This window comes from Alligator mississippiensis, chromosome 1 (assembly GCF_030867095.1).
Source record: "Alligator mississippiensis isolate rAllMis1 chromosome 1, rAllMis1, whole genome shotgun sequence".
Taxonomy (NCBI): Eukaryota; Metazoa; Chordata; order Crocodylia; family Alligatoridae; genus Alligator; species Alligator mississippiensis.
Window position 1 is genome coordinate 189,734,626 of NC_081824.1, and position 236,733 is coordinate 189,971,358.

General features: G+C 44.7%; 3 protein-coding genes and 1 long non-coding RNA gene across 10 annotated transcripts; 2 read left to right on the forward strand and 2 right to left on the reverse strand.

Moving 5' to 3' along the window:
- Positions 1–45,367: 45,367 nt before the first annotated feature.
- NENF (neudesin neurotrophic factor) lies at positions 45,368–55,222 on the reverse strand. Its single transcript, XM_006268127.4, has 4 exons — positions 55,034–55,222; positions 48,933–48,993; positions 46,117–46,220; positions 45,368–45,804 (listed from the first exon to the last, which is right to left on the reverse strand). Exons 1-4 carry the CDS (start codon positions 55,190–55,192, stop codon positions 45,628–45,630), a joined length of 501 nt encoding a protein of 166 aa, XP_006268189.3. The 5' UTR covers positions 55,193–55,222; the 3' UTR covers positions 45,368–45,627.
- A 4,174-nt stretch (positions 55,223–59,396) lies between these two features.
- PACC1 (proton activated chloride channel 1) lies at positions 59,397–83,717 on the forward strand. 3 transcript variants are annotated; one of them, XM_019483199.2, is made up of 9 exons: positions 59,397–59,493; positions 63,152–63,245; positions 65,121–65,330; positions 68,269–68,423; positions 68,837–68,979; positions 74,596–74,740; positions 76,950–77,054; positions 78,070–78,121; positions 82,124–83,717. In XM_019483199.2, the coding sequence occupies exons 1-9, from the start codon at positions 59,458–59,460 to the stop codon at positions 82,216–82,218; spliced, it is 1,035 nt and encodes a 344-aa protein (XP_019338744.1). In that variant the 5' UTR covers positions 59,397–59,457; the 3' UTR covers positions 82,219–83,717. The 3 variants fall into 3 exon arrangements, with proteins under 3 accessions (XP_019338744.1, XP_014453503.1, XP_019338745.1); XM_014598017.3 differs by lacking the exon at positions 78,070–78,121; XM_019483200.2 differs by lacking the exons at positions 59,397–59,493; positions 78,070–78,121 and adding an exon at positions 59,575–59,918.
- Positions 83,718–86,573: 2,856 nt separating this feature from the next.
- On the reverse strand, positions 86,574–177,609 carry PPP2R5A (protein phosphatase 2 regulatory subunit B'alpha). 2 transcript variants are annotated; one of them, XM_059718011.1, is made up of 13 exons: positions 177,066–177,607; positions 136,424–136,620; positions 116,709–116,810; positions 113,768–113,860; positions 108,037–108,167; positions 106,212–106,271; positions 103,874–103,982; positions 101,638–101,691; positions 93,823–93,873; positions 92,279–92,398; positions 92,060–92,187; positions 88,564–88,665; positions 86,574–87,873 (listed from the first exon to the last, which is right to left on the reverse strand). In XM_059718011.1, the coding sequence occupies exons 1-13, from the start codon at positions 177,220–177,222 to the stop codon at positions 87,738–87,740; spliced, it is 1,440 nt and encodes a 479-aa protein (XP_059573994.1). In that variant the 5' UTR covers positions 177,223–177,607; the 3' UTR covers positions 86,574–87,737. The 2 variants fall into 2 exon arrangements, with proteins under 2 accessions (XP_059573994.1, XP_019338743.1); XM_019483198.2 differs by lacking the exon at positions 93,823–93,873 and having other exon boundaries at positions 177,066–177,609.
- A 329-nt stretch (positions 177,610–177,938) lies between these two features.
- On the forward strand, positions 177,939–200,895 carry LOC109282115 (uncharacterized). 4 transcript variants are annotated; one of them, XR_009457252.1, is made up of 6 exons: positions 177,939–178,527; positions 188,283–188,615; positions 188,828–188,989; positions 195,053–195,366; positions 195,592–197,531; positions 200,612–200,895. It is a non-coding gene; the product is annotated as an uncharacterized LOC109282115 (long non-coding RNA). The 4 variants fall into 4 exon arrangements; XR_009457253.1 differs by having other exon boundaries at positions 195,053–195,101; positions 195,304–197,531; XR_009457251.1 differs by having other exon boundaries at positions 188,283–188,410; positions 188,502–188,615; positions 195,053–197,531.
- The last annotated feature ends 35,838 nt before the right edge of the window (positions 200,896–236,733 follow it).

Below are 236,733 nucleotides of genomic sequence, written 5' to 3' on the forward strand. Positions count from 1 at the left end.
GGCCCAGGGAGGAATAGGACCCCTGCTAAATGGACAGAAGCAATTGGTGACAGACAGGGGGGACAAGGCTGAACTCCTCAACGAGTTCTTTGCATCAGTGTTCCTAAGAGAGGGGCATGACAAGTCTCTCACTGGGGTTGTAGAGAGGCAGCAGCAAGGTGCCAGACTACCATGCGTAGACCCTGAGATGGTGCAGAGTCACTTGGAAGAACTGGATGCCTTTAAGTCGGCAGGCCTGGATGAGCTCCATCCGAGGGTACTGAAGGTACTGGCCGACGTCATTGTGCAGTCACTGGCGGGAATATTTGAACACTCGTGGTGCACAGGCCAAGTCCCGGAGGACTGGAAAAGGGCCAATGTGGTCCCCATTTTCAAGAAGGGGAGGAAGGAGGAACCGGGCAACTATAGGCCAGTCAGTCTCACCTCCATCCTTGGCAAAGTCTTTGAAAAAATTATCAAGGCTCACATTTGCGAGAGCCCAGCAGGACAAATTATGCTGAGGGGAAACCAGCACGGGTTCATAGCAGGCAGATCATCCCTGACCAATCTAGTCTCTTTTTATGACCAGGTTACGAAATGCCTGGACACAGGAGGAGGGGTGGATGTCGTATACTTAGACTTCAGGAAGGCCTTCGATACGGTATCCCACCCCATACTGGTGAACAAGTTAAGAGGCTGTGACTTGGATGACTACACAGTCCGGTGGGTGGCGAATTGGCTAGAGGGTCGCACCCAGAGAGTCATGGTGGATGGGTTGGTTTCGCCCTGGAAGGGTGTGGGCAGTGGGGTCCCGCAGGGCTCGGTCCTTGGACCGATACTCTTTAATGTCTTCATCAGCGACTTGGACAAGGGAGTGAAGTGTACTCTGTCCAAGTTTGTGGATGACACAAAGCTATGGGGAGAAGTGGACATGCCGGAGGGCAGGGAACAGCTGCAAGCAGACCTGGACAGGTTGGACAAGTGGGCAGAAAACAACAGAATGCAATTCAACAAGGAGAAATGGAAAGTGCTGCACCTAGGGAGGAAAAATGTCCAGCATACCTACTGCCTAGGAAATTACCTGCTTGGTGGCACGGAAGCGGAAAGGGGTCTTGGAGTCCTAGTGGACTCCAAGATGAACATGAGTCGTCAGTGTGATGAAGTCATCAGAAAAGCTAATGGCACTTTATCGTGCATCAGCAGATGCAGGACAAACAGAACCAAGGAGGTGATACTTCCCCTCTATCGGGCGCTGGTCAGACCACAGTTGGAGTACTGCGTGCAATTCTGGGCGCCACACTTCAAGAGGGATGTGGATAACCTGGAGAGGGTCCAGAGAAGGGCCACTCGTATGGTTAAGGGCTTGCAGGCTAAGCCCTATGAGGAGAGACTAGGGCACCTGGACCTCTTCAGCCTCCGCAAGAGAAGGTTGAGAGGTGACCTTGTGGCTGCCTATAAGTTCATCATGGGGGCACAGAAGGGAATTGGTGAGGCTTTACTCACCAAGGTGCCCCTGGGGGTTACAAGAAATAATGGCCACAAGCTAGCAGAGAGCAGATTTAGACTGGACATTAGGAAGAACTTCTTCACAGTTCAAGTGGCCAAGGTCTGGAACGGGCTCCCAAGGGAGGTGGTGCTCTCCCCTACCCTGGGGGTCTTCAAGAGGAGGTTAGATAGACATCTAGCTGGGGTCATCTAGACCCAGCACTCTTTCCTGCCTATGCAGGGGGTCGGACTCGATGATCTATTGAGGTCCCTTCCGACCCTAACATCTATGAATCTATGTATCTATGCTTTAAAAGGCAGGTAACATGATTCCTGTGCGGTAAGGTATGTGGCAGAAAGATCTCCTGTAACAGTGTTATTCAGCAGGATGGGGCCCCATCTTTCCTCATTATTGACAAATCCAGCAAAGGCCTAACTTGATGCTACTCATGTTTCTAAGGAAAAAAGCTAGGCTGGAGAAAAATTGCCACAACCACCAAAAACCATCCTTTAATTTAGAGCAGGGGCTGGCAGAGTCTGGCCTACGGCCTGGATTGGGCCCGCAGTAGACTCCATTTCCCAGCAGCCCCTACCCATGTAGCTGCCGTCTGTTTCTATGGAGATCTCAGCAGCGGTGGGGCCGTGACAGTGTAGGGCCAGGGTTTCCCAGGAGATCAGCCCCAGCAGTTCTGGCAAGGTGTGAGGCTAGGCAGGGAGCTGCGGTGGTGACAACGTGGTCTGGAGCCCAGGCAGAACTACAGTCCACTGCCCACATGCCCTGGGTAGGGGCATGCAGGAAGCAGATCGCGGCTCTGCCCTGGCTCGGCCACACTGTCGCCATCATAAAATCCCAGCTCCGACGCTGGAGCAGCTCCCTGCCCAGCTGTATGCCCTGTCAGTGCTGCTGGGGCCAGTCTCCATGGAAACCCTGGCCCCGCACTGTCACAGCCCTGCCACTACTGGAGTCTCCATGGAAACCAGCTATAGCAGCACAGGCAGAGGCTGTTTGGAAATGGAGTCTGGCCACTGGCTGGAGCTGCCATTTTGCCCACCCCTGATTTAGAGGGAAAAACTTTCACCAAGTTTTTCTATACATCATAAGGATTGCATTAGTCAATCAGAACACACTTTTTCCTTTATAAGGGTATAGGTTGTAGCCATGTTGGTCTAAGGACATAGGCAGAAAAGGTTTTTTGGGTGAATCTGATATCTTTTATTAGACCAACTTAAATAGATGGGAAAAAAATTTGAAGCAAGCTTTCAGGTTTAAAAACCCTTTGTCAGGCCAAGGAAGGGTTTTTAAACCCAAAAGTTTGCTTAACATTTTTTTTCCAACGATTTAAGTTGATCTAATAAAAGATATCAGATTCACCCAAAGAACCTTGTCTGCCTTTTCCTTTATAAGTCATTTCAGCTCTCACAAACCCGTTAAGAAATAATTGTCCCCAAGGAACCTATGGATAAACTGATAGTGTTAATGACTAGTCCACAGTGACACAATACAGTAAGTTAGCATCAGAGCCAGGAACTCAGGCCCAAGGCCCTCATTTTATCCAGTGGATACACTGTCATGTCTATGTGTGTATTGTTTCAAAGGAAATGCAATGAGAAATACAAAGTTTGTAGGTATGCACCAGTATGGGGTGGTGTTAAGCTAGTTGCTTGACAGCATTGTTTCTCAAACTGGAGTACACATCACATACCTTATGGGGGATGCAGTTAAAGAGAGTACCAGAGAGGAAAGAATGGGAAAAAAGGAGGAGAGAGAAGAAATGTAAGTAGAGAGAAAGAAAAAGAAAAGAAACAAAGAATAATTCTACACTATGTCATAAATTGTTGGAGAAGTTACAGAGGTGGTAGTGATATAACATATTACCTTATTATTATCCATACCATGGAATAAGGGCTATACAGCAGCATTTTTTTTTATATGCTGTCCTTCCCAACAAAAGTGCAGGGAAGCTTACAATAAGAAAACAGAATAACTAAAAACAGGAGAATATTATGAGGACCAAAACAACTTAAAAGGGAACTAGAAAGCTTAAAAAGGGGTAGGTGAGTCAAAAAAATGTTTGGAAACCACCGTTCTATGAGGAATAATGATGTCTTTTTTTGGACAAGTCCCATGCTGTGTTGGTTAAAATTGTTTTAATACTACTGTATTTGCATTTCTCTTGTCATTTGTCTAAGAGCAAAGGTCAGTAGGTTTGGCCAGAGTAGTTTTAGTGCAACTGTACTATAAATATATTACAAGGAAACCACTGTATGTGAACAAATTCTTCAGAGGCTTTATATGGTCTTGTTGAGGTCTATAAATATATAAAAACAGGGAAGCAGTAGCTTATGACATGGTTATTTACAGAAAGGCAGAAGGGATGAATGTCATTGTTACACCACAGTGCTGCTGCTGAAGAAATCATCAATGGCCTTAAGTAATTACTAATTCAAAAAAATAAAACATCCTCAGCACCGGAGTGAATGCATTGCCCAACATCAACATAAGCAGGTTCTTTACTCTAGCTCTTTACCCTTTCTTTACCATCCTTTCCTTCACTTAAGAGTAGTTAGGCTGCTGGCAGATATTAATATGATTGTGCAGTTGGGATCTGAGAAATTTTATGCCTGATCCCAAAAACTCCATGTCCTACCATGCCAGAAGTGCATGGAAGGATATGCCATTTTTTTAGGATTGGAGATAAAATTCTTCAGATCCTTATGACAGAACTGCAAGGCCATGCCTCTGGGGATCAGGAGCTCCCTGCTCTCCAGCTGCTCACACTACAGCATCAGCTGCAGTGCAGGGCTTTAAATATCTCTGAGTTCAAGGAGCTGATAGACTCCCCCTGTGTGAAGATATGTAAAGCTCTGAGATGCAACCCTTCATTGGCAGCAACCCTGCATCGGTAGGCTCTCCTCATGCTGAATGCAAAGTGCTGCATTGATAGCAGTGTGTTAGTGTAAATGTCCCCAAGCAGAGGGAACCAATGGGGTCCTCCTATATGGGGGCATGTAAAACTTCAGGCTGAAGAGCAGGAGGAAGCTCTGAGTCCCAAGTCTGAGACCTGGGGATGCCTCCAAAAGACCTGGCAGAGGGCAGCCCCTGGTGCACGACAGGACACATGCCACACAGTTTATAGCCAGGGACATCTTTGTGGCTGGTTCGCCATTTTACCCTGTCATAAATTCCTTGAACATGTGGCATGTTACAACTTATTGGGTAATTAACACATCATGTTTGCATGATGAGTGTAAGGACACAATGGGCATTGCCAGACCTGCAGGCCCCTGCTCGAACTCATGGAACTTTGCATAAAGCGCCTTGAATTAGAGCACTTTCCCTCGCCCAGCAGAAGTTTGCTTGTGGGCTAGAGAGGGGGATCAAGCCTGGTTGCAGCAGCCTGGCGTGCCTGCCTGCAGTGGAGTAGTAGCCCCTCTCCTCCAGCCCCACCCTCCCCCTCCCAGCTCCAGTGCTGTCTGCAGGAAGGGAGAGGGGAGGGGGAACAAGCTGCAGTCTGGGGTTTGCCTGGCCTGAGCTAAAGGAGGGGGAATCGGGGGGGCTGGAGTCTGGAACAGCTCCAATCCAGCCATCCCCTCTCCCGCTGAAGCCAGGCAAACCCCAACCTACAGCTCACTCCCTTCTTCCTTCTCCTGCTCCCTTTCTGTAGACAGCCCCAGGGGCAGGACTGGGCTGGGCTGCATCAGCCCAGCCCCAATCGCATGACAGATTAAGGCTGGGTAACAGAAGTTCGCTAAGGTGCTCCAAAGTAAAGCACCTTCATCTGATCCAATTTGATGAGGTTCAATTCTTTGTGCAATTGGTCACTTAAATCACTCTTCAGCTGTGCTCATGTGTCATGGTACAGCCATAGAGTACTTTCAGGGGGCCAGTCATGTGACAAATGTAACTTCTGTCTGCACCCAATAAAGAATATTACCAACATAAGTAGATTACGGCAGCAGCTCTCAACCAGGGTGCTGTGCCACCCTTGGGTGCCAGATGCCTCCCTTGGGGATGCAGTGGGGGCAGTGGCCAGGTAAAACTGCCCCAAGCACTCCCCCTGCATTATGGCTCCCTAATGAACATAAAGCAGGCTGCAAACTTGCCTTGTGCCATGCAGCTCTTTCTGGTCTGTTCCCCCAGTGCTCCTCCTGGAAAGAGGTGTGGGTAGAACTGTCTCTTCCACTTCTGTTTTCAGGAGGAGCATTGTGGGGTGCCTGACCAGAAAGAGCTGCATAGCATGAGACAGCTTCTGCCTCCTTTAGGCTGATAAGAGTCCTAATGCAGCAGGAGTGTTGGCATGTGGCACAGCCCCTCCTGGGCTGGCTTTGTAGCACAGAGCAATTTCATTGCAGTTGCTCAGTAGGGCTGTGTGAAGCTTTGGGTGCTGATTTGGTTCAGAGGAGATTTGGCCCAATTCGGTGGCTGAATCTCTGAATCCAAATCAAATCAGGGGACCAATAAAAAGGTCCGAATTGACTTGAAGCTCTCTGAATCGATTTGGAAAAGATTCAGAGAGCTTTGACGATTCGGGCACGGAGCTGGAGCTGGACTCAGAGCTGGTTAGTAGGGGGTGGGGGAGGGGGGACTGGAGGAGGGGGAAGGGACCATGGGGGAAGTCCTGCCAAGCCCCATCCCCTGCCTGCTCCCCCAGCCCCCACCATGGCTGCCCTGCCCAGCCCCAGCTTCCAGCCCTTTAAAAAAAAGCCCTTACTCACCGGGTGCTCCTAGGTGGGGTGGGGAGGGGGGTGATCCCTGCTGCCCCCCACTGCCCTATGCTGCATGGGCCAGAGTTTAAAGGGTCAGCGCTGGGGTGGGAGGGGCAGTTAGTCATTTCTAACTGCCTGTACATCACAGACCTTTGCATTTTATCCAGTTGTCTCAGTATTGAGCCCTGTTACTTGTACTTAGCTAAAGCACATCTTCTAGAAAGGTCTGGATTTGAAGACATCAAGGATTGATATCTTGTAGTTTGTTCCAATGGTTAATCACCCTCATTGTTTAAAAAAAAAGCCTTTTTTCCACTCTGCATTCATCTGGTGTCAGTTTCCAGCCATTGGCCCTTGTCTTGCCTGTCCTGCCAGATTAAAGAGCCCTGTCAAAAGATCAAAGATCTGCTTGAGCCCTAGCAGCCTATCAGACATGTGGTGAAGGCAGACCAGTTTATGCAGTCATGACACAAAGGAGTGATGTGGCTAGCATCACGCTTTGATTCCCAAGCCTGAATAACCAGGTACTCATTTATCGCTGTGTTGACAAGGGGAAGGAAGGCAGCTTTGGGCACAAGTCCAGAGCTTCTACTCATGCCTCTGAAACTGTAGAAGACACCTTAGCTTCTCTGCCACAGCAGGCTCAAGAGCCCTGTGGTATCTAATCTTTCCTCCCTGTAGTGTAGGTATTTGTATTCATTGTTACCACGTCAACTCGCAATCTTCTTTCTGATATGCTGAACAGATTGAACCCGGTAAGTCTCTTACTGTATGGCATTTTCTCCAGCCTGTAGGCAGCTTTTGTGCCTCTTTTCTAAACCCTCTCCAGTTTTCAATATCCTTTCTAAACTACACAACTTAATATTATGTTCCATTGGTAAGTTGGACATACCAGTGCAGTATACAGAGGTAAAAATCACACCCCTTGTTCCTATTCCCTATTCTTTTTTTCAGCCTCTGTGTCACACTGGCCAGGCTAGAGACAGAGATGACACATAAACTTGTTTAAGTGATCAGAAACTGGTTTAAGCCTGTAACAGAACAGATGTTCATTGCACATAAACCAGTTTGAAAATGGCTGAAACTGGTTTGAGATAAACCTGGCTGAATGTAGTGTGAGACTTACCTGATTTGGGTCAAACTGGTTTATGCAATGTCTGTCCCAGACCCCTTCCTGGTTTAACTTAAACCAAAGTCCCCTAGCATCCCAGATACTTTGCAGCCCTGGGTGGGGCTTTCTTCTCCAGAGAGCTGGGCTGACTCTGCCTCTCTGCTCCCTGGCTGGAGCTCCCACAGAGACAGCAGGCACAACCGGGTCTGCCTGGCTTCCCTGTGCCCCCCACCCTTCCTGCTCAAGCAAGGATTCCCACCTCCCTCCTCTCTCCCATGCACGGATGATAGCCAGCATATAGCACACTAGCTAATGCTGAGAGGTGTCTGTAAGGCAGACAGGACAAAGACAGACAGGACAGTGTCCAGTTAGGGTTTTTTGAAGCTAATCAGCAGGTCAGCTGGTAACATCCTGCCACTCCTTCCTTGGAAAAAGTTGTGTAAGAAGGGCTTGAACTAATGAGAGAGGCTTTTGTTTTCTTGATGGGGTGTTATCAACTCCCTGCTGGGGAGCTGCTAAATGCTCTGTTATCAACTTCCTGCTGGGCTGGTCAGGAGCAAGCAGTGAGGGGTGGAGGGAAGGAACCCCTCCCTAATCAGACCATCCTGCCAGGGCCTGGCCACACCTCCCCTCAGCTTAGCACTGTAGAAGGGAACAGAGGGCTGCTCTAATGCCCCCCGGCTTCTAGCCTGAGCCACTGCAGGCATGTGCCTGCATTTTCTCAGTCCAGAGGGGATGTCTGCATGATTACAAACTGGTTCAGCCTAACCAGGCTAGACTAACCTGCAAAGATTGAATCAATTCAGGCTTAGGCTTTTTGAATGTCTGTCCCTAGCCTGGGAACTCATGTTCACTTGTTCGTCTACTCTTGACTCCTAAATCTTTTTCAGAATCTAGGCTTTCCGTCTCCCATTCTTATACATGACTTGTCTTCCATGTTCCTGACATGCAATTCTGCATTTCCTGTAATGTTTAAATGGGCCCTGCTTCCTAAGCAATCCAGATTGCCCTGTGTAACTATCCTGTTCTCATAATTATTTAACATTCTGCTGATAGTTCCATCATCTGCAGATTTTACTAGCAATGATTTTACAAGTATTTCCAAATCATTGATCAACATGTTGAATAACATTGAGCTTAGCCAAGATCCCTGCAGAACCATACCGGAAACATCCCTACCCAGTAACAGTTCCCTGATGAACTGTTCCATTATTTTTTTAGATGGGTCAGTTAACCAGTTCTTAATCCATTTTATATGTGCTTTGTTGATATTGAAACAAACTAACCCTTTAATTAGAACCTCATATGATTATATATATATTTATATTTTATTTATTATAGCTTACATATAATTTACATATTATATTTAATGATGTTTTACAGTTGTATGCATCTCAGATTGAAATCCCATAACACATTATAGACAAAAGTTTAAGGAGTAACTCATTCCTGACTCTGGTCTGATTCAGTGGTTTGTAACAGATTTCCAACAGTACTGTCTTCTGGACTGGTATTTCATTTGTCTCCTTAGCACCATTCCCTTTCATTGCTAGTTTTAATGTCTTCTCTGATTGCTGCAGCTAACTTCTAGCCAAAAAGAATCAGCCCCAATACCTGTAATATGCAGGTTGTCTTGTGTGTACACTTTTGTCTGCAGCTGGAGTTTCACAAAATCAAATCCTCCAGTGTCATACTGGCCATACAGCCCAATACATCACCTCCAGGATTTTCTGTCTTCTGACTGGACAGGGGTACAGCATCTCAGGAAAGAAGACAATAACTACCCCACTGCTGGGAACACAAGATGTAACCCACAGGTAATGATGCATCATAGGATATGCATTTTCCCAGGATATGCAATGACTGCACTCTCCTGCCTCTGGCCACACCTCTTCCCTGGCCACTGCTCTTTATTCTGAGGAGGAGGCTGTCCAATTAGCCTCAGTTAAAGAGAGATTTCAGGCATCTTGTGACACTGTAAATGGCGTCCAGGCAGACTTTTCATTAGCATGCTTTGTACCTCATTCATTACACAGCAGAAACCAGAAGCAAATCTAATCTGTTGTCTGTGCCTACCCTGTGCTTCATTGGTAGTAGGGTTTAATACAGCATTTCTTCCTTTGATTTTTCCATCACTCATTTGCAGTGGTTCAGGTTGCAGCATGCCAGGAGGTTCTGCCCTCTCCTTCTCTCAAGATTATGTTCTTTTTTTTTCCTTCCTTAAGAATGGGGAGTAAGAACATGCAGCAAGATATGAGGGACGCTGAAGGAACTCTATGTACCCACTGTTAAGGTAACTGCTACCTTGAGATGCAATCTACTACATGTGTTGGCAGGCAACATGCAGTATGTAGATGCAGTAATAATCTGGGGATAGTAATCTAAGAAAGTGTATCTCAAAAATACACCTCTAAGTTTAGTGCTTTAACTTGTGAGCCTTCAGTGGTTGTGGCTAGTAGAGCAATTCTTCCCTTTGATTCCCCCAACCTGCCCACTTCTTCAGAAAGAAATCTTTACCTGGTCTCTTACCCTAAACTCTCATCCATGCAAAAAGTTCCTATGACTAAAAGATCATGTTCCCTCAACCACACATTAAGTGTTGACTTAATGTGTCAACACATTAAGAGGGGGGGGGGGGCACAGATCCACTCCCCCACTCCTGCCCTTGCCCGCACTGCTGGCTCTGGTCGGGCCGGGCTGCAGCCCAGTGCTCCACCATCAGCACAAAATTAGTGCTGCTGCCGCCCCCACTGCTGCTGGGCATGGCTCCAGCCAGGCTGCAACCCCACATCCCACTACTGGCACAGAAATCTTGTGGGTGGGGGCATATGCCCCCTGTGTTCTCCCTACGTGTCACCTATGCCCTCGAAACAGGTATTTTGTAAGCACAACTCTAGAATTTGGTTTATTTGTAATACTTAAGGCCTGCCTGCCAATTAGGAATTGTGGTAGACAGACTAGAGGACACTGGAAATGAAGAGATTCACTCTCTTTGCAGAGGACCCTCTGATATACAGAGCACAGAAACTCTGATAGCTGATAGGAACAAGAAAAGGCTACTGACATAAACACAGCTGCATCTACTACTGTGTAACAGTATAGGCCTTTCTGCAACTGAGGAAAAAGAGGAACATTTAACAAAAGAAACTAGAACATACAAAAAAAATTAAACCCTTTCCTTTAATTAACACTTAATTACTCCCTGCCCCCTAAAATGTGCAGCTTACTTGGCAGCCTTTTGCTATTATTTTCAGTGGCATGTGCAAAATCCCAGTGGTGACTGCCTGACATTTTGAGCTGTGGTCTCAGAAGCATTTGTTTTGATCATTTTTCTAGTGACGAGAGAGGAGTAATTTTTTGAATATACGGTCTATATAAGTTCTTATTTCTAAACTGTGATGAATTTCCACAGCACAGTTCTACCCTGTGAACATGGGAAGTGTTAGAGGGGCACCCAGAAAAGACCAGTTTCTGAGCCACGGTTCTTTTGAATCCAGGCTCTGTTGTTTCTGTCTTTGGGGACAGAAAATGTAATAGTCACATGACTGCTGATTACATAGTGACTGGATTGTTTTTAACTGTGTGTGTTGGGGGGGGGAGCAGAAAGAGAGACAGACTGAGAGAGAGAGAGAGAGAGAGACTACTGCTGGGAAATCCCCAGCGCATGATTCAGTGCAGATGTATTGGATCATGTGATCAAGGTTTATCAAGGACCAAGTATTTCACAGTGTTACATCTGCATGTATGGATTTCACATGTATTGCAGCATTCAACCAAGTGCCAATCATTCCTCTCCTTTCAGAATTTGCATCAGAGTTGGTGCATCATTGACACTGTTAACCTGTTTTTCTTTTGATAACAACAGTAAAAACTAATATAGTGTCAGTGGTGAGATAGAAACTCCAAAACTTGAATGCAGAAACACATTTGGCTTTCAGAACATTAGAATACTGCATCTTTAAGTAATCTTTGTTTGTGCTGCGATGCCAAAGACAATGAAGATCCTAATTAAATGGTTATACAAATGAGAAGCCATGACTTCAATATTCAGTTAAACTTTTATTGTTACCTCATTCCTCCCTACCTCTTCCCCTGCTCTTCCCTTCTTTCACCCCCCCCCCCACTGCTCCTTGCATCCTGTCTGATATTCTGAGTGTGAGCTCCTTGGGATGGAAGTTGTCTTTGTTACTTGTCTGTACTTGGCTGGCAAAATGAGGCCTGATCCGTGACTGGGATTTCTAGCTGCTACTGTAATTTGAATAAAAATCATAAATCAATCATCAGTTGAAAATGATCACTCTCTTAGTACTCCTGTCCATGGACTTCATTCTTCCAGGTGCATACCGTAAATCCCCACACAGGAAGCAATAACCTGTGTGTCACCATCTGTCCTGTGTTGTAAGGGACACCACTTATTTGATCTGTAGCATCCTGTGACCTACAACTAACAAAAGCATCTTAACTGATAGAAAGGCTGCATTCAGGCAACAGTCTGCAAAGGATCACATGAGAGATCAAGTTTCCATCTATTGACTCCTGTGTGAAATCTCATGAAATATGAACTTTCATTTCTACCCAGGAGAACTTTTACAATCTTTTCTCCAACGCATGACGAAGGGTGTTTGTGCTCAAAAGCTTGCAATTCAATAATTTTTTTTTTGCAAAAATCTTGTTGGTCTAATAAAAGATATCATCTCTACTACAAGTCATGAGAGATGAATGCATTTGTCTTTTTCAATTTTCTGCTTCTTAGGCTTTGCAAACCCAAGCACTTGTTTGAGATGATTTAGATCTTGCCTTGTCTTGCCTTTAGATCTTGTCTTGCCTTGAGAGAGGTTGGGCTAGAGTTATTTTTCTGATTCTATTATTTTGAAGTGCAAGTTAAATACTATCAGCACTGTGTTCTTGGCAAATAAATGTATCTTTAACTTTTCCTATTTGTCCTTTTATTTTCTTGAAATGTATGTGATCACTTTAGAACCAGTAATACCCATTGCTCCATCTGCTAACTGTTGGGGCTTAAACAATCAGAATCCTATTCAGTTTTCTGTTTCCTCGACCTTGCAAAATGTTTAGCATAGTATCTCCTCCATGCTTTTGGGTAATTCAGTTCCCACTCACTGCCCTTTAAAGTACTCTCTGTGACCACATTGTCACTTCTTCCTGATGGTTTGATATTTGATTAATGATTTTAAAGCTGTTATGAGGTGAAAAATGTGAATGTTGGGCCAGATACCTGAAGCATGTCAATCTGGCACGTATTTCAATGCCAAAGATTTTGTACTGTCAAAATGAGGCATAAACAACTGTAGGCAAACACTGCAAAATTTAGACCTCTATTGACCTGGCTGTGCCAATCAAGCTGTTAGACAAGTGTTGTTTGTGCTTGCGCTCAAAGTTTTCCAGCTGCAAATGACAGAGTGCAAAAGTATTGGCACATATGTAGATGCTGTTTTTAATGAGTTTATCCCCAGAATTATTAGTATTTCCCCTGTAAACCCTATTGCTTTTGTATGACACGCTTAACAAAGAGAAAATCCTTGCTTTGAGGCTTTTAAGAATCTGAAGCTGTGGCAATGTAAGCACTCTCTACTCAGTGATTTTGTTAGTTGTGGGCAACATCTGCTTTCATTGACTTTATTAGCCAAAGCACAGCACAGCAAAAGATGAAAAAAAAGGGGCTGAAGTGTCACGGGTTCTAAGGCCAACAAATCTGCCCACGCTGTTAAATACCTTGTCACAAGGACATGAAAAAGGAAAGGGAGGTTAACAAAAAGATAGCTGTTTGTTATGGTAAGAATGAGAGCAACAGCCACAGATTAGGAAATGTGCTTTTGTAATATGCCTAATTTGTTTGTTTCCAATTTTAACAAAATGAGAGGTGGGACCTTGGTTATTTTATACATATGTTTTAAGGAAGCAGTCAGGCTAAAGGTCATGTTTGCTTTATGAAATAAGGAGAACCATATACTTACTTATATGACCCCTTTAGACACTGTGAGCCAGTGGAAATTGGGAAATTGGTGTGGTAAACTGGTGTGGAAATTTGGTGTGCAGTTCATCAGATTCTTTTGTATCTATTCTGTAATGAAACCTTTAGCTACTGTTTGGGATGAAAATCAATTGCTTAATGGAAAGGGAGTTCTAATACACTGTAGTCTTATAGCTCTGCTGTGGGATTTTACATCAGAAGCATTAAACAAATATTTTCTATTAAATTCCAAAAAGGAATTACTATAGAGCTTTATTAATCTAGATCCAAAAACACAAAAAGACTTAGCTAGGATCTATATGTCTAAATAAATAATTAACATGTTTCAGGTGCTGCCTAACCACAGAGGCCGTGTCCACACAAGACTGACTGCGTGGTCATTACTACGTGGTCATTTAGTTTGTAAAAACAAGTACTAAATGACCGTGCAGTAATCAGAGTTACTGCGCAGTAGCGTCACCGAATAGCTTTTAGGTGATGGTGACTGCACGTAGCTCATTACTACTACGCAGTAGAGTTGTGTCAGATTTCCTGCCATGTAACGCTACTGTGCAGTAGTAATGAGCTACTACACAGTCAGCATTTCATGTAGACACAGCCAGAAGTGACTCAAATCCATAGACATTTCTGTTTTCAACATTAAGCACCTGAAGTTCTGCTTCTGAGCATGCCTAGATACATCTTAGACTCAGGACCTAGCTGACTCCTTGCCTCTGTTCAGGATCCACAATAAGTGTTTCTCCACTCATTTAATCTGAGGGGCTGGATCAGATAGGTGTTTTCAGGGCATGCCTAGCAGATTGGCATCTGCAAAATGCAGTGGCCTGCTCTAAGGAATGTTTATATATTTTACATGAAAGTCATGCATAAACAGTCCTGAGAGCAGAGACAGGAACACAGGCTGCTCCCGCCCAAGTGCTTTCCCTAACCACTAGGATAGAGTCATGCTTCATCTTTCTCTCTTGCTTATCAAACAAATCTTTCATTCTTTTACATAAAGTGAAACCTGCTTCTGTTACTCCAATGAGAATGTTGCCATTGCTGTCACGGGGAGCAGGGTTGGTCCTTGATGCTGGTGAATGGAAGAGATGAGTAACTGAATGACTGCAGGAGTTCTTTGTACTTTGCTGTCTACTTACGTTCATTGTCCATGACATGTTCTGGGGAGCAGTCAGTTAGTAGGGATGTTTCATGTGCTCTGCACTTTTCATAATCTCAACACATTTTAAAATACCTTTCCCTGTACCATCACTTGATTAATATGGGAGATCTGCATTGTCTTCTTCCAGTACCCACTAGATTATATAACACAATGCAACAGAGAACCTCACATGATTCAGCAGTGTGATGGGTCAGTTGACATTTTAGGGAACAAAATGTGGTAATTAAGGAATCTTTCCTTTACTTATCTTTTCTACAATATTTTAATGCATGCTGGGTACAAGGTACAAGATTATCAGCCTTGGAAACCAATTCCTTCTCTTTTTCTGTGGAATAAGCACAGTTTGTATTACAGCAGCTCAGGTTTCCCTCATGTTTCCTTGATAATATGTCTAAGTTCTGACAAAAGGAATGACCCTCAGAAGTGAGAAGGCATCTCAAGGCATCTCAAGGCATCTAGCGCCTATCCTCAGGCCCTGAGATTATTCAGTGCCAGACTTCTTTGTTGAGACAAACCATTAAAGCCAACGCAAAATTTCCATCAGTTTCAGCCAGAACAGGTTCTGGACCAAGATGTCTGTAATGAGGCTCATTATGAAATGAATGCCTGCCTAGTACAGAAATGACTTCTTTAGGTGAGACAACCAACTCACTTCACCTAGATCAGTAAGGCCAAAGCTTTCAAAGTTGGTGAATAGGTTTTTGAAATGAGTTTCATGCTGAGGACCCCTTCTAAAAAAGGACTGGTAACCTCAAGTAGAACTGCTCAGATGCTCAAAGTTAAGCATTTGCTTCAGTGCTTTGCTGGTTGAGGCTTTTGGGTATTTAAAATAAAAATGTGATTTTCAGAGGCCTCAAACATTTGCAACTCCTCTTGCCTTCTGTGGCTTTCGGCTCAGGCATCTACTTACTAGGGCTGTGCGAAGCTTTGGGTGCTGCTTCGATTCAGAGGAGATTCGGCCTGATTCAGCAGCTGACTCTTCAAATCTGAATAGAATCGGGAGACCAATAAAAAGATCCGAATTGATTTGAAGCCTTCAAATCAATTTGGAAAAGATTTGGAGAAAGATTCAGAGATTCGGTGATTCAAGCAGTCCTTGCTCACCACCACAGGAAGCTGGGCCTGGGCTCTGTGCCAGTAAGTAGGAAGGGGGTGGGGGCCGAAGGAGAGGGGAAGGAACCATGGGGGGACCCCCACCAGGCCCATCCCCTGACTGCTCCCCCAGCCCCTCTGAGTGCCCCCTGACATCCGCCCACTCTCCCCCAGCCCTGTTAATGGCTGCCCCGCCCAGCCCCAGCATCCCATTTCTTAAAAAAAAAAAAAAAAATCCCTGCACCCACTGGCTGCTACAGCAGCCATTGGGGCTTCTGGGGGCTCATGGCAGAGCCCCCCACACAGGGGGGATTGCCCTTCCCCCCCACCTGGCAGGAGCTGGCGAGTGCAGGCCTTTTTTTTTTTTTTTTTAAAAGACCTGTGACACTGAGGCCGGGCAGAGCAGCCGTTTTCGGGACTGGGAGAGCAAGCAGGTGATGGGGCCTGTTCCATTCAGAGATTTGGCTGATTTGGTGGTGGCCAAATCTCTGAATCAAATTCAGCCAGATCAATTTGGAACAGTGATTCAAATCACCTAATCAAATTGCTGTCCCCTGAATCAGCTGAATCTGACTCTGAAGCGACTACTAGCTGCTTCACACAAGCCTACTACTTGCAGCATTTTAATTTTGTTTTTCTCTTGCTGCACCAGGTTATGAAATTCTAACCTGATATATTCAGTAGTAAAAATAAATACTGCCGAGAACAAATAGAAACATTATTAAACGTAAGAGTTCAGTGTAACTTTAACACTGTTTAACTGCGTGTTTGTAATTTAATCAACAGCTCTTTTGGCAGCAACATAGCAAATATGTATGTTGTATTTTTTTCAACTTTTCCCCTTGAAGTCATCCATGATTTATACTTATGGTATTGAACAATCTTCAGCTGTTTTGCTGTGCATATGTTTGGAATCACCCTATTGCACACCTGTGAGCAAACTGAGTTTCCTGTGGTTACCTAAAGACTTTTAAAGTTGACTTGCAATATGAACTCAGAAAAACAGGAAGGAAGAAACAAATGCCATTGTAAGGGTCCATCCAAGATATGCATCAGTTATGCAGTGTAGCATCCTGCAAACTACTGAGCATTTCCTGAGTCGCTGAGTATCCTCGGCTCCTACTGAGACCAGCATCTATTTAATTTAGGGAAAGATATAAGGCAAATTAATTTCCCTAAACATTCTTATCTACAGTTATCTGCCTCTACTTCCTTCCCACTTAGCCACTTTTGTGAATATAATAAATCCAAGTGTAGATTGTGGTGAGGTTTAGGGAATCTACTTCAATGCACAGTTTTAGTTCACTTTATATTGTACGCTAATGCTCATAGAATTTTAGAGTGGGAGAATGTGTAAAGCAAGAGGAAACATCACAAAACAAGAAGAGAAGGAAGCTTCAACACAGCCTGAACAAGCATGGAGAAAGACAGAATGAAGGAAAACCTTTGGGCTGGATGCTGGCAAAAAAGCCTGGGGTGTTGTGAGCAACTGTCCCATGTTGTTTGATTGTTTCTGTGTTCAGAAAAGTAGGATTTCGTGTATTCTTTGTGAACAAGACTTGATGATGTCATCACTGAAGGTGAATCAACAGTGAGTAAAGGCCAGATTCTGGCCCTAAGACTGGTACCCTACTAAGTATGATGTTCTGGTGATATAAAACACCATTGAAGCATTAAAGTAGCATTCTTAGGAACCTCCCCAGATTAGGGGAATTGCAAGATGGTGTAAGGCTTAGGAAACTAGCTCTTTGCCAATCCATTTGCAGCCAGAGGTGGTAGCATGTCAGGTGTGTCTGCAAGCTGATTAGGGAACCACAGCTTCTGACCAATCTTTAGTGCAAGAGCAGCCCACCCGGGTATAGTCAGGAGAGTATAAAATAGAGTAGCTAGGAGGCTCTACCTTGTGTTAGGTATTGAAGTTCAACTGAGATACTTCTAAGGTACATGTGACAGGGGGCAATCTCCCAGGCCCGGTCACAGTACTGGCGACCACCTGTCTAGGGCAGTCAGTCTGCCTGCTCTTGCCTGCCACATGTTTGATGTGAAGGAAACTGATGTTACAACAATCTGGAAGCTGCCCATTTTATGACCCCAGTGTCTAGGGATGTACACACAACTCCAGTCTTCCCTTATCGTGTCCCATGCCTCGCAGATGTCTCACAGATGTCATTCTTGAGTTTCTGTTTGCTCCAGCTTGAGGCCAGGCCGAACTCAGCCCTTTGCTAGGTCTCGCACATTCCTCCTTTCTTTCGCCCAATGGGCCTCACTCATACCACCTGCTCTCACTGGGTCTCTCACACTCTGCCCACTCTCACTGGGCCTCTCACGTGCTGCCCCACACAGGGCCACACTCAGCCTGCCCTGCTCCCTTGAGCAGCTCTCCTAGGCTATCAGGTTTGCGTACACACACTCCGTCTCTGGCCCTGGTGCAGCCTCTCAGGCCTCTCCCACAACCCTCATCTGAACGGGGACCAGCCAGTTCACCTGGCCCTGGATGGAGCTCTGGCCCAGGCTCCTCTTCAGGTAACTTATAACTCTTGGTCTTTGATTAGGGACAATTGCTTGCCCACTCAGGCTCAGGCCCACTTGCAGCCTCAGGCATCCAAGGACTTACCCCCTTCCTGGGACCTCTGCACACACCCCCTCTCTGGGGCCTCAATTTGTTCATCCTATGGGCACTCTGCCAACCTCTGGCTTCTAACCCCACACACTCCACCCCTTCACTGGGGTATCTACTCTGCCCCCCTCGCTGGGGCCCATATTCCACCCTTATAATGGGGCTTCAGGGTCTTACACCCTCATGGGCTCAGGTGCCTCTGCCTAGGCATACTTGGCCCCACTACCCTCCAGTCTTCATGACTCACTGGATGATGGGGGCTGGGGTTATTAGGTGCCCCTACCTGCCTTTCACTGGGGAGGTAACTGGCCTGGCATTTCTGGGGGACTGTCCTGCCACAGACAGCCCCACCAGACCACCCTTTCCCAGCAGGGTGCAGTTTTAGGTCTTGCCCAGGACCAAGCAGACCTACCTACCCTGGTCTAGCTCCTTTGCTGGGGCTCCTGGATGCTGTCCTTGGGCCCTCTCTCTCATTGGGTCCAGCTCTCACTCTGGCCCCATTCAAATCTTATAACAGCCTGCATCCTGACTGACGTATACCCAATTTGGCTGTGATGTCCCCCCCATCAGTAAATGAGCAACATAAAAAAATGTTAATATTCCTTTTTGCCACTTCTCTCCCCTACCACTGAATCATGCAGTTAGGTGGAATGATCTTAATGGTATTAAGTTCTCAAACAGTGGTCAACACTGTGGGTGTACTAGTGGGGCCTTTTCTATTGTTTGAATTTTCCTGCCCCCTAGTGGTACCTGCCCCATCTGTAAAGCCTTACAAGTAATGTATATTCCTATAAAAATAAGTTCTTTCTGATGCTCTCTTACTAATTAACATATGTCAAATACTAATGCAGATGAGTCTTCCTCCAGAAATAATTCTCTAACAATAACAATGAGTAAGGAACTCTCAGGAGAGAATTCTGTCTGTAACAAAGTTTGAATAGCAGCTTGTACTACTTATTTAGTTAAAATTATCTGTAGCATTGTACAGCTGTGTAAAACAATTTTCTGCCCTTTCACTTTGCCCACTGAGCCTATGAGAGGAAAAAGTGAGCTAGTAGAAAAGCACAAGCCTGGGTATCATGATCAAATATCATTCTATCATGGATACCATATGAAACCTTGACTAAGTCTTTTACCCTTTCTCTCTTTAAAGTTGTCTATCTGAAATAGGGGAATATTAATCATATTTTGCCTCATAAGGGTTTTGCAAGGGGCAATTCTTTAATAGTTGGGAAATACTTTGAGCAGTTAGGAAGCAGACATGATAGAAGAGAAAGCATTGTGTTATTCTGGTCTATATTGTCCTAGTGACCAAAATGGGCTTGTCACTTTCCAAGCAAAATGAATTCCCTGTCCCAAAGGATACACAGTTTAAATAGTCAGATAATCAACACATGGCCTAGAGCCCAATACGGAGGGTGCAATCCAGTTGAGAGAATAACATCACAAGTTTGGTTCATTTATGATGACAGGGACATTCTTCTCTCTAGGTGAATCACTCAGCTACCAGTCAGAATGAGCTCTTGGCAGATTTAGCTGCTCCACTGTGAGATTCAGTTCTTTTTTTTTTTAAACAAACATTGATGACTTGAGCCCAAGTCATGCACTGGAGTCTGTCCTTGGTGTACTGCTGTGCCAGTGGGGATCTCAGTTCAGGAGTGGGGTTAGAGAATTGTTTCAAAATGTCCTTCAGATAGATACCAGGGAGCAGAGATGTCCAACTGGCAGCTCATAGATTGCATACACCCTCAAGGAGGTAACCGGTGGCCCCTTGGCTCCCAGTCTGGCACCGTTCCCCACATCACTCCAGCTGCTGCCACCAGAGTCTCTTCTATCCTCTGGCTTTGGCTTTCTGTCTGCACTCCTGGGCTAAATACAGGCAGTCAAAAAGCCTGAGGCTGAATTGATTCAAGCTTCTCATGTTAGTCTAAACTGCACAGATTGAACTGAGAAGCAACTGAACAGACGTTCACTTCTGATTCCAGAAATGCAGCCTTATGTCTGCAGTGGCTTAGGCCAAAAGCAGGGTGGGGCGGGGCAGTGGGAGGGCATGCTAAAGCATCCCTCCCTGTTTGGCTGGAGCAGACAGCTTGGGCTTGAAAGGGTGGAGGTGCAAAGCATCCTATGATGCTGGGGGACTGTGAGTTAGCTTGAATCTGGAGGGGACCTGGGACAGAAGGTCAATAAACTGATTTAACCTAAATCAGTTAAGGTTGATAATACATCCATTCAGGTTTATCTTAAACTGGTTTTGGCCATTTTGAAAGTGGTTTACGTGCACTGAACTTCTGTTGTGTTATAGATTTGAACTGGGTTTCCAATCAGTTATACTAGTTTATGTGTAATGTCTGTCACTAGCTCTGGGGGTGGACCAGCACAGCCTGCACAGCTGAGGGAGCATGTGGCTGGGCAGCTGGGGGGACCCAGGGACCCCACACAACACAGGAGTGCCAACACAGTACAGCTGCATAGCACAGAAGCAGCAGGGGGGCTGGTATGATGGGGGGGGGCACATATGGCATATTAGCTGGGGAATGTGGTCGCCAACCATTCAGAAGATGGACAGCCCTGAAGTAGATAATGTTTGGTTCCTGCATTCCAGGTGGGGTTAAGTCATCACAACCTGTGTACAGCATGAATAATTACTCATTCTATTATAGTAAACTGAAAGATGCATTCATTCAAAAGGTGCTTTGTTTTGTGACCTGCTAACAATAATCATGTGCAGGAAATGATTCACTAACCCACTGTTATTGTCTGGTTGCCTATAAATATCAGACAAAGAAGAAAATACATATTTTTCTCTCCTGTTCTATAACCAGTATATAACCAAAGTATACAGGTTAACCCAAAATCCTAATCTTTGTAGAAAACATTCACATGGTTCATATACTAGATTTTTTTATATGACCTTTATCATCACACACATACACACACAAAAGATTAAAGGGGGTAACTCTGCCAAGTAATTTCAATATGTACTAGTGGGAAGTCCAGCTAAAATGTATTTGAAAATACCTCCACACCAATCTGAGGTGCCACTTCTTTGAAACAGGTTTCTTGTTATAAAATAGGTCTGAAGCATATCTAATACTTTATCTAATAACTTTCAGTATTCGTACACAGGAGTTAAAGCAATGTTTGTCAAACTCAAATAAACAAATAAAGGTCTCGGCACTTTATCCGCAGCACCTTCTTTTAGCAGACAGCTCTCCAAAGTTCTGAGTCCCCTTGCTCTGGATATACATTCATGTAACTCCATTAAGTTCACTGGAGTTACTTCAGAATGATACTTGCATAAGTGAGATAAAGATGTGCTCCCCAAATCATTGCAGAAAATTATTGGCTCCAGTTCTATTATCGCAAAGATATATCAATGGGATTACTGTTGATGGACAACTAGTTTGCTGCTTGCAATTCTTCTTTTATTTTTATTTTTTTGAGGACAGTTTTCTTATTGTTTTCAGCATTTATATACCAACAAGGAAGATTTTTTTTAATAGGTATCATTCCTTTATAAAGTACTCAGTGGGCACATCTACATGTGTACATTTACTGCACAGTAACCAACATTACTGCACAGTACAGGTGTGCATCTACATGTGCATGCCCATACTGCACAGTAAATATGGTGACTTATGCTGACTTGAGTGTAAATTTGATACCTGCATTATGCAGGTATCAGATTTACACCTGATTACTTACTGCATAGTAATGCATGTGTAGACACCTTACTGCGCGGTAACACTGTGTGTGTGGACTGACTTGGGACTTAGTCCCAAATCAGTCCACACACAGCGGTAATGTGCTTTAATGCCTGCATGTGTAGACGCTGGCCTATTCCTGCCTACTGATCAGTAATTTACTGCACACTAATTTAAGCTGGTGTGAATACGTGTGTAGACATGCCTAGTGAGGTCCTTATTATCATGTGCTATATGTTATTATAATACTAAATAAATAACATACATGCAAGTTCCTCTCACATGCACCAGTAATAAGTCTAATGGTGCCCAGCCCAACAGGCATTTATTAATAAATATCCATTTTGTACCCAAGCACAGAATAAATTGCAGTATGCAAACTACCCCTAAAAATAAAAATTACCCAAGTCTTAAAGTGGGAGAAACTTCTAGTAACAAGGCAGACTGCTTTTTTCCCCTCTGTTTCTAACAATACTTTTATTAAAGGAATAGATGCAAGAAATGGTCTTGTGTGGAAGGGGATGAAATGTCCGGTAGCAGAAGGCACAGCACAGGGTATGATTCTCCTCTTTCATTGTTGTGTATCACAATTAATTCCCCTGTCATCTGGCCCCAAGCCTTTATTTGGCTTGCATCTAGTGACGTTTTTTTCCTTGTTTGTATATTGTCAGAAAAGGGCCAAGTTTCATATTGTAGTTTCAAGTATGTCATTTTTTCCATGACTAATGTGCACCAGGTCATCCAGACTTTCACATCAGGTTGCTTTTTTCCTCCATTAGGCTACTGTAGCATAGAGCGCAGTCACCAGAAGCTGGAAAATCCGTTTACCTCCTTTGACACCCCACACCTGTTTTGCCTACTGATGTATGCTTATGGATGCTTAGGAAGGAATCAACTCCTCCACAGTTCTAGCAATATCTTTCTATGACTATCCTGTCAATAATAATAAAAATAATACCCTGTCTAATAATTTTTGCCTATGTTATAGATAAGGAAATTGGAAAGGTTAAGAGGCCCACTGTCAACACTAGATACCTAAAGTTTGACACCTACATTCATATTTAGGCATCTAAATAAATGGTCTGATTTTCAAAAAGTCAGGCTGTTATAGCTGGGTTTTTTGACAACATTGGTAAATAAACCATAAAGCCTTGTTTCTTGTTGCTGTTTTTCTTTCTTTTATTTTCCCAGAATCCTTTCTCAAGCAAACCATTTCTGAGCGCACCAGAGCATATTATTGACACTTGTTTTTAAAATTGTGTTTGATTCTTGTATGCTCAGGGACTAAACAAACTATTTTATTCATTGTTATTACTTCCAATATGTATTTGGAAGCAAATATATGTCACTTCAGTCACTCAAATTTAAAGATACTGGCATCAGTGACCAGCCTAGCATCCCATCGAAAATCAGTGGTAGAATGAGAGCTACCATTCGGGGACTCCTAACCTGCGCAGCCCAAGCCCACACATAAAATTAATGTAAGGTCTATCTCCTAGTGTGGCAATGCTGGTGGGACACATTAAAGAGTGCAACACTTAAGGGCCAGATTCTCAGCCGGTAAAAACAAGCATAATTCTGCCTAATTCTGCCAACTCGGAGTTGTGGCAGCACCTACTAACTGCAAAGCTGGCCAAACAGACTGGAGCTGTTATTCCTTACTTACTCCAGCACCTATTTTGAATAGTGGGATCTTTCATGATACTGTGAAATTGTTGCTGTCCCTTCTACTGTGATACTTTTTTTAAATGTATGTTATAATTAGAAATATATGTAGTAGTATTTATTATTTCACTAAGCAAAGATGTTCCAGGAATTTCTCAGGAGACTCAGAAAAAACCCAGTCCCTGTCCCATTGGGCTTAAAATAATTAATCTAGATGCGGTCATAGGGGTGAAGATCAAGATCTTTAAAAAATTGTATTTAGTATTGATTTATACCCAGGGTGCCAAACTCACCTGGCCTTCTGAGCCAGATCTAGACTGTGGTGCTCCTTGTAGGATGGATCCAGATGTGGTGGCAGGGTAAGCAGTGGGGCAAAAGGTGGCAGTGGCAGGCAGTAATGAAGTTGTCAATTGCCTCCGCTGCCAACTTGCATGCCCAACAGGGCTGCATGCCTGAATTTGGGCAGCAGGTCCCACCCCTGCTTGCTCTGTCCACAATTTTTTGACCCTTCTGCCAACCTTACAGGCCACAAAACATGGTTCTGCAGGTTGTAAGTATGACACCCCTGATTCAAATAAGTAAATTTAAATAAAAAAATTCACTTTGACCTAAAAAATAGTCTGGTGGGCCATGTTTCAGGATTTACTCCACTTGTTCTCTGGCATTTTATTGAACTAAAAGCTGTGCTGTAAATACAAATCTCAGACAGAAAAGCATTGTTAGGAGGTAACTTAGGAAATAGTTGAACAGAACATCATTCCATAAATAAAAAAAACAGATGACTGAACACAAAATTTAGGATGAGCTCCTCCAATGATCTTAATTGTTTTAGTTCCATGAAATTAATAAAGTGCACCAGGTGAGAATCTGAGTCACACATTTAAAATTGAAATGAAAAAGTAAACAGGAACAGACACTGGAACAGAGCTAAGGAGAGGTGAAGTCACTTGCTGTAGATTGCAGGAAAAAACTATCAGAGATGGCAATAATGATCACAAACCCTAACACCCAGTCTTGTGTTTGAGAACTGGGAAACTCTTCCCCTGGTGTTATATCTCATGAAACATGATGTAGATACATGCTTACATAAGACTACAGAACATATAGAAATCCTGGAATTTATCTGAAGAACGGTACATAAAAAACATACAGCGAAACCAATCAGCCACTGGGTGTCCCCATTGTTCCAAGGATGCAAAATTAAAATCCTGTTTTGTTTCAGCCTGATGAATGCGAAGCTTAGAAAGATAAATGGGTCACTCTGAAAAGACCAGCTGTCCAACAGTGCCCAGCTCACTGACCTGCTGTGTTATCATTCTGAGAACGACCTTCTCCTGAAAGCACCCCTAGCATGCCACACTGTAAATACAAGTTAGCGAGGACCACAACTGAGACCACACATTTAACTTCTACAGCTCAGCAGACAGCACTTCTCACCAGCTCTGTTCTCCTCTACAGCCCAGCAGTCACAAACCTGCCAACTAAAGAGTTTATAATTTGCTGCCAACAACTGCATAGTGGTTAGGAACTTAAATTAAAATCACTGGAGCTTGTCCCCATTTTGCCCAGCTGGACAGTGTTTATTGTAGTGCATCAGCTACATTTTTATTTTTATGGAATGACATAAAACCGTAAGAGTCAGGCTATTTTCAAATGACCTTCAAGTAATTGGTTCCAGTCAGTTCACATGGGTGATAACTAGAGCAGAGCAGGTACCAGATTTTCTGTTTTACAGGAAATTCCAAAATTTTGATTTTTCCCCCCTCTATTTTGAATCAAAAACAAAAAAAAAATCACATTTCCCACAAAATCAGATTCTGGGGGAAAAGATGAATTATGCTTGATAAAATATTTGATTGTGGTAACACTGAAACATTTTGGAGTTTTACCTCTATTTGAAAAATGTGTATATAAAGCCATGTTTCAGGGGTGTACTTGGTAGCCGTGTTGGTCTGAGAGAAAAAGACACACAAAAAAATAGAATTCTTGGTTCCAAAATGATACCTTTTATTAATAAAAGGTATTATTTTGGAACCAAGAGTTCTAGTGTTTTGTAAATATAAAGCCATGAAGTTTCCTTTAAAAATTAATTTTAAGATGAGAACGCAAAAACATTCCATTCAGAAAGGTGTGGTGGAGCAAAGTTGCCTCCCTCGCTGACAAGGTAGTCTCTGGCCCAGGCTGTCTCTTCCTGCTGTACTTGAAATTAATATCAGACTTGGAAGGAGAATAAAGGGAAACAATCTAGCTCAGTCGCGGTAGAAAAGGTAGAACCTAGCTTCTCTGCAGATAGGTGGTACTTTGGAGGAATTTGCTAGCTAGGTGGTGAGGCCAAGGAAGAGAGGGAGTTTTCCCAGAAATAGCCACACCCAAGGAATGGGTCAACTGAGGAACCTTAGTTGGGAAGAGGGTGGAGATGAACCAACTGCATGCCGCTCCAAGTCTCCTGTTACAGGAGGGGGGAATGAAGCCAAATTATTTTGAGGGTGTTTCCCCCCCTAAGTAAATTTAAAGTGTTCATGTTTGAAAAAAGAGGCTTTTATTTTGAAAATTGCTGGGAATGAAAAATGTTGCCTGGCCATACGTGTGGGACAAAAAGTGGACTGATAGGTTGTTCCATAGAAAAATCATATTTTAAGACTGGTTGAGTATGTTTGATTCTACTTGTTAGATTGTAGATTTCATATTTGTTGTGTTTGGATAAGACCTAAGTTCTTGTACTTCCTGATATGCTATGACAGTGAGTTCTATGCAGTGTATAGAAGGGAACATGGGATTAAATTACAGAAAAAAAATTGTAAACTTGAACGAGCCTTAACTATCCAACTAAGTAGCCTGAGAGTTCCCCAAACCTCAAACTCCTCTGAGATTCACTCCTAGCATGCAATATACTGAACTTGCCAATTGGTTTTGATTTTTGCCTTTAACATGTTGGTCTTGAATTAACTCCAAATATGAAGTGAAACTTCAAAAGGCTGGAAACCACACAAACTAAAAACCACTGAAAGTTTATCATAACCTAAATAAATTGCAGTCAATCAAAGACTCAGGTCTGTAATCCCTTTCCTCATGTAATGGAGGACTTCTCATGTAAGTAAAGCTTTTTGAGACCAGACACCAATAGCTTCCATCTCCCTGGCCTCAGTACAGCTACTTGCTGCTCAATCCCAACACAGGCAAAGCCCTGTGGTTCCATAAGCCAAATGCAGTGGCTCCACCAACCATGTTACCAGCTCTTGTATTATAATAGTCAGTAAGTGTGTCTACACGTTCATTAATGTGCTGTAGTTATGACACATTAAGTTTAGTACTTGGATAACCAAGTACTAAATCAATGTATAGTAACTCATGCTATTACACAGTAGTGCTGGGACATGGGTTTTATCAGACGCTAACTGTGCAGGAGCGTATTAGCACAGGTTTTGCCTGGCATGCTACTGTACAGTGTTATTAGGTTACTGTATAGTTAGTGTCTCATGTAGATACACCCAGTTTAACTTTTGGTTCTAGTTTCTTTTCTGTTAATTTCCCATCTAGGAATTTAGATAACACTTGGTGTTCCAATTTGGCTTTCTTCATCTTTCTTGTGGTCAAAAAAATGGGGTTTTAACTCCTTGTCCCAAGCTAAGTTTTTAAAGAGTGTTGCATGCTAACCAGTAGGTCTTAAGTCTTTAACTGTAGGAAGGTGGCAAGCCTAGTAGTAAAAGTACTAGCCTGGAATCTGGGAGAATCAGGTTCAATGCCCTGCCCTGCAGCTGACAGCCTTTGTGGCCTGGAGCAAGTGTTATAGTCTCCCTGGAGAAAGTTTACTTATCATGGGTTCCATCACTTACATAAAATCTTTAATTCCTCTAATGACATTGATACCAACATTACCTGGGTAGGAGGGACACAAAAGGTGCTGACAGACATGCAACTCCCCGCTCTAACTCATGGCGTTTCACGTAAAGCACCATGAGTTGGAGTGACACCCCCCCCACACACACACCCCACAGACATTCACCTGTGTGGTTGGGGGTGGGATGACAAGCTCCACTTTGGAGCTGATCTAGCAGAGGATCCTACATGCAGCTTCTGTCCCCTAGCCCTGGCCCCCCTCCCAGCTCTGGTAGTGTCTGCAAGATGGGAGGGTGAGGGAACTGCAGACTGTGATTTGTCTGACCTGAGCTGGAGGGGGAAAGGGCTGCAAAGTGGAAGTGTTCTAATCCACCTGCCCACCCCCACAGCTCAAGCCAGGTGAACCCCAGCCAGCAGCAACCTACCCTCCCTTCTCTCCCCTTCCTTTCATAGATTTCATAGAATTTTAGGGTCAGAAGAGACCTCAGTAGATCATCGAGTATAACCCCCTGCCCCGGGCAGGACAGAGTGCTGGGATCAGATGACCCCAGCCAGGTGTTTGTTGTATCTCCTCCTAAAGCCCTCCAGGGTAGTGGAGAGCACCACCTCCCTTGGAAGCCCGTTCCAGATTCTGGTAACACTTACCGTAAAGAAGTTCTTCCCAATGTCTAGTCTAAATCTGCTCTCTCTGCAGACAGCACACTGACAGACTGACCTGAGGCACAGAAGTTCCTTAAGGTGCGGCGCTTTGGAGTGCCTTCATCTAATCCCTCATCAGATGTGGGTTAATTTGTTGTGCAATCAGCCACTTTTAAAGTGCTCTGCAGCCATGCATGTATGGCATGGTATGGCTATAAAATGCTTTCAGGGGGCCGATCACGTGACAAATGTCACTTCTGTCAGTGCTCAAGAGGAATGGATGGCTGCCTTTAATGTGTTAAAATTAGTCAGTTTAAAGCCCAGGCTTCCGCCAGACTAGTGGTTTTCAACCTGTTTTCATTTGTGGACCCCTAAAAAATTTAGCAAATAACCTTCTAAAAAACAAAACAAAAAAAGTTGTGTAATTGATGAGGGAAGATAGGCACTGTGGGAACAGGAATGTTTCTAAATTAAATTTCTATTAAAGTTTCCCAAGAAGTTCTGAGAGTTCTTGGAAAGAGCACAATGAAACGTGGAGCAGGCTTTTAGTGTGGTTTAGCTGTGTAGTGTTGGTATATTTGCTGTAAGAAACAAAGTTTATTTTCCTATGGCTTTTCAAGAAGTCTTTTTTAAAGAGAATGGCCTTTACTTCATAAACACCTTGAGAGCCATTTGTTGTGGTTGTTGCTATGGTTACAGTTTAATATTTTCATTAATACCAATGTTAATAGACTAATAAAACCAAGTGAAATGGCCCTTAAGTGATTTATTGCTGCCCTAGGCCACAAATTACTCTCTGAGTTTTAAACTTTGCTTTATTTTACTGCCATTTGTTACCTAACAGCACATGCTTTATGCAGTGGTATATCTAGGCCAGGGAGACTAGGGCCATGTCCTGCACATAGGCTCATGTGGGGAAGGGAGCACAGAAAAAAGGGCTGCCATCGCAGCTGCACAATCACACAGGTGGCAGGGCAGCAACAGAAAGTCACTGCTGCTCCTATGTACAGCAGCTGCCCTGGGCGTCCAGCCATAGCACTGCACCTCTGGTTTCACTGGTTTTACTTCAGTTCTCATGAATTAATTCTGTATAATGGCAATACTCATATGAAAAGTACCAAGGTACCTGGAGGTAAAAATTAGTTTGACAAATGATGGGAAACTGTAAACAACTTGGGGGAAGTAGCTCCTGTCCACAATAAGATCAGATCCTGGGTGGCAGACGGCAGGGGTGGGGGTTTGAGAACATTGGTAAACAAACCATAAAGCCTTGCTTCTTGTTACTGTTTTTCTTTCTTTTATTTTCCCAGAATCCTTTCTGAAGCAAACTATTTCTGAGCGCACCAGAGCGTATTATTGATATTTGTTTTTAAAATTGTGTTTGATCCTTGTATGCTCAGGGACTAAACAAACATTATGATCCAACAATGTATTTGTTATATGAATAATGATCATCAGAGGTTGCAGAATGGCTTATGAGGGAGAAATTATTCCACACAGTTTGTCAGTTAAAATTAGCAAACACCTTTGTGTGCAGGAGAGCTGATAAGAAGCCACGCTGACAAAAACTGAGATCAAAACCAGGGCTGGCAACACTTTTCATCTCTGCAATACATTTCTTAGCTAGGCGGAGGCTTTCAAATTCACTTCAGTAGATCTTAAATACCATTAAGGTTGTGGCTTACACTGATATACAGTACACACAACCCCTCCCGCCCCCAAACAAAACCCGGAATAGACACACATACATATATGTATATGTACACAGTCAGCTCTGTGAGCTAAGAAGGCATATATGTCTCAACTTTAAATGTTACATCCAATGCGGCTTTGGATTTGGAGCATCAGGAGCTAGTGGGGCAGCGGTGGCACAAGGCCTCACCCACTTCCACCACCAGAGTCCCCAGAGTGAAAAGTAGGCTGGGACCTTTGGGCTGCTGCTCCCATCTCCTTCCAAACCAGTTGAGGGGAGTGGAGCAGCAGCCACTGCTCCCATTTTCTTCTCCAAACCAGGCAGTCCCTGGATTCAGGAAGAGGCGGGTGGCTTTGCCAGCTCCCGTAGGCTTCCCCTTGCCACATGCACTGCCCAGCTGGGTGGTGAGGCAGTGATAGAAAAGCCTTTGGGGCCAGGAAGCAGGTTCAGGAAGAGCCTTCCCAACCCTGGTTCCTGGCTTCTGTTTGTTGTCTGTGCTACACAGCTGTCTGGTGGGGGCAGCAAGGGCAAGTTGGCGAGGTGAGGGACTGGGCTTGGGGAGGCTCTCCCCGGGGTACTAGGGCAAAGAACCTGCCCACTCCTCACACGGGAGTCCCAGGTGCCTGGAGTGGGTTGGGACTTTACCACAGGGCTCAGTCTGCTTGGCTCCTGGGTATTGGGAGCTAAGATCAGGGAACAGTGCCACCCTCTGCCTCTTCCTCCTCAATCTAGAGTTCCCTGTGTGAGAAGCAGGCAGGGACTATGCTGCTCCCTTCCCTGAGCATCCAGCTCTGGGACCTGAGCGCTGGGAACAGTCCTGCTGCTCTCTGCCTGCTTCTCATATGGGAGGACTGGCGTAGCTCACATTTTCTCCAGATTAGGCTGATTCTGGTCTCAGGAAGGCATAAGGAGTAAGAGAGAGGGCAGTTGCAGACTGAATGCCTGCACTGTTCCCTCTCCCTTAATCATTTCTAAATTTTCCACATTTGTAGGCCCTTGTTTTCCTAGTTAAAGAATTTGCAAGTCCTGGCCTGGTGGGAAAAATATACCTGTAAACATGTGTAGACTTTAAATTCCTAAAACCTTGGACTGGATTAAATTTGAAATAGTGACTCAAGTGAGATATTTTATTTAAATAAGGTAACTGTAGAAGATGTACTGCCCCTGGCCTTCACTGCTGCTAAAGACCACTGGAAGAATGGCTTCTTGTGCAATTTGCGCAGGAACTCTCCCTAACCTTCATGTAGAAGGCAATAATGGGTGCAGATTTTAAGGTGGCTGTTCAGAAAGGATAGCAAGCTCCTACTCACCTCAGCTGGCCTTTCCTCAGCAAACCTCAGCCTGAAGTGTTCACCAAAGGCAATAATAAAGAGGTTTATTTTTCTAACTTGCTAACAGGAAGGCTCAGCATTTTAACCACTTCCTCTTTTCCTCCCTCAAGCTCAGGTTAAATAGAAAACTCTAGTCAACATGTAAAGGAAAAATTGGATGTGACATATTTTTTCGGATCACTTGTTCCAATACAAAATATGACTAAATTGCTAGTAATTGTTTAATATATGCATACTCTATCCCGCTAATTCTTTAATCTGAAATAATGAGGCAGAAAGAAAGCTTGCAATTAGTCTGGCTTTGGCATTCTGTGTTTGATGTAACTTCTCACCAAGATTTCCAGCCACCTCTCTAAGTTTCGGGGCTTCCTGTTTATCCTCAGCCTCCTTCTTCTTTCTCTTGCTCTTGGTATCTTTGGTCACTTCCTCCTTCTCTTTGTCACTCTTAGCTTTCGTGGACCTCTTTCAGCCTCTCAACTTTTGTTCTGGTTTTCAAGCTTGGTCCCAATAAAAGATGCTACAACCCACCATCCTTCAGGTTTTCACAGGCTGCTGTGAAAACCTGGATTCTTCCAGCCTGCTCATCACCAACTATTCTGACATTCTTGATAAAGAAATCTGCACATTAAAACCATAATGCAATTACAAATTGGCCTTTGGCATGAATATACTTCTTTATGACACTGAGTGCATTTGGAGCACCCAATATTTATATATTATTTTGACACATTCAGTGGGCTCTAATATTTTAAGGTTAAGGGTTACCAACTCTTCTTGAAGCCAAAGATTCTATTCCCCACTCCCCTCTTGATCACAAAGTGTGCATAATGAACACACATTAACTGTCAGCTTTGTCTTTACAATTCTGTTGCATTGGCTGGAATAAATAATTAACCATCCAGCTCATTTCACTGATTAATGTTGGGCACCCTTTGCTTTGTTTTTTTGTTACCGTCTGGTCTTCTCTTGCCTTTTGTTTCATCCTTACTAGTGTGTATATGAGGCTCGGACAGCCTGGGGATACTTAAGATCACAGACAGTGGAAGGCCAGGGCTTGTGGGGGCTTAGCCTCCCCAAAACTATTTTTGTGGTGGCCAGCGACAGCAGCAGCAGCGCCACCATACTGCTTGGCATGCAGCAAGACCAGCAGCCCAAGCGCACTCAGCTGTGCACAGCTGAGGAAGAAGAGGCTAACCGCGCATGCATTACACCACACAGAGCACAATGGGAGTTGTAGTTCTCATGCTGAAGCATGCACTCAGCCCCCCCAAATAATATTTTCTCCCTCTGTCTATGCTTAAGATGAGAGCACAGTGGCCATTGCTTCAAACCCTATGAAAAATGGAGTCTTGTTTGCTGTAGGACAAGGATAGGCATAGGACTTTGCCTATGAAACAGGATGCTAATACTGTTCAGCTGGCAGGATAATTATATGTTTTCATGAATATTAAATGTTAGAACCAAAACAAAATTCCCAGAGAGATATTTGTGCTCATATTTTAAGTACCTGGGGTCACCAGCTCAGACAGCTGGCTCTTCATAGACTTTGCCAGCAAGAAAATAAAATAATGATCTGTGTTAAGATGATTTTATAAACCAGAAGACCAATTTGTTTTGCATCACTTGAAAGCCAGAGCTATTCATGATTTAAGGCTGTAAGCAGTAAGCTGTGTGGTTTCTGAAAGAGATAAAAGTCAAGTACATGGTCCTTATAGTACTCTTACTGGGCACATCTACATGTGAATTAGTGTACCTGAATAAACTCCAGCACACTTTGTGCCTGGAGCCTGCTAACCTGGGACTGCTCTGCCCTGGCTCAACATGCTGCGGAGGGGCTGGCTAGGGCATGAGGTGCTCCAGTATGGGGCTAGCTGGAAGGCAGCCTCTGTACTGTAACACCCTCATGCCCCAGCCAGCCCTGGTCACCACCTACATGAGTGTTGCAGCGGAGTAAATAACTCCACCATAGGATAGTACTTGTATTGGGCACTACTATCCTACAGAAGTGTTAATTAATTTACTGTGACCTGTAGACGGTGATGCTTTACTGAGGACCTAATTGGTCAACTCCACAGTAAAGTACAAATGTAAATGTACCCCCTGGGCACGTCTGCATGAGATATTAACTATGCAGTAGCCTAATAATACTGCACAGTAGTGTGTCACACCACAAACAGTGCTGATATGCTACTGTGTGCAGTATTATTAGGCTACTGCACAGTAGTGTCACTAAAAAGGTGTGTGCCAGCGCTACTGTGCAGTAATGCAGTTATGCAGTTATTACTGTGTAGGAATGCTGGTTACTACACATTAATTTAGTACTTGATTATACAAGTACTAGATTTAAAGTGTAATAACTACAGTGCATCAATGAACATGAATGATGCTCTCACTGTGTCTGGAAATTACTTTTGAGCAACATGCCTAGAAAGGAGCAGGTTTTACCTGTAGTGTCCATCCCATCTCCCTCCTCATGGATGCAGGTGTTTTTCCTCCCTTTCTCTGATGCCCTTCCTCTGTTTCTTCAGCTTTTCTTATCTTTAAGATGTCTCTGTTGCAGGGTATAGCATAATATCCTGGGGGGGAATGCAGACTGGCACATTAGGGACACCTATTTGGGATTTTGGTGGCACTTAAATATCTAAGTCACAAAAGGCCTTGCTACTGCAGCCACAAAGCCTCTTTAAGGCACCTCACTTCAGCCAGTGTATATTTCTTGGACCACAAGTACCCTAAATGCCTATTTTTAGGTTCCACATGTGTAGAAGCTGCCTCACCTGAGCAGCTAAGTGCTGGGCTCCCACCTATGGCCCATTGCAATCCAGTGCATTAGGCAAATTCTGAGAACACACAGCAGCATTGAAGTCAGGATAGAGAACACCAGCCATCAGTTTGAAATGCAACATAGAAGGCTGTTATTTACACCACAATTGGGCTAGTGCTGTCCAAAAGTCACTACCTTCTCGAAACAATTTACAATCTCAATAGGCAAGATAAAAGGTCAGAGAAATGAAACATTAGACTTGCTCAACAGATAAGGAACTAAGCAATTAAGAGATTATAATTTGTGCCAGTTTATGTAAGAGTTTGGAAGCAGAACTGGCACTTGCACCTAAATCTCCAGAGGCCCAGGCCACCGCCTTAGCAACAAGACCAAACCTCCTTTCCCAAACTAGAACTTTTAGTGATGGAATGTGAAAAATGCCTAGTAAGTTAATGGCAAGGCAGCAGTGGCCTGACTTTTTCCCTCCCTTCCCTTTACCCAATGGGGCTGGGCATCCACAGCTTGTATCAAAGACAAACAGATTCAGTATTTTTGGACAATTAGGCTAAGGATGTTGAGAGAGGAGCAAACTGAGAGCCATAAGCTTTTTTATTCATGCTGATTTTCGCAGAACTGTATCTGAAGAGGCTATCATATTTTCTGTTTCCAAGTTCAGCCTTTTCCCTGAGCACATCAGCATGTTTCACCACTTCTGAAAAAACATATTCTCCTCTGGGTTATTTATAACCAGCTACTGCTTTTCCATAAGTAGAATTCCACTTATTTTATCCCTCTCTGCCTCAAACGCTTGTACTCTACAGGCATGCTACTGCTTTGCCCCCTTAATCCTTTCATCATCCATACCACAGCCTACGAATCTCAAAGTGTTCTATTTATGTGATAGGAGCACTTGATCTAGGCAGTGGTGCTTCAGTAATATAACATTTAAGGTGCAGAGTTCCAGAATGTCAGTACATGTTTCTAAAAATACCTCCACACATCTGGACCTCATTGTATATGTTGTTTCTACTTTGTTATGCTTACTAAATTGATCTTTCACATTGTTCCACAATGTTGAGAGCATTTCAGAAATGTCTATAAATAATAATCATCATTTCCTTTTCTTCCATCATTATTGTGATGCTCTCAGAGTACAGTTGTAAAACGTATATCTGACCTGTACAGATTAAGAATTGTACGGCGTATGATTTTTTGTTTTTTAGAGAGATTGGTCCTTCAATTTAAATTGCTAAACTTGTGCATAGCCCATTATATATATGTCTGACTGCAATATGTGTAGATCTGTAGAAGTACATTAAGTGCATTAAAAGCCCTACCAGGATTAACAACTGTCCATAAATTTATTGAAAGCCCATTCAAAAAACAGGCTAAAAACACTGTCCATAAAGTATGTAAAAATTGAGCTGTCCATAAAATCACTAAGCAACCAGGAGTTTGACTGGAGCTCCATCGTTGGAAAGAAGCTGGTGGCAAACAGTGATGGATAGACAGAGCAGAGCAGCAGCACCTGGTATCTGAATTGGAGTGCAGCACCCTGTAAGAAACATTTTCTCAGGGCTTTATAACTGACAGGAGGCTCCATAGCCCCTGCCCCCCAGCCATGTGCTGCTACTGCATCCCATTGCCTGCCTGTAATACTTCTAGTTTTCAGGTAGGTACACAGTAGTCTTTCTTTGGATATCCATGCTGGGACAGGGGCATGGGGCCAGCAGGGCTGGGGAGTGCTCTGCAGGGAGGGCAGTATGATACGGGGTTTGGTCAGGGGATCAGCATGTAGGGTTGAGTAGGGGATCCCTGAGATGGGGGCAGCATGGTATAAAAGCATGGTTGCCAACCCCAAAAATATTTTTTTATTAATAATCTGAAAACTTTTTACTGACAATCAAACCTTTTCATTGTGGTTGGTGTTAAACCCCTAAATTTGAACCTGGCCCTTGTCTGGGGCCTAACAGAAGGGTTACATTTATATTGTGTAAAACATTTGTCAGTAAAAAAAGTTTGGCTCTCAGTAAAAAGTCTGTAGATTGACAGTAAAAAAAATTATTGCGTTGGCAACCCTGAGCCCTACTGTTCCATCTGTTAAAAAAAAATAAAAATCTGTAGCCATTCTATATTACTGGCACTAAACAATAGAAAAATAATGAGTGGTGTTGAGCTAAGACCGTATCACATAAATGATGCATCTTAGTAGCCTGAGGATATTGTCCAATTTGTAAGCATACACTTCACTGGAATCAACACTTTTGCCATGGTGAAACCAGTTTCCCTGTTAAGGAAATGTTGGCAGTGAAAGATGATACTTGTGGCTCCAAGGAGATACTCTACCCCTTGCAGATATGTTTATTTCTTTAATGACACTTCATTTGCTGGATGCCAAGCTGACATTAATTAAAAACAAATACAAATGTAATTGGTACTGGTATTTGAACACTTGTTTTTACCTCTGATCCTGACAAGCAGAACAAGCAGATGTAGAATGAATGACACATTCACGGCTTCCACGTACAAAGGCCATTACCCTGAAATACTCTGGAACTCTCCTAGGCATTAGTTTAATCCACTAGTCCTGCACTCAGCAGCTTGGTATCTGATCAGTGCATATTGATCACAGATGTGTTCAAATAGCCTTCAAAAGGGCATGAGGTGACTGTGCAAGGGAAGAACTGGCCCTATGTGTCACCTAATCCTATCTGACACTAGCATCTGTGGGGAATGTTTCACAAGGCTGAGATACTTTACATACTGGCTAGAACAACCACCACCTATGAACTTCCTCCTTGGATATAACAGAGGAGTTCTTTGCCAACCAGATATGGGCTTCAGCCATGAAGTTCACAGATTGAATCCAAATAGGCCAGAACTTGATCTCTGTTTCCAGTTTATTACTGGTATCTATCTAGTGTCTTGGTCACTAGATCATCTAGAGCCTAGTCAGATATGCCAAGAATATCTACAAAATTGGGGCTGGGTTCAAGGTTTTGCTTCTGTCCGTTCTGCAGCAAAATCTGAGAGCTAGAGACAGAATCCTGGGACATGGATTTTTGATGCTGTCCAGTGGACTTTCTCTCATCAAAGAGAAATGAAAGGCATATCACCTTGATTGTGGGTATGGACAGCCATTCAGTTGCAGTGCTAAAAATTTCTGGGAAAGCACTGGCACCGTGTGGAAAGAAGTGGTGTTCTAGCCTCTTGCCTGGAGAGTCATGCAGGCACTTCAAAGGCAAGCTTTTCAGCCAGAGGGTGCTAGAGGGCTGCTCCATGGCTCCCCTGCTCCCAGAAGAGCCCAATTAATGGCAGTGTGCCTTCTCACCTGCCAGGGAAGAAAGCAGGATGTCAGTGAGCCTTTAGCGGCTGCTGAAAAGCAGCAGGTGGCAAGGGTATTCCACAACCCTGCAGGGGTGGCAGGGTGAAGGGATTCTCCTGCAGGGTTGGGGGCTGCCCTTTTCAGCTGCTGCCAACTACTCACTGACAGCTTGCCCTCTCAGTGCTCTTGCTGTGGTGGGAGGGAATTTCCTAACCTGAACTGTAACCTCCCCACCTCACTCCTTCCCTGCCCACTCCCTTGCTCTGCTGATCAGGAGAGCAGGCAATGGGGGCAGGGGGAAGTTGGGTTTAGGGGAAGGAAAGCTGCACCATACTTTGAAAAGTACTGGAGCCCCCTGGCAGTGTTTGAAGGGTCAGGGAAGCAGGGCTGTTCCTAGGATTCCTGTGGATGTGCGGCAGCTCTGGTTGCTGGTCCCCAGCCTTGCTGTAACTGAGCTGTTCCTGGAGCCCATGGCCAGAATGCTGATTCTTGCCCAGTCTAGTCACAGGGACTTCTTGTCATGATGACTCTCAGAGCCCATGCTTTAGCAGCCTGGGTCCCAGACACAGCCACCCCCCTGCCCAGTGTATATTTCTTGACACAAATGACACCTGACACAAATGACACATGCCCATGTCCTGAAAGATATCTTGGCTGAAAAGCCAGCTTGTACTATGCCTTTCACTTCTCTGAGAGAGACACCACATGTCAAGAAGTCCTGCAGCACATAGTAACTTGGTAGTATGGCTGTGACATCAAGTGATTTTCACATCGCACTTAAGAGGTTCGCAGGGAATGATCTGTAGCAGCTGAAGGCCTCTCCAAAGCCACCACATTCCTGGCTTTCAGCCTACAAGAGGAGTTTATTTACAGCTCATAGTTAATTTTTCCCCAATCCTAATGCACCCTAGGTCAATAGTGGAGCATCATTTATTCCCAGGATTCTTACTAAGATGTAGCTGTTCCCACATAATGTTGTTCCCAAACATTGAAGCCTACTCCTAGCCTGAGGTGTAATCTAAAACTGCTCTCTTTAGCATTTCAGGTCTATAGTTGATATCTGTGGACTGCAAAAGCTATTGGGTTGTATCTATACCAGGGGTACACAACCCCTGGTACAGGTGCCAGAGTGTGGCACTCAAAGACATTTTGCTTAGCACATGCACCTTGGGGAAGATGGCAGGGAAGGGGCCAGGGCTGTGCTGCCACAACAAAGATCGGGCCCCTCGTGGTTCCCTTGCCATCTGGCCCTGGCATACTAGCATCTTACAAGTCGAGGTTGCAGGTGTTTTTGGCACTCTGCCCAAAAACGTTGCCAGTCTCTGATCTATACAATAAGCTTACTGTCCATGGGAGTGGTGCCCTGCACGTGTTGCTCTGCTTCATGTGGACTCCCTCACAACCTGGAAGTTGTGTGTTTGTGCCTGCATGGTGCTTGGCACAGGCCAGCTAGCAAGGCTGAGTGACAGAATTAGTCAGTCTCTTTTTCTGGCTGAATGTGCAATAGGATATATGATTTGCTGTTTGGGAGGCAGCCTGCCCAGTGCAGTGTGAGGATGCTCATGCAATGCATGGTTACCTGTAAAGATGCATGGATGAGCAGGGCACGAGCCCTGGGTACTGCCCAAGGGGGTGGGAGTTGGCGTGAGCAGAACTGAGCTGGGAGAACCTCACCCTCCTGTTCTCTGCCCCCCCCCTGCAACTTCTGGCTTCAGCTCTGGCAGCAGAGCCCAGGTGGTGGCACACGAATGTGTGTTAGTGAGTGAAAGTCTTTCAGAGAAAGGTAATTTCCGCTGGGCGGGGGGGTGGAGGAATGGCAAGGAGGGAGTAGGGACAGTCCAGGGCACAGTCCTGGCCAGTTACACCCCCGACAGTAAGTTTGCTGTGTAAAGTTTACCTCTGGTTAGTCAAAGAATCTCAGCGCCTTCAAAGCATTTTTTCATGTAGACAGTTTATGGAAATGATATAGCAGCTGATGTAGTTAAATCAGGTCAATACTTCTGTTGGTCATCAGAATGTTGAATTATTCCAATTATATGTCAACCCTACATTTTCAGATTCAGTTGTAGGAAATCCAGCTTCTTCCATCAATGTAAGTGGATAACTATACAGGAAACCCTTGAGTTGCTATTGCCTTTACAAAATCCCACTGGAGAACCAAATAACCAATGAAAGAACTCAGAGTTAAATAAACTAAACAATTCTGACTTGGTATTTTATTGTAAGCACAAAAATACTGAAAGCACACAAGTCATAAGCAAGCAGGATATGCATAAATATATATTTTTAGTCTTTTAAAAAGTGGGAAAGCTGCTGCTCAGGCATATGTATCAGCTGCTGTGATTTAACTGTTCCATCTGCATGATCTTGTAGTGATCAAAGTGAAATAAATCATCCCAACTTTAACCCTGAATGAAACAGGGTTAACTTTGGAGCAGTTTTGCAGCTACACTTATGTTGTACAGAAGCATGCAGAAGTAAGGGTTGCTTCTCTCAATTTTTTTTGATATTGATATAATTCTCACATATCTCTACTCAGTAAGTGTCTTTCCACATGGCCCATGAGGTCAAGTGTCCACACAAGGATGTTAAAATGACTTACGAAACAGTTTTCTCATACAGCAAAGGCTTTGAATTTCAGTGGGGAATGGGTGCCGGATTCCATTAGGTTTCTTTAAGATTCCTGAGCTAGTAATTGGCACTAGGATTCAGGCTCTTTGGTTCTGGTCACAACTCATGTACTAACAATGTACCTTGTCTCCAGACAAGCCATTAATGCGACATCACTTACCCCATTTTCCAGATGCAGAAGTTGTCATCAATACTTTTAACTATCTCACAGTGGTACCATGAAGCTTGTCTGGCATTCAGAAACCATTCTATTTGAGCAGGTAGTTCTGTTAGCATCAGTAGTTCTACTTAGGCAAGTGCTGTTCAAAGTAAAGTTGCAGAATCTGGCCCTTAATTAACAGATGGAAAGTGCTTTGTACCTGAATCGGCATTCCTAACATTCCCAATGTTATGTAGGCAACCATCGATACTCTGGATCATGGCATACATGTAAAAGGTCTAGTCTGACGCTTGATGAATCTGTTTGTGGCTGACAAGCCCAGGTCGAGAGTGACACAGTTTGTTACAAGTTTCACAAATCTGCATCTTGTCTGAGTTGGAGTCCAAGTTTACAACATGCTGCTTTCTTCTTTCTTACTTTGCTGTCATTCCATGGATCAAAACCCCTTCATGTTGAGCTGCACCCGGTGCCAGATGTTCCCTTCAGATCAGACGGGGTTCTGCACACTCCTCCCATCTTTCTACATTGAAGTTGAACGACTTTGTATAATTTTTGCACACATCATGGTACTGCCATAAAAGGCGACCCTGCTTTCTAGAGCCATCTCAAATTTCACTATACAAAATATTCTTGGGGATACGGTCTCCCATTTTCCTAACATGGCTGATCCATTGCAACCTCCTCTTCTTGATAGTGGTTTCTAAGTGTGCTGGTCCTGTGTGCTCTAGTACTTGTTTAGTGTTATGTCTTCCCACTTTATTTTCAAGACCTTACAGAGAAATCTCATGTGGAAATTGTTCAGTCTCCTAATGTGCCTAGCATATGTAATCCACTCTACTAGTGCAGTCCCCTTCTATAAATCCTGTCACCAGAAGCGACCTGAGTGAGTAGGGTGTGGGGCCCGAGGCAAATCAGCCTGTGCAGGGCCCCGTCCCCAAACATGAGGAAGCCAACGGCAGATTCAGTGAGGAGGAAGGGGGTGCTGAGGGGCCAGAGGCGCCAGATTCGGCGACCGGGCTGGGGTGCTGAGCAGCTGGACGTGAAGCTGGCAGCAGTATGGACTTGCCATGGCTGCTCCACCAGGCTCCGCAGGTCCCCCCAAAGTGCAGGAGCCAGGGCAGTTGCCCCAATTCACCCCCCACTAGGGACACCCCTGCCTGTCACATCTCCAGAGTGAAATAGGCTCTTTGAGACCCTGGCTAATAATTCTCTGTGTTCTGAAGTTTAAAGCATTATTAAAGAATAAAGTAGGTTTGTTCTTGTCAGCAACTAATTAAAACCTTCCCAAGTCACACAGAGGCCCATGTTAACAAAAGGCAGATTACAAGCAGCAGACCAAGAACAAGGAGTCATTTTTAGTGTTATCTGGAAACTGCAAGTGGATTGATTACAAAGAGCTCATCATTCGCTAGGCAGACAAGGTTCTTTGGGTAGATGTGGTATCTTTTATTAGACCAACTAAATAGTTGGAAAAAATGTTCTTTGCAAGCTTTCAGGCACAAACACCCTTCTTCAGGCATAGGGAGTCACTCTTAAGGGAGTTGCTGGATATGTAGGAGGGCTGTAATGGGCCTCTCACAGTTTGCTTGTTTAAGTGCAAATTTTAGATTACTGATCTCATTGAAATGATATGATACCCAGGGAAATGTAACCCATTCTGAAGAAAACGGTGGTAACAACTAAGATATTTTTAGGTAACATAAATTACTTCAACATGTTTTTAACATTATCTGACACATTTGTCTCCAGGGCTCTTGTCTTACAGCAGCATGAAATTCAACTCCCTATCACCTTCCTTACCACAGCAGCAAAGAATGACTTGACTGTTTTGAAGAGCTACATCCAGAGGTGAATTCATTTGAGTGGGACTTAGGAGATAAGGGCTCTGTTCCTAGCTCTAAGATAGCCTCTCTGTAACCTGGAGCGGAGCACTTTACCACTCTGTGCTTCAGTTTCTCATTTGGAATAATGGCAAAATGAAAGGGGAATGACATCCAGTACTCCAGGAAACACTGGGAGAATAATAAAATGTTTCTGAGGCGATCACACACCCTTCTGAGTAGGTAAGCTGAGTTTTCAGTAAAGAAAAAAAGAAATCTTTAAAAAGCACGTGGTAAATAAAAATATCTCTGTGGCCTTTCTTTATTAAAAAGGGCAGTGAGCATTAAGTTTCCTAAGGAAATACTGATTCCCTGGTCCTGTTTTCAGCCTAAGTATTGCAACGTTGTGCTAGTGCCTAGGAATAGGAATGGGAACTTGATGAGAAAATTATTAAACAGGAAGTGCGAGTGACCAGTCCAGTGCTCCTACAAAGTAGATGTTACAACCTCACGTAGGGTTATGACCCTTTTGAATGGGATTGTGAGCTGACCGGAGGCCAAATTTTGAGCCCTGAGTGAGGCTGCAGCCTAAAATGTTTTGGAATGGTTGGCCAACTTCATTGTTCAATTTTGCAAATACAAACAGGAAGGGAAATATATTATGAAAACAGTTGCTTTTATTAAATTCACTACCTTTGGGGAATATAAAGTGTCATTAACTTTATATAATGTCACAAAACTAAGGGAAGCCTTCTTTTGAAAGGGGCTAGAGCGGGGGTTGGCAGTCTACAGCCCACAGACCCTTTGAATTTGGCCTGCAGACGCAGAGCTTCAGTGGCATTCAGAAGCAGGGAGCATTTTCTGCAGGTGCTCTCCCCGTGCCCCCACAGGAACAAATAGTAGCTGTGGGCACTCTTCCCATGCTGCCACAGGGATAAACACTGGCTATGGGTGCTCTGCCCATGCAGCTGAGGAGACAAGAGGCAGCAGCAGCAGGGTCTTAGCACCCACCCATCCACCTTTGACCTGGGGTAGGTCATTCTGACCTGCAGCCAGAAAAGGTTGCCTACCTCTGGGCTAGAACATCTCACTCCACACACCAGAGTAGAAGACCACCCTTGTGTGCAATATCCCACAAAGGAAATGGAGAGACTGCTACCTCTAGGCACCACCCTCATCTCTCAGGTAAGCCCCTGCTCTGAGAATCCAGGGGCTGGAGCTCTGCAGTGCTGGGGAGAAACAGCTACTTGACAGCACCACTCCCTGCAACCCAGCGTTCCACATTAAAATCCATCTGAAAGTTAATACAGATTAGAGATGAACTCTGGCTCACTTCTGAAATTTCTCCCTATACAGCTGCAAGCACACCCAGATAACAGCTTTGCTTCTGCAAAGGACACAGCTTGTTTGGAGGTGAGAGGCAGTAGAGTCACAAAGGAAAGCCATCATGTCGACTGCCTCTGTTTGTAGTGTTAGGCCAACTCATTGGAAGTAGTATGGAAAGCTAAGGACTTCTGAACAGGCAGGCGGCAGCAAGGAGAAAAGAACTTTGTTCAGCCATTGTGAAATTTTCCACATGCAAAGTTCGACATGGTAAAACTAATGATCTATGATGAAGTCATAGTAAAACAACTGCAAACAGTCATAGCAGCACACACCTGGAAGCAGAGTGCTGTGCTGCAGCAAGCTTGGAAAAGAAGGAAATAATAGAGAAGCTGTGCTGTTGTATTTTCCTCCATTGTTATTTTTCTTTTTCTTGTATTCTATTCTATAATTTTTTCACCACCTCTTACACTTAGACACTCATTTCTTTAATGCAATAATTCCTTAAAATGCAGTTCTGTCAGTAAATCTTTCAATGATTATGTGCATTTTGGCACTGAATATTCAACCTGATTATCATACCCACCTGCATCAGACTGTAAGCTATATATTTTATATTTATACAGCAACCATCATGCTGATGAAGCTTTCTTCTACAGCCAATTGACATTTTTTTCCATCAGTTTCTTTTTGTAGAAATTGATTTTTTGTCCATAAAAGCATCTAGAAAACTTCAATTTTACCCAAAGTTTTCTGTGTTTCAAGGGAAACTAAAAATAGAGTTTTCAAAGTCCAGAATTAACCAAGTAAGTTTTACGCTTTTAAAAAGCAAACAAAAACCCAGGAATTTTTCATCTTAAAAATATTGGGGAGAAATCCAGAAAAAACTGACGTTTTTCACCAACTTTATTCAGTGCCTAGCTTTATAAATACTGCATTTACAGCTGCTTACATTTACAAAACACTTTTGATGTAGTTAAATGTCACAGGTAACCCAAAGTGCAGAGAGGCATATACAAACTCTGTGGCAAAGTTAGGAATAAAATCCCAGGGTCCTTGGCTTTAATTGCCAAATTTCACTTCTCAGTGGCTATGAGGCATAATTTATTGTAAATATGAAAGAAATAAGGGGCAACCAGGGCAGTTTATTTTGTCAACAGATAATTATACCCCTCTCCCATGAGAAGGAGAATAAGCAATCTAATAATTTACTCTTTGAAGGAAAGCACCCAGGAGGTTAATGTAATGTAATCTTTGAGAAATTGGAAGAAACTGCTCAGTTTTTCAGCGCTGTTTTAACCTGTTACAGTGGCAGGTAAATTCTCATAAATGACAATTCAGATCCTACTTCAGTTAATGGAAGTCAATGATTACCAGCAATTTGTATAGCACAAGCTCTTGGTGCCTCTGGTGTGATGTAAATTAAGGGCAGTCTGATAGACTTCCAAAAGAAATCTGACAGAGGGGAGGACTTGTTTTCAGCCAGAAGGATCTGGCATTGTAGATTAGGTTAAACAGAAATTGAACACAGTCACCTCAAGGGAATTGCAGTGGTAATGAAGAAGTCAAGAAATGCAGTAATCACAGAGAAAACCTGAGGGGGAATTAAAGATGAGAAAGTGCCAGTTATGGCAAATAGTTTATTTGACAATACAAAGACGCCGGAAATATAAAGGTTATACTGAAATAAACTTGCACTTACCAGTATGTGAATAAAGACTATAGGTTAAAAATATATTCTAAATAATAACTCCCGTTTTGCAGGACTAACAAAGTAGAGGTTATGAAGAGAATCATCATGACTTAACCTAAAAAATTAATGTATTATTAAAAAAAAAAAAGGTCTTCATTATCTTGAAATTGCAATAACAGTTTTAAATATGTCAGTATTCCCTGGGAAAAATGTAGGCTTTCTTTGCTCTATATCTTTCAGCTTTTGCACAAATACAGCAAATAAAATTTATTTAATAAATATATTTTTGGGAAGTCAGCAGTTTTGTATCCAAAGGTCTTCAAAGTCAACAAATTTAACTTTATTAGTGAATGTTAAAAAGGGAATTTATAAAGTTGAAGGGAGAACAGATTTAACAGATTTAATAGTTGCAACCTTACTAAGGGAGGGGAATCCTATTTTACAGAGACAGACTTAGAGAAGTGAAGTGAGAGACTTGGTTAACACGGTAACTTTATAGCAGAATAAGAAATAGAGCTCAGGAATTGCAGACACCCCAGTCTTTTGTTTAGCTGTTACATTTTCTCCCCGTTAGGGGTTGGGATGTACTTTTAATTTTCTTGTTTATTTTTATTAAAAGAGAGAGAAATAAAGACAATGGCAGTGGAAAAATTTATTGAAATAATCCTGCAGTCCACAGTAAATAGTACAACTATGTGCCACTGATATAATTTTATTTGGTTCACTGCTTGGAGGAATTCACTACAGTAGTAAAGCTGTCAACATCCAGAGGATTGCAATTTAAAAAAATGATAAAAAATATATACATATGCAATTCCTATGAAGTGTTCTTCCTTTTGAGGAAGGCTGGTGTTTTACAGTGACTATTAAGGGCTTTTGAGGATGCTAAATCATATATCAAAACTCATCTTTAATGCTGAAATGTGGTTGATCCTCAGGCCTGAAGTTCAGATTGGGACTGCCATCCTCATTCAGAATTCTTCGAGCAGTGTAGCCAACAACAGGATACTTGGCTTTGTAAACATTATTGAAGATCTCATCCAGGGACTTTAGCTCCTCTTCTGTGAGTCCTGTCTACGTGAAATATGGACAATGACAAAAATGCAAAAAAATATACATGCATATTTATGCCATATTTAAAAAGTAAGTAAAATCAAAGGACTTGATAAGCTACAATGTGGAAATCTGCATAAGAGAAGGGGTCTTGAATAATCTCAGCAGAAAGTAATTAAATATTACACTGTTTCCAAGAAAATAAACATCTGTTTTATGCAAGGCATTAAGTCCAGCATAACTATGGAGCACCAAAATATATTTCAGTGAAATCAAGTAAAAAAAAGAGTGAAACTGCAAAGAAGGAGGAAGACGGACAAGCCTGTTTCTTACTGTGTCATGAGTTAGATCTGCCAGATCAAGTGACATCTTTGCAACTCCTCGTGTTGAGTCCTTTCCAACCAAGGCATTGTATGGGGCACCTTTTCCATAAAATTCTGTTCAAGGAAAAGAAGAAATCTAGTACTGCTCAGACTATGAATAATGATGACACTGGGCCACATTCTGTGCTGGCTTACAGCAGCATGCCTTTAGCCCATTATACTTCTGCATGAGCCAAAACCAACAATTCGCATCCAGGGCAGATATGGAGGCAGGGTTGCATTCATATGCCCCTTTGACTTTACATGCACAGTGAGCTCTCTGAGTTCACTAGCTAGTTAGCATGGGTTCTTCCAGAGCCACGGCTTTCACATACCTCTGGAGCCCAGCAGGTAAGCGTTACTGCCATTCACCCCACCTTTTCCGTTGCCTGAATTTGGCATGAGGAAGGAGATGCAGGGTACAAATGGAAGTGGTGTTCGCCCCCTGGGCTCCAGAGCCATGTGAAAACAGTGACTTTAGCAAGAGCCCATGCTGGCCAGCTGGCAAACAGGCACAGGCAGTGCTTTGGTAGGAGCCCATGCTAGGGTCTTGCTGCACTACCCCTCATTCCTCTCCTAGATCCACCCATGCTCATATCTGAGCCTTTTCCTTCCCAAATTTTGTTGAAATCTCCAAACAAACATTTAGGCTGCCCTCTAACTGCACCATACTGGACACAGAAACTGCATTGTTAAAACTCTTCATGTGAGCTAATTCATACCTAGTATTGTCCTCTGACCATTTAATATTTAGAGCTGTGCTCCATATTCTTAAAAAAGAGAGGTTCCATAATCAAGAATGTATAGTCTAATGTCTTGTGTATATTAGGGTTAATCAGCTTGTATTTGTTAGCTAATGTGTTAACAAGCCTTGAGTAGACAAGATAGGGTGCTTTTATCACTGGTTGAGTAAAAACATTCCTACACTAGGCTCTTCACATGAAACTGTGACTACCTTTTAGACTGCAATCTAGACAAGTCCTGAGATGGCATTTCTGTGTCTCCTTTACTGTGCCAGTCTGTGCTGGGTTGAAAATATACTGCTCCATCTGCACTACCTCCCTAGTCAGAAGCACGGTGCAGAATGACATGGTAAGTGAGCAGTGCCATCATGACCAGAGCTTATCTAGGCTAGGGTTCAGTCTAGGATAAAGAACAAATGGCTGTATGTTTGTATTCTGGCATAAATGTTCAGGAGGTTTCCAAAGTGACCTTAATAAATGTGTTAATTACCTCAAGTTAACCAGCAAATCAGCTAACTAGGTAAAGAAAACATAACACAGACACAATCTAAATCAGGCTTTATCTTAATTCCAAAGTCTTTTACCCAATGTAACTAATGCATGTTAACTATCTCCTGTAAAACCCTAGGTTAGATCAGAGGTTCCCAACCCCCGGGTGGGTTGGCTGCTGGACCGGAAGTCCAGAAGTGACCGGCATACTCAGGGTTACCAGAAGTCTGGGTTTTCCCAGACATGTCCTCTTTTTTTGGCCCCCTGTGCTGCATTCAGGCAGGTTTTTAAAGTAAGAGTAAATGTCTGGGTTTTCTGCTCTCCCGGGCTGGCTGCCTGGGGGTGGCAGCAGTGGGCAATGTGATTGGCTGTTGGGGGTCACGTGCTCCTTGTGCAGGCTCTGGCAAGCTCCCAGGTAAGAGACAGAGAAAGAGAGAGTGCATGTGTGTAAGCCTGCATGCGCGCAATGCGGGAGCTGCTTTGGCCGCAAGGCTGGGAGGGCAGGGGTCTGTGGGTCAGGAGTGAGGGGTACCAGTAGGGCTGGGGGGGCAGAGGCTGCAGATTCAGAGTGCAGGACACTGGCAGGGCTGGAGGGCATGGGCTGTGTGTCAGGAGTGAGGGGCACCAGCAGGGCTGGGGGGAGCAGAGACTGTGGGCTCAGTGAGAGGGGCACCACCAGGGCTGGGAGGGAGGCAGAGAGCTGCAGATCAGGAGTGAGGGGCATGGGGAACATAATGGGTGACACTGGGTTGGGTGCGCGGTGCACTGGCAGCGCCAGGGGCCTGCAGGTTGGGAGTAAGGGGCACCAGCAGGGCTGGGTGGCAGAGGGCTGCAGGGAGTGGGGGAGCAGGGTACTGCTGTTTGGGAGTGAGGGGCACTGGCAGGGCTGGGGTCAGTGTGTCTGGAGTGAGGGGCAGCAGCAGGGATGGGGGGGTGGCTTGTCAGTGAGGGGCAACAGAATGGGCAGGGGCAGGGCACCAGCATGTCACTGGCCCCTCCCATCATACTCCCTCTGCCCCCACCCCCTAGAGTCTACATTCACTAATTCAGACAGACTTAATGTATATTATAATCTTCACTAGGATTGGAATTTGGCCTAGCGAAGGCACAGCTAGGACGTAGGATAACATCAGGTTCCAAAGTGACTGCTGAGACTTAAAAAAAGCCTCAAGAAAAAGTGAATTTTATAAATGAAAAGGAAACAGTTTGGGCTGTAAATCAAAGCTCATTGAAGCAAGAGGTAATTCTTCCATCGACTTCAGTGGACTCTGGACTGAGCTCAGAAATTAGGTACAGTGTGACTTTACTCTGTCAGTACCCAAGCTAGTTAAAGTTAACTTGGATGTGTCTGCATGTGCTGCCATTAGACAGCTGACTGCAGCTTACACATCGCCTCAGTGTGGGGAAGGTGTCGGAGAAGGAATGAGGAAGAAAACAGTCATGCTGTTAAACCGAATCTGAATTTCTCTAATAGTCTGCTACATTTAAGAACAATGACAGGATAACTGAGGAGAAAAAAAGGGGGAAGAAACCCTAAGGAGAAATCAACTCTCACCTTTTGCAGAACTAACATCAAAAACCACTCCTTTCACTGCCATGTAAATAGGCTGACCCTCCTGGAAAGAAACAGAGAGGCCAGTATGAGCTCTAGAGGTTATTTTGTGGAGAAAAAGACACATATTAAGATAGGGCAGAATACTCAGGAGAGAACAAATCCCTCACTGTATATTCTGTATCCACTTTAGTCATGACCACTGTGCACTAAATTCACATCCAGGAGTTTTTATTCAGCATAAAAATCTATTACATACTTGGTAGGGGGGTGGGGGAAAGGCAAACAAAGAAAAAGATTTCTCCTTTGACAGCGAGAAGCTGGCATTTATACAATATGGCATTATGAAGGATGTCAGCTGCTATCCAGTTGTGCATCCCTATGTCAGCTACTGGCACTGTACAGTAAACTGAAGAGAGATTTCTGGACCATAAAGGGGGTGGGGGAGGGAGGGGGGAGGGAATGCCACAAAGCTGTAAATCATAAAAATGTAATGCACTCAAAAATGTAACCAGTACTCATTATCTGATGTTTACATTAAAAATCTTGTCACTAGTATCAAGACATTGGCTGTGATAGTATTATTAATGCTGCTGTTATACACAGAAAGACTGTATCCTCCCAGTTCCCATTCTGAAGCTTGTTTTCACTATTTGGATACTAGTTACTAGTCAACAGATGTCTGCTAATGGCATTTATATATCTATACTCTACAGAGCTCTCTCTTGCTTCCACAGGCAATGACTTGAAATTCCAGGATTAAATGCCAGTATTTTAAATCATCCATGACAAGCTTTAAACACTTAATCTCAGGAAATGATAGTTCAAGGTTTCTTTCTTTGACTGCCACTTACCCGGGAATCTAGTGGTCATACAAAACACTTCCCTTTTCTGGAACCAGGTCATCATCCTTGTTGTGTTCCAAGATCATTAAGTAATTTATTCTATTCTTAGATGAAAGTGACTGATTGTTGCCTGAGTGGCAAGGGTGTAGGGCAGTCTGCTTGGACCAGTAAATGGCAGATAAAGCAAACGCGCACACACAAATCTGATCTGCTTTACTTAGGAAACAATTGCTTCCATTGTGTGCTTTCCCCAAAGAGATTTTCTGTCAATAAGATGCTGGTTGGTGTCTTCTTGACTTCTGGAGAAAGTCCTGAGGAGCTCAGCCAGCAAGCTGCTCAGAGAAGACATCAATATACAATACCAAAGGATTTTATCATTCTGAATTTAAGACAGCTGACATTTCTTTACCACAGAAAGCTAAACAACTCTGAAACTGCAATGTTTGTGTCATTGTTGTGATCTTGTTAACACCACCTACATATCTGATTAAATGACCTAATAAAACAGGAGTAAGCAACCCCCAGCACGTGCCAGCACATGGCATGTGAGGCCATTTTGCTCGGCATGCCACAGCTAGCCCAGGCTCTGGGCAGCTGCCGCAGGCCACAGAGCCCAGGCTACTTACAGCAAACAACTGTACAGGGCTCTGGCACCGGCTCCATGATGGCAGCTGCATGCACGCCTCGGGACACACAGAGGGGAATGGGCCTGGGGCAGCGCAATCCTGGCCCCTCCTCCACTGTCCACCCGGAGGCATACGTGCACCCACCGCCAGCAACAAGCTGGGCCACGGCTCCACAGACCTCAGTGCAATGGTTTGCAGTCTCCCCACCACTTGCTGCGAGCAGCCTGGGCTCTGCAGCAGGCAGCAGCTGCCCAGAACCCGGGCCGGTTGTGTCAAGCAGCTGGGAGGCTGCAATCTGCTGTACCCAGGTCTGTGGAGCCCCCGCTCAGGGCCCTGGACCCTGGTGCAGCTATTTGCAGCCCACCACCTACTGCGAGTAGCCCAGACTGTGGCTGCTACCGGCTGCACACACACCTCAGGGTGCATGCCAGGGAAAGGGCTGGGGCAGCATGGATCAAGCCCCTCGCAGCTCCCCTGCCATCTGCCCCAGTACGCCATGTTGAGGCATGGGTCGAGGTTGGGGTGTTTGTTGTGTTTCCAGCCAAAAACATTGCCAACCCCTGGAATAGAACATGAAGATTATTTGGGGGTACAGTACATTTGGTCTGAAATCAGTAGGCCTAAGTGTCCTGCCTCCTAGGCCAGTATCAGAATGAGATACTTCTTTTAATCCTAACAGCTTTCAAAATTGCAGAACTCATCATGAGCAAATAACTTTGTAAATGGGAGGAATTTTTGTTGAGGTTTATCTGACTAGAGACTGCAGCAGTTTGGAAAGATAAACAGGTAGCCATGATTCTGAGAAATGTGGAGGCATTTGAGGCCAGATGTGAAGGAGAAAATATGAAAGGCTTTGCATTTCTGTATCTTGCATGATTTGATACTTCTGCTGCACAACATTCTACGGCCGTCTAAAAACCGAGGAACTGTCTGTAAACACTTGTAAGGAAGATCATCTCTGGTGTCTGTTCTGTTTTTGTCTGGAAGGAAACAGGAAGAATATCCCATTATGTTGCTGTATTGGTTGCTGTGGGGGAGGAGGAAGTTCTCCCAAACTGGAGACACTGGGGTCACTGCTTGATGATTCTGGTAATTATCCTGATGATCCCAGAAGAAGCTATCACTGCTGCAAAGACAATTAAGATCTCTGCCTCTGAAATACCTGAGAGAGATCCTTGAAAGTAATGGTCCTGTTTTACTTGCACACTATGATTTGGGAAGGCACTTCTATTGTTACATGTGCCAAGGTGAGGAACGGACTGTTGAGCTCTTCTCGTCCTGTATTAATCAAAATTCCCAACTCTTTGACTATTTTATGACCCATATTTCAAGGATTTTTCAGCATTTACATATGTGGCCATGGATAAGGAAAAATGAGAGTAGGAAAACAAGAACAGTGAAACCTGTATTCTCTTCCAAATTTTGCTGCTAATTTACTGTTTGGCCTTCAGGAAGTTATTTTTATTTAGTTCCCTGAAACACTTGGATAAAGATGCTAGATACATACAATTATTCGTTTTAGGCAACATACTTCCCTTAAAAAGGGTAATATGCTTACCTTCCTTTCTTTACAATACTATAAATAGTGCTAGGAAGAATTTATAACAGTACTTCAGAAATGTCAGTATTTTTTATACAGGAGAAAATTCACAACCATACAGAATTATTACTTTGCAGAAAAGTTATGCTGGAACTATTTCGTTAAGATTTCAACAAGAACATCAACTATACTTCTTAGCCTCAGCATCATCCCCACTCTAAGCTTAAATTACGAGTCACAGATGCCAATACATCAGGAAAGAATTCTGGCCTGCAAAATGGGATTTTACTATTGCGCCAAATGAGGCCATTCTTTCCAAAGTGCACACCTGCAGCAAGCAGATCTCATTGATATCAACAGGAACTTCTAGGACCTGAGTTGTTTGGAAATGGAAAATCTAGCCAACAGACACCAAACGGCCCCCTGCCTTCACAATACAAAAAGAGACCTCATTTCCAATGCATCCAATCACTTGTGGATTGCCACCATCAGTTGGTATACTGTTTGTTGATTCCTTCAGCTGATCACTACTAACCACTCATTTCTTGACTGCTTGTTTACTGACCAGCAGGGGGGTGGGGTTGGTGGTATTTTTTACTTGACCAACTGCATAGTTGGGAAGAGAAGTTAAAGCTGTAATTTTCTGTGGCCCCCTGGTGTACTTTATGATCCTTTTAAGGGTGCTGTGGGGTGCCATGCAATGTTAGCACTGTTAGGTGTGCAAACACGATTCACATAACAAAGCCAGGGATTGACAGTGTTAAAACCAGTCAGACCTGTTGTGCGCTTTCTGAGTTCTTTACAATAGAAGAATTGCTCTAGTGTTTTTCTATAGTCAAAACAGAAGTGAAAACTAAGAGCTGGCATTTTCTGAGGGGTGTCTTAAGTCTAACAAGGGATGACTTGAATCTAACAAGGTTGAGGCCCACCGTCTTACACAGTCCTCCCCCCTATCCTACACACTGACCGTATTAACTGACCCCACCAACTCTTTGGCCATGCTCTCTTTTGTACTCTCCTTCAACTGTCTGCCTCCTCACTATACCCCAACCCCCTTTACATTTCTCATCAAATAACCTAGTTTTCCCCCTTACTTTCCCCTCTACTCACTATTAGCTCCCTCTCCCATTCTCTTCATTACAAGGAGAACTTTAGTTTAGCAAACAATTTGCACTATCAGACTGTGCAAAAAAGACCAAGATCACTTTTATCATCTGTTTCTAGTCCTGGCTCTCACTTGCCCCAACCTCCTCCAGCATCATTGTTTCTGCCATTTCTAAATCTGAATTGTAAACTACGTGACCTGTAATTCTACATGCGTGCATATAGATAACTGCTTACCTGAGGCAGTGTATTAATCTAGCTAAAATTATTACAACATGACAAACCTAGAATCAGGCAGAATGTGTATAAATGTCACCGGGGCCTCCCACTTGATAATTATTTGCCATTATTGTTAGGGCAAAGGCAGATCTTTGTTAGTTGCTAGCTGCGTAGGCCTGGCGACACAGTCGTCCTGTTTGTACCTGGCAGAGGGGTGGTGTGTGATACATGAGCCTGCTCAGACATCACGCATCCCCCACAAGACAGCAGGTTCTCTTGCGGGCCAGGTTGATCACCCCAGAGCAGTCCCATCTCTTAACACAAAGATAACTGAAGAGCTGCTCCTTACATACAGCCTGTCCTGCTCTCCTTCCCCTGCCTGTCATAGAGAAGTTGGGCTGGAAGGGACCTTCAGAGGTCGTCTAGCCCAGTGGTTCTCAACCTTTTTTGTACCAGGACCCATTTGTAAACATTGATGGCCAGTCCTGACCCAGTGCCCCTCACTCCTGACCCGCTGCCCGCCGCAGAGTGTGTAGGGGCAGGGGGAGCCCCAAGCAGCCCCTGACAGGCTGGACCTCTGCCAGCCTGCAAGGGAAGATGCAATGGCTTCCCACAATTTTCTCCTTTAAAGGCGAATCTATTTTTAAAGTGTGTTGATCCGTTTTTAAAAGTTGTTCGCCACGCTTTCATATATTCTTGCACCCCGCTTTTGGGTCATGACCCATGGGTTGTGAAATGTCTGACCCCCTGCCTGAGGTAGGACCATCCCCATGCAAACCAGAACCTAAAATGCTGCACAGGACTGCAGTCAGCCCTGACACAACACAGACCTAGTACCCTCACCTGCCTGGCTGAAGCAGGGGAAGCATGGCAGCCGACTTCCTGCTTCTATTTGAGTTGGCCTAATACAAGATATCGGTTTTACCCAAAGACACCTTATCAAAGGTGTCAGCGATGCCAGGTAAAGAGCCAGGCACAGAGGAAAGCAAACCCCTGCCCCAGTCCGTACCAGTCTGGGGCAGGGCCGGCCTGTCCTGTACCACAACCCTGTGGCTGCAGTGGGTCCCGCAGCTAAGTGCATCCAGCTGCTCGCCGCCACCCCTGCTGCTCCCACTGGCTTCTTCGGCTGCTTGCCACCCCCCTCCCAACAGCTGCCGGCTTCTTCCGGGCAGGGGGCCCCAAAAAATTGTGGGCCTGCCCTGGTCTGGGGTAACATCCAGCACCATACCTAGACTCCTGGCAGCCCCAGGTGCACTTTTAGTTTCAGGCCCCCCTTCGCCAGAGAGAATGATAATCATAAAACATTACAGTACTGCCAACTCTGTTTTTTGGCTTCGTTCTTAAAGCCCATGCTTCAGGACCGTGAAAACCTTAACTCTTTCTTTTATAAATACATATAATAACTATATATTTGGGGCTGGACTCGACGATCTTCCGAGGCCCCTTCTGGCCTTACAACTGACGGACCTATGAAAGAAAGAGCTACGTTTTTCACCTTCCCGAAGCGCAGACTAACAACAACGCCAGGAAGGCGGCGTGCCCCCGGAGGCGGGGTGGGGGGGCTCCCGCAGGCGGCCGCAGCGCGGGGGGCGGCCGGGGGCGGCGAGCGCTGACCAGCAAGCGGCGACCACCCGCGGACGGCGCTGGGGAGCGGCGAGCGGTGCCCCCGTCTCCTCACCGCCCCGCGCCCGCGCTGGTCCCGGCAGCCTCCCCCAGAGCGGGGGGGCGCCGCGTGTGCGCGGCCGCGGGAGCAGCCGGGCCGGGCCGTACCTGCTGCCCGCTGTACCGGGCCAGCTCGGGCTCGGTGAAGAGCCGCACGGGCGTCTCCGCGGGGCCCGCCTTGAAGCGCAGGTCCCGCTCGGCCGCCGCCACGGCCCGCACCACCACCAGCAGCAGCAGCAGCAGCAGAGGCCCGGGCGCGCCCGCCATGGCGCTGCGGGGCGGGGCGCGGGGGTCCGGGGCCTCCCCCAGCCTCCCCCCGGCCTGGGAGGGCATCCCCTCCTCGGCAGGAGGACGCCGCAGGACCGACCTGGGCCCCTTCTCTCTGCCCCCCTCCCCCAGCGCAGGTTTGCGCGGAGCAGCCGTGGCAGGGGGCTGGAGAGTGCCCGGCGCAGCCTCCGGTGCGAGTCAGCCTGGCCAGGTCTTCAGTGTGAAGTGGTCCAGCTGGAAGCACACAATTATCAGAATCGGTGGAAAACTAACGTACGCCGAAAAAAAAGATGCAAATAAGTACGCAAATAAGTCTTCTTCTTGACGTTGCAGGGCTCCTCAGAGCTGGCCTGTGTGTGTCAGTGAGAACTGGGTCCTCAAAGGCGATACACTTCTTTATTTTGAGGCAGGGGGTCATAAAAAAGTACTGGCAGCAGGTGCACCCCCTGAGCATGGCAGTGCATCCCCTGCAAAAAGGTCAGCAGCACCTGCGGTCAGTCACTGCTCACCACACCTGGTCCCTGATCGCCCCTGACCAATGCTGCCGGTGGTGCCTGCGGGTGGCCACCAACCTGTGGTCGGCGCTTACCACCCCCCTGCCAACAACAGTGCTGGCAGCATCTGCGGGAGCTCCCCACACTCTGCCACTGGGCTCCCACTGCACTCCCACCACCACCAGCACAGCTGTGTCCCCCCAGGTCCCGGAGGCACGCACCGTTCTTGGCAGGCAGCCAACCCCAAATTGCTTCTCAGCCTCTTGAAGGCTCAGATCAAATGTAGGCTATGTTTACCTAGCAAGGGAAACACCATGACCATGGAGACAGTCTTCCTAGTTGCACTTGGGGAAGACTGCTCTCCTGGCAAGGGGATAGTACCTGCCAAGGTAATGTACCTCCCACTTAGCTGCTGGGGTGGGAAGGTCTTGGCTTTATGCCCACTTTATGGAAAGGGGAGGCTCCTCCCTAGCTTACTCCTGAGACCTTATGGCTGAGAGCAAACAAAACCCGGGGGGCATCCAAACCTCAAGTCTCCAGGCTTGGGCCTGCAAGTAGGATACCCACCAAAGGTTCTGGAAACATCTGAAATCCCAGATGGGGTGGAGGATGTTTGCCAGTAGTAGGACCACTTACGGTTCTGGACTGACTCGCGGATTTGGAATTTGTTTTGGCAAATTTGGCTTGGAACACAACAAAATGTCCTTAAAAAAAGAATAACAGCAAAAAAAACCCAACCCCCCCAACTCGGTTAAGACTCCCTGAGAGCGACTTGGGTTTTACATATGCGCTATCAATTAGCTGTCTTAAAAATGACTGTACATTCTGAATGCATTTGCTATTATTGGAGGTACATTGTAAAAGGTTGAAGTTATTGTACAAATACAATAATCATTGTACACCAGGCAACACTGGTGGAAAGTGGGGCCTGAGCTCCACCAGGCCAAACAGGAGACAAGGCCCTGGGCTCCCAGTCCTTGTGTCAGCACTGGAGCCTTCAGGCATCCATTAGTGCTTTAAAAACAAGTGCAACCCCCCTCCTCCCCCCATTTGCTGAGAAGCCTGATCATGTCAAGTGGTCTCAGAGCCTCCCATAGGGTCAACTCTATCTGAATCTATTCTGAGAGGTTTCTGGAGTGCCAACAAGCCAGCAAAACACAAGGCCAACATACCTGCGCACCTGTGTATATCAGTTATGGATTATGGTGGATAGACTTTATGTCAGGAAGGCAAATGCATGTTACTATTAGATTTTAAGAACCCACTGGACTACTGTATAACTTGGATTCAACATTTAATATTCATTTTAATAACTGCCCTACAATTTATCTCCTGGGTGACTCTCAGCAGTCTGCAGATTTATATCAAATTCCTAGAGACTCCAGGGCAATCCTGGAGGGTTGGCAACCCTCCCCACTTGATCACGTCCCTCAGGGATCTGAGGTGAAGAAATGTTTCGTTTCTGGATGCCGACTGAATTGAGGCAGGAGACAAGTGCTAAACAGCTCAGATCAGGGCAGTCCAGGGTATGCACATAAGCAGAAATCTAGCTGTCTCAAGCTCAAACCAGAAGTGCCTGCGGGTAGGAGCATCTGAGCAGATATTTTTAGCTCAACCATCTATCTAGCACCAGGGCACACAGATGAAGGTGTCCATACCAACACAGATATGGGTTGCTACTGGAACCTGGCTGTCCCAAACACAGACTGGCAGTTTGGTGTTTGGCAAACTGACTATTGATGCTGTGGTGCTGGATATGTGGTTAATTCATATGTGATAAAGATTGCAAACGTCCCCCAAATAATGGCTGGCTATGAGAAAACGGGGTTCTTGATCTGCATTAGGATCACCAGTGATGCACATGTGCTCAGTGTGTCTCCTCACAGTGTTCATATCAATCAGAAAGGATGCTTCTCAATCCATATGCACTGGTCTTGTACACCATACCAGAAGGTTCATGAACACCAAGATGGGATGCACTAGCCAGACTGCATGGCTGTGAAACACGCAAACAACTCCTTGATTAGTTAGCTGTTCTCATTCACATTACAGATCCAGCTTTTATTCTGAGTAATTTTTTAAATAGTGCTCACCTAAGGGGGGGAGGGGAGTGTTGGATACTCTACCTGAAATTAATGCCAACCATCATTTCACCCCAAGGAGCGTGCAAACAACCCAGAAGAACCCTAACATTTTGATGCCTTCTTTTAATGGAGGCTGTGTCTCAAAAACCTCTTCTTCAAATAACCTCAGATTTGGATAGCTAGCTCTGTGCTGGATGTGTCATGAGATGTAGCAATTTTTCAGGCAGTCTGATTAAGCATGTGGATTTTAAAGCACTTGAAAAGACCAGCTGTTAAGCAGGAAAGGATATTGTGATGGTGCTGTGGTTGCATGCTATTAAAGGTCTTGTTGGCATGCTTTTTCCTGAATGTGAAATGTAATAGCAAATTGCTACGGAGAGCAGGAGAATGCTGGGCCAAATCTACTGATATTATCTGCCTGCAGATAGCTGGCTAGTCAGTGTTCACACAGCAAAGCTCATCTTCCCAGAGTGTTTCCTGTATTAGCTCTGATCCTGCAACCCAGTAGGTGAATCTTTGAAGAACTGCACAGAAGTATGCTGGCCCTCTTGGGGCCCGTTATCTTTATTCTGTATTCTGATAATACCCTATCAGAAGTACACAGCTAGGAGTGGTGTGTGTATTGGAGAGATGGCAAGGTTGCATTTCCAAGCCCATTTCTTAGAAGAAATGTATTTTGTATTTTAAACGAGAACAAAAGCCAAAACCCACTTCCTAGCTAAAACGCTATGACTTTTCACCAGCCCTTGCAGTAAACTAATTAAAAATGATCTAAAAAAATTATCCTGACAACCTTTCACACCTAAGATCAACATTAGATATGGCCTCTTATGGCCTGTAGTTGTTGCATCACACCAGTAACGGCTTTAGGGGAGGGCAAACCGAGCAACTGCCCAGGGCCCCACACTTTAGGGGCCCCCAAAATTTTACAACAAATGTCCGACTTGCTTATCGGTCACCAAAATTAAGCCTCTAAGGGGCCCCAACTAACTCTTGCCCAGGGCCCCAACAACCCTAAGGCCACCACTGATCACACCGTGATCCCTGTGTCTTTTCAGCTACAGCCCAAAGCAGAATCAACTGGGGAACATCTGCCTGTTGCCAATGCTTGCAATAGTGGGCAGTATTTGGAGGCTGCTGGAGTGATTAAGCTGAGCTTTCCTCAATGAAAGGGGGGCTTCTGGCCCTCACAGCCGTGAAAAGGCGACCTCACGGAAGCAGAGGAAACGGGTGCAGGATGCTGGGAAGCCAGCAGTGACTTTTCCTCCTAAATGGGCCCCTTTCTGCAACCCTGCACTCCCCACTAGGGACACAGGCACCTCCAGCCTGTTGAGAGGGGGCAGAGCATGGCAGGGGGTGAGGTGCATCGTCACCCCCCAAACAGTAGGTGTTTCCTTTCCCCAGGCAAAAAGCAAGGAGCAGGTTCCCTAGGAGGCCAAGGGGCCTGGGGCCGCCTGGTCCTTGTGCCCTTCAGGATGGAGGCGAGAGCAAAGGGAACTCCATGGGAAGAGGCTTAACGCCCCCGGCAGGGGGAGCTGGGCAGCAGGCAGCCCCTGGCCGCGAGGAAGGGGGCTGGCACCAGGCGGCTGCTCACCCCAGAGCCGGCGGGGTTAAAGCGAGCGGGGCCGGACTACATTTCCCAGGCTGCCCCGGGCAGGGCGGGGCGGCGAGGTGAACTGGCGCTGCCATGCTGCACCGGGAGGGTTCCGCATCCTACCAGGAGGTACCGGGCGCGGGGCACGGGGCAAGGGACAGCCGGGAGGCGGGTTGCTGAGCCTGCCTGCAGCTCCGAGAGGAGCGGGGCTGCCCTGCATCGTGCCCGGCCCCGGCCCCGGCCCCGGCGAGTGCCGGCCAGTCCTGGGCGTGCTGCTCTGCTCTGCTCTGCTCTGCCGGCCCGGCCGCGCTGCAGCGTCCCCGCGGGGCTGCTCTCCGCTCCCTGCGCGTCTGCCGGCCGGGCCCCCGGGCCGTGGGCACTGCCCCGCGCCCCCCGGGGCACTCGCTATAAGCTTCTGCCCCTCGCTCCTGCCCCTGTTTTCCCTCTTACGGGTGCCACGAGTAGGGTTGCCACCCCGCCAGAATTGCCCTGGAGTCTCCAGGAATTGGAGATAAATCTCCAGGAGGCTGCTGGGGGTCGCCTGGGAGATGAAGGTTAGGGCATTCATTAAAATAAATATTAAGTGCTGAATTTGATTTATACAGTTGGCCAGCAGGGTTTTTAAAATGTAATAGTAACATGTATTTGCCATCCTTATGTCAAGTCATTAATGTCATTGCACCAGGTGACGAAACCTCCCAGAATAGATTCAAAGAGAGTTGGCAGCCCTACCCACCAGCTGAGCTGCCATGTACCCAGGAGCCTCTGCTGTTGCTCTGGGGATGCAAGGCCTGTGTTCCTGACATGTGTTGAGCAGGCCTGTGTCATGGGCAGAGCATGGGGTAGGGTGGCCATCACAGAGGACATTCCAGTTTTCTGCTACTCGGTCCTCTATTGATATGAAACCCAGTGCCTTTATGTCCTCTAGTTTTCTCTTGGAGAGAGGAAAATAGAGGGCATAAAGGCATCAGGTTTCGTATCAATAGAGGACAGTCAGACTGTCCTCTGATGGCCACCCTAGCACGAGTGCTGAAAGTAGGAGTGAACTGGGTCTGCCAAGGGCCTTTTTTTTTTTTTTCCTCACTGTTCCTCTCTCACTGGCAGCATTTTAAGGTCTAGGATGTTCTGATTCAGAGGCGGTATTGCTAGCTCCCATGCTCAGTAACTACTGATGCCCTTTTCCTCCAAGAATTTGACCAATCTCTTTTTGATTCCATCATCCCAGTGCTCACAAGATCTAGGGAACGGGTGTGAGAGCCCGTGAATGCCTCTGGGGGTATTGCATTGCATCCTGTAGGAAACAAACCCCCTGGAATTTATTTGGTTTGTTTATTTTTATGCAAGCAGCTGCAGTGTTAACTTCTTCATTTTAAGAGAGGCAATGAGACTGGTCACTAATAAGAATCAAGGGCGTATACCGCTGGTAGGGGAATCTTATAACCTACCTTCTCTAGTAACAAGGAACTGGCATGTCAGACACTAAAGAGTGACTTTTGGTTTGTTTGTTTGTTTTTAGCATTAGTGTTTTCAGATGGGAAAGGTGCAGGAGAGAAAGGGGTGTCCATGTTATCTGCCTGCTTGCATCTCTTGTGAAATGTAGACATAACATCTGTGTTTAGCTCTTTAGTGCTTCAATGACAGAAACCTGCTGCAACTGCACACCATTGCCATTAACAGTGCAGATGCAGGGACGCAGCTGTTTCTAGGAAGCTGCAGGCTGGTTGTGGCCTTTGGCTTATTCCTCGGAAAGTTCTGTTCCAGCATATCACTGTTGATTAGTTCTGCTTCCATGCTTTGTCTCGGAGCAAGAGGCACTGGAAAAGTCTTCTGGACAAACGTGGAATTTCTGTCTGTCTTCCAGTGGGGTTTTCTCTGGCAGCTGTGGGTGGAATTTGCTACATCTGTGTAAAACTTGTACACGTGGGAGTGTTGGGAAAGTCAAAAACCCCATAAAGCAGGGCCAGGGTGTTTGTCAAGGCCACAGGTTCATCTGAATCCTGTGTCGCGTCCTCCCAGTATCTGCTTGTATTTTCCTGGGCAGTGTGAAGACTCCCTAGAATGGCTGCTACCAGCTTTTCTCCCCTTGGCCTGGCCCTTCCCACTGGGATAAGTTTTGCTCACTCTGGGTTTCATTTGCTTCTGTACATTTTCTGCTTCATTCTTTTTTTTTTTTTTTGTGCAGGGGCACAGATAATTGACACGGGAGCCTTACTTTGCCACTCAACCCCAGCAAGATCACTTGCTCAAACAGTAGTTTTTCTTGCCCCTAAGTTAGTGAGCTAGGCTGTATTATTCTCTACAAACATACTATAGAGCCGTTGTCCTTCTCTTATCCTAGGCTGCCATTCATGCTATGTCATCTCATTTCCTTTCTCTCTCATGTATTGGTAGCTGGTAGGATTGCTGCATTCATTCTGGAGTAGTGGATTTCAACCATTTTTAAGTCGCATCCCTTTTCAAGTATGTTATGCTATAGTATATCCCTAAGGTTCTGTGTTATGGACAATAAAAAAAAAAAATATTTTTATGTCCCTGCACTTGCCCTGTAATCTCTCCAACAACCTAGAGGAGGTCTTCATTTGTGGGTTGGTTTCTGTTTTGTTTTGTTTTTCCCTTTTCTTCCACTGATATTTCACCCTTTTTTTCCTCCGGCTGCTTTCCTGTTCCTTCCTCTTGGGTACCCTCTAGAAGCTTGTCACATATACTCAGTGCTGCCAACTGTCCTATTTTCTGGTGTTTGTTTTAAAGTCTAGTCTTTGGGAATGTGAAAAACATAGCTCTTCCTTATGTTTTTCACATTCCCAAAGCCCCCAAAATCTCTATCGGTACACCCCTACTTGTGTTACAGATTTGAACCAGTTTCCAGTCACACATACTGGCTTATTTGTAACTTCTGTCCCTAGAGATTCAGTACAACTGGAGACTGAGAGAGAGGAACAGTGGGGAAAAACCTTGGTCATACTCAATTTGCTCTCCCTTTCAGCATCCGCTGTCTGCCACTGTGTGATGCAGGGTATTTGGCAAGATGGACCTATGGTCTGACCCAGTAAATGGCAATTCTTATGTTATGTGCTTTCCCAGTTCTTTGTGTAGATGCCTGATGTGATATAGTGATGCTTGTCTGATGTGACAAGCTTATGACTTTGGGCCTTATGAACAGCGAAGTAAGAAAGCATCTGGTCTCTCTTGCTTCTTTGCAAAACACCAGGTCATTTGTTGCTATATTGAACTAAAAAATAAGGAATAGTGATCTATGGACTTTTTGCTGTTCACTTGCAGCGATCCATACACAGAGGTGACTGCTGCATTCAGGACTTGCTTGGGCTAATATCCAACAAAACTAATGTATTCCCTGTCTGCCTTTCTCATCGCTGCTTTGCTGTTTGGTATTGCTTGTGGCTTGTCCCTATACATAACTGGCTATTAATATCATATGAAGCCTTATTGCAATCTAGGATTAAAGAGAACTGAAGATGGTACTGAAACGACTAAGGATTGGTTGTATGTAGTTCAGTTTTTGTTTTGTTTCTTTTTATGGTGATATGGTTGATGTGCTGGAATGGGATATTTTAACACCTGTGTTCCAGCCATCCTTGAAGTAGGCAATGCTTCCTCTGCCTTGTCCTTTTAAGTTGCTCTGCACTTCAGGCAGGGATTATCTCTCCCTGTATGTTTGTTCAGTACCTAGTACAGCAGGACACTGCTCTTGTTTGAAGTCTTTCTGCATTGCTGTAATACAAATAAACTATGACAATTTAAATAGGCATTTGCTTCTTTCACCTCACAGCTGAATGAAGATGTGGAACAAGGGACAGAAAATTCAGCATCATTGGAGACTAGGAAGGAAGAGGAGGAAAATATTGGCTCCATTATTTTACCAGGTGAGAGGTGCCAATCCAAAAATCACTAGTTTTCAAGGGACTAATAAAAGCTGCTTGTTTTTAGAGAGCAGATGAAACAAATTGTGCATGAGTACTTTCAGATTTAGAGGAAACTAAGTCTAAATGAATTCTTTATTAAATTGTATTAAACTCCGTGTTTGTTTTATTCTCAATAAGAGGGGCTTTAATTTTGTTTGGCTCACTTCACTTCCAGAATGTAAAGTCTGTTTTGGAAGCTATAGTGTAAATAGTAACAATGTAGAAGTGAAGTAAGCCAACCTGAATTAAAGCTCCTTTCGTTCTGAATGCAGTTCAGCCCAGTTGTTTAGGAACTTCAGAATAACTTTCCTTAACATCCCCATGTAGATAGGCCTCTCTTGCACATGAGAAAATGCTGAAGGGAACCTAAGGAGTTTCTCAACTGTGAGAACCATATTGTAGTTTCTTTGTCAGGTAGACATCCTTGGTGTACAAACAAGGCCGAAGAAAATTAGTCAAACCAAGTTTAAGAAAATCCTCCTTTGTCAGAAGAATAAAGGACTAAAATGAGATTCCAGGGCATAAGTGGATTGTCAATCTGAGAATCCAGCCTTTGCTTATGTGAGCAAGTTGCATTGGCTTCATAGGTGTGGGATTTAGCCAGTGTAAAATGCTGTGCGGTATGATCATTTTGTTTTAACAGCGGGATTATTGCAATTTACATTGTTTTACATCCATTCCTAACTGACAATGGAAATAAGCATTTATGCCACCTTGAGCACCAGTTTAAAAATAAAATGAAACAGTGTATCAATGTACTGAGGCAGATAAAACTTTAATTCACTAGGTCACTCTCTTCTGGCCAGAATTTTCTGTACTGTGACAGTAGTCTGAAGACTGGGTCCACATCCAGCTGAGCTGCTGCAGGGTCAGTCCCTTGCCATGCTTTTCCATCAGAAGGACGGGATGTTTTGTAGCATGATAATGGCTGACTCTCTTTAAATGGCACTTGCTGTAACAAGCCAAACTTTCAAAATATGCATATGTGGTGTCTAAGACCTCTATGTATGTGCACTTATCTCATGTATGCAGCCAAACCCAAGTGTATGTATGAATCAAGTGCATGTTGGTCTTACCCTGTAAGTTCCAGTATTTCATGCCCAAAATTGCGAAGGCGAATGAAGTATATGTGATGTTTGTGCATGTACAGAGGAAACTGGATCAAACGACTTCTGGGGAAAATGACTTTAAGGATAGTGGGCTAGTAAGAGAGTTGACAGGATGATGTCTGCGTGTGTTACTTCCTTTTCCCCCATTTGCCTCCCTTTTCCCCAGTGTAATTAGAATCCTTCTCTTTTGTAACTTATGCAGGAAAACTCTGGTGTTAAAAATGTGAGGCTAGCAAGTCTAAAAAGACCTTAAACTGATTAGTAGGTTTTTAGCCGGGTGCAGATCAGTGGTCTCTTATGTGACTAACTGCAGTCTTTGTGCTGATGCATAGGCCAAACAACGTGGTCAGAATTGGATTTATCGGTTCCCAAGTCTGAACATCTATGCCCTTTGAGGAAAGACAGGCAAGATTGTTTCCTATGAATTCTGCATTCAGTTGCTCAACTATCTCTTTCATTTTGCTTGTTGTGTCCCTAGGCCCACTGCATAGTAAAGGAATGAAAACAAGGGACAGCCTCCTTTACTGGTTGTGCCTTAGCATGTTCCTGGGAAGTCATAGCTGACAGTTGGGTCCTCAATAACACAATTTATTGATGTGCCTTAAATTTTGCTAAGCCTGTGATTTTTCTTTCCTTTCCAGGTGGTTCATCTGCTTAACTTAGCATGGAAGACTGCAGGTAATACACTTTAAAAAAAGTTTTGATCCTGTGTTTTGTTTCATCCTAGATGGTGAATCGGGTACCAGTAGCCCTTCTGTGCCCTTCATCAAGAGCTGCCTAAAGAATGTATTCGCAGTAATTCTGCTCTTTATCTATCTTCTGCTTATGGCTGTGGCTGTGTTCCTTGTCTACCAAACCAGTGTTGACTTCAGAGAAAAACTCAAGCACCCAGTGATGTCTGTCTCGTACAAAGAGGTGTCTTTGTATGATGCGCCTGGTAAGCCCAGAAACGAGCCATTATAGTAAAGTCCAACTAATAGGTTTGGTTGTCATTCAGACCTCTGTGTGCATTATCTGTTGCATTTTGTGTGCAGCAGAGATGGGTACTGTTAATTCTCTGGGGTGCAATTTACATAAAATGCTTTGAGAAAAGGTGGTGGATTTTTTTGGTGGCTTCAGTGCATGGAACCTCTTATTATCAGATTTGCTTTGTTAATAGATCAGTAACACTAGCTTTAGAAGCTCATGTGACTCTTCAGTGGCTCTCATGCTTTTTTGCATACTCTCTAAGTTGCATAGTCCAGACAAGGCAGCTCTTATGACCTCTGCCAGGATCCCACTTTCTCCAAGCAACAAAGAAACCAACTTCTTTTACCATCGCTGAAGATCCTATATTTAAAGGGATTATACAGATCCTCACACAAGTATTGTTGTGTAATACTTTGCTATTACATTTTGAACATTAAAATGCAATGTTTTAGATGAGTAGGTGATGATAATCCAATATGATGAACAGAATCAGAGTGTTGAATTGCAAGACTTTACTGTGTTTATTCTTTAAATTATAGTAGGGAGAGAGAGGTTATCCTGTAAAGATTCATACTCTGGTAAAGCATGCAGTTCAAATCAGTATCAGCACCTACTTACTTCAAAGATATAGTTAACGTGAAAATCGCACTTCTGCCTGAAGATGTTATTACCTGCTATTGGAAATAACCTCCAATAACTTGCTGAAAGGTTAGAATGAATGTTTCTCTGATGCTTTCAACATTCATTGTCTATTTTTAACAACATCCTTCACGGCCCATTTCTGTAATCCAACCCTTATGTGGATTGGCATTCATAAACTTAAGGTTCTGGCCAGAGTGGATTTGACTGAGTGTCTTTGTCTCCCATCTAGTGCAAAAGGCTCTCGTGAACAGCAGTAGAATCATAGAAATTCCTGATTTGTAAAACAATAATTGGCAACAAACCTAGAAACAGCTGAAGGATATGGAATTACTTCTAACACCTTCAAAGACTAGATCTCACCCTGATAATATCTGCAAGTATGGGACACTGGAGATTCACATAAGCTACTTGAGAGACTCTGGCTTGGCTCCTATTCTGCCTCTAAGACATCTAAGTGGTACTTATTTGGCCTTTAGGCCATATAGGATCATGTTTAGTGACCTATTTCACATCTGGCAGTACTGTAAACCTGCCAAAACACCTAGGGCTCCCATACACATGAGGGGAGCCTGCTCCAATGCACTCAATTACTTGAGTCTGCCGGAGCACAGAAATTGACGCACTCTGGCAGCCTCGCACATCACGTGCATCAGCCTCGCTGCGTGTCTCCGCGCTGACAAAATGGTAACGGGGCGCTTTGAAATAAAACACTCCTGATGAGCTTTAGTTCAAAGTGCCCCACCACTGTTTTCAGTGTAGGGATGCACAGTGACACTGATGCACGTGAGATGTGTGCACTTTTAATTAGCACGGTTTGTGTCCAGAAATGCATGTAAAAATGCCCCTAGATTCCTCGCGAGTCTCCATCTTGACTGAGAGAGATACCTGGATAATTGGAGATGACCCACTGTGCATGCTCTGAAGTGATCCAGAGTACAGCCCCCCTGGACATTTAGTCCCACCTGAGCTCAGGTGCCACTTCATTCAGGCTGTAAAGCACAAACTGCATATCCATGTATTTTATATTAAATAGTCATTGGTTAATATGTATAAACAGCTTGGGGTGCAATGCCCTTTTAGACTCCCTCTAGGATACTCATCTGGTCCCAGTGACTCTTGTATTGTTTCTCCCAGTGCCCCAGCCTCAGCAGGAGAAGTGGAAGATGCTCCTAGCCTTCCCAGACCATAGCCTGCTGGTCAAAGCACTCTGCTAGAAAGTTGGAAGGTGTGGGTTTAAACCTTCTGAAGATGAGGAGAGCTCAGAACACAAGTTTCCCATTTCCTGGCAAGTGCTCTAACCACTAGACTAGTGGTTGTGAGATAAGGTGGATAGTACTCTTTCTCTCTCTCTTCCTCCTGTTGTCAGTGCTGCTGCCTGTCAGAAACATAGTGGTCCGGGTAGACTTCTCTGAGCAAGCTGGTTTCCAACAGGATGCCTTGCTGCTTAAGGAGTCGGACACAACAAGTATGTAAGGCTGCCTCTTTGAATGCCATATGTTTCCTAGGTGGAATAGGACTTGCATAAAGAGTTGTCTGAATGGGAGTCTTGTGTCTCCACAGAATGAGTGGATTGGCCTCTAGGAACACACTAGGCTAGGAGATGGAGTGGGCAGAAGAGAAACACACTAGTCTTGGGCTAGCAGTAGCCAAACTTACATGTCATATAGGCAGAATAAAATCTGGGGTTGTTTATACAATATTGCTTGTTGCATCTTCATGTACTTGGGTAACAGTGTCAGTAATTTCTATAGGTTAATAGTCTTGTGATCACTTATTTTAATCTTTGTGTAGCAGTTGATCTAGATCATCTTCAAGCAGGTCTGTTTTCCAGATTAAATCTGGCATAGAAATCTTACCAGGTGTCATGGTGGGGAGGGAAAAGCAATATGAAGTTCTTATATGTGCTTCAGAGTCCCCTTGACTTCAGTAGGCCTGCCTGCATGTTGAAGTGCTTTCCTGGATCGGCCAGAGGGCTGGGTTCACTGTGTGCTGAAGTTCAGGGAAAGTTTCCTGGTGACTTTACAGGTTTTTTAATTGGACTTGAAAAAGAGTCAGGGCTAGTTTAACTGATTGTTAGGGGGTGACCCTGCAAGGGCTGGCACACGGTAGCCCTAAGCTACCGGAGTACTGAAGTGTGATGTTAACTCAGAGTGCTTTGTTAGAACCCATTGAGACCAGCACAGCATCTTGAGGCATTAAAGCCTAGAATGACAATCTGTATTTAGGAAAGAAATCAACTCTCTTTTTTTTCCCCCCTGAAACAGGTATTGCATTTTACCCAGGCAAGGCTCAGCTGCTTAGCTGCAAGCATCATTACTATGATCAGATTCCGCCTCTGGTAAACCTAGGTCAGCCTGGAGAAATTGAGTGCACCACTCAGAAAATCAGCTATGCAGATCCTTTTACTAATCAGACTATGGTAATAATTAAAAAGATTGAGCTACAGAATTTATTGGATGGGGGTTTTCTGTTCACCTCAGAGTTCAAAAGTAGCTGTATGTATTAACTGGGAACTGCCTTGAAATTTGTGCTTACTTTTTTATTTCTTTAATATTTTTAAATAGAAGAACTAACTGTTTGGAAGAAAAAACATTGTAGACTTTAGCTGGTCCATTTTATTTTAGATGTCCAGATAATGGACTGGGAGAGACAAAAACCTGCCCAAAATGGAACAAGATGGGTATTGTTTCTGACAATGCAACTCTTGCTTTGTTTCTAGCAAGGACATTAACTAGAAAGTGGCATTAATTGCTTAGGCAGTCTGCTAAGTAAGGATTCTTTTATTTTTTTTCCTACAGATCTGTCAACAGTTCTCTCTTTCTGTTCCTATAGAAATATGCTTTGATTGTCCAAGGCCCTCGTGATGTGAGGAAAAGGGAACTGGTGTTCTTACAATTCCATTTAAATGAAACGGACCAGGATTTCAGTGCAATCGACTACCTTCTCTTCTCTTCTTTCCAGGAGTTCCTCAGCAGGTATGTAGGCAGACAAGGTTCCTTGGGTGAATTTGATATCTTTTATTAGACCAACCCAAATGGTTGGAGAATAGTTATTAAGCAAGCTTTCGGGTTCAAAAACCCTTCATCAGGCTAAGGACGCTGCAGCAGTTGCTGCGTGCTCTTCCTGGACGGAATGAAAAGTAAAGAAGCCAGGGGCTGGGCTGGGGAGTCAGTTGCCAGGCAGATTGTAATGTATCAAAAATCCAATGTCTATGTTTAGTCCCTGATCTCTAGTATCCAGCAGGTTGATGAAATGGAGCTCATAGGCTCGTCTCTGGGATGTGTTGTGTAAATTTCCCTTGAGGATCAGGACTGAGAGATTGGAGAGAGAGTGGCCCTCCTGTGAGAAATGTGCCCCCACCGGTAATTGGGTGTTTCTGTCTTTGATGGATTTCCGGTGTGCGTTCATTCTAGTGTGCACTTGTTGTCTGGTCTCTCCTACATATCTTCCATCAGGGCACTTGGTGCATTGGATGAGGTATATTACATTTCTGGAGGTGCAGCTGTAAGATCCTGGGATGCTGATGGCTCTGTTGTGGGGTGTAGTAATTGTGGGGGTGGTGGAGATGTGGGGGCAGGTTTTGCACTTCTTGTCATGGCACAGTCTGGATCCTTTTGGTGTGTTCTGGGCTTGAGGAAGTTTGCTTCTGGTGATGAGGTTGGCGAGGTTTGGTGCTTGTCTGAAGGCTAGGATGGGTGGCTCTGGGAAGATCTTTTTAAGAATAGGGTCTCTGTCTAGTATGGGTTGCAATCTTCTGAGGATTTTCCGTACAGGTTCAAGGGATGGGTGATACGTCATAACCAGCGGTGTGCGATTTGTGGGTGTTTTTCTTCTGTACTGCAGCAGTTCTTCACGTGGTATCCAGGTGGCTCTTTCAAATGTGCGATCTACCTCTCTGCAGGAGTGTCCTTGCTGGGTGAAAGCCTTTTTAAGATTGGTGAGGTGGCAATCCCGGGTGTTCTCTTCAGTACAGATGCGGTGGTATCTGAAGGGCTTGGCTGTATATCACAGTTTTGGTGTTTCGGGTGATTGCTGGTTCTGTGCAGATATGTGTGTTGGTCTGTGGGTTTCTTGTATACTGTGGTCTGTATTTTACCCTTCTGGATACTGATCCTTGTGTCTAAAAAGGGGATGTTGGTGCTGGAGTATTCTAAAGAAAGTCGGATGGAGGGATGGTGACTGTTGAATTTCTGGTGGAACTCAATTAGAGATTCCCGGTTCTCACTCCAAATGATGAAGATGTCATGGATATATCGTAAGTACAGCAAGGGTTTGATGGTGCAGTTCTTGAGGAAGTCTTCCAGGTGGCTCATAAAAAGGTTGGCATACTGTGGGGCCATTTTAGTGCCCATAGCTGTTCCCATCATCTGGAGGAAGTGTTGATTATTAAAAGTGAAATTGTTGTGTGTGAGGGTGAAGTGTATAAGCTCAGTGATATCTTTGGGTCTGTATTCTGGGTTGTAATCTTGTTCCTGTAGATATGTAAGGCAGGCATGGATGCCATCCTGGTGTGGGATGTTGGTGTATAGGCTGGTAACGTCCATGGTGGCTAGGAGTGTGTTACTGGGAAGGTGGTCTATGTTTTTAAGTTTCCGTAGCAAGTCTGTGGTGTCTTGGACAAAACTTGCTCTGTGGGTGACAAGCGGTTTTAGGATGGATTCAGCAAAACCTGATATTTCTTCAGTTAGGGTCCCATGGTTGGATATGATAGGTCTGCCAGGGTTCCCTTGTTTGTGGATTTTAGGGAGCATGTAAAAAGTCCCTGGGTTAGGTAGTGGGGGGGGATCAAGGTCTGTAGTTTTTCTTGTAATCTTGGTGGAAATGATTTGATGGTATTGTTGAGTTTTTTGGTGAAAAGGGGAGTAGGATCTTCTTGTAGTTCTTTGAAGTAGGTGGTGTCAGAGAGCTGTCTGTTGGCTTCCTTTATGTAATCCTCACGGTTTAGGATGACTATGGCTCCTCCTTTATCTGCTGGTTTTATTACTATCTGGTGGTTAGATCTTAGAGATTCTATGGCCTTTTTCTCTGGTAGAGAGAGGTTGTTGTGGTGGCACGTGTTGCTGATTATTTCATTGTTCATTCTTTCCCTGAAGTAGTCAATGTAGCGGTCAAGGTTTGGACACCTCGCAGTGGACGAAACCCTATCTGATGGTTTTTTGGCATTGATCTTTTCTTGAATGTTGTCAGAGGATGAGCTGTTGTTGGGAGCGGGTTCAGTTTGGTCGTGGAAATATTCTTTGAGGCGCAGGCGTCGGAAGAATTCTTCTAGTTCTCCACATTGAAGTATTTTATTAGGGTATTTTTCTGGACAGAAATTTAGGCCTTTAGAAAGGACAGATTTTTCAGTTTTGGTAAGCATGTGTGTGGAGAGATTGATAATATTTGTGGGTTGGTTGCTGCTTCCAGTTTCATCAAGTCTGAGGTTGGAAGGTCGTAAGGTGTTGGTGTTGTTCCTCTGATAGTCAGCAGGTATGTATGCATCTAAACAGTACTGTAAGAGAAGCTGTTAGTGGCAGAATGACTACAGGGTTCCCAGCTTTCCATTTCTTTTCTTACTGACTCTATTGTGGTTGGGCTACTTTGGTACATTTTCATGTCTTGGAAGGATTATTTTGCAGTCTCTAATTTTAATGGTGACTTTTGAACTGTGGGAGACTTTTGTTGTGGTAGCAAAAATGTCTAAGTGATGTTGCTTGACTTCTGTTCAGTATCTTTGGTGCATGTGTTTACTAACTGATCTGTGCTGCTGAGCCCTTTTGAGAAATCCATCTTTAATTTGCAGGGGTGGAATTTGACTTTGGTTTTCACTTAGTTTTTGCATTTAGGTCTATTACACCCAGTAAAATTCAAAGCTTACTGACATCAAAGACTGGGGAGTCTCTCCACAGTCTGGGTCTGAATGCCTGGGGAGTTTGCAAAAGCACTGCTGCTGCTGCTCAGCTGCAGGCATGCTTCTTAAAGCTTCCTGTGTGCTGGGACCTAGTGTGGGGCTTCCCAGCTATTTATAGCTCACACCATGAGGCAACACTTGCTGCTTTTACATGTGCCTTGAGAAGAGCTGTGTTCTAGACCTGGGGCTACCCCAGGCTGGATTCTTACACTCGGCTGACCGTTGGGATCTGTCATGGGTCATCCCGGTGTGCCACGTTCAATTTACAGTATGATATGAATGAGCTGCAAAGATGCTGTTGTATGTTATGTATGGAGTATCCTTGTGGCTCATTTGCTATACTATCTTACTATAAATTGTCTTTAGTGTGTGGCAGGTTCTTCTTTCTGGCACAGTTAATACCGTAAGCACAGCCTAAATGTAATGTGTGCCAGGGCTGTGTGTTCAGCTGGGTGACATGAGCCATTGGTAAAATTTTCTGGATGATGGTATTTTTAATCCCTGCACCTGTGTATTAAAAGCAAGCTGCTAAATTGACTTTAAGAAAGTGATATGCTCTTAAAAATCAGCTTGGACTGGTCTCTCCTAATCTCCCTATTTTCTAATTCAGTGGTGTGGTCTAGATTACAAGTGTATGCCTTATTGTTGCTCCTTCCTCACCATCCCCCTGCCCCCCAAACATGTAGATTAGTTTCATTACTCAGTGTTTGCTCTCCTTTTTTCCTGAGCCTTTGTAGTTGTACTGGAGCTTGTCCTGGCCTGCATGGTTGACAAAATCGTAATTGTGTGCATGCACTGTGTGGTACGGTTGGGTCCTCTAGTCTTGTGCAGAATTTGTTTTGCTCCCATGCTCGGGGAATCGGACTGCTTCTGTTTTGCTCATTTCCTCCTTGTGTAGCTTTTTTGAGCCAGATGCTCTCTTCTTAGGTCTCAGTGATGTAATGAACAGCTAGTTGCACACTGACCTAAATTTTCCAAGAACTGCCAAATACTGGGTGATTTGATCTGTCAAGATGGGGGTAGAGGTAATCTTAGACGTTTCTTTCCAGCAGTTTTTTGTCAGTAGTGTTGTTACTTTTAATTTAATTTATAATAATTTATAGGAAGGCTTGAATATAGCTTTCACTTAGAACAGATCTCCCTGCTTTGGCTTCCTGCCTTCAGGACTTTAACTTTTTGGGGTGAGCCAAACCCTTCCATGCATATCAGTTAATCCAGAAAGGGGCCAGTTAGACACCACAGCCTATAGTTGCCATCAGTAGCTCCAATTCTTAGTCTCCGCTCCTACCAATCTGCAGTCAGAAGTGTTTAAAAGCAGGGGAATGGGAAGCCGGATGATGAGTGTAGGGGGAAAGAATCTCTTGACTCAGTGCAGGTTACTGAACAATGATGCCTGGTGGAAGAAGATGAATTTCAGCAGCTACTCTGCTCTTGGATGCAGTCCTTGCTCTTAGATCTGCTCTCACTGTGGAGATCGGTTAACGCAGACCTCCTACTCTTACATCTTTGTCCTGGTTGATCAGACTATCCTGATCCCCTAGCAGACACAGTTCTTAGTTGCATGTACTCCTTCATTTCACCTAGGGAAGTATGCTAAAGCTGGCACAAGTGTGGCTGAGCTGTGTTTTTCCCCCCCCCCCCCCCCCCCCCCAATCCCAATTAAAGGGTAGTAGTTCACACAATAGTGTTCTCTAAACTTTGACTGTTCCTAGTTAGCAAAAATGACCACCCTGTGCTTTAACAAGTCACAGTCTATCACTGAGGCACGGCTACTCATTTCAAACAAAACTATATTCAGAAGCAGCTGCAGGGGCTGGCCTGTTTGACCAGCCCTGAGGTAGCATTTAGCATGATGCTGTCTAGCCACTGCATAGAAAGAAGTGTTAATTAAAGATAAAGGAGTTAACTTTTGGAGCCCTTCTGACTTCTCCATGAAACCTTTGGTCAAGAACAGAGCGAGCTGTCCAGAGCTATCCCTTCTTTGCCATTCACTGGTGCATAGATACTAGCAGTTTTAACATCGTCAGCCTGGTGTCTTGGAACTCTTTTGCTACCACAACTGACAGCAGTTCATATTAACAACGTCCTTTTGGCCACTATGGACTTGTGAAACCTGCATTATTTCAGAACAGTCTGGTAAGTCTCATCTCCAGAGTATTCTAGGAATCAAACAGACCTGAGGTAAGGTTACTTGTATGTGTAGAGAAAGCAAAGCCTGGTTGTGTACTGTAACACAAGCAATGGAGCAGGTTAACATACATGTCTTAGCGCTTGGTACATACTCTCTTCCCCATGTGCTGTACAGGGAATTTCAGGGTTCAGGTCCCTGCAGGACAGTGGACTCTAATGGGAGCTGGGTGCCTAAAAGTTTCTTGTGGTGCTTATGTCCTTGTGTGGGTAAGGGCCTTAATCTCTCTTGAGATAATAGCGCTTTAGAGATTTCTTTGTGAAGAGAAAGATACCAAAAACTAGAAGGTTTGCCAATACTAGAGTGACTGGCAACCGTTTTAGATAAGCTGCAACTCTAGCCCAAGTTGTTTGTTTTCAGAAATGCTGTGCATGGTCTTCAAGCAAGCAACGTGTTTAAGAACGTGGATGTATTTTTAACAAGCCTCCTGGCTGGCCTGTTGTTTGCACATCCTAAGTTATGAAATGTTTTGACCTGAATTTGTTCACTACGGTAACACAGTATATTCTGTAGTCCAGAAAAAGCAAACTTCATGAAGGATTGTGAAAGCTCCTACTCCAGTTGGAAGTTCTCTGGTGGTTTTCGAACATGGGTTAAAATGTCTTTGGTGAAAACAAAAGAAGAAGATGGCAGTGAGACTGTTGAATTCAAACAGGAGGTAAGAAATGCTCTGGAAGGCTTTTTTGGCAAGTGGAGGATATTGAGGGACCTGAATCTCTTCAGCTTCTGCAAAAGATGGCTGAGAAGGGATCTTGTGACAGTCTACAAATTCATGGGTTGGGGGGCAGCAAGGAATAGGGGATACTCTGTCTTACCAGGGCGCCCCTTGGGGTTACTAGGAACAGTGGCCATAAACTGACAGAGAGCAGATTTAGATTAGACATTAGGAAAAATTTCTTTACAGATTTTGGGAACCCTCACTGTAATGGGCTTCCAAGGGAGGTGGTGCTCTCCCCTACCCTGGGGGTCTTCAAGAGGAGGCTGGACAAGCACCTAGCTGGGGTCATCTAACTCCAGCACTCTTTCCTGCCCAGAGCAGGGGGTTGGACTTGATGATCTGTTGAGGTCCCTTCTGACCCTAAAAATCTATGAAATCAGTTGTAACTTGGGTAGATACTGGGCATGTCTACATGTGTGCCCAACTGAGCAACAAGCTACTGCACAGTAGCATCAGTGTCACAGTTCATGCCCACCAGTGCTGCCATAGTGTCTCATGTAGACACATCCACTGAGACCACCATTCGGCTGCAGCATTAAATGTTATCCAAGAGGGCTGCTCCTTGGAGCAAAGGACAGCATCATTTTGAGGAAGCTTTTTTGGATGCATAGTGTGAGATGCAACTGGCTGCTCTCAAGGCAGCATTTTCAAACAGACTAGATAGCATTGTTACTGTTTGCTTTCTTAACTTCTCATATTTCATGAAAGAATAACCCACCGAAGAGTTTATACTGCTCTTCTGGTTTGTCATGGGTGGGAGGGGGAGTGGGATTAGGGTTAGCCTGGCTTATGACAGTGATGAAAACATACTTGGATTACCTAAAAGTTCCTAAACTAGTTTGTGTGCAATTTGACCTATTAGCTACATCAGTCTATCTTCCTCACCCACCCTCCCCACACCTGGCAGCCTTGACTTAGCTGTCTATTTGTGCAACCCCTTCTTATCCTGCAACTCTCTGAATGAGAGTAGTTTACCTAAATGGGAGACTGCAGTAGGTGCTTTCTAGCCTGTAGCAAAAGTGTATGATGAACTGTACTGGGCTGAACACTGAGATTAGCTCCCATGCAGTTCAAATGAAACTGTGGACATTCTATGTACAGCTTCCTCTCATTAACAGTCCTGTGTTTTTTAAGTGGTAACAGACTATGCTTATCTTTGTGTCATCCTTAACATATGAAGAGACCAAGTCATTATAGAAAACTAAAATATATAGGCCAGTAATAGGCAACTTTCTACTAGTGCTTCATATTTGTGTGCTTAGGGAGGGAGCTCCCATCACCTGAAATCATGTATTGTAAATCAGAAAAAGCCTATGAATGATATGACACTTTATTAACCCATGCTGTTAGTTGACTTGTGAAGTGTTGGTAGTTTATCACTTCAAAGATTAGGTGGTTATGTTTTCTTTTAGTTAGATGGAAGATGAGGGAGAATAAATTGATGTGAAAAATGTGGAAAACTGACCTTTTATCCCTTACAGAAGCAAATGTGTAAAACAGCAGATCAGTAAAACTTAGAATCCTGTAAAAGTAGGCTGACCATCTATATAAATTAAATCTCTTATTCCAGAGGCCAGATCTGTCAGCTTACATGCAATTCATAGTGATATAATAATGAAGGGCTGTTCAGTAAACGCTTCACTCAAGAGTCAACGTTGCAATGATGCATAAACCATAAAGTGGAGATGATGATGATGACAAAAAGTTATAAAAATAAAATCAATCAAATTGATCTTCTGCAGCAAAGCATAGGTTCACTAGTACATCCTGGTTTGGCCAGGACAGTCCCAGATTCTGTAGGCTGCTCGGACGTCCTGAGCTGGAGTCCAGCAGGGAGCCGGAGCAGCATAGTGCACCAGGCGGGCAAGCACCACTGCTGCTGTGCAGGAGCAAGGAATGTAGGGACTTTGGATATCTGCCTGCCTTGTTCCCACTCAGCAGCAGCAGCGCCTGGTACACCATGCCTCCCTACTGGGTGCTGGCCTGGGACTTCTGACCAACCAGCCATGCTTGTCCTGGCCAAACCAGAATGTATAGTCACCCTGTGAAAAAGTGACCTGGTCTTACCTTTCACCCTCCTACCCTTAGTGCTGATCCTGCTAAACTTTGAGAGCAGAGTAAAATAATCTTTTCTTTCTTTAATTTCCAGACTAGTGTGGTTAACTACATTGATAAAAGACCTAAGCCAGGAAGTGACCAGCTCTTTTTTGTGGTATTTGAATGGAAAGATCCTCTTATCCAGACTGTTCAAGATGTGAGTAAATTCAATTGCTTCTTAAAGTCTCTTTTTAAGGGGGGGGGAAAAAAGAGATGTTAAGCAGACAGCCCACAGAGAAACCTGCAGGAAATCTGATGTCATTGTGGTTGAGCTGAAATGCTGTTTTTAAACTGTAACTTAAATGCTGCTGAACTCTTGCACTTATGCTTCTGCCTCTCTTGCACATAGTAATTGCCACTAATTAGGTTATTTAGTACTATGGCTGTGTGCGCACAGCTAGGATGAACCATGCTTTCACTACGCTTTAAAGAATTTTAGGTTTAGGTAAGGTCTGAAGAGCTGTTTAAACAAGCAGGCCAGAGACATGGGAACATCGGGAAGGATCCTTCTTGGGCCGAGTCCATAATACAAAGTGACTGAAATCAGGAAGTGGAAAATCCAAAACCAGGCTGATTCTCGTTGGTTGGTAACCATTAACGCACAACTATTTATAATTGAATCTAGCCAAAAGTACCAAGTACACACATGTAAAGGATTATCTGGCTTTAATGCCTTTTTTAGATTTGTTTGAAAACAATGCTGAATTTCTTACGTGATATTAATATTAGAATCTTTGCAAATGTATCTACCTAGCAAAGCTGTAGATTTGGAGGAAATGAGAGCATGTACAAAAAAAACCCCAACACTTTAAAATGGTGGTAGTTAATTTTGAGAGATCCAGGATATTGTACAAGTCCCATGGGGCCAGGTGCAGTGCATCTGAGGGTGCAGAGGGGGTTGATGTGATTGCAGAACTGCTAGTCATTACCTTTGAAAACTTGTGGCAATCGGGGAACATCCTGGACAATTGGAAAAGGCAAATATAGTGCCCATCTTTAAGAAAGGGAAGAAGGAGGATCTGGGGGACTATAGACTAGTCAGCCTCACCTCAGTCCCTGGAAAAATCATGGAGCAGGTCCTCAAAGGACCTGGAAGAGAAGAAAGTAGGGGTGCACAGAGAGATTTTGGGGGCCAATACCGATAGCCGATTTTATTATTTATTTTTTTTAAGGAGGCGTATCAGCCAATACCAATCCGACTTCCAATACAGCTGCATCCAGCTGGTAAGTCTGTGGTGGATGGGGAGGGGGAAGGGAAGGGGTGTGGGGGGGCAGATCAGCACCCCCCACAGTGAGGGAGGGAGTGGGCAGGGGCAGGTGCTGCCCAGCTAGGGTAGGGCGCAGGGCAGAGCCATAGTTTGTCTGGAGGCTGTGGGAAGAGGGGGGCGGCTCCTGCCTCTGTGCACACCCCAGAAGGGCAGGGGGCATGTGCCCCCTGGCTCTGCATGAGGCAGGGCAGGGTGGGTTGCAGCTGCGGGCTGGGCTGGACTCGGGGGCAAGCAGTGCCACTGGGAGAAGGCTATGGGGGGGCTACGGCCCTCCCCGTAGCCCTTTTCCAGCACTGCCGCCCATCCCAAGCACAGCCTGGCCCAGCCCGCCAGGAAGAGCCTGGTGCAGCTCCACCCCGTGCAGATCCAGGGGGCACCCCTCCCCCCCATGCCCTCTCGGGGTGCATGTAGCAGTGGGATCTGTTTCCCTACCAGTGCCCCCAAGATGAGCCATGGCTCTGTCCTACGCCCCGTCCCATCATGGCTGGGCAGCTCCTGTCCGAGCCCCTGCCCTGCTCCCTCCCTCACTGTGGGGGTTGTTGATCTGGCCCCCACGCCCCTTCCTTCCCCCTCACCTTCCACTACAACAGACTTGCCAGCTGCACCCAGCTCTCCAGGCTGCCAGGCTGTGCTCCTTGCTACCTGCGTGCTGTGCTGCAGCTATGTGCATGCACGGGTATTTATCGGCCAAATTATTGGCCATGTCAGGTTGATTTCCAATAGCCATTTTTCTTTATTGGACCCATGCATTGGTGCACCTGTAGAAGAAAATGATTAGGAACAGTCGGCATGAGTTCATCAAAGGCAAGTTATACCTGACCAACCTGATTGCCTTTTGTGGTGAGATAACTGGCTCTGTGGATGCAGGGGAAAAGCAGTAGTGTGATTGACTTTAGCAAGGCTTTTGATACCATCTCCCATAGCATTCTTGCCAGCACGCCGAGGAAGCATGGGTTGGATGAATGAACTGTAAGGTGGATAGAAAGCTGGCTGGATTGTCAGGCTCAAACAGTAGTAAATCAACGGTTCATTGTCTAGCTGGTATCAAGTGGAATGCCCCAGGGGTCAGTCCTGGGGCTGGTTCTGTTCAGTATCTTCATTAATGATCTGGAAGATGAGATGGAGTGCACCCTCAGCAAGTTTTGTGGATGACCGCAAACTGGGGATTTAGATACACTGGAGGGTAGGGCTAGGGTTCAGGGTGACCTAGACAAATTAGAGGATTGGGCCAAAAGAAATCTCATGAGGTTCAATAAGGAAAAGTGCAAAGTCCTGCACTTCAGACGGAACAGTTCCAAGCATGGATACAGACTGGCTAAGCAGCAGCTCTGCATTAAAGGACTGGGGGTTACAGTGGACAAGAAGCTGGATATGAGCTAGTAGTGTGCTCTTGTTGCCAAGAAGGCTAAGGGCATACTGGGCTGCATTAGGAGTGTCACCAGCAGGTCAAGGGAAGTGATTATTCTGCACTGGTGAGGCCACAGCTGGAGTCCTGTGTCCAGTTTTGGGTCCCCCACTACAGAAAGGATGTGGATAAGTTAGAGGGAGTCCAGTGGTGGGCAACAAAAATGGTTCAAGGGCTGGGGCATGTGACTTGAGGAGAGGCTGAGGGAACAGGGTTTATTTAGAGAAGATGAGACTGAGAGGGGATTTGATAGCAGTCTTTAACTACCTGAAGGGTGGCTCTAAAGAGGATGGAGCTGGACTGTTCTGTGGTGACAGATGACAGAACAAGAAGCAATGGTCTCAAGGTGCAGCAAGGGAAGCTTAGGTTGGTTATTAGGTAAAACTCTTACTAGGAGGGTGGTGAAGCACTGGAACAGGTTACCCAGAGAGGTGGTGGAATCTCCATTCTTGGAGGCTTTTTGAATTTAAAATGGACTACTAGGGTATTTGTATACATGCATGCACCGCAGCAGCAGGCACTTAAGACCCCAGCGCAGCACATGCACTTGTACAAGGAGTGTTGAGAAATTGTGTGCAGTAGGTACTGACCCAGCCTGCGACTGCTCATCAAAACTCCCTGTGTGGCCCTCTGGCCTTCGCCTATTGCCCAGTGGTCAGGCTATGTTATTGAGAAATGGCTTTGAATATCTGAGGTTCAGAAAGTGAGATTCACCTTCTCATATTGTGGGTGAAAGCACTAGCTTTCTAACGGTTGGATAAAGGATGGGGTACCATATCATCATTGCTTCTAAAAGAAAGTATGTAGATACCTTACTCCTCTTGCCGCTCCAGAGCTGTGAAAGCTGAGTGTGCCAGCCTTGTCATAACTCCCTTGCCTTTTTTTATTGGGTAACTTCAATTAATCCCAGTCTAAAAGCACCCGAGTTAGGTGTGCAATGTCAAGCAAGTGTTTCAGTACCTAAAGGCTCTCTATCTCAATGTTCTTAATCATTTTCATTCTTGGACACAGTATTTACTCAGAGTGGAAGGCTGACAGGCTTTGCTGCTTTCTCCAGTCCAACTGATACCACAGGTTGTAAAGAACCATCTCAGTTCAGTGTCTTCTAGCCCCATTAAGTATCTTTATTGTTCTCCTCTGGACTCTTCTTGTCCACATCTCTTGAGGTACTGTTCCCAAAACCAGGCTCTGGTCCAGACAAGGCCTCATTGGTCCTGAGTTGAGTTGCATGCAGGATTCCTGTTGAGACATTCCAGCATGCTTATGTGACTTGTTTTATATTCTAGATCCAGATCCAGGACAGAGCCATGGTAAACTCCACTTGATACCTTCTCCCACTTAAATAATGAGCCAATAATTACTACTCCAACTAGTTATTAACCTTCTAGTAGGTTCGTATAGAGCAAATAGCTTGCTTTTGAAAATTTTTTTTGAGAAACTTTCAGAATAGAGGTGTAGCACATCCATTAGCTGCCTGCTTTCCCCCTGCCCCCCCTACAAAGCCCAACACTTTGACAAACAAGGAAATCAGACTTAGTCATGATTTTATTCTTGACAAATCCATGGTGGCTGTTATTTATGTTCTAGGTGTCTACAAATTAACTGTGCTTCAATATTATTCCAGTAATTCTCTGCATACTACACAGTTGCCTTTTTCCGGGTTTTTGAGATCTCCTCTTACCTCCATGCAGTTCTCAAAGATGATAGCTAATGGCTCTGCAATCACTTCAGCCAATTTTTGTGTACTAGGAAGAATCTCCTCTGGCCCTGCAGATTTGAAAACAACTCGTTTACCCTATCTTTAACTTGTTCATTCCCTGCTCTAAGCTGAATACCTCCACCCTGCAAGTTGATGCATCGCCACATCATTGACCTCTTTAAGCCATGGGGCTCCTCTTTTACCACATTTATAGAATGGTTGTTACCTTTTGTGTCCTCTGCTAGCTGTACCACAGCTTGTGCCTTGGTACTTCTGATTCTTGTCCCTACATGGTCTGTGTTCTCATACACTTGTCCTCCTCAGTAATACCACCAAGCTGTCACTTTCTGTGAAGAGCTCATGACTTACCCAAGCCTCTTGCCATGATTGCTGTCTTTCTTCCACATTATACTAACAGTCTTTGTTTCTGTAAGGAACAAACTCTCCTGCATTACTTTTCCTTTAAACTTGCTTTCCTTATGTCCTGCCTACCAGTTCTGAATTTATGTTTAGTGTCTGTTTATTGCTCTTCTCCCTTCCTCCTTCCCTTAAGATCATGAACTCTTATCACTTCATGATCATTATCAGCAGGATGACACCCACCTTCAGATGCCTTTCCTGTAACTAAGAAGCAAACCCAGCTGGTTTCTCCACTAACTACATCTAAAATTACATTGTTGCTGTGTCTGCATGCAGTTGTGCTACTTGCCCAGTTTACCTTTAACTGAAGTTCCCCATAACCACCAGCTCCTGTGAACTGGAGCCTTTGTTTTTTGGGGGTCTTTTTATTATTATTTTTTTTTTTAAAGAAAGCCTTGTGACCTTTCATACTTTCTCTGATTTAACTCTTTCAGATTGTCACTGCCAATCCCTGGAACATGATTGCTTTACTATGTGGAATTTTCTTGGCTCTGTTCAAAGCAGCAGATTTTGCCAAACTGAGCATTAAGTGGATGATCAAAATCCGAAAGAGACACCTGAAGAGGCAAAGTCAAGCAATGAATCGCATAACCTGAGGACTAAGAACACCTTTTAAATTGTTTCTAATACACTGGATAGCAAATAACTGGAGTAAAATTCAGGAAGAAATGAAAATACAAACTAATGGCAATTATGTGCAGTATGGAAAATATTTGCCTTTGCTGGTGTAATTGCATAACAAACTGACACTTGAATTCTAGGAAGAAGCTAACTGTAGAACAAGCCTATTAAAAACATGTTTTTTTTAAAATAAGTTATGAACTTTTTTACCAGATTTTGTATCAGATTATTGAGAAGTAGAAGGTAATTTAAAAATATTTAGAATTTGTCTATTGGAGACTGACTTTATATCTGTGGTTCTTGGACACAAGTAGTAATTTTAATTTTTTTTCTGCTTGCGCTGGAAGGGCTGCACTTGCTACCACAATGATCCCCAATTCAAAATTATTTCAATGTAGCTTAGATCAGGGGCAGGCAATATTTTGGGCAAGCAGGCCCCATAGGCAGTTCTGGGGAGCTGCTGCAGGCCAGTCAGCAATCTTTCCCCCCCCCCACCTACAACTGGAGCCCAGGGGCTGCAGGGCGCATCCCTGCCACTGCCAACAGAGCAGTGCACAACCCCAGGCCCAACCCTGGCCCGCCCCATGCCTGTTCCAAACCACCTACTTGCACTGAGCAGTGACAGGCAGAAGCTGCTGCTCTGCATGGGGGAAAAGCAGCCACAACCCCTCACCGCAGCCAGGCCCTTCTTGCTGCAGCCACCTAGAGCCTGCAACCAGGCTGCCCTGCAGCTTGTCACTGCATTGCCACCGCTGCTCCCCTGGTGGTGGTGGCGGAAGAGGAGCTGCAGCAAGAAGGGCCCAGCAGTGGCAAGAGGGAGGAGCTGCTTTTCCTTCATGCCAAGCAGCAGCAACACTCCGTCAGTGCCACTGCTCATCATGGGCAGGCACATCTAGAGCAGGTGCACAGGGCCAGGCTGGGGCTGTGCTTGCCTGCCTAACTGGGCTGAGTCTGGGGTGGGCTATGCACATGGGTCCCTGTCAGTACTACAGAGCTGGGGCCAGCAGCAACAGCAGCCAGGAGCCGCCACCACTGCCTGGGCTGCCTAGAAAGGCAGCTCAGTTGCAGAGCTGCCCCAGCTCCGCTGCAGGTCCAGGGGGTGGTGGGACATACCACAGGCTGGATGGCACCTGGGCCAGGCGGGACTGTGGGACCCTCTGTGGGCTGGATAAAGGCCTTCAGTGGGCTATATTTTGCTTAGCCCTGGCTTAAATTGTATCTGGAAAAATCAGAATCCAATTACCACAAACACAGGAGGCTGTGTCATGATCTTTCTACAAAGAATTGGGTCTCATTGCTTGAGTCTCCAAGTTACAGGATAAAATAAGATGCACTGGAAATTTTGTAAATGAGTTAAGTTTGTGGTTATGATGCATTAACTCTGTATTAAAGACTTGAAAAATTAAATATGTGGAATATTTCTTGGAACACAACCAGTTAAAGACCTCTTAAAGCCTCAGCCCTTAATATTATTTGTCTCATGAATCTATTCTATAATCTGGATACAAGTGTAACTTCAGTTAATATATAAGCAAATCATAAATTCTAGCTGGAAAGTCACTTGTAGACACCCCAAAAAGGTTTAGACTGTGAGCTGGAAGGAGTCTTAGTTTTAGTATAACAGATTCAGTAATCTGCCACTCTCCTTTTTAAACTTAACTGCTGGGAATAATGTTGGAGGGAAGGAAGCCTGCTGCTTATATCCAAGCTGTTTTGCCTGCTGCTTAAAAATGAAAATACTCTACAGCTTTCGTCACCTACATCTAATTGAATTGATGCCAACAATGCAAAAGGAAATATTGCTGAATTAGTAATGTGTAGAGAGAAAAATGGGAGGAGGACCTATTATTCATGAAGCCAGTTCCTTTCATAGGACTGAAGCAGCAGCATCTCTATTCCAGCTGGAAAAAAAAAAGTTTGATACTGAAGTAAAAGTCTCCAAAGGTAGAAACAGACATTGCCTAACATCTCAGTTGTGCCACCATAAAAACTGGACTCCAAATACTAAATAAATAAGTAAAAGCCATGGGCAGCTGTGAAGCCCAGCAAGAATGGGAGTCCAGTAACACTGAACTCAGGACCATCCTACTCCAAAACCAAGCCTCTGTGCTACTGAGGACCAAAGCTACTCGCTCTTCTCTTTCAGATTCCTGATATGATATGGCCCAAATTGAAATGCTTCCATGCAGGCATGAGGGCTGCTGGCTGAGATGGCCAGAAATCTTGACAAGTCACCAAGGTAGCCCCTGGGCTTTGGCTGTATGCTGCATGGACTTCACTTTCACTCCACCCCTTGTTAGGCTGATGGACTTGCAAAGAACTGGGACAAGCCTCAGGCACTGCTGGTACCCAACTAGATTCTGGTTATATGAAGCCATCCATACATACAGGCAAGCCAAACCCTCAGAGTGAGGCAGGGCCTAGGATTTGGGCTTTGGCTCCCAATCCTGAACCTTGCCCTTTGCACCCCCAGTCAGGAGCTTATCTGAGCTGTGCTTGACTCAAGGAAAAGCAACCTGGCTCAGCAGCCCCAGCAGGACAGCCCTACAGGAAAGGGGCATGAGAAAGCTTGAGCTCATGCTATTTCACCTGCCCACAGTAAATCATCCCTTATGCCACCAAGCACCTAAGCCACACACCTTTCTCTCTCAGACTCCATATATGGTATGGACATAGCCACCCCAAAATTAAAAAAAGAAAAGAAAAGGTGCTAACAGCTTCAGAAGGCCTCCTGCTCAGCAAGAAGGGGATGCAGGCAAGCTTGGACTTGCTCCCTTTTCCCTCCCAGAGCCAAAGCGCAGCCTGATAGCTGCTGAGCACCAAGGCAGCACACATTCCTCTCAGGCACCTTGACTTAAGGGCGTGACTCAAGAGCAACGGACTTGTACCAGAACCAGACTATTAAAAAAAACAAGCAAACAAACTCACCCTGTCTGATGTCACATCCTATCAAAGTACAGTCCTTCTAAAGGAAATTAGAGGCCTGCAAGGCATCATGCTTATTTATTCAAGGCATCATCAGGCTGTAACAAGCCCAAGATCAGAAGTAGGCCCTGTTACTTTTCAGGAATACAGAAGCAGACGACATCAAAAATGGAAAAGCAACCACCTAACAATGTCTTACTCTACAGAAGAACAGCATATCCCATTTGAATGCTGGATGGCAGGGGGGTCAAATATACGGCCTGCAGAGCCCTTGCCATCCAGCCCCCAGTGCTGTCTGATCAGACCCACAAGGGCATGGCACACATCTGTGGCACAGGATTCATACACTTCACTCTCCTTCCCATTACCCCCAGCATAGATGATCCAGTGGCTGCTCCAGCTGTTCTGCGACTTGTGCCACATACACATGGGTCCCAGAGTGGCTGAACAGGCACCCCATTCTCTGCAGTCTGGTTGCTGCACCCAGTGCCCACCCAGACAGCTCTGGGACTGCACTGCATATGGTACTTGTTCCAGCCATTCTGGGATCCAAGCCACTTGTGGTACCTGGGCAGAGGTCCTGGACCATCTGGAATGGGTGCTGTGCAGTGTGCACCTCCCAAGCAGGTGCCATGCATGGTGCGTTCTTGCACACGGTGACCACCTGAGCCATGCAGCTGCTATTCTGATTGGACTGTGCCATGTGAAATACCTATTCTGGCCACTCCAGGATCCATGCCACACACAACATGGGTTCCAAACTGACTGGTGCAGCCACTGAATCAGGTGTGCTGGGAAGGGTGGGGAGGGATCCTATGAGCCTAATCTGGCCTGCAACCTGGGCCTGTGCCATTCATTGAGCCCCCCGGGCCAAAGGAGTTTGAAACTGCTGCAATAGGAAATAGTAATGGAGCACAGCACTCTTACTATAACACTGAAGATTACAAAGAGGTAATCTTCTCTATACTAGTACTAAATTAAAAAAATAGTAGTACTAAATTAAAAAAAAAAAAAAGTTAAAAAGGTCATTTATCCAGAGATCAGAGGTCTTGTACACCAACCAATAAGCAGCTGAGGCAAGGACTTTGTTGGTAATGCATCACCTATTGTGAAAGTTTAGGAAGAGAACGTAACTGACCAAACAGAAGACCTGGATGCGAGTGATGCACAGCCACCTACCTTTGTTGGCCAGGTTTGATTCTTAACCGTAACTGCATTTTAAATAGCTTGGGGCTTTTCATTAATGTTAAATTTTGTCTGCAGAGTTCCACAAAACTCGCTGTATATACTTTCCGGTCATTAGGGTAGAACAGAAAGATGGTGAAGTACAACACTAAATACAAACAAAGACTTTATTGAATGCTGCTCAATCCCCCAGTGAAGAGCTCTCATTACAAAACAGTTTTCCACAGAACTGCAATTTAAGAGATTGGAATGGTAACTCTGATCAAAAAGATGTGAGAAATACCTGATCAAGTGAAACAGACAAGACTTCTACAGTCCGCTTTTTCCATTTTACACTGAAGAAGCATACTGCATTTTCTTTAAATAAAACAAGAAATAGAATCCAAGGTCTCTGCCCTCCTAGTTTGGAATCCTAGATTTAGTTTCTCGCTGTGCCAGCAGAGGCTGGAAGTTCTGTGGATGCAGCTCTGGAGGATGGAAGGGAGAAAAATAGGCAACAACTGCATTGCTCCAGAGACCACTTGGGCTGATTGGGAGCATCACTAATGGGCTCGAAAGGAAGCTCCATCTTCAGCTGCAAGGTGAGAAACAAACCCAACTAGGCCCAGGAGCAAGAAGCATGTGGAGGGGGTAAGCAGACACCAAAACATTCATCAAGTATAAGGTCAGACACAGAGTATGCACTAGGTCCGCTTTAACAGTTTAGATGTTCATACTTCAACTTGTTGCCAACTTGTGCTTTTTTAAATTAAAAATTTAAACCCACAGCATGATTCTTTGCTCACTGGTATTCAATACAGCAATATCTTTGAGATCTGTAATGGTATGAAGGGCACATAAGGTATCTCCTCAAGTTATAGGTAAAAATTAATGTAGCTTAGTTTTAGTTTTGAGAAAATACAGAACTAGAAGCCTTTTCTAGAATCTCGACCAAGGTATGCAGCAATGTGAAAAGCACGTATAAAACAAGGAAAAATGTACATAGCAGACTACACCACCTATGTGCAACACAATCAAAAAAGAAAATTCAAGTCATAATTCTCACCACTCCCATAATTATTCTCACTCATTATGGATTCATTTCTATGAAACTTCAAAAGTGACAATATATCAATGATTAGACAAATTTACAATATGCTGTGGTAATGACGTATCATTCAACTACTGTATTTAATTTCATAGCTTTTTCATTTACATTTTGCCAGAGAAAAAGGCTGGCCAGTTCTATTATACTGATGAGGTTTCTGTTTTGCAATTTTTACCTAGTTCAGAAGTGTACAAAAGTATGTCTCTCTCAAGCAGAGGGCATCATTTCTTTTATTTGGCACTTGTATTATTTTGTGCATTTAGCACATTGTGAGTGCTGTTCTGCTTTTCAGCCAAGACCTTCTTTAGCTTTAGTTCTTCTAACTTCCTCCACAACTCTTCCCGTTCCAATTCCTTCTTTTTCTCTCTGCAGAAAAATTAAAAAGATCACTACTGAATACATCTAGGCTGCAGATGTGATGTATGTAACTGCACTTCTACAAGTTTACTACAAATTCCTCTTGCAATTTTTAAAGCTGGCGGGGGGGGGGGGGGGGGACGGGGGGGGAAGGTGAGACTGGGGCAGTATTTTTCCAATGCTGAATACAGATGGTCCAGCCTCTTGGTACTGAATGACAAGTGTGGCATCAGCTGCTTAGAAAGGCTGGCTTATTTGAGGAAATGTGTTTCTAGAAAAAAACTGTCATTCTAAATTGTCTTTGTTTTTAGCAAAAAGAAAGTCAAAGTGAGAAATCTAGAACCTTGGGGGGGAATAGGGGGAAATCAAATTCACGAATGCAGAAGGGTTATGAGACTGAGTATCTGACAATGGAGTGTGCAAAGCGTTGCTTTACCAGTTCTCTGACAATCTTCTCTCTCCACATAACCTTTCAAATAAATATGGTCACACCCATTCCCCAGTTCTCAAGCTAGTTTAAAAATATTCCAAATCTTTAATAAATCAGTTTGACTGAGAGTCTTCTATAAAAGTGTTTCATCGTAAAGCTTCCAATGCACCAGCACATACACTGCTCACTATTTTATGTATGTGTTTATTTATTTTTACAGATGGCATTCCAAACGTTCTGAATACATACACTTAAACTAAGTTGAATACCTTTGCCTTTCTGCTTTGTATGTGCTTGTAAGTTCATCAAATAGCTTGCCATTCATTTCCATCAACGTTTTCAGCACATTATACACCAGCGCTACAATGGTCCTATAACAAAAGGAAAATGCTGCAAATTACTGGAGACGATATTTGTTTCCTAGCGTGTGTTAAGTGTCTGACCTTGATACTGGGTTCCAGTCTTACTGTATTTGAGACTGTTATAACTCTAATGAGATTTAAGAGCAAATGGTGTTTAGTCTGGTTTCTCCTACGCATAAAGGATTCTTTAAATAGAAATGGAAAACATGGAGTCCTGGCCTTCATTTATAAAGTAGTTAATAAAAAAGGAAGACTCCATATGCCCCGATCACAGCAAGTGATTTTTTTTAATGTTTATATGCCATGAGGTTGCAAAACATTCAGATCTGATTAAAGCAGGGGCAGGAAATTATTTCAGCTGGGAGGCCATTCAGCAGTTTTGATGAGCTGTTGTGAGCTGGATCAGTACCCGCTACTCACCTGCAACAGCTCACCAAAACTCCCTTAGTGGTAGGTGACTAGACAGGTCCAGGGGTGTCAGACGGAGTAAGCACGTGGACAGGGCACAGAGTACTGTGGGTGGGCAGTGTGCCCTTGTTGTCAAGAAGGCTAACAGCACACTGGGCTGCTTAGTAGGAGTGTTGCCAGCACATCGAAGGATGTAATTATTCTGCTCTATTCTGCACAGATGAGGCCACATCTGGAGTAGTGTCCAGTTTTGGGTCCCCCACTATAGAAAGGATGTGGACAAGTTGGAGAGAGTCCAGTGGAGGGCAACAAAAATGTTTCAGGGGGCTGGGGCACATGACTTCTGAGGACAGGCTGAGGGAACTGGGCTTATTTAGTCTGCAGAAGAGAAGACTGAGGGGTGATTTGATAGCAGCCTTCAACTACTTGAAGGGGGGATGCAAAGAGGATGGAGCCGGGCTGTTCTTGGTGGTGGAAGATGACAGAACAAGGAGCAATGGTTTCAGGTTGCAGCAAGGGAGGTTTAAGTTGGGTATTAAGAAAAACTCTCTCTAGGAGGGTGGTGAAGCACTGGAACAGGTTACCCAGAGAGGCGGTGGAATCCCCATCCTTGGGAGGTTTTAAAGGCCCAGATTGACAAAGCTTTGTCTGGAATGGCATAGGTGGCGATGGCCCTGGTTTGAGCAAGGGATTGGACTAGATGACATCCTGAGGTCCCTTCCAACCCTCATTTTCTATTATTCTATGAACTGGGTCAACATAGTCCACATCAACACAAGCCTGAAAAAGCTGTAGAGCATTTTCTTGTGTGTCTATTGTACTCCAAGTTTGAATTACAGGTTTCCCTCACCAACCACAGTTTTGAGTATCCATGCTTAATATTCTATATACCATTTTGGCTACCACAATATATATTTTTGAATAACCATGGTTTTCTGTGGCCGTGCATCAGCCCGCCACCTGCCATTTTCTCCATACGCCTTTTGTCTTGCCAACCGCAGTTTTGCCAACTACGGGAACTTTCAGGAACCTAACCCCAGCATTTGGTGAGGGAAACCTGTATATTCCTCTAGGTTAAAAGTGCTCTTAATCAAACATGGGATTCCAATATATTAACACTTTATCTTTAATTTCCTTCTAAAAAAAATAACTCTAGGCATTACACCTGAAAGTGAAGTTACCACTCCTCCACTACTAGTTATTTTCTGAGTAGAATTAGATAAAGCTATAGAAATGTTGGAGACTTAGGGCCTCCAGGGTGCACGTATTAGATCTAACCATCTAACTCAGCAATCCCTTCAAGCCTTGCTGGCCCAGGAGTAACCACACTCAGCAGCTCAACATTATACCTTATTCTTCCTATGAACCTGAAGGAACATGCAACTGTAAAAAGCAGTTTTCTGTGGCTACAAATGCCATATGGTCTCATGGGCAACATGTTGATTGTGAACCATGAGTCGTAGACTGCTGATCTAGGGGCACCTATACAAGGGCGTGGTAATCACCGTGCTCCTGCAGACCCCAGCATTACATGCATCAGCGTCCCCATGCTGAAAAATGGTGGTGGAGGCACTTTAACTAAAGCTCATTTGACATGCCCTATGTCATTTGGATGCCCTATACACGTGATGCTTCAGACATTTTAATTAGAACAGCTCTTGGAGCTGCACTAAATTAAAGCGCCCCCCTCCCCCGCCATGAAGCATGTGTATAAACACCCTAGATGATCCTGTTGTAACACTTATCGTAGTGTTCCCCTCCATAGTCAAGAAGGCATGTTCCAATTTAGACTGTACATTCTAGGGAAGAATCTTGTGTTTGACTGTAGCGTGCCATTCACTTGGCACTTAAAATAATTTTAAAGTAAAAAAAAATAAAAATTTGGAAAGGAAAGACATTAAAGATATAACAACTTTGTCCCTGCGTCTATCCATTATCCACCTTTGGGAAGTGATAAACAGGGCATGCCTGCTCAACTCCCCTGCCACCAGCACCCTTGCTGTGGTGGTAGGGGGAACAAATTTAAGATGACCCTCCAATAATTAGATTCTTTACATGGAAGGTTATAACAAATCTATGCATTTTCCATGTAAAGAATCTAAATACTGCGAGGGAGGGAGGGGTCATCTTAAATTTGAAGTTGTCTTGGATTTGGGTATATACAGTATATAAAAGTGACAAGCAGATCAGCTTCCTACTTGTGCAATGATCAAAGTGCGTTTTTAGTAGTCTTCATAATAAAGCATTTAAAAACATGGAAACACTGAATAAATATTAGTTCTAGATCAGGGAATATATAATCTTTTCATTCTAAAACTTTAGTCACTGAAAAACACACACCTCTTTATCTTGGGGATTTTTCACACAATAGGAATTGTGATTTACCATTTGAGTTCATGCACATTCAACAGTCATTTTAATCTTTTGTACTATGGTGGACACTATGTGATGTGCATTTTTTTCTTGCTTAACCTTTTTCTTTCCTAACTTGTTGGACAATAATAAACTTACTGATATAGATGTTGCTACGGTACTGTGGCTCATGGTATTTTATTTGGATTCTGATGCAGTAAGGTATTGCAACCTTCCTACAAGTCTATTGCTAGCTAATTTTTTTAACAGATGTGGAAGAGCAGATGAATTTAGAAACCACAACACCATCCTTAGATACTTTACCCAGCCAATTTCAGTTCCTAATAAATAAGAGTCCAAGACAGCTGCAGCATAATGTAGCTACGAAGCAAATCCATTTCCTTCATTCAAATAACTGCAAAGCATGTTCCTGCTACAACTGACTACTTATTTGTGTGCAAGATAAGGAAGTGTATGAGAGGTAGAGGTAGAAGAGGATCTGGATCAGTTATATTTTTTACCTAAATTAATTTAAGCCTGTGTGCAAAGGGCTGCATGATCCAAGCCCAAGAAACAAAAGTAAACTAATGGGAATTCATTACTAATAATACTAATAAATAAATAATTAAATAGGTGTACATACGGATTCCAGTGTTCTTTGGAGATCTTGTATAAACTACCAAACATAATTGGTAGAATTTTGTCAATGTTCTCCTCAATCAGACTAAGAATGTACTCATTATTCCAGAAGTACAAAGCCCTTTCTGCAACCTGAAATACACATTTCAGAATCAGAACCACAAAATCAGCTAGCTAACTTAAACATCACATTTGCAATACTACTAAAAATGCCATTTCATACCTGAAAATGTGAACTTGACACGCACTTGGATATCTGCTTAAATAGAGGCTCTTCTATTTTTTTGAACTGGGTTGGTTCTATTACATCTAAGATTTCTTCAATTTCACCTAAAAACATTACCTGTTTATAAAGAAAGACTTTTATATTTTTATTTATATATATATATATAATTTAGAAGTACCATATAATTTTTTTGCATCTACAGCAGCAGTTCCCAACCCCAGGTCGCGACCTAAATGAGGGTTGTGCAGGCAATGCTGGCGGCACCACACACAAAAGATGAGCTGTGCTGTGCCGCGTGCCGGGAGCTCCCCCACCCCTGCCCCTGGGCCACTGCTGCTGCACTCTGCTCCTAGCAGCAGGTCATGGGAAAAAAAGGCTGGGAACCACTGATCTATAGTATGGCTAGACTGAGGATGCCAAATGAAAAAAGTACTAAAGCAGTGTACCCAAAGTCAAGCATGTTGCAAAGACTGTGGTACATTATTACATTTCCACAAGGTATTTTATTTCAATTTGTAATTTTTCTTAGCTTACATTTTTGGAAAGGGGTGTTACTTAATGTTTTAGTTGCCAGGAATACAGCAACCATCTTGGATTTCCTCTTCTGAATAGCTGCTTTAAAAGCTTTAAAATCATATTTTATAAATGTGTTTTGAAGGTTAAAAAAATAAATCCAGCATATTTTAAATTTCTTCAGAAGGGGCCTCAAAGGATCATTCTGAATTCTCTTCGTCTGAGATACCCTCTACAGTAACTTCTCAAACTACAAATGCTTCATTTCAGTTTTAAATTGCCTTGACTATAACAACATACAGATGGTACAAGAAAATCCAAGGTGGCTGACATACAGAAGTCTTAAAGAATAACACTTTTATAGAGGGGTTTGCTGGCAAATAAAGCTACCAAACTCCCAATTAGCTTACATTTAATAACATGGGATATAGTCAATCACAGAAATGGATTTTACAAGACCATTTTCTAAGTAATTTCAGCATATGAAATAAATATGTTTAAGAATTATATATAATATTGTACCTATACAAAAAATACTATGTAGAATTTGTTTGTTAATAGTGACATATATTTTATTTAAAGTTTCAGCCGCTGACTAAAACCTTATCAAATTTCATAGTGTTCAAAGTCAGCACAATGCAGACGGACTGGATTTATCCTAACCAATAAAGTATTTTTATTAAGCTTTCACATTTCCTTAGGGAAAAGAGTAATGATGCCTTCCATGTAAACAAGACTTAAACAAAATACTGCTCCAAATGATAGTATGTATCCTAGAATTCTGTACTGATAAACATATGCAATAACTTTTCACCAATTAACAACACTGTCAAATTTAACACAAAGTAGTAACTACATATGCACAATTTGCACACGGTATACCAGTGCCCTGAGAAATCCTCCAGAACCAGAAAGAATCCTCCAAGATCCCAGAAAAAGCACCTGGAGTAAAGCACTTGAACCTGCAGCACTACGTTTTATATCAGTACAGGAGAATGATTTGTTAACACACAAGTAACAAAACCAACCTCTTTCTGACTGCAAGTTTTTGGCCAAAATTTGAGCAATCCTCTGATAACCTATATTACAAACATAAAATTAAAAACAAGTTAAACCAGAGCAAGTTTCTATTATGTACTGAACTAGATTTTTTAATATTAAAATAACATAATTTTCTTATTCAAACCTGTAGTTCAAGGGTGGGGTGAAAGTGTGGCTGTTTTAATAAGCAAATACTGTTGTGTGTCATTTGACATGTATCACATTGTCTCACATACAGTAAGAAGTTTCTGCTGTTTGCTGGGCAAAAATACAAGTAAAATCTGCATATGATCCATAGGGAGCAGAACAGTGAGCAGGCTCAGCCCCCTAGCTGCTGCTACTCACTCCCTCACTACAAGAATAGATCTTTTCCCCCTTGATTCGCTTTTCAAAAATAAGGTGCATATCTTAGTCCAGGGTTTGTTATATGAGAGAAAATACAGTATTTTCCCTTGTGTTTAGAATACCTCAATAGCTTTGCTCACAAATTTTTACTGCTTCAAGTTTTTAGAACATCCATACAGTTAAGGTTTCCTAAAGCCCCACTAGTGGATGTATTAACTGGTACGGTGTTAAAACTTCCCATGATTATTCACCTGTACCTAATTTCTCAGAACATATTCTCTCTGGAGAATAATACTTCTAATATTTGCCTCTGCATCTCAAGCCCCAGAGATCCTCTAAAAAGCACTGTCTTTTGGTCTATGCACAGCTGTTTCCACAGGTCCAAACTGATACAAGGCTAAGTAAAGGAACCACTGTCCCAACTACCTTCTATTCCTTTCTGTTATTTAGTTTTCAGTGTTTTGGCACCTTAAGAAAAGATTCAGAAAACTCCATTGGAAACGACCTTCTACGAAACTGGTAAGGACCCCTGGGCACAGCTAGAAATTACTACTCCCTGAAGGAAGATGGAAATATTTAAGAATGAAGAACTGCTCTAGAAACAAACATCTGGTTGGCATATTTAACTCAAAAACTGAGAGCTGACTAAAGGGTAATCTGAGGTTTCATGTAACAGCTTTACATATTTTAGACATAGAGACATTTTTCAGGCACACTGTAGATTCTGACTTCAAGAAAAGGTCCTCCCATTTTCTGGTCCAGTTGCACACTGTTTATCACAGCAGGAGTGAATAAAAAGAATGACTAATCTATTTTGAACAAAGATTGATTCTCTATGTTGTTTTGTCAAGACTGACATGCAATTTGGAGATTTTGTGAAAAGGCTTTGTTTTAAATTGCTTGACTCTCTTGTTATCTAGTCTGCTGCAGACAGCATAAGTCTACAAGTGCATTATAAATTTTAGGAAAAAGCAAAAACTGAGTGACAGTGTGAAATAAAAATCATAGAACCTCATAGGGAGACTTATTTCTAAGGCTGATCACAAAACCTTTTTTTTTCCTTATTTTTGTACTGCCCTTTTCAAGTGTCTACTCTAATGCCAAGTACCTAATTTTAGGTTTCTGATTCTATTCAGAGGGCCAGGCATCTAAGTCCTTTTTTGGATGTTGCCATGAGCATCTGTACATCATTAATTTAGAAGATCGACCAGGAAAGTCCCAAGCTCAGATACATGAAAAGGAAGCAAGTTATATGCAGAGAAGAACAAATCTCTTGTGGATATCAAACTTTAATAAGTGAGTCATCTCAACAAGGGAACACTGGGGCAACTTAACACAATCATTGCCGCTAAGCCCTTGGTAAAGAAATGAAGTCTCAGCCAAATCAAATAGAGCTGTAACCCTTGCAGCCTGATGCAGCCTGTAGCTATCTGTAATGTGCGAACGGCACTCCCTTTCTGAGGATTTTGATGTTCCAAGTGTAGGGATCAAGACAGACAGTATAGAAAAAAGAAGGAACATGAACCCCTAAATGTCATTGAGATTAATTGCATATTTTCCTTTAATAATTTTTTTTTTATTTCCACCCTCACAAACAGAGGTAGTAGATTCAGCCTTATTTAAAATAACTGTGCTAGTTTCCCTGGATTTACAATTTTAAATCTGTTTATGTAAATAAACAATTTAAAGTCATCAATTATTTTCTGTTACTTAGCTTAAAATTCACTGACTTGGTTATGGACTGTTGGAACTTGTGATATTTAGATTTTTTAAATTTCTAAACCAAAAATCCCAAACAAATGTATGACGACTCATTCTTCTGATTTCCTGTTCTGTCCACCAAACAACCTGAGCAAAAAATTGTCAGACAATTCATGTTTGACAAAGAATGATATAAAGAAATACCAAGAAGCAGCTATATACCTCTACCTGGAACACGAACTGATTAACATCAGGTTCTCAAGTGCATGAAACTGAGGATGAATTAAAAGTTTAGAAGCTTCCATCATTTATTTTAGTGAAAGCACTGCATATACTTTAATGTGAATTGTCATTATTATCTTTGACATTTCTGTCTCAACTTGAATAGGTAATTAGGTATTTACCAAGGACTAATATTCCAAGTATGGCCTACGGGAATATTACCTTCCATAAAAAAAACATGATGCCATAACAAGGAGCAGGTTTTTAGCAAGTCCTACATATCTAAAAAGTGTTGTTTTCATCAAGAGACACTAAACCCTAACATACAAGCTACTGACTATCTGCTCACACTAGACAAAATCTTCATACAAACTGGTACTCTAATTTTACGACCTCTTTTGGTCATATAAGGCTTCATGCAGAGTGGAATTCACTTACAGCATTATATACTTGTTGGTTGATTCCTATTACTTACAGGAATTGCATGTCTAGCCTGATTCTCACAGAAACAAGCCTTCTATAAATTTCAAGGCTAGTGCTTAGTAGGGCTAGGTAACAAACTCTACTTGTCAGCTCTGCAAATGTCAGGATTGACCTGAGGCACACTAACAACTCAGATTGAATGTCCTCTAAACTGACCCTAAGTGTCAGTCCATGCTTTAAAAAAAAAGCAAGATGTAAAGAAAGCCATTCTACTGCATCAGTTGATCTAATAAGGTTGACAAAATATAAATTGGGTTCTGTTTCCCTGTCAGACCTTAACACTTGCATTTTCTGTGTTTGGAGGTATTACATTTCTTAATGTTTTATTTTTCTATGATCTGTATAATTACTGTTCTTTCCATGCTGAGTAATTATACTAATTGTACTGTAGGGATAGAAGTTACACAAACTGGTTTAACTGATAAGAAACTGGTTTAAACTTGTAACAAAACAGAAGTTCAGCACATTTAAACCACTTTCAAAATAGCCAAAACTGGTTTAAGATAAACCTGGTTGGATGCAGTATCAGACTTCACTGATTTAGGTCAAACCAGTTCATAGAACCTCTGTCCCAGATCCCCTCCTGGTTCAAGTTAACTCACACTCCCCCAGCATCCCAAGATGCTTTGCAGCTCTAGACTATGCTGTCTGTTCCAGGGGAGCAGGGCCCACACCACCCATCTACTTCCTAGCTGGAACACTATCACTCCTCCAGCCAGCTCAGGAGAGGGCATGGGGGAAACTTCCACCCCCTTCCTGGCACTAGACCCACAGCAGGGCTTTCTTCCCTCCCTCCACCCACCCAGAGCTGGCCAATTCCCCCAGCCACATCCCCTCCTCAGCCTTAGGGCTGGCTGAGGAGGGGGTGTGGGGGGAACCCCCCCCACCCCCAGCCAGAATTTGCCTAGCATGGGGGGGAGGTAGCCTGCAGTGGGGCTTTCCTCTCTTCACCCCTACCCAGCGGGAGAGGGAGGGAGGGATTGCAAGGGGCATGTGCTGGGCAGCTAATCAAAGATAAGCTCTGCTCAGCTGCATTCAGGTGCCTTTGGCAATGTTTGGCAGGGTGGGAGACATGCTCTTTTGTCCCCCGGCTACTGGTATGAGCAACTGCAGGGGTCTGGCTGCCTTTCTGATTTCAAAAGTGAGTGTCCATTCACTTGCTTATTGGTTCAATCTATGCAGTTTAGAGAAACCTGCAATGATTGAATTGATTCAGCCTGGGGCTTTTTGACTGTCTGTACTTAGCCTAAGTGATGACCATAGTTACTTTTCATGCTGATCCTGCTAGGATGTACCTACATATAAAAAACTTAACCAACATGAAACCTGCATGGAAGTCAACAGAACCAATCATTCATACAGACCCGAATGCAGAACTAGGGATTAAGTAAAGGATTTGTTCATTTTTGCTTCTTCCTCTTTGGCAAGAACATATGGCTAGAAAGGATCTCTGGGGAGCACTGAGACCAATTGTCATCTGCTGTTTCTGGCAATCATGTCACATGATCCCCTTTGATAAGCTGATGGCGTTCCAAGCGCAGATCACTTTGTTGTTTTGCTCCCACTACTGCTGCCGGTAGTCTCTTCTAGGACCTCATTCCTCTGATGTTAGACAACTTCCAATTTGCAATCTAAATTTACTTGTGGCCAATATTTTTGTACAAGAACCTTTCTGGTTCTTGTTCAAAAATTATCCTCTAGTTGTTTTTCTTCCTTAGTATTTACTCATCCTGAAGTATGGATAGAAAGCAATCAGGTCCCCACCAAGCTTTCACTTTGCTATGCTAAATAAGCCAAGCTCTTTCAGTTTCTTCTTGTAAGACAGAATCATAAGAGGAATACGAGCCTAATGGCCCTTCTCTGCCCCTAGTTTAAATTCATCCTTCCTGAACAGAGGACCAAAGCTGTACATAGTATCCCAGATGGTGTTTCAGCAGTACTTTGTATAATAGTATTAAAAAGTTCTTCCTTTCCCCAAAACAGCTTGCATTATGTAATTATATATTCTTATAAGTAACTTCTAAGACTATTAAAATAGTGATAGTACTTTGGGAAAGGACATATGAACTATTTCAGTTTAAAGTGCAGTTTCATCATGAAAAACAAGTAAGCAAAATGAAACCTTGCTTAATATGTCCCACATACAGTTACAATTTCAACTGCTTATTTAAGCAGCAAAACATTTTTACTACAGTTTATTCTTGCTGGATGGGTTGTATGCTGTTTGAACCCATTCATCTTCCTTAGAACTTTAACTAGGCCTCAAACACAGAGCTAAATTCTACCCTACGTTGGGCAGAAGCACAACATCTGATAGTGGGTAACATTCATTGAAAGTAGTAGTACAATATATAAGTCAGAGTTCTTGTGCTTCATCATTTGCTATGTACAAATGTAACCTTTAGCACATATTTGCATTTCTGACATGTATCCCTGAATTAGCCCATCCCCCCACCCCGCCTTTTAGCTGTGGCACAGTTCTGTCAGCTATATGCAGGACCCTGTGCTCACACAGCTGGAGAATCTACCTGCTGCACAACTGTGCTTCAGCATTTCAGCTCTAAACCAACCCCCCCCCCCAAAAATCACTATGCCCTATGGGCCAGAAATGTACAATCCAATGTTCTTTCCTTGACCTTCCAAAGCATCTCTCTCCAAGGTAAAAACAAAACAAACAAAAAAATGCCTCCTTGATTCATCTCAGAGCCTTGTGGATTTGTCTGGCCATACACATAATATTTTTTTAAGAGGCCATGGAATTCCACCTTTTTGCCACTGAATTTGACATTTTCTTGAAGCCAAGTACCTTCGTTTTCAATCTCCTTGCCTTAATGGGATGTGCTTTCATAATTTCATAGTTCTTGGAGGCTGGAAGGGACTTTACAGATCATCGGGTCCATCCCCACCCCACAAACACTCTTTACTTTAAAGCTTCCTCCTTTAAAAGAGGAATCAGTTAATTTGCTGTACATGTTCTCTGAGCATGTTCCCTGGAGCATGACCATAGCAATTTGGGGACCCAGGGAACCCAGGACCGAGGTCCAGCCTGCATCCAGGCACTGAGGAAAACTAGTAGTAAAGGCTAGGTAGATGGAACCTGAGAAAATAGTCAAAACCTGAGAAACCAGAGATGAAGCCATTTGCAAACTCTCCCTTCCCTGTACAAATGGGATGGATTCTAAGCTGCCTCAGTTGAAGCCTAGCCACAGACAGAGGCTACCTACAAAATAAAAATCTACCAAGAATGTCTAAATATTTTGAATGAGGCCCCTTAATTATGTTTTTTTTTTAATACTGAAAAGGATGGGAATTTCATGGGGTATTTCATGGACACTGAAGAAATTAAAATAAAAGCAGGATTTAGGGAATCTGGTGAGAAAATTTAGCTCCCCTGTGTGGTAGATCCCCCATTATATCCAACAGAATGCTCTGTGTAAACCTGGACCTAGGTCCGGGACAAAGTCACACATTCCATAATGTGTGTTATGGAATGTTATGCAGCAATCTTGAAATTTTACTGCAGCTTGATTTAAAAAGTTTTACTTTCATATGTAATTTCAGAAAATAAAATAAGCACTGCAAATTTATATTCATATTATGCTGTCCCCACAGTCAAATTCTGATACAAAGTTCTTTGTTTTGACTATGTACAACTGTAACATAAAAGTTGTCAAAGACTAAGCTGGAAGATCTCATGGGAAGCCGGAGCTTTTTCTTTTTACTCAGGGAGACAGTTTGTGATTGTAGGACACTGTTGCATACACCTGCTAAAATAGTCAGTTAAATAAAGTTGATTTTTAAATAACTTTTAAACTCTAGATTTAATCCAATTAAGAAATGTACACAGCCTGAGGCAGTAACTAAGAAATATGAACCCTGCTCAGGAAGAAAACAGCACTGATCTGCATCTTGTTCAGGTTTTCTTCAGCTACAGAGATTAGACTATTATTATTATTTTAAATTTGAATTTTGAGTCACGAACTCTCTGAGCATCATTTCCAACTTACCAAGAAGCTCGGACTTCGTTATTTGCTCCATCTTTTACTTTTTAAGGCAACACTGTGCAATTGCTGCACACATTTCAGCATTATTGTCTAAATAAATACCAGTTTCGTTTTCCTTCTGATTTGAAAACCAACATTTTAGTTGAGTCATTTAAAACAAACCTATACTGTAAAGACAGTTGGTCAGAAAATTGTCAAAACCATAGTTTCTGCACCACTGAAGTTTTCTGGAGGCAAGTGCTACTACTACAAAGTGGGCTGAATTACCCTGAACTAAATTACATTGTGGTTGATTCAACAATAATATACGTTGTTACAATATTTGGCAATACCTTATGTCAGTATTCTCTTCCGCAGGCCTGGTCAGACTGTATCTCCTCTGATACACTGCAGTTTCCTCTCTAGCTGAAGTACTACTATGCTTCACTACAGAGATGTAGACTGCCCAGGCTCAAGGAAGAGAATGGGAGAGTGCAGTGGGGAAGGGATCTATGGGACATGAATGATTGTTCTCAGGAAGCTTTGCAGCAGCTATGAAAACACAAATAAATATAAAAAAGCAGGGAAATAAAACATTTTGAATTTGGAGTGCCAACACATTTTGCTTTGTCAAAATAGAGCATCTATACTTCAGTAAAATTGTTTCTGAACTTTTCATTCTACTTCTCCTGCCAATTGGAGCACAACATAAATGTCATACTACTGAAATTTCTGTCTGTATAGAAATTCCAATAAGAGAGCAAAAGAGTGGGCGCGAGTGAGAAAGCGCGCGAGCAAGAAAGAGCACATGTGAGCAAGGGAACAAGACAGCGAGAAAGAGCAAGTGAGAAACTGAGCGAGCAAGTGAACGAGAGAGCAAGCAAGCAAGCGAGAGCGAGCAAGTGAGCGAAAGAAAGACAGCAAGAGAGAGAAAGAAAGAAAGAGATTTTCTCCCCGTCACAATCTCAGCGGTTTAGCTATTTCTAATTTATGAAAGTTTAACTGAAATACTTGAGTTTAGATTGAAACTACAAAAAAAAAAAAAAAATGAGATGGAAAAACACTTACTGGTTCTGTTAATGTTGTTTCTTTCTCCAGGAATTGTACAACACAATAGGCCAGCTAAAATGCAAGTAAAATTGTTATTTAAATATTTTAAACTGACACTGCCTGTTTAAACAACTGGGGCTGTAAACTGATGAATATTCAAAATGCTCCCACCCTGCTGAGAATGTGAGGTAGTTTACTCTGTCTTCAGTGAAAGGTGAGTTAATGTCCTATCTATCACAGGGTAAGAGCATGTATGTAGACATTTGCTATGGAATAGAAGACGCTGCAAGTTCACACTCGCTCATCTTTCTGTAACTTTTTATGTACATGCACTGTAGTAGCTTGGGTTATATATGTACATTGCTATGTTCAGATTTTTCAGTTAATATACTGAAAGAATTCCATCCAGTTTTGAAACCATACAAACCTGGATTTGATTAGGCTAAGATTAGAGATTTTCTCCCCAGTATTTCATAATGAACTGCAGGACATAACTAAGATTTCCTAGGTGCCTTACATGTGCATTTGTGGACTTCACATTTGGATTTAAGTATAAAACTTAATACTGAATTGTTTGGGTTTATAGTATTTGCTCATTATACAGACCACATGGAAAAAACAATAAACCCAAATAGGGTATTACCAAAGGAAATTTCCAGTGTTTAGTTATCTGTACTATTAAACTTAATTTTTAACCTGATGAGTAGATTCATCAGTAAATAAAGGCAACATAAAGCAACCAGAGCACACTAGGTAGTTAATTATATTTACAGGTGCTTTGCATCTTCAAAGCACCATAAAGCAGACCAAATGTACTGCTCAATCTGCTCCTTAACCTGCAAACAATTTATCACTGTAGAAGGCTATGTTGTAGAGGCATGATGGACTGCAAGTTCAATTGCCACCACATTTTAAGAGCTCCTACTATACTGCTGGCTCAATGTGAATGAAATACAGATGAGGCATCAGGTGCCCCAGGGAGCCTTTCTGGTACTGATGCCCAAGACAGCATGAAATCATAGAATTAATAAAGAACAGTGATAGTTTGAACTAGCAATCTTCCAATGAGAACTCTTGACGTGTCCAGTCTCATATACCACCAACTCAATATAACCAAGAGAGTTCTTGCATGCTAAGTAGTGACAGAGGAAAGGCTACTGCTTGAGTTACCTCTGATACCCTAATGGTTCAAAGAACTGGTGAGCTGACTCAGCCTGTAAGACAGGGGTGGGCAAAATGTGGCCCACCAGGCCATTCTATCTGGCCTGCGGGACCCCTAAAAAATGTAGAAAATTAATATTTATCTGCCCCTGGCTGCCTGTCATGCAGCCCTCGATGGCCTGCAGTAAACTCAGTAAGCAGCCCTCCGCCTGAAATAATTGCCCACCCCTGCGATAAGATTATAAAATCATAACAATTAGGTATGATAGTTAATAACTTATCTACAACTCAATTTCTTCTGATGTAGCCTAGACCCCCAAGTTGCAATAAGGTAACTACAAGGGAAATTAAAGAGTATGTTACTCTGTTAAGGTCAAAGCAAAAAGGCTAACACAGGCTAACTTGCCTAAAAGAGCCATCTTAAAAATGGACTTATTTGTAAATTTACAGAATATTCATTCTGCATTGAAGTACTGTATATTTAGAAAAATTATGCAGTATTTCTCAAATATAAGAGATTGAATTCCTACTTTAAATGTCAAGTTCCATTTTTTTCTATAGAGCTACGTAATCTGTAACATATCCAAACAGCTTTATCCTATTTCTCTTTTTAATATGTTTTGTAATGTGCATTTCCTAGACCAATTGGAATGGTTTTATGTGAACAGTTTAAATCCAGAAAAGGAAAATGTCCTTCTGTTTTTTTCTGTTTTGTACCGGAACACGCACAAGATCTTTCCACTCTTTTGCAAACTGAATTTATATTATGTGAAGAACAAACAACAAAAGCACTGAGCTAAAATAGTTTTTAATCTATGACAAAGCAGTAACAGGCAAAAAATTTCCAGTTTCAAGTTGACAGTTCATTAAAACACCATTCTTCTCTTCCACTGATAAAAATGTGTTAAAAATTATGACAGAATTAACAATCTAGATTTGTCAGGGACTAAAACAGCATTTTTAATCATTTGAAATTTTAACATGCATATTGTGAAAGAATATTTAAACTCTCAACCTTTTGTCCCAGCTATAGAAAGAATTTTAAGATTAATATGAAAATACATTATATTCAACAATGTTTCTGAAAACATACCTGTGCATGAAACAAAGCTAATCCCTTAGCAGTATGCATAGGAATCAGAACCTTCATAAGGAACTGTTTGTGTTCTGCTTTCAATGGCAGTGCAAAACCATTGATAATACTGAAAAACATGATTAAACCCAATTATTTCACTTTAAAAAAAAAAAAAAAACCACTTGATTTTTTTTTTTTAGTTAGAAGACTGAGAATGACCCTACTCAAAGTTTTATGTTACAGATAAAAATTATCTTTAGAAATACATGTATTAGTAATTACTTTTCTACCTGAAGCCCATCATAAAATACAGGCCATGCCTCAGTTACCAGCCTCCACAGCAAGCAAGTTCAGTTATTCTCTGATTTTTCATAATTCTACAGTAAAATGCATACGTTTCTCCCTCTTTAAATCAGGTTGGTGCTTCCCGCCTGCCTTAAGCCAAAAAAACCCTCCCTAATCTTCAATAATATCTTGCAGTTTAAATACAGAATTTAGCAAGGCATAATAAAGAGGAACAAACTGATCACACAAATAGTTTAAAGGTGACCTGCAAAAAGATTTATACCGTTATCCTTCACAAATAGTGAAAAAAATTGCTTATTTGGCATTTTGCTTTGTTTTTTTATATGGAGATTAGAGGGAAATGGTCAGCTCATTTTCACCTTAGATATTTAGGTCCTCTTTCAAGTTTAAGTAAACAGTGGTATGTGTACACCAGCAAAATTTAACAAAACTCCTCACTGACTCTGTTCACCCAGTGTTAAAATTACTTGCAGCCTTATACTGTAGACAACATTCCTGTAAAAAAACCAATAATTTCTGTAAAGGTTTTAATTAAACACACTGAGCACATCTACACAAGATGTTTACTGTACAGCTGACTAGTTCACTACACAGTAAACATCTCACATCTACACGTGCACCGTTATTAGGCTGCAGTAAACTAATTTACTCCGCAAGTACTATACTGCTGCAGCACACGTGCAGATGTTGCCCAGGATGGCTAGGGCATGAGGGTGCTTCAGTGCAGGGGTTGCCTGCTTGCTAGCCCCACAATGAAGCTCCCTCGTGCCCCAGCCAGCCCCTCTGTAGCACGTGGAGCCAGGGGGAGCAGCCCCAGGCTGGGACACTGACCACTCCAGGCCCCCTGCTAGACAAGCCTACTCTGACCCGGCTCCACACGCTGTGCATGAATAAAGTCCGGAGCTGATTGCTTCGGAGTTCATTGCTACCGGGCACACCACTTGAGTTTATTCATGTGCACTAACTGCATGTGTAGATCCATCCACTGAACAGCAAATCCAATTAAATGGTTCTCACTGCTGAAGCTGCATCTCCCAACAGCTCTCACTGTTTTTAACAATTATTAATGTGAGCTGCTGGAAACTTGTTGGTAAACCTTGTTGGGTTAGAATAGATCTAAATTCTAAAATGCTGGACAAATTCCAGTGCAAAGATACTGACATGGGAAAGCTGAGCAATTAAAAGGAGAAAAGACTTAGTCCAAATGTTCTATTGGGGGATGTTCTACAGAACGATCTATAAGATGCTCAACCTCTGGTCTATGGGAGCCATTGCACTCAGTTTATCGGACTCCCCACACATCAGAAAATTTGGTGAAAGGGGACCAGTGGCAATTAATACGGCCATCTTCCTCTGCTGCCAAATTCCTAACCCCAAATGGTGGGTCAGAGCTGGGCCACACACCCCCATGCCTCCCCTTCCTCCCATGGGACTGAATCAGGGAAGGGTCATGCTTGTACTCCCCCCCCCTCCCCCCCGCCCCCCAACTGAGGATTCTGGGCAAGCCCCCTTTCCCTGTGCAGCTGGATCAGAGCTGGGATGCCCCCCAGCGACTTCCGTGTGGCTGGATGGGACCCTGGGACCACCAGCAAAACCTGGCTTGCAGTCAGACCACGCACCACCCATCCAGACCACCAAGCAAAAAAGGATGAGCAACACTGCTCTATAATGCTTCAATGACAAACACTTTACATAAAAAGAAATCTGCGAAAAATCAAAGCATCACTTCAATTTAGGTGTGACACCTATCACCATCTGCATACTCCAAGACACAACACTACTACTTTAACAAAGCAAAAAAACAACCTCCACCACTATTTATATTTCTAAGCTTAAAGTATGAAAAAGCCCATTTCCACCTTCTTATATGCCAGAAGTCAAAAGATCAATTTAAAAATAAATCCTTTGTAGTTCATCTAAAATGTAAAGTAAAAAGTGTGCTTCTATGCCAGTAACCACACTTCACAAACAGAAGAACAATTTTCTCCTCCCCACTCTCAAAAGAAGAACTAGATAGGAATACACAAAAACAGAAAATTACAAAACTTACCTTCCTAATATCTCAAGTAGTTCAGCAACACCATTGAAGTGTTCTGTTTCATATATAAACCTATGAAAAAGTAGATGTAGTTGAAGTCAGTATACTGGTAAGACAGGACTAAGAAAGAGAAATAAGGTATAAAATAACAAAACAACCATATTTCCTTGCATACATACCTGGAAATAAGACATGCACTTTGTTTTGGGGAGGCAGAATGAAGCGGGGGAAAAAAGATTTTTCCAGAGTTACAGCCAAATGCTGACTGCATGGAAGCACTGGCAAGAGGGTTCGAGGGTTAAAACTCTAGCTCTGACACTGAAGAGTAGACTCTGTTCCTGCTGAATCCTGACAGAAAGAGAAGTACAACCCTGGCAGTCTTTTCAGTGTCTCCATGCTTCCATTCTGGCAGAGAAATCAGCTTTCCCATTTAAAGATATGCACTCCAATTTTGGGGGCTTGATTTCTTTTTTTGAGCAGGGTGGGTGGATGAGGGGGAGTGCATGTGGTATGCAAGTATATCCGATTAAAAGTATTTGATAAGTTTCAAACACTGTTCACATTTACAATTCAGTTGACTCATTCAGGAGTTAGTTCATTCTTTCACATTAAACTCTATCAGTATGAACATGATTTAAAATGGCTTAAGTAAAATTTGTTTGGAATTCGCACTGCTGTAACTAGAAAACTAGCACGCATTTTCAAATATAGTTGTGGCCTAAAATGAAGCTTGAGGGGGTTGGCAGAGTTCACTTAATGGCATAAGGGTTGAGAGATCTAATCCTCAATGCTTATAACCACGTCTCATGACATTTTCATGAGAGGACAGAAGGTGTGACTACTGGGATTGGGGATCAGATCTTAATAGTGCCACTGCCAGCACAGAGCCCAGGGCACAGGTTTGCAAGTGCTGGACAGGGGGCAATTGACTGACTCCCCCAACCTGATACCTACAAACCCAGGACCCTGGGATTGAGAAGCCTCTCCCTGATTCTGGGGCTCAGTGGACATCTAAAAACCATGTGTGCAACTGGACTGCAAATATGGTTTTTAGACATCCCTGGAGCATGGGGGCCCCAGGACCAGGGAGCCTCTCCCCAGTACTGGAGTCTTCATGTCTGGGATATCTAAAGCGCCATGCCCTGCAGCTCCCTAGGACCCATGGGGCAAGGTAATCAACATGCCAGGTCATGGGGAGCCCAAGGACTCCCTGTGACCAGGCATTTTAAAGTGTGTTGCTCCAGGGCCCCCCAGCAAGAATGGCTACCAAGCAGGAGAGTTGCCAAGTTCCTGGTGGGGAGAGCCAAGACCTCAACCCTGCAACTTATTTCCCAGGCATCCTGGCCCCAATGCCAACCCCCATCCCAATGCTGATGCTGACAATCAGTTGATTGTCAATCAACAATCAGTTGATTGTCAGCATTGGCAGAAAGGTGGGCTTATTTTTTAAAATTATGGTGCCATACAAGCAACCCACAAAGATGCTCCAAAGATTCCATAGAATATCTTTGTGGCTCATTTTCTACTTCATGGTGTCATAAAATAGTTGCACCTGTAGCCCTGTTACTGTTTGTGGTGCAGTTAACATATTAATCACACCTTAAAGGCAAGATGCAACAGGGGCCTGACCTTGCAAGATACTAAGGATTCCAACCTCCTAGGTACTCAATATTCTACAAACAGAATAATAATTGGCAAGTGCATGACTCCTATTAACTAGATAACACAGGCTGTGACAAGTCTGCTAATTCAAACATTTTGCTGAAGTGAAGCTCTCTAAGGCAAAACAAAATATTATCTTATCCTGGCTATACAAAAGAGTAGATCCATAGTGTACCTGAGGAATATGTTGTTAATCTGTTTTCTGATGAATGCTCTTAAACCAAGGAATTTTCCATAAATTCGATGAAGGACTGTTTTCAGGAAATCACGTTCTCGTGGGTCTTCACTATCAAAAAGCTCCAACAACTTTAAAAATAAATATTAAGATATTACTTTAAATAATTAAAACTTTGCCATTTGATTCAGTTTAATTTTTAATCCCCAAACTAGCATTTGAAGCAGTATGACTTTTATTGACATATTAATGTTTCAATACATTTTAGTATGGATTTTTTTTTAAAGTACAATCTAAAATCAGAAATTTTGTTTTCCTGTCCCTTAGCACTAACAAACCTTCTAAAAGTTTAACAGAATCCAAGATAATTACGTTTCCTATACCATGTATTTTATTAATTACATTTCCTATACCATGCATTTTAGTAACGTCATTTCAGCTGGGAACAGATGTTCTTAGAGCAGTGGTTTTCAGTCTTTTTAGACTCCAGGCACCTCCTCCCCTTTGGCAACTTCTGTGAATTGAGCAGCACACCATTCCAAAAACTAGTTTACAATGCTTACTTCCTTGCACAGGGGTCAGGCAAAAATGAACACATGCTTATCTCCTTGTATAGCACAGGTGCTAGGTCAGGTGGATTGGAGAGGAGCAGCCAGGCAGTGACAGGCATGTGCTTACCTCCTTGCACCCCACAGCACACTAAAGGATCTCACAAACCCCAGCTGAGAATCACTGCCTTCAGAGCAATCATTTTCATAACAATTTTGAATATTATTTTCAACTGAGCATTTTATATCTTCAAAAATTTGTAAAAAATTAATTTAATCCTTGTGATAGACTCAAGGCCTCTACTCCACAACTGTTTATGCACATTTTTAATTAATACATTAAAATAATTTAATAGATTTCAATAAAACTACTTATGCATTTAAGGTTAACAATATGCATAAGTCCTTACAGTACTAGAGCCTATATTTAATAAAATGAATGGAAAAATAATAGGTACATTCTCAAGAGTAAGGAAGAAGGGAGTAGGCAGCGAGCTGACAGAATTACGGAGTGTTTCTAAATTAAGATGTAGAGATAAAAATCTCTTGCAGCTATCATAAGCGTAAGTTATTTCTGTCTGGATCTGATACTGGTAGTTAAGGGGGGAAAAAAATTCTAAGCAACCGGCATAATGTTTGCATTGTACCGAAATGAGTTATTTCACATTTTGTGCTTTTGCTTGTACTGTACTAGTGTGTATCTTCCCTTTAACTCTTTGATGAAAGTTAAAAATGATGTACAAAATAACAACAGGTATTTACTGATGTAGGTTAAATGCCCTCCAATAAGCCAGTGAGAAATGTTCTGCGTAACTTTTCTTCTTTATGTGTTTTCCAGGTAACACAGATGATAACTGTACCTTTCTGTAAACCTGCCAACAATAAAGATTTTCTAGCCATGTTACTTGTCTGCAGGGAACACCTTTCGCCTATAGGAAGTGCCCAATTAGCTACCTTTGCTTGTCTGATCCAGGGAAGGGCAGCAAACAAGAGGTACTTTGTGTGTTAAGCGACAATCATATCATTCAATACAATCAGCACTAATACTACATACAACTTGCAAGGCTAAACAGCAAGGCTGTAAATTGAGACCTGGTTCTGTAGCACCACCACCTGGTCCATAGGAGACCTTCTTTTCCCCAACCACCAGGCATAGAAAAAACTCTTAGAACAAGATATTAGCCTGCATTCTGCAAGAGATCATAAAACCTCACTTTCAAGAACCTCCTGTAGATTTTCTCCTCTGTAGCCAGATAAAAATAGCTCTCAGAAAGCATGTTTTTCTCTCCCTCCCCACGCCCCTCCCTCCCCTGCCCCTTTTCCTATTATAAACAGGAATGGAGACACAGAGCTTGGCAACTGGCTGTGCATATTGAGATTCTGCACAGAAACAAAATCCTTGGCAAGAGAAACTCATTTTTCTCTACCCATTTTTCCCTTCTATATATAGACGGAATCTCTCGTCACCATCCCACAATTTTTCTGTGAAGTTTCACCTACACATCTGTTTGATGGTCTGAAAAGGGATCAAGTAGGCATGTCACCCAAAATCTTTCAGAGACTTTTTAAACCCAGAACTAGGAGCAACTGCAGGATTTGACTAGCCCCTTTTAGATAAGAACTAGGTATCTCAACAACTGTCCTGATATGGGATTCTGTGGGGAAAAGCTAAATATGAAGGAAGGAAACTGAAGGTACACCATCAACCCAGGACAGGGGAGCAAAGAAATGTAAGTAGAGACATAAGCACATGCACTGAGGGGGATCTATCTACACATTACTTTCCCTGTTAATGCAGTTGCTGGCTTGGGCATTTTCCTTTCTGTTACCCAAACTATTTGTGAGAATGAACTTCTGGGGCAAGGTCTTTACCCTGCCCATATTCTTGTCCCCATACATCAGGAGCATTTAACTCATGTGGGCCTGTAGGCCAGATGAGTGGGATGGGACTGGTCCACGGGCCAGACTGGGCTCACAGAATGGCCCCATATGCTGGATCCAGCATGTGTCCTGGAGCAGGTGCCATGTCCTGTACATGTCCCAGAGCAGTCAGTCTGGGACCATGCCATATGCAGCGCCTGCTCCAGAATTGTGGTGCATGCAGTGCCTGATCCAGCCAGTCTGAACCTGAGCCGCACACAGCACCTGCTTCCGTACAGTCCACTTCATGCAGGATACAGTACACATCCTGGAGCAGCTGGAATAGGCATCACATACACTGCAGTGCCGCCTGCTCCAGGACCAAACTGCCCACTCCAGCCACTCTAGCACTGCACTGGCTGCTCTGGGACATGCACCAGATCTGACACTGAGCGATACGTGATCCCAGAGCGGCTGGAACGGGTGCTGCATGCATACTACATGCTGCCTGTGGGTCAACTATGAGATCTATAGACAGCCCAGCTCTGGTGCTAGGGCCACATCTTTTTCACCCCTGCCATGCACATCCACCAACATCTGATGCTGATCCCAATCAAGAGGAATTTGCTTCAGAACTTCTATTTGCCTACTGTGGCCAATGTTGGACCTGCTGAAGGAGAGGTTTTCCAGGACTTCATATAATTAGGTAAACAATGCTGTGGCTCTTAGCTTGAAGGGAAGGAGCTCTGGAGTTCTTTGTTCTCATGATCCACCCTGTATTCTTTTCCCTTTCATCTCCCTCAGTTTTTTTTCTGTTCCCGCTACAAGTTGGGGTATGAAATGCTGAGAGAAAATAGAGTAAGAGTCAATGGCAAGAGGGGGGAAGGGTACAAACAAAAAGGAAAATGAAATGCAGAAGGAAGGTGATTAATTTTGTTTATTTATTTTGGGCGGAAGAAGCTGGAGCCAACCTGAAAGACTACGGCTCATCCTTGCCAAAGAATCCTCTGGCATACCCCTCTTCAATGTGCCTAGGTCTTCCCTATTGTTTCTGATTTCTCTCCCCTACCAGTATCCATTTAAGTTTAGATATGAGGAATGAGCAGATTTGTCAAGTTTAGATAAGACCATAGCTATGGTTTCATAGCCATAGTCTTATCTAAACTTGACAAATCTACTCATTCCTTAATACTGAGGTATTCAGCATAACAGCAAACTTGACCATTTAAAAAATTCACTAGTTAAGTCTTTATTAATCTTAGTTGAACACTTATGAAAACTTATGCATCTCCTACCAAAGAGAAGGGTATAATTTCAAACATACTACAAAGAACAAAAACATGCAAGAACTTTACAATTACGTTCTTTTGTTTTTGTTGTCATTATTTTATATTTAAACAAATCTGAACTAATCCATGTGCTCACATTTATTCAGTATCTATTAAGTATACTTTTTTCAGTTGATTTCTGTGTGGATACAATCAAATTTTGAACATTTCATTCCTGTATTTACTTAAATACAAGACAACCCTGAATATATGATGACCCCCCAATAATTCTATTCTATATATGGAAAATGTAGAAATTTGTTATAATTGTCCAGGTACAGAATCTAATTACTGGAAGTTTGCCTTGAATTTTTCCATCTCCCCCTGCTACAGCAGGGAAAATAAAGCTAGGGAGTCAGGTGGCTCCCTTGCCCTCTGCTCCTCCCCCCCCTCCCCCCCAACTTCTTCCCCCCTTTCCTTACTGTCAGACCCTGCACTCCCTGAGCACATGGAAGTGAGAAACAGATCTGTAAACACTGACCTTGAAATAAATATATCTGTAGTAATTTGCATCTAGTACCCATAGAGTTAGTTCATCCAGAATTGATAGAGTTTATCTTTTTTCTGAAACTGCTGCAAGTTTTAGCACAGGTACTCCATAAACAACACTTTTGTACCTACTTATTATGTACAGTTTAAACTATGCATGATTAGTCCAAAGCCAAAAGGTACATGATTTACCACATAGTTCATTGGGCTGGGTCTCAGCAGTGTCAACAGCATTTCAAGCCATGGTGACCTCATAGGTTAATACTGCTCTCAGTATGTGTGTGTAACTCCAGATACACCCCCAACAAATGTGCTAATTTGCCCCCCCCACTCATGACTGGAACTAGGTGTTCTTGTCACTAGTCCTGGGATCATCCAAAGTTTATGTGCAGATGAGGTGCAGGGCAACCTGGTCTGGCTCCACCTTACAGAGGGCAGGGCCACACTAATCATCATATACAACAGGATGAAACAGGAGACAACAGAGGGATTCTGGATTAATTGTTTGGGGCCCTGTTTGGTGATGTTTGCCAGCTATCCAAGACTGGTGAAGAAACAGGAATTGGAAATGGGAAAGAAAGGTGCAGCTCAGTGGTGAGAGCAAAGAAGAAGTTGAAATGTATTTAATGTAGTGACTCACTATGACTTGAAAGAAAGAGTAAGCGTTGAGGGGGACTGCACCCAGTGGGCAGTACCATATGTCTTATTAAGTCATGCTGCATTAATCTCTCCTTGTGGTAGGTCCACATCAATATTTTTGCCCAATATGGGCTATGTGTTTTATAGTTGTGCCCAGTGTTGGCTGCACTTAATCAACTGTATAGTTGATTTATACTACTAAGCACATGCTGGTTTTTGCCAGCAGTTTAATGAGAGACAATGTATTTAAGTTTCCTTGTATGTCCAGAAGACAAGGGGAAAAGAAACCTCATTTTGTATTCAAGTAAATATGGTAGTTACAGCAGAAAAGGAAAAAACCTAACTACACTATGTTACTAATAAAGAGAAATGGTAACTATCATGTCAAAAAGTGCGCTAATTTAAAGAGACTAAAACTACGTTTCTTTAAAATAATACTAATTGGGCCATGGTATGCTATTTTTTGTTCTAAGTGACCCAATATTCCTTTATAAAGATGGATTCACAATGGCAAAATTTAATCTGAGAATTGTTCATTTCAACAGAAGACAAAATATATATTATGAAGACAGCCAATTTCTGTTCCACAAATTGAAGCTTTTCTTTGAAAGTATTAATAACAATTCTGTAAATTTCCCCATGAAATTCCATTCATCTGTATCATCTGTTATTCTGTTAGTATATTAGTTGGTACAAATAAACCCTCATTTGTTAAAATAATGGTTTAAATTTTAATAAAAATTGGTCATCCAAGATTAAAACTTAAAATGGTGTATTATATAATGTTATATGTTAGAAACTGACAGCACAGTAGTATCACTTAGTTTACAATAACTTGAATATTAAATATCAAAAAATGTACTCAACCTGCTGTACAAACTTCTGGTCAATGTATCGCTTTGCAATACTAGGCTGGAAATCTAGGCTCTCCAAAAATCTCAGGAAAAATTCATATACCAGCTGCAACAAACATTAAAATGAAAAATTTGAAGGTTAAACATGCATCATTCATAATGAAGAACTAATAAATGTAATCTAAACAGAATGTTGTCTGCAACAAAGTACCAGCCTAAATGACTAGGGTACCACACCTCCTACTCCTATGTTCCTGGATACCTAGAATGTAAAATATCTGAAAAGACAGGAGTTATTGTAATAAAGATAATGGCAACTGCAACCAGGACCTGTAATTGTTAAACAATCTTCATAATGAGGCACCAATTGTGTCACTTGAAAGACTAACCAATACTAGTAGAACATTTCCCATTAACTGTAGTACTGTACAATGAGTTGTCTGACTTCTTGTACTTGAAGAATACGCATCAGTGAACATATGACTGCTTTATATATTTATCCATATACTAGGATTGCTATTTAATGCTATGCTCAAATGAAAGTGAATTAAATAATTTGATCTGTGTTCAAATACTGGGTTTTTATACATCTGACAGGTGAGTTATCTATACTAAAAGAAGCTTGTTTGAGTGAGCAGAATGTAGAGGGGAAAAAAAAAGATTTTTCCAGTGCTGTAATCTAGGAGCTGGATTTTTCATGAAGACAGTGTACTACAAGATGATTGCCAGATTCTCTCTGCCTTCCAACAAGCAAGTCCAAGGCAGCACCCAGAAAAGCACTACTTATCTCTCATTTACTTGTGAGATAAAACTTAATAAAAACAGGTTCCAATTTGAGAGTGGCTGTGAAAGGGTTAACACTAGACTGTGCCCCCTTTTACTAGCTTGCAGGAAGAAAGAAGCTGGTAGTCATTTGAAGCAGTGTCTTTAAGTTTCTACAGTTCCATGCAATGAAGTTCTTGCAAAGCTGCTTAGGCATGCACTCCAATTTTGGACGGCTGATTTTCAAGGAAATAGCAAGTGTGGCACGTGAGTAAATACAATAATTAGCTGTTAGAAAACCCTATAACAAAGATACTAGTTTGTGCAGACTCTGCAACATGGTATCTAAAAATTAATCTGAACTCAACTAACTACAAATTATAATTGTTCAATTTAACACTTGAAATGAAAAAAATGGCAGGGAGTCAATCAGGTGATTGACAAAACAGTGTTACCGTATATATTTGTATAATTCGGTGATACTTACACTCATAGGGCGCATCTACACATGCAGGCACGTGCTCTTGCACCAGCACAAATAGAAACTGTGCAAATTTGAGCTGGGGCTTTTTCCCTCAGCTCATGTGCCCAGACATGCACTTTGGTGTAGGGCAAAATAAACCTGCCTGGCCCCTCTAGGGATGGGAGGGAAAGGGGGGGGGGGGGGGCAGCGTGTGGGTAGGTGTGGGAGGACTGTGGATGGGGGAGGGGACTGTGTGGCGGGGTGTTGCTTAGAAGGGGTGGGTTCTCTGCCCACCAGAAAGCAGAGCCCCTCCACACAGCACATGGACACCCCCCTGCAGGGTCCCAGGGGCTACAGCACTCCCCATAGAGCCCCCCCACCCAACCCCAGCCCCCCTGCTGCCCCCCCTCGGCTCCAGCCCCCTGCTCATCTCCAGCCTCCTGCTCATTCCCCTGCTGTCTCCAGCCTCCTGAAGCTGGAGACAAGCAAAGAACAAGAAAGGGAAGGAGCAGGGGGCTGAAGACAAGCAGGGGAACGTCTCCAGTTCATCTCCAGGGGCTCGTCTCCAGCCCCGCCCAATCTCTGCCCTGCCTGGCCCCAGCCTCCTGACACACACAAAAAAAGCCCTGCACTCACTGGCTGTAGCAGTGGCCATCAGGGACTCATGGCAGAGCTCCCCCCAGCACAGCATGGGGCAGCAGGGGGCAGTGGGGACTGGCCCTGGCCACCTGGCACCCGCACAGCAGCTGCCCCATGGTGCAGGTTCAGCACTGCTCAGCAGGGCACTGTGCACTGTCTGGGAGCTGGGGTGGCTCCACGTGTCACCCAGAGCCTGGCACCACTCAGCCCCAGCTCCCAAATAATGCGGGGAGCCACACTGAACCCATGCCATGAGGCACTGGCAGCATGGGTGCCAGGTGGCCAGGGCTTGGCCCCTGCTACTCCGCGCCACGGGGGGGAGGGGGGTGTCTGCCATGAATTCCCAGGAGCCCTGAGGGCCACTGCTGGGGCTGGGTGGGGCAGCCAGCAGGGAGCTGGGAGCAGGTGGGGCAGCAATCAGGGGAGCAAGTGTGGGCTGGGGCTGGGCAGAAGCCCCCCCCCCATGGTCCCCTTCTCCAGCCCCCTCCACTTATCTGGCACAGAGCTCAGGTCCCAGTTGCTGCAGCCTGCACCACTGCTTGCCCTGCACAGGCAGGCAGCGTGCTTCAGCACCAAGGCAAGGGACAGCCATAGAGAGGCTCTGGCTGGCTACCAAAGAGTCTCTGTGGAGGACCCGAGCCTCTGGTTGACTCAGGGCAGTTTGGGACCATGCCTTGCCTTGCTGTTTTACAGTACAGTTTTTTTGACCTCTGGATATGTAAGGGTCTAATTTTGCCCCTGCACTGAAAATCTGCAGTGCAGGGAACTTTTTTGTTCCCGCACATCCCTTTTGCAGTGTCTCAAAGACGCTGTTTGAGACGCTGTAAGAGGCACGTGCACGCTCATCTGGACGTGCCCATAAGCATTTTGGAAAGGAGTATTTATTTAACGTTTTTCATTTAAGTGTCAAATTGAATATATGTACATATATACATATCATTCTGTGAATATAATCCAACTGCATTTCTAAACCTGAAAAGGAAAACAAATGAAGATACAGTATATTCGCCATACAAAAAATATCCACAAGTGTTCATTCTGTTCTGTTTTACATGACAAAATCAGATGGAAAAAAAACGTAATCCCATACCTGTATGTGAGGCCATGAGGCTTCAAGAGTAGGCTCATCTTCTTCTGGATCAAAATCTGGATTATCGCTTGGTGGAAGTGTTCTGAAAATATTAGAACTAATCTGCAAAGAAAAAAATGAAATTAGTTGCATTGTTGCTTATTGGATTTCAAAAGCTTAAACTAAGCAATTTGTTCCTTTATCTAAACAGAAGATAAACTGATCCAGGTTTGAATTGTTTTGGCCTTACTGATTCATTTTTGCAGAACTGCTGACCCCGTGTGTTAAACAGGACCATCACTGCATACAAAGTAGAAATTCTCTCACATATTTTTGCTCATTTTTATATTAGACATACCACACCTTCGCATTCCTCCTTGTTTGAAGTGGAGTTACAAATTACTCCAAGCTTTAAAAAAAACAAACCAGATCTCGTAACAGGTGCACCAAACTCAGCAGGCCCTGCAGGCATGGATGAGTAGTGTGGGGCTGGTCCACAAGCAGAAATGGGTCCACAGAATGGTCTTGCATACCAAATCCAGCATGCGAGGCCCATCTGGCCTACAGCACCATGTACAGCATCAGTCCAGTACGTGCTGCAGTCCAAGAGCCACGGCAGCACTGAAGGCTGGATGACAGCTCTGCAGGCTGGATCTGGCCCACAAGCTGAATCTTTGACACCCATATCTTACAAGAATTAAAAGAAACCAGTTCCACATCCAGATTTTTAGGTTTGGCCTAGCTGTCTTATATCAAAAGATCTTCAAAAGTGCCAGTTCAAAAGAGTGCTCTTTAGGAGTTTTCAAAGTGCACAACTCTAGACGTGAGAACAAAAAACCTTTTAGAGGTCAAAAGGAAACAAACATCATTTTCACCTACTAACAGGTTTATGCTTCACATTGTCCATGAAAAATAGCAGATTTAAAAATATGACTGAAAACCTCAAGTTAATTTTGTATCTTTCCCTTTCTATTAGTTTTACAACCACCATTCGGCCCACTTTTTCAATGCAAAGCCTTCAAATTCATCAGCATGCTGGGTCTAATCAAAGGTGGACTTTTGGAAAGTAGGAACCGCACTTAGTCACCAAACTTCTACTTTTGCATTATAAAACACGTCCAAAGTAATCAGACTCCTGTTAAATGCCTTACTAGAACCCAAACACACATTCTACTTTTTCAGGGATCCTTCTTCCAAAACCATAAATGTGGAACAAGACAATCGCTGTCTAGAAATGGGAATAGATTGTTTTCAGAGCCTTAACCCAGAAAAATAAAGTCTGTGGCATGCAATTTTTTCCCCCAATTTAAGTGGAAACAAAAGACCATCAAAATTTATTTTATTCTGTATTTTTCAAAACTGAAAGAAAAAAAATCTCAAAAATCACTTACTGTATGGGAATATTTGTATACATATTATCTCATCCCTAAATTCTCAAAGTCAGTTTAGGGACCTCCTCTTTTAAGAAACATGTTTTCAAGTCTTAGTGAGAAAGGAGCACAAATACAGCTTTAGGTTCATGTCACCAGTTCAAAAATGCTACCTGGTGCCAAAGTTCAGGGGGTAAGGGGGGTGGGACTTACAGTCCCAAGATAGCAACCAGGGGGCAGGGCAACTGTCAAGGGGCTACCCATGCAACCCTCAACAGCTCACCAAAATTTGATAAGCGGCCCTCCAGCTGAAATAACTGCCTGCCCCTGATTTAAATCACTCGTCAGGAATTCTCAATTTAAGCGCTGTTTTCTACAAGAAGTGCACTCTTGTTGTTTGATACAACCTTTATTAAAATTTTTCCAAACAGGGTTTCTTATGGCCTGGCAAGCCTGCTGCCATGACAGGTTTTCCCTTCTATCACACTATTCCCTAAGTCTCAAATCAACGGAGAGGCTATACTCAGAAACTTATCCCTTAAGGCTTCTGGTATATTCTGCTCAAAATATTTCTCTTTTTCCTACTGCCCTTCCCGCCATGCATTTATCTCCAGACTCCTTCTTCTTGCCCAGATCTACTCCATCCCCAACAATCCTCTATTTATTTAACTTCTTGAAACTTTGCACTTTTAAAGAGAGGTAAGGGCTTGACTCTGTGTACGCAAACTTGCAATAGGGCAGGTCTGGGTAGGTAATCAGGTCTGTTATCTCATCTCCATGCACTGCTGTTAACAAGGATGCTATCTCTGGAGACACAAATCCACAGTTTGAGAACTGAAACCAAGCAATACAGAAATGCTTAATGGGATCTTCTAGACTGAGCACTGAGTCCCATTGGGTAGAGTGGTTTTCTTTAATCTTTACTAATCTATAGAGAAGCTCCTGGGAACCCCACAAAATTAGGCCCCTAATATAGTGCATGGCCTGTTGTGACCTATTTATCAAACATTTTTAGAAAAGTTACATTAATATATTGTCTCAAACAGTATATAATTAGAAATTATAATCCTTATTCCATGATGATATCTTTGAGCTCTAACACAGATTACATTAAAACTATCTTTATATAGGTTTATTTTTTTAAAAGTATCTTAACAAAAACAAAAATCAACAAATACAATTAAATTAAAAATATATATTTAAAATTTTTTAAATCTGATTTTTTTTTGTTTTTAATTGTTGCTTATTATCCATCCTGCTTGATGAACTGGCTAGCAGAAGTTATAGTTCACCAGTTGTAGCTGTATATCAATAACACGGTCTTATCAGTGAACTGCCTGTACCCCAAAGGGTCCTGTGGCTTTATCCCATTCATGCTTATCCTAAATGTGTGTGTTTTAGCTTTTAAGTGTTATAGGTGCCTCTCTACTGCAAATGAGGATGATTAGCACATCTTCCTAAGAAAAGTTTTTTGAATTTTCATAATACTGGTCTGTTAGTCAAAATCTCTCTCAAAAGGTTATCTTTGGGTCCTTGGTTAGAGGTAGTGTGCATTTTAACAACATTTACAAGACTATATTTCCATCCTTTGTTATGAGGGAAGATATTTTCACTCTTGACATCCACAGTTCTAGCATGCTCGCAGAACTTTACCTAAACTAGAACACAGCTCCCAATCCTTGTATGGATCCATGGCCAATAAACTGACATAACAATCCCCTCTAATACAAACAATGCTGCCACACAGTTCTTGACTATTTGTGTTAACATCATACTCTTAGTCTAGGGCCACTTTACAATGTTCTTTATACATGACCAATAGAGGAAGGAAAACAGAAGCACCTTGTTAAACAGTGTGCTGCTCCCACAGATGAGCTACCTCCTACTGCAGAACAGTAAAGTAAAATCTTGCCTACTTAAGTAGCACAGAAGCTGACATATTGCCATTGTATCTGCAAGGATCTGTACTGAGTGCTTTTTTGAATACTGGAGGAAAAGTCTGGAAAGCCAGGTTTAGCAGTTGTCAAATCCAAGGTTTAAGGAAATTATTAGTTGTTTTCTAACTTTTGGAGACTGAGGCCCTCCTGCTTCCCTGTCATGACAGGCAGAAATGGTACTGGAAAAGACATCATTCCTTAGAAAATACCTCTGGGAAGGTCACATGTCTGAAGAGCCCCCTTAACAGAGGAGGTTTTCTTGATTTAAGAGAGAACGTATGTATATCTTCCCCCAGCTTCTGTGATACCAAATGTGCTAAAGGTTTGGCAGAATGCAGCTTGGTTGATGCTGGCTACCATTCACATCCCACATTATTCCTTCCTGTGGATTCACCCTCTGTAACAAAAGAGGTGGGAGGTTTCACAGCTAAATATGGCATCACTTAGTTAGCAGCACAGCTACTGATATGACACAAATTGGATAATTCTTTATCCAAGTAGGTTACAGCAGTGCATTTGGAAACTAAAAAGCTTTCCCTCTAGAAGATCTTAAGTAGGGATTACTCATGCTAAAGGAGTTTGAAATTTTACTCTGTTCCTGTTGTTTAAAACCATTTGCTACCAACTGAAATCAAGATTATCATGAACTACAAAGGTTTAGTTAGTTCAGTTTAGTTAACAGCAATTTTAGCACATCGGGTGCCTATAGAGGGAACTTTCATTCATTTTTAATTGAAGCTGTTTTTGCAAGGGGTGATGCATTTTTACCCACCCCCCCACAAATTCTCTATCTAATTAAGTCTGGCCCTTGTTAAGCCTCTTTCCCCCCCCCACCCGGTTAGGAAACCACCTTCATCAGTCAAGTCCTTGCTGAAAGTTGCTCTCAAAGGATATGGAGAGATGTTACATTTAAAGCACTTCAAATGCAGTTGCATTCTGAAGCACTTCAAAAGACAGAACACTTCAGCCATGAAGAAACATACAGCCCCTGTTGCAAAACCCCAGGTGAAGCACTTCAAATCGCTGCACCTGCATGCAATGGCATGCTCCAGCCAGGGAGTGCAACAGAGGGCTGATGAGTCCTGCAGGTTTGCTACCTCCTTCCATGGGGGAGCAGGGGGAGAGGGAATGGAACCAACTGTCAGTGGCACACTGAAGACCTGAAGCACAGCCAAGTGTCAGTAAGCATCTTCCTGTGCACTCAACCTCCATTCTCTCAGAGCACCAGCCCACTCGAACTAGGAAACCAAATGGCCCTATGCCACTGCTGTGCCTCCTGCCAGAGGTTGCAGCAACCTTGGGAGACCTAGGGATGTAGAGCAAAGGGTGAGGAAAAGTAAAGAACAATGCACTCAAGCATTCTCCTGCGTGTTCCACCTCTGTGCTCCTTCAGCAGGTCCTAAACTGGAAACAGAAAGGGGGTGGGGATAGGGAAATGGGGAACCTGGCATCCCAGTTCCAGTGGAGGGCTACTTTTTTTTGGCACTGGGACTGTCACACTGAAGGTACAGCTGACTTACTACATACTGGAGCATCTCATCTGTGCAACTCTAAAAGCTAGCAAACTAACAACTGCCTGACTGACTGCAATAGAATTCTGTTACCACTCTGGAAAAATTTCAGATGTGGACAAAGAACCACTTCATTTTTGTGAGAGAACACATGGGAGGGAAGTGAGAAGGGTAGATGTCAACCAGGAAAGCCTGCAGCTTGTCTTCTCTTCTAGCAGTTGCAATAAGGCATCCTTTATTATAGTCGAGATACCAGGTAATTTTCTTCCAAAAAGTTCTAAGGGCTGTTTCATGAGCCAAGTAAATACTGTATTTCAGTTCCACATAGATGTGTGTACTCTAAAGAAAAGAGATGTTGCTTAAACCCATCAAGAAACATCATGTAAATACAGTGAGCTTTAAGTGAAGATAAACGGCAGTATTGGAGATACTGTATACAATTTTACCAACGAAGCGGGGAGAATCCCAAGGATTTTAAATGACCTGGGTCTCCATTATAGATTTAATCCCACTTCACCTCTCATTCATACTCTTGTTTGCCCAAGATAAACATTTCCACTTAGAATCGAAACACAGATAGGTTGACTTCTTACTGGAGGTAAATATAATCAGTACCTTATCACTCTCAGCAGAAAAAGTTCTAATTTTATCAAAGTACTACACAGCTTGTAACATGAACAGAAGACTGGCTGGACAGCAGGTAGCAAATCCAACTATTCTGTGCGGTCAGTAGATCTGAAATTGCTAAGAGAGACAAATAAACCTCTTGTGATACTGAAAGTACTACAAATACGACAAATGTTCCATTTGGCCTATTCTTCTGAAAAACAGCTGTAGATTTCTCATTTAAAAAAAAAAAAAAAAGTAGATTGAAAGGGGACAAGACGCATTCCAAGTCAAAAGCCCCAACCCATGCACATGGAGAAGGGAGGGATTGAGTAAGCATGACCAATTGTAGCTTTCTGATCACAGATTCAAGCTCCTCTGAAGAGCTACAAAGGGTTAGAGATTTCCATTCTGGCTTTGGAGAATGGAACTCCCTTAATAGCCTCCACATCTAGTAGTGAAAGAACTTATTTTCATAAATTCTCATGAGACACCCTGAAGAGAGACATGGGCAAGGAACACAAAGTGGCTAAAAAGCAAATAGGGCAGTACAGAATGGAGTAAGTGTTGGATTCTGTCCAAGATTCAGTCTCTAGCAACAGACACCAGGCAAGCTAAGAATGGTTTCCAAACTAAGGTGAAACTGTTACGAAGTTTAAAACAAGGCAGAAATCTCAAACCTGAGGTTAATACAGAAGAGGATAGCATAGAAGCTCCCTTTAGCTCATGGTTTGTAGGGTTTGTGTCTGCTGGTCCTGGATAGGTCCTATTGTTGGTATTGCTTCCTTTGAAACTAATACGAAGGACAAGATGGGACAGTTTTGCCTGCTAACAAAATAGGATTTGCAAAACTTTTTCCTAGACAGCTCAGATGTCTCTATATACCTTTACCACCTTTCAATTGGTCTAGAACCTCCTGTTCTAAGAGTAAAGAATCCATCATAATCATATAGCAAGCTCTTGTTTCTGGGGGAACTTCAAATGTTTGTAAATGTTGCTATAAGTGGCACCTCAGAGCAATTTCAGATGCTACAGTTCTACACCAAGCATCAATGACTGTAAAAGATGCTCAATTAAAGCTTAGCTATTAACCTTCTGTAATAAGTGGCTTTAGCTAAGTTGTTTTTTTTAACTCTTCAGAAGTAACTGGGCTAAACACAGTGCTATTCTGCCCTACAGGTTATAATCTGCAACATTATTGTTTGACAGTTTGCTGTACTGAGGTCTGATGTGGCAGGGGAGAACATCTTTCTACCCAAAGGCTTCTTATCCAGTCTCTTTGAAGGCACAGAATGGATTTGTTCCCTCTAGTTCTTTGAACTGCAGCTGCCACTTACAAAGAGATGTCTGTAAGAATAGGAAACACTTAGGAAAGGGCAAATAACTCATCTGATTTCTTAGGACTGCTGAACCAGACACATTCAGCTGATGTAGCAAGGTGTCAAAAAGCCATTAAAAAAGTAATCCGATTTCCAGAAGCTAATCCCAGTTTATCAAAAAAATGGATATATCAATTTTCCCTACAAGTACTGAAGGGATGTTTAAGACAATAACCATTAAAAGTCTGAAAGGAAGAAGACAATATACACACCTTATTTGGAAAAATCTTAATATCCAAATCTATATATCAGTGATTATCAACCAGGGCACTCTGGGGTGCTGTCAGATCTTGGGAAGGATGCCATGAGGTATAAGGAGATAAGCAGATAAACTAAAAAGATAAGCACAGGCTCAGCCTTGTCCCCTGTCCCCACTGCAAGAAAGTAAGCACTATAGTCTATAAATTAGTTTTTCTAATTGGGTGCTGTTTAATTCACAAGAGTTATGGAGGGAGCATCAAGTCCAATGAGGAGTACCTTGAGTCCAAAGAGTTGGAGAACCAGGCCCCCCTAGTTCTTGATAGTGTATATAGGACAAATTAAATGAGGCTGTTTTTTCATTACAAAATAAGAGTGACTGATTAGATGGGACATTTTCCTTGAATCCCTTTTAGAAGAAGGCTCTCTTTTTCAAGGCTTTTTATTTCAGGGTAAAACAAGGAAAGTCCAGTACAACTAAAGTACCCATGGCAATTCCATTTCTGTGTACTGGCTATGCTAGGCAGAACTTGCCACTATAATATCTAGGTGAGGAAGATCTTGGTATCTGAACAGAAAACCTCAACAGCACTTTCTACACTCCCTGATCACTCCCTGGAAAGGAAAGGGTAATGACAGTAGTTATATGTAGAGTTTAGATTATGGTTTGTATGGGATGGTTTGGATAGGGATGATCCTGCCTCAGGCAGGAGGTTGGACTAGATGACCTCTGGAGGTCCCTTCCAGCCCTACTTCTCCATGACTCTATGAAATGAAATCTGTGATGCAGATGCCTTTCTTTGTTTAAAACAATAATCTTGAACAGGGGTAACAAATTCAACCTGGGTCCCAGGCCGGATCCAGACTGCAGAGGCTCCTCCCAGGCCAAATCCATGATGCCAGTAGCAGCTGTGGCAAGTTCTATATACCATTACCACTACATGGCAATGGCATGGGGGTGGTCGCATATGTCAGGTGGTGATGAAACAAGTGAGGGCTGTATCTGTCTAGCCTTCACTTGCCTCTCTGCCACTACTAGCCATGTCCAGTGGTGCCCAGGGACCTGAATTCTACAGCAGGTCATGCTCTACTAGCCATGCCCCCCCAGTAATTGTCAGTAACTGGCTGGACTATTGGTGGGCTGGATGGAACAGCTCCCCAGGTCACATGTTTGACACCCATAATCTTGGGTGGGTCTTGGATCCAGCCTATGTCTTCCTAGAGTTGGTATACATTTGCAAAAGTAGTAGAGACTGGCTTCCACATCCTTTAAAGAATTAAGCTCTTCATGAATTCAGGTGTGGAATAAATGACAACTTTCAAGTAGGAGGTCACTGTGTCAAAACAGCTTGAAGGTGTTCAGATAACTCAATACACTTCAGCTACTAGAGATTTTAGCTCTTCTCTAGGTTCCTGGAAGTTCTGCTCTATATAATATGCCAGGGGTTCCCAAACTGTGGTACACATACCCCTGGGGGTACACAAGACATCCCTGGGGGTATGCAGGAGAAATTGTGTAACAGCCGATTTAATTTTCATTATAAAAAACAATCGGCATTTAAGGGGATAAAATATAAAACGTATGCTAGTAGGGGTATGGAGGCAGCTGGTAAATCTGGAAGGGGGTATGCAATAAGAAAAAGTCTGGGAACCTCTGAAATATGTCATCCTGTCCTAACTGAAAGAATTGTATTTTGACAGAAATTCTTGATAATTTGAAGACTGCATCTGGAGATTCAAAAGATTAATCTCTTTTGACAAAGAAGTTATTTGAAGGTGTTGCTATTTGGATCTTCTGTGCAATGCTGGCACCCATCAGTGATCCTGGAATTGTGTGAGTGTAGAAATATTCAAACCACTTAGGACCTATACAGCATTGGTAAGCTTTCTTAGATAAAGTATGCTGGGATTTGCCAAATTACCTAAGCAAATTCTAACAACCTTTTGTTTATAGTCAGAGTGAACATACTAAGAATGAAAAATAGAATATACAGGTTTGTTTGGTTTTTGTTTTGGGGTTTGTTTGTTTGATTGGTTTTTGGGGAGGGAGGAGTTGTTTGTTTGTTTTTGCTTTGCCTCCACTGAGATAGAAGGGATGACTACCTCATTAAGTAAAATGATAGATTTTTGCTGAAATTGACTTTCCATTTTATGCAGGTGATCTTCATTGCTTTTATGCTCCTGCTGTAGTCTAAAGTTATTGTCTAAGATTGTAGACACCAATCAACTTAAGTAGACCTATGATGTTTTTAGGGGTGGGATATTAGAGGAAGCTTTCTTTGTTGGCCACAAGGAATCCACTAAAGGCAAGACTGCAGATTCTAAAAATAAAGGACTGGGATTGTCATAGAAACCATTCATCCCGATTTCCACCCCAACGAGATTTACAAAAGACTTGTTTTGAAGAGTGATCCCTGGACTTCCTATCAGACCAATCTGGCTCATAAGAATAAGTGAGGTGAAAAGGTAGAAGACACCTTCTGTTGTCTACAAAAGAATAAAAAGAAAATGAACACACTCCACAGGCAGGAAATACCCTTTCTGGTATCCTTGGAGATGCCTAAATCTCATCCATGACCTGAGCAGGAGACCTCACTGGTAACCTGGCAGTATTTATAAACAGCAGCAAGCAGAAATACTTCTATTGACAAACTAGGGAAACAATGATAACATGCCTGCATTACTACAAGATCACTCAGTGCCAAGAATGTCAACACAGGAAATATCTCTACCATAGGCATAGGTATTTGAACCACTGCCACAAAGCTACAGGTACTGAGCATGTGACTGCTGATCTGATATAGAAGAGTTGAGGGAAATACAACAAGTGGCTTCAGGAGGTTCCAAGGCTACTTTAATTAGGGATGTGAATGGTTACACGTTTAAACATTCAAATATTAATAGCAGGTAATACCTTGTCAGTTATCATTTAGTGCGGGGCTGGGAGCAGTCCCGCAGGGAATGGGGGGAAAGGGGAGGGAGAAGAAAAGTGGCAATGTGGTGCCTCTGAAGATGGCAGAGCAAACAGAAGGGAGGGGAGGAGTGAGAAGGAGTGGGGAAACAAAAGTGGGGGGGAAAAGGGACTAGTATGGGGGTGGGCAATTTTGGTTAGAGGGCTGCTTAATGAGTTTTGGTGAGCTGTCAAGGGCAGCAAGGTTAGCCCTGCCCCTTGGCAGGTGTCCCACCCCTGGTCGCCATCTTGAGACCAGAGGTCCTGCCCTCTAACGTTTGTTACCAAAAGTCCTAGGAGCAAGGGCAAGAAGTACTCCTTTTTTTTTTTCTTTTGGAGGGAGTGTGGAGGGGAGGGGGGGTTGCCATCTTGAAACCAGAAAAAAACAAATCATATACTAAAAGTCAAACATCTACTATAATGTATTTACATTTTATTTAAAAATATATTTTTTGTCCTGATTATGCATTTGTGTCATGTATCAACCACCTCTATAAGAGCTCAAAAAACAGTCTTACCCTTGTATATTTGGCGGGGGGGGGGGGGGGGAGTAGTATGTGGGCTGTGGTTGGGGGTGGGTGTGTGTATGGTGGCGTATGAGGTGTGTATGTGGGTGTGCGCACCCAGAGCAACAGCAAGCCCCTGGAGCATGCCAGCTATATTCACAGTTTATGCCAGCACCCACCTGGTGTGCAGAAAGCAGCCCCAGGCGGATGCCAGCATCAGCTGTGGATGCGGCAAGCAGGCTCGCAGTGGGGATCCCAGCATCCACCTGGGTTCACAGCTGACACCGCCACGTCAGCACTGGGCAAAAACACCCCCACCTGTCCAGCTCCATGCAGTGGCCAGAGGCAGAGCTAACAGCTGCTCACAGGTCGGATCCCATGAATTTGCAGCCGCCCACCCACTGGATGAATACAATTAGTTGGTGGGCCAGATCCCGGCTGTATTGTTCCCTCCCCTGGTTTAAGCAATAACATTAGGGGAGTTTAAATGGGTACTTAATTAATCAGTATTTGCATCCCTAACTTCAACTAATCTGTGTCAAGGTGTTAGATATTGTTGATTTGGTATACAAGCTATATTTTAACTGAGGGGTATCAATGGCATGATTAATTTTTTTGTCTTGTTTTACTAGAAAGGGACCTATGCTTCTCATGGCAACAGTGCTCTTTCCTAGCTCTTTCTGGCTGTAATCAGCACAGTATGTCTTTAGATTCTGATTCATCTTTCCATAAAAATCTTATCTGAAAAGAAAACTACCACAGAATCCCTGTGGGTAGACATTCCATACTTGAATAAAAAGAACATAGTATTAGGGTTGTACTGCTGACCCCCTGATCAGGAAATGCTTACGGATTTCAGAGAAGCTGCTAAAATGGGACAAGCAATAATAATGGAAGTGTCATGGAGCCCATGTTTGAAAAGGGCTCCAGAAGTGATCTGGGTACTACAGACCAGTGAGTCTCACTTCCATCCCTGGCAAGTTGGTAGAATCTATAATAAAGAATAAAATCAGCAGTCACGTGGACAAATATGATCTGCAAGGGAAGAGTCCTTTTTTTTGCAAAGGGAAATCCTGCCACACCAATCTGCTTGAGTTCTTTGAGGGTGTTAACAACAGGGATGTGAAAGATTAAATGATTAATCATTTCACCGATGAGTGCAGTGATAACCAGTTAGTTTACCAGCTATCATTTAGCTTGGGGCTAGCACAGTGTGGCAGGGAAACAGGGAAAGGAAGCTGTGCAGTGCCCCAGCAGGAACAGGAAGGCAGCAGGGTGGGCAAGCAAGAGGGAAGGAGGGAGGAGGAGAAGGGAACTAGTACCCATAGCCTAAAAGGAAAACAGGGAGCAGTCAGATGACTCATGAATTAAGCAATTAGCTGCTCATTCACAGGTGCTTCCTGCCTCCCAATCAGGGCTTCAAGTGGGCTGTGTTGTCTGGCTGGGCTTGCCACTGCCTTTTCCTGGGCCTCCCCCTGTCAAAGGGCCCAGGGAGTCAGGAGCTGTTCCCAGCAGCAGGTGTGTCCAAGGTGCTGTGCTACTGGTTAATCGTTTAACTGATATAATTAGAGGAAGTTAAATAAATATTTTTAAAACAATATTTACATCCTTAGTTAACAATCACGTGGACACAGGAGCCAGTTGACATCAAATATTTGGACTTCCAAAAGACCTCTGACAAAGTCTCTCACCAAAGCCTTTTTTAAAAACAGAGTTGCCATGGGATTGGAAGGAAGGCTCTTTCATGAATGGAGAGATGGTTAAAAGACTTCAGAAAGCAAAGGGTAGGCCTAAGTGGTCACTTTTCAGGATAAAGGGAGGTCAAAAGTAGAGACCTGCAGGTATCTGTGATAGGTCTAAACTCTGTTCAACATTTTCATCAATGATCTGGAAATGGGGGTGCACAGTGAAATCTCCAAGTTTGCAGATAAAAACAAATTCTAGCTAGTCAAATCCCAAGCTAACAGAGTAGATGCAGAAATCTCTCATCAAGCTAAGTGAGTAGGCAAAAAATGGCAGAGAAGTGTCAGTGCCAACAAGCACAAGATAAGCCATAAAGGGAAAAATAATATCAATTATTTACATATTATCTCATATACAGTGCTGGGTTCTGAACGACCTATTATGACTTAGGAAAGAGACCTTGGGAGTCACTGTTGATAGTTCACTAGAAGTGTCAGCAAAATGTGCAGCATCAACCAAAAAAGCCAATAAAAAAATGTCAGACAATCAAGAAGGGAATTAAAAACAAAATAGAGAGCATCATTGTGCCATTATACAAATACATAGTGCACCCACATTTTGAGTAGTATGTGCAGTTCTGCTATCCACATGTCCAAAAGGATGTAGTAGAATTGGAAAAGGTACAAAGAAGGGCAACCAAAATTGATAAGGGGTATGGAACAGTTCCTAGGACTAAAAAAAAATAGGACTCTTTAGTTTGGATAGAAGGCAGCTAAGGAAGAAGATGTGATAGAAATATAAAACACAAATGGTGTGGATCAAGTGAAAAGGGAACTCTTTACTCACCAAGTCCCAGAATACTAGAACTAGGGGACACCCAATGAAATTAGGAGACAGGTTCACAATTAACAAGAGAAAGATTTTTTTTATGCCATGGGTTGTTAACTTGTGGAATTAAATGCCACAGGAACGGGCAGAGGCAGATAGCATAGCCAGGTTCAAAAAGGGACTAGACAGATTCATGAATGACAGATCATGGATAATAGCTGTTGAACAGAATGGTCACAGATGTTTCCCCTGGTATTTCTAAACCAATAGTGATGGATGCCAGGGATCACAATTAATAGAAGTTAGATCTAGATATATCTGGTTTAATTCTCTCCTTCTAGAGCATCCACACCTGCCATTATCGGAGACTAGATACTGAGCTAGATGAACCATTGGTCTGGCCCACTATGGCACTTCTGTTTTGCCTTAATCAATTTTGCCCTGATATAGCCCCTTTGTAATACTACAATCTATACCTCAAAGTGAAACATAGATATTTGTGATTTTCCTTCCAGACACTAGAAGAAATGTTAATCATCATCTTATAATGAGCATCTAGTTTCTTTTCTCTGCTTCACAGGTGACTGTTTAAGCAGTAGTGATTTGGGGTTCAAGATCAGCCCATTTTGCACCATGGGATATACACCTAAGGAGTTTAACTATAGGTTCCATTTTCATTTTTCTCTGGTCCAAGCTGCAAGACCTGAGCATTAATGAGATGATTATTGCATACTGTGACCTGTTCCTTTAGTCTTTACTTTCAGTGGCTATGAAGGAAAGGCAAGGAAAGGCATAAAAGAGTCTACTTCTGAGATAAGAAGGAGACCACAGCCTTTCATTTAAGTCTTGCTTCCTTTTATAACACCTCTTACAGTTATTTGTATTATTAAAGGGAGCTTCCATGTGGACTGCTCAATCATTTCAGCAAAGATGCTACCTAAGAATAGAGTATCTCAGGGACTGCTCAACCATCTTGGTATTGACCTTGCCTCCACACTTGCTGAGTGGGTTTCACTACAGCCTACTATCTGTCATTTCTAAGGGGAAAGAAGTTTTGTCTTTTACATTCTTTTCAGAAAGTAAAAAAATATTTAGCTTAGCAGTTCTAAGGAGAAAATCTTCACACCCAAAAATCATGCAGTAAAAAATAAAAATCTTGTGAAAACTTTGCTACAAAAAGGTAAGCCTAGAGTCTCCTGTATATGTTCCTTGGAGTCAGAAGATCCTGGAGAGTTCTTAAGAGGCAGTCCTAATGCCAGGCTCAGAGCAAAGATTTTTGCCTTCCCCCAGTTGCCAGGGAGATTTGGAACACTGCTGAAGAAAATGACTATTAAGGCTTGGAGGGATCTTTTGTCTCAGAGGCTGTCACTGAAGCCTCTCAAGTTCAAAGAGCTTGAAAGCAGGCCTTCCTCACTTTGTTTTCTTGGACAAGAAATGAAAAATCAAGACATGTCTGGGATATGCCCTTGCTCTGGTACAATAAGCAACAAGAGTGCCCACCACTGGCAAGGATAGCCTCCTCAGAAAAGACAAAGTTTTAAAGCCTAGGGGCTGATTAAACCATAGCAGTCTGGGTCAAGATTGTGGGCATGTTCCCTAAATCCCATTTCTCCCTGTAGGCACAATGCAACCTCTAATAAGCATTACTAAGCAGCCCAACATGATGGAAGAGAGTGCACAGTAGTCAGACACTGCAAGGTTCCTTCTTGCTGCCATGCAATGAAAAGTAACTACTAACTAAGGACCTCTTGGGTACTTTATAACTTCAGGTAGGGGGCACAAGGACATTCAGGATACAGAAACAACTGCAATGAACACTCCAAGGCCAGGAGATCACCCCTGAATGTTAAACTGTCCTTAATTAATTTTGGTTAATGTTAATAACTCAAGTGCCAATTCAAACCAAAGTTCTGCAATTATTCAACTGCCCAATAATTTGCTAATAATGAAATTTCCATACTATCTTCTTTCAAAGGCCACTTGCAGCTGAAATGGGGAAGACATGACTGTTTATTTGCAACACAAAACAAGCAGGGTTGGTTTGTTTTTTTTTAAACCTGTCTAACTTTTTGTATCAAAGCAGCAGAAAGAGCAAACAATTCCTCCCTCTCCTTTTAAAGATTGTTTTTAAATATTGGTACTTAAACATATTTTTCAGAAGTGAAATAAAATTATACAACAAATTTAAGGCAACAATAAAGACATCAGCCATCAAGAGGCTGTTTCTTGAAAACAGAAAACTTGATAACCCAATATATAATATAAGATTATAGACATCTCTGGCATCTTATTTCCATCTACTGATTCATTCATTTTTCTGGATGAACTATGAGCTAACTAATTCTGATACTTCAACTCTTCTTCTTGAAGTCTACTTTTAGAAATTTTCTTAATTTTATATTTAAACTCTCTTGTTGACACATGTTTTTTTAGTAGCAAAACCAAAAAATGGTTCCATGAATGATTTGCTTTGCTAGTGAGACACTCTTTTCTGGTCTACTGTGCTATTTTCTACCTCATATTCAGGTCTTAGTGTCTTTTTTCTTCTACTACTTTTCAATCTACCACCAATACTACTACTATATTAGTTGTTTCTTCATTTTTTTTTCCATGACTGTCACTTGTTTATTTGATAGCTCCCTTCACTATACTTTCTCATGCTAGGTTCCTTCACCTTCAACATGCACTTAGACCAGCGTTTCCCAACCTTTTTCACCCTGCGGCACACTTGCATGGCCTCCCCCACCCCACTGCACATCAGCCAAGCAGTGGGCAGGGGGAGGAGGTAGCAAGCAGCCAAACGCCATGGAGCGGGGGAGGAAGAAGGAGGATCAGGTGGCAAGCGGCATCTGTATCACTGGCTGGAGCCACGACCCCCATCTGTCTGGAGGCCTGTACCAGCAGCAGGCGGGGGCGTGGCTCCAGCCCAAAATGCCACGGCACACCTGGACGTGCCTGACAACACACCAGTGTGCCACTGCACACCAGTTGGAAAACAATGACTTAGATCATGGGTGGGCAAAATACGGCCCACCAGCTTGGATTCGGCCCATGGACAGGCACCCACCATTAATTGCCATGGAGCTGGCGGAAGTGCAGAGCCAATGGGAACATGGGGCCAGAGCCGCCAGGAGCAGAGAGGCAGCTGGAGCCAGGAGTATGGGACTGGAGCTGGCAGGAGCATGGGGCTGGGACCAGGGCCAGTAGAAGTGCAGGGCCTCATCTGGCAGAAGCTCAAGGTCAGAGCAGGCAGAAGTGTGGAGTTGGAGGGAGTGCAGGGCCAGGGCTGAGGCCAGTGGGAGTGCAGGGCCGGTGCAGGCGGGAGCAGGAGGAGGTGGGCTGCCTTGGGTGGGAGTGGGTGGGGCTTGGCCCCACGCAGAGCACCAGGGAGCAGCTGCAGGCCAGGAGGGAAGAAGAACAGATGAACTGCACCGCCCGAGCAAGCTCTGTTGTATGTGCCTCCTGTCCCTCTCTCCCACTCCGCACAAACCCCCAGGCCAGCTGCCAGGACCTAGCACTGACAACCCTGCACACTCCCCCACCCCCAGCCACACACACTGCACACTCCCCACCCTCAACCACACACACCACTCCTCCACATATACCCTCCTATCCCTCCACACACAATATACAAGAATAAGACTTTATTGTAAACTATTATATGGTCTTGGGTAGGTGGGCTTTCTTATGTCATGAACATGTGACAGGGTGGGGCTTCCAGTTCCAAGATGGCAAACTCCCCCCGCACAAAATAAGTACTTCAGGGGCAAGGGGAGGGACTTCTGGTGGCAAAGGTTAAAGGTTAGGGGTGGGCCTTCTGGTCCCAAGATGGTAACTAGGGGCAGGGCACAGCAGTTTGACAAAGGGTGTACCCTTTGCAGCCCTCAAGAGGTCACCAAAATTCATCAAGTTGCCCTCCAGCCTGCCTCCCTCCCCTGCAACTCAGACCCTCTCAATATCAGAAAAGACTTAAAAAATATTAAAAAGTGATCACAGGTGAAGTGTGAAATTAACTTTCACAACAGAAATGAAAGAAAATTTAGTTTTGCCAACATTCTACAAGTGGAGTATAAGTCATGCTTAAGAAGTTAGTCTATCCAAAACTCTTACTGCTGGTAATTTGTTAATGGGGAATGGATCTTTAAAAATGCATACCTATTACTTAGCGCTGTTTTGCATACATGTGAAAATTTTCCTTCTAGCTATTAAGATCCCTACCTGTTGCTTCTGGAGACTATATATTAGCAATTTTTTAAAAAGTAATTAACCAGTCATGATTTAAATACATGAGATGGATTGCTCTGAAACCCTAAAAACATCTCTTCCTTATCTAAAAAATAAAAGTGTCAAAAAAAAAAAAAAAGATAAAAGGTGTCACCCTGAATAATAATTTTGAATAAATTCTTTGCCTATTCTATTAATATTATCTGTAGAAGATGCAGAGCAAGTCAGTTTGTACAGACTCTGGATCATACAGGTACATCCCATTGATTTAAAAGTAGATTACTTACACTAGAATACTCTAAGAGATTTCAGAGACCAAAACAGTGGCAGATGTTCATATAGTGTAGTGATTCCTTAAACAAGGTCCTATGGCACTCTGGGGTGCTGCCAGATCCTTTGAACAGCACCACAAGATGTGAGGAGATAAGTACATAAATAGAGGCTTAGACTTGTCCCTGCCTGGCCAATCCCGCACCTCCACTGTCTGATCCCTTTGGAAAGCAAGCAAGTACAGTATTATAGGAGTTAGCTTTTAAATTGGGTGCCACTTAATTCACAAAAGTTATGGAAGGGTGTCTCGAGACCAATAAGGTTGAAAACCGCTGATACAGCATAGCTCAGGGGTGGGAAATTACTTGGGCCCCAAGGACCACCTAGGGAGTTTTGGTGAGCTGTTGTGGGCTGGGTCAACACCCCCTTGCCCCAAAACAGCTCACTAAAATTTGCTAAGTGACCCTGCCCTGGGGCCTGGCCCTGCACTGTTACCAACCGACGATCCCAGGGTCTCCATGAAGACCATCCCAGGACCCATGTGGGCAAGATGCGCTAAGCTAGGTGGATTGGATGGGGCCATGGAGAGCAGCATCCAGGAGTGGGACAGGCAGGCAGGGCCAGGATCACAGAGCAGTGACAGTGCAGGGCCAGGGCAGAGCCATGATCTACTGCCTGCATATCCTTGTGATGGGCACTGGTTCCACAGGCAGGGGTGTGCCAAGACTGGATCATGGTTCTACCCCAGGCCCTGGTCCCACACCATTACTGCCCTGCAATCCCAGTCCCAGCCCAGCCCTGGTCCCATCTACCAATCTCACACCCAGACACCACTCCCCTCCCATCTGTGGCCCCATCTCATTCAACCAGTCAACTGTACACTGCCTACACAGGTCCTCAGCCAGTCTCTATGGAGACTCTGACCGCCTGCTCCATTGGGCAACCCCAGTGGTGGGTGCAGAAACACAGGGGCCAAGGTACTCAGGCAGTGGAGTCCAGAAGCCACACTGCCCTGCCCCACTGCATGCCCAGGGGTGGTAGGACCAGCCGCACATGCCACAGCTCAGGCTGCCTCCCGCACCTGGGTCACAGGGGGGACCAAGGGACCAGTCACAGGCCAGATAGATGCGGCCCATGGGCCATATTTTTCCCAAAACAGTATAGATACACTAAATACTGTATTTGCTCACATACAACATGCCTTGGAGTAAGATACATACTTTACTTAAGAATGGCAGAATGAAGAAAAGATCTTTCCTTGTAGTAAGTAACTGAGTAGTAGCAGCTAGGTATTTGAGCACGTTCACTGTTCAGCTCCTATCAACCACAGGTAGACTTTACTTTCACTTTCGCCCAGCTGAAGCTTAAGTGGCAGACACTACTGTCACTATATTTCCTTGCATATAATGCACAAGCTTCTCACAGCTGTTTTTTTTCTTTTGGGGTAGGGAAGAAGGGGAGTGTGTATAATATGGTAGATTCAGTTTCTTTTAGAGAAGTTTCCTTTCCACTGAAGCCAACTTTAACTAGAACCTTTCCAAGAAAAAAAAAAAAAAAACAACAACTTTAGCGCATAGAACTATTATCATTCTCAAGCGAATGCTAGAAGAACTCAAAGTGTTTGCATTTGTTTCTGCATTCAGCTTGCCCAAAATCTAAGCTTGTCATATGTTAGTCAATTTTAAAATATGCTGCATTTATTATATCAGAGCAAATAAAGTTTTAAGCAGAAAAATATTACACAATTCTAAACAACGTTTACAAATCTAAACAATTCTATAGGTAAAAATTATCATGAACAAATATTATTAAACTTATAGTAATAGTCTATAACAGTGATTCTCAACCTTTTTAGACACAAGGCACCCCACAAGATTTGAGACATCCCTTGGTAGATTTGAGGCATCCCTCAGCAAATTCCAGCTATTAGTTTTCTTTTCTTGACTACAGAAAAATAGAGCAACTGTTCTATTGCAAAGAACTCCAGAAGATGATAACAGGTCAGAATGTGTTTTTCACAAGGGAATCTATAGTGTTAACTCTACATTTTATCTTGTGAATCATGTTTGCACACCTAATAGTGCTGAAGTTGTGCAGCACTCCACAACACCCCTGAAAGGATCTCTAAGCACTGTAGGGTGCCATAACACCCTGGTTAAGAATCACTGGTCTAAAGCTTTTGCAACAGTATAAAGTCAAATAGGAACTGTAAGGATCAGTAATACTACCCTGTGCCAAAAATATCAAAGAAGTTCAACTCCATATTTTACTTACCATTTTCACTATGTCAGCATATGCTGATTCAACAAGCACTCCACGATTTGTTGAAACATATTCAACCAGTTCATTCAGTGTTGCTCTCTTAATTTCTTTGCTCTTCAAGTCTGAAACAGAGTCTATGAAATCAAACAGTATGCAACACTGCTGCAACTTCTGACAAAAAAGTTCTTGCTGCTCATTTGAGGTGGCATCTGTAAGCAGAGAAAAACAAACAAACATGTTTTTAGAAGAAATGAAGCATGAATGTTTACATCTCTAATTATTAGCTGTAACCCACACAACATACCTGCCTGCATTTTTAATACAGAATACAAGTCAGATGGCAAGCAAAATACACATTCAGTGCTGTTACAACTGTAAACATAATTAAATGTTCCACTAATATGCAGTGAAAACCTCAGTTACATCTTATCCACAGTGTTCAAGGAATTTTAAAGAGTGATATGGTAACATAAATAGGGAACATAGGAAAAATTACACTTTATATATACATACATCCCCACCACATATAAAATCTACGGCACTAATCATTCAATTAATATATTTGTTGTACTATATCCACCAATTTTATTACGGCAGTGTCAAAGATACAGCTGCAGGGCTCCTGCAGGGGCTGGGATTTGGTGGTAGGCCCACAACCAACTTCTCAACTATGAAGACTCATTGGGGCTGCATGTCTGCCCAAAAGGGACGAAAGGGGCGGATGGGGCGGGGAGAGAGGGAGCAACAACTGTAGTAATTCCCTGTCACCACTTGCCCCACAAGAAGTGGGTCTAGTTCCAGCCCACAAGAGCCTCTATGATCCTAATATGACTTGGGGAGCTACATTACTGACACACCTGCTTTATTATATCTGTAGCAGGACACTAAGGTGCCTGCTACTGAGAGAGCCTGGAGGGCTCCTCAGGTGCTGGTTGCCAGGGCAACGGGAGGCAGCAAACGACCCACACCTGCCAGTGGTCAGCTGGCTATAAGGGTTAAGGCCTGGCCCTTAGGAAAAGGGGGGAGTTGAGGCAGTTCTCTACTAGTATCCAGAGAGAGAAGCTCCTGGAGCAATGATGTGAGGAGAAGCCTGACTGCAGGTACTGCTAGCAGAGTAAAGGGTAACAGCTCCAAGATGTCTGAGCAATGTTGTTACAGCCAGGTGGCTTATGTTTAAGTTGTAGCCAGGAGGCTTGAGTTTCTGTATCGTTTGGTTGTTTAACACTGGTGGTTTGGGTGAGGCTATAAGGGGATGGAGGAGGCCTCAAGGGACTCATGGTAGAGTGAGGACCCCAGCCCCAGTGAGGGCATGGAGTTCGGGGGTACAGACCCCAGCTCCAAAGCAGAGCCCGGTGAGAGGGCAGCCCTGCAGAGGGAAGAGCCCAGTGAGAGGGGCAGCATTATGGAGAAGCCCCAGTGAGAAAGGCCGCAGTACAGAGAAGGCCCGCAAAGCTTAGATACGCAGGACACCTGGAGCAGGAGAACTGTGGCCAAGTGGAGGAGAGGTAGCCTCCCTATGAAAACACATCATCAAAGTCGTGGCGGGTGAGAATAGGAGGGTGCAAGTCCGAAGCTTGGCACAGTAGCGGAGGCGGCAAGGGGCATGGTGACCCTGCCGTCCCTCCTGTTACAATATTGCTTATTTAAAAACTGCAAAATATGCAGGGCTGGAATTCTATCTTTAGCTTCCTCCTCATTTATAAAGCATTTAACTCTTGATATTAAAAAAATAATAAAAAAATAAATAAATAATGAAAATACCATGGAAGAACTTGCCCCAATATCACAAAGAAAATATTTGTATCCTGTTTTCATATCTTAGACTAGATAATCTAATGAATTAATATCCTTAAGTCTTCAAAGTTTCCAGATATTTTGTTCAGTTAAAGCCACACATTGTCTTGTAATTTTCATTCAAAAAAGAAAGGGGGGGAGGGGGAGGAATTGGATCTTGTCAACTCTGTCAGCTTGCTATTGAGCAAAACATTCCTCCAGTAGTATTATATTTTTCTTGATAGCATAGTGATTAATAGTAAGATAACAATTAATAAACCTATTAATTTTATTGCAAAATATTTGCTCAAAATATAACCCTGTAACTTTGGCATATAGCCACGAGGAGAAAGATTAATCAGTTATGGCTCTAACTTAAACTATATTCAACAGGGGAAAAACAAAACAGAATAGAACCAAAGAAATAAGATTTCCCCTTATCTCATCAATTATTTTTTACATCCCAGGAACATTATAATGGCAAACCCTTTAAAATAATCAGTTAGCTGGGATCTCATCTACAGAAATTTTTACTCTCAGTTCTCTCTGGGAGTACAGGCAACTTTCCCCCATTGAGAAGCTTTAGAAATTACTACAGCTACCCTGAATTACTCTGATTATCTAGTCATTTTGCTTGAACCAAGAACAGTAGAACCATGACGCTTCACAGAGTTATAAGAGCCTATGAACTAGCATGGGAGATATACAGCTGCAGCAAACAGCTGTGCAAAACCACCGAGGTGCTATAGCTGATGGCTGAAACATCTGTTGCAATGGCACAGCTTCTCCAATCAAATGCACAAGAGGACTGACAGAAGGAACATCAGATGAGTGAAATGTGGCCAAAATCAAAACCACAACATTTAGCTGTTCCTTTGCCTGAAATCCCACTGTGAATTAAGAACCCAATATGAATATCATTTCTGGATCTCGGTTGTGAGGCATTTTGCTGCAGTCTTATATGCTTTGGCTGTCTGTAGCTAGGCTACTTGAAGAAACTTGCTCCAAGTCTATTGTAACCTCTGATATCACGAAGGCTCTATAAAATTTCAATAGTCCCATTTTGAACAATAGGAATTAAGCATTCTGAAATAAATAATAAAAATATTACCTCTTCCCCAAAGATAGTGTTGGTGGGCAACTCACTTTTGAAGAGAAAGTATGAACATCCCAATAATATAAAAACTACAAACAGAATGAACATAACAAAATTCTCTTGTCCTTTATTGAATTCATTTTTTTTTTTTCTTTTCCTCACTGTAAAAAGTCATCCCAAGAAGTGTTTTATAATCCATGAGAAAACACTGAATTAGGATTCCTTTCTACTAGGTAAGCCTGTGTGTGCATTTTCCATCAAATCCCTCTATGGCCATAGGAGCTCTCCTTAAGATTAGTTCCAGACTCAACTATATATAAGGCTCCTAAACATCCTCAGAAGTGGTCCTCTGCTGACAGTACTTCTACAGAGCAAAAAATCAAAAAACCTGAGCAGTGCTTTTGCAGTTTGTAGCTTGTTCTACCCAGAACCCACTGCAGTTTTCTCACTGTGAATTCTTGGAGTTTACCCCTTGCAATTGGTATGCAAAAAAAATACTAGTAAACATCTTTTCAGCCCAGCTCATCACTTCCATCCCCAACCCCAAGACCAAGAGAAGGGGCTGAAAAGGCAGGTGGGCTCCAGGCAATAGCATGCAAATCCAGAGGAACTGCCTTGATAGCAGGAGCTGCACTTGCCCTCTCAGGCACAGACCAGGGTTGAGGAGGCAACAGACAGTAGAAAGAGTAGTACACAGGGGCTGTCCCCTGGCACCATCTAGGATTTTAGCATCTCAGCAACTATCAACTAGGATGCTGTTAAAATCAAGAGATTCTGGAGGGGGCCGTAAGGCTAAAAAGGTTGAGACCTGCTGATCTAGTAAATAAATAAAAGCATCTAATTCATCCTTTTTAATATAAATGTACAATGAAGAATGAGATCAAGACTACATAATCCCTTAAATATATACACATCTTTCTGGTTAGCAAAAATATTAAATTAATTGTGAAAGCTAGATTTAGTTAAAAGTCAACACATTCTATTGTTTTCCAACCCACAAACATTAGTCTTGTTTTAGGAAAATAAAAGTGAGAATTAAAAAAAAGATTAAAATCTATCTTTTGTGTGTCAACCTTCTTTTGAAATACTGGGAGAAAACTATTATTTGGAAAATCATTGTCCAACTACAAATATCAAACTACAGAACTATAATTTGGAGACTCTAATGCCAAACAGCTGTACTTCGAATTATCACATGTCCACTGAGCCACACATTCTACATTGTTTCTGCAGTGGTTTCTTTCCCTCTTTTAAAGCTCCTTATTGAGTTCTTGATCCTTTGATCAGGCAATTTCTTGTATTTTGAGAGAGCTCTAAATACTATTATCTAGTAACAAATTACTACAAAATGCAATCTCTGGCTACTGAGTTTTCAACTGCTTCAGAAGGGAAGAGGGAGTTGCTGCTAGGAAGTACATTCAGACATTATAGTGTAACTGTCAGCATGTAATTGAAGTCATACAAACTAAACTAAACAGCTCTACATTTAACTCTGAAACTAGTTAAAATGAGTGAGCAATTATTTGGGGTGGAGGGCCACTAGAGTTTTTGGTGAGCTGTCAAGGGCCACATAGGTAGCCCCGCCCCTTGACAGCTCCCCTGCTTCCTGGTTGCCATCTTGGGACCAGAAGTCCCACCCCCAATCCCTGAATTTTGCCACCAAAAGTCCCTCCCCTTCCCCCAGAAATATGCCTTTTGGGAGGAAGGGGTGCCAATCTGAACCAGAAAAAAAAATCATACCCCAAAAGTCAAACAACCTACTAGGAGAGCGGTTCCCAATCTGTGGCAGACAACATGTCAGTAGTACACGTTAACAGATTTGTTATAATGACTGTATATGACAAAAATTTGCTGGTGGTACTTAAAGTTGTACTGTTTTAAATTGGTGGTGTGCAATCTGTCAGAATTTGGGAACTGCTATACTAGAATATATTTTAATTTTATTACAAAATTTTTTGTCATGTTTTGTGTTTGTGTAGTGTATATACAGATGATTTCATAACTCAAAATTAAATTCTTAGTCATACATACTGTGCGTGTATGCAGGGGGGCAAATAGGGTATGTTAGGGGTTTGTATATGTGTGGGGGCAGGGTGTGGGTGTGTGGGGTTTTGCAGGGTATGAGGACCGCCCCCAGTCCTCCCATAGTACAACAGGTGGGGGCACTCAGGGTGCTGGTGCCCAGCAGGGCACAGGTCTGGGCAGAGCTGCACATGGAAGCTAGGGGAGAGCCTGCATCGCTGGTGCTCCCTGCAATTGCTGGGCATGGGAGGTAAGCCCCAGGTGCTGGAGCTGGCTGCCTTCCCTGCCCCTCCAGAGGAAGGCATCTGGGGCTTTCCTCCTGTGTCGCGCAGCCCCAGTAGGGAAGGCAGCCAGCTCCAGCACTTGGGGCTTCCCTCCTGTGCCCAGCGAGTGCAGAGAGCACCGGTGATAGCCTCCGCCATGCAGTCTAAGCCCCTCACTGCAATGTGCGGTGCTGGTTGGAGCCATGCCCTGCCAGGCACCAGTGCCCTGAGCACCTCTGCCTGCTGCTGCTGTCACCACCTGCCAGGGCTACACACCATGGAGGGAGTGTGTGTGTGTGTTGGGGGGGAGATGGTCCCCACACCCTCCCTCACACCCACACCCTGGCCCAGCCAAGCTCCACACTGCTGCCACTCTCTGGGCACAGGGTCCACACTGCAGCCAGCCCCAGCCACATTCCATGCTCCCACCCAGCTGCAGCCTTGCCCCTGCCCCCACTGCTTCCCTACCTGCTGCCCAGAGCAACCTGGACGCAGGGGAAGCAGAGTAAATCCCTGGGGGCTGCAGCACTGGCAGCAGCAACCCCACATAGGAGCTGCTGCTGGCTGGGCTGGGCCCTTCCACCCATAAGGGTGGGAGCAAGGTGCAATACAGTATGTTGGGGAGGGAGGGGGTGTACACATGGGCACCTCGCTCCCACCCTCATGGATAGAAGGGCTGTGCGGGACACAATCTGTTGATGGGCGCTGCAGGCAAGGTGAAGTACCTGGCAGTTGTATCTTGTCCACTCCTGGGTTAAAAAGCTGCAATGGTTTGCTGTACTGGTATTGCTACAGGAACACGCAGCTGTAACAGATACATCATACCTTATCACCAGAGATCTGGGTTTTCCATTTCCCACTGGAAAAATAGAGAAAAACGCGGATTTTTCCCTTTACCTGAGGAAACCGTGGATTTCTCATCTGGCGACCCATGCCCCCCAGACCTGTGCATGGAGTGGGGGCAGAGTGGGCTGCCCACTGTGGGCTTGGGGTCCCACCCTGCTGCCCTTCCCCAGGGCCTCTGCAGCCCAGCAGATGCAATGTGGTGCTGCAGGGAACAGCAGGGCTGTGCAGGAATATACTTGCCACCCTGAGCTTTGCACTGCCCTGGCAAGGCGTCTCCTGCCTGTGCAACAGCAGCAAGGGACACAACACCACACTGCCACCCCCCGCTGCTGCTGTGCATGCAGGGGACACAATCGCCAGGGCAGCGTGGAGCTTGCAGTGGTAAGGATATCCCCACATGGCCCCACTGTGCCTTGCAGCACTGGGTCGCACCCACCAAGTGGGGAGGGCAGCAGGTCAGGAGCCTGAGCTCTCAGGGGGCAGCCCGCAAACCCCCCCCCAAGAGAAAATTCATTATTTCTAGAAATAAAATTATAAACCAATTTTTAGTAATGCACAAGCCATTTCTAAATTCATCTGAAAGCAGAGTGTAAAGTTTATTTTAATTGAGTCCTACAACTTAATTTAAGTAAACCATTTATTTTTAGTTCTAGAATAAACAATGCTTTGGCCTTGTGATTTAAATGATCTCTCACATATCCTAGCAGATTATTTGTTAGAATGTCTATATACAATGTGTATACATAGTTTACCAGACATGTACCAGTTAGATGGAAACTCCTAAGATTTAGGGGAGAAGATGAGAATTCAGCAAGATCTAGGCACCATGTCCTAGAGTGAAAGCTAGAACAGGTTGTAAGAAAAGGGAAGGTACCCTGCTTGCAAGTTCAACCTTACTATCATGCTTGTATATGGTAAAACTGAACAGTAAATCTAGTCTGGTCTTCCAAACAGTGAATGTTTTGATCTCTCTCCAGTTCCTTTTATAATTTCTCAATGCTTCACTATACCTATTTATACCCCCCCCCTTTACTCTCCTAAGCAAGGAGCACTCAAGTCCCACCCAGGCTGCAGGCCACATCTGGCCAGCAGGGCTCTCTATACAGTAGAGATCCAAATGCAAGGGGGGGTGGCACATATGTGGCAGGTCCCAAGGCCCAATTCTATCATGTAGGACAGGAAGAGGGTGGTACTGGGGCCCCCAAGGTTGAATGGACTGGGGCAAGCAGGGGGCAGTGCCAAGCCCCAGGCACAAAGGGGTTAATGTGGCTCATGGACTGGCCCCGCCACTTACCTGGCCCCCAGGACCAAAAGCTGGAGTGCCATTGTCCTATACCATAGAGTGCTCCCTCCCATACATGCACAATAAAAAGGATTAGATGCATGCTCTAGAAAGAAGAAAGTAATTTACACTTTTGAAAACCCCACCCTAAAACCCTCATGGTTTAAAACTGTCAGATATTGTAGCTGCAGACTTTTCAAAGACAAGGTTCAGAGATGTGGTTGATTAAAAAGTACACTTCCTTTCAGCCTCTTAAGAAATAGCAATTCATCTCTGCTTCTAGAAAAAAATATAAGTATTGTTGTAGTGTCTCCGAATTGCATTAGTGTTGCAGAATTTGATTTTCATACACATTTATGTCAACAGAAACTACCTAAAATATAATACTATTCAACTGGATGATTCAATCCAGCAAGTGGAAGGGGAGGGAGGAGTTGTGGATACTTCTCTCTCTCAGCCTTGGGTTTGTTCTAACTTTAACATTATTTTTGTAACTTTACAAGCTGTATACAAATGTTGATATATCCAGTCCTTCAGCCAAAAAGTCATCACTTCCAACATTAGCCAGTTTTAAAAACAGCAAACACTGCTTCAACTTTGCCATCAAACCCATGCTGAGTTTATAACTAAAAATGCTTCTACCATATCTCAGTTTGTCAGTTCTCCCAGAAAGCTCAAGGATCCAAACAATCTGTTACTCTATTTCCTTCCTGCTACCTGAGAATTAAGACCCTATTATTATTCTGGAGATTGAACTCAATGACCAGGGAGGCCCCTTCAAGTCCTATGTCCCCAGCTGCTCACAAGAAGTGACCCTTCCCTCAGTGAGGCTTTTTTGAAAGTTAAATAGTCATCTTTTACAGAACAATTTATATTACTTTGGCCATGCCAATTCTGCAATTTATTAAACTATCTTCTACTGGCATATTTTTACAGAATTTTTGTCTAAATAGAATTAACAGAAGTACAGTGTGACACTAAGGACTTGAATGGTTATACCCAGTTAAAGTAATGAACAGCAGATGTCATATAGCTTATGCTTATTTTTACATTTAACTAGGATCTTCTAGTATTCTACACCAGGTTGCAATGAGTAAATATTGTATCATAGCAACAAAGCAATGCCACATCAATGGACTGCACCCTCAGTATGTCAAAAAGCCTAATTTAAGAAGCTAGCATGGGAATACAAGTAGTGTTTTTTTTCCCATGGCACTGCTCCTAAAAAATAGTAGACTTTAAAAATGGAAGTCTAAAATCTATATTCCCTTGCAATTTTAAAATATATTCTCTAACCTATAAGGGTCAAGTGAGGAGGTAGAATATTACAGGCAATCCATTTGATCTATGTGAAATTTAGTTTGCAGCCACAGATTTACAAGTTAAATAGCAATATTGAAAGCAAACAAAACCACCTCAGCAATTTCAGTAGTTAACCTGGTAAGACTACTGGTCAAAATGTACAAAAGAGTAAAGCTAAAAAGCTAAGTTTTGAAAGTAAAAAATAATCAGACTTGTATTTACCTTCCCCTAAAATATTTCAATAAAGTTTTCATTATTAAAACACCGTAACTCAGGCACTGCAGTAACCAAACAACTGATAGATTGAGATAATTAGGAGCTATCCTCCTCCTATTGCTACACCATTTTATCCCACCCACCTGATTATAGATCTAACCTCCCTGCAGTTGCACATTCTCGTATCCCATTAAATTTTTTCAATGTTGTCAACAAACTATTTCAATGGTTCAATCTGTAACATCAAAACTAGTGGGAAAATTTTACTTTACAGTGCACTTGCATATATTCTATACATCCAATGGGGAATATCAGTAAAACCTTCCAGCTGGTAGAAAATATTTTAAGGCGCAACCACTATGAAAAAGATGGTTATTTGAAACTAGTGCTAGACCAGATAGCGCTTAAATGGCAAGACAGGTCCTTTAAGCAGAAAAAATATTTCACTTGGCGTAAGAGTACATATCCCATGTGTGCTTTGAGAGGCGACCCTGATAATCACCAAATGGAATATCAGAGGTCACTTGTCAGACAGCAGGTTTGACTGTGTCTGGGTCTTGTCTGTACTTAATTTTTTCACCTTTTAACTTTACTAGCATAATTAAAACAGCAGCTATCTTAGTATAGACAGTCTGTTACATCAGTATAAAAGTACTCATTCTGACATATTTTACACCAATTTGGTGGGGGTGGATGGTGGTGAACACCTTTAACAGCATAGCGATCGATAAAAATGCCACATTTTTTTTTCCAACATCACTATTGTGGTAGGGTAAATACAGACCAAACCTAACATGATTCCCAACTGCAGACATCAAGGTTTACTTCCAGAACCTCAGGTACCTGATGCATTTGTTAAGCACCTGAAGGATAGCTTACTTCATATTCTTTGAGTTTTACTAAGGGCCACAAAACCTGACCTTTCTTCAAATATCAGGAGGCAATCAACCAACTCAGCTTCCATATTATCCAACAATGAAACATTTCACTTATTCAGTAAACTTGCTGATATCTTGTGCCCCTCTAGAACACTAAATTCAATTACATCCAAATCTGAAAAATACACATGGAGAGTTAAGGTAAAGTACCAGTCACCCACAGTACTACAACCTACATCTTCATCCCCTAAAGCTGGCATTATCCGCTGCAAATGGCAGTGCCATAACTGTTGGGAAGAATGACGAAGGACATGCTATTGTCATGTACTACTGTGGCAGGCACATGCTTGCAGCGCCACCACTGGCATGCCCTGCCCACCTGGGCACCACCTTGGGGCCTACTTGCCTGTCACAACTTGATGTTATTTGAGATTACTTGGAGGTGTTGCTCAGTGCTCTCCTCTGGCCCCAGGCAACTCAGCTGGTTGGCCTTGTGTGGCTCTGCCTCACCTATACCCCACCCCTTTCTACTCAGGTGGTCCACTCTGGTTTCAGCAGTGTTGGCAACAGGTCACTGGCACAGTTAGTTCTCATGGCACATTTGCCTACTTAGTTCCCTGCACAAGCATGATGAGGCCCTCTTGGTCAACAAATGAATAACTTAATGATAATGAAACTAAATGTGCTCAGGTGAGGCAGGTAAGCAGGGCATCTTTACTTCAGTGTTCTAGGTTTGGTGAAGTGTGCTTCACCTGGCTCCTGCTTGCTCCTCCTCTCTGGGTATCCCCCAGATGAGCTGGGGCTGTATGCATGCTGGCACCTGACATACCACAGTAGTTCAGGGAACGTCCCCGCACACCCACTAGGGTCCTATAAGACTGCTGCTGCCATAGCAGTGGATTTTGGGTCCGTACCTGCTCAAACACGGCAGATGTAGCTATAGGGACAGGTTCTTTTCACTAGTGGGCTCAACTAGTCCATCCTGAGCTGCCCTCCTCCCATCCCAGCTGCCTTCACAGCTTTTGGCATCATGGTGTGTGAGCAGGGAGTCTACTGGGTCTGAGCCATTTGGTTCACCTGTCACAGCTCCCGTGCTGATACCTGCTCTTTTTCCTATAGGTGCTTGGTCATCCACGGCATCTCCTCTTCTGGTGGGGCCTCCTGCCCCTGGAAGCTTTCCCTGAGGTGGCATCGCAGGTAAGTGTACTGCCTGCCTCCGCAAGAAGGTTCTCATGGTGATTGGAGCTCCAGCAGTCTGGCCTGGCAACCCACTCCTGTGGGGGTCTGCTGGTTTTGCTCCAGTTGCAGGGAGGGTCTTAAGTTGCACACTCAGTGCATCCTCTTTCTCTTCCCCCATGCTACTGCCAAGGAATTCCTTTTATACCAAGGAGCCCTCTGGGGCTGGACCACTCCAAGGGCCCTCTTCAATGCTAAATTACACATTAGGATACATCTGTAGTAGCATATAGGTTGGTCTTATGATAGGGACTATCAGCCATCTAGTAAAGGGCTTTTCAATGCTTTGGACACATGTGGTTTATGTGGAGTCTAGGAGCCTCTAGTTCACTATGCCTGACCTAAACCAGAGTTGACTTAGCAAAGGGAAGAAGATCAGTCCTATAATATGCACATACCGTTTCCAGAATGCTATGCAATATTTCTTAAAGTGTCATTTTGTATGTTGCTGGGCATCCTAGAGCAACATTAAGAAGCTAAGATACACAACACCCCACAATGAAACATGAATTATATTTCTTGGTTTTCAGATGCCTGAGTATAGCTGAACTCTACCTCCAGAAAGATGAGACATTACTAGGAAACCTTACCGTCTTGAGTTTTTGCTAGGACAAAAAAAAGGTCTTTCAAACAGAAAAAGATGTTGTTTGCAGGGCAGTGTAAAATTAGAGGTGTATTTAACACGGGACTTTGCACACTGAACTTGGGAGATATATAAAAGTATACGTGGTATAGAGATTGTCTTTTCTGCCCTGCAGTAGCATAATTAAGTGACAAGAGGCAGGGATACAATTATAGAATCAGTATGGATATGCTGATGTGAGAGAATATTTTACAGTATTTTAAACATTTTATTCCAGGTTGATTACAGTAACTCTAAGATCTCTGTCCTTTTTAACAACCTCTTCCCCACCCCAGGGCAACAAGGGCACTAAGGCATGTGGTTGACAGCCCAGAGGTTGCAAGTTTGAGGCCACAGCAGAAGTGCTCAGATGGGGCACAGCCATGTCAGATTCCAACACATCTGTCAATTCTGCTAAATATCTTGTCACAAGGACACAAAAAGGAAAAGACCTCTCCCCACTCTATCCACATGCACACACTCCACCATCCCATAGTATACAGCCATCCTGCTCCCACAAAATTTCAAAGGTCTCCTATCTTCTCAGCATCTGCAACCATAACAGACTGCTACCAGAGGAGGAAGCTCTGAAAGGCATGAAGTGGCCTATTTTTCTCAACAAGTGTTCTCAGGTAAATGAGAACACTCCCCATGGAGTGGAACAGAGACAGAAACAATGAACTATTTGAATTATCTGTCTCAGCAGGTGGTCTCTTTCCCCTTTCTTTCAGTGCTTGTGGGACTGTCATGCACCAAGCATGTCTGTTGTCAGCGCTGTATGTCCCTTTCATGCACTGGACAGGCTCATTCCTAGCCCCCCCTCCCATCCTATGTTCTACCATGGGGACGTGCCCTGAAAGGGGGCAAAAAAAGGCAGGGAGATTTGAAAGCCAAATTAAAATTCCCTTGGTTCCCCACTGAGTACAGTTTGGTCCCATTTTGATTCCACTACTCTAACCTCCCCTCCTACACACAGCAGCAACATAGAGGCTAAAGTTTTTCCTGCTGCTGAAGGCACTGTGAGGAAAATGAAGAATTGCAGGTCCCTTTCCTAGACCTGTAAGCAGGGTCCATTCCTTTTTTTGGTAGAGAAATTGTGAGGGATAAATTCACACAATAAGGAGGAAGAGGATACAAGCTGCAGTACTGCCAACCCCACCACGCCAGAAATCATGAGATGAACTCGATTCTTTTTTTTTTTTAGAGATTGGAATGTAAATCAGGAGATGCTATTTTTGAAGTGGGGGTGGGGAGGGTTGGAGCCTGGGGAGGGAGGGTCCCCGTACACCCTGGCAGGATGTGGGATACTCTGGGTCATGAGCAAGACTACACACACACACACACACACACACACACACACCCACCCACCCACCCACCCCGGCTTGGGAGTGAGAAGCAGATACATATACAGGTGCAGAGAGACAGACACACAGAGAGCACCCAGCTGATAAGTGGAGGGGAAAGGAATGGGGGGAGAGGGTGGGACTGAGGTCCTGCATTGAGGCCAGGGCAGGTTGTCCAGAGTAGTGGGGGGGCAAAGGCAGCAGGTCACAGAGCCCCCAAGCCTGCAGCCTGCCTCTGCCCCACAGGGAACACATGCCTCCCCCTAGGGTGCTCACAGCTGCAGGGAGTGCCCCCCCAACTCTGGACAGCCTGCCCTGGCTCTGGGGCCCCATTCACCCCAGCCCCACTTCCTCCCTTGCTGTGGGGGCCTCAATATTCCCCCCTGCCCCTTTCTCTCCAGACTTACCAGCTGAGAAAATCCAGAGATTTGTGGATTCGACTGGGAGATCATGAGTTGGAGATATTTTGGACTTAGAAATCCCAAGTCTCACAACATTTTTGCAACAGTTGGCATTACTGCAAGCTGATTCCCACCCATCCCCTCCCCACCCACAACTAATGGAGGGCCAAGGTGCCCATCTTCTCCCCTTCCTGGGTCTTCTCTGTTTATATTGAATTACCAGAGAGTAGGGCTATACAGAGACAATCACTCTCTTGTGTAGGGATCATATAGACTTATATAAATAGACTTATTTAGAAACCACATTCTTTGTCAAAGCTCAGGTCATTACAGTGGGTTTAAACACAAAACAGCATTAGAATGATCCTTTGGCATGGGGGCATGACATTCAGTCTGTGGATCATGTTGCCTATCACAAGTCTTTATTAAATCACTTTGTTAAATGACAAGGGATTTCAAAAGAAAAATAGTGAGTCATCAGTCCTCACTGCAAAAGAATTAATTAATCTTTTCATGTGTCTGAATGTGCAGAGGACAAAGTGGATCTGGTAGCCTTCCACTGGAAAATGCAAGAGACCCTCAAAGTCTGAATTGTGCACTAAGGATGTGAAAGGTTAAACGTTTAAATGATAAGTATATTTATACTGGTAATGCATTCTTGATTAAGCTGTAGCATGGGGCACAATCTGGCAGGAAAGGGAAGCAGTGCAGTACCTCAGGAACAGGAAGGAAGGGAGGAAAGGAGAGAGGAAGGGGGACTAATACCCATAGCCTATGAGATTAAAGAGGAAAACTGTGGGTAGCCTAATGACTTGTCAATTAAGCAATTAGCTGCTAACTCATGGTGCTCCCTCCCTCCCACAAAGCCCCATGCCTGTCCCAGCCTTCCCTGGCTTTACATGGGCTCTTTTGTCTGGTGGGGCTTGCCACCACCTCCTCACCCTCCCTATTCCCCCCCCCCCCCCCCCCCCACAAAAAGGCAGGGGTGGGGGGGGGGAGCAGTTCCCAGTAGCAGCCATATCCAAGCTGCTCCACTGGTTAACCATTTAACCAATATAATTAGAAGAGGTTAAACAATATTGACACCCTTACTGTGCACCCAGACTTACACTAACAAGGTTGTTTTTTGACACATGCTGGTCTCTCCATGTAACTGAAAGAGAACAACTCTAAGGACCAGAGAAGTAGATCTCCCATCCTGCAGCTTTGTAGTCTCCATACCCCTGAACTGTTTCAATTCAAACCACATATTCACTCTCAGTGCTAAAAATCACACTCTTAAGCTCTTCTACCATATATCAGATTCTTAAAAACATTATAACCTGCTAACACATGCTGCATATACCAGGAGCCCCTAGAGATCAAATACTTAACCTGCTTTCTTTTGTTCACATTCTGTTCCATTGTCCATACAGGGGGTGAAAATTACTAGTCAGCATTATACTACCCTACCTGCTTGCTATCTTGCATTTTCTCTTTAATGCTATTTCCTTGACAGTACTTGTGAAGAAAAATAAGAATTTGTAAGTATGAGCACTTTAAAACATTGTTCTTAAACCTGAAATACAGTCTCAGGACAACGTTTCCAAAAAGAATCTCGGTAGAACAGAGATCAGCAGTAAGAAATATGATGGTTTTCAGAAAACATACAAAGACAGAGCTCAAACTCACAGTGCATAGAAGCAGCTCATGTTCACAGACTACATCACCTTGCCACGATTATCACCCAGCTATGACAGAAAACTTCCCCAAATCCTTTCTTTTTTCTTCTTTTCTATTCAGTTCTAATCTTAATTTATGTATGCCTTTAACTCTTTTAAGGTACGTTAGCTTGACTTGTGCCAACCTACATGAAAAACAGTAACTGCAAAACAGAATATCGCATTATATACTAGCTAAAATAAATCCCTATTTTAAGATTAGCATCTCTCACCCTGCCAAAAGCTAGCGCCCCAGATGCATGCCAAATATGCAACCAGATACATTTTTTTTAAGATCCTGTATTTTCTTTAGGAGGCCATTTCGGAGTCCTTTGTTTCAGTGACCTGGACATTGAATCACCCAGCAGGAGGGATCCAGGTTTTCCATCTCCTGTTAAAAACCTGGATTCTCCTTTTTTGAAGTGGGGTTCCCCTTGCAGGCTGGCAGAAGCTCCTTGGGGTTGGTGCGGGGATGGGGACTGGAGCCAGGGTTGACCTCTCCTCCTCCTCCTCCTCCTCTGCTCTGGGTCTGACACTTGGGCAGCACCTGCTAAGTTCCTTTCACTTTCAGGTGCGGGGCTGGGGACGGGAGCAGAGAAGCTGCAGCAGGGACCAGCAGACAGCTTCCCACAGGAGCTGCTGCTGCCAGCACTGTGCATCCTACTAGGAACTGGCAATGCATCTTGTGTCCCCCCTCAAATTTAACATTCATTGATTTTTATTTACAGGAAGGGAGGAAAGCAGCAGGGAGGTAAAGGGGAAAAAAAACCTCTGGGTCTGCAGGGCAGGTGGGGCCATGCACATATGCACATGCACACACATGCAGCCAGTAACACAGTCAGGCAGGTTGGTGAGAGCAGCTCCAGTAGCTGCATCCAGGTAAATCTATGGGACAGGGAGAGTGGATGGGGAAAACACAGGGCTTGGGAACCAACGCTGTACCATCGGGGACAGGCTCTGTGAGCCTGAACCAGCCCTGCACAAATTAAGGGCCCCCCCAATGGGCACAATAGAGTTTGGCACACAGCCCCAAAGGTACAGGATCAGTCCGGACTAGCCCTGCTCCATCAGGCCAGGAGCCAAGCTCTGAAAAGCCCCATACCCCCCGCGCCCCAAACACCCACCCCCTGGGGCTGATAGTGAGGGGCACCGGCAGGGTGGTGGCGGGGAGACGAGGGCTGTGGCTTGGGAGTGAGGGGCAACGGCATGGGCAGCAGCAGAGCACCAACATGTCAGGGCTGCTGAACACCACAAAGCAGCGGGGGAGGAGCTGCTGCCAGGAGGGGGTGCGTAGGGGGTAGACAGAGTCTGTGGGTCAGGAGTGAAAGGCACTCACAGGGCTGTGGGGGTTGTGGCTTTGGAGTGAAGGGCACCAGTTGGACCCATGTTCAGGTGAGCAAAGGGGGCACAGAGAGCTCTCATTTTCCATGATAAAAAAAATAAAATCAAACGCCAAAAATATATTGGTATTTAGAATTTATTTTATTATAATTACTGAGGCACTAGTAGGCTTCCAAATTGCTTTAAAGTTGTAAATATATCAATAAAACGTTGTGCTCATCTCTCTCTCTCCCTCATATGTGCGCACGTGCGCCAATTGCCAGTGAGAAATGACGGGAGGGGGGAGAGAATAGGTAGGGACACAGCAGTGCCACCCAATGCCCTGCGCTGCCACTGCTTTGCCTCTGGCCCCATGGACCCCCCCTTCCCTTCCCACATAAAGCTCCATGCACACACACCCCTTGCCCACCTGCTCTGGCTTCTCAGTCCCCACCATCATGGGGGAACGGGGACAGAGCCCAGCCTCCGTCCCCTCCCCTGCCGCACTGGGTCCAGGCTCCGTCCCCTGCCCCGCCTCCAAGGAACAGGGCCGGGGAGGGGGGCAAGGCCAAAGCTGCTGACCTAGTCCCCCCCGCACTGCAGCCCTACTGGGGGAAAGCACTGCCATGACAGCAAGGACTGAGGGGGAGGGGCAAGGCCCCCCACTGGCCCCTCAGTCCCTCCTGCCACGGTAGAGCAATCTGATTGGCTGTTTCAGTATGTATTGCGATTGGCTGCCAAGGCAACCAATCGGAGTGTGACTAAAGTGTTATGGACAGACACACAGACTAAGGCTTTTATAATATTAGAATGATAGATACATATACGTGACTGGATGACTGACTTTATTTCATTAATAGAAAATATGGATATTGGGGGGTTTTAAAAAAATCCAAAATTCTCTGATTTTAAACAGAGAAAACCATGATCCCTAATAACAGTAACAAGCCCACTTATGAGGTCCATCAAATCTCAAGATTAACCAAGCAGTCATCTGTATTTTAGAACTAACAACAGGCAATCTTAAGAGGCAGACACAAATCTCAGCTATAAGAGAGCTGGTACTCCGTTACAAACCAAAACTGACTGAAGTCAAGGAGACATAAGAACATGATGGATAAAAAGTGTGTACGTGTGCGTATTATTAATCCTTTACTTTTTTGCCACAGTTTTTCTTGATCATGTTAATATCTTAATTGTTAGTATTTCAGGTTGAAGAACTTTTTCCTCTAAGCCACGTCACACTCAGCTTTTTATCACAGAAGAACATGCAAGTCTAAGTCCTCCTTAATATCTTTACCATGAGATTCTTCACAAACTCAAAACAAAATTGATACACAAACACTACAACAATATGCTGAATGCTTAAACTCTTTACTCTTTCATCAGTCACAGCATTTGAAATGAAAGCAGCTGTTCAGCTAAATTGATTTTACTGGGTTCCAATTATGCAAATACTTAGGCACATAAAGAGACTAAGCAATAGACCAAAGACAAGTTCTATAGATACAAATGTACATAGACTCCCAGATTAATCTACAAAAGAAGGGCGCTGACAGACATAACACTTAGAATGTTCTACATACACTTTAAACCTCAAGGCTCTAGACCCGCATGCCACTTGAGGGTATTTTAACCTTCCTGGAACATTTCAAAAGCACACCCCAAAAAAATCACATACTGTTCTGAACCAATCCTCTATGAACTAACTCAATGTTATGTGGGGACACAGATAATTCCTACCTTATCTGTCCTTCAGGTATCTCAAGCTGCTCTGGAGAGGGAATGGGAGGGGCAAGGACAGGCTGCTGAGCACAGAGGGTAAGAGAGGGTATGCTAGGGGGTGGGGAACAGGGCAGGATTCCTACCAGATTTGGGAACTTAAAACAGTCCCTCTTCAGCTCCAGTGGGGAGGTCTGGCTACCTTGATTGTGGAAGGGTGAGCTACTGGGAACAGGTGCTTAGATAAGAGTCCTGGCTGTGGAGGAGCTTGGCTCCCCAGAGCACAGGGTCTTTAGCACGGAGGTGAAACCGACAGCATGACTTTCAAACCAGTGGTAGAAAAGCCACAGACATCTTGAGAGCCCCCAGAGCGCACAGCACCTCCCAGGACCACAAGCAGGGCAACACAGCCCCTGAACACATGGCAATCCTCCACTCCCCCATGGAAGCCATGGTGATCTGGGTACTCTACCATTCCCAGGTAGCATTTCAGCAGCAATGCAATCCCTGAATGGTGAGGGTTCCACTTAGAACCCTTTGCAATGCATGTAAGAACACTTCTGTGCAGGGACAATTGTGAACAAATCAGTGACATTCTTGGAATGGTTCAAGTGTTAGGTCTGTCCACATCCAAAGTTGGAGCAAGTCTGCTGCATTTAAATCACCCTCAGCTTGCTTGCACAAAACAATTGGGAGGTACCAGCTGCTGCCCTTTTGAAAGAGTTCCAAGCATCTGTGTGTCCATGCCCCAAGAGCGCGGACAGACATAACACTTAAACCATTTTAAACGGCGATTAAACTGCAAACATGCAGATGTGCAAGTAAATTTAGAATGTTTTAAACCTTCTGGAACCTTCCAAAGTATATCTGGATAAGGAGGTATTATTTTGAAATAGTCTTCCTTGAACCAGTTCAGTGTTATATGCTTTCTCAGACTAATGTCTAGTCTGTCCTCCAGGAATCCAGCACTGCATGGGCTCCTCCTATATCCTCAACCTATATTGCTTGCACCTGACCCAGTCCATGTCCTCCCAGACTGATCTGGGTTGGGGAAAGGGGGTCAATGTGTGGAAATGGGATCCTTGCTTCTGAGTTTCCAGGATACTGAGTGCAAGGGGGGGGGGGGTGCCCCATGTCTCTGCAGCTTTTAAACAGCACTTTCTCCCCCAAGATACTGGTCAGTTTCATTCTGTTGCTGGGAACTGACTTGTCTTCAGGGGCATTCAAAGCTGATTAGGGGGCAGCTAGAGGGGGTACATCTGCTCCTCCAGGGAAGGGGGGTGGCAGGAGGAGTTGCCCAAGGTCTTTGGAGCTTTTAAGCAATGTTTTTCCCCAAGCCATTGGCCAACTTCATTCCATTCCTGGCAAGTAACATTGAGACCCTGAGCACCCAGTACCCTAGAAGTAGGAGTACCAATCTGTCCATCCCACCTCTGTCATTGCTGCAAAATCATGGCCTCGGGCCCAGAGCAGCTTCTCACCCAGCCCAGCCCTGCTGGGACCAGTCTCCATGGAAACCCTGGCCCCATGCTGTCATGGCCCTACCACTCCTGGGGTCTCCATGGAAACTGGCCAAACAACATGGGCAGAGGCTGCTGGGAAATTGAATCCCCTGCAGGCCCAATACAGCCCTCAGGCTGGACTTTTCCAGCCCCTGCCTTAGGCAAACCCCTAGAGAACCCACCCCCTCACAGAAAGAGAGAAGCGGGTATCAAGGTAGGCACCCCCTGACCAACTGGCCATCTCTTCACCCCCCAAATCAGCTTGTGATGCACCAAACCCTGGTACACTGTCAGGAATTGAAGTAAATTGGAGGAAAGTGCTATTCAAAATCCATGAAAACTCCAACAGGCCCCCAACCCAAGAACAGGGGTCTAGGAAGTCCCCATTCCTCCTCCTCCCCCCCACAACACACAGGGTATCACCATGCAGATTTTGATCAAGTGCAGGAATGGTCTTTATTGAACTCAGTGTTAGTGAGAAAAAGGATCAGATAAGTGCTACTGCAGACAACTGACATCTTCCTCTTCTTTGGTATCCAGCCAACTGGGGTCTTCCTTCCCTAAATCAGAGAATACAGGTTTCCCTCGATTTATGCCGGTTCTGTATATGCGAATTCACTCTTATGCAATGAGACTTTTTAGGACCATAATTTGTTATATGTGAGGTAAATTCGCTCTTATGCAATTGGCATAGGCACCCTCCCTGACCGCCCCCCCCCCAAGAAGGTAAGTCGAGGGGGGGGGAGGAGGGCAACAGGGCCAGGGCCCCACTCACCCGAGCCCCTGCTGTAGCAGCCCTGGTAGCAGCAGGCACCAGCTGCCTGCAGTAGCTGGGCTGCACTGTGCTTCAACTGTCCCCCCGTGCCCGAGCTCTACCTGTCCCCACTCACCCCAGCTCCTGGGCTGCGCTGTGCCATGGTGCAGGCAGTTGGTGTTGGCTGCTCCCGCGGCTGCTGCAGCAGGGGCTGGGGTGACTGGGAACAAGCGGAGCATCAGACACTACCCTAGCCCCTGCTGCAACGGCCCCAGGAGCAGCCAGTGTCAGGCTGCGGAGGAAGCCATCGGGGGGGGGGGAGGAGGAGGAAGTGGGAAGGTGCCTCTTGCTGCCCTGTGCTTCTGGGAGTGCTGTGGACTTGGGGGGCTGTGCCGGGCTTTTCCTGGGGACATGTGCCCCTGGATGTGTGTGGAACAATAGCAGGCTGCCACTGCAGGCTGGGGCCAGCAATGGCACCAGGCTCTTCCCAGCACTCAGGGTGGGTTGCACCAAGTGCCAGGAACACCCCAGTGCCACTGCCAGCCCCAGCCTCCAGCAGCAGCCTGCTGTCATCCCATGTGCAGATCTGGGGGCACACGCCCCCCCGGGAAGAGCCCAGCACAGCACCCCAGCCTGCAGCCCTCCTGTGGAGCGTGGAGCAGCAAGAGGCACCCCCCCACAACCACTGACGGTTCCCTCCGCAACTGGCGCCGGCCGCTCCTGGGGTCTTTGCAGCAGGGGCTAGGGTGAGTACGGACAAGCTGTGCCGTGCCCCATGCTACCCAGCGCTCTGCTTGTTCCCACTCACCCCAGTACCTGCTGCAACGGCTCTGGGAGCAGCTGACACCAGCTGCCTGCACCATGGCACAGTGCAGCCCAAGAGCTGGGGTGAGTGGGGACAGGCAGAGTCTGGGCGTGGGGGAACAGGTGAAGCATGGTACAACCCAGCGGCTGCAGGCATTTCTTACATTATAAAGTGGGTTTGTTTTATGCTAATTCAATGTATGCACCATTCTCCAGAAATGCATTTACCACATAAATTGAGGGAAACCTGTATGGGGGAAAACAAAGCAAAGCAGTCAGCATTGGAAGGCATGCTGGGCTGGGTGTTCACTACCACCCTCTGGTGGTGGTTTGACAGCACTTCAATGATTAAAAGGTGACTGTTTAGAACCCTTGGCACTATATGGCAGACACCTCTAAACTCAGACAATTGTAAACCAGTTCCCAAAATGATGACATTCTTGGAACAGTTCAAACGTTACGTCCACATCCTAATTTATCATGACATCCTGGAGGAAGAAGCATTAAAGTTGGAGTGGATTTGCTGTATTTGACTCATTCTGAACTCATTCACACATAATTAGAATGTAACAGCTGCTGTCCTTTTGAAAGGACTGCAAGTATTTCTATGTCCACACCTTAAGAGATCTACCTGAGCCAGCATTTTACCTTAATGATTAACTGGAAGAAGAAAAAGGAAAACGTTGCCAGTTCTCCTTCTAATTTTGCAATTTGGAACATGCACTGCTGTCAGCACAAGAACCCAAGGAATGAAAAAGATCTTTAAGTACTGTATTTACTCAAATCCAAGACTAGTCCCGTCCCCCCCCCCCCATCACTGGAGGGGGGTGGGGGGAGACACGACTTATCTTACCTGATTCACCAGATACCTGCCAGACCTGACCTCTTACATTTTATCCCCCCCAACCTTTTCTGCCCTTTGTCTTCCTAATTTCCAGCTATTTCCTTTTTTCACAGACTGCCTCTCTTCTACCTTGAATTACTACTACTGTAGAGTCTCCCTTACTCATCTTTGCCCCCCCTTCCTCCCCCACTCCTTTCCCTGTTTTCCCTTTTGTTTTCCTAATTTCTACCTATTTACTGTCTACTAACATCCTGTCACACTTTTAGCTTCTCTCATTTCTTGGAGTCTCAGAACAGCAAAGACGTCCTATGCCTGAAGGAGGATGATTGCATTTGAAAGCTTGCTAAGAACTTTTTTCCCCAACTACTCAGTTGGTCAAATAAAAGATACCACAGCTACTCAAAGAACCTTGCCTGCTCTAAGGCAAACATTGAATATACACTACACAATAGCCTCAACATTTCCAACCCCCCCCCCCCCCGCCGCTTTCAGCAGCAAAGAGCATTCAGCCAGTATGTAAGAAAAGTAGTCTATATGCCCCAGAATTTTTTTAAAAACCATAACCAACTGGAATGCAAGCAGGCTCCTATGCAAACAAACAGTTCAGTCAAGATTGTTTGATCTAGAAAACACTGCGAAACCTTAAGTGTCCTATCAACTAGGAAGGAATAAATAGACCGGCAGTGCTCAGCATTTTGGCCCTGAGCGCCAAGAGTGGTGCGAGGCTAATGCACAGGTCAAACTGGACCCTGCATAACAGAATCAGCCCCTCATCTGGATTGGGCCCCAGGGACCTGTGTCATGTTACATGACCTGGGTTCAGGGCCCCATGCCATCTCTGTCCTGCCTTGCATGCTGGGTTCAGGTCCCACACTACCCTGCACACCCAATATAGTGTGCAGAGCCAGAACCTGTGAGAAGACCCACAGGCTAGATGACAGCACTGGGAGCTGGATCTAGCCCATGGGCTGGGGGGTTGAGCACCCCTGAACTAGACTGTTAACAATCTACAAGTTGACAAAAGTATGAACCTACTGTGTAAAAGAAAATCCTTTACTTCATGCACAGTTACAGCAAGAGGTTTCAAAAACATTTTCCCCCACAGTTGTTTGATCTGGTTATTAGACACCAGTAGACTAACATTGATCTATCCTAATGGTTTTTAACATTTTTAGACTCAAGGTAACCCTTGGAAAATGCCAGCTCTTAGCTTTCACTGGTTTTAACTATTGCACAACAACAGAGAAATTCTGCTGCTGCACAGAACTCAAAACGACCGTACAAAGTGAGAAATGGTTCTTGACTCTACAGATTCTTTTTGATACTTATGGTGTTCACTGGTATTTGTAAGTATTTGCACATCTAACAGTGCTAATGCTGTATAGTACCCCACAGTACCCTTACAAGGAACTCAAGACACCATGGCTGAGAATCACTGCTCTACTCATTCCAGACAATATATAATTAGTTTAAACACTGAATGACATGATGTTGTTGGGTTTCTTTTATTCTACGCTACCTAAATAGTTTTAAAGGTCATATCATCTTTCAGAGAACACAAAAGACAGGATATTCTTTTCTTGAATGAAGAGACAATTTTCAAGTACACACCTTACTAGACTTTAGTTTTCTCCGTATCCTATAAGTGTAGAGCCCAAATAACAGCTTTGAGCTGACGAAAGTCCAGCAACTCATAATTTATCTTTTTCAACATCAAATGTGAATTATTTAGTCATGTTTAACCTAATAAGAAAGAAGGAACTTAGACAGGATGTTAGGAAGAACTTCTTCACAGTTTGAGTGGCCAAGGTCTGGAACGGGCTCCCAAGGGAGGTGGTGCTCTCCCCTACCCTGGGGGTCTTCAAGAGGAGGTTGGATATGCATGTAGCTGGGGTCATCTAGACCCAGCACTCTTTCCTGCCTATGCAGGGGGTCGGACTCGATGATCTATTGAGGTCCCTTCCGACCCTAACATCTATGAACTCTGTCCCTTTAAAAGGAGACAGCACTGGATTGGGAGTGACAACTTCAACGAGGACAATTATTATGCAAAGCATAGCTATTATGTTAGAACAAAGAGCAGATGCTTCTTAGAGAGGGAAACTAACTTGGAAATCAAATGCAAAGGCAGGATGCAGGACAACTTTCAAACCAGTGATGCAAAAAAGAGATGAACTAGAACTGTTTGTCCAAAGCAGAAGGTACAATCTGAAAGCCGCTGTTATATATTCCTGGGAAAAATATACATAGCTATTTTTTTTTTTGTCTCCAACCTTTTTTTGTCTCAGAACCTTGTTTCCACCACTAAAAAGGTGTTTAACAAGGAGGGATTTCAGAGTCTCCCTACACTCATGATAAAAAAGCCTCCACCAGCAATCCCCAAGAAACTCTAGGCAAAGAAAACATGAACAAGAGGTGGTGTTTAACATCCTGTTCAGTTACAGAGTTCAGTTCAGCTCTGACAGATGTTACATTTGTGCCAGTCTACATGCCAGTTTCCCCAAATCAAAAAGCAACACACCAGACACTCAAGCTGCTCACTGTAGGATAAAAATGGTGGATCCATGACAAAAATGTTGATATTTCAGAAAATAACTTTTGTCACAGTGAATTTTTCTGCCACATATTTAACACCTGGACAGGTATTCCTGTCCACCAAGTATCCCAGTCTGCCACTCCCCCAAACCCCACCTCTAACACAGAGAGAAGGGGAGAAAGTGGCTGATGCCATGACAGCCCATCCAGCAGTAAGCTGTCAGGAAGCACTACTGCTTGCCTTGTCTTGCTGGTCAGCTTATCAGGATCAGGTGGGGTGCGGGGTCGCTATCAAGACAGCACAGCCAGCAGAGCTACAGCCACTACCTCAACAGGCTGCCAGAGTACACGCTCTTGCCCATGCTGTTACAGTCCAGTAAGAAGCACTATCCCCATACCTAGAAAACCAGAAACAGCCAGTGTTCTGGCTACAGGAACTGTGGGAACAGACTATTTCGACAGAGCAAGGCAATGATAAGAGCTGGTCCCTGCCCCAGAGGAAGCCCTATCACAGACCCAGTCCCTGCTGGGTGGGAGCAGTTATGAAAGCTGTCCCATCCCACAGGAAGCCCAGGAAGAGCTTGAGAAGGCAGCAAAGGTAAGGTGGTGATGGTGGTGGTATCTATACACAACCCTCCCATTAGTTCCTGCTGCCAGGAACCTTCTCAACCTTGCCTCCATGCAAGCAACTCTGCTGCAAGAGGCCCATCCCCTTGCAGCCTGGCAACCTGGGAAATTTAAAGGACTGCTGGTGATCAAAGACTAGCAGGCCATTAAGGCAGAAATTTTAAAGGGCTACAAGGCAGCCCAAGGCCAGGGAACACCACCACAGCAGCAGTCTTAAGTTTAAATTAGCTGTTATCACAGCACCAACAGCTAAATAGGCAAGTCAGTTAGTGAGCTACCCCATATTCCCTAGCTAGAGAGCATGCTTTTTTAACCCTCCAGCTAGAGTTCATAAATTCATAATTGTTAGCGGCTGAAAGGGACCTTGTAGACCATCAGGTCCAGTCCCCCTGCACTAGGTAGGGGAAGACAACTAGGGTCAAGTGACCCTAGGGAGGTGACTGTCTAGTCTCCTTTTGAAGATTTCCAGGCTAGGCGACTGCACCGCCACTGGAGGGCATTTATTCCACAGTCTGGACACCCTGACTGTGAAGATTTTCCTGGAACTGAGCTTGAAACAGCCTTCCAGGAGTTTGTATCCATTGCTCCTGGTCTTCCCCAGGGGTGCCCTGGTGAACAGCTGTTCACCGAGTTCTTGATGTACTCCCTGATGTATCAGTAAGCTGCTACCAAGACCCCTCTCAGCCTTCTCTTCTGTAGGCTGAAGAGGCCCAAGTCCCTCGGCCACTCGTATGGCTTGTCTTGCAAGTCCCTGATCATACAGGTGGCTCTTCTCTGGACCCTCTCAAGTTTTCCCACGTCCTTGTTGAAGTGCAGCACCAGAACTGGACACAGTACTCCAGCTACAGTCTCACCAGCACGAAGTACAGTGGGAGTATCACTTTATTAGTTTTGCATGAGATGCAACAACTAATGCATGCCAGCGTGTTGTTTCCCCGGCTGGCCACAGCATTGCACTGCCAGCTGATGTTCATGCGATGGTCGATCACTACCCCCAAGTCTTTTTTGGACATGACGCAAGTCAAATTGTCACCACCGAGCCTGTAGGTATGTTGGGGATTGTTTGCCCCCAGATGGAGTACCTCACACTTCTCAGTGTTGAACTTCATCTGGTTCCGGACCGCCCTGCTCTCCAGCCTGTCCAGATCCACCTGTATCTGCAACTTATCTTTTGGCATGACCACCCTCCCCCATAACTCGGTGTCATCTGCAGACTTGGCCAGCAAGCTTTTCACCCCAACATCTAAATCACTGATAAAAATGTTGAAAAGCACCAGTCTAAGCACAGACCCCTGAGGGACACCACTGGCCACTTCTTGCCAGGACAACACAGCTCTGTTCATGAGAACTCTCTGGGTCCTACCATGCAGCCAGTTTTCCACCTACTGAACTGCTGATCAGTTAAGCCCACACTCTCCCAATTTTTCCATAAGGATATCATGGGATACTAGATCAAACGCCTTTTGGAAGTCTAGGCATATAATGCTGACCTTCTCTCCCATGTCCAGGTGCGAAGAGATCTGTTCACAGGAGGAAATGAGATTGGTAAGACAAGACCTACCCGTGATGAGGCTATGCTGGCTGTCATTCAGAATCTTACCCTCAACGTGCGTATCACAAATAGATTCTTTAATGAGTTTTTTAGGATTTTCCCTAAGATGGAGGTTAGACTGATTGGCCTATAGTTGCCTGGGTCCTCCCTCTTCCCCTTCTTGAAGATGAGCACAATGTTGGATCTCCCCTGTGCTCCACAATTTCTAAAAGCTTTGCCAGGGGGTCTGCAATGACTCAGCCAGCTCCATCAGCACTCTCGGGTTAAGTCCATCTGGCCCTGCTCACTTATAAATGTCTAGCTTTTCTAGTTGGTTTTGCACCAGCTCAGCAACCACAGCAGGAAGGCTATCATTCCCACCACGCGCCCTGTGATCCTTATCTTGCTTGTCTTTCCCCTTGGTCTGGTGAAATACCGAAGCAAGGGGGCATTCAGTTCAGTTTTTTCCTGAGTGTCTGTTAGCAGTTGTCCCAAGGTGTTAAGCAACAGCCCCACACTTCTATTTGTTTTCCTTCTGCTGCCTACATACCTAAAAAAGGACTTCTTATTGTCCTCAACTCCCTTGGCTAACAAACTCAGTCGGCACCTTAGCTTTCCTAATTATCTCCCTACAAGTGCGGACCACGGTTGTATAGTCCTCCTTGAGGATTGTCCCTAGCTTCCACTGTGTACATACTTTTTTCCAAGAGGACCGCGATGTCTCCCTGCTCAGTCCCTTCTGTGCAAGGTGTAGCCCTCAACAGCTATGCTCCAATCATGTGAGGAGTCCCACCAGCTCTCCATGATCCCTACCAGGTCATATTGCCCACTAGAGAGCGGGAGGGCTCAAGAGCAGGAGTTGTTCAAGTGTGCCCACCGATAGCATTCTTATTTTCTGTAGTACAAAAATGAAGTCTGTCAAAGGCCAAAGGGACTGAAAAGAACAAGGCAAAGACAAGAATGAAGGTAAAAGGCTGTATCCATTTAGACTTTCTAGCCTTGAAATTAGCTAACACCATGCCTTTTGTTTTGATAAGCATCTCTATTCTTAATGACATCTTATTGTACTAGAACTACCTAGGTTGTTGCAAGACTGAATGCTCAATTTAAGCACAACAGCTAGAGCTCATGTAGATTTAAAGATCTCACACATTTATCTGCTCAAAATCTTTTAAAGACTTTGGGTGAAATCTCAGTTCTATTAAGAACAGTAGGAGTTCTGTCATGTCACCTCTGCTTTCATTTCTTTTCAATTTTTGTCCACAAATATACTGGAACTAAATATTAATCCAATTCATCTAAGAGCATATGGAAAACATGAAACAATACTTTAGCCATTTTTCAAAAAGGGATTATTAATCCAAGAGTCTTGAAATTGCTGCACATTTAGGTTTATACAGAGAAGGGAAAGTGGCCCACTTTGCTGATATTTGAACAGCAAAACCAGGTATTTCCTCTGTTGGCAGCATGTTTTTGCTAGATTAGTCTCCTAGGCTTCCTCTTCCAAGTGTATTGACTTAAAATAGAATAACTGCTAAGCCAAATACAAAATGGAATGTTTTACTTTTGTAAACTACTATGTCTGCAGTCACTCTTCCTTTGCAAAATAAAAGACGACACTTTTTGTCTTGTAAAAGCAAAAAGTGGCACTCGATTTTATTTTCCATCACACAAAAAATTGAAAACTTAATCTTTGTAATAGGATGGCACCTTCTAAGCCATGGTGTCAAAGTGACATCTCCAGCTTTTTGCTTAAACAATTCATTATATTCTTTGATTGGAGACAGTTATGGTTTATAATAGTGATCAGAAGCACTTACTTCAGAAATGTATATTTGTTGTGTTTTTTTGGCAACACTTGAGAATATAAAATATACCATAATTTCAGCCAAGGTGGGATTTAATATTTGATGTAAGCAAGGGAGCACTTATGTAACTTCCATAAGCTTGAAAGGGTAGAAAACATTTAAGGATGCAAATGAAAATAATTTAAGTCTCCGATCCCATGACATTTAAAAGTATGTGCTTAATAGTAAATACATACTACATTAACATATTAAATAACAATTCCAGATCCAAGATTTTATTTATATTATAAAATGCATATCTTTCGCCACCTTATGCAGATTAAACATTTCTTTGTCCATAGTCAGTAATCACTTCTAATAAATGGAGTACTACACCAATGGAAAAATATGCCCCATGGGAGAAGATTCCTTACATTTTATCTTTGAATTCTGAGCAGGGAATGTATCAGGCATGTGTTGTTTATGCTACTTCTTAAAGGCTAAAGGTAGTTTTACCTCTTCAGGATGGTCTGCATGAGAGGGATGTTTGAACTAAATGTTCATCAACAGTCAAGCCCCTTATCACTTAATGTCTATACGGTATCAACCACTCAAAGTGCGTAAAATTCAGCAGGAAAGGAACTTACACCTAGAACAGAATCAAATCTCTCAAAATCACTTGCAAAGGAGGCTTAAAAATTTGACTTGTTCTAGTTATGATGTACACAAGATAAAAACATGGGAATTTGTTTTCTTTAAATGAAAAGTAATATTATCTTAGCAATATCAAATATCAAATCCAATTCTCTGCAGTTGTATTGGGGGACCTAGTTCACACCCCTGGACAGGCACTTATCTTAACAGGCTGCCTTGCAAGCTGGTTCCTGCAGGGTTCCCCAATAGCTTGTCAGCAGGTAGGCTATCAAAGAAATAGCTACTCTCCCTTCCCTCCCCCTTGGAGGCAAGGGAGACAAAGTGGAGTGGAGCGGAGCACTGTGGGATACTGAAGGCTGGAGAGGCCTGTTTATACGTTAAATTAGTTGCAGAAAAAACTTCCTGTGACAAGGAAATTTGTTTAAAACAGCAACTTTGTCAGGATCTACCAGCTTTGTGACTAATCAGCCTTTCAGCATGACAGAAGTATACACTCACTTTTTATCATGCTAAAAAGGGGTATATGGCACAAGCATAACATGTCAAGGGCCTGCATGTACAACTCCTAAATATACTTCTGCACAGCTGTGTTCTTAACAGAACCCATTTCATTTAGCCAGCCATCCTAATGTTTCTAGGCTCAGGACCAGTAACCTCAGGAATACCTTCTAGGGCTAAGACTAGAAGATCAAGGTTTTAAGATTCGGAACACTATATGCTTCTGTCAGATTTCACCCAATTTCTATCCTGAACATGAATAATATTTGAAAGAGATTTTAAAATCCATTTTCATTGCTCTCCAACACACTTGTAAAAAGAGAGGAATAGCTGTAAGAAAAGGTGTATTTCTATTTAAACTCGAATATCATAGCATAAAATAAAGCAGTTCAATTAGATCACATCTCAATTTTCAGTTATTTATGACATACATTGTTTGAAGACAGGTTTTCAATGGATGATGATAAAAGGTAAGAGGTAAAAACAGCTCCAGTAGAATGACAGGCCAACTGCTGTGGCTTCTTCTCTACTTTTCTTCAGACCACATCACTGGTTCTTCTCCAGGTTCACTCTTCCCTCATCTCCTTCTCTTGCAGCCCTCCCCAAAACCACACATGTTCTGTAATGCTGTTCTTCCATCAACAATGAGAGGTTCATAACCTCTTCATCAGGGCCCATAATATATCTGGAAACATCTTTTAATCAGTTTAGAAAAATATATTCACATAAATTGGAAATATTTTCAGTAATTTAGTTGCTCTAAAACTATTACTAATTAAGCTCTGTATTAACTTAACTATTACTAATTAAGTACTACAGTACAGAAGAAAACCCCCCATGAATTGCACACCGCTGGTTATGACATATCACCCCTCCCTCTAATCCACATGGAAAATCCTCAAACAACTGCAACCCATACTAGAAGGAGACCCTATTCTTAAAGAGATCTTTCCAGAACCACCCATCCTAGCCTTCAAACAAGCACCAAACCTCACCAACCTCATCATCAGAAGCAAACTTCCTACAGCCCAAAATACATCAAATGGATCCAGATCATACCATGACGAGAAACGCAAAACCTGACAACATCCCCACCACCACCACAATTACTACACCCCACAATAGAACCATGAGCATTCCTGGATCTTACAGCTTCACCTCCAGAAATGTAATACATCTCATCCAATGCACCAAATGTCCTGATGGAAAATATGTAGGAGAGACCAAACAACAAGTGTGCACCAGAATGTACACACACTGGAAATCTATCAAAGACAAGAATACCCAATTACCTGTGGGGGCACATTTCTCACAAGAAAACCACTCTCTCTCCAATCTCTCAGTTCTAATTCTCAAAGGGAACTTACAAAACACTTCTCAGAGACGAGCCTACAAACTTCACTTCATCAACCTCCTAGAACAGGCTTGTCCAACATATGGCCCACAGGTGACCATGTGGCCCACCGAGCCATTTTCTGTGGCCCGCAGTGCTGCGACGGGAAACAAAAGTAAACAGTGTTTACTTTCGTTCCCACTCCTTGTCCCTCCCCCAGCCCCTCAGCAGCTTCCTAATGGCTGCTGAAGGGTTGGGGAAGGGACAAGGTTCCCACATGCACTGCGTCAGCTTGACGTTGCCGACGCGGTGTGGCTCCTCCCCTCCCCCTTCATTTCACTATGTCCCGTCCTAGCCCCGCCCCTCCCTTCCTCATTTTCATGCTGGCCCCGCCCTGCGCCAGTCCCACCAGCCAGAGCAGGTCGCGGTGCAGTGGGCAGGCGGGTGCGGGGGGTGCGGATGCCGCCACGGAGGGATGCTGCAGCCAGGCCTGCAGGAGATGCTGCTGCCACTGCTGCTGTGCCTGCGGCTGTCGGGGTGGGAAGCTGGCACCACTCCCGCCTCCCCAGACATCGCACTGGGGTGATGAGTCATGGGCCCTGGGGAGGGAGGGAGCCCTGCCACTCGAGCTGCCCTGGGGGAGAGGGAGCAGGGGGGTGCCCCGGAACATCCTGCACCCCCCTGCAGGGTCCCCGCATGTCCCCCTGGCTGCTGAGCCCAGATGCCCAAGTGTGGAAGCACCCTCAAGGCCGCCCAGGTGGCAGGGAGGATACGGCGGGGTCAGGCGGCGCCCCTTGACCCCTGCCCCCCCCAGGCTGCGTGAGTGCCCGCTCCTGCCAGCCCACTGGGTGATAAAAAGTTCATGATCCGGCCCCACATTCAAAAAGGTTGGACACCTCCGTCCTAGATACAAAAAATCATGCACTAAATATAGACATTGGATTTATGACACATTATAATCTGCCTGACATCTGACTCCCCAGGTACCTCTCACTATTTACCTCAGGGACACGCAATTATTTTGAGTGGAGGGCTGCTTACCCAGTTTTGGCACGCTATCAAGGGCTACATGGGTAGTCTCGCCCCTTGACAGGTGCCCAGCCCCCTGGTCACCATCTTGGGACCAACATCCCAATGTCTCAGGACCAAAGTCCCAGGGCCAGCACCACTGGGGCCTAAAGTGGGGCGCAGGCTGGCAGGGGTCCATGGAGCTGGGCTGGGCTGCACCAGCAGGGAGGGGGGAGCTGGCCCAGCTCCATAGAGCCCCTGCCAGCTGGGACCCCACGCTCCTGCCACCCTGTTCTGGCCCCCACCAGCACTGGCCCCAGGACACCAGTGAGGACCCTGTGCTCCCACTGGCTCCCCACCCGTTCACTCCCAGTGCCCCCCAGACCCACGGTACAGGCAGGGGGCAGCACATAGCCCCAACCCCCCGCTCGCCAGCAGGGAAGAAGCTGGTGCTGAGCGTGTGGAAAAGTGGCCCCTCACCTGCCCCATGCTGCAGGTGCTCACTGCCTATGAGGGGCTGTCCGGAGCAGGCACAGGCAGCCCCAGGCAGGCTGCGAGTGGCTGCAGCACAGGGCACTGGCCATGGGGCAGGCGGGGCCACTTTTTCCCGCGCTCAGCACCAGCTCGTAACCCACCCCACTGCCAGCCTAGCAGCCCAGTGCCTGCGGGGCGCTGGGCATGGGGCAGGCGCGGAGCCGCTTTTCTCCGTGCAGGGAAGGAGCCAATGGAAAAGCTGAGCGCAGGGGGGGAAGTGGCCCCTCCCCCGCCCCATGCCTGGTGCCCCATGCCGCAGGTGCTCGCAACCCGCATGGGGATGTCCAGAGCAGGCAGCCTCATGTGGGCCACAAGCAGCTGCAGCGCGGGGCACCAGGTGTGAGCAGGGAGGGGCCGCTCCCCCCCCCCCGAGCTTACGTGCTAACATTTATAGTTGAGAAGGGAATTTATACCATCTTCCTAAGTCTGCAGACAGCTCTTTTATTTTTGCTGTTGCCTACACCTTTCTCTTGCATCAGCAAAACAAAATTTGAACACTTCTATGCTGGTAATAACAAGGTTGAAAAAGCAACAATCATTTTACTTTCACTAAGCTGCTACTTGGAACTGCTCCAAACAGAAGTAAGAAAGGGCAAGGACAGGGAACTTGTAAAGGGAGTTACTGAAGCAAAGATCTTCCTGACAATGGCCAGAAATTAAAATTATACAATGCCATTACACATTTCCCTCCTCTAATACCTCTACCCAGTAGCATTCACTTCATAACAGAGCCCTCCTTACTGCCTAGCTGGTCAAGGCATGCCAGACTTACATTTGGTGATAACCCCTGTGTCCGATCTTTGACCTCGGGCTAGTAGATGGCTTAATCTTTAAAAATAAATAAATAAATAATAATGACAAGCCTTGTATTTTGCATTTAAACTTCATCCATCTTCCTCCCTTCTCCCCCTGCTGTCCCTCCAAACAAAAGAAAGCCCCAACACTGAGTTACCCATGCCAGGGATTCTTAACTGGGGACCCGTGGCACCCTGAGGTGAAGCAAGATCCTTTTAAAGATAATGTCCCATCACTGCCACTATCACCAATGCCAGTTTCTCAGAAACCTCAGGTAGCCCCAGACCAGGAGGCTGCTGCAGCAGCAGGAAGCATTCCAATGCAGCTGGCCTCAGGAGAGAGGCCACTACAAGGCTGTTGCTGCCAATTTAGATTGGTAAACAATTTAGATTGTCAGAGATGCTTTCCTGACAATTTAGACTGATAACACCACCAATGCAGACAGGGCACGGAGGGCATGTCTATGCGTGCGCATTTACTGTGCAGTAACTGAAATTACTACGCAGTACAGGCACACATTTACATGTGCATGCCCATACTGCACAGCAAATATGGCGACTTATGCTGACTAGAGCATGAATCTGCTGCCTGCATGATGCAGGTATCACATTTATGCCTCATTACTTATTGCGCAGTAATGTACTTGTAGATGCTTTACTGTGTAGTAACACTGTGTGTGTGGACTGACTTGGGACTAACATTAGTCACAAGTCAGTCCACATGGAGTGTTAATGCACTGTAACACCTGCACATGTAGACTCCGACCTATTACCACTTGCTGCACAGTAAATTTAAGACAGCATAAATGCACATGCAGACACGCCCAGAAAGTATCTTCAAATGGCAATTTCTCCCAGATCTTTCAGTATGGCCAAATTTAGATGGATTTTCATGAGGTATCACTGAACATTACCAGATTTTGAATCCCTGTTCCAGAGCAGGCCAAGGCTAGAGCTTAAGGTGCTTAACCAGTATTAAAATACTGTGAATAACTTGTTTTTATTCTGATCCTAGAAACAGTTAACTGTTTTCACTGCAGCTAAGAAATTTAGCCTAAGGCACAGTTCAAGATTTTTTTCCACACTTCACAAAAGAAGCAACAGGCCAAAGAGTTGAAGTTTAGCAAAATTATATAAGCCATTGAGGATAGGACCTTGTAAAAGAAAACATTAAGCAACTTTGCCTACAAGCATTGCTGCCAGCTCTCCCCAAAGAGAACCTAGAAGCATGCTACTGCAATATCCCTTGTATAGACAAGAGGCTTCATTAACTGTGAAATAAGCAAAAATAAACAGCAAACTACACTATTGGTGATAAAATCATCAATTTGCATTTGAAAAAAATTAGCTGCCAGTTTCAATCCAGTCACTGGCTGGCTGTTTTATTATACTACACACACACACACACACACACACACACACACACACACACACACACACACACACACACACACACACACACACACACACACACACCCGTTCTTTCCTCTATCAGTTTCCAAATTTCAATTTCTTTCATGAAGCCTCTACATATAGCTTTGGCTTTATCTTCATGAAAATGTAAAGTAAAACCAGGGTCAACATTATATGGCAGGAAAGCTGAACTGGATCTTCCACCATAAAAATGGCCCCATCCTGTTGAAGAACAAGACATGTACTTCTTTCTCTTCAGCTAAATAAAACTTCAAACTTTCCAGTGCTGTTAATTTAAGCCGTTTCAAAAGAACTGCTTTCACTTAGACTATATTAATAAAAATCTATGTAGTCTTCCACAACCGAGTTAATGGTCTTTTGATCAGATGAAGTGTTGAGAAATAATATGCATTTGTATTTCTTTTTAGAGGACAAAATATTACATTATATTCAGCACCTATAAGACCAATATCTGACTAAACTACAAAGCAATGAATATGGAAAAAGAAATCTGATACTAAAGTTGGCACACAGAAGATGTGAAAGATTTAAATAGAAATGTTCTTCATGTGAAGACTGTCAATAGGTTCTATATTTAGTAATCTCTCTTGATGAAAGCATAATTTAAGACCAAAAAAAATTGAGTCTAAGGATAAGAAAAGTCACTTCTTGTAAGAATTACAGACCAAATGTTCCCCTCCATAAACTGGACATAGTTTGTTTTTTAATGGGGGGGGGGGGAAAATAATTGATGTCATTTCTAAAAGGCTCTGCATAAAATCTAAAAGAACATTTTGAATGAAGTGCTTGAGCTGTTCTAGGTTCACCATTTATCAAAACTATGATCTTACTAGACAGAAGAGTAGTTGTTGGCCATATCTATTGGGCATACAGTAAATATATGCAACAGTTCATAGAGTCCTCAGGAGATAACCTTCCCTCCTGTAAAAGACAGCCTCCTTCAAAATAAATCTTATCCAGAAGATAAGTAGCTGCAAGAGACCTTGAAGATAAATATCATGAAGGATAGACACAGAGGGAGCTAGGGAGAAACTTAAAAGATGTGTGGGAACTCCTCATCTTCCTTCTTCAGGTAACCCAAAACAACCTGATGTTACAATTCTGAAATTAAGAGCTTTTACAGCCAAACGGGGTTTTTTTGTTTGTTTACTAGAATTGCGTTAATGTACAATACAGAACTGTATTTACAGTTACCCAAAGTATAAAATAATAAAGATTTTTGACCCCGATAGATTTAAGCTAAAGTTCAACTAGTAAGTTAATTACATGTTTTTATTACACATGTATTAAAGATTTGCTTGGATGTCACATCTGGTTTTCAATGAAATCTAAACTATGTCCCTGGAGGCTTGAACAGAGAGAACACTACTGTTAACACTCATTTTTGGATCCCATATTTGGATGTTCAAATGTTATATTGGAAAATCTTATTAAAGCCACTAATTCCAGTATCCACTCCCACTCCCATTGTGACTGTCCCTCCCAAAGAGGTCTTATAACCTCTCCAAAACCTCGTGACTGACAGTTTTTTGGACCTACTTCCAGTTCTGCTGCAAGAGCCAGAATTTTTCTTCCCCAACCAGGAGACAGCCTCATATGCAAGTGAACTAAAACATTTTATTTTACTATTTTCAAATGTTGCTGTCCTTTCTGACTTCCAGAGCTTAAAGTGAACTGCTTCCCCCCCAACCCTTCCCTCAGACTAATTTCAGGGGTAAGATCACAAAAAGCCTTCAGGAAATTTTAACTCTTATAAGCAAAGTACGAGGGATGTTTTATTACATAGGAAGTTAAAACATCTGCTTTGCTACTTGTAGTTAAACTAAATTGATCTTGCTATGTTTTACCATTTTCAATTAGTAAAAAAAAAAAAAGTTTGCTTCGGTTTATGGACTCCAATTGTGGAAACATGTACACTACTTTCAAAATTAATCATCTTGAATTATGATTGCATTATGTCAAATTCTAACAGTACTTTTCAAAATCAAAATCATTACATTTTGGTATACACTTCTAGAATTTTAATTTACCAGTCTGTACTAATGCACAAAAATCATTTTCAAGACCTTACAACGACATGCCCTTTCCTCCAACTGGTAAATGCCAACAGTATTGTGGGGTTACACACCAGAATCTGAGATTCTGCTGTTAACCAACATTATTTAAGTGCATGCATGCAACACAAGTCCTTTGAACATAATTACACAAAAAAATGATGCAAAGGAACAGGGATTTTTTTTTTTTTTTTTTTTTTAAGTAAACTATATCATGTCACAGCTTTATGAATTTTTTTTTTTTTTAAATCAGCGCTAGGGCAGTTGGTGTTTCTTCTGGAGATTTTTGTTAATATAGCAACACACTCCTCTATTACGCACATGCAAAGGAAGCACACTAACAAAACAACTTATCTAAAAGCCAGCTGTACTATTATGTACTAGTTACCATGCTGTGTTATGGATTTGCTCAAAATTAAGTATTTGAACTTACTATTAAACCCAGAAAATCATAATCTGGAAGAATATCCATAATGATGCATGTTGCTCAAAAGTTAAAACCCTATCTGGCAAAAAACATCCTACTAATCTGCCAGTCTCCGGTATACAGCTACTGCTGCATTAGATTTTTCTCACTGCTTGTTTGAAAACCTGACAGAGATAATATTTTGTCTCCGCTAAATTTTGCAATTTGATGATGAGATTCATATTTCAGTTGCTATCCAAAAATTCCCTGAATTAATTATTTTTAATACTTTACCTAACCAGATATTTCTCAGTCATGACAAGGTGTTTATTTTTGTTTCATTTCTAGTGTCTTTCTCCTTCCTAAAAGCAGTAATAAAGGAATGCAAACGTTTTAGACCAATCTGACAGAAATTTGTTTCATTGTAGCTTTTTTTTTTTTTTTTTTTCAAAGGATGGAAGAGATGAGCAAGTCTAGACTTGGTCACCTATACTTTATGTTGAACAGTCAGCTTCTCTACCTTAATTTGCTTATAATGCAAGAGGCTTCAGAGGCCCTTTAACTTAAACATTTAACAAAACGCCTCAAGAGAAAGCAGAAAATCTGGTTTCAGAAACGCATGCTGAGTCCCCTAAGACAATCATTATTTTCCCTTTTCAGTCCCTCCCATGGATCACAGGTTCCTGCTTTATGCGATGACCTAACATACACTTCACTAATGGGAGCACACCTATTACAGAAGTCTGGAAGCATCCTTAAGGAATGAGGTAAACCCATATTTTGGAGGAAAAAAAAATACATGATTTGAAGTTTTAAAAGCCATGCATTTTTGGGGAAGACACAAACTTACCTTACCTCTACAGCCCTATTTTAAAGGCAAGTATGATGTCACAAGCAGTGTGTTTCAGAATTACAGCCTACAGCACAGATTATTTATATTTTACAAGACTAGGGGAAATGATGCAAGTTTTAAGTTGCTGCCTGCTTTTCTCATACTAGTTATTTAGGGATCAGCACACAGATATACAGCCTAGAGCAGGGGTAGGCAACCCCTGGCATGGCTGCCACAACATGGCACACAGGCATTTTGCTTGGCGTATGTGCCTCAGGGCAGACAGCATGGAAGGGGCTGGGGCTGCACTGCACTGCCACAATGAGGATAAGGCCCCCTGACTTCCCCGCCCTCCAACCCTGGCATGCCAACATCTTCCAAGTTGAAGTTTCAGGTGGTTTTGGCACTCTGCCCAAAAATACTGCCAACCCCTGACCTAGAGAGCCCCTCACCTTCCCTACTTTCCCCCCAAAGAACTTCAGGTCCTCTCTGAAAGGAAGTCCACATTTTGATCACTTGCAGATTTATATTCTAATGTAGTCTGATATTATGGGCACTTTAAACTAAATGAACCACACATCCCAATTTTAAAGCAATGTAGTTCAATGAAAATTTCCCCATACAAATTTAATTACAGGTTCAGGGCTTTAGAATCCTGAACTTCAGTTCTGACACTTACGTAGGATTGGCCTAAACTGCAAATACACAACATTGTTAGGACTTAACAGCACCCATAACACTGGAGGTTTAGCTATATTGACTGCATAAGTTGCATTAAGGCCCTATGCAGGGAAGAATGTAAGCATACTAGTTTCACTACTGACTTCAGTTAGACTGTACTTACTAAGAGAAATATAAGGTAATGTATTCATTGGACTGGGACTGAAATTTCTTGGAAACAGTCGAATTCAGCTATAAGTACACCATAAATAACAAATAAGTCATGTTGCAAGCACTCAAAAAAACCAACCAACCAACCCAACAACCACACACACACAAAAAAAAAAAAAACAGCATTTTTTTCAATAAAATACATCATCTAAAGGTTAACTCATCTTATCTTTTTATTACAGAAATATCCAAGCACAAATGAGGTCAGTTATAAGACCTGCAAGAACTTAATTCAAAGTATCAGCTTTTTTAATTTGATTGTGAAAAACAATATTGGCTTGCCAAAATAACACAGGACCTCATTTAAGAAGGGGAGAGGTGAAGAATCAGATCAAACCAAATAAAGGAACACCTCTCTTATTATTAAAAGAAAGAAGTAACATTACTAGAAAGGGGTTAATTATGGAGAAAAAAAGTCTCTTCCCCCCCCAAAATTGATTTACATTTAACATCACTTATTTTCACAGTTTCCCTCCTGTATTAGTTCAGGTTCCTCTGTATGGGTCTCTTACACTACACAAAAGAAGAACATGCTGTAAGAAGACGCAGATAGGATTGTAACAAGGATATAAAAACCATGGTGGGAGTCTGGAACTACTTTTAACCTTTCATGTTAACTCTTTCCAAATGAACCTTGAAGCAAATGCAGCCAGGACCAGGACAAATTTTTGAAACTGACAGACTTTTTGAAGCTGAAGAATGTGGCAAACTTCAATCCTGCCCACAGTAAGACTGCCACACCCCCTTAACTAACTCCTGTGGGTCCTGAAACAACAGCAAGCACCCCTTACTTCTTCTGCACACCAGCATTTTAAGCCTCTCCCAAGCTGCCCCTTTTGCATTCTCCTGGCTTTGCACCACTTCACTTTGGGCACTTCAAGCAAGTGCAGGAGAGGGCATCAGTGACACCTAGGCATTGGAAGGCATTAGAGACACCTAGGTAGCTTTGCAGGAGAGGGTAAAGACACCTAGGTAGCTTCTGGTCGTCAACTAGACTCTGCCCCCAAGGAAACCAAGACAAATGTCTCTCCATGAAACTACTCTTGTCCAAAAGGAAGTCAGACCGACACCACCACAGCACAGTACCAGCACACCTTAACCATGGATGCCAGCTTTGCTCCTCTCGGGGCTCATGCCAGAACTTCTTCATTAAGCAAGGGACCTGGGACAACGCCTGCTGGCCAACTTGGAAGGGGGGGGGGGGGAAAGAGAAAAAGGACTGAAGTCAGGAAGCAGTGCAAGCAAACTTGCAGGACAAATACCCCACTCCTGGAAGCAGTGGGCACTGAATACCCCCTCATTCCCCAATAAGGGGGGGGGGGAAATGTTCCCAGCAGGGGATGGGACTGGACCAGTGCTACCAGCTCCTAAACATAAAAGTTGGAGTTCCCAATATGATCATTTTATCATATTTGGTGAAAAGCCATGGTATACTGAAAAAAATATGCACATAAGCATGCAACTAAGTCTTCTTATTTACTTTCTAGTGGTCACTCCAACTCTCCAACAAGCAAGCGACAACTGGACCATCACCAAAGTTTCAGTATTTCTTTATATCCTGGCAAACCCTCATAAGAAAGTGCTTGACAACCAACCCAAAAGGCAGGTAAAGACTCCAAGATGCCTGGGCTGCATCAACCAGCTTGCCTACATTTTGAACCCTTTTCCTATCGCCGCGCCTGCCTCGTACAGGGGCGGAAGGCACGAATGGGATAAGGATCGTACACCTGGCAACAGCGGGCTAGGTGTGCCCCGGGCTGCCGTCCAGCCCGCGAGTGCCAGGGGTCTTGGGGGGGCAGAGGGGCGGTACCTTTGAGCTGGGGCAGGGGCGAGAGCTCCACCTGGCTGCTCTGGCTGCGGAACTGCGAGGAGCCCTGCGAGCGCTTCTGCCGCTGCGCCTTGCGCACCGACTTCCGCGTGAAGCCGTCCACCTTCTCCGCCGCCGAGATGGCCGCCGCCGCCGACATGGCCGCGAGCGGAGCCGCCGCCGCCGCTCCCCAGCACCATAGAGCGGGCGCAGCCGCGGGCGGAGCTGGGGGGGGGTGGGTGCCCCCCCTCCCCCCCGCCTGCCGACAAACTTCGCGGTCGGGCCGCTCTCAGCCGCCGGCCCGGGCCCTGCGCCGCCGCGCGCCGAGCCGGGCTCGCCTCTGGCCGCCCCGCGCCCCTGTCATGAGCCGCGGCGACGCTGCCCTCCCTCCGCTCTTCAGCCGCCGCCCGGGGCGCCCCGCGACCCCGCTGCCATCGCCGTGCCCCCCTCTCCTCTTCCCGTAGCTGTTGAACCCTGCCCCCCCAACAGCCGCTCGCGCCAACGGCCGCGCAACTGGCCGCAGCCACAAGAGTTCCGCGAGCAGGAGGACTGGCAGTTGCTGCCGTTGCCGCGCAGGGGCGGTGATTGACAGGCCTCGGCCGGCCAATGGGAGCGCGAGGGGCTTGAGGGCAGGCAGGGCGGGGAACCGGAGCAGCACAACCAAGTCCCCGGGAGGGTAGGAGGGGCCAGCGATGGGCAGCGGGCTTGTCCAATGGGAAGTGAGGGGGTTGGCGGGACGTCGTGGGGAAGAGACCGCGAGGGATTGGCGGGATAGAGCGGTGAGGCGGGGCAGGCGGGAGCCAATCCTGAGTGGGGAAACGGCTCGGGGCTGGGACTTGGAGTTTGTTGTGATCAACGCCCGGGTTGGGCCGGGCGTCCCGTCGCGGGGAGGGGGCGTTGGCAGTTGGCCCAGTTTGGGGGCCAGGGGCGGCTGAGCGCGGGGGAATAAATCTGCTGAGTGTTTTTCTTGTTCCTGCAGTAGAATAAAGAGGCCATCAACAGCCTGTAACAATCACACTCCTTGTTTGAGATACTTCACCTTCCTCATTTTAGCCCTGCCTTTATCCTGCCGCTTCTTTTTCTTAACTTCAGGTGCTCTTATCTTTCCTTTGCCATCCGTCACCTCCATGACAGAACTCTAGTCCTTAAAGGCTGTGTCTCTGGGCCTTTTTGACTGTCAAAACTTCAGTCACTGTCAAGAGATGGCTTCAACTTGAAAAGGGCACAAGAGGAACAGCGCCCTTCACACGTGCTTCAAATTCACACACACAGGCACACACACAGTGAGGGGGGGTCACACATACACGCGCATGCGGTGGAGGGGTCAGAAAATGAGAAACCGGGGAAGTGTTTCCCCTGTTCGGTTCTTGGGATTAAAATGAAAACATCCGTTATTCCTTTCATTGCAGGCCATGAAGGAGCTCCAGCTGGGGTGGCAGAGGGTCCTCCTGCCCTGAGTGAACAGGTAAGCTGCATCTTTAACCTTAAGGTGTAGGCAGCTTGAGCGGGAAGTTTAGGCTAGATATTAGGAAATAGCTCTTATTAGATATGAGGAAAGTCATGAACAATGTGTGCCCCCGGAGGCTGGAGGGACACGGCGACCACCCGCAGGTGGCGGTAGTGGCAGCGGCAGGGGCATGGCAGTGGCGAGCAGGGAGCTCCCACAGGCGGCCACGGCGGTGTCAGCGGTGGGGCTGGGGATGGCAAGCACTGACCACCCACAGGCGCCGGCAGCAGCCAGTTGCAGGGGGTTCACTACCAATCTCAAAGGGTGCCCCTGCACCCGCATGCACGCCTTATGTGTGAGGAAAGTTGAAGGAAGTTTAGGTTAGATATTAGGAAAGACTTTCTCACCAGGAGGGTAGTAAAACACCAGAACAGGTTACCCAGAGAGATGGTGGCCTCTCCATCCTTAGAGGTTTTTAAGACCCAGCTAGACAAAGCATTGGCAGGGATGAGATAACTGGGGATGGTCCTGCTTTGAGCAAGGGGGTGGACTAGATCAGCATTTCTCAACCTGTGGGTCATGACCCAAATGTGGGTTGCAAGAATATATGAAAGGATTGCGAACAAACTTTAAAAAATGGATTTATCTTTAAAGGAGAAAAACTTGGAAAACAGTGGCTTTTCCCTTGCAGGCTGGCAGAGTTGCACACCCCCTACCCCACACACCAGCCCCCTACCCCACACACATCTTTGTGCCCCACACACCCACCCCCTGGAGGGCTGGGGCCTGGGGGGGCGCAGCTGGTCAAAATTGAGGGGCACTGGGTCCGGACTGGCCATCAACGTTTGCAAATGGGTCCTGGTACAAAAAAGGCTGAGAACCACTGGACTAGATGACCTCTGGAGGTCCCTTCCAACCCTCATGTTCTGTGATTTTATGTAATAAAAGGTGAATCACTGACTTTTGGATATGTCATTGTGGTACTCACCTGGTCCAGTACCAGGTGCTTTTCAGCATTCCTCCGTTCTCGCTTATCATCACAACATGACGTAGTGGAGCTGCTTCTGGAGCTTCGGCCCCTGCTATACATTACCTGTATCACACAGTTCACTGGTCAGTCATGCAATTAAGGTAGGCAGCCACACGCACAATTATCACACAATTCACTGAGTAACCCCGCAATAAATTTAGAATGGCCACATATGCAAAGCAAGACTGGCCACACATGCAAAGAAATGATCACACAATTAAGTGGTGAATCACACAATAAATTTAGACTGGCCACACATGCAAAGTAATTATCTTGCCATAAAAATGTCCATCCAGCTCCAAAAAGAACCAACCAGATCTTGAGAAGGTGTAATGACTCGACAGGTGGTTTCTATCCATCTTTCATTTGAATGTGTAGCAGGGCCCTTTGCTATTCTGGATGCCTGCCGGGTTTTTAGCCTTACATCCTCATTGTGCTGTCAGATGATGACCACAGTGACTTTGGCTGCATGTTGTTATTTTATATTAAGGTAACAGTTAAAGGGCCTAGCAGAGAGAGTCCCTTTACACTGTACATGTAGGGCTTGACCCTGCAAAGTCCTCAGTCATATTATCTCAAGCCAGTGCAGCATTTTAAGTGCTTAACTTCTAGGATTCATAGATTCATAGATGTTAGGGTCGGAAGGGACCTCAATAGATCATCGAGTCCAACCCCCTGCATAAGCAGGAAAGAGTGCTGGGTCTAGATGACCCCAGCTAGATACTCATCTAACCTCCTCTTGAAGACCCCCAGGGTAGGGGAGAGCACCACCTCCCTTGGGAGCCCGTTCCAGACCTTGGCCACTCGAACTGTGAAGAAGTTCTTCCTAATGTTCAATCTAAATCTGCTCTCTGCTAGCTTGTGGCCATTGTTTCTTGTAACCCCCGGGGGCGCCTTGATGAATAAATACTCACCAATTCCCTTCTGTGCCCCCGTGATGAACTTATAGGCAGCCACAAGGTCGCCTCTCAACCTTCTCTTGCGGAGGCTGAAAAGGTCCAGTTTCTCTAGCCACTCCTCGTAGGGCTTGGTCTGCAGGCCCTTGACCATACGAGTTGCCCTTCTCTGGACCCTCTCCAGGTTATCCGCATCCTTCTTGAAGTGTGGCGCCCAGAATTGCACGCAGTACTCCAACTGCGGTCTGACCAGCGCCCTATAGAGGGGAAGTATCACCTCCCTGGACCTATTCGTCATGCATCTGCTGATGCACGATAAAGTGCCATTGGTTTTTCTGATGGCTTCGTCACACTGCCGGCTCATGTTCATCTTGGAGTCCACTAGGACTCCAAGATCCCTTTCCACCTCTGTGCCACCCAGCAGGTCATTTCCTAGGCTGTAGGTGTGCTGGACATTTTTCCTCCATAAGTGCAGCACTTTGCATTTCTCCTTGTTGAACTGCATCCTGTTGTTTTCTGCCCACTTGTACAACCTATCCAGGTCTGCCTGCAGCTGTTCCCTGCCCTCCGGCGTGTCCACTTCTCCCCATAGCTTTGTGTCATCTGCAAACTTGGACAGAGTACATTTGACTCCCTCGTCCAAGTCACTGATGAAGACATTAAAGAGTATCGGTCCAAGGACCGAGCCCTCCGGGACCCCACTGCCCACACCCTTCCAGGTCGAGACCGACCCATCTACCACGACTCTCTGGGTGCGACCCTCTAGCCAATTCGCCACTCACCGGACTGTGTAGTCATCCACATCACAGCCTCTTAACTTGTTCACCAGTATGGGGTGGGATACTGTATCGAAGGCCTTCCTGAAGTCTAAGTATACGACATCCACCTCTCCTCCTGTGTCCAGGCGTTTCGTAACCTGGTCATAGAAAGAGACTAGGTTGGTCAGGCACGATCTGCCTGCCACAAACCCGTGCTGGTTTCCCCTCAGCATAATTTGCCCTGCCGGGCTCTCACAAATGTGAGCCTTGATAATTTTTTCAAAGACTTTACCAAGGATGGAGGAGAGACTGACTGGCCTATAGTTGCCCGGGTCCTCCTTCCTCCCCTTTTTGAAAATGGGGACCACGTTAGCCCTTTTCCAGTCCTCTGGGACTTGGCCCGTGCTCCATGAGCGTTCGAATATTCCCGCCAGTGGCTCTGCAATGATGTCGGCCAGTGCCTTCAGTACCCTCGGATGGAGCTCATCCGGGCCTGCCGACTTAAAGGCATCCAGTTCTTCCAAGTGACTCTGCACCACCTCAGGATCTACGTATGGAAGTCTGGCGCCTTGCTGCTGCCTCTCTACAACCCCAATGAGAGACTTGTCGTGCCCCTCACTTAGGAACACTGAGGCAAAGAACTCGTTGAGGAGTTCAGCCTTGTCCCCCCTGTCCGTCACCAATTGCTTCTATCCATTTAGCAGGGGTCCTATTCCTCCCTGGGCCTTCCTTTTACTCCCAATGTATCTAAAAAACAATTCCTTGTTGTCTTGTACTTGGGTTGCCATTCTCAGCTCCATGGTAGCTTTGGCCCGTCTAACTGCCTCCCTACAAGCACAAGCAGAGGAGGTATATTCATCTTTAGTGATCTCACCTTGTTTCCACTTTTTATGTGTTCCCCTTTTGGCCCTTAGGCTGCCCTGGATTTCTCTGGTCAGCCATGGAAGCCTCCTGGCCCCTTTCCCTCTTTTGCCTTGCTCGGGGATCGTCTTGCTTTGTGCCTGAAGGATCGTTTCCTTAAGGCACAGCCACCCTTCTTGGGCTCCCATCCCTTCAAAACTCCTACTCTGCAGTACGTCCTTGACTAATCGCCTGAGTGCATTGAGATCAGCTTTCCGAAAGTCTAGCACTTTCACCCTACTATTTACTAGGATATGACTGGTGCTACTGACACACTGCTCTGATAGACCAGGGCAAGAGTGCTTAGTGTCTTGCAGGCTTGACTCCACATGTACTATAGTAAGAAAAAGCCCCTGGCCCCAGAAAGCATAAATAAATAAAACAGGATAAAATGAGAGAAAGCAAAAATTATCGTCCCCATCTTTACAGATGAACTAAGGCTAAGCGAGCAAATGATTTGCCTGCAGTCAACAAGGAAGGCAGTGACAGAATTGGGAATGGAGCCCTAATCCAGTGTCCTAAGCACAAAAATAGTCTCTCTCAAAAAATATGAAAATCCTAGTAGCGTAACAAAGGGGGTTGGGGGGGGAGACTGGGGCAACAGCCCACAGTGTCTGACTTGGGGGTGGGGCATTGCAGCCATGTGGCTGGACCACTGCCGTCTCATGCAGCGCTAATACTGTTGCCACTACTACCACCCAGGGTGCAGTGTTGCCCTGTTACACTTCTGGAAAACCCTGCACCATTCATGTATTAAGATTTGAGCCTGGGCCACAAATAACAGGAATCCTAACTGCTAAACAATCTGGAAGGTGTGGAGGGTGAGTTTGTGTCCATAGAATAGGTCCAAATCTGAGTGCTCCTCACAGGCACGCACACAGCCTTGCTTGGGGGTATCTTAGTTCATAGTAATTTTACCACAGATGAGGGATACATTATGCATGTTCATCTGTTTCTTACTATTTTCCAGTATTTAGGTTCAGGTTCAGGAAAGAACTTAACCATAAAATTAATGTTAGGCATATGCTTAAGTCCCAAGGAATTCCAAGGAATTTAAAATTAAGCACATATTAAAGCACTTTCATGAGTTGGGGTTTAATCTTTAATTGTTTTCAAACATATCATCTGCATAGGTTACACGTGCTCCCCAAGAATTTAATAGAAAATTATAAAAAGGGTAAATAAGGTGATTGATAGTATTTAAGATGTGCTGGGTGAGGCCAAAGCTGTCAACAAATTCCTAGCTTTAAGATAATCTATAGCCCCGATTTACAGAGACTGGAATAACTGGTATTGCAAGCTGGGAAGCTGCGTGTACTAAAGCTCTGTCAGAAGAGAACAGGACAAGAAATGCAGGGTGAGATCCTTCAGTAATAGTTGCAGTTATTTTCTCCTATTCTGTCTCTACAACTTGCAGTTGCTTGTTTATATGATTTATCTTGTATGTGTAGTAAATCTTTTTGCCATTTAATTTGCCTTATTGATTGCCTGTGGAAAAATTAATTTTAAGTTGGTCTCTCTTGTGGAAGAGGGAACCTATAATTTTATACAAACTGAGTGAGAAGGCTATCACCCATAAAATAACAAATTGTGGAAATTTTAAGCCCTGGTACGTGTTCACTTAATGGCGCAATGGGATCTGTTCCCTGATCCTAACAATCATGCCATATGGTTTGGGGATCAGAGATCAGATCCCCATCTTGGGATCTTACCATTACTACCTGCTAGTGCAGGGAGGGCCCAGGATCAGGATCCCAGGCTCCCCCTGCACTAACAAGTAGAAAGCCAGGTGGATGGTGAACTGTTGCACTCCCAGGGGGTGGGACTGACAATCAGCTCGATTGTCACATCAGGCTGCATGGCAGGAACCCTGCCATGAAGTCAGTTTAAGGCATGATAAAAACTAGCCACCAAATTCTTCCACATACTTTGTGGAATAATTTTGTGTCTTATTTCCCATTTTATTGTGCCATTAATTGCCTGAATGTGTGGCTGGGTTACTATTTAAGTTGCAATTAACTAGTCATTACACTTAATCACATCTTAAGTATAACATCTTCCAGGGGCCTTATTTTGTTCCCAGTAGAACAGTAGAGAGAGATGTGGAGCTGTATTGCACCCCAATAGAAAACCACCACAGTTTTATTGTATCACCTGTATTTCTTCATATAAAGAAAGGCCTCAAAAAAGCTTGTAACTTAGAAAGTACTTACCTGCAGTTCCTCCTGGGTCCTTACATTGTCAGTGCCATTTTTTTACTTGTTAATTAAAATATATCCATTTTATTATTTTGTCTCCTTCCTCAGCCTGTTTTTAATTTTTTCTTGGCATTTCTTATGTCGTGTATTATGTTCTGGTTTTTTTTTTTATATATATGATAGACAACAAGTCTAGCCAGGTGTCAGAAATTAGTTTTTCCTAAACAGTAGCAGGCATACGCTCTTGCTAGTCATTGAGTAAATTGCATGTAGTTTTCCAGTATTTTAATCAAATCCACTTTGCAGACTAAGTGGCAATACTTATGTGCTTACTCCTGTAAACTGCCAGTTCTTCTGTTTGTCCCTGTTAAAGCAGATTATGGTATTTTTTACCATAAAACAAATATGGTATCATACAGGCTCAAGTCTCAATTTATAGCACAAAGCACCCCATTCAAAAAAGCCATAGGCCCAGAAATGTTTCCAGACCCTGAATCAGAATGTTTCTCTGTTCTCATGTACCTTCCAACAGCTGTCACTTTCTTCTACACCTTTTTTAGAAAGTGACACTGTCCAACATGTTTTGTGCACTGTTTTATAGCAACTCGGCCCTTCCCTGCCAGTTCCAGTGTAAGAGAGTTCATCTCATTCTTCACCAGTGAAGGGTTTCAAACTTTGCACATAAAAACAGCAAATAATTATTAAGTAATATTGTCAAATACAAGTACCTTTTTTGAGTTTTCAGTTTCTTTTCCAATATTTTCTTGAACGTTAGTAGGCTTTGTTGGTCCTGGGTATGACTGTAAACCACATCCAACTAGAAGCCCTGGTGGCAATGAGGTGGGGCTACTTATGGAAGGATCACTCATATAAAATACCACAATGTTGCAGCCTCCAGAGTAAGGCAAGTATAGGGTGCCTCAAAAGCCCCGGCTGATAGGCTGGGCCTGCACTGACTGCTTTACTTTGTGCCTCCTGGTTGAAGTGAATGCTGCCCTAGCCATAGATGTGCTTGCTGTCCTGGAGGACCATATCTGCACACAATGAGCCCTCCCTAGTGGCAGCTCACTAGACAGACACCCCCCGCATCATTACCTATTTCTCCATCTGTGGACAGCACTGAGATTGGTGGGCCTAGTATCCTACTGTCCCTCCTCATGCCCACTAAGGACAGTGGTGGGACCTGCTTTGCAATCCTATCTGAAAGGGTACTGTCAAAGTGCATCATGATTGTATTCTCAGCTCCCAGCCAGACATGACCTGGAGGGTGGCAGCAACACTGGAGCAAACCTGCTCAGCCTGGTGCAACCTGTATAAGCTGTCCATCACCAAGAAAACTTTTGACTTCCAGAGGCAGCACCTGCATGGGGCCCTGGCCATGGTCATCTTTGTCCATCACCTAGACCTAGTGGCATCAACCACCTGCCCTTTCTGCAACTAGGTGGAGACTCTCTTCCATGGCTTCCTGGATCTCCTCCAACTGTGGCCATTCTTTGCTGCCCTCATCATTCTTTGGCACTCTGGACTTGGACTCTCCAAGACTGTGTACATTTTATCTGTCCCATACTGAGCAGCTGAAGGGAAAATAATCTTCCTTACTAATTTCCTGCTGGGCCAAGACAAGATGGCAAACCTGAAAAGCTGCAGAAACTGACTCACAGGGACTGGCTCTGACTGCACTGTCCAACTGTTCTGCTTTGTGGTTCAGGCACATGTCACATTTGAATTTGGACAGTTCACTTTGCAACAAAATGTGGATCACATTGCGTCATACTGGGTCAACAAAGGGTCATCAATTTTATTTCTGTTGATATATGTATATATAAGAGTGTGTGTGTGTGTGTGTGTGTGTGTGTGTGTGTGTGTGTGTGTGCGCGTGCGCGCATGACTTCCCCAGATCAGGGTGACTCCCTGTAGATTATTTTCCTGCCACGCACCTCCTAGTCCATGGGTGGAGCTGAGCATCTGGCAGAAACTCCCCCTAGTGCAACTTCTACTGGGTTGGAGATAGGTTATTTTTCTCCTGGAACCATCATTTTTGTTTTGGGAGAAACTGTTTAAATGTCTGTACACTCACCATTACTACTAGGAGAGCTGTGATTTTCTGAGTAGAAACATAATGCCTGGTACATGGCTAGGGGCATGGTTTCAGTAAGACAGATGATGGGGGCTCTCCAAGCCAGGCTATAGTCTAATTTGGTTATGGCATTCTCCCAGGAGGTAGGTGATGTGGATTTGAAACTCCTGAGTCTCAGAAGGAACATAAGCTTAGGTTACTCAGTTCTTGGGCAAGTCCTGTAACAACTCGACTATTATATAAAAAAGGTCCTGCTTTGCTTTCCTGCTTAAGGTACATCTTATTCATAGATTATAGAGTCGGAAGGGACCACAAAGGATCATCGTGTCTGACCCCCTACCCTGGCAGGAAAGAGGACTGAGGTCAGGTGACCCCAGCCAGGTGACTGTCAAGCCTCCTCTTGAAGAACTCCAAGTTAGGTGACAGCACCACCTCTCTTGGAAGCCCGTTCCAGATTCTCGCCACCCGTACTGTGAAAAATTTCTTCCTAATGTCTAACCTGGATATACTCTCCATTGCACCCATTATTCCCAGTTACTCCTAGGGATGCTCTGGTAAATAGCATATCTCCAATCCCCTGTTGTCCTCCCTTGATAAACCTATAGGCAGCTACAAGGTGTCCCCTCAGATGTCTCTTGTGAAGGCTGAAGAGATCCAGATCCCTCAACCTCCCCTCATAGGGTCTTTCATGGAGGTCACTAATCATGAGAGTGGCCCTCCTCTGAACCCTGTCCAGATTCTTTATGTCCCTCTTGAAGTGCGGCGCCCAAAACTGGACACAGTACTCCAACTGCGGCCTGACCAATGCTGCATAGAGGAGAATGCATGATCCATTGGTCATGCATCTGCTAATGCATGACAAGGTGAGACTGGCCTTGTTGATGGCCTCGTTACACTGCCAGCTCATGTTTATCTTGGAGTCACCTATGACTCCAAGATCCCTCTCAACTGCTGAGCTGCTCAACCCCCAACCTATAGGTGTGCCGGGGATTCCTCCTCCTTAGGTGGAGTACCTTACGTTTATCTTTGTTGAAGTGCATCCTATTTCGTTCTGCCCATTGATCCAACCTATTCAGATCAGCCTGTGTCCGCTCCCTACTCTCCGGTGTGTTAACCTTGCCCCATATCATCTGTGACTTAGAGAGGGTGCTCTCCACACCTTCATCCAAATTGCTGATGAAGATATTAAATAACACTAGTTCAAGGACCGAACCCTGCGGGACACCACTGCCCACCTCCTTCCAGGCCAAGAACGACCCGTCCACCACCACTCTCTGGGTGCAGTCCCTAAGCCAGTTGGCCACCCACCTGACTGTGTAAGCATCCACTCCACAGCCTGCTAGCCTCCCTATGAGAATAGGATGCAAAACTGTGTCAAAGTCCTTCTTAAAGTCCAGGTAGATGACATCAGCCTCAGCTCCTGTGTCAAGACAGTGTATAACCTGGTCATAAAAGGCTATAAGGTTTGTCAGGCTATAAGGTGCTCTGTAAGAGCACGCTGGCGTTTGCGCGGGCGTTCGCGCCGGAGGGCGGGCCAGGAGGGCCAGGAGTGGAACTCCTGTAGGGGTAGGGCGTAGACACCACACAGATCTACAAACAGTAGCTTGTAGAATGGTGTCTACGAGGAGTGCTGCTAGGGCCTCTGCCCAGGGGGACAAGGCTACCCAGGGCAGGTCTGAAGCCTCCACCCAGACCGAGCCCATGGGGGAGCTGGTGTCCCCCTACCTCCTAGCCTGTGGGGTATCCCCAGCAGGGCCGGGGGGGGCAGAGATTGGGGGCCCCCACACCTGTCCGGCAGGTGCCCGTCTTAGGGCTCTGGAGGCGCAGGTGAGGGAGCTCCGGGAGGAGGTTAGCAGGCTGAGGGGGATCAGGGAGGCGGAGGATGAAATTGATAGTTATTTCCTTTCCCTGCAGGCCCAGGCACCAAAGGAAGAAGCACCCCGGGGAATACCCTCCACAGCAGACTGGCAGACAGTCACAGCCAGGACCGGAGCAGCACACAGCGAACCGGTACCAGCTTCTCCAGTCCGACTGGTGAACAGGTACGAGGCCCTGGCGACCCTGCAGGAGATGGAAGCGGAGGAGGAAACCCTTGAGCAAGAAGAAACACCACGTTCTTCACACTCCAAACAGATCAAGAGATCCACGATGACCCAGAGGAGGAGGCGACGAGTGCTCGTCATAGGAGACTCCATCCTGAGAGGTACGGAAGGACCCATCTGTCGCCAGGACCCCTCGGCACGAGAGGTATGCTGCCTCCCTGGAGCAAAGATTCAGGATGTGACGGAGGTAATCCAGGCCAGGATCAAGCCCACCGATTATTACCCCATGGTCCTAGTCCATGTGGGTACTAATGATGCGGCCAGGAGAACCCCCCGATCACCTGATGGCGGACTACTGTGCTCTGGGTGGCGTGCTGAAGGAGTTCGGTGCCCAGGTGGTTTTCTCTTCCATCCTAGCAGTGACCGGACGAGGAAGACGGCAGGAGAACTGCATCAGAGAGACCAACTGGCGGCTTCGGCAGTGGTGTCTCGAGGCAGGCTTTGGCTTCCTGGACAATGACCCGCACATCACGACGAGGGACATGCTTAGCTGGGATGGGCTTCACCTGTCCCCCAAAGGTAAGCGTGTGTTTTCTACTAGGTTGGCGGATCTCCTCCGGCGGGCTTTAAACTAGGCTCATTGGGGGGAGGGGAGTACGAGGGCAGAGGAAGCTGTGGACCACCAAACCATGTGGCACCCACAAGGACAGCCCAGCCTGAAGAAGGAGAACATTGGGAACCTGAAAGCCATGGGGAGGCCAGCACTACAGAACAGGTAAGAAACAAGAAGGTAAGAAACAATGGGCCCCATGGGACTCGGAGCGGGGGGGCAGCAAAGGCACCAGTCGCAGGGCTCAAGTGCCTATATACTAATGCTAGGAGCATGGGGAACAAGCAGGATGAACTAGCGCTCCTGCTTGCACTAAACACCTATGACTTAGTGGGGCTAACAGAGACCTGGTGGGATTCATCCCATGACTGGGCGGTACATATTGAGGGCTATAGATTGTACAGAAAGGACAGGTCGGGGAAGAAAGGGGGGAGGGTGGGTTGCACTTTATGTCAGTGAGCAATATACATCAACCCTCATCAAGATAGAATCCGAGGTTGAGGAAGTAGAAGGATTGTGGGTTAGGCTACATGGGGGGCAAGGAGAAAGGGATTTGGTGGTAGGGGTCTGCTACAGACCCCCACACCAAGGGGAAGAAATAGATGCGGGGCTCCTGAGGCAACTCTCGGAGACCATAAAAGCTAAAGAGGCGGTAGTCATGGGGGACCTAAACTACCCAGACATCTGCTGGGAGACGCAGACAGCAAGGTCCCATCGCTCACGCAGGTTTCTAACCTGTGTACAGGACCTCCACCTGACACAGGAGGTGCATGGTCCCACTAGGGGGAATGCCATACTGGATCTGGTATTGGCAACGGGAGATGACATGATAGGGGACCTCCAGATCGGTAGCCATTTGGGAGACAGTGATCACCTTATAATAGAATTCAACATAAGACAGCGAGTGGGTAAGGTAACTAGTAGGGTGAAAGTGCTGGACTTTAGGAAAGCTGATCTCAATGCACTCAGGCGATTAGTCAAGGAAGCACTGCAGAGTAGGAGTTTTGATGGGATGGGAGCCCAAGAAGGGTGGCTGTGCCTAAAGGAAACGATCCTTTGGGCACAAAGCAAGACGATCCCCGAGTGAGGCAAAAAAGGGAAAGGGGCCAGGAGGCTTCCATGGCTGACCAGAGAAATCCAGGGCAGCCTAAGGGCCAAAAGGGGAGCACATAAAAAGTGGAAACAGGGTGAGATCACTAAAGATGAATATACCTCCTCTGCTCGTGCTTGTAGGGAGGCAGTTAGGCGGGCCAAAGCTACCATGGAGCTGAGGATGGCAACCCAAGTAAAAGACAACAAGAAATTGTTTTTTAGATATATTGGGAGTAAAAAGAAGGCCCAGGGAGGAATAGGACCACTGCTAAATGGGCAGAAACAATTGGTGACAGATAGGGGGGACAAGGCTGAACTCCTCAACGAGTTCTTTGCCTCAGTGTTCCTAAGTGAGGGGCATGACAAGTCTCTCACTGGGGTTGTAGAGAGGCAGCAGCAAGGCGCCAGACTTCCATACGTAGATCCTGAGGTGGTGCAGAGTCACTTGGAAGAACTGGATGCCTTTAAGTCAGCAGGCCCGGATGAGCTCCATCCGAGGGTGCTGAAGGCACTGGCCGACATCATTGCAGAGCCACTGGCGGGAATATTTGAATGCTCGTGGCGCACGGGCCAAGTCCCGGAGGACTGGAAAAGGGCTAACGTGGTCCCCATTTTCAAAAAGGGGAGGAAGGAGGACCTGGCCAACTATAGGCCGGTCAGTCTCACCTCCATCCTTGGTAAAGTCTTTGAAAAAATTATCAAGGCTCACATTTGTGAGAGCCCGGCAGGGCAAATTATGCTGAGGGGAAACCAGCATGGGTTTGTGGCGGGCAGATCGTGCCTGACCAACCTAGTCTCTTTCTATGACCAGGTTACGAAACGCCTGGACACAGGAGGAGGGGTGGATGTCGTATACTTAGACTTCAGGAAGGCCTTCGATACGGTATCCCACCCCATACTGGTGAACAAGTTAAGAGGCTGTGACTTGGATGACTACACAGTCCGGTGGGTGGCGAATTGGCTAGAGGGCCGCGCCCAAAGAGTCGTGGTAGATGGGTCAGTCTCGACCTGGAAGGGTGTGGGCAGTGGGGTCCCGCAGGGTTCAGTCCTTGGACCAATACTCTTTAATGTCTTCATCAGCGACTTGGACGAGGGAGTGAAATGTACTCTGTCCAAGTTTGCAGATGACACAAAGCTATGGGGAGAAGTGGACACACCGGAGGGCAGGGAACAGCTGCAGGCAGACCTGGATAGGTTGGACAAGTGGGCAGAAAACAACAGGATGCAGTTCAACAAGGAGAAATGCAAAGTGCTGCACCTAGGGAGGAAAAATGTCCAGCACACCTACAGCCTAGGGAATGACCTGCTGGGTGGCACAGAGGTGGAAAGGGATCTTGGAGTCCTAGTGGACTCCAAGATGAACATGAGCCGGCAGTGTGACGAAGCCATCAGAAAAGCCAATGGCACTTTATCATGCATCAGCAAATGCATGACGAATAGGTCCAGGGAGGTGATACTTCCCCTCTATAGGGCGCTGGTCAGACCGCAGTTGGAGTACTGCGTGCAATTCTGGGCGCCACACTTCAAGAAGGATGCGGATAACCTGGAGAGGGTCCAGAGAAGGGCAACTCGTATGGTCAAGGGCCTGCAGACCAAGCCCTACGAGGAGAGACTGGAGAAACTGGACCTTTTCAGCCTCCGCAAGAGAAGGTTGAGAGGCGACCTTGTGGCTGCCTATAAGTTCATCACAGGGGCACAGAAGGGAATTGGTGAGGATTTATTCACCAAGGCGCCCCCGGGGGTTACAAGAAACAATGGTCACAAGCTAGCAGAGAGCAGATTTAGACTGGACATTAGGAAGAACTTCTTCACAGTTCGAGTGGCCAAGGTCTGGAACGGGCTCCCAAAGGAGGTGGTGCTCTCCCCTACCCTGGGGGTCTTCAAGAGGAGGTTAGATGAGTATCTAGCTGGGGTCATCTAGACCCAGCACTCTTTCCTGCTTATGCAGGGGGTTGGACTTGATGATCTGTTGAGGTCCCTTCTGACCCTAACATCTATGAATCTATGAATCTAAGGTTTGTCAGGCAGGATCTACCTGTGACAAACCCATGCTGGTTTCCTTTCAGCATCATTTCCCCTGCTGGGCCTTCACAAATGCTCTCTTTGATGATTTCTTCCAGTATTTTCCCAAGGATAGAAGTAAGACTGACTGGCCTAAAGTTACCCAACTCATCCCTTCTCCCCTTCTTAAAAATGGGCACTACATTGGCCCTTTTCCAGTTGTCAGGGACCTGGCTGGAGCACCATGAGTACTTGAACAGCCGTGCCAGAAGCTCAGATATGACACTTCCTTCAGCCAATTCCTTCAGCACCTGTGGATGGAGGTCATCCAGGCCAGCTGACTTGTACCCATCCAGCCCTTCCAAGTGCACCTAACTAAGGTGGAATAGGACCTCTACTAAATGGGCATAAGCAATTGGTGACGGACAGGGGGGACAAGGCTGAACTCCTCAATGGGTTCTTTGCCTCAGTGTTCCTAAGCGAGAGGCAAGACAAGGCTCTCACTGGGATTGTAGAGAGGCAGCAGCAGGATGCCAGACTACCAAGCGTAGACCCTGAGATGGTGCAGAGGCACTTGGAGGAACTGGATGTGTTTAAGTCGGCAGGCCCGGATGAGCTCCATCCGAGGGTACTGAAGGCACTGGCCGACGTCATTGTGCAGCCACTGGCGGGAATATTTGAACACTCGTGGCGCACGGGCCAGGTCCCGGAGGACTGGAAAAGGGCCAATGTGGTCCCCATTTTCAAGAAGGGGAGGAAGGAGGACCCAGGCAACTATAGGACAGTCAGTCTCACCTCCATCCTTGGCAAAGTCTTTGAAAAAATTATCAAGGCTCACATTTGCGAGAGCCCGGCAGGAAAAATTATGCTGAGGGGAAACCAGCATGGGTTCATAGCAGGTAGATCATGCCTGACTAATCTAGTCTCTTTTTATGACCAGGTTACAAAACACCTGGACGTAGGATTAGGGTTGACATCGTTTACTTAGACTTCAGGAAGGCCTTCAATACGGTATCCCACCCCATACTGGTGAACAAGTTAAGAGGCTGTGACTTGGATGACTACACAGTCCAGTGGGTGGCAAATTGGCTAGAGGGTCGTACCCAGAGAGTCGTAGTGGATGGGTCGGTATCGACCTGGAAGGGTGTGAGCAGTGGGGTCCCGCAGGGCTCGGTCCTTGGACCGATACTCTTCAATGTCTTCATCAGTGACTTGGACGAGAGAGTGAAGTGTACTCTGTCCAAGTTTGCGGATGACACAAAACTGTGGGGAGAAGTAGACACACCGGAGAGCAGGGAACAACTACAAGCAGACCTGGACAGGTTGGACATATGGGTGGAAAACAACAGAATGCAATTCAACAAGGAGAAATGCAAAGTGCTGCACCTAGGGAGGAAAAATATCCAGCATACCTACTGCCTAGGAAATGACCTGCTGGGAGGCACGGAAGCAGAAAGGGATCTTAGAGTCCTAGCGGACTTCAAGATGAACATGAGTCGTCAGTGTGACGAAGTCATCAGAAAAGCTAATGGCACTTTATTGTGCATCAGCAGATGCATGATGAACAGAACCAAGGAGGTGATACTTGGTTCCTCTATCGGGTGCTGGTCAGACCGCAGTTGGAATACTGTGTGCAATTTTGGGTGCCGCACTTCAAGAGGGATGTGGAGAACCTGGAGAGGGTCCAGAGAAGGGCCACATGTAAGGTTAAGGGCTTGAAGGCCAAGCCCTATGAGGAAAGACTAGGGGACTTGGACCTCTTCAGCCTCTGCAAGAGAAGGTTGAGAGGCGACCTTGTGGCTGCCTATAAGTTCATCATGGGGACACAGAAGGGAATTGGTGAGGCTTTACTCACCAAGGCGCCCCTGGGGTTTACAAGAAATAATGGCCATAAGCTAGCAGAGAGTAGATTTAGACTGGATATTAGGAAGAACTTCTTCACAGTTAGAGTAGCCAAGGTCTGGAATGGGCTCCCAAGGGAGGTGGTGCTCTCCCCTACCCTGGGGGTCTTCAAGAGGAGGTTAGATAGGCATCTAGCTGGGGTCATCTAAACCCAGCACTCTTTCCTGCCTATGCAGGGGGTCAGACTCGATGATCTGTTGAGGTCCCTTCCAACCCTAACATCTATGAATCTATGAATCTATGAAAGTCAGCACTAACCTTTGGCGGTCTGGTGCCTTTTGGACATCTGTCTATGTTCAAGGTGGTGGAATTGTCTTGGTCAGTACTTAGGAATACTGAAGCAAAGAACTCATTGAAGAGCTCTGCCTTTTTCTCTGCATCAACCACCAACTGACCTGATTTGTCCCGCAGGGGCCCTATGTTATTTTGCGTCTTCCTTTTGCTCACTATGTATCTGGAGAATGACTTTTTATTGTCCTTAATTGTTGTAGCCAGCCTAAGCTCCAGTCCTGCCTTGGCCTGCCTAACTGATCTGTCGTGGAAACACACACAGAGTACTTTTGGGTCAGGTCAGCAGAAGCTTTTATTCAAAAGAAACTACAGCTGTAGGGGGGATTCCAAAGTGACATGGATTTCCCAAGCACTTGGAAGAGGTCCCCCCCCAAGAGCAAAATCAGGAGGCTTATATACTTTTTAACAGTTGCTTACAACTCACGTGATCATATAGTGAAATTAGCATGAAAAGCGGCTATAATATTACTTCATAATTTTTTTGCTGTAATCAGGATGGGAACTAATTGGGGAGGCGAGGTTAGTTCACAAACCTCCTTCTTGCACCTGGAAATCAGATTTGTACATACTTTTTTGCTATCTTCAAGGCCGTGGTGAGCGAAGCAGTTGCAGAGGAGTTACAAAGAACAGACACTTTCTCTTATCTGTTCTATTATACAGAGCTAGCAATTCTCCGCAAAGCGGTTATGTCATCTTATAACTAAAATAATCAAAGTTTAAGGCATATATTTTTTCTGATTCCACAGATCTTAAGAATTGAGCAAGCCAGCGGTCCTGCCCAAAGCAACAACTGAGGTATATAAGCTTATAAATGGAAGTTGGAATGTGAATCCCAATCTTATATAGTGCCTATTTTAGAGTGGAAGGTAAGCACCTAAGTCTGGGAGGGAGTCAGGATTTCAGACTCTCTTCAATGTTCCCAGCTGGCTATTTAAGGTATTTCCATGGCTATTGTGAATCCTACTCATGGTATGTAATTCTTCCCCATTATTTGCAGGGAATGAACTTAGCACCTAACTCATGGTTTGTGAATTCTACTTCCAGAGCCAAGTGCCTACAGGTTAGATGTGACATCTAAGTCCCTTTATGAATTTGAACCTTTAATACTTACAGCTCATCAGCATATTCATTCTGTTTCTGAGACTTTTAAAATTAGAATTCTAACTTGTAGAATTCTAATTTTTCAGACTCATCTTGGACATATGAACTTGTGCTACAGAACACTACCTGATCCTCAGTAAATAAAGAGTTAATTCCAATCCTGTTTTTCTATTCCTTTGTACAGCTGTTCAGGAGTGAATCAGGCCAAAATAACTTTTTTTGGAGACAGAATGGGAAATGTGTTTGAATGAAGATAGGGTACCACACATATGGATTATAAACCTGTGAATATCCTAAACTAGATACATTTTTATGTCACTTATTTTGATTTCTTATTAAAATGTTATTCATCTAACAAAATCTCTTGTCCATGACAACAATGTATTTTCTGCTGTGCCCTTCTGCAAGCTTGCTCAAATTTCTTAAGGTGCTTATTTCAATGAAGAGAAAGTGGCTTTATTGGCTAAGGCCACACCCCACCTAACATTTGTATGATTAATTTTAAGCATCAGATTCATCTTGCTGATGTCACTGTGTCACGGGATGGGGTCCTGCCAGATGGCCATGATCTCCCCAAGGCACCCTTACCATGCCAAGTTGGCCCAATGGGCACCCTTGATTCTCACCCGCCATGTCTTTGATGGAAAATTATATAGTATGGGAGGCTGCCTTTACGTCCTCTCGGACACGGTTTGCTGTACTCTCTGACCCCATGGACTCCTGGACCCCTGGTTGGTCCCGCTCCAAGATAGATGTCACAATGGGTGTTTCAGGGCACCCTAGCCTTATGGGCTATGCATGGCTCCAACCACCCCTTTACCATGCCCCGAGCCTCACAGATGGTACTGACGTTGTTTGGTCTAGGCCTTGTTATAATTTGGCCCCCTTGTCCTCCCTGGGCCCTTCGAGGCCCTGTCTTGCTTCGCGCCTCGCTGGCACTTGGGCTCTCTGCGGCCCTGCAAAGTGCTGCGCTCTCTCTGGCGCCTGGGCTTTCCACAGCCCTGGAAAGTGCTGTGCCCTCTCTGGTGCTGGGGTCGGTGCACCCCAGATGCTGCGTCCTCTCTGGTGCTGGGGTCAGTGCACCCCAAATGCTGCGTCCTCTCTGGCACTGGGGTTCCCCACGCTGCCGTGGGTCCCCTATGAGGCCTCCTCCTTCCCCTAATAGCCTCACCCAAACCACCGGTATTGAACAGCCATAAACAAAACACAAGCCCTTGGGCTGTAATGTAAATTCAAGCTGCTCGGCTATAACCTCATTCAAACCCTACTGGGGAATGCTCAGTCCCTTAACAGTCTCGGAAGCTGCTCCAGCAGACAGGTCTCTCCCCTTTGCTTGCTCTGGGAGAGCTCCTTCCCCCTTGGCTGATGGCAGGGAACTGCCCTCCTGGCCTCAGCCCTGGGGTTTACATACGAGCTAGGCCCTGCCCCTTCCGGTCAGCTGACCACTGACAGGTGTAGGCCACTAGCTCGTTCTGGCTCCCCTGGTAACCAACAGCTGGGGCTTCCTACTCACTGCTAGGGCTCTTCCCCAAGCAGTTGCAGCTTTTTAAAGGAGCAGGGCAACCTAGTGTCCTGCAACACACTGGAACTATTCATATGCTTGAAATTAATCAAGGTCTGCAGCATGCCTGGAGCAAGGATTCGCAATGTCACAGAGACCATCCCTAAAATCATCAAGCCCTCTGACTACTACCCACTGGTTGTGGTCCATGTGGGTACAAATGATGCATCCAAGGGCAAGCTGGATAACATCATGGAGGACTATAAGGCCTTGGGACACCAACTGAAGAAGACGGGAGCTCAGGTGGTATTTTCCTCCATTCTCCCGGTAAGTGGACGGGGTAGGTGTCATGAGGCCTGCTTTGACGTAGTTAACCTGTGGCTTTGGAGCTGGTGCCATGAGGCAGGCTTTGGGTTTTTTGACAATGACCCATGTTTTTGTAAGGAGGGCATGCTGGGGTAGGATGGGCTTCACTTCTCCCCTTTTGGCAGACGTATCTTTTCCTCTAGGTTGGCTGATCTTGTACAGCGGGCTTTAAACTAGCTTCGCTGGGGGAAGGGGCCACTTCGAGTGGAGAGGATGCTTCACCAGCACTCAAGGTGACAAGAGGAAGGGAAGCACGGGTAAGTATCAATGTCCGAGGAGCAGGGGGCCACAACTGTCCTGGGAGAGGAAGGAAGGCACAAGCACCCTCAGGAGGCCTCAGGTGCCTCTACACTAATGATTGTAGTATGGGGTGTAAGCAGGAGGAACTATGCCTCCTGATTGCAAGTAAGAACCCAGATTTAGTAGGGCTCACAGAAACCTGGTGGGACCCTACCTATGACTGGGTGGTGGGCATTCGGGGGTATACCCTATATAGAAGAGACAGGACAGAGAAGAAAGGTTGCGGGGGTTGTGCTCTATGTCAAAGACCACCTCACATCATCAAGGATTAGCTTCGGGGTAGAGGAGGGTCGGGCAGAGACACTATGGGTCAAACTACAAGGGGGGCGTGGCGAAAGGGACCTTACAGTGGGTTTCTACTGCAGACCACCCAACCAGGGGGAAGAGCTAGACCAGGACTTCTCCAGTCAGCTTATGGAGGAGGTTAGGTCAAGGGATATTATTGTCATGGGTGACCTAAACTACCCAGACATTTGCTGGGAGGAGCAGACAGCCAGGTCTGACCGCTCATGTAGGTTCCTGGCTGTATTACAGGACCTTCAACCTATCTAGGAAGTGCATAGCCCCACTAGGGCTAACGCCTTGCTGAACCTGGTCCTGGCCATGGGGGATGACCTGGTGAGGGGACTGCAGGTCCTTGACCACCTGGGCAATAGCGATCATCACCTGCTGGATTTCACTATCCAACGCAGGGCGTCTAGGGCTCACACCAAGGCTAAAGCCCTTGACTTCAGAAGGGCCAACTTTAATGAGCTTAGGAGACTAGTGGGGGAGGAACTTACGGCCCAGAAGGTAGAGGAGATGGGAGCCCATGAGGGATGGTCGTACCTTAAGCGGGTTATCCTCCAGGCCCAAAGGATAACAGTCCCTGAGAGAAGCAAGAGGGGTAAGAGTGCTCAGAAACCCCCTTGGCTCAGCAAGGGCATTCAGCAATGCCTGAGGACTAAAAGGGAGGTGTACAACCAGTGGAAGAGAGGAACTGTGACCAAGGAGGAGTACTCCTCCTCAGCCTGGGAGTATAGGAAGGCTATTAGGAAGGCCGAGGCAGAGATGGAACTCAAGCTAGCGTCCAGGATTAAGGACAACAAGAAGTCCTTTTTCAAGTACATTGGGAACAAGAAGAGGGCACCAGGCAATGTAGGGCCCCTGCAAGACACAAACGGTAATCTGGTGGCCACGCCAGACAAGAAAGCTGATATTTTTAACAGTTTCTTTGCCTCTGTTTTCCTGAACAGGGACCGGGATATCCCACCTACCAGAGGTAGGGACAATCTTGGGGATAGCTCTATCAAGCCTTCAGTTAGTGCAGATGTAGTTAGGGATCTTCTGGAAGGGCTAGACATTTTTAAATCTGCAGGTCCAGATGCCCTTCACCCAAGGGTGTTGAGGGAGCTGGCAGGGGTCATTGCGGAGCCTTTGGTCCAGCTGTATGAGCATTCGTGGTCATCTGGCCAGGTGCCAGGGGATTGGAAACTGGCTAATGTGGTCCCTATTTTTAAGAAGGGGAGGAAGGAGGACCCAAGTAATTATAGGCCTGTAAGCCTTACCTCGATGCTCGGGAAGCTCTTGGAGAGGATCATCAAGGAGCATATCTATGGGGGGCCAGCAGGGGAGATCATGCTCAGGGGCAATCAGCATGGCTTCACCAAAGGCAGGTCCTGCTAGACCAACCTGATTGCCTTTTACGACCAAGTAACTAAATCCTTGGATGATGGTGTCACTGTGGACGTAGACTTTAAGAAGGCCTTTGACACTGTCTCTCACCCCATCCTCGTCAATAAATTAAGTGACTGCAGCATTGATGCCTGCACAGTTGGATGGGTAAAAAATTGGCTGATGGGGCGCACCCAGAGAGTAGTGGTGGACGGGTTGTACTCAACCTGGAGAGATGTGAGCAGTGGGGTACCCCAGGGCTCGGTCCTCGGGCCCGCACTGTTTAACATCTTCATCAGCGACTTGGACGAGGGGGTGGAAAGCACACTGTCCAAGTTTGCTGATGACACTAAGATGTGGGGCAAGGTGGGCACACTTGAAGGGAGAGAGAGGCTGCAACTAGATTTAGACAGACTACAAAAGTGGGCAGATGAGAATAGGATGGGGTTCAATGTAGACAAATGCAGGGTGCTGCACCTTGGGAGAAGGAACCCACAGCGTACATACAGGCTGGGGAGTTCCCTTCTTGAAAGCACAGAGGTGGAAAGGGATCTCAGAGTCATTATTGACTCCAAGATGAACATGAGCCGCCAATGCCAGACCACAGCCAGCAAGGCCAGCCATACCTTGTCATGCATCCAAAGGTGCATCTCAAGCTGGTCCAGAGAGGTGATACTCCCCCTCTATGCAACTTTGGTCAGGCCACAGTTGGAGTACTGTGTCCAGTACTGGGCGCCGCACTTCAAAAGGGATGTGGCCAGCCTGGAGAGGGTTCAGAGGAGGGCCACCCACTTGGTGAGAGGGCAGCAGGACAGGCCCTATGAGGAGAGACTGAAAGACCTGAACCTGTTCAGCCTCAGCAAGAGGAGGCTGAGGGAGGACCTGGTGGTTGCCTACAAGCTCATCGGGGGGATCAACAGCAAATAGGCAGAGCTCTTTTCTCCCCAGCACCACCTGAAGTGATGAGGAACAATGGTCATAAGCTGATGGAGAATAGGTTTAGGTTGGAAACCAGAAGGCAATATTTTACAGTTAGAATGGTCAAAATCTGGAACCAACTTCCCAGGGAGGTGGTCCTCGCCCCTACCTTGGGCAAATTCAAGAGGAGTTTGGACGATCACCTGTCTGGGGTCTTGTGAACCCAGCATTCATTCCTGCCTGTGGCAAGGGGTCAGGCTAGATGATCTGTTCAAGTCCCTCCTGACCCTAGCTACTATGAAACTATGAAACTATAAGGTCCTGCAGATTCAGAACCTCACTTGGAACAGCATTGGCTACTCAGTATTCAGTGGGAGTTTTCCAAAGTCTTACGTCTAGTTTATACTTTCTTAAATATTATAGGACGAATTTTTCTGAATGGCTATCTGTTGTCTTCTTCCCACAGAAGCATTTGAAAGAAGAGTGTGAAAGAGAAGATGTGTATGTCTATGTGTGGCCTGTTTCCATGTGGGGACAGTGCTTTCTTAATGCCACTTCCAGCTCGTCTTGTTGGTTAAGGTTGTCTATTTGTTTGTGGGGGGGTAGTTAAATTATTATAATTATATTTTATGTTAGGCTTTCAGATACAGATGTTGCAAATACCACAAATATAGACTAATTTTAAAAAAAGCTGAGTTCTTATATGCAAAGTTATATTATTATATCTGGTAATGAACCAATAAAGAAGTTGTCCCTCAAATTTAACTCCCAGATTTGATCCCTGAGTCAGTCATTCTGAGAAGACAGTACTTTGTGAGCGCTCACTAAGGAGTCCATCTGGCTCCATAAGAGATGCAAAGTATCCCTTGGGTGCATAAGTTTATGACTAACACTTTCCAAGTCACTTAATGTCTTTGTCAGAGTGACATTCCTTTAGTGAAATTCTGAAGAGCTGGAGTACGTATACAGCAGAACAAAATTATCAGCCAGACTGCAAATCAATTTTCACATTTAACAAATGTGAAACATCTTGAGAAGCTGGATACCTTCAAGTCAGCCGGCCCTGACAATCTTCACCCCAGGGTACTCAAGGAGCTGGCGAGCATCGTAGCCCAGCCTCTAGCACGGATCTTTGAAAACTCTTGGTGCTCTGGTGTAGTGCCCGAAGACTGGAAGAAGGCCAATGTGGTGCCTATCTTCAAGAAAGGGAGGAAAGTGGATCCGGCTAACTATAGGCCCATTAGCCTGACTTCTATCCCGGGGAAGATCTTAGAAAAGATTATTAAAGAGGCCATCCTTAATGGACTGGCCGACGCCAACATCTTAAGGGATAGCCAGCACGGGTTTGTTGCGGGTAGGTCTTGCTTGACCAATCTCATTTCCTTCTACGACCAGGTGACCTATCACCTGGACAAGGGAGAAGAGATTGATGTCATATATCTTGACTTCAAAAAAGCCTTCAATCTGGTTTCCTATGATCGTCTCTTGGAGAAACTGGCCAATTGTCGCCTGGGGTCCTCCACGATCCACTGGCTGGAAAATTGGCTCCGGGGTTGGACCCAGAGGGTAGTAATTGATGGAAGTCACTCATCATGGTGTCCTGTGACCAGTGGGGTCCACCAAGGCTCTGTCCTTGGACCCATACTGTTCAAGATCTTCATTAATGATGTGGACATTGGAGTCAGAAGCGGACTGGCCAAGTTCGCCGATGACACCAAACTTTGGGGCAAAGCATCCACACCAGAAGACAGGCGGGTGATCCAGGCTGAGCTGGACAGGCTCAGCAAGTGGGCGGATGAGAATCTGATGGTGTTCAATGCCGATAAATGCAAGGTTCTCCACCTTGGGAAGAAAAACCCGTAGCATCCTTATAGGCTCAGCAGTGCTATGTTGGCTAGCACTATGGAAGAAAGAGACTTGGGGGTCATCATTGACCACAAGATGAACATAAGCCTGCAGTGTGATGCTGTGGCTAGTAAAGCGACCAAAATGCTGGCTTGCATCCATAGATGCTTCTCAAGCAAATCTCGGGACATCATTCTCCCCCTGTACTCGGCCTTAGTGAGGCCGCAGCTGGAGTACTGCGTCCAGTTTTGGGCTCCACAATTCAAAAAGGATGTGGAGAAGCTTGAGAGAGTCCAGAGAAGAGCCACGTGCATGATCAGAGGTCAGGGAAACAGACCCTACGATGACAGGCTGAGAGCCCTGGGGCTCTTTAGCCTGGAAAAGCGCAGGCTCAGGTGTGATCTGATGGCCACCTATAAGTTTATCAGGGGTGACCACCAGTATCTGGGGAAACGTTTGTTCACCAGAGCGCCCCAAGGGATGACGACTAGGTCGAACGGTCATAAACTACTACAAGACCATTTCAGGCTGGACATAAGGAAGAATTTCTTTACTGTCCGAGCCCCCAAGGTCTGGAACAGCCTGCCACCAGAGGTGGTTCAAGCGCCTACATTGAACACCTTCAAGAGCAAACTGGATGCTTATCTTGCTGGGATCCTATGACCCCAGCTGACTTCCTGCCCTTTGGGCAGGGGCTGGACTCGATGATCTTCTGAGGTCCCTTCCAGCCCTAATGTCTATCAAATCTATGAAATCTATGAAAATAGTATTTCTATTAATTGAAATGCAGAAGTAAATAATATATTTCATTGCTTTTTCCTGAATGTTTATGCCACAGGCAGCATGGGCCTAACTGCAGCTCCTGCCCCTGCTCTCCCCAAGACAAAACGTAAGGTATTTGTTGTGGGAGACTCCCTCCTGAGGGGGACGGAGGGGCCAATCTGCCACCCCGACCCCTTAGCCCGGCAAGTCTGCTGCTTCCCAGGGGCCCGCATCCGGGACATTGCGGAGAGGATCCCCAAGCTCCTCAAACCCACAGACCACTATCCCGTGCTCCTTATTCATGTGGGCACCAATGACATGGCTCAGAGCACTCCCAGCCAGGTCATGAGGCGCTACAGGGATTTGGGAGCGGGGCTTAAGGTTCTGGGAGTACAGGTGGTGTTCTCATTGATCCTCCCAGTCTCAGGCTATGGGCTGAGAAGGGACAGGAGGATCTATGTGGTCAACCAAAGACTGCAGCGCTGGTGTCATCAGGAAGGCTTTGGCTTTCATGACCACAGCCCACTCTTTGGCAAGAGAGGCAGCGAGCTGCTGGGAAGACATGGTCTCCACCTCTCTCCCCTAGGGAGGAGGCTCTTCTCAGCCAGACTGGCTGACCTGCTCCACCGGGCTTTAAACTAAGCCCGTTGGGGGACGGGGGGACTACCGCCACTGCTGGCCCGCTGAGCAATCCTTGCAAAGCCAGCGGATCACGGCACTCAAGGGGGCCCACCCCGGCCCCAGCCCTGATAAAATCTCTGGGCAAGGAAGGAGCCCCCCAGGGGGCACTTGCCTGCCTGTACACTAATGCCAGGAGCTTGGGGAATAAGCAGGAGGAGCTCATCCTCCTGCTCAGTGCAAACAATTACGATGTCATAGGGATAATGAAGACCTGGTGGGACTCCACCCATGACTGGACCACGGGTATAGATGGCTATACCCTGTACAGGAGGGATCGTGTAGAGAAAAGGGGCGGGGGTGTAGCTCTCTATGTTAAGGAAAGCTACGCGTCCCTGCAAGCCGATATTGGCGACCAGGGTGGACAGCTGGAGACCCTCTGGGTTAAAATCCGTGGGGAACACGGCACAGGGGACACAATGGTGGGAGTCTATTACAGACCTCCCACCCAAAGTCCTGAGCTTGACCAGGAGTTTGCCCAGGAACTGGCTGAGGCCGCATGCTCCAGGACCATGGTTGTCATGGGCGACTTCAATTACCCGGACATCTCGTGGGAGGATCGCTCAGCAAAATCTGAGCGGTCGCAGAGCTTCCTCTCGTGCGTGGATGACCTCTACCTGACTCAAGAAGTCTATGGGCCAACGAGAGGCAAAGCGCTGCTCGACCTGGTACTGGCTACTGGGGATGACCTAGTCGGCGACCTAGTGATCGATGGGAAGCTGGGTGACAGCGACCACGAGCTGATCACCTTCACCATCCGCCGAAAAGCTGGCAAGTCAGTCAGCAACACGCAAGTCCTTGACTTCAGGAAAGCCAACTTTGACAAGCTCAGGAGGCTTGTCAGTGAGGCCCTAAGGGACTGTGACCACAGGGAGAGGGGAGTTGAAGAAGAGTGGTTGCTCCTCAAGGGAGCGATCCTCAATGCACAAACTAAGTCTATTCCATCTCAGAGGAAAGGCAGCAAGAGGGCACAGCAGCCCCCCTGGCTCTCCAGGGACCTAGCAGACCTCCTGAGGCTAAAAAGAAAGGCCTACAAAGGATGGAGGATGGGAGTCACCTCCAAGGAGGATTATTCTGCACTGGTCCGGTCCTGTAGGGAGCAGACCAGGAAAGCCAAGGCTGCAACTGAACTCCAGCTAGCTTTGAGCATCAAGGACAATAAAAAGTCCTTTTTTCTGATATGTGGGGAGCCGGAGGAAAAGCAGGGGCAACATTGGACCCCTGCTGAACCAGATGGGGCAACTGACAACTGACGCCCAGGAAAAAGCCAACCTATTAAATAGGTACTTTGCGTCAGTCTTTCATCAGCCCCATGGGACGCGCATGCCCGCTACAGGGCCAGGAAGTCCGAGTGAGGGTGATCCCCTGCTCTCCATTAATGCTGACTTTCTGAAGGAACACCTTGAGAAGCTGGATACCTTCAAGTCAGCCGGCCCTGACAATCTTCACCCCAGGTTACTCAAGGAGCTGGTGAGCATCATAGCCCAGCCTCTAGCGCGGATCTTTGAAAACTCTTGGTGCTCTGGTGTAGTGCCCGAAGACTGGAAGAAGGCCAATGTGGTGCCTATCTTCAAGAAAGGGAGGAAAGTGGATCCGGCTAACTATAGGCCCATCAGCCTGACTTCTATCCCGGGGAAGATCTTAGAAAAGTTTATTAAAGAGGCCATCCTTAATGGACTGGCCGACGCCAACATCTTAAGGGATAGCCAGCACGGGTTTGTTGCGGGTAGGTCTTGCTTGACCAATCTCATTTCCTTCTACGACCAGGTGACCTATCACCTGGACAAGGGAGATGAGATTGATGTCATATATCTTGACTTCAAAAAAGCCTTCAATCTGGTGTCCCATGATCGTCTCTTGGAGAAGCTGGCCAATTGTCGCCTGGGGTCCTCCACGATCCACTGGCTGGAAAATTGACTCCGGGGTCAGACCCAGAGGGTAGTAATTGATGGAAGTCACTCATCGTGGTGTCCTGTGACGAGTGGGGTCCCCCAGGGCTCTGTCCTTGGACCCATACTGTTCAATATCTTCATTAATGAAGCGGACTGGCCAAGTTCGCAGATGACACCAAACTTTGGGGCAAAGCATCCACACCAGAAGACAGGCGGATGATCCAGGCTGACCTGGACAGGCTCAGCAAGTGGGCGGATGAGAATCTGATGGTGTTCAACGCCGATAAATGCAAGGTTCTCCACCTTGGGGAAAAAAAACCCGCAGCATCCTTATAGGCTCGGCAGTGCTATGTTGGCTAGCACCATGGAAGAAAGAGACTTGGGGGTCATCATTGACCACAAGATGAACATGAGCCTGCAGTGCGATGCTGTGGCTAGTAAAGCGACCAAAACGCTGGCTTGCATCCATAGATGCTTCTCAAGCAAATCCCGGGACGTCATTCTCCCCCTGTACTCGGCCTTAGTGAGGCCGCAGCTGGAGTACTGCGTCCAGTTTTGGGCTCCACAATTCAAAAAGGATGTGGAGAAGCTTGAGAGAGTCCAGAGAAGAGCCACGCGCATGATCAGAGGTCAGGGAAGCAGACCCTACGAAGACAGGCTGAGAGCCCTGGGACTCTTTAGCCTGGAAAAGCGCAGGCTCAGGGGTGATCTGATGGCCACCTACAAGTTTATCAAGGGTGACCACCAGTATCTGGGGGAACGTTTGTTCGCCAGAGTGCCCCAAGGGATGATGAGGTCGAATGGTTACAAACTACTACAAGATCGTTTCAGGCTGGACATAAGGAAGAATTTCTTTACTGTCCGAGCCCCCAAGGTCTGGAACAGCCTGCCACCGGAGGTTGTTCAAGCGCCTTCATTGAACACCTTCAAGATGAAACTGGATGCTTATCTTGCTGGGATCCTATGACACCAGCTGACTTCCTGCCCTCTGGGCGGGGGGCTGGACTCGATGATCTTCCAAGGTCCCTTCCAGCCCTAATGTCTATGAAATCTATGAAAAATTATAGTAAACCAGAGGTTCATAAATACCAACTAGTGCTACCTTCTACATACCTGCAATGTTCTATAACAGAGACCTGACACAAAAGCCAGAAAACAAAAAAGAACTAGTGCTTTTGGAAAATGTTTGCATTTTTTTTTAAACAAAGACCATAGAAACTGCAGTCCTTTAAGAAATACTTCTTAATGCACAATTAAAAGAATTAATTTATCAGAAAGCTTACCAATGGAATTCTGTCATCAGCTTCTCAACAGGCTAAAATTAGTGCTTGCTAGAAATCAGTTTCTATTAGAAATCTTACTGAATATGGCAGCCAATATGGAACAAAAATGACCAGGGAAAATAAACCAAATGTATAGGTCATAAAAAATAAAAACTAAGAGAATACTTATGACCAAGAAAGCCTGTGGAAGGCTGCCAGAAGCCCACGATTTTCATGGGTATAGTAGAATAACTATAATAATACTGGTAAATTTCCCTGTGTAGACAAGCCTTTAATCATAAAATCATAACAAATTAGGGTCCTCAGGAGGTCATCAAGTCCAACCTCCTGCTCAAAGCAGGACCAGCCCCAACTACATCATCCCAGCTAAAGCTTTGTTAAGCCGGCTCTTAAAAACCTCCAAGAATGGAGATTCCACAACATCTCTGGGTAACCTGTTCCTGTGCTTTACTACTCTCCTAGTGAAAAAGTTTTTCCTAACCTAAATATCTAACCTAAACCGCTCTTGCTGCAACTTGGGACTATTGCTCCTTGTCCTGTCATCTGCAACCACTGAGAACAGTCTGGCTCCATCCTGTTTGGATCCCCCCCTTCAGGTATTTGAAGGAAGATATTAAATCCCCTCTCAGTCTTCTCTTCTCTAGACAAAATAAGCCCAGTTCCCTCAGCCTCTCCTCAGAAGTCATGGCCCCCAGCCCCATCACCATTTTTGTTGCCCTCCACTATACTCTCTCCAATTTGTCCACATCCTTTCAATAGTAGGGACACAAAACTAGACACAGTTCTCCAGATGTGGCCTCATCAGTACTCAGTAGAGGGGAAAGCTAGCAACAGTGATAAAGCAAGCTTAAGCCACAGTGAAATCTGATATTATTGCAGAGACTTACTCCCACATAGCAATTATACTGCAAAGGATGCCCAGCATGTCCATCCTGGTGCTTGGGGACAGAACACCTAAGGTGACCCAAGGCACTATTCTTCTGACAGATGTGACACCACAGTCACTAAGGAGAAGCCATTCAGCAAGCTCACTTAATCCTACCCACTGAACACAGGAGTTACAGTTTGCATTTCAGTCTGTAAATTGTTCTTTTGTTTTGCAGGCTTTACTGAACACAGTTTTATTTCATGTGACTGCACTATTTATGGAGGAGTAAATATTGCCAGGGGTCTGTTTAAAAAGGCCAATGACCTGGATTTTTTTTTCCCTTTGAATTATCTCCAAGAGTAAGACATGTTTAACCACTGATTCTTTTTCCTTGTTGCTGAAGACTGCAGTCATTTGTAACATCTTGGAACAATACAACCTATAAAAATCAAATCCAGGAGAAAAGAGAGCCTCATGTTTTAAGTGGGTAGTTAAATAGTGTGCTATAGCTGTCTATTTCTGGGGGCAAGTAATTCTAATCCAAAATTGCTAATAAATGTATCTGTGACGCATAGTTAGTGCCTCTAAATATGGCCTATTCATAACATCCTTGTAATTTAGGGTCAGAATGCTGACTTTGCCACTTATTATTTTTACAAAATTTAGTATTTATATAAATGCCTTATCAATGTAAACACAAATTGAAGCAGATGTGAGTGAGGAAGAATTTAAACGTTCTCTCTGCTGTATTAACACTACAGACAAAAGTACAGTGTTAGTGTTGATAAATTTGAACACAAAAGTGAAAGTAAACAGGTGAATGTACTGAAAATATATTTGTGTATTTTTTAAATATGTACCCATTGTATTTGTGTTGTAGAATACATAGTATTCTTAAATATATTCAATTATTTGATCAAAGTCAAGCCTAAAAATTATGCTGTAAGCGTATGTCTCTTCAATTTCTCATGCAAAGTTCTGAGACAAATTACATTTATGCACTAAAAGTCAAAACATTTCTGAAGAAATAAGAAAATAAATTCCAAAATCAAGAACACTTCCTGCAAATAACTTTTCTCTCCACATGAAAGTTATACTAGTAGATTTTAGACTGATATAAGTAAATCACAATAACTACACATATTAAAGATTTTATTGACTACTATGTTTTAAGCTACTCAGCAATTGATGCCTACACTGTACAGCCCAGAAGATTATTTAATTACCTGTACAGAAGCTAAGGGTTTCAGAGTAGGTAAAACAAAGGCTTTATTCTGCCCTTTTTACTAGAGATTCTTTTAAAAGTAGCAAACAGGAAATTTCAGCACAAATTAGAAAAAAAAAACTTTGCAACTTCTATTTTCCCAAGATTTCTACTTGTCTACTGTAAATCAATAAGCAACTCCATTAGCACTAATGATGATATAGAGCAGGGATTGGCAAAATTTTTAGGCAGTGTGTCAAAAACACCTGCAACCTTGACTTGTAAGATGTTGGAGTGCCAGGAGTAGATGGTGGGGGAGATCCTTGTTGTGGCAGCACAGCCCGGGCCCCTTCCCCACTGTCCGCCTCAAGGCACGCTTGCCAAGCAAAATGCTTTTGCATGCCATACTATGGCATGTGTGCTGGGGGTTGCCTACCCCTGATAGATACAGAGCCTAAAGATTATAAATAATAGCTACTAATGCTGCAAATATCTACAAACTTACTTATTCTAAGTGCCTACATATGTTTTTACAGAAACAATGTGTTGCATTATATCAGTGGTTTTCAACATTTTTAGACTCAAGGTACCCCTAAGAAACTGCCAGCTTTTCATTTTCCTTTGTTTTTCAACTATGGAAAAATAACTGAGTAATCCTTCTGTTGTACAGCATTCAGAAAGACCACAAGTCAGAATATTTTAACAGTATACATTTCAATTTGAAATCTCTGGGTTTATTTTGTGAATTGTGTTTGCACATATAACAGTGCTAACTAGGGTGGCACCCCATGGCTCTTGAAAAAATCTCAAGGCACCCATATAGATCAATTTCTAGTATCTTGAGAAATCTGCTGACTCGCAAGACTCAACCACAGGATCTGGATATACAGTACCACTTAAGTAATCTAGCCTCTATACCAATATGTATCCTGTCTGATACTGAGTTGACATAATATCATTAAAATAGATGAAGGGTACACTTTTAATAGATTCTGTGCTGATATACTACTAATAAATAAAACGAAGATTTTGTTAAGGATAATCAGGATTTACCATTCAAATAATTTTTCTAGAGATAGAAAGCTTGTCTCTTATCTGTTGTTTCTTTTTTCTGTATTATAAAATTTGCACACATTGTATTGTTAAGGATAGATGACACTGTGACAAACACTCTGGATACTAGCATGCTATGCTGCTGGCTTCCCCATGCACAGCTTCTACCACTACTCCTTTGACTTCCTAGGTAAAACTGAGAAGTGATAATAGATGTGTGCTAGGAGAAAGCTTGCTATTCTATTTCTGGACATCTTGTTACCACAACCAGCCAGTTAGAGTCACTGGGGGAAATAGCCTGCATTGTTAATTAAAATGATGGGGAGTTAGGATTTTACTGAATCAGCAACAGAAAACAAAACACTGCATTTTTGTATATATTTTTAGACAAGAAGGATTTTTCTTTGGGATCTCTTGGGGAAAAAAATCTTCTGTGAGAGCTCTGTGAACACCTCTCCTGGTTAGCAGTTCACCACTCTACCACCTCTTTATATTTTCATTATCCCCCCTTTGACACTTTTTTTTGCTTCCCAGTGAGCTATTCCACACTCTCAGAAGATGATAGTCTGCCCTGAGTCAGAATTTATACTGCACTAACTTTCAACTGCCAATAATCATTGGGAACATTATTTATACAAGCATTGTTTCATTCTCAGTTGTAGACTATCACATGATTTTGGGCACATGTAGACAAAACAGTGGCCCTAAATTGTAGTGGTGGGTTTTTAAAAACACTGCTTCAATTGAGGGCCAAGTAAACCCCCCATGTCGTGCCCACACCCGTGCACTTACCTGCCTCTCTTAGCATTGGGGAGGGGAGGCAAGCTGCCAGTGGGCAGAGCAAGCTGCCAGTGGGCAGAGTGGTCCCTGGGCTGGGGTGGGGCTGCTGCACCCGCCCACTGGCACCCGGTGCAGGCAGTCCCAGGGAGGCACCACAGCCACGGAGAGAAGCACCAGGCAGGCAGCCACAGCAGTGTTGGTGGCAGGCCGAGCGGGGAGTTCCTGCAGGCAGCTGCAGCAATGTCAACGGCAGGGAGAGGGTGGCTAGTGCTGACCGGTGGTTGGTGACCACCTGCAGATGCCAATGGCAGTGTTGGCAGTGGCCAACGGCAATTGAGGACCACACCACAGCCGTGGAGGGAAGCACCAGGCAGGCAGCCATGGGGGTTTCGGTGGTGGGCTGAGTGGGGAGCTCCCGCAGGTGGCTGCAGCAGTGTCAGGGGGGGCGTGGCTAGTGGTGACATGTGGTCGATGACCACCTGCAGAAGCCAATGGCAGTGTCAGCAGTGGCCAGCAGCAATTGGAGACCACCCACAGACGCTGCCAGCATGCACCCCCTATGCGTTGCCAATGCCTGAAGCCTTAATTCAGCTGATCATAACAGATTGCAATGACTACATATGTTTCTCCCTTCTTAGTAAAACTGCCAGTTTCCTCAGGGAAGATTTCAGGGACTTTTTCTTCCTGCAGCATACCTGACATTTGTTTGAAGGTGAGCAGAAAGATTATAGAGCAGCCTGGAAAGGACCCTCTTTACCTCCTTTATTCATCCCTCCTTTTACTTCCTCTGCTAGTTAATCAGTTAAAAGCACAAATCAGATCTTAAAAAATAAACATACTCTAAGTTCATGATTGGTTGCATAAAAGGTCTCTTGGACATTTCTTCCTGCCATTCTTGTGCTCTTTTACATTTTTGCTAGTCAGGGCTAGGTCCACTAAAATAAAGTTACACCAGTGTGCAACATGTTCAAGAAGAGTCATGTCAGTGAGGACCAACTTTTGTAATATTCCCATGAACCACAATTTATAATAGAAAGAATGAATATGAAATAAGCATGGGTTTCTTAACTTAAAAACAGTTCTCTTTTGAAAAATTGCAATGGCTTTCAGTGTTTGTGAAAAATGCTGGCTTTCTACTTCTGGAAAAGAAAATCCATTTATCCCCAGAAGAGGTAAGGAGAAGCAGTACAAATTTTCTACATTGCTCTGTCTGTAAGCCTCAGTTTGGTTCTGAAAGGGTCATTTTCAAAGGAAAGCTGTCTCCATGCCTGTACACTCTTCAGTGCCTCTGCCAAGAGGATGCCAATCAGAGATAAACGCAGTGAATATTTTTTATACGTACTCTAGGATTAGAACTGAATTGAGGAAACCACTGTCTGATTTGTGCCTTTAACTGATTAATTAGTAGAGGAAGTGTAAGGAGGGACCAAAACAGGAGATAAGGAGAGCTCTTGCCAGACCACCAAACAGTCATTAGATGGTAATGACTTGTCTTCACTGCTGACCTGGGTTGCAAGTGAACCAGAAACCTAGTTAGGGAAGGCGCTGAAGACCAACATCAGTCCCCTCAGCCACTGAGCCAAAAGAGTCCTATATTGCTTATATGTTCTTTCATTTTAATGTTACACTGGGCATTACCTCGGCCTCTACTACAGTGATTAAACTGTGTATAAGGCAGTGCCTTAAAGTGCAATAGTTCTTATGTTATGGGATTTCCATTTTTATATCAGAGGATGTGTGTTGCGTATTTGTAGAGTTTGGTGTCAGGGCTCCCAGATCCATGAGATGCTTGAAATAATATCATACAATTCAAAGTTAAGGCATAGAACTGTCAGATTTATTCAGTCTATCCATCTGGATGAATGCCTGCTGCAAGTTAATTAAATGGTCTTTAGGTACAGAATGCTATAAAGCATGATAGAGATTTTATAGTGCTTGTGTCTATTCTGGTTGTTCTAAATAGCACTCAATCAGCCTTAACTAGGCAAGATGTTTCCTAGCTCTAGCCTACATTATTGGACTGTTCGCAAGATGCTTTATTTGGTGAAACATCTTTCTGTAACGCAGTAGGTATTGGCCTTGATGTGAGATATCTGTCCGCAAGAGTTAATGATACTCTCTGATACAGCATTTCCAATTTTCCTTGATTAAGGCACAACCTCATATGGGGTTCTGTTGCTACCTCTGTCATGACTCATCAGATGCAACATAATTCCCACTCTGTGCACAGCCTGCTCCCCAAACTGTGACTTCTTCCCTCTTACTTCCTATTGCCTGTGGGATGTCTTGCCTTCTGGTAAGCCTCTTGAAAAGTGGAGGCCAAACTTTTTGGCAGGTGTGCTACAAATTCATCCTGCACCCTTCCTGAGCGTCACTCCAATTCTCTTCCCCTGCCCAATCTTATGCTTTGCTTTCTATCCTATTTGTTGCTCTGCTGCCTATCCCAACATAGAGGTTGCCTGTGCCACTTGTGGCATGTGTACTGCAGGTTGGTCACCCTTGTTCTAGGTCTCTTTGAGCACAGGACTTCATTGCTGTACACTAACACACAAAGGCTATTTATGGCCTCTTTACATGCCTGTGAAATAGCAGTGCACAACCTGGCTGATAAATTAGCAGTGAGCATGCTTCGTCTGGGGACAAGAAAAAGCATGATTGCCTTGTGTACTTTGTTGATGGTGTAAATGTAAGACATTTTTGCAGACAGATTCCAATCCAGAGCATAAAGATAGAATCAGTATATTGGAGCTGGCATTTGATATTATGCAGAAAGAAGGTAGATTTCTTTTAAGCTAAACCCTGGACCTAACAAGATGTCTCTTTATTCTTGAGATAGTCAGATCTGTCAAGGATGTCAACACTACAACATCCCTAAATAGACTTCCTTTCATAGGGATGTTTATCTGTCTTAATACAATCACAGATTCATTCTAGATTTGTGTTCCTCTAAGAATCATCCCTATTGAGTATGTTCAGGGAGTAACTATGTTTGGTACATATTACTGCTTTGCCCTGCTTTTATCTGTATACTATTTATTCATCCTGCCCACATTAACAATTTTACAGGGTCATTAATCATATGTCATGCTGTGAAATTTTTGCATATTGTTCTTTTGTGCAAACTGACAGGATTCATAAATAAGAAAATTGGGATCTACTTAAGCTGCTTTTTCATTTATAAATGCACTCTGCTTTGATCATTTTTGTAGACCCCTTCATAGGGTAGAAAATAGGTGCGAATGTTCTAGAATATTTTGTTTATATTCTCTATATTTCCAATCAGCCATAAAGAAACTCCTAGGGCATGGTGTATTATCTGTTTATGGTTAGCAAAGATCATGCAGGGCAAAAGGAAAAGAAAGAAAAAGAAAAACAAAGTACAAGAATTATGAACAGCAAATTTACTATATGACAAACTATGTCTACCAGGCAGGTATGTGTCATGACCCAAAGGGTATGATTTTGTGTGCGCTTCGGCACTGCAGAATTATTTCCCGCCACATGGAGCTTTCTTTGCACGGTGCAATTCTCAGTTGCATAGAGAAACCCCCGGTGCAAAGGAGTTCCCGCCACCCATATGTAAATTTGTTTCCCACTATTGGCTGTTTCTAAATTATTCCCACGTGGCGGCTAGTGATTGGCTTGCTAGCCGTATAAGAGGCTTGAGCAGTTTCCGCCCAAGTTGGAGGAGGAGGACTTCACATCCATCTCGTGAAGAACTCTAAGCGCGCTGTGGAGCCTAACAAACTCCGCGTGTGCCTTAAAGGAGGATACAGGGGCCTGACCAACCTCTAGCCTCTCCCCGTCGCCGCACGATCCCTCGATGTACCCCACCCTGCGCGCCCGTGGAGAGTCACCTTTCGGACTCTCATTTCGGACGGTCCACGGAGCCTAGCAAACTCCGTGAGTGGTATCCAGAGCTCTGTTCATGTTTGTTTAGCAGAGCCTAGCAAACTCCGCTCGTGTGTCTTCGGTGGAGCCTAGCAAACTCCACGTGTGTGTTTTTTTTGTAACTGCAACTCAAGAAAGTTTTCCTGCCTGCACCGCGACCATCTACGGTGTAAGTAAAATAATCTTTAATCAACCTCTACATGTCAGTGCCTAATTCTAGTTTGCCGTGCCGACCCTTTCCCCAGCCCACATGCCCGGGCTGCTGGCCACGGCCCCTCGGCCCCGACAGTATGGACAGATGAAACCCAAAGCTCTCTAGCACTCTGTGGCTAGGTACAGATGTTCAAGGAGGTTAGGGGAAGATTAGATTGCATTCAAAATGGGTGCCCAATCTAACTTATTTTGCCTGGGTGCAGACTTTACACTTAGATCCCTAGTTAGGTCAATTTAAGTGTGAACTGTACAGAAGCTCTTGGCAGGTTCAATCGTTCAAAAACAGATGACCCAATCTAAGTTAACTGTACCTTGGAGGTAGTCTAATTGAGATTGGGGACAGGGAGACTGATCTAACTGAACTTCCCGAGGCTGTGAAAGCCCAGCTGCTAGCCCCAGCCCTGGGGCTGTGCTTTTCCTAACCACTCCCCAACACTGGGCTATTTCCCCCCACCCCAGATATACAACCTCCCTTCCTGTGGACCAGCCAGCCTGCCCCCCAGCCTACCAAACCCCCTGATCCTGAAAGCTGCTCCTAGTGCCAGTTTTACTAGTGTTTGCCAGTGCCAGGAGCCAATGGAAGTAAGTCAGGCTTGGGGGAGAGGCAGGCAAGATGGGGGGTTGGTTCATCTGAGGTTGGGGAGGGGCCAGGGGGCTAAAAATAGGCCTTGGTCAGGGGGGGCGGGGGAGGAAGAGAGCCCCATTTGATCCTGCAGAGCTGCCAGCCCCCCCACTCCAATCTGTCCACCCGTCCCCCACACCCTTACTGACTGCAGTCAGGCTCCAGGGCCCCGTGAGTGCTGGTAAAATCAGCCCAGGAGCAGTTTGTGGGATTGAGGAGGGGTTTGGCAGGATTGCAAGGGGCAGGTGTGTGTTTAGGAGGGGGGTCGGTGGGATTGGAAAGCATCTCCAATGTTGCCAACCCCCTTCCAAGCCCCCCAAGCCCCCCCACAGGCCCTGCTAGTCCCTCCAATTCTGCCAAACCCTCCTGGTTCCCACCAACCCCCGTATGGCCCCTGCCAGTCCCCACAATGTCCCCAACCCCTCCTCAGACCTTGCTGGCCCCACCAGTCCTCCTGGCCCCCTCATCCTGTCTTACATTATCTCTGTACCTACCCTGTGACAATAAAGATCTTAACAGAAACCATGGGCATGGCACTCACCACTAGGTAGTGTTTCACAATCCAAAACCCCTCACTTTTTTCCTTTGCTTTTTTTTTCCTTCCTTTTTTTTTTTTAACAGCTCAGATTATTCCATAAGCTTGCCCTCTCCAGGTAGTATTGTTGTAATAAAGGTTTCTGCTTCTTTCGGGTCAGAGAGAGTGATGGTTTTCTCTCAGTGAATCAGATTCAGGACTGCAAGGTACCTCATGACGTATCTCAGCTGTTTCTGGCCCGTAGTTTTGCTGGTTTAAACACAGCCTGCTTTTCAGCCACCTGAGGGGGATCATCAGGAAACAGCATTATACCATGGCAAGGTTCCCCCCATGTCAGTGCTCATAGTTTTCTGGCAGGTCTTTGATGGTTAATTGCAGGAACTTGGCTACAAAAGGCCCTAGCTTTTTTTCCCCAAACCAGGCTTCCTCCAGTGAGACCTGTGGGCCCTCTCTACTATCTCAAAATCAGTATCTGTGGGGAGTTTTAATATGCTGACAAGTCATTTTTCACAAACGTGGAGGGATTACTGCTTTCAAACCCCTCAGGCCCTCCAGCAGTGTAGATGTATCTCTTGGATCTGCCTTCCAAGGCCAGCACGTCGTCTCTCAGGGCTCACAGTTCCTCGCTGCAACAGCCTGTTTGCCTGGCCACTTCCACCGCCCAGTCTTCACAGACAGAAATTCTGTCCCCAACTCGCTGAACTCACTTCACCAGGGCATCCACTGAAAACCAGTCATTCATAACAAAGTCCTGCATCTTATCCACCGTCATTGTAATGCTCGGTATCTCTCCAGCCAGGCAGTGCATCAAAGGACCAAATTCTCTGTCTCCTCCTCAGACTGTACCTCAGAGACTTCCATCTTCAAAGCCAAGGAGCTCCTTGATGTGGCTGGGCTTTTGATGGCTCCTGACAATGGAGGGGAGTGAGAGCTTTTACCAGCCATAGGGATCTGTAGTAGTTCAAACCACAATTTTTGAAGAATTTTAACAGCTGAAAGTGGCATAAAATGTAGCAAAATAGCAAGAGTCTATTATGACTTACATCTGCTTCAGTCCACAGCTCCCCCTGTCTCTCTTATTTTTGCAGTTTTATTTTTACCCCTGTCTTCCTCTTCCACAGCAGAAGAAAAGGTGAGATTTCAAACTTCAGTTCCATTGTTACCAATGTTTTGTTTAAACAGCTCTCCTTTAATCTGTTCTGATTCTTTTGGTATAATGTTGCTTGATCAGCCATTGTGCATGGGACTATGCCACATTTAAAAAATGAATTGTGTGTTTTGTTTTAAATAAGGGACTAAAATATTGCTTTTAAACTTTGTTTACACACTTTTTGATCTTATACACAAATAAGCTGTAACAAGTTGAGGAATGTGTGTGTATACAATGTATGAGTTTTGGTTGATGTCATGAAATGGTTGTTATTTGCTGTATTTTAAATGTGAAATTCACCTTTGGCTGACAGGGCTCCTGTCACATGCCTGCCATCCCAGGGACAATGGACAACCATCAACCCACGAGTCTATGTCCAAGAAATGTGCCAGGAAACCAAGGGAAGAAATAGGACTTGGAACCCACTTAGACCAAGGAAAGCTTAAGAACATGCAGATCCCATGGACTGAGAATGAACAAGGCAGCTTGGTGAGCTGTCAACTATGGGAGGCTCTGCCAGTGCTGTGACACATGTTGTACAAATTACTCTGAACTCATTTTTAAATGATTTAGATAACATGGTTTCCAGTAATTGTAGTGTATCTGTAGCCTTCATCAAATCACATTCTGTACAACTAAGCAGTATAAAAACTAACAGTACCATAATATTAACAACATATTCAAACTGAAGGGTTTGGGGTTTTTTGGTTGTTTTTTTTGAAGGGGGGGGTTTATTCCATTGCCCTTTTTAATTTCAGTTAATTTCTTATAAATATTTTGGGTCAGCTTCTCAAATGGATTAAATTATGAAGGTCCCCAAATTTCATTTGAATAACATGGATCTATATAATTTGATATACTGTGCAGAATTGTCAAACCCTCTTTTCTTAATAAGGCTTTTGAAAAAGTTCTTTCCTTCTCTTCCCCTCCTATAATGATTTTATGATAATAAATTTGTTGTTTTCATTGCTTGCTAATTTCTGAAAAATGTTCACACTCTGTTTCTCTGGAAAATGAAATGCCATTTGACTTAGTATACTTCTTGAATCTATAAACTAGAAGAAGTTTGGCATTGTTTTGCTCTAAGTTCACTGAGCCGTATCACATTGTATTTAATCAGATTGCATCACTGATTAGTGCTTCCCCACTTGTGATATAATAAGAATACTTGGCACTTTAAAGACATGAAGTTTCCCTGCATCCCTGTGAAGCCAATAAGTATTTTTGATTGATTAAGGGGTTGAGAGATTTGGTCAAAATCATACAAAAAAGTATTCAGTGAGTTTAGAACGTAAATGTTTGTGGTTCTTTGTCATGTGCTCAAACCACATTTTTCTTCCTTTAACACTTCACATTGTTACATGCTAGTTGTTGGTGCTGGGAACTACAGCAGTTGTTGGTTAAATCATGCCACCTTTTTACTGTATACTGATGTGGGTTGGATTAAAGCTTATTGAGACCAGCGATGTAAGTCACCCTTCATTTGGGATTTATGTAAGAAACCATTAAGTAACTTTATGGAACCTGGTAGCTGAAAGAGTAACAGCCTCCATTCAAAACTCAGTCACATGTCAGGTACATGTGGGTGGAGGCATTCCACTGTGTATTGTTTTGTGAAGGTTTTTGTGCCTAAGAAAGAAGGCAAAAAAGCAGAAAGAAGGCACCAAAGAAGCACCAGACAGCCACACAATGTTGATAGCATGGCTCTGAGAAAAAAACTGAGTGGAGAAATAATTAATGTGCACAATTCTACTGGAGAAGAATGGTAGAGATTTTTTTTTCTTAACTCTGCACAACTATAAACATCTGCACCACAAACTAGGCACAGCAGAAGATCTAAAGTTACTGAGTTTGCTTTGAATTTACTTTGGAACCCATTCTTAAAGTCCGAACAAAGAGCATCTGATGAAATTAGCTTTTTATTCACGAAAGCTTATGCATCTCTGATTCAGTGAGTCTATTAGGTGCATCTCTACCCTGCCATCTGCATGAAAGTCTAACTTCAGGTTTCTGTGGCAAAGCTCCCAATAAAAAATAAGGAAGAATTTTGTTCCAAGTGAGGACATCAGGATTGAGCCCTATAGTTTGTGAACTACTGTAATGGAAGATACCTTTGAAACTGTAACATTAAAAAAGGAGTGACTTCCTGACAACAATTTCAGTGTCACTCCCTGTCGTTGATGAGATGGCTCCAAAAGGCTCTTGCTACTGCAGCTTATAAGTTAAATTACAGATGAAAAAAATCACTGGCCTCAGTTATCTCTACATTGTAAAAATACAACAAAGGTCGTTTTACAGTAAAATCATATTTGTCAGTTTCTTTTTTGAGGCTGAAGTTAAGGTGAACTTGTTGATTTTCAGAAATTGCTGAATGATACAGTAACTATTTTTTAAAAATAAAGTTAATGGTGGTAAGTCTCTGTCTCTATTTGAATACTATATTAGTAGGATAACTTGAACTGAAGTGGGGAAGGGTTGTATTAATTGGGTTGTATTAACAGCAGTGTCACTCGCAAATCAAGGGTAGTGATTCTCCCATTCTATTCAGTTCTGGTGAGGCCTGGCCTACAGTACTGTGTCCAGTTTTGGGCCCCACAATTCAAGAAGGATGTGGACAGTTTGGAAAGAGTTTAGTCCAGGACAACAAAAATGATTAGGGGCTGGAAGGCAAGGCATAGGGAAAAACTGAAAGAACTAGAGTTATTTAGTCTGGAGAAAAGAAGACTGAGGGGAGGATTTGATAATAGTCTTCAAATCCCTGAAGGGTAATTATGGAGAGGATGGAACTGGGCTTTTTTTCATGACCCTAGGGAACAGGACTAGGAACAATGGTATGAAGCTGCAAATTTAGGTTAGAAATTAGGAGGAACTTTCTTACCGTGAGTGTGGTCGGTCATTGGAACAGGCTATCCAGAAATGCTGTGGAATCTCCATCCCTGGAAATTTCAAAAGCAGATTAGACAGACACTTGGCTAGGATGGTTGAGCCAGGGATGGACAGGCAGATGGACTAGATCAGGGCTTTTCAACCTGTCTTAAGGAGTGTACCCCTTCTGTAGGTACCCTTTCTGGACTGTACCCCATTCCGGCTGGGCAGCTGGGGGGGGTGGGGGGGAGCCTGACAGCTGGCCGGGCGGGGGTGGGGGGGAGTGGGTGCTGATGGCTGGTCATGGGAAAGTCTGTGGGGGAAGAGAAAGGGCAGTGGCAGGGGCTGGGTCTGGGACCCAGCAGGGATAGGGAGGGAACCAAGCTGAGCCAGGGTGGGCACAGGATCAGGCTGGAGCCAGGGCCCACTGCACCTGTCCCACCCCACCCCGCCCCCACCGTGCCCAGGGTTGTTGGCTGGTGCCAGCACCCCCCACACTAACAAATCTGTCGTCCCCTGCCTCAGCCAGGGGCTGGAGTGGGGCCAGCCTCAGCTACGCCATTGGGCTGGAGGGGACGGAGCCCCCGGGACCCTCATGCCCACCTTGCCAGGCCCTGCAGCTCATCCAGGGGGCACAGGGAGGGGTGGCAGCTCCTGCCACTGCACGCATCCTGGGAGGACATGGAGGGGTGTGCCCCCAGATCTGTGCAGGGCTGTCACTGTAGGCTGTCGCTGGAGCAGTGGGGGGGGATGCTGCACTCCACATGGGCGGCAGCAATGCTTCTGGGGGGTCAGGTGGGCTACAGTGAATCTTGAAGTGGATTCAGGCCCCTCCCAACACCTCTGCTGTCCCCTCCCGGCAGGAAGAGCCTGGTGCAGCCCCAGCTCCAGCCTGCAGCGGCAGCCTGCCCTGCCCTGTGCAGACCCGGGGGCATGCCCCCCATGCTTCCTGGGGTGCAAGTACCAGCAGGAACTGCACCCCCAAGATGAGCAGCTCGCAACTCAGCCCCATGCCCAACCCCAAGCGCCTGCCCCAACCCCAGCCTCGTAAACCCACTCCCTCTGTCACCACTGAGCACACACCCCTCCCCACCCCTGCTGCAGCCACCAGAAGCCTGTGGGTGGCCGGGCTGCCTTGCAGCCCTACCACACCCCGCATTTGTGGGGACTCAGCCCCGTTAGCCCCTGCTTCTACCACCTATGGGCTGTGTGGAGAACAATGTTCCCTCTAAGGTGGAGTGATCTGTGAGCATGCTGCTTTGGTCCGTGAGCATGCCACTTTGGTCCCGCCTCCCCCTTTTGGTGCGTGCCACTTTGGAAACCACAGGTGCCCGAGGGGCACCCTGCATAGAGCATTATAAGGGTCAGGGACCCTGGGACTGTAGTGGAGGGTAATCAGCCTTGTCTGGGGTCAGGGACCCCAGGGGACTGGGATGGATGGAGAGGAGCCTTGCCTAGGCCAGGGACCCCAGGGGACCTGGATGACATGTGGAACAGGGCCAGGAGCCTGGAGCCCAAAGGGACTGGGGAGCGCATCGGGAGGTGAAGCATTGAACTCAGAATATCCTAGAACTCCAGGCTGCAAGAATAAGTATTAGGGTTAGCTACGGTATTACAAAGAAATGTATTTATGAGGAACTGTAGTTATTTCACACTGACAAGCTATCAGTCACGTAAGATTCTTTCAAGAGCTGTTACAGAAGTCAGTAGGTGTCTTCAGACAAAGAAAGAAGGGAACGCCAAGTTCTATCTCAGGGGTGGGCAAAATATGGCCCACAGGCCAAATCCAACCTGCCAGACAAATTAATCCAGCCCACAGGCAGGGGTCCAATTAATTGCATCTGGCCTGCCCTGCAGCTGCCCCTGCTAGGCTCCACATGGGGCCGAGCCCAGCCCATTCCCCCTGGGACAGAATGATATGCTGCCACACTCCCCAGCGGGAAGGCCCCAGCCCCAGCCAGTGTGCACAGCTTCCAGGCAGAGCAGCTGCCATTGCTGCAGGCTGCAGCCAGAGCCCACACCTGCCCCCAGCCCCCAGCCCCTGCCTCGCCTTGGGGAGCAAGGAGGCACATGGCATTGGGGCTGGGGAGCACAGCAGTTCCTTGAAGCCGGTGGAGCAATTCCCTGGAGCCAGCAGAGCAGTTCCCCAGCGCCAGCCTCGAGTCCCAGCCTCTATCCCCGCCTCATTTTGAGCAGCAAGGAGGCACATGGTGAGGAGGCACCCTGTCCCAGCCCCTGCCCCTGCCCTTGCCCCTGCCTTGCTTCAGGGAGGAGCCACTGCCTGACTTCAATGCCTCCGCGCTAACCCTGGTAAGTGTCCTGCGCTAACCCCGGTGCCTCTGCCGTGCTCCGCACCTTGCTCCTCTCCAGGTGGGTGCGCGGCATTAATAAGTTAGTGTGTGGCAAGATTTTAAATCATACGTGGCTGTGCAAGCGTGCATTTTGGAGGGAACCTTCGTGGAGAAGTGGGGGTACCTGAGCGCGGGGAAGCAGCACGCAGCAGTGGCCCTGTCCCCTGCGCTGCCACTTCCCAAGTACCCTGGCTTCTCCCACTACCACGTACCCCCTGGGGCCTTCCCAGTACCCCCAGGGGCACACATACCCCTGGTTGACAACCCTTGCAAACATTTAACCAGCTTTAATGAACTTTGGAGTTACATTATCTTTCAGCACAAATGGAAACAAATAATTCTACTTAGAAAATAATTCTACCTCAAATTACTTACTCAGAAGGATCACCACTTGGCTAAATTGCTGTAGTGTCAGCACTTGTCAGTGTACAACAGAAAAAAAATTACATAAGAACTATAAACAATTCACATAGAAAATAGTTCAGTAGCTTGTAGTTTATGGAATGTTACACAGCTCACTGCTTGTTCCAATAGTCAGCTGAATTTATCAGAGCAGATATATTTTTCTGCATTTGCAAATAAGATAGTTTTGCTGCTCATAAATTCCTATAATTCTTATGTGCTGTGTGAAAAAGTACTTGATCAGTAATGTAAATAATCTTATTACTAGAGAGCCTTCTACAATGATCAATTTATCCAGCCTATAACACACTGGATTAGAAAAATAATGTTTTTAATGAGCTAATAGAGATTTTATTTCTCACAAACCAGAAGCTGTAAAAATATAATTACAATTCCTTCTGGTTGAGCTAAAAGCTTTCAGTACCAGACAGGGTTTTATCTTGCATGCAAGGTAGAGACATAATATCATTTCAAAAACATCAGGTCAGCTTTCAAAGAATATTCTTAAATATGACCTGCTAGTAATTTTAAATTAATCCAGCTATTTTAGGGTGATATGTTGGACCAAAAAAACTAAGGCATATAGAATTCATTATTTGAATGTAACATATTCAGTGTTGCCAACTCTCACAAATGTATGGCAAATCTCAGTCATTGATGTTTTTCTTAAAACTTCAACTTGTGGAGAAATGTGGCTACGTGAGACTCTCACTTTTTTATTTTAGAGGAAATTCATAGTCTTCATATTTCTAGACAATAGCTTTAAAATAAGAAAGTACAGGATCTAAAACTAGGGGACATTTTTTTTTTAATATATGTTTTTCAACTAACACTTATTTTGACCTGATTTGTTTATATAATTTTGGGGCCTGGCAACACTGAATTATAGAAGAGCTCAACAAACTCTAATGCTGTTTTAATATACATGATTTCTTCAGTTTAATTAGTGATATTTTGCCTCCCACTCAGAAATGGAATAAACTCATTACTTTCTTATTTTTAAGTTGGTATGTTCATAAATGCAAATCTGATCCAAGCGCTAGAACAGGGATAGGCAACCCCCAGCACAAGTGCCAGAGCATGGTATGCAAAGGCATTTTTCTGGCACGCACACCTTGGGGCAGATGTTGGGGAAGGGGCCAGGGTTGTATTGCCACAACAAGGATTAGGCCCTCGCAGTTTCCACATTGTCCGCCCCTGGCACACCAATATCTTACAAATCGAGGTTGGTGGTGTTTTTGGCACTCTGCCCAAAAACATTGCCAACTCTTGTCCTAGAACATTACAAGATAATATGTTGTCATTTTTATATTAAAACCTTAAAACCTTACTTATAGTCTTTTCTGATTTTTTGTGGTCAACAGGAGGTAGACCTTTTGCTCTTCCCTGCTGTTGCTGCCCTCAATGGTCAAGAAAGAGCTAAAAGTGTCCCAATAGTTGTTTATTAGGTAGCTAAGACCAGAATTATCTTGCAAGGTATCTTCAGAAGCAGACTAACTGGCTAAATAACTTTTGCTTGCCTGTCCTCATGTCTGGAGAGGGTACAAATGATAAGAACTGTTGAAATATCAAATAAATTTCATGTATTCATACAGTACCAGTCTTTGTAAACCAGTAAGAGCCTAAATAAAATCTGCTGTGAAAAAGGTATGTTGTCTTTCATTGTATACCCTGCCACTTCTGGTGTGTTAACAAAGGACTGAAGTGTTTAGTATTAAGTCTACATTCATAACAAGAAAACAAAGCACATTTTTGAATTTGTGAGCAGAAAGTGCTACTCTTATATATGTTCTATTGAATTCCCATTTGATTTGCCTTCTTATTTTAATACTGATTTGACTAATGCCCTCGGGCAGGGGAGGGGGAAATACTTCCTTGTACACATTTTTCATCTTCTTTTCTGGATTGCTTATGTTGTTACCTTGTATTTTCTTCCAGTTTTCACACTGGCCTGCATCTTGGGTTGTATAGGCTCTGTTGTTTGATTTGTTTTTTGATTTCTCCCCTTATGGAAGGGATTCGGTTTAGCCTTTGTGATGGTATCCTCCCAAGATGTTTAGCTGGCAGCTTTGAACAAGAGTGAATTTCAAAATTTCAGTTCTGTCGGCAGATTTGAAGCAAAGGTAATATTGCAGTTGGCACTGGCCTAATGTTCAATTCCTACAGGGCAACTTGAAAATCAGATCTGATTGTAAGATCTGGGCTGGGGCGGAGGTGGGGAAGAAGGCTCCCAGTTATAGTAAGGAAAGTACCAGTTAATATTGAACGTTTGTCAACTGATGATGATGATAAAGGGCAATCCTTCCAGTTGTCAGAGACCCAGTTTTTGTTAGCTTAGATTGGGGAACTTAGGATCCAAGACAAGTCCTATTTAAGATCTAAGGATTTTTGAGACCTGAGGAAGAATGGCCATGTCTACACAAGACCCTAGTGGTGCAGTAGGCTAATTCTACTGCGCATTAGTGCAGCACAAAAACATTGTCCTAATGTGCTAATATGCAGTAGAATTAGTCCACTGCACATTAGTATCACTTAAAAAACGTGTGCCTGCACTAATGCACAGTAGCACAAATTACGGCACATTTAGTACCTGTTAGTACAGGGACATTATGGTGTATTAATGCATATGTAGACGTGCCCAGTATCTTACATTCAAAACTTATTTAACTTTATCCCAACTACATAGCTCAGGGGTGTCCAACCTTTTTGAATGTGGGGCCGGATCATGAACTTTTTATCACCCAGTGGGCCGGCGAGCCATATTCAAAGACCTCACAGGACGTGACATCAGTTCAGGAAGTGATGTCACATGACCTTTGACACCAATGAAGTTGCAGGAAGTGACAATGAAATGGGTCTGCTCCGCACAGAACTTACCCCATGCCTCCATCCGCCCCGGCCCGGCCCGGCCCTGAGGTGCCCCCAGCTCTGCGCGGGAACTTACCTCATGCCTCCGTCCACCACGCATGCAGGTAGGGCATGGGCCATGCTGCAGCTCCCCCAGCCACGTGCTGGGGCAAGGGGCAGAGCCCGTCCCCAACTCGTCCAATCAGGCGTGGCTGGGGCAGCATCGCTCCATGCAGCCCTCAGGGCACCTGCAGCAGGACCCAGCTCACTGATGAGCCGGGCCCTGCGGGGGTAAGCAGCTCCCCTCCCTTCACTGCCAGCTGGGGCCCATGGGCCAGCCCTGCCCACCTCGCCACTGCCCCACTTCCGCTGCCCCACCACCGCCGCGGCTTCACGCTCCGCCACCGATCCACACTCTGCCGCTGCAGCTCTGCACTCCGTGGCTGCCACCACGGTTCCACACTCCATGGCGGCCCCGCCGCCACCGCCATGGCTCCGCTGGCGCAGTCGCGCCACTGCGGCTCCACGCTTCACCACCACGGCTCCACATTCCACAGTGGCCCTGCCACTGCCGCGGCCATGGCTCCATGCTCTGCCGCCGTGGCTCCGCACGGCTGTGGCCGTGGCTCTGTGCTCCACCGCTGCCACCATGGCTCTGTGCTCTGCAGCAGCCCCTCCGCTGCCACCATGGCTCCATGCTCTGCCACCAGGGCTCTGTGCCACAGTGGCAGCGGCTCTGTGCTCCACCACTGCCACCATGGCTCTGCGCTCCGCCGCAGCCCTGCCGCCACCACCACTGTGGCTTTGTGCTCCGCCACCATGGCTCTGTGGTCCGCCACCATGGCTTTGTGCTCTGCGGTGGCAGTGGAAGCAGCGGCAGGAGTGCCACTGCCGCAGGCCAGATAAAATAGCTTGGCAGGCCACATGGCGGCCCGCAGGCCGTATGTTGGACAAGCCTGACATAGTTAGTCCTATAAAAGTTATCACACTAAGAAATCCTTGCCTCTCACAATTTCTAGTCCATCATGGCTTTCACATCACTTTACACATTTAAGATCCAAGCAGAATTCATTCATTGATTCCTCTCAGATAAAAAATTTGAGATTCTCATGTAGTCACATAGCTCCGTAAGTTGGAGTTTTAAGAAAAAAATCAACTACTGAGAGATTTGCCATACAATTGTGACAGCTGGCAACACTGAATACATTACATCACAATAGTGAACTCTATTCTAGTTCTTCATTCAATCTACAGCTGCAATTAAATCCATGAGAGGAAGAGGTCTGGAAAATATGCAAAGACCACTAATGAAATTAAACTCCTTTACTAAAGAGGCCTGAGAAACTGTGTTTTTGTATATAATGCCATTATTTTTTCTAACTTTCCATTAGTCTGTTAAGACCCTAATTAAGGCTGCATTGTTCTTGGCACTGTACAAGCTTGTAGAAAAACCATAACTGTTTCATGTAACTTATAGTATAGGCCCAGTTCTCTAAACTTACACACATGCCTAATTTTAAATGCATAAGCATATCCTGGAATTCAGACCTAAGAAGTCAAGTCAGAACAAAGATGGTTGTAAGGACTACAGCAAACAAATAAGCGGCCAGAGTCCTGTTTGGTGCATGTCCTGGACACCTTTGTGCTGGTTTTAATTTAAAAAAAATGAGCTTGGTGAGATGAAGCTGGATAATAAGGAACTAAGAGTGAGAGTAAAAAGAATACAGGAAAGGAAAAAAATAGAGTAGGGGCAAGGGCCAGCAAGAAAGTCAGGCTTGTGACTGGAGTAGAATAAACAGTTCAAAGAATTTAGCACTGTGGCTAAGGGGTTAAAGAGAGGGAGGGTCACACTATCACTGGTCCTGGGAGTGCAGGTCAGAGCAGGAGTCTGGTACTGGAATCAGCCTTTAGGCAGATGCTGGGTATGTGGGGCCTTAGTACTGCTCTAGAGTATTATGGGGAAAGATTCCCCACCTTGTTTCTACTGGATAGTAATATGCAGAGTAGTAATATGCCTATTTTGTGTAACTAAATCAGCCCATCCAAATGTTTGCAGAAACCTTGATGATAATCATATTAACTCAAAGCAGCATACCCTGTATTTGCCAAAATTGTAGTAGGCCATATGCTTTTGTAATGATTTTCATTACATGTTGTTCTGCTCTCTATTTTGGTACTGGTTGTTCTATTTAAACCTGAAACACGAGACTCTTTTTTGAATAGTCACTACAGAACAGCTCAGAAAACTATAAATATGAGAATGGAGCCACTAGTTCATAAATCCAGAAATAATCTGCCTTTGCTTGGATTGTCACCTTGATTATCCTGTTTAACGATTTCCTCTTTTGACTGGGATTTTTAACAGAAGATGCCAAAGTACACTTATATTGGGTGAAATATGAGCTCAAATTGACCAAAGCTGCAAGTTGAACTTCTTCAAATTCAGAGTTAAGATTCTGATTGGGCCTGTTTCTGTACAAGACTGATAATTTAGCAATCCTTTTGATTTTCTAATTTAAGCTTCTGAGTAAATTTCCAGGGTCCATTTAAAATAGGTTATCTAATCCCCCAAAGTAGACATGAGTACCAGATACAGTATGCCCCAATATAAGATAAACAACTTGTTTTTGAAAGACAGAGGGCATGTCTACACTTGCACATTTACTGCTCAGTAATTTAGGTTATTGCGCAGTAATTGAAAATTACCATGCAGTACGGCCACGTGTCTCCATGTGCATGCCCATACTGCACAGTAACTATGGTGACTTACACTGACTTGGGTGCAAATTTAATACCTGCATCACCCAGGTATCAAATTTATACCTGATTAATTACTGCACAGAAATGCATGTGTGGATACCTTACTGCACAGTAACACTGTGTGTGTGGACTGACTTGGAATTAACTTTAGTCCCAAGTCAATCCACACACAGTGTTACTGTGTTTTAACAGCTGCATGTGTAGAGGCCAGCCTAAAAACCACTTACTGCTCAGTAAGTTACTGCAGAGTAAATGCATGTGTAGACACACCCAGAATGAAGAAGAAATCACTCCTTACTGTAAGTAACTGAGTAGCAGAAGCTAGGGTGCCAAGCTAGCATTGTAACATGCTAGCATTGTTCTGCTCCTGGTGGATCACACACACACTTTTCTTTCACTTTTGCCCAGTAAGTGGCAGAAACTGCTCTTACCATATTTTCTTGCATATAATTAATATTTTTGTAGTTTCATTAAAAATAATGATTTCTACCAGGATTCCATATGACATTAAAATCCTCTGGTGAGACTTATTTTGTTCAGAGGCTTGGCACAAGCCTTTTGCAGAACTTAGCCTTCATAATAGAGCAGGGGTGGGCAATTATTTTGGGTGGAGGGCCGCTTACCCAGTTTTGGTAGACTGTCAAGGGCCGCATGGGTAGCCCCGCCCCTTGACAGGTGCCCCACCCTTTGATAGGTGCCCCATCCCCTGGTCACCATCTTGGGACCAATGTCCCAATGTCTTGGGACCAATGTCCCAGGGCCAGCACCGGTGGAGGTCAGAGAGGGATAGAGCTGGGCTGGGCTGCACCAGCAGGGAGGGGGGAGCTGGCTCAGCTCCATAGAGCCCCTGCCAGCTGGGACCCTGCACTCCTGCCACCCTGCTCTTCTCCCCTCCCCCCCACACACCTTCCTTGCCTGGGGTCCCCCCCCACTACCTGAGCTTCCCATGCCGGGGCAGTCACGTGCTCCCAGCCCAGAAACCACAGCTGGGGCTTTCGGCTGGGGGGTGCCCCGCTGTTGTTGGAGCCCGCCAGGCTTCCCTGGGTCATACTGCCCTTGGTTCCTGTCATTTTTGACAGGAACCAAGGGCAGAGAAATATTAATTTTCTACATTTTTTTAGGGGCCCTGCAGGCCAGATAGAATGGTCTCGCGGGCCAGATTCAGTCCGTGGGCCGTATATTGCCCACCCCTTTAATAGAGTGTGTGAGAGACTTAAGTGTCGCATACACATTGCATAGGCCTTCTGCACAGTGGTGAATATAATTCTTGGTGAGCTGGCAGTCTTGTTTTTTTTTAAATCCTTTTACAAACTGAAATCCTCACCTTCAAAAGCAACCTGTCACTAGTTGTGGCTGGTAGATACTAGAAAATTCTGTCTAAATGGATGTAGGTGTCACAGCCCAGTGATTTTAGTGACTCAGCACGATGGAATTTTCCCGCCGCATGAGAGTCTCTTGCACAGCAAAAGTTTTCTGCTGCAACGGAGAACCCCGGTGCAAGAAATTTCCCGCCATTCGCATGCAAATTTGTGTCCCGCTATTGGCCAGTTCTAAATTGTTCCTGCGTGGTGGCTAGTGATTTCCTTGCTGGCCGTATAAAATTTTGTGTGACTTCTGCCCAGGTTGGAGAACTTTGAGCACGCTGCAGAGTGCCTCTAAAGATATTTGACTTGCGGCTGAGCTGATCGATAGCCTGATCACCTATCAATTCTTCTCCCCGTCGCCGAGCGCAATCCTTCGACGTACCTTTCCCTGCTGGCTTAATCTGTGGATGGATTAGCTGGCCTGAGCCTTGCCAGCTGGAGCAACTCGTGGAGTTGTTTAAGCGACCGGACCACCTGTGTCGTGGCTACTAGTGGAGTAAGTAAAGCTTTTCGCAACCAATACGCTTTGTCTGCCTCTCCATTCACCAGCCTGCCCAAATGACCGAGCAATTTGTATATCACCTCGAGTCGGCTCCGGCCGTCCGAGACAGTAGGGAGAGAAGAAGAGTTTACTTTTGAAAAACTTGGTTTTTCTTTCTAACTGCATGGTTTTTTAAGGTATGTGGGGCTAAGCAAATTTCCTTCTTCCTTCTCAGTTTGATGCTCCCTTGATAGATCCTATGAAGCTGGAATTAGTTCTCAGGTAAGTGAGGACTGTCTATTTCCAAAAGCTTCTCAGCTGTGTGGATCTCATCCCTTGTCACTGGGCACATCTACACAAGACATTTACTGTGGAGTTGACTAATTAGCTCTGCAGTAAAGCCTCAGTGGACACATTTACATGAGATGGTAAATGTGTAGTAGCCTAATAACACTGCGCAGTAGCATAGCAGGCAAAAATTATGCTAATATGCTACTGCGCTATAGTATTAGGCTACTGTGCAGTAAGCATCACTAAATAGCTGTGTGCTGGCACTACTGCTGAGTAGCACAAGTTACTGTGCATTGATTTAGTACTTGGTTAACCAAGTACTAAACTTAGTGCATAGTAACTATGGTGCATTAATGAATGTGTAGACTCACCCACCATCTACATATGCAGCCCTATTATTTCATAGTTTCATGCTTGTTAGGAGCAGGAAAGGACCTTATAGATCGTCGGGTCCAGCCCCCCTGCACTTGGACAGGAAAGACCACTGGGATTAAATGATTGCAGCAAGATGGGCATCAAGATGTCTCTTGAAGATCACCAGGGTGGGTGACTGTACCACCTCTGGGGGGAACCTGTTCCAAACCCTCGGCACTCAACTTCTAAAGTTTTTCCTTATGTCAAGCCTGAAACAAGCTTCAATCAGTTTGTGCCCATTATTTCTTGTCCTCCCTGGGGAGGACCTTGGTGAATAGATACTCCCCCATGCCCTGATGTACACCCCTGATATACTTGTAGGCTGCCACCAGGTCCCCTTTGAGTCTTCTCTTCTCTAGGCTGAACAGCCCCAAGTCTTTCAGCCTCTCTCCATGTAACCTGGTTTCGGCCTCTAATCATGCATGTGGCCCTCCTTTGGATACTCTCAAGCTTCTCTACATCCTTCTTGAAGTGCAGCACCCAGAAATAGATGCAGTACTCCAGTTGCAGTCTCACCAAGGCCAAGTAGAGTAGGAGGATGACATCCTTTGTCCTGCTCAAGATGCGTCGATGGATGCATGCCAGTGTTTGATTAGCTCTGCCAGCTATGGCATCGCATTGGTGGCTCATATTCATTTTGTTATCAGTCATGACACCCAGGTCTCATTCAGTTGTGGTGCTGGCAAGTGTAGCACTGCTGATTAGGCTGCAGTAAACTAATAAATGCCACTGTAGGTTAGTACTTGTCAACACAAGTACTATCCTACAGTGGCATTATTTAGTGCACTGCAATGCACATGTAGACATTGACAGGGCTGGCTGGGGTATCTGGGTGCTTCAGTGCAAGGTCTGCCTGCCGGCTAGCCCCACATTAGAGCACCCTTGTGCCCCAGCCAGATCCTCCACAGCACATTGAGCCAGGTTGGAGCAGCCCCAAGATGGCAGGCTGACCCCAGCCCTCCCCGCCCGGCCCCCTACCAGCTGGGGCTCCTCCAACCCAGCTCAATGTGCTGCAGTCCCAGGCACACACGTGAACACTGCACCCAGGAGCAATAAACTCCAGCATAAACTGTGCCAGAGTTTGTTAATTTACATTAATTACACATGTAGATGTGCCCCTTGTTACAAATCTGCTTCACCAGTTCATTGGTTTTCATATTCACTCTCCACTTTGCTTTGTTTATGCTTCAGTAATGAAAGGTCTCTCAGAAGTCCACTGGCGTTTACCACATTTTTACTGTTCCTTCTTCTAGTTCCCTGGAATGATATTTAGATTATAGAATTCTTCCTTCACTGGTGTCATTTACTACTACTTGATTAATAATTAATAGGAAATGTCCAACATCCTTTAGAATACCTGATGTGATTACTGTGAAACCATTTGCCTTGATGAGTGGGAGAGTGTATACCATCTTGTTTTATATGGGCCATGCATGTTTTGTGCTTCATTTCTCACTCTGTAGTTACCAGTTAGGATTTTTTTTTTGGATTGCTTTAGGTATTGGCTTCACAAGATTGCTGCATTTGTATGTGACCCAATACCTTCACCATTACACAGGAAGAATACATGTTGCTGGTTACTAGTTATGAATGCTCACTATTAACAAATTACTTTGTATTTCCCTTCTAGGAGTCAGTTCTTTTTTAAAGTCAATTTATGCCCATAACAGCTTATTGAATAATCTGGTCTTTTAATATTTTACCAGGAAAATTAACTTTTCCTAAATAAATGTGATGCATTTTTTCCATTGCAGCTGCTACAGAGAAATATCATCTCCTCTCTCAAACACAAACAAAATTCTCTGTCTGCTGACTACTTCACACTCCAGATCTAGTTATCTATTAACATTGGACTCCCTTGCAGCAAAATGGATTTTTCTTTAAAATTGATCCCTTTTGTTCTGAATCATTAAGAAAACCCAACCCACAATAACTTCCTCTGTAGGTAGTGCACAAAAATAGATGGTGTCATGCTGTGCCAACAAATCAGAAAGGTATATTACAGGTCACCTACTTAGATGACACTGCTTTAGTTAGAAGATCTATTATTTGTAACTATCTCAAAGTGAAGTTTCCTCCTTTACTGATCTTTTATGTCACAGAGATTGTCAAGACCATTCATATGTGTCCTTGATCTGTTGATGGAATAAAATGGAAAGGCTTCATTGCTGAAAGAGAGGTTTTGCTCTGCATATGTTGTTAATTTATGTTTTAAGACATTTCTGAATTGGGATGAGTCAGCGGGTTGCTACTTAATCATTTTGGTTTGCTGTTTCTGTTTTCAGGCTTAGTCACATCTACATAGCTGGGAGTACTACTTTTTTAAAACTAAAGGCCTGAAAGACAGAGCTAACCACAACCTTCTAGTTTTTAATTAGTAGTAGTACTGATGTTCTTGAGACTGACAGCATTACTAGAGCTTAGGATGGCATGTATCTTCAGTGTTCAAAGTAATCAAGGATTCCCTTCAATCTATAACTAACTATAACTGTCATGTATAACACTCCAATTTTTGTGTGTCCCTTTTTTACCAGGGTTTTAAACTAGAGCAGAAGACAAGCTCTTTTGAAACACTAATCCTGTAGAATGTTCTACCCAGCTGACTGAGGACCCTTGTAACATACTATGGGTGATATAAAAATGGAAAGAGGATTTAATACTTACGACTATGTAAACTTATCTGTCTCTCTGTCTAAGCATTTATACTGTAGTCAACACTATAGTATCTGGGTATCTAGCAAACTATCAGTAACTGTTTGTGCATACTAGGTATGTACAAGCCTTTTTTACAGGGATTTCAAATCTGTACACAAGTGCTGCTGCTGTAACCTTTTCCATTTAAAATTGTTTCACCTCTTTTGCACCTATATTTATTCTACATTTATCACCATCCAAATATAATTGCCCTTATTTAGCATAGTACTTAAACTGTCAGGCTTTTTCTGTAATTTGTGCTGTTCCCGAACTCTTTATCTTTGAAGCTTAGTGTCACCTTTACACATAGCCCACGCATCATCACTGTCTAAATCACCTAGAGAAAATGTATCACCAGCATATTGTAATATAACTTTTGCTTGTAGAAAAGGCTACAATGCATTTCAAGTTGCAAAATAGTTACTATCCTTTGTTTCTAGAATTTTATCTTTTGAGCTGATATTATCCAGGCTGAGTCTCAGCCCAAAGGAAAGGTAAAACTTTATTTGTAAAACTTGAGGAAAGAAGTACAAAGAAAATGGCCTTTTACAAGGAATAGACCCTTTGGTAAGCTTCCTTGGAAAAGAAATTAAAACTTGAAAATAACTCCAGAGCATACACAGTCAATGTTTGCTAAGACTTTTTTTAAATCAGTTTAATTAAATCCCCCAAATCAGGACTCAGTTCTGCAAAGCTTTGTGCACAGGTTTTACTTTAGGTTCTGTAACTTTAAGCTAATTTTGTAGTTAGCATAACCTATCAGCTGCTAACTCAACCACTCTCTGTAGCTTGTGTGGTATTTCTCAGGCCCTCTCTAAACTACAAAATTCAGGCAGAATTCTGGTTTTGGCATTAGAAACGTGCATGCATCCTCACACATAATTCCTTTAAGGTTGCAGAGCACCTCATTTCTGCTGGTGGTGTCGCACCAACAGTTCAAGCAACAGAAACTCTATGCTGGCAAAAGATAAATGTAGATGCATTCTGCACCACTGCCAGGCTTTGCATTCCTGTAGGAGGGTCCCTCATTGTTTTGGACATCAGTTTAAACTCTAGTTGCCAAAATTCAAACTGACTACAAGCCCAGCCCCCCTTTTAAAAGCAGACCACCATTTTGAAAACCTCATTCTCTTCCAGTATCCATACGTTGGAGGCTTGACAACTCACATTAGAGTTGCTTAGTATGTTTGTTGGTCCCACACTCTTTCCTGGAGCAGAAAAGAGGAACCTCCTGTGCCTTTGGAATGAGATGATCATTTAGTCCAAGCTCCCCTGGTTACAAGAAAAACCAGCATTGTATCATGAGATCACTGGAAGGGTGCAAGCAAGGAGGTATCAGAAGAAAGTAAAAGGTGTTTGGCAGGTAATTTTCCACAACAAATGTTCATGGATCTCCCCTGTGAAGTTCTCCTTCTTTAAAGAGCTTCAGGCAATCCTGGGCAGGGAACATATCATGATTCCTGAATGAATGATGGACACCTCCAAAGACAGCCTGTAAGAGCCTCTGGAGGGAGTCACAGGAATTGTAGGGAAGTAGGGCTGGAAGGGACTTTATGAGGTTTTCTAGTTCAGCCCCCTGTTCAAGGCAGGATTACCCTGTCTAAACCATCCCAGCTAAGTGTCTGTGTAATCTGCTTTTGCAAATTTCCAGGGTAAAGACTCCACAGCTTCTCTGGGTAGCTTGTTCCTTTGCTTGACCACCCTGGGCACTCGTCCCAGGGAGGGGGTGGGGTGGGGGATGTGGAGAGGTCCAGGGAAGCAAGGCATGAGAAAAGCAGAAGTGTTGGGGCACTGGCCAAGGTTTTTTGGCTTTGATAAGTGGCAACTGGGAAAATGTGCATTGCTTGCCTCTGGGGGTGGGATGGGGGGAGCCCCAAATTCACAACAGGGCCAGCCAGCCACGGTACTATGGGCTTGCATAGCCTGGCTGTGCTGTGAAGGAAGGGATGCGCTGCAGGGGTGCAGGGTGAGCCACCCTCTGGGGTGCAAGTCCAGGGAAGCAAGGCACGCGAAGAGCAGGAGAAATGGTGGGGCACTGACCAAGGCTTTTTTTGGAACTGCATGCAAACACCAGGAAAAATGTTCAGTCCAAAATTTAGTATTTTTTTATTAACCTGAACCTCGAACTGCCTGACCAGTAAAGATTTGAAAGAATTGTACCTGGTATTTTGTAGCTGCATTACAACAGAAATTCTATGGATTTATGAGTGAAGCCAGGCAGCACCTGGTGGAGAAAAATAATTGCATTTTCAGCTGTATGTTGGATACACATTGAAAAACTATTACGATAAAAATCCTGTTGGCACAATTTCTCACACTAAAAATAAAACATGTCAGAGGTGGTTTAATTTACCACAATAAAAAAAAAAATGATAAAATTAGGTCAAAATGTGTATCTTCAGATGCGATTAAACTAGCTAAATGGAGATTTTTGTCACGTGTATGTATGAAAAGCGCTCCATGGACAAGCACCTCCTCATAGTAAGAAAAGTTCTTCCTAATCTCCAACTGAAATTCTCCATTGCTGATGTTTGAGGCCATTAACTCTTAGAACAGGGGTGTCCAACCTTTTTGAACATGGGGCCAGATCACAAACTTTTTATCACCCAGTGGGCCGGCAAGCCATAGTCAAAGACCTCACAGGAAGTGACATCACATCAGGAAGTGATGTCATGTGACCTTTGACACCAATTAAGTTGCAGGAAGTGACAATTAAATGGGTCTGCTCCGCACGGAACTTACCCTGTGCCTCCGTCTGCCCCAGCCCAGCCCCAAGGCGCCCCCAGCTCCACACGGGAACTTACCTCGGGCCTCCATCTGCCCTGGCCCAGCTGGTCCCGAGGCGCCCCCAGCTCCACACAGGAACTTACCTCGTGCCTCCGTCCACCACGCGTGCGGGCAGGGCGCAGGCCATGCTGCAGGTCCCCCAGCTATGTGCCAGGGGCAAGGGGTGGAGCCCATCCCCAGCTCATCCAATCAGGCATGGCTGGGGCAGCCTCGCTCCATGCAGCCCTTGGGGCAGCTGCGGCAGGACCTGGCTCACTGATGAGCCGGGCCCCACGGGGGTAAGCAGATCCCCTCCCCTTGCTGCTGGCTGGGGCCCATGGGCCGGCCCTGCCCGCCTCGCCGCTGCCCCACTGCCGCCACCGCCACGGCTCTGTGCTCCACCACCGATCTGTGCTCTGCTGCCACGACTCCGTGCTCCACAGTGGCTCCGCTGCCACCGCCGCAGCTCCGCCAGCACAGCCGCTACCACCACTGCTCTGCACTCCACTGCCACGGCTCCACGCTCCGCACTCTGCCACTGTGGCTCTGCGCCACCGCCACTGTGGCTCTGCGCTCC

Excerpts from the sequence above, each read along its gene's own strand:
- PACC1 (XM_014598017.3), top strand. The coding sequence starts at position 59,458 with ATGCTGCACCGGGAGGGTTCCGCATCCTACCAGGAG. Across the intron at positions 59,494-63,151 it reads GTTCCGCATCCTACCAGGAG|CTGAATGAAGATGTGGAACA; the intron begins GTACCGGGCGCG and ends TTCACCTCACAG. Across the intron at positions 63,246-65,120 it reads TGGCTCCATTATTTTACCAG|ATGGTGAATCGGGTACCAGT; the intron begins GTGAGAGGTGCC and ends GTTTCATCCTAG.
- NENF (XM_006268127.4), bottom strand. The coding sequence starts at position 55,192 with ATGGCGGGCGCGCCCGGGCCTCTGCTGCTGCTGCTGCTGCTGGTGGTG. Across the intron at positions 46,221-48,932 it reads TGATGTTAGTTCTGCAAAAG|AATTTTATGGAAAAGGTGCC; the intron begins GTGAGAGTTGAT and ends TTCCTTGAACAG. Across the intron at positions 45,805-46,116 it reads CAGATCTAACTCATGACACA|ACAGGACTCACAGAAGAGGA; the intron begins GTAAGAAACAGG and ends TATTTCACGTAG.
- PPP2R5A (XM_059718011.1), bottom strand. The coding sequence starts at position 177,222 with ATGTCGGCGGCGGCGGCCATCTCGGCGGCGGAGAAGGTGGACGGCTTC. Across the intron at positions 106,272-108,036 it reads ATTAACAACATATTCCTCAG|GTTTATATATGAAACAGAAC; the intron begins GTACACTATGGA and ends ACTTTTTCATAG. Across the intron at positions 103,983-106,211 it reads CTACTTGAGATATTAGGAAG|TATTATCAATGGTTTTGCAC; the intron begins GTAAGTTTTGTA and ends CATGTTTTTCAG.